The 288,358-nt window shown below is 42.0% G+C and overlaps 2 protein-coding genes, 1 non-coding gene and 1 pseudogene across 3 annotated transcripts; all 4 read left to right on the top strand.

Moving 5' to 3' along the window:
• The first annotated feature begins 60,885 nt into the window (after window positions 1-60,885).
• Window positions 60,886-74,898, top strand: LOC145417472 (proton channel OtopLc-like). Its single transcript, XM_080286179.1, has 7 exons — window positions 60,886-60,993; window positions 70,067-70,323; window positions 70,501-70,706; window positions 70,895-71,822; window positions 71,962-72,137; window positions 72,309-73,364; window positions 73,742-74,898. Exons 1-7 carry the CDS (start codon window positions 60,947-60,949, stop codon window positions 73,859-73,861), a joined length of 2,790 nt encoding a protein of 929 aa, XP_080142305.1. The 5' UTR covers window positions 60,886-60,946; the 3' UTR covers window positions 73,862-74,898.
• Window positions 74,899-101,020: 26,122 nt separating this feature from the next.
• Window positions 101,021-247,193, top strand: qm (geranylgeranyl pyrophosphate synthase quemao). The gene is made up of 7 exons (XM_080286007.1): window positions 101,021-101,098; window positions 106,286-106,440; window positions 128,505-128,649; window positions 192,380-192,500; window positions 198,208-198,347; window positions 236,279-236,381; window positions 246,958-247,193. The coding sequence occupies exons 1-7, from the start codon at window positions 101,021-101,023 to the stop codon at window positions 247,155-247,157; spliced, it is 942 nt and encodes a 313-aa protein (XP_080142133.1). The 3' UTR covers window positions 247,158-247,193.
• Window positions 120,539-120,657, top strand: LOC145417628 (5S ribosomal RNA; annotated as a pseudogene).
• LOC145417686 (5S ribosomal RNA) lies at window positions 147,007-147,125 on the top strand. Its single transcript, XR_013900549.1, has one exon. It is a non-coding gene; the product is annotated as a 5S ribosomal RNA (ribosomal RNA).
• Window positions 247,194-288,358: the final 41,165 nt, after the last annotated feature.

Below are 288,358 nucleotides of genomic sequence, written 5' to 3'. Positions count from 1 at the left end.
TGCCCCCTGCCAATCCTGCCTCACCACGCGGCACCTTGCAGTGCTCTTTGGAGTCAACCCTGCCCTCTCTTGCTCTCAAACCTGCCATTATTGCTACCCTTGCCCTTCTCCCACATGCTCCTTGCCCACAGCACTGTTCCTAGACCTGTCACTACTCTGCTGGAACATACTTCGCGTTACTAGCAGCCCTACCTCACCCCAGTCTAACTTATCCATGCCCTATCCTACCCTGTCTTACACTCACCTACTTATGATTTCTTATTTTACGTTTACCTCGCCGCCCCCTGTCAGAATTCTACCGTGTCCTACCCTACTGTACTATAGCATACCATACCACACCATACCATACTTTACCCGACTTGCCATACCATACCACATCATATCATTCCCAGCCCTATACTACGTTACCCAGTCCTACCAAGTCTTACTCCACGCTCTGGTCAGCCTCTAGCCTAACCTGCTTCGCCCTACCCCTACCCGAACCAGTTAGTTCCTAGGCACCTTTTGGCGAAGATCACGTGCTGGGTGCGTGAGAGTTATACAGACCACACGTGTACAACTGCCCCACACCTCACACCTTACCCAACTCTCACCGAATTCCTCGCCCAACCCCTCACCGAACCTCTCACCCCACCTCTCATCCAACCCCTCATCCTACCCCTTATCTCATTCCTCACCCCACTTCTCACCCCACCCCTTGCCCCACGCCTCACCTCACCCCCCAAGAGGAGCATTTGGTCTCTCACTGTGTGCTGTACTCTGCACTGTCCTTTGTATCCTCCTCACCTCAGTCCCCCACTCTCATCTCAGCTCCCTCCCCCTCACCACAATCTCTCCACTTTTTCCTTTCGCCTCCTACCTCCCCAAACTACCTCTCACCTCAGCCTCATCACCTCATTTTAAAGCCTTCCTTTCCTCTTCGCCTTTCTTTACTGCAGACTCCCTCTCCCTCATCGTCTGCCATCTCAGACTCTTCTTCTTTCCTTCATAGCAACGGCTCTCTCTCTCTCTCTCTCTCTCTCTCTCTCTCTCTCTCTCTCTCTCTCTCTCTCTCTCTCTCTCTCTCTCTCTCTCTCTCTCTCTCTCTCATCATTAACTCACATGATAACAACAATCGTCTCGTGCCATCCCCTTACACGTGCCAAACCACCTCCCCGGTTGAAGTCATGGGTACTGAACCGGTTTGAGGGAGTGGCCATTCAGCCGGTCCCCTGCAAAAATAATGTGGTTTCTCCTTCCTTACCTCGTGCTGTTTAGTTCATAGTCTCTCTCTCTCTCTCTCTCTCTCTCTCTCTCTCTCTCTCTCTCTCTCTCTCTCTCTCTCTCTCTCTCTCTCTCTCTCTCTCTCTCTCTCAGAAAATATACCAATCTATTTAGTTACCACCGTGTCAGTCATTACAGAACCCAATACTGCAGAAGTTATAGGTATTAGCCATCTATGATCATTACCACCACCAACGTTGAAATTTCCTCCAACACGACTGAAGACCTTGCAGTGTAACATCACTTGGGCCTCCCCCCCCCCCGCCTTTCTCTCTCTCTCTCTCTCTCTCTCTCTCTCTCTCTCTCTCTCTCTCTCTCTCTCTTAGTTGCGGGGGAGGAGGGGTAGATAAGAGTGGGATGATCTGCAGAAAACTAGCTGAGAGCACTGGGTCTAACAACACTGTTATCTTTGCAGTCTTCATTGTCCATTAACTTCTTTGTCCCTTATTTTTTTCCTTCTTCGGCCCAAGGCTCAAGGCCGACGCATGCAAGTATGTTGGAGCCTTTAGAAACGATACGAACGATACGATACGATAAGATACTGTTTTCCGTAAGTTGTCTTTCTTTTTTCCATTTACTCCTTCCTCTTCTAAACAATATTCTCCTTGTACTTCCCTATCCTATTTTGCTTCTTTATTCACTTTTCTTTTCCTACTTCGTCTTTTCCTTACGTTATTTTTTTCTTCATCTCCTCATCTTTTTTCCCATTTTCTTGATACTTCATTTTTTTTCTCGATCTCTTCCTGCCCATTCTTTCAGTTTTCCCTTTCGTTTACATTTTAGAGGGACTCCTCCATTTGATGGCACCAATGTAACTAGACGGCGTTGCTACCTACTTATAAAAACGTCCCTAAACTCACTGCCTATCCCCTAAGAGGAGGAAGGTGGAGCTCAGGAGAAAGGCAGTTTAGTTTGCTGTCTACTAGGTTCATGTCTCAGATGAGCTTGGGGGCACGACAGCAAGAACAATACGTTGAAGTCTATAGTTATAGCCCGACGCCCTAATCCCGCAAAGGGTGGCCGCAGACAAAACGCCTCCAAGTCACTCTGTCACCCACCATTTGACTCCCCTCCCCCCAACTCACCCCCCTCTCCCTCATATACCTCTCAACTCCATCCCTCCACCTCATCCTCGGTCTACCCCTCCCTCTCCCTCCCTCCACCTCACCTACATACACCCTCTTAGTCAGTCTTTCATTCTCCATTCTCTCCACATGTCCAAACCACCTCAGTGTATTTCTCCTAATCTTTTCAACCACATCCACATCTACCCCACAACGTTCCTTCACTTCTTCATTCGTCAACCTGTCCCTCCACGTCACTCCACATGCTCCTCTCAAGTAACTCATTTCCACGTTGAAGTACTTCTGGTTTATTTCTGCTACTGCCAGACGATTTGATTTAACATGACAGAATCCGTTCGAAGTGGGGAGGTTGGACATTGTCTTCGTTGGTCTTTTCATCACGAGAAATCTATCCTAGCGTGAATAAGGTAATCCTGTGGCTGCCATAGTAATATGAGAAATACGTCACCTGACGGAAAGGGTGCAATTACGTCATGATTACTACCCCCGTACTTCATGTCATGTTTTTCTCGCTTGCACGTGTATGCTCTCTTTGGCTCCTGCGGTCTCTCATCTCCTTCCACAATACCTACTCTTTCCCTTTCCTTCTTCTTGTCTTACACATATCCATTCTTCTCAATCGATTCCTCTCTTATCTCTCTTTTATCCAGTATTTCAAACTTATTTCTCTGTTCACGGGTATTTAGCGCAAGTTTCATTTCACTATCATTTCATTATAAATATATATATAAGTATATATATATATATATATATATATATATATATATATATATATATATATATATATATATATATATATATATATATATATATATATATATATATACATCAGTATCCACCTGTCTATCTCTCAATCTATCTGCCTATCTGTCTGTCTATTTATCTATCTATCTATCTATCTATCTATCTGTCTGTCTCATCGCTAACTCACGTGATAGAAACCATCGACTCGTGCCATCTGCCCTACACGTGTCAAGGCCGCTGCCTGGGTGAAGGCATGGGCATTGAACCGGTTTCCTGGAGTGGTCATGCAGCCAGTCACGTGCAAAATTCACCTGGTTTTTCCTTCCTTACCTCGTCGCTTATTAGTTCACAGGCTGTCACCTCTCTCTCTCTCTCTCTCTCTCTCTCTCTCTCTCTCTCTCTCTCTCTCTCTCTCTCTCTCTCTCTCTCTCTCTCTCTCTCTCTCTCTCTCTCTCTCTCAAAATATATTGGTGTACACGGACACCACCATGTCAGCCATTACAGAATCCTTTATCATAGAAGTTACAGATAAAAACCATCTGTGATCCTTACCTCCACCAGCGATGAAATTTCCTTCAGCAATTGGCTCCAGACCTCGTAATTTAACGTCTCCTGAACTCTCTCTCTCTCTCTCTCTCTCTCTCTCTCTCTTGGTTGCGGGGGAGGAGGGGTAGATGAGAGTGGGATGATCTGCAGAAACCTAGCTGAGAGCACTGGGTCCAGCAACACTGTCATCTCCACAGTCTTCATTGTCCATATTTTATTTGCCCCTTATAATTTTCCTTCGGCCCAAGGCTCAAGGTAGACGCCTGCAAGTATGTTGGAGTCTTTATCAACGATACGAACGAAACGGTACGAATAATACGATACGATACGATACTGTATTTCGTATGTCGGTTTTTTTTTTTTTTTCCCCATTTACTTCCTCCTCTTCAAAACCATATTCCTTCTCCACTTCACTATCCTACTTTTCTTTTTTATACTTTTCTTACTTCGTCTTTTTTTTTTTTCCGTCTTATTTCTTTCCTTCATCTCCTCATCTACGTTCCCCTTTTCTTAATACTTCATTTTTTCCTCGATCTCTTCCTCCCCCCTCTTTCAGCTTTCCCTTTCTTTTTCATTTTAGAGGGACGCCTCTGCGTGGTGGCACCGATATGAGCAGTCGGCGTTGTTACCTAATTATTCCAACGTCCCTTAACTCACTGCCTATCCCCTGAAAGGAGGAAGGTGGAGTGAAGGGGAGGGGCAGTTTAGTTCGCTGTCTACTGGGTTCATATCTCAGATAAGCTTGGTTGCACGACAGCAAGAACAATACGATGAAATACTTCTGGTTTTAATCCTTCTGCCAGACGATTTTATTTAACATTACAGAATCCGTTCGAAGGGGGATGGTTGGACATTGTCTTTCTTAATCCCTTCATTACGACAAGTCCATCCTAGCGCGAATATAAGACTCCTGTGGTTGCCTTAGTAATAGGAGAAATACGTCACAGGACAGAAAGGGTGCAATTACATCATGATTACTATCCACGTACTTCATGTCATGTTTTTCTCGCTTGCACGTGTATGCTCTCTTTGGCTCCTGCGGTCTCTCATCACCTTGCACAATACCTACTCTTTCCCTTTCCTTCTTCTTGTCTTACACATATCCATTCTTCTCAATCGATTCCTCTCTTATCTCTCTTTTATCCAGTATTTCTAACCTATTTCTCTATTCACGGGTATTTAGCTTCAGTTTCATTTCAATATCATTTCATTAAATATATATATATATATAAGTATAAATAAATATATATATATATATATAAGTATAAATATATATATATATATATATATATATATATATATATATATATATATATATATATATATATATATATACATCAGTCTATCCACCTGTCTATCTCTCAACCTATCTGCCTATCTGTCTGTCTATTTATCTATCTATCTATCTATCTATTTGTCTGTCTCATCGCTAACTCAAGTGATAGAAACCATCGACTCGTGTCATCTGCCCTACACGTGTCAAGGCTGCTGCCTGGGTGAAGGCATGGGCATTGAACCGGTTTCCTGGAGTGGTCATGCAGCCAGTCACGTACAAAATTCACCTGGTTTTTCCTTCCTTACCTCGTCGCTTATTAGTTCACAGGCTGTCACCTCTCTCTCTCTCTCTCTCTCTCTCTCTCTCTCTCTCTCTCTCTCTCTCTCTCTCTCTCTCTCTCTCTCTCTCTCTCTCTCTCTCTCTCTCTCAAAATATATTGGTGTACACGGACACCACCAAGTCAGCCATTACAGAATCCTTTATCATAGAAGTTACAGATAAAAACCATCTGTGATCCTTACCTCCACCGCGATGAAATTTCCTTCAGTAATTGGTTCCAAACCTCGTAATTTAACGTCTCCTGAACTCTCTCTCTCTCTCTCTCTCTCTCTCTCTCTCTCTTGGTTGCGGGGGAGGAAGGGTAGATGAGAGTGGGATGATCTACAGCAACCTAGCTGAGAGCACTGGGTCCAGCAACACTGTTATCTCCACAGTCTTCGTTGTCCATTTCTTTCTTTGTCCCTTATTTTTTTCCCTCTTCGGCCCAAGGCTCAAGGCCGACGCATGGAAGTATGTTGGAGTCTTTATATACCATACGAACGACACGATACGATGCAGCTTTTCGTATGTCGGTTTCTTTTTTTCTATTTACTCCTTCCTCTTCTTCGGTTGCTTCTGTTTTCTCTCTTTGACTCCTGCGGTCTCTCTCTCTACTTCCACAGTCCCTTGTCCTTTTCCTTTCCCTCCTTTTGTCTCACACATACCTTTTCTTTTCATCATGTCCTCTCTTATCTTTCTTCTGTCCGCTTTTTTTTTTTTTTTTTTTGTTACGTATTTCGACATTCACGGGTATTTAGCGTCAGTAGCTTTTCACTATACGTTTTCCATTATTTCCTTTTTTTTTATTCTCTGTCATTCTCCTTCTCCTTTCCTATACACAGTTCAAACCCATGCAACCTCTCTCTCTCTCTCTCTCTCTCTCTCTCTCTCTCTCTCTCTCTCTCTCCAACAAAATTATAATAGTACATTCAGTTACCATCGTGTCAGAAATTACAATATTCTGTTAAAGCAGAGACAGAAATAACCATGTATGATCATTACCCCCTTCAGCGTTGAAATCTCTCCAGCAAATGCCTGATGAACTTGCGGAGTAACATAACTTGAACCTCTCTCTCTCTCTCTCTCTCTCTCTCTCTCTCTCTCTCTCTCTCTCCCAAAAAAAAAAAGTATATCAGCTCATTCAGTTACCACCATGTCATGCATCATAATAACCAGTGTTGAAGCATATACAGAGAATAACACTTTATGATCACTACCAGCAGCAGCGTTGAAATCTCCACGACATCGCTATGGAACTTACAGCGTAACCATTATATAAGCTTCGCTCTCTCTCTCTCTCTCTCTCTCTCTCTCTCTCTCTCTCTGTTGCGAGGGGGGGGAGGGGACCGGGATGATCTGCAGGAAACCGGATAAAACAAGAACAATACAGTGAACCAAGCAATGTTATCTCCACAGACTTCTTTATCCATATATTTCTTTGTCCCTTATTTCATGCTTCGCACCCATTTTTATCTTACTCTGTTTTTCGTATGTCCATTTTCCTTTTTTCCACTTTCTCTTAATTCTTAGCCTTAATCCTCTCCCATTATCCTGTCACTTTTTTATCGCCTTATACTAATGCTAATTGCCTTTTTCCTTGCTTACTCCTTCCTTCTTTTTCCAGTCCTTTTTTTCCTTCTTTTGCTCATCTTCTTTCTCGTCTCCTAAATACATCTTCGGTTTTCCTTAGACTCTGCCAACCGATCCCTTTTGCAGCTTTTCCTTCCACTCGCATACCTTTTAACCTCTTCAGTACAATGATTTCCTTTTTATTTTTATCCCCGCTACTATACTCCATTCGCTTTACCTTGGACTAAAATTATCATCCCTTCATCTTGGGTGCTTAGTAGTAACAATAGATTAGCACTAGCATACAATGCTAATCACGAAGAAGTGTTACAAAAAGGATGTAGGGCCACAGATTGTCATTTTCTGCCATTGTGCTACGTGAAATAAGCTGCAAAAGGATACAAATTTGGGCCAGCTTAAAGTGTAGGACTGTATAATAAGTTCAGGAGAGACGGCTGGATCTAGAAAGAAGGCTTGAACTAGAGAGGCCACACCAAACTCGAAAACGTAGCCCTGTGATAGCCTGAGTAAAAAATAATAAATAAATAAAATAAACGAACTGAAGGCGCTACTTTACGCTAATACGCTTCCCCCGGTTCCCTCCCTTCTTTCTCTCCTTTGCACCTATATTTTCTGTCTTACTCCTTCAGCCTCTTTTCTCCTTCCACATTACCCATTCCCTTCCTCTTTCTCAGTCGTTCCTTCTCTTATCTCTCTTTTATCTTGCATCTTTAGCCTGCTTGTTCGTTCACTGGGTCTTTAGCGTTAGTTTCTTTTCATTATATCTTTTGCTAATCTGCCTTATTCATATTCTTTACGTCATTCTCCCTGTTCTCTCTCTCTCTCTCTCTCTCTCTCTCTCTCTCTCTCTCTCTCTCTCTCTCTCTCTCTCTCTCTCTCTCTCTCTCTCTCTCTCTCTCTCTCTCTCTCTCTCTCTCTCTCTCTCTCTCTCTCTCTCTCTCTCTCTCTCTCTCTCTCTCTCAATTTATCTATATCAGCCTATTTATCTATCTTTCAATATCTAATCTGTCTCTCTGTCTATGTTTCTCTGTCCATCAATCTCTCTATCAATATCTGTCCATCTATCTATCTATCTATCTATCTATCTATCTCTCATGCAAGTCGTGTATCTCTGTGTCTAGCTACCGGTGTTGGGTGGAGTCAGGGTGTCTGGTTACCACTTCCCCCACTAGAGGACCCAGTCGTCATCCTTCACCATCACCTCTAGCTTAATTAGATCTGTACTTTGAGCTGCCCTGAAGACATTATTTTTGTTTTATTATTATCATACTTTCTTTTGTACTTGGAAGGATTGGGAACTACTTTAACTTACTGTGATATATTTGTTTTAGAAGTTATATCATCCCTATAAATATTTTAGACGAGTTAATAGGAGAAATTTGTGTTTTTATATTACGACTTGTTTTCAGCTGCTTATGGGACTAAAGACTTACAACACTAACACATCTGAACGGCTGTGTTTAACTTAGACTCCTATGCAGTATTGATTATCAGAATTTCCCAGTTATTTGGTCCATAATTACATGCTCTCCTGTTTTACGTATTGCCTTTCAGAAATAATGAATACCGTCCTTGTGATGCAAATTGCCTATGCATGGTGTGTGTGTGTGTGTGTGTGTGTGTGTGTGTGTGTGTGTGTGTGTGTGTGTGTGTGTGTGTGTGTGTGTGTGTGTGTGTGTGTGTGTGTGTGTGTGTGTGTGTGTGTGTGTGTGTGTGTGTGTGTGTTCTTACCTACCTAATTGTTCTTACCTAATTGTATCTTTACAGGAATGAGTCAAGCTCGTACTGTCCCGTGTCTTAAACCATATTTATCGCACATATCCTTAAATTTGTGAATTGATTTGGCACACACTATTTCAATCGGTAGTGCATTCCACTGATCAATTGCTCTGTTTGGGAAACTGAATTTCCTCACGTCTTTATCACCTCTCTTCTTATGCAGTTTTTTGCAGTGTCCTCTTGCTGATGCTTCCCCATATGTTAAGTAATCATTTATGTCTATTTTCTCCTTCCCTGATATGCATTTATATAGCATTATCATGTCACCTCTTTTCCTTCTCTCCTGTAGTGTTGGTAGATTCAGTTTATTTAGTCTTTCTTCGTAGCTTAGATCCCTTAAGCTTGGTATCCATCTTGTAGCGGCCCTTTGAACTTTTTCAATCTTGTCTATGTGTTTTTTGAGATGAGGACTCCAAAATACTGATGCATACTCCAGGGTTGGTCTGATGAATGATGTTATTATCCTTCTTAGCATGTCTTCATTTATGTATGTGAATGCTATTCTCATATTTGCAAGCAGTGTATACATGTTCCGTACCTTCTCACTGATGTGGTCAGCCGGAAATAGTCTGTTATTGATAATCACACCTAGGTTTTTCTCTCTTGCTGATGTGTGTAGGGTTTTATTTCCTAACGTATAATCCCAATCAGGTCGTTTTCCACTTTTACCAGACTTGATTACATGACACTTGTCCACATTGAATTCCATTTGGTATGTATTACTCCATTCATTAAGTTTATTTAATTCTTCTTGTAGCTCTTTACAAGAGTCTGTGTTAGTAATTCTCCTTTGTATTTTTGCATCATCTGCAAACATATTCAGATAGCTTTCATTTCCAGTGTTACTGTCTATATCATTTATATACCCTAAAAATATGATTGGTGCCAGCACTGAGCCCTGTGGTACTCAACTAGTCACTTCTTTCCATGATGAGTAGTTTCCCCTTAGTACTGTTCTCATTTCTCTTTTTATGAGAAAATCTTGCATCCAACAAAACAGTTTGCCTCGAATTCCTCCTTGATGGTACAGTTTCCATAAAAGTCTTTGGTGTGGTACTGTGTCAAATGCTTTCTTGAAATCTAAATAGATACTGTCCACCCATCCTTCTCTTTCCTGTATTGTGTTTGTTACTCTGTCATAGTAGCTCAACAGATTAGTAACACAGGATTTTCCTTTTCTGAAACCAAACTGTCTTTCTGTTACCATACTGCGTTCTTCTAGATGATTTACACAAGCTTTTCTTATAAGCTTTTCTAATACCTTGCTTACAGCACTGGTCAGTGATACTGGTCGGTAGTTGAGTGGATTTTGTCTATTCCCTTTCTTGAATAAGGGGACAATATTTGCTTTCTTCCAAATATCAGGTAGTTTACCTTGACTCAAGGATTTCTTGAAAATTAAAAATAATGGTTTACTTAACTCCTTTGCACATTCTCGTAGCACCCAACATGAAATTCCATCAGGACCACTTGCTTTTCCTCTGTCTAATTTACTTAACTCCTCCTGTATTACTTTTTCTGATATTTGTATATCTGGTAGTATGTGTGGGCATGCATGTTCCACATAGTCCCTCTCAATATTTTTTTCTTCTGTAAAAACTGATCGGAAATTCTTATTTAGTGCTTCACAAATATCTTTCTCTTGTGTATAGGTGATTCCCTCGTCCGTAATGGATTGTATTTTATCTTTTATTTTGGTTTTGCTTCTGATGTAGCTGTAAAATAGCTTCGATTGATCACTACTTTTATTTATGATATCCTCCTCAAACTGTTTTTGGGCTTCCCTCCTTATTCTTGTATAATCGTTTCTTGCCTGTTTGTAATTATTATATGCCCTTTCACTATTGTGTCTTCTGTATCTATTCCACAACTAATCTCTTCTTTCTTTTGATTTTTTACATTCTGTATTGAACCATTTCTCTATTTTCTTTTCTGCTTCTTTGTGCAGTGGGATGTACTTCTGGACTCCTATTGTGTGTGTGTGTGTGTGTGTGTGTGTGTGTGTGTGTGTGTGTGTGTGTGTGTGTGTGTGTGTGTGTGTGTGTGTGTGTGTGTAGGTAACTGAGATGGTAAACCGTAATATTCTTGTACAACCATTCTCTTCCATTCCACCTTCATTCTCTCTCTCTCTCTCTCTCTCTCTCTCTCTCTCTCTCTCTCTCTCTCTCTCTCTCTCTCTCTCTCTCTCTCTCTCTCTCTCTCTCTCTCTGTAATATACCGTACATAAATATAATATTATAGATAGACTGACGGATAGATAGATATACAGATAGACAGATACAGATATAGAAATAGACAGATAGACAGATAGATATAGAGAAATATGGATAGATATAGATATAGGCGTAGATTGATAGATAGGTAGATAGATAGATAGAGAGACAGATAGATATAGAGAAATATGGATAGATATAGATATAGGCGTAGATTGATAGATAGGTAGATAGATAGATAGAGAGACAGATAGATCGCCTGGTTGAAAATTTACGTTGAAAGGAACAGACATCCATCTAAGATACACAATGTTTTCCTTTATATCGTCCGGTTCTCTTTGCATCAACATTTGTGTCGCAGTTCCCTTGCTAATGAAGCCACCCGTCCAGCCTGAAATCGAGGTTACTGGCTTTCTTCGCGCAGTAAACACCTTGCGGCTCCAAATGACTAGGTATATCAGAAGATGCATATTAGGAACTGGAGTACAACGACAATTAACGGTGGAACTGTATTGATGTATTTATGGTAAGATCTATTAAAATGCAAATGCTCGACAGGACGTGGTTTGTCTTTACGAGGCTTCTGAGAATAATATTATCTTTATGTTTGTTTTGCAATGACAGGAATGGAATATTTGATTACTGTAATAGCGGCAGAAGGATGACGCAGACACGGGAGGAGGAACTGCATCAGGATATTGCAGTGCCATTCAAGGTTAATTAACATCACAGTTACCGAGGCCTGGTGCTGTGCAAACCACAAAGCACCGACTGACACCACAGCATGAAGCCATTACCACCTCAGGCTCCGTTGCAAGTCAAATAAATTCAGGCTCTGCCATAATTGTCACCTCCGGCCGACCTTTGATCCACCTCTCGGTAATTCCCAAACATATACTCATGCATACCTTCAAGGAGACTGATTGAATAACCAACTGATAAACATAGTTTTGTGTGTGTGTGTGTGTGTGTGTGTGTGTGTGTGTGTGTGTGTGTGTGTGTGTGTGTGTGTGTGTGTGTGTGTGTGTGTGTGTGTGTGTGTGTGTGTGTGTGGCTTGGTACACCACGCTGGTAAAATTAGCGTTATGGTCTTTGTGTGGTCGTCACTCTGTAATGGGCAATGACTGAGTTGACTCGCGGTGCTTCACATACTTGTAATTACTGCCCCTCCCTGGAGGATGACAGACACATGACCTTCGCAGGAAGCAAGTAGATTCGAGCATGAGCGGCAAGGCAGGACGGGTAGAGGTAAAGCAAAAGATTTTACAGTTATAGAAGGACACAAATTATAAGAAAACTACGCTCCTCACTACACAGGTCTTTTATCTTTCACTCTTGCTTGCGCCAAATGATTATGCTCAATTTAAGGTGGACATCGTGTAGTGACGGTGCTAAAAAAAAAAAAACATCGCCAGCAATTCAGTCACCCCGGAAAATCATTCCACAAGCTGAAAGAAATCGTATAGCAGTGGTGAGAATGCAAAAGAAACCTTGTATAATCCTTCTAGTTATAACGATGACTAATGCAGGTGAGGCACTGGAAAGCAATGCACGAGAAAAAGAATGAGAAACAAGGGAGATGGAAGTTACAGAACCTCTCCCTCCCAACTCCGACAACTATACAGTATGCTTAAGCGACAGTTTGTGGAATTCACGGGGAACGCTATGAGACGAAAATAATTAGGTCCTCTTTAAAACTGCTCTTTCATCCAAACGGCCTCCTAAGTTATTGTTCATTTTTCCACATTGTTCGTTCAGTTCTACAGTTCCCACACATCTCAGACCCACTAGCCATAGACCTAAGATTGTTGATCTCATATTGATGATCTGCCTTAACCCATTGGTGCTCAGTGTCCTCAGTATAGGACGGAACTTGGCATTTTCAAATTTCAATAAAGAGGGGAATTCCGGGGTAGGGCCCTATGAGCTTCGCGACTATGAGCCGACAGGCGGAGCCAATGGGTTAATGACCCTAAATCTGTTTTAACTAGTGAATATAGGGCAAGTCTGCTTCCATCCCTGACCTACTCAGGCTGGGGACAGGAAAATAATGGCGGAATAGTGATGTGACGTCAAAAAAGAACTTTAAAAAATAATGACAAATGGATTTATTCTTAACCCCTTCAGAATGTGGGCCCCTATTTTGTTTTGTTATTGCTACAACCAGACGGTTTGGTTTAGCTTAAGAGAGACTTGACTGGAAGAGTTAGATACAGCCTTTTTGTATTCCTCCTTTACAAATCATCTGCAACACTCAGTAGCAAGAACCGAAAGAAAAAAAGTGTCCTTAGGCTGGAGGTATTAACAATGAGAAGGCGAAAATATATGCAAACCCACAGTTTGTGATGGTTATTTATCGAACTGTTGTGAACATGAGATGGATATCTATCTATCTATCAATCTATCTATATCTATCTAACTCTCTAACTATTTATCTATCTATATAGATAGATATTGATAGATAGATAGATAGATAGATATAGATATGAAATATACACACACACAGATATATATATATATATATATATATATATATATATATATATATATATATATATATATGAAATAAATCACTTGGTTACGCGTGTTTCATAGATAAGGTGACATCCACAAGGAAAAGACAAAAATATCCCGAGCGCTTTCTCCCCAAAAAATGTGATTACACGAAAGCGCTCGGGACATTTTCGTTTTTCCTTTCCCTTGTGGATATCACTATCTGTCTATCTATCTATCTATCTATCTATCTATCTGTCTGTCTGTATGTCTATATATCTATCTATCTATAAAGATAGATAGATAGATACTCCCTTATCCCCCCAGTCTCCATCTCAACCCTCTCTCTTTCCCCCTACCCTTTGTTGCCAACCAAGGAATAAAGATAGGGCAGGGGAGGGGAGGCGAGGGGGGATGTAGGGAGTGGGAGACGTGTGGAGGGGAGACACGTTCTAGCCGAGTCTTTCTTATCGCGAGGTATTTATGACTTGCAAATGTCTCCTTGAAATGTCTTGAGCAATTCAGATGCTAGAACAGTGCTCTGTCAGCCCTTGTCTAGGTTATATCGTGTCGTCTGTGGGTAATTAACATGTGTTCTCCTCATATATATTCTGGCTCCTTGGACGATATTTCTCTCAGCTAAGGAATTCCGGACCACTTGTGCCGAAGTTGTAGAAACAGCCCTCATTAACCTCCTAACCACAGTAACTTTTTTTTTGTCACCCATAGTAACTGCTTCTTTGTTAATTTTGTTTATTTGTTTGTCTGCTGAATTTTGGGAAGGATCTTTTACAGAGTTGTGTTAACATAACATGAATCAATATTAATATCAGTGGAACGATGGCAGTGACTGATAAAGTGTTTTAAGCTGTTTACATGAAAACAAACATTCAGTTTTGCAACCTATGTGGTGAAGATTGAAGTCTTGTCTATATAATCATTATATTTTTCAGTTGATATATAGAGAAATACCTGACTTAAGGCAAAAACCTAAGTCAATTTTCGGAACCTAACGGCGAGAGAAAAAAATGCATTTAGATTCATTATCCATTTCTTTCCCAGTCTGCAAAGAGGAAGAAAAAAATTGATGACAACACAAAGCAACATTCTTACCCTCCATTGGACAGCTTCTATTAACAACAATTTCTTTCAGTGAAGATTAATATGGAGACACATACAACAAAGCCGTCTGTTATGATTAAATTTTAGACAGCAAGAAAAGGAACAATTTGCGATAGATGCGTGAAAGGAGAAAAGTCACATACCACTCTCTAGTACTGTAGTATCTGTCAATCTGTCAATCTGTCTGCCTGTCTGTCTGTCTTATCTACACGCCTCACCCCGTTCAGTAATAAGCAATAAATAATATTCAGTATATATAGCGAGCTACCTATCTTTATACGATAGATAGATAATTAGATAGATACGTTTATCAGTGGTCCTATTGACTGTTTTTTTTTTTTGTTTTTTTTTCGGAGAGCTGCACTGATCGCGGAGAGTACGAGTGTGTTTCTCGTCTAAATCGTACGGGAACTTAAAGAAGAAAGAAAAATTAAGTGAACAGTACACCCATGTTATTTTTTTTTTCTGGGGGTGGGGGTGGGGGTTATAATGGTGATTTTACAAGGATTTTACGGCACCAAAACAAAAATCCAATATTTTCCGTGCGGCTTTGGAGCTCAGATAAAAAGTACAATAATACCTCTGAACACTATGCCATAATCTAATTTTTGTATGTGATTACGTGGTCGGAACTCCATCAGTATTCTCTAAATGTCACTGATGTGCTGGAATTTTGTACCCTGGAGAATATAAAGGAAAAGTAACCAAAATTCTATTAACGAATGTCTTCATGCAAGAAGAGGGTACCGTTTGCAGCGGACAGGCAAAAAACAAAAATTATATTTTCCACAAGCTATCGTACGTCAGCACACTGCAAGCTTCACGCCGTATTAAACAAGAAATACTTTCCTTGGTTGAGGAGTTACGTAGCAGCGTATTTTTCCAGTATTTCCTCCAAACCTTGAAATTGTTACGAAACGAAGACCCGAACTCTGACCTAGTGACTGAAAGCGTTGAGTAATGACTGAGGGAACTACGTAAAGATATAGTACCGCGATTCATGAACTGTACGTGGTTGGAAGGGTGCTGTGGGACGACCAAGTTAGCATATGGGTCTTGGACACGACAGACCAGATACAGCTTCCGCGCTAAAAACTAGTTCCTCCCTCACTCTCCTTCACCCACCCACCCCTTCCTGTTTCCCTCACACCCCTTTGCTCTTCCTCTAATATCAGTCTTGGACGGCGACGTGGACTTAGATACACCAAGATAATTTCAATTGTGTTTTTTGTAAACCTAAAGCAATAACAGTAATAAGTCGTTCTCTTGGAGGGCATGTACCTGAGATACCGAACTTCATTAAAAATAAGGACTCGTATTCAGGCCTTGGAGCGTACTGTTTATGTCACCAATCAATCGTTTAATGGCACAAGGGAGGTCAGCTGATGTTATGCGGGAATCAGTCAGTTCTGGATTGCCGCCATAAAAGTCAGTTAATAGTGGCCTGATAGTCGGGGGGGGGGGGGATATATATACTTTTCCTCTTGTAGTTCGTATCTGTTTTTGTGGGAAGAACTAGAGGTATGGAAAGTGTTGGCACTCCCTTTTCCTCGATCTTCCTGCAAAGCCAGTCTTAGTTACAACAGAAATTAGTCGTAAGTGTGTCTGTGAATCAACGTACAGGCTTTCTTCCTTGATGGTACTGGTGTAGCAGGAAGCAGTTCTATGGCATGATTCAGTACAACGTTCTGAGTCAATACATTTTTTTTACAGGAACAAGCTGAAAGTTTCGTAAGATATAGTTTCTTAGAAGAGGTTTGGTATGCGGGAAGAGGTGAGTCAATAGGCATCGCTGGAATGTTAGTCAGAGGATGCATTCATTTCTTTACTCCCTACCAGTTCTCATCCTCACTTCCTATATTTCTTGTCCTCTCTTCTTCTCAGCTGTCTTCCTCCTTACCTGTCTCTCTCCTCACCTGCCTTCTTCCGGTGCCTGTCTTCCTCCTTCACCCGTCCTCCTCCTCACTTGTCTTCCCCATCACTTGCCCTTCTCAACTGTCTCACATCACCTGTCCTGCCTCACCTGTCCTGTCTCACCTACCTTGCCTCATTTGTCCTGCCCCACCTGTCAACTGTCCTACCTCACCTATCCTGGCGCACTTGTCCTGCCTCACCTGTCCTTCGTCACCTGCCCTGCCTCACCTGTCCTACCCCACTTGTCTTGCCTCACCTGTCTTACCTCACCTGCCCTGCATCATCTGTCCTGCTCACCTATCCTGCTTCACTGGTCCTATCCTGCCTCACCAGTCCTGCCTCACCTGTCCTGCATCACTTGTCCTGCAGCACCAGTCTGCATCACCTGTACTACCTCACCTGTCCTACTTCACTTGTCCTGTCTCACCTGTCCTGCATCACTTGTCCTGCATCACCTGTCCTGCATCACTGGTCCTGCATCACCTGTCCTGCATCACCTGTCCTGCATCACCTGTATTACCTCACCTGTCCTACCTCACTTATCTTGCTCCACCTGTCCTGCATCACCTGTTCTGCGCCACCTGTCCTACCTCACCTGTCTTACATCACCTGCCCTGTCTCACCAGTCCTGCGTCGCCTGTCCTACATCATCTGTCCTGCGTCACCTCTCCTACCTCACACAAAGATCACTTGGACTCTATAAATACCACCAACCTCGCGGCCTTTTCTTTGTCATGTTCTTACCCCAAACGCCGTCCTTCTCTCAACACGATAGCGTCACCTTTGTATTATTTTTGCCACCGCTCGTCCAGTTTAACGCTTTGGTTGAGCCTGGTTGTCTAGTGGGTTTAGATTCCCCGATCGAATGACCCTTCTGAGTTACGAGGCCCCTGCCATACTATCACTGAATACCTGTGATGACCTAGCACGAATTTTCTCAGTCTCCGTTAATATGCTGCCTTGATGTTTTTTGTTTCTATAATCAGTCAATCAGTCCTTTTCAAAGCATGGCACAGTAACGAAACACACTATAATCAGTGGATCAGAAACAGCCAAGTGCTTCAGTTCGCCACACCTGTACAGTCTTTTGCCACACATTCTCCTTTACCATACCCCAACCCCACAGACATTCACTGATTGCGTAAGTTTGGATTGTTGGGATAATTGCTGATATAATGCCGCTAAGGGAAGAGCAACTAGTCATCTGGGTAGCCTAGCCGCGGGCCCTTTCGTTCTCAATATACAGGGACAATGCAGGACTGAATAATTTGTTGATACTTTACGTAAAGGATTTCTCTGCCATATATAATCACGAAAAATTAATATGGAATGCAATACTAACCGCTACCACGACAGTGAGAGCGTTAGGCACAAAATATCTAACCTTTTAACTGCCTAGGTGTTCCCTGTACTCAGTGAAATCGTTAGAAATTAGCCAAAATACAAAGCCCTACATCAAAAAACGCAGAAAAAGCCTGATGGAGATTATTTCCAACCTTAACTGTATCGGATTTTTCGCTGTTGAATAAAATCGTCTGAAGTTGGAAAGGGTGAAATCACACAGCATAATTAACGCCGTGAGAGGATGCATTGCGAAAGTTTGACAGCGAATTCCAACTAACCCTTCAGTGCAATGGCGTCTCCAGTATTTCCTTCACGCTACCGACAGACGATTCCATAAGACCTCTGGTGGTGAAACTGATAGATATAGTTCCCGTTTATCTATTCCTCACTGCCGCTCTTTTCTTTATACTGTATTCTTCCAATCACCAGAGTTTTATTTAATTCAGGATGCGTTAAGCCTCACTGGACAGCAGACAAGGGGAACCTCGTGTGATGGCACTTGTCGATAACCTCTGATGGGAATATACCGTATAAAATGTGTTGAAATACTGTGGGAAGCGCGCGCGCACACACACACACACACACACACACACACACACACACACACACACACACACACACACACACACACACACACACACACACACACACACACACACACACACAAACGCACACAATATCAATAACATACAAATTCAAGCATTGCAGCATACTACAAACATCATATTCAAGTAGTATAATTCATCACAGTCGGCACTGACACGCTTTACCGATACGAAGTACAGGAAGTTGCAGAAATGAGCAGAATATAATGACGAACAATGATGGTGATATTGGTCCTGCATTTATACGGTAATAAGGAACATTTGCAATAAGGCATAATAATTTCAATCACGATCCTGCCACGATAATCAAAACACCACCACGATCACTACCGCCACGACTAAAACCAGCATTGAAACTGCCAGTACGAGATGTCTATAATTACCTCAAGGAACAGGGCCCCATTTGAAAGCAATACTAGGAGCATCACCAGAATAGCTGCCCAAACTACCTGCCATTTACCTGCCCTATAACAGTCTCAAAAGGATCAATAAGCCTGCTGTTCTCCTGTATACTCCTTAGTACAGATCAGGCTACCACAACACCGCAGCTACCACAGTTGTATCTGCTACAGTTAGGGCTACAACCACATTAGCTATAACAACACAACGGTACTTTACAGCAACCTATATTATAACCACAGTCATAACCACCACAACCAAAATCTACCATTCTCAAGCGAGCCCAATAATAACACCACAACACCTAACACAACCATAACAAAGACCTACCATCCAGAAATGAACAAAAGAAAAAAAAAGCACCATAACACGTGTAACAATCATACCTACCATAACTACCACAACAAAGACCTCGAGCAATCCAAATACCATCATTAGAGTAGCATGCACCATTACCTTCAGCTCCCTTCCCCGCCCCAGGCACCATCACGCCGACCCCTCGCGACATTCGACTCACACCTATTAATTCCCGTTTTTTAGGCGCACCAACACCACTCCCGGGACTCCCCTTCTCAGCATTGCGCAACTCGCACGTCCCTTGTCTATCTTTGTTACTCTCAGACGACATTTTAGCTACTGACTTTAGAGACGGTTTGACGTCAGCTGATAATAAGGTCGTTTGGGGATGACATATACTTAATGCAACAATGCACCAGCCTCTTGTCTTTTGTTTCGATATTATCAGACGTCTTTTTAGTTGCATCTTCTCTAGACAGCTGGCCGTGCATTGGGTATAAGAGACTTTTTTTAATTAATTTTATGGTATTTTATGAAAACATTGCGCCTGCCTCACGTCACAGGTTTCTTCTTAGTATCAGAAGCCATTTTGACTGGAAGTTCAGGGTGTAGATGGGACTTAGTGTGTTATATTTTTTTCTCCACGCTACTTACATAAACAGTGTGTAAGCCTCATTTCTTCTGTGTAAGGTTGTTATCAATCGCATTTTTGGTTGCAAGTTCTCAATACGTCTGAACTTGAACTGTGAATGTGAGTGTTTTGAATGATATTTGTATTCTGAAAATAAACATTGCGCCAGCCACACTTCTTCTGTTTCTCATCATCATCAGACGCTGTGAGGGGGTAGTTTCGCCTCTGTGGTCGTTGTCTCTCCATGCAGATGGGCTTAAGTGGTGATTAATGTTTTGTACTATAATACTTGAGTTTTACATCTACATTGCACCCCCCACTTTTCTAGCTCGTTGATGTTACTAGATACTGAGATTTATACAAAGTCATCATCCTGTTTGAAGCTTCTGAATATATCTGGGCTTGGAGTGTGTATCAGTGTTTATGTGATCGTCCTGAAATTTCTTATCTGCCAGTGCACACCTCATTACTCACGGTTTGTTATCAGACTCTTTCATGTGGATAGTTTGGGCAGTTGGTTTGCAGTTTGTCGGTATGCCTAGACTTGGATAGCGATTTTAAGCGTGTACTTGATTTCTCAGCAGTTTAGAGTTCACATTACTCACTATTTTCAGGCCCTTATGACTCGCTTCCAGCTAAATAAAATCGTCTGGTGCTAGCTGCTATAGAATATTATAGTTTTCCTGACCGTGAGAGCTATTGGTAACAGTATTAACACTCTCAGAATCCCAGTGTCACTTTTAGCTAAATAAAATCATCTTGCACTGGCTGAAATAGAATACCAGAGTTGTCCCGATCAGAAGAAGGTGAACTGGAACTGAAGATATTCCAGTACATATCGGCATGTTGAACCAAGTCTGTGTGCCTGCGTCTTTGTGCGACACGTAATACAGCGAAAATACTCTTGAAGCTTGCACCAGATTCTTAGTTTTACTTAATGAACAGTTCCTAAATCATAAATAAAGGCAATCAAATCATAAACTGTTCCAGAAGCTAAGGGGTAACAAAACGTAAAGAGCATCTTTTTTTTCTTTTCTTTTTTCATACAGGCAGATATTACAACTGCAACGGTGTTGAAGGGATTTGATTCCCAGGAAATGGATGTGAAACTTGTTTCAGTATTTAGGGAAATTATTGGAGAGTTAATAGACTTATTATGCTCACTAAATCAAAAAAGAAAAAAAGTCTCTCAACCTGAATAAGACATCTGTGGGTACCAGGAATGTAATATAAATAGACGTACTGGAAATTTCTTGTAACCCCCTCGCCACCAAAGGTCTCATCAAGGCCGAATAAAATCGTTTGGGAGTTGCAAATAGACCTCATCGTACAGAATGGGACAAGAAAAAATCCTATGTCAGAAACGTAACTACATAACGCAGTAGCAAGAAGGTTACGCAAAAGACCTTACCGTGCAGTGGGGATTAAAGGAAGGTAAACCAATATATGTTTTTTTTCAGCAAGGAAGTACGTAGATGGTCCACCTTGACGTTAGCTCCAGGATGGGGTCAAAGGTTAAACCCCGAATAAACAACAACAACAACAACATCTGAAACACGTGTAGCTCTGGTGAAAAGTGAGACGCGTTTTTTCAGGGAAGTTAAGTTTGCTCTCTCACCTGTTATTTCAGCACGATGACGTATTTCGTATTTTGTTCTTATTACCTTCAGACGATGTTATTCACCTTAGAAGAGACTGTTCCTGTTGTAGGGGGTTAGAGACGGCCTTTAATATCCCTGCTACACTACTTGGGCACTCTTCCGAAGTACAGTATAATCTTTTGACAGTAGCAATAATTGATTTTTAATATGTCATTAGACTGGAGAGGTTATACGGCGCGCGTGTGTGTGTGTGTGTGTGTGTGTGTGTGTGTGTGTGTGTGTGTGTGTGTGTGTGTGTGTGTGTGTGTGTGTGTGTGTGTGTGTGTGTGTGTGTGTGTGTGTGTGTGTGTGTGTGTGTGTGTGTGTGTGTGTGTGTGTGTGTGTGTGTGTGTGTGTGTGTGTGTGTGTGTGTGTGTGTGTGTGTGTGTGTGTGTGTGTGTGTGTGTGTGTGTGTGTGTGTGTGTGTGTGTGTGTGTGTGTGTGTGTGTGTGTGTGTGTGTGTGTGTGTGTGTGTGTGTGTGTGTGTGTGTGTGTGTGTGTGTGTGTGTGTGTGTGTGTGTGTGTGTGTGTGTGTGTGTGTGTGTGTGTGTGTGTGTGTGTGTGTGTGTGTGTGTGTGTGTGTGTGTGTGTGTGTGTGTGTGTGTGTGTGTGTGTGTGTGTGTGTGTGTGTGTGTGTGTGTGTGTGTGTGTGTGTGTGTGTGTGTGTGTGTGTGTGTGTGTGTGTGTGTGTGTGTGTGTGTGTGTGTGTGTGTGTGTGTGTGTGTGTGTGTGTGTGTGTGTGTGTGTGTGTGTGTGTGTGTGTGTGTGTGTGTGTGTGTGTGTGTGTGTGTGTGTGTGTGTGTGTGTGTGTGTGTGTGTGTGTGTGTGTGTGTGTGTGTGTGTGTGTGTGTGTGTGTGTGTGTGTGTGTGTGTGTGTGTGTGTGTGTGTGTGTGTGTGTGTGTGTGTGTGTGTGTGTGTGTGTGTGTGTGTGTGTGTGTGTGTGTGTGTGTGTGTGTGTGTGTGTGTGTGTGTGTGTGTGTGTGTGTGTGTGTGTGTGTGTGTGTGTGTGTGTGTGTGTGTGTCCATGAGCCACACTGGCGGACGTCACGGAGGTTGAAATAAGCCTTCACCCTTACGCCACGCCAGAAATCTTAAAAATTTTGTTCCAGCTACCGTCAGACCAAAATATTTGATTTGGGGCTGACTTTACACTGGCTAAAGGTTAAAATGAAGTCTCCAGAAGCCCATAAAGACGTGAGGAATCTTAGCTGTTTTATCCTGCTATCTTCAGACTGTATCATTTAGTTTAGCAGGTGTTTGTTGACCTATGAGAGTTAATGGATTCATGTTTAATCATCACTTTTGTCTTTCCTCTTCCCACTTGACGTTTTTATAGATGAGTGTTTGAGCTTTCATCCACTTCGTTGCCATTTTATCGTTGTCAGCCACTCCAGTCAACAGTAGGAGCTTTTATTCTCGCCCTTTTTATTTCTGTTGCTTTTGTGTCCTTTCTGGCGCTCACCCACACCACTTACAATATTCATGGCTTTTTACCAGCTCTCTTGATGATGGTTTTCCTTCGCTTGATATCTGTATTATTTTCCACTACCCTATTGTTTATATTTTCCCCCAAGTTACATTAATGGTTTTCGCCCTGTACGTGTTATTTTCTTTATATTTATATTCTGTATGAATTCATAGTTTTATTCTTTACGCTTTTACACAGGTCTTCTGCAATCGATAATTTATATGCCCGGTGTTCGGCCACTTCACTCCATTTTTCCCATTCCATTTACAGTTGTGATCAAGGTGTTCATATCGGTTTCAAGGAGAGTCTGATAGCGTATTCATGGTTTTCGTGCATTTCACTTCATTTTTATCCCTCGTCCTTGCTGCTTGCGAGAAAAAGGAAAACAAGCGACGCCCCATAACTCAAAGCCGTGGCCGTATTTGGACAGGATCAACACCTATATCATAAAATCCCGGTGCAGGCCTCGTCCACCCGTGACTGGGAAGGCAAACACGAGCCGCGGCGAACCTCACGACCAAGGAGGGGTAACAGTTCCAGCCCCGGGTTGCCCAACGCTGTCTTATCTAGCTCACGATCTGGGCAGGGAATGCTTAGCGAGAATTTGCTTGTTCTGTCGGCGGGAAATCTTCGTCCCCAGGAATGCCACTGAATGTCTCTTGTTTCTCTTCCTTGTAACGAGTTGCTGGTCTGTTTTGGGTGTTAGGTGAAAGTTTTCGTGCGCAAGAACGCAGACAGTTGTAGTCCTTATTTTCCTTCCTTGTGGCTAGTTGTCGGTCTATTCATTTTGTCCGACTACTTCTCTGTCATTCTTTGTGTTTATGGAAATGAAGAAAACAGTGGGTGAAATCTGCAAGCGTTCTGTCCATGCATTTGCCTTAGTCTGTTTTGTCTGCGTATCTTTCCTTCTCCGTTTTCATCCATCTGTTAACTGATAAAACTGATTCTCTCTCTCTCTCTCTCTCTCTCTCTCTCTCTCTCTCTCTCTCTCTCTCTCTCTCTCTCTCTCTCTCTCTCGTGTTTTTTGCAGAGGTGTGTGATTGTGGGTAAGGGACATTCCCCGTGCCCCTCCACACCTGACTGGCGCTGTTATTCCATCCTTGTGACTCTATTTATTATAATCACCGAAGGCCAGGAGGGATGGAGAGGGGTGGGGTGGGGTGGGACAGGTGTGGACGTAGGGCAGCAGTGTAGAGGCAGCTGTGGGTGTTGAGCAGGTGTATAAAGGTACGTGTGGGTGTGGAACAGATGTATGAGGTTAGGTATGAATGTGAGACAGGCGTAAAATGCTAGGTGTGGGTGTGACGCAGCTGTATGAAGGCTGGTTTTGATGTGGAATAGGTGTGTGACTGCATGTGTGAATGAGAGGTAGGTGTATGCACGTAGGTGTGCGAGGACAGGTGTGGGTGTAAGGCAAGTAAGGGGGAGATGTGGGTGTGGGGTTGATGTTGGAGTAGAGCAGGTGTGGGTGTGGGACAAGTGTGACTCTGAGGCAGGTATGAGTGTGAGGCAGATTGTGAAGGTAGTTTTGGGTGTGAGACAGGTGTTAGTGTGGGACTTGTGTGGTTGAAAGGCAGATGTATGAAGACAGGTGAGGCGATGTGGAACAGAACACGTGTGAAAAGGACAGGTGTGGGTATGGGGCAAGTGTGGGTGTCGTCAGGCGAATCATATTTAAAAGCAGGTGTACACTAGATGTGGTGAGGCTGTATCAGGTGCATTACGTGAATTGTGCAAATAAAGTCCTGTGTTTAAGGACAAGTGTGAAAGATGTGTGATTTGAGTAGAGTCGTATGGATTAGGTATAAGGTAAGATCAGGTGTGCTGGGGAAGGAGGATATGGCAAGTGATGGGCGGGTGTGTGAGAGCGGGTATAAGAACACAAGATAACTGTTTAAGATCGGTTGGCCCGTACTTGGCAGTGCCTGGCTTAAGGGTATAATTAGACTACGAGAATAAGGGCCCTATGCTTACAGCTTTAATTGCGAAAGAAACGGCACATCTTAGATATGACGATTATTTCTGAAGCAGGTGACGAAGATACATCATGCCTGGCCTCAGGAATAAAGTAACTGCGAGCGAGTTGTGAGGCTGAAGGTAACAATGACTCAGGTATGTAAGGACAGGTGGGGCAGCTGGGCTGCTCTGGGTCACGTGTGGAAGAGGTAAGCGTGTTTTCGCCAGATTTTAAAGCCAGGTTGATCTTGACTTTCATTTGTGTCCAGATTTGAGTTTCAGAGGAATCTCGTTAAAACGGTAATCCAGGTGATTGTCCTGGCTGACTGCCGCATCAGGTACCAGCGCCACCTGCACAAAAGTTCACTATTCTTACAGCATTGTTTTTATTATTCAGTCCTACACGCGTACGGTTCATGTGTTTGCGACTTTTCATTACTAGTTTCTTGGGTTTTTATTCAAAATGGTAATTCAAATACTTTTTAATATTAACGTATCTTTATTTGTTTTTTTTTACTTTTCTTAAAAACATTTCGAATTCACTGTGGCTTACAGCTTGATCAACACCTATCGCTGATGAAGATTTCGTGCATGAAGGTCAAAAAGAGATAAAAATACACACAAAAACATTCCTGCTAAACGACTTGTTTCTTGCTACAGTGCACCACTATAGTAATCAGTCTGAGCCAGTAAGAATCAGGTGTATGACACAGATTCATTTAGTTGTGGAATCGTGTGTCCGGTGCTTGAAAGTAGGTGTGACCGGTGAGTGCTTCTACAGCTGAGTTCAGAATATTCTTTGTATATACAGATGGAATACTTAAGTAATAATAGTTTGACCACTATGAAGAGGGTGTTCCAGGCCGTTCAGCTACATTTACTACGCTTTACATACACACATAACTGCTTTTATATCCTACGCAACCAGCAACCCACTGTGCTACGGACTTGTAAATGCAACTGTATCAAGTGTGCACGTGAGCACAAGCACGAGGGCAGCGGTGCTGTAGGGGGCTGTGGACAGGTGGGGTGAGGACAGGTATGGTGGGGTGGGGACAGGTATGGTAGGGTGGGGACAAGTATGGTGAGGTGGGGACAGGTATGGTGGGGTGGGGGCAAGTAAGGTGGGGTATGGTGGGGTGGGGACAAGTATGGTGGGGTGGGGACAGGTATGGTGGGGTGGGGACAGGTATGGTGGAGGCAGATAAGGTCGGATGGGGACAAGTATGGGCGGAAGTAGACTGGTTTTACTATGCAAGGCCGTACAAGGTAGATTAGGAAAGGTGCTGGGTGTGTCAGAGTGTGTGTGTGTGTGTGTGTGTGTGTGTGTGTGTGTGTGTGTGTGTGTCTGTGTCTGTGTCTGTGTCTGTGTGTGTCTGTGTCTGTGTCTGTGTGTGTCTGTTTGTGTGTATGTGTGTGTGTGTGTGTGTGTGTGTGTGTGTGTGTGTGTGTGTGTGTGTGTGTGTGTGTGTGTGTGTGTGTGTGTGTGTGTGTGTGTGTGTGTGTGTGTGTGTGTGTGTGTGTGTGTGTGTAGATAAAGGTTTGTGTAGGTGTGGTTGTGAGTGGGTGTGCGCATGGCTTACTGTGAATAAGTGGGAGTGAGAATAGTTGTGTGGGTATTGATATAGCCTAGTGTGAATGTGGACCAGATGTGTGTGAAGATGGGTGAGGAGTGTGAGTAAGAGTGTGAACAAGCGTCTGGTTGTGCATACAGACCCCCGTGAGTAATAGAGTGGGTGCGTGGAAGTGTGTGAGTGAGGATGTGTGTGTGCGTGTGAATATAGCCTACCATGAGTGTGGGTTATGCGAATCGGTGTGGGCAAGAGTGTGGGCATGGCTGTAGGTGAGGATGTACGTTATTGGTGTGGGTGAGGTGCGGGTGTGGGTGCGGATACAGGTGTAGGTGTACGAGTGTAAGATACTGTGGGTGTGGGTATTGGTGTGGGTGTGAATATAAGTTGCTGTGGGGGGTGTAGGTGTGGATATGGGTGTGGATCTGGATAAAGGCAATAGTAGGTCTGGGTATGAGTGTAGGTATGGGTGTTGGCGTGTACCCATATATAGGCTTGTGAGGGTGTGGGTGTGGATGTGGGTGTGGATGGGTGTAAGAGTGTGGGTATGGCTGTAGGTGTGGATATATGCTACTGTGGGTGTGGGTGTGGGTGTGGGTGGGTGTAGGAGTGTGGTTATGGACGTAGGCTGCTGTGGGTGTGGGTGTGGGTGTGGGTGTGGGTGTATGAGCAGAGGGGTGGCGAGGTCAGATGACTCAGTAACCTTGCCTCCACCGCGTATCACACCCTGCCTACCACCTCCATGCTCTCTCTCTCTCTCTCTCTCTCTCTCTCTCTCTCTCTCTCTCTCTCTCTCTCTCTCTCTCTCTCTCTCTCAATCAGATACATCCGTCAGAGCAAGTCAGAGTTTCCTACAATAAATCACGCTATCATTGCCAACTACACTCTTTACTATAATCAAACGTTTTATATATTTTCAGTATATTATTTTTACCCCGCAATTTAGTTTCATTAACCTTGCACTCATCTCTCTCTCTCTCTCTCTCTCTCTCTCTCTCTCTCTCTCTCTCTCTCTCTCTCTCTCTCTCTCTCTCTCTCTCCTCACCTTCACCCCCTCGCCTCTAACCTGACCCTTTCCCCTCGCTTGCACAATATATCCCATTAAAACTAACATTTCAGAAACAGGCGAAACAAGACCTGAGCGAAATGTGAGAGAGAGAGAGAGGGGGGGGGAGGGCAAGGCTATAAAGCATATCCAAATTCAGTTGCTTAAGAGTTACGACCCAGGACTACCAGCCTTGAGGTCAACTTTCATGCACTTTTGCGATATCACAAATAAATAACATGGCTCATATACACAGACTGGCCTTTGGTTCCTGCTTCCTCGCATAAAAAAAAAAAAGACTTGGTATATACGACGTTCAACTACTGTACAGTGTGTAGTTTGTTTATTCACTACGATTTACTGAAGACAATTTCTAACTTACCCTGATGTATCTGAGAGAGAGAGAGAGAGAGAGAGAGAGAGAGAGACCGCCACTACACAGGCAGGAAGCAGATAGAAAGACAAATAAAATATTCTGACTGTCACGCACACAGACAGACGAACGGACAGAGATGGAGAGACAATGTGTGTGTGTGTGTGTGTGTGTGTGTGTGTGTGTGTGTGTGTGTGTGTGTGTGTGTGTGTGTGTGTGTGTGTGTGTGTGTGTGTGTGTGTGTGTGTGTGTGCTTGTCATTATTTGTATGCGTGTGTGTGTTTGCGTGCGTGCGTTTGCGGTGTCTACGAGTACAATTGTGTTATTATCATTCATTTATGCCAGTTACCAAACACAATACCTTTTTCATTTCTCTTCTCCGTCTTGTCTGTTTGGATTTTTCGTTTTTTATTTGGGGGGGGGTAGGTGGGTCGAGTTAGTTGTCTTCCCGTACTTTTTTCTTCATATTTATTCTGCTTTTTCTACTGTGCTGCATTAGCTCTCCCCAAGCGTCTCTCTCTCTCTCTCTCTCTCTCTCTCTCTCTCTCTCTCTCTCTCTCTCTCTCTCTCTCTCTCTCTCTCTCTCTCTCTCTCTCTCTCTCTCTCTCTCAATTTATATACCATCCTCATTCTTGCACTCCATTTCACTTTACACCTTCCCTTCCCTCTCTTCCTCGCCCCTCTGCCTCTCACCTTCCCTCGCTCCCCCTCTCTCACTTCTTTAGCCTGACCTTGATCCATCTGTTGACACTCTACGTATGAAAGATGAGTCGTATTGGATTTTTTTTTCTTTTTTTCTTTTATTTGTGGGTGGAGTGTCGCGTGTTTGGCGAAGAATACCACGGCTGTGTTTTTCTGTCCAGTTTTTTTTATTTTAGATTTGGGGTATCAAACGACAACAGAAAGAAAATTGCGAGTAATAATAATAATAATAATAATAATAATAATAATAATAATAATGACGATGGTGATTATGATAAAAACGCATATAAACTAACACATTTCTTCTGTACAGTTCTTACCTTCTCCGTAATTAGGCTTCTTTTTTTTTTCCTTCGTGACTCTTCCGCATTTCACAACATTGATTTTACTGTTAGAAATAATATACCTGTAGATATTTACGTTGTATAGTAAGGTGATATCCTGGAGTGCGAGGGGCGGCAGTAGTTGTGCAATGCTCTCTCTCTCTCTCTCTCTCTCTCTCTCTCTCTCTCTCTCTCTCTCTCTCACACACACACACACACACACACACACACACACACACACACACACACACACACACACACACACACACACACACACACACACTTTACTCTTTCGCTAACCTTGGCCGATCCGAAATGGTGATCTACTGGGTTTCATAATCAAACAGAACAAATCAGTATTGTAATTTGATACGTTCCAGTCCTTCGTGCCAGTTCTCAAGTAACATATAGAAATTTGATAGAACACCAGAACTTATTTCAGAATCCACGTATTACATAATATCACTGATTAGCGATAAAAAAAATAAAAAAAGAAGCAGAGAAAAGAAAGAAAAAGCCAAAACAAAAAAGAAAAATCGTTAATTCTATGTCGATTTCTGTTGGGAAGTCATGCTGAAAGTTGTAACACGTCTTGCTCAGCGATTTAATCTGCATAATCCACCCTGATATTCTCGTCAGTGCTGTTTAAATCTCTTTTATATCAATGTAGTTTGCTTCGGTGACATGCAAGAGGGTATTACTCCTCTCAAGTTCGCGGCAACTCTGGCAATCTTTTCCTGCTTGCCCTGAACGATTTAAATGAGCTGAGGGTGAGATGGCATCCTGAAAATGTTAATCCAAGTACTGCCAACCCTCACAAATTGGCTCATTACTTCAACAAGCGATTTTGTACGCTGTGATAAGTGTTCAATAAGATTTCTGTGCTATTGAAGACCATGCCAGTCGCAGGAGAAGATTATAGGTCATAGGTAAAGAGTAGATGAATACTATGGGTCACAAATGAATATCATTAGTTAGATATGAATATTGTGGGTACACATCGCTGCGTCCCCAGCCCCACACAGTATTCTGAGGGCAGGGTGGAGTCCAGAAGGAAGCAATCACCAGCTTTGCGTCAACTAGGCGGCCGCCCTGTTTGACTTATGCTCTGGCAGTTCTCCAACACTGCTGCGTGACCTAGGTTAGTTACTTCCTTTCCTCCTATACTTATAATATTATTCCTTTCAACCCGAAGATGTCTTTTTCAATTTCATTAAGTCAGTGTCCTACTATTTTACTTTGGATTTCCTCTCGTAGTGAAGCAAAATCGTCAGTGTGTACCCTTGATATAAGACGTTCTCGTAATTAAAGGCTTAATTTCTTTGCTACGAGAGGCCTTTTCTGGGGTGAATTAATGTCTTAGGATGGAAGCAGGAGTAAAATGTAAAAGGAGATTGTTTTTAATACCTCCGCAACAAGAATATTATTGTTCGGTGATAATTAGAGTGTAATGACAATTGCTTTTAGTACTTCAGTGAAGAGAGCAGTAATTTGCCACCTGTGCCGCTCTCCCAAATTCTTATAAAAGTGGTTGTGTATATTTTTGCGTGTGTAGCAGCCTGCCTGTTTACCATATTTTCATCTATATGCCTGTCGAGTCATTTTTTTTTTTTTGTTATAGTTATATGTATGAAATTATTCTGTCGATCTATCATCTGTCTGTCTTTATATCTGTCCAGCCCTCAGTTTATCTACCTTTTTTGGTACATTCACCCATGTGCCAATCTGTTGAAAGTTGTAGTCTTATGAATGTTGTACTTTTAAAGGTCATGCTGATTGTTTTGCTGGTCTGAGTACTCTACCGTTCTGGACATTCTACTCGCTTGCATCGCCACTCGTTCGTATGTAGAAGCTTTTTCTCTCAGGCAAGCTTTCTGACACTTCCTCCTTACCAGATTACATCAGTATATGACACACCACTGGTCACTCATGTTTTGTTTAATAAAGCTACTTGTCGATATTAAACATTTATCAAAAGCACACAAACATAAAGATGAAACATGTAAACAGATACCGTAAGATGTTACAAAGCCTCTATAGCTGACAAGATTATGGCTGTTAACTCTCTCATGGTCGGGATAGTTCTGTTAGTCTATTGCAGCTAACACCAGACAATTTAATTTAGTTGAAAGAACCGTAGTTTGTTAAGGTTGTCTCCATTAACTCTGTCACAAGCACTTCAGCTCTAGTATGATATTTGGACTAATGCCAAACGATTCTATTCAGCTAAGGTCGAGTCCTGGGAGCCTGAGCGTTTTTTGTTTGTTTTTTAATATGTCCGGCACTGGGCATAGGCTTCACAGCCTGTTCCCAAGGCCCAGTAGTCCTCCTACATACCATATACCTGTACATGTCACCACTTCGGCTCTAACACCCACCGTCCAAATTGAATACATGCTAGGGCGGTCTCATACAGGATTGGTGTATTGGTATTAGCGGGGATATTTTTACGACATGTTGGCGGTTCTTCTGGTAGATCAGTAAAGTTTGCTTTTATGAAATCCAAAACCTTAACCTGTTCCCTGCCCCACCGGGGATTTGAACTTGGGTCCGGTAGGACTACAGGCCAGCTCTTTATCGAATGTCTATACATATTTCTTTTTCTTACAAAAGATGAACAGAGGAAAGAAAAAAAATGAATATATAAAGATAATTCCATACACCAACTGACAGGTGTCCTATGCCGTACCCAGGACCCCACCCTGCCCATTGAGACCCCCACACCACCTCCACCTCCAGCCATCACTCACCTTCCCTCACACCATCCACACGCACCCACTTTCACGCCCCCCAGCTTTGGTTCTCTCGTCATCCACTCCTTGGTTCTCGCACCATCCACTTCTTGGTTCTCCCCTTCTCTACATACATATTTTCCCTCCCACTTCCTCCTCCACTGCTTTACTACATCCACCACCACTTATGTGTTCTTTTAACCTCCACTTTTTTATTCCTTCTTCCTTCATCTTTTTGTTCTTTCTTCCTTCACCTTTTTATTCTTACCTCCTCTGCTGTCTTTTCACCATACTACCTGTCTCACCTCATTTTCAGTAGCTCATCTGCCTCTGTCTTCCTCCTCCCCTTCACTATAATCTTCCACCCGTTCTCAGTCCTCCTGTCTTTCACACATTTCATTTATCTTCCTTCTCCATTTTCATTTACCTGATTCTCCATCCTTTCCTTCACCTACTCCTCCCACTGACTTTCATCCATCCTGAGCCATCCTTTCCCCTCCTGTCTCCAGTGTAGTTCTTGGTTCTCTCTTGTTCTTTCCTCCTCCTGCGTCCGTTCTTATTTCCTTTCGCCATTTTATTATAGCATGTTTGTTCTAAGCAGACGAAATTCCCTAACCCCTCTCATCTCAGTTGATGTGTTGGTGTAGTAATACTGAAGGGTTGATATGATTGATAACCAAGGAGATGCAGTTCCGCTTCATAACTAAGGCTCATCGACTTAAAATTACTTACAATTCAAGGTGTGGGAGTGGCCTAGTTTCATCAGGTGAAAATAAACCTACTACACTGTTGTGTTTGTTATACTTGCCAGCTCTCCTCCCGCCGTTCCTCATGGCCACAGCAGCTTTCACTCAGGTCCCCCTCCAGTCCCAGGCAACCAGTTTTTCTATGGATTTTCTCCAAGGTGAACCCGCACCAGCCATGAATTAAAGAGTTATGGCATAAACTTTTGCAGAAGACGGCTGAACCTTGACGCTGATTTTTATTAAGTATGTACATTAAATGCAGGAATGTGAGGGATAAAAGAAGATGGCAGGTGGCGAGAAATTTTGGCGTGTAAACAACCGCCCATCTAAGCATCATACTTTGCTTCACCACCCTTTCATATTTCCACTGCACAGGATATATATATATATATATATATATATATATATATATATATATATATATATATATATATATATATATAAATATATATATAGATATATATATATATATATATATATATATATATATATATATATATATATATATATATATATATATATATATCGAAGTACCTATCGATATATACGAGTACATGCATATATTCCTCAATAAGAACTAAGAATTTAGGATATAATTTGCAGTTATACTTAGTCTTTAAAATACTGATCTTCCCACTGTTTCAGTTTGGGAAGGGTAAGATCCGGGAATAGAAGGAATGCATAAGGTAAAAGGTATCAGTGCAATGCAAAGCGAAATGGACTACTCATTCATTTAGTCATCAAGCACTTCCTCGACATTCACGATTCCAACTGTACAGTCAATTTCATCTACAGTTATGTTTCTTGTCATCAAGTCGCTCTCGCAGCAACTATGACGTAGAGCCCGTCCTTCCTTTGCTAGGCATCCTTCGTTAATTACTTTGCCTCCTCAATGTAAAAATTTAAGGGGGGGAAAGAAGGGGGGGGGGGAAAGGGAAGGGAAGAGGTAAAAATTTAAAATGAATTTAGTTTTCGTCCCCTGGAAGGTACACTATTACTCATCTGTGTGTGTATGTGTGTATGTGTGTGTGTGTGTGTGTGTTGCTGGCTGTGCGTGAGACCTTGAACCAGAGTGACGTCGCCAGGTTAATGACGTCACCAGGGTAGGCTGCACTAGTTCCGTCTTGCCAGTACTGCCCTCATCTGCCCCGCCCCGCCCCACCCGCCCTCACCCACGCCCCCACCACCCACACCTCCCCATACCTTATCCGTACCCATGCCACGCAGCCCCTACACGTACTCATCCCCACCCATACAAGAACTATTGCACGCCCATACCCGTACCCACCCCCGCCCATGTTCATACACAACCAGGTCCTCGATATCCGTACCCACGCCCGCCTTCAGTACCGTGACTAAGGCGCCTTCCATTTGCCGCCTCACCCTCACCCTTCAGTACTCACCCTTCCCACGCCTCCCTCACCCTCACCCTCCTGTACTCACCCTTCCCACACCTCCCTCACCCTCAATCTCCAGTACTCACCCTTCCCACACCTCACTCACCCTCACCCTCCAGTGTTCACCCTTCCCACGTCACCCTCACTTTCACCCTCCACTACTCACCCTTCATACGCCTCCCTCACCATCTCCCAGCATCCACTTTATCAGCATCCACACCCCATCCACAGCCACTCGTCCACCTGTGCTCCGATCCACATGTAACCAAACACACATCCACGCTTGTCCATTTCCTCCCTGTCTGTGATGGAAGAAAAACAGGGAATCTTTAGGTTTGGAAGGCAGTGTGTGGACTGGATGTTTGCTTTAAAAATTAGATAGATAGATAGATAGATAGATAGACAGGTAGGTAGATAGATATTTGGCATTTGTGGACTGGAGAACGTGTAATTGATTTAGAGATGCTTCTTGGCAAATGTTATATGGAATGGGAGGGAACTTTATAAATTATGTGAAGAGTTTATTTTAATTGAATGACCAGAGTAAGTGACTGGGTGGGAAGGGATGAGGGTGATTGATGTGAGGTGCACGTACGTTTAGGTCACGTATGCGTGATGTCTCCATGGCTGTTGGGTCTGTTCAAGGATGGGCTGGTGAGGGAGGGGGATGTAAGGGTGTTGGGGAGAAGGATGTGTTTCCAGGATGTAGGGGATGGAGAAACTGATATGTTATCTTTATCCACTACTCTGGCTGAAGACTTACAGCGTGAAATCCAGCAGTTGTGTCTGGGTTTGGATAGTTTTGTGTGAATATGGAGCAGAGAGCGAAGACAAGGATGCAAGATGATGAGATGCAGTAGGGAGACAGAGCAGAATGTGTGAGTAATCCTAAGAGGGAAAAATCAGGAAAAAGCAGAATTTTCCAAATTTGGGGATAGACAGAGCAGCCGTGTGAACGTAGGCATTAACATCTTCACAATGATGACGTTTTTCTTTTTATTATATTCATGTTGTGTCCTGACAATGTTATTCAGTTCTGAAAAAGCCTCTCGCAGTGAAGGGTTAGTGGAGATTTTTTCAGGCCCCATCATTACGAGACTTCCATCTTGTGACAGTAACTGTACGCTGATGGACATCGCAGTGAGAGGGTTACATAAGCTACTGGATGGGAAGAGCAGAACTATGTGATGGATATTAAGGAGCTTGTGGAAGAAGGAATCAGTGGCTGTTCAAGCGAAGCCGGGAATGCGTCTGTGATGTTTATATGTGAGGTTTGAGCTCTGTATACTACAAAATGCAGAGGGAGTGAAAGGTTTTGCATGAAGTATATTACCAGACAACTTCATGAGCAATGAGATGGTGGAGTAAGAGAAAGGTGTTGAAGTACAAGCGACATGGAGGAAAGAAATGATCAAGGTACCGGTATGTCAAAGCGATATCGTCAGATGGAGGTAATCGTTGAAGAGAGATTGCTTGACAGATCGGAAGCAGAGGGAGTAAGAGGAAGGATAAGCCAAGAAGGTGAGAAGACGGCGGCATGGAGATTTTTAGCCATAGAGGCCTAAGCACCCGGCTAGATGAGAGGCGTGTAAAAACAGCCAACTGGATTGAACTGGCTTTTGGGGAGACAACTTATTATTAGCAATCGTAACAAACGAGTGATGAAGCGACCCGGGTATACCACTGGGTTAAGATATTTGAAAGTTTCTCTGGTTTAGGCCTAAATATAAAACAGCCAAGAAAACTGATATAAGATGATGATGATGATGATGATGATGATGATAGTCTTTTTTGTTAACCTGCGCTTCCCCGTCAAAGCGAGCAGCATCGAGCTTGTTCAATAATACATACATGCATACGTGCCAGGATGTGTCAGGTGTGCTATTTATATGCAGTATATCTTATTTATTTTTTTTTGTACTTATGACATTTAGAACTTGCGACACACCGCCCTCCAGCCTCACTGATCCCTCCACCTTCATGTGCTGGTCACGTATGCCTCCATCCACATCAGTCCTATCCACATTCACCCACTCGTACTCTCACCGTGCCGTACTCTCTCCCTGCCGTACCTAGACCACTAAATAATCACCCTTGACCCCTCTTTTCCCACACACTCGCACCCTCCCTCACACACACACACACACACACACACACACACACACACACACACACACACACACACACACACACACACACACACACACACACACACACACACACACACACACACACACACACACACACACACACACACACACACACACACACACACACACACACACACACACACACACACACACACACACACACACACACACACACACACACACACACACACACACACACACACACACACACACACACACACACACACACACACACACACACACACACACACACACACACACACACACACACACACACACACACACACACACACACACACACACACACACACACACACACACACACACACACACACACACACACACACACACACACACACACACACACACACACACACACACACACACACACACACACACACACACACACACACACACACACACACACACACACACACACACACACACACACACACACACACACACACACACACACACACACACACACACACACACACACACACACACACACACACACACACACACACACACACACACACATCTTTTTTCGCGCACACTCAAACTCATTTCCCTTCCTCGTCCCTTTCCCAGCATCTCACCCACTCACGCATGCCAGTGGTCTCCCTCTCACCCACCTTAATTCTCTCCCACTCACTCTTCCACCCACCTTCCTCCACCTGTGCTTCCTAACCCACCCTCAGCCTCCTATAACGTTGTCGCTACCATATCCACACTATCCACACCCTCTCTCTTACTCCTTTGTTGTTTCAAGTATTGTGTTAGTTTCCATGCATTTCCATTCCATCAAATTTGTCGTTGTCTTTCTCCACCGCACCCCACCCTCTCTCAGTCCTTCCCCACCCCTCCCACCCATCCTTACTTCCCCCTCTACTCCCACCCACCCACTCCCACTTCATCCCACCAACCCACTTCCACTCCCTCTCCATTCCACCCACCCACCCACCCTCAATCTTACTTCATCCTACCAATCCACTCCTATTTCGTCTCCGTCCCACCCTGTCCATGCACCCAGTCTCAATTCCATTCCATGTTACTCACCCACACTCACCCTCTCCATCGTATCCACCCTACTTCAATCCCTCTCCATCCCACACACCCTCGCTTCCTCTCCATCCCGCCTACCCACCCACCCTCTTTCCCTTTTCATCCTACCAACCCACTCCAGCTCCCTCTCTATCCCACCCTATCCACCCACTCTCACTTCTCCTCCATTCCAACCTACCCACCCATACTCATTCCCTCTGTCTCCATCCTACCTACTCACCCTCGCTCCTTTTTCATCCCACCAACCCGCTTCCTGTGCCTCCCCATCCAACCCTAGCCACCCACCCTCATTCCTTCTCCATCCCACCAACCCACTCTTAGTTCCTCTCCATCCTACCAACCCACTCTCAGTTTCTCTCTATTCTGCCAACCCACTCTCAGTCCCACTCCACCCCACCAACCCACTCTCAGCCTCACTCCCTTTCCACCCACTCCACCATCTCTTACACTCACTACCATACTCTCAATGGCTCTCCACCCTCTCCTCGCGCCTACCCTCCAACCTACGCCACTCTCCCCCACTTACCCACCCATTCACACTTCCCGCCCACTCATTCACCAACTTTTACACCTTCCTCCACTCCGCCCACCCACGCCCACACACCCACACACCCGCCTTCACGAGCCCCTCAGGCCAATTCTTCAGCCTGACATCAGCTTGCATAGGAAATGAAGTCATAAGGCCGTGTTAGAGTGTTCCAGGTGGTTAACTACGAGGGAGCGGCAGAGAAAGAGAGATAGATAGATGGATAGATAGACAGATAGAGATAGAGAGAGAGAGAGAGAGAGAGGAGGGGGGGGGTATCAGAGTGGACCGCTATCACTGTCACTTCAACACCTCCAAAGGACAATAAAACCAGAGTGCCTTTATGTAACACAGGACGTATCTTAGCTTCACCTCTAAATGTCAACTCTCTTTCTTTACCTTGCTCTCACTTTTTGCTCCACTTCTCCTTCCTTTCCTCTCTCCTCTTTCCTTTTCCATTCCTGTCATTCCTTCTTCCCTTTACATTTTCTACTTCTTCCTTGCCTTCATGCGTCATCCTTTTCTCTCTCCCGCTTTCCTTTCCTGGCCTTGTCTCCTCATTTTTCATTTCTGTTCCTTGCTTACCACGTTTTCTCTTCTTCTCCGTCATTCCCTCTCCTTTTTTTTCTGTTCCCTCCTTTCCTTTCCTTTCCTTCTTTTCCTTTTTTGCTGTTTCTCTCCTGTTCTTCAGCTTTCTCCCTCTTACCTTCACTCCGTTCTCTCCCTCTTTTTCTTTCCCTCTGTTTTCTTTTCTTTCCCTCCGACACGCGTTTGGTTAGAGCACCGTGAGATTTTATTCTGCGTTGTGCAAAAAAATAGATACCTATGAGACAGTATAAAAAGAGAACGTTTGTAAGTTGAAGGAAGGAGAGGGAAAGGGGGTAGGGAGGCAGACCGATTAAAAAAAAGAAAATGGAATGTGGAGGAAGGTGTCTTGAAACCTCAGACAAAAGTAAATCACGGCAGGGGACTAAAAGCAGTAAAACTCTTGATGACATAGGAAGAAGAGGGAAGAGGAAGATATAAATAAAAAAGTATCGTCCTCTACACTACGATAAATCCATCCTTAGCAGATTAAACTTGTCATTTGTTATAATCATTTTTACTCAGACTTGACCTAAAATTGCCATCTCTCCATCTTGAATGCCGAGATGAAACAGTAGATTAACATTAGAATACGGTGCTAGTCACGAAGAAGTGCTATGAAAAGAATGCAGTCACAGTAGTATTTTTTGCCACTGAGTCGCATGAAGTTAGCTGCAGAAGGACGAAATTCCAGGCCAAGTTAAAGTAAAAGGAGTATAGTAAGAATGAAGCACAAAGTAGCAAAACAAAAAAAAACAGTGACAAAAGGGTTAAGCATAATGAAGAGTCCTAATACCAGAGAAGGAATGAAATAAATATGGTAAAATAGAGCATGAGATACACTGTTTGGACACGGAAGCATGAGAGAGAGAGAGAGAGAGGAGTATAGTTACCCAGACACTGACACACAAAAGAGGGGGTGGTGGTGGTGGGACTGAAACTGGAGATGGTCTTATTTTGGGTTCTGGCGTGAGACCTCTCCCCCCCCCACCCCACCACACTCTTTTCCTCTGCCCTCCTTCCCTCTTCTCTGTCCATTGACCCGGAACTCTACTCTCCTCTCCCCCTCCACCACTCCACAAACGCTCTAATTCACATTCTAGCATTTACTCAACCATACTTAAAATCACACACACGCACGCACACTCATACACAGAGACATCCACAATCACATGTACACACAGACATACAAAAACACACACACGTCGTGCCCGCACACGCACGCATACACCACACACTGGCAAACAGGTCTCCATATATGTATGTGCTCGCGTGTGTGTGCGTTTGTTTGTTTGTGTGTGTGTGTGTGTGTGTGTGTGTGTGTGTGTGTGTGTGTGTGTGTGTGTGTGTGTGCGTATGTGTAAGTGCAAGAATAACTGCATGAAAATCTGCTATTAGCAGCTGTACAGTTACTTACTGCACGCACATGTTGCATTCCGTAGCATACATATTTAAACAAAATACACACACACACACACACACACACACACACACACACACACACACACACACACACACACACACAGCACGAGCCTAAGAATAGGTGTAAAAACGCACTAGCATCACGTGATCCCCGAAAAAGGAATTCGCAAAAAAGGGAGTGTAGGCGTGAGGAAGGGTGGCAGGGGAAGGGGAGGGAGGAGGTGGGGGAGAGAAGGGAGGAGAGGGGAGGGAGAAGGTGGGGGGATGAAGGAAGGGGAGGGGAAGAAGGGGACGAGATATTGGGAGGGAAGAGGGTGGGCCATCTCCCTCACGCAGCATTGTATCAGCTCACGTTGGTACTGGGAGCGAGACTGGACCTAGCATTCATTTTTATCAACAGCCTAAGAATAGCATGGTCTGTGTCGTGTCTGGGAGCGTCGCACCCCCCAGGCTCTCTCTCTCTCTCTCAAGCACACACACACACACACACACACACACACACACACACACACACACACACACACACACAGAGGAAGAGATTGTGGTTTGTCTCACTCGCCTTCATCACAGCGAATTATCAGCTACCCGTACGGCTGGATTGTCCACTGTGGAGAGATAAGCCAGTCACCTCACCACACTGGCTTAGGGAGCTTGATAAGGGAGATAATATTGAACGGGAGCGAATCTAAGTACTGACACTCATCTCTCTCTCTCTCTCTCTCTCTCTCTCTCTCTCTCTCTCTCTCTCTCTCTCTCTCTCTCTCTCTCTCTCTCTCTCTCATAAATAACAACAAAAGCAGGGGCCACAAATCTACGTCTGAACCCTTGCCCCCCAGCTGAGCGTGAAATATGCATCAGATACGGGGTCAGAAGGCGGTTGTGTGTTGTGTGTTGTGGCTGTGAGAAGCTGAAGGTTATGCACGGCGTGAGAAGGGAGTGGAGGGACGAGGGGAGGAGAGGGGAAGAGCCAGGAAGAGGGAGATAAGGGGAGGTGAAGATAGGAAGGGAGTGGAGGGACGAGGGGAGGAAAGGGGAAGAGCCAGGAAGAGGGAGATGAGGGGAGGTGAAGGTGGGAAGGGAGTGGAGGGACGGGGAGATGAGAGGGGAAGAGTCAGGGCGAAGGAGGTGAGGGGAGGTGAAGATGGGTGAAAATAAATGAGATAGGCATGTGGAGTGATGATAATAACGTCGAAAATGAGGTGAGATGAAGATGAAAGTGAAAAAAGTGGGATGTGATAATGAAAATGAAGTTAAGATGAGAATTAGCAAGATAGAGAGGTGGTGTGATGAAGATGGGAATATACTGTGATGATAGTGACAGTGGTGTTGAAAATGAGGTGAGGTGAAGGTGAAAGAGATGATAAACGAGACAGCGATGTGGTGCGATGAAGATGAAAAAATGGTGTGGTAAAGAGGTGAGGCGAAAAAGGTGATGTGGTGAAAATGAAGACATGAAAATGGAGTGTGACAGAGACGGGGCGTTGTAGGGAGAGGTGAGGTGTGGTGAGGGAAGATATGAAGTAGGATTGGAATAGAGATGAAGATGACGTGATAAAAAGTGATGAGAAGTGAGAGGCAATGCAATAACTCTCTTCACCATACATTGCTTCTAAATTATGAATAAAGAAATTATCCACTTGAATTAGGCTTAACGTCAAAGGCAGGCGGACAGATAGACAGTCAGACAGATAGATAGACAGATAGATAAACAGATAGATAACACAGACAGACACAGACAGACAGAGATATAGAGAGATAGATAGATAAGTGGATGGATGGATGGACGGGCGGACGGAGAGACAGACAGACAGACAGACAGACAGACAGACCGTGTATGTGTATCTGTCTGCCTGTCCGTCTGTTTGTGCATGTGTGTGCATGCGTGTGTGGGTGTCTGCCTGCCTGCCTGCCTGCCTGCGTATGTGTGTGTGTGTATGTGTGTGTGTGTGTGTGTGTGTGTGTGTGTGTGTGTGTGTGTGTGTGTGTGTGTGTGTGTGTGCGCGATCAGTGCTATAGGGTGTGTAAAAAGGTCATGGAGAGAGCTGAACACGAAGAAACACACTCACGAAACAGACAACACTGACAGGTGGGTAAGAGGGGGAAAACCTGGCACAAGGAGAGACATCAGGTGTGGGAAATGTTGGAAATACAGAGTGTGAGGTGTTGGCAGTAGCAAAAAAAACTGGTAGGAGAATACTTCGATCAAGCGACAAAAAAAAAAAAAGAAAAAGAAATATATCAGGGAAAGAAAAAGTTGAAGGAGAATGATGTGTAAGATATGGGGAAAAAAAGATGCAAAGAGGAACTGGGGTATTTAAGAAAAAAAAAAAAAGTGGCAATTGTAGGAAGTAACAGAATACTGGTGGCACAACATCTTGATATATATACAAAAAAAAGGAAAGTAAAAAGTTGAAGTTGAAATGCAATTGTACGAAAAATTTGATGCAAGGAAAGAAGAAACAGAGGTGAGGAAGAAATTCGAAAAACATAGTGGAAAATGTAAGTACCGGATCGCTCGTGATGGAATACCTGGAACATGCAAAAAGAATAGACAATAACTGAGGGGAGTAAAAAGCAGAGAAAAGAGTAATACTCTGTCTCACATCTCAGTAATAAAAACAAGGAAAATGGCTGGTGAATGAAAATGAAATATATATATATATATATATATATATATATATATATATATATATATATATATATATATATATATATATATATATATATACTGCTATAGGAAGTTGAAGGTATAACAAGAGGAAAAAAGAACAAAAGTATTTCGAAATGAAAATGGTGAGAAAAGAAACACGAACGTTAGATAAGAGGGAACGCGGAAATCGCAGGCGCTGAGAAAAATCATGAGAGAATCAGGGAAAAATCCGAAGAACATGGGGGCAAAATCAGTGTCCATCCCTCACACACCCATACACGCCATCAACCCTGACACCCCCAGTCTGCTGGTTAGACTGGTGGACTCAGATTATTTCCTCCTTGTCTCTGTCCAACCAGCAGCACAAATGGGATCAGGGATGCAAAATAACTGCTGCGGGTCTTATTGTTGGGGAAGACTGGGGTTTAACAAAGACCGATTGCCTTAATCTCTTTATTACAGTGACTTCTCATTTAGTTCACTTTGCTGCTCCCAGACTTTAAGAGTGATCTCTGTTAATTCAGGGGTAAATTAAGGCTGTAAGCATAACTTCTTAATTTCACAACGTCACCTTTAAAATAAAAAAGCCGTTGGAAGCAGCAAGAACTAGAACTACACAGTGTGAGTGAAGTGGTTAAAAACTCTTGTGCAGGTGACAGGCAAAAATCTAATCCTTCAGCTAGTTCTCTCACTCTTACCCATCCACCCACTCTGGTTCATCCACCCAGCTATTCCCCTTACCTATTAACATTGCAGATAACGTTTTCATATTCTCATGCGCCTTCACTTGTCTATCCTCAAAGTCACTCCCATCCATCCACCCACCCTTGCTGAATAATCCATCAACTCCCCTATCCATTCATTTCACACAATATCTCACCCAGTTATCACCCAAGCTCACTCTCGACCATCCACACTCACTTCTCGTCACGCAGCTATCCACCTACTCCCATATCCAGTCGCCCACCATCACTCGTCTATCCACTCACCTCTACCCATTACCCTTTCCAGTCCATCAAACTCCTCACCCTCCTTCACCCACCTACCTTCATCCCCTACTCTCAGCTCACGTTCATCTATCTACTCTTCCTCATCCACTCATCCTCACTCACCTATTTATCCACTTCCATCCACTAACCTTTACCATCCACCATAATCTTAGTTCACCCGTCTGTCTACCCATACTCGTCCATCCATCCAGCCTTACCTTCAGCCTGGCCCTTTTATCCCCTTCAATACGGTTACGTCTTTTTGTAGCTTAGTTTTTTTGTAATGAGAGACTGTTTTACTCAGTGTAGAGAAGACCCATTCATTGAGAAGTTAATAAAATCTACATATAACGTATCAAGAAGGAAAAGTCTATAATGGCGTGAATAAAAAAGTCTGAAGATGTGAAAAATTTACTAAGAACCATGTAATCGCATTCAAGGATTTTATGTCACCTGTACCTCTCCACCCACCTTCCCACGCCTACCCACCCAGCTCTTCATCCATCCACCCCATCCTTCCCACAGACTGACTTTCACCCACCTAACCACCACTCCCTCACCCCACCTCCCTCGTCCCCACTGTCACCCCTTCCCTTCCCCCTCTCCACTCTCATCCCTTCCCTTCCCCCTCCCCACTCGTACGCCTACCCTTCACCCCGACATACCAATGCATGTCATTATGGGCCATTCTCTCATGGGTGTCTGCGGCCTCCTAACACCTTTTCAGTCTGTTTCCGCATACGAGGGTACGCTAACCTCTTCAGTACGATGACGTCGCTATGGTATTATTCTTTCTATTATTCTTTCAGGCAATTATTATCTTCAGATGCGGAGAGATTTTCTGATCCGGAAGAGTTTGATATAACCTTCAATAATCCCTTGACTGTGTAGGAACCGACTTAATTTTAATACAGTTGTCAGGAGGCAACAAGAATATGCAATATTAAAAAAAAAAAAAAAAAAAAGTGTCTCTGTAGTGACTGGGTTCATTGCCTTTTTTATGTTACTATTCTGAATGCAGGAATAACATACTCGAGGCTGTCAAAGGAAAATGCAAAACAAATCGCTGAGAAGTAGGAGAAGAAGGAGGAGGAAAAGGTTGCGGTAAGCCTTCTAAACCTAGGATAATACGGCATCATGTTGCACACTCGCCTTACAAAGTAACTCCTTGCTGTGTTGTTACATTGTTCCAGAATATCACAATTTTTCCAGACAACTGGTACTGGAATCTAGGGGAAACGGGTGAATCAGCTTTATAGACAGCCATGTTAAGTTAATACGCATTTCTCCTGTGAAATGCTGTGTACTTACTGCGGAAAAAAAAAAGTAAAAAAAAACGCATGTAACGAGACCTTTTTATACAGTAGACTACCACTACAGGTCAATGGCGATTTATGGGCAAATGGACTTAAAACAGTTTTACGTACGATCTAAAAAGGAATGCGGTTTGGCCGTAGGTAAAGAATATACCGGCAAGAAGTCTGGGGTTACTGCGTAGTATGAGAAGGAAACTGGTTGCTTAGCGTATACGATAGTCGACCATTATTCGGAACTAGTTTGTTAGCGTGAAAGAACTGAGTCAGTCTCTACACTCACATTCCTAGCTCTCTGTCATTTTCAGTTTTCATGTCCGTTTAGATACCTGGTGGTCTAGCAGGGTAAGGTGCTCCAGTCGGATTTGACCCATGAGGGACCTAAATCTGAGGGATAGTTAGGATTTTTCGTTCATATAATGCCAGTAAAGAGACAGCTGAATGGCCATTCTTGCCTTAAAAATCTGGACTGAGTAGCCTTCCCCGGACCATACTCTTCTGATTTCCAAATAAAGGTGTGCGCCATTAAAACAAAAATGTTTATCCCTGCATTTTTATGTATGATATGTCTCTCTACACCTATCTATCTATGTATTTATCTGTCTATCTGTCCATCGATCTATTTATCTATCTTTCTTTCTGGCTGTCTACTTACCTATCCATCTATCTATCTGATGCTTATTTTAATCGATATTATGTCAATCTCTTTTGTTTCGGAACCAGTCCATTTCATACTTTACGTTCCGCCTGTCCATGAATATAACCAGCTTGGGTTTGTCCAGAAAAAAGCTGAGTAAGTTTCGATGCTGCAACAACTCTGAAGAGGATTCTGATCGTGATGTTTTGAAAATATTTTGGTACCAGTTTTAACGCAACACGCATATTGAAAAGAAAAGTGCATTGGCTTTACGGAATTTAGTTACAGATCAAGTTTATACGAGACTAAGAATATTTGAGCATGAACCAGAGTCAGAAATGTACAGTACAGTGTCTGAGAATGTTGAAAGAACCTTGTACATTGTAAGGGTCAGTGGTTTAATGTTCTCAGAAGGAATCCAGTTGTAATTGGAAAGGTCTGTGAACTAGCCAAGCGTGGCAAGAGTTCGTACATGTGTGCCATATCCTCGTTGCGGTGTGTGTGTGTGTGTGTGTGTGTGTGTGTGTGTGTGTGTGTAAAGAGCAGAGGGCACGCGAGATGTGAAGGCGTGGCATGTTAGGTTGGGGATGCTGGGGAGTAGGGGGGAGGGTGCTAACTGGCAGGGGGTAAAGCGGCACCTACACTGACGGGGGAGGGAGGAGACAAGGTAAGCCTGCAGGACAGGGGGTGGGGGGCAGGTGAGTAGACAGAAACAGTGAGGTTACTGGAGAAGGACGAGGAGAAAAGTAACACCCTTATTCTTAAAAAAAAAAAAAATAATAAAAAAAAAAAATAAAAATGAATATGTATACAGTCTTAATTTCTGACGATCATATAAATATCCAACAGGTGCGAACATACGTAGTTAGCCTGCATATCACGTTACATGGTGCATATTCAGCAGTGAGGCAGAGAAATCAGGCTCTAATCATGAACTGACGAACAACTTTCAGAAACTGAGGGTTTACAATTTCAAAACAATTATTTCATATACCACTGTTGTTGCTCCAGATTATTAGATTTCTATTAAGGAAGGGCTTCTCGTAGCGAAGAAGTTAGGAATATGGCTGAAGGTACTATTGTTGGAAAGAGAGGGAGGGGGAAGTATGGAGGTAAAACAGAAGGGAACATACTGCGGGGTGGGGGGAACATGAAGAGAGTGAAAACGGAAATGAGAGGTAAGACAGGAGGAGACAGGATGTAGGCCTAGAAGGGCAGATAATAGAGTGTGGAACGTGAACTAAGCTTAGGAGTGAGGGAGGGAGATACTTCAGTGTTCAAAATTCAAAGTTCAGAGTTTATTTGCCAAGGCTAACGCATAACTTTCTTAACTATATTAAATGAAAGAGGCCTGGTGTACTTTGTCTTGCCCTTGTGCAGACCTATGAAGGTGAACAACATAAAAACAATATTTTGTAATTTGGGGGAGTGATTGACTGAGATAAATAGATAAATACAATAATATAAACGGATAGACGTCAAACAGGACATTTTTGTACTATTTAGGGTTGAAATATAAGCTTACTGAGGTCAAGGAAGGATCTGCCATCACTGGGAGGTCCAGTTAAAGAAAATTTATCATTGTTATTGTCACTGTTCCCTGTCTCGAACATAAGCCAAACAACCTGTTCCTCGAGGGTTAGCCGTCTCCCATACACTAACAGATGGTGCCACACATTTCACATGTCACCACCTAGTCATTTATACCTGTTTTGATTTGGTGGAATAGTAGTGAAAATCGTTTCAACAAAATTCATTATCTCGCACTACTTCGTGCCACAGACGGGAGAGAACACAGTCACACAAACACTTGCACTGACTGGGATGGAACGAGGCAAGTATGTCAGTGGGTCTACGAAGATGAGCTTGACTGTTTGGAGGTGAAGGTTGGGGAGTTTAACGTTGTGTGTTCATTCAGTTTGATGGGGATTTCGGTGTTGTTGTAATGGTGGACAAAAGGTGTGGGTGCTTTGGGAAAAGAACCGTGGGAGGCTGATGTAGCAGGTGACGGAGGGGATGAGGGGGCGAGAATTCTGGCGGGTGCGGGTGGTGGGGGAGTCTGGGAGGTGGAAGGGAGAGAGGGACTGGTACTGCCTGAAACAGAGTGAGGTTGGTAGGGAGGCGAGGGGGAAGTGGCACTGTCTAGGGGTAGCAAGGGATGAAAGGAAGTAGTGGATGGGAATGGTAAAATCTTGGAGACGGAGATAGCAAGGGTGTAGTGATGGGTGAATTGGCACTGTCAGTAGAGGGGAGGGAGGGTGACACTGTCTAGAGATAGCAGGAGGAGAGGGATGGTGCGGCACAGTCTAGGGAGATATAGAAGAGAAGGTGGCAGTAGTGGATGATGGAGGACTGGCACTGTTCAGATGGGGTAATGAGGAAGGGGAGGTGAGGAAGAGGGATGGAGGTGCGAATGCCAGGATGAGGGAAAGAGTTGGCACTGTCTAGAATAAGTAATGGAGAAGGGGTGAAGGGAGGGGAGGGTGAGGGGGAGGAGGTTCACCCTGCCTCCATGCATGCTTTAAGAAACGAACACCTTGGTCACTTTTGCAACCTTCGCAGCTTTTTTCCCCAGCAAGTTGCCCAACACCACTGCTTAGTTTCCGCGTTCACACTGATTATAGACTCCACATATTATTTATTATTTTTTTTATTCAGTGCCTCAGATGGAAAACAGATGTCAGTTGAAGGGCTCATGATCGACAGAGGGAGACTGTTATTTTGTTATGCCTTACAATACCATGCTTGAACTAGGGTGTTTAAGTATTTTGTTCCCGTTAGTGAAAGACGATTTTACTCGACTGAGAGGCGCCGTACGCAACGAAAGAGTTAATTTAGCCGATACCTGGGCACTTTCTCCCCACCAGAATGTATATCGCACATTGGTATTCTCTTGCCATTATTGTATATCTATATCCATATCAAAACACATTAATTTCAACTAACAGAGTATTTAATTGTAATATATAATTCAAATTGACAGGAAGAGGTACTAGAAAGCCTCTCAAAATCACGAAAATACGGTACCTAGTATGCACCAGCCAAAAACCAAGACTAGACACAACTTTCTCATATAGTTTCTTCATTTAGTATACCGGGATTTTCTGAAGAACTACAGTATAGGTGAGGTTTTGCCTTTTCCAATTTTTTATGGTTTCTTGGTACAAATCTTTTCCACGAATCGCTTTTCTGTGGATGATTATTTACATATTACCTTTCCCGTGAGACATTTTTCATCAACGAAGTATTATTTCCTTTTCCATTTATGGCAGCGGGAAGATGTTAACACGGATGCAGGGTGAGGCAAGCGGCACCACAGCCACAAAAAATAAGGTGTCTGATAAGGCACAGAATGCAAATACAGTGACAGATCCAACTTACTCTCAATATTTCCGACAAGATAATCCTGTCTATAATAATCCTGACGCTCTATAATCCTGACTATATAACGCAGCTGTAGATAATCCTTACCCACTAATCCCGTCCATATACAGTACTCTTGCACTATATAATCCTGACTCTTTAACCATGACTTTAGTGCCACATAGTCCTCTTGGGCTAGGTGCTAGTCCTTATTACTTACTTACTTTAACCATGACTCTCGCTAATCCTGCCTGTTTAACCATAATTCAAGCTAATCCTGACTTGATAATCCTGACTGTATCATAATGACTCCATACAATCCTTACTTTATAATCCATACTAAATAACTGTAACTCTATACAATCCTGATTGCATAATCCTGACTGAATAATCCTAAATCTAGATAATTCCAACTAAATGATATTAAATAAATTTTCCTGGTCTGAATCTTTTAATCACATTCAGTCTGCTATGTCTCATTCTTTAGCTGTTGTCCAATACGTGAGGCTTTTCCAATAATAAGCATTCCCCAATATACATGTTCCGTGTTGCGATCATTAATATTCGGGATGTAACAGTCCGTTGCTCTGACCATTAACCTACTTGTCAGTTAACCCTTTGTTGTCCCGTCAGGAGCGTAGGGGTCCGGAGTTAAGCTATTCAGTCCAGACATTTAAGGCGACAGTGATAAATCGCTGACCGCTGATCGATATAAGCCATACATCACAACCAACCAACCGGATGTGGCTATGGATCACATCTGGATGTACCGCCTTGCCCCACCAGACAACCATGTGTCCAGTTGCTTGGATGACTACCGACTGGTGTAGTAAATGATTTCTGAGTTACAGGAAATAATTTAACATAAACTGAAACGATGATGGGCACGTCCATCCACCGTAGGTCTATAATATTCGCATTTACGAATTCCCCGCGCCGATCTTCAGCACTCCCAATTTCCGGTTTTCTTTGAACAGATCAATAATATTCCAGATTTACAAAGTTACCTGTTATAATCATTAAAATTCCAAATTTAAGGTGTCCCCATTTCCGATCATCAACCTTGCAGATTTTAAAAAGTCCCGCGGTGCAGATCGGCCATGAAGACTGTGAGTAGTATAGCGGCGAACTCTGACGCGGGATTTGTTGATTTGGTTGAGTTTAATTAAGCTGTTTATAAAATTACTTGTTTATACTTTTGTTTTCACTCATACAGCTACCAAACACCTCATAGCCGGAGTGAATAATAAAATGTATAATACGGCAGAATTAAGTTATTCATGCTTCTTTTAAAATGCTATGGATATCTGTTTAAAGTGAAAATTCGTCAACACTTTAAGATTCCTATGAAACTCTTTGAGCTGAATAAAATCGTCTGACGTTTGTTGGAATGGAATGTTATACTGCTATTACTCTGACCTGACCTACAATTGTCATCTGTCCATGCTGAATACAGAGTTGTAGCAAGAGATTTACTGCAGACTGTGGTGCTAGTCATGAAGAAGTGCCATGTAAAGAATGTAAAACTGTAGTATTTTTTCTGCCACTGAGCTATTGATATAAGCTGCAAGAGGACAAAAATATGGGCGACGTTAGAGTTAAAAGAGTAGTCATCCCGGCCATGAAAAGCTTACTGGCCAACACTCAGGCTCCTCTACCGTCAGCTGAGTGAAATCGTCTGGCTTTAGCTGAAACAGAGTACTAGAGTTGTCCCAACCATGAAGGGCTAAGATCCTTTATGACTATGGACCCCTGTACGCAACACCGCTAGTCTGATGGGAGACTGAGTTGATTGGCACACCTTCCGTATTGCTCAACGCCTCTTGTTAAATGGGCACCGTTCTTTGATCCCACCAGTTTGTAGCTTGTTAGATGGAGGTGACGTGCCGATTTGCTACAGAGTTCATCTTAATCATCATTCATCATCATCATCATCATCATCATAACTATTTTCCAGTAATATCATGGATGATTTAAGTAGAATCTAGACATACTGACAGCTAAGCACAGACGTAGAAATATGAGATAAAAACACAAAATGGTCAATTAATTTAACACACAATGCAGCAGAGAGAAGTACACACATATATATCCCGTTGCTTATCTCGGTGCCTGATGGTCTGATGATTAGGACTCACCAGTCGCAGTGACGCCTCTCTGTAGATTTAATCCCCAAGAGGTGACTGGGGGCTTTTCGACTGTTTAATCCCACCAAGGAAGGAAGCTGGTCAACTTTCCTTAAATACATGATTATACTGGACTACGGTACATACTGGACTACGATAGCTTAAGCGAGATGGTCAAATGGGAGTGGGTGTGACCGTTTTCATATAGGTTAAGGTATTATGGGTGATGCAAGTTTCATTAGGGAAAAAAGATGTCCAGAAAAACAAAAGAGCATCCAGGAACACAACACAAAGCGCAACACAAAGGCTCTATTAATACCTCAGGCCATATGTCATAGTTACAGTCCATTCCTAATGACCTATCAAGAAGTTCATTGTTTGAGAGATAAAGGTGTTGTGTTGTGAGTTTCAGTACGAAAGAAACAAGTGAAGAAAACCAAAGACCACTCAGCAACTCAACGTGGAGCTTAACACAAAGGCAATGTTAATAGTTTATACTTCTTAATGCGTGCGATACCCAACCCAGCCATTGTAACTGGTTTTTAATAACACAGGAAGTTAAGTCGATAATCAGGCTACAAATCAACGACTGAAAGCAAACGTTATATTACTAAACAACTCTTGGCCTTTAGTGATACTGCAGAACAAAGACAAGCTGATAATATTAGACTGCAAACAACGGAAATAGGATATTAAGCTATCATTTAACCTTTACCTGTCAGGAGTTCTCCTTGGCTGAATAAAACGTCTGGAAGTAGCCATCCTTTGGAAAAGGCTTGGCCTTTGAACTGCTAAGTGCAAGCTCAAAGACACGAACATTAGAATATCTGACAATGGCTAACAATGCTACAGTATTATAAGAAGATTTCTAATTCCATGCTCTTAGAGATAGCATAGGCCGTTGAACCGCCAAGGAGTGAAGTTTTGAAAGAGCCAAGCCGTTACTATCGTTTAATTTCGCTTTTGATGGCTATGAAAGGGAAGGGAAGTGACAATAATCTGTGGAAAGAAATAAAATGGAGGAGGGGCAGGGGAACATAAAGGATCAGACAACTGCCATGTACGTGTGCCAAGAGGAGAGCGAAGAGACTAAGACGAGGCAATGAACCAAACTATTTTCCCAGCCCCGACAAGATCCACACGTGCCGAGTTTTTGCAGCCTGTTACTCATGCCCGCCGACCCCCAGCTAAACATGTTTCCTGCCAGCCGCCTCACGCTTCGTCAAAGCCCTCGCGTTCCGTAGTCCATTCGGTACGGTTCGGTGATTTCCGAGATATTTCCGGCTCATTAGTGTTAGCCTGGGTTTTTCACAATCACCTTTTTCTTTATAACATTTGGTAACACTCATATGGACATCCTGGAGATTTTTCTCGGACTGGTCTTACAGGGTTTGTTGCACGTCTCGCCTTTTCCTTCGTTTCTGGTTTCTTAATCTAGTGCTGATGTTGCCTTCAGTGGTTTCAGGTTTCTTTTATAGTAGGGTACAGAATCGTAAACATTTCTCATTTCCATGTAAATCTCACTTACCTACATTCCCCAGCGTCATGAAACACAGTCCTTGAAACAATTGGCTTCTCTGTTTCATTTCGTGTGTGGACAAATTTTCTCTGTAGTTGAAGATTGTTTTACCTCCCTCCCCGTTCATCTTCCCAGCCCCCACCTTCACCCTTACCCCTTTCGACTCTCTCCGGCCCCTGCAGAAAAGATGACATTATTTTGTGTCGTTTCTCAGTTGTCTGCAGGAAGAAGGATGTGCTGGAAGGAGAAGCAAAGGTGGCTGATAACAGTGGTGGGTGAGTGTGACTAGTGTGGGGTTTGGTAGGCTGTGTGTGTGTGTGTGTGTGTGTGCTCGCGTGTGTGTGTTTAAAGGTGCACTGAAGTTGGTGCATTAGCGAGCACCAAAGAAAGAAGGGAAAGAGCACATGGGAAAACTGTTTAACGGATATTTAGAAGCTTTGTCGAGGTCAAACCAAGGAAAATAAACAAGTGACTGAGTGCTTGCCCCTCAAAAGAGCTGTGGCGAGAAGGGACGGTCTTATTCAACTTAAGAAAGATATCTCGTACTGAAAAGGCTGATGAAATCTGTAACTGACCCTTCCAGCTCGAAAAGTCTCCCCTAAATTTAATAGAATCGTCTGAAAGTGGCAAAAATATGATGAAAACACGTAATGGAAGCGAGAAAAATGAACTAAACAGGAAGCCTCTGACAAAACAGAAGTGAAATTTACGCATTCTTTAATATTCGCCTGGGGGGCGCGGTAGCACAGTGGTAGCGCGCCGGACTCGTAATCGGGGGATTGCGAGTTCGAGCCTCGCCCGGGCTGCCGTGCCGGGAGTGGTAGCTCGCTCCTGTAACCCTAGCGGGGCTATATAGTCCAATACAGGGCTTAGCTCGGGGGAACTCCATTTCTCCCATTTAATATTCGCCTGAGCAACAAGTTTCGTATCATTTTCTCTTCCATCAGTAAGCACCACAACGAACAGAGAGTGCCAAAAGAATTCGTTTTCTTTCTACGATAGTGATGTTGAATTTCCTTGAAGACAATTAGGTGAAAGGCGAGGTAAAAGTGAAAATCTATGGTGACTGTGCATTTGCTAAATATGGTTCTAGGAGTTGCAGTGTGCGGATGAATGTAATATAATTTTCTGGTTAGGTGTTCTTACTGTATGTGTCACCTGTGGTCTTATGAACTATACTTGTATAGATAGACAAGTAGTTTATTGTGTGGGTGATGATTTACGAGCTCTAATTATCAGGTTAGTGATTTCCTAAAGATGATCATTTCTCACCGCACTTTTTCACTTACTCCTAGACTTCTTCACTGCCAAAGATCCCCAAAAACTAAATGTAATCGTTTGGCGGTAACAAGAAATTATTTAAGACAACACTGTGCGCGGGAGCAAGTTCATGAAATGTCATAGTGGTGACGGCGAGAAGGTCGTAAGAGTTATTGGTGGTGCGTTGTAGGTGATGATTTGTAAGCTGTAATTGTGAGGTGGGATATGTTTTCAAGGAGGCTCATGTATCTCCTGTCACCCCCTTTATGTACAGTATATTGGGTGCTCGTTAATTGAGCTAATCTGTATTTTTGTTGGAGCTGTTTGGGTGTGTATTTAAACGCTCTCACCCTATTTCAGTACAATAATGTCTTATTCATTTTACTCTGACTTCCCCCAGTGAGAGTTATTTAGATTCAGTATGAAAGTTTCCATAAATCCCTCCATTACGATAGTGTCCTTTGTTTTATTCTTATTGTTTCCAGTCGCTTTTATGCAACTTAATGGGGACCTATCGTGGTGGAAGGCGTAAAGCAGAGCAGCGGTGAATCTGAAAATTGTTGGTGTTCTTCGTCTTTCAGCCTCGACTGTATACTTAGCTTGTAATGCTTGTTCTTGTGTGAGCGTTAATCTGTGAGTTAATTGCTGGTTGATATTAGGAAAACTATAATTATTTTTCCTGCCACGTGTACCCGCTTGGCCATGGCCCCTGGTGGCAAGTGCTGTGTCATGCCGATCACCAGTCGCCTCAGAACTCGGTCATATTTGATCCAGTTTTCGACGGTCATCAGCAGAAGTCCTGTTGCTTCTCCTTCTTCTCTTTCGGTGGACTTTGTTAATCAGCTTCATGAATCCGCAGCATCCACAATTAAGGACTTTATTTGGCCACAGTTTAGTGTCGTAAGCGTCATTTATTTCGAATTCGTAAGAGAGATTTTCAAATTTCATCGAGAGAAATGTAGGAGAGGCAACAGGACATTTCTTGCAGTTCGTAATGTATTTATCAGTGATAATATGTAATGAATGTTACACTAATAAGGACTGTAAAATCTCTTCTCAGTTGCGGTGGCAAGATAATACAGTATTTCCATAATGTCCCTACCCTTGCCCTCTTATCCCCTGTATTCCACCGTTTCACTCTCTCTCTCTCTCTCTCTCTCTCTCTCTCTCTCTCTCTCTCTCTCTCTCTCTCTCTCTTTTCTGTTTTTCTTCCCTTACATCATCCCTCCTCTCTCCGCTCCTTCCCCATCTTCCCCTGCCCTCCCCAATCCCCATCCCCTCTCTTCAACATCCCTTTCTCTATCTCCAACTTTCCCCACACCAAGCTCCCTCCCTCTCTTTCAAAATCCTCTCTCGTTTCTCCAACCCCCTTCTCTCTCTCGCACCCCCTCTCCCCTCTCCAAACTTCTCTCACTCTAACCCAGTCCTTCTCCTCCTCCTCCTCTCTCCAAGTTCTCCCCCCCTCTCCTTCTCCCTCCTCCCTCTCTCCAACCCTTCTCCCTCCCTTCCTACCCTTCCACACCTGTCTCTCTCCAACCCCCTCCTCCCTCGCCTACCCCTGTTCTCCCCTCTCTAACCCGTCCCCCTCCAGCAGCCACACCCGAACCTGCTTCAGTAAACACTGTCATTGTTCCTTGCCGGGGGCGGAACTGGATGTGAGGGCGGAGGAATCTGTCTCTCATTTTCTTTCCTCCTTCTCTGTCTTCCTCTGTCTCTGTCTGTCTGTCTGTCTGTCTCTCTCTCTCTCTCTCTCTCTCTCTCTCTCTCTCTCTGAGAGAGAAAGAAAAAGAAAGAGGATGTGCAGCAGCCTCCCTTTGCCACTGCACACGTAGCTGGTCGGTCAGTATTTCAGAAGCCTAATAACTACTTTTTTATATGTTATTTTTGACTGCCATTACGCAGGACCTTCCTCCATTATCAGTACCGGTACATAGAGATGTTGCTTCCCCCATTACCCCCCCCCTCGCAGCCTACCTCCCTCCCTCCACTCTCTCCTCCACCAAACTTTCCCTGTTTTTCGCCTCTCTTTTTTTTCCTCAAAGGCCTGTCGCATTTGTTGCAGGTTGATGATCTCCATAAATCATCACTCGCTGGATTCCTGTCAGTTGTTAGCTGTCAGAAATTCACCTCCAGTCTTCAACGTGACCATTTTTTTTTTATCATTCTTTTCAAAATTAATGCAGCACTAATATTTTTTTCCATATAAAATCGCTCTTTCGCAGTTAGTTAGAGCGTTGGAATTAGAATGTAGATATTCAAGATCTGACGAGGTAAGGACGACGTAAAATACTGTGTAAATGATATACTGTGGTGATGGAATACTCTGGGAACAGAAATTTAATGACAATAGACTTTTGTAATTGTGAGAGCTAAGATCATGGTAAAATAAAATGAAAATAGATTTCCTTTGAGTGGAAAAGCTAAGATTACTGTTGAAATATTATGATGGATTTATATGCGTGCAAGAGCTGAGATGACGATTAATGGTAGATTTTTATGAGTGGAAGAGCTGAGACTACAGTGAAATAAAAATGCTGATAGATTTTTGTGAGTGCAAGAACTAAGATTACGGTGAAATATGAATGAGATTAGGTGGTGCTGGTGGAAGTGCATGCAAAGGTAACGACTCGGAGGGGAAGTGGTTGGGTGAAAAGCGACAGACAAATGACTGAGGTTAGTTTTGATTGCCAGGTTTGATGGCGTGAGACAATAGATTCGTTGCTTCCTCCCGCTTGTGACCTCTCGCTTGGTGTCGGGAGGTCGTTCAGTTTCACTTTTATTTATATTATGAGCTAAGACGCCCCAACCGGATGTGGCACAGTTGTGTTTACATCCGAGGAGTGGTTAGGGATTCTTCCACGCATAATGCCATTCAAAGGGAGACAACTGTTCACTCTCGATTTTAGTGTTTGGAGTAAGTAGCTTAGATTCAGGACTATACGCTTCTGGTGGGGAAATAAAAGACTGCATAGTAGACAGACTAATAACATGCACACTGCATTTTGTTTAGCGTAATACAGGATTAGGATGATAACTTCAGCATTTCGTCTGTCGTACTGCCAAGTCGACTGTTGCAAACCGAGTATACACAAGAACCTTCATATCTTCCAACCGGTTTGCGTACTGAAGGCGTAATAGGTGCTCATTTCCCCAGTGCTGCAGCTCACGACGACTTGCCTTGTTCTGCTCCAGTGACCCAGTTGTGTGATGCTGCAGTGAGAGTGATTGTGGGCTCAGTGAAAAGCTGGTGTTTGTGCTGGTGGTGGTTATGATGGTGGCTATATTTGTGGTCTTGGTGGTAAGGGAATAGATGCTTGAGGTGGTGGCAGTTACGGTGGTGGTTTTGTGTGTGATACTGGTGGTTAGAAAAATAGTTGTATTATTTGTAAGTGATGATAGTGGTTATGCTAAACGTAGTGACTGAAATGAAGATGACTGTGGATCTCTCTCTCTCTCTCTCTCTCTCTCTCTGGTTCGGGAAATAAATATCTATCACGTATAAGAATCATTCATCACTATAATGAGGGTAATTTCTAAGAAGAGTGATTTGGAAATGCCCAGCGTTGTAGAAGGAAATTTTTTAGTTTTTTTTACAGCCTAATAATCCTTAATTTGAGATAGTGGCCCTTTTTTATGATTCGTACGGGCTTACTGAGAGAGAGAGAGAGAGAGAGAGAGAGAGAGAGAGAGAGGGAGGGAGAGAGGGAGGGAGGGAGATAAAACACTCCACTTCACCCTTTCATTGCCAGTTACCACTTAGTTATGCCGTTTTATTCAATTCAGTAGTGACCCATCTAACCTTAACCCCTTCAGTCTGACGACTTCCGTTTGAAGTTTTTGCTTGCTTCTACCAGACGATTACGGTCAGTTTGGGGAAACCCCCTGGTGATGAAAGGGTTAATGAAGGTTGTAGCTTTTTTTTATGCAAGGAACAAGGAACCAATGGCCAGAAGCCCGCAACATCGATCCTCAAAGAAAAAATAAAAATCAGATAACAACCTAATTCAACCCCGCCTGTGTGAAAGTCTGTACTATGTTGAATATAATCATATGAATGTGGCAAGAATAAAACAGTCAAGGCGTCCTACGGCTAAAGGACGGTGAGAAACTAGTCTCGGGGTTAAGAGACGCGAACGGAGGAGAGTGCGCAGTTATGATTACACTAAAAGGGGAAATCTTTGGACGTTTCCCTTTAACTGCTGACTGGCTATGGAAAGTGTGTGTGTGTGTGTGTGTGTGTGTGTGTGTGTGTGTGTGTGTGTGTGTGTGAAAGCAGTATAAAGCCGACAACAAGAGTATCATGCAGGAAATTGTCTGACGTTTGGGAAAGAATGCGAAATATGGAAGACAGGGCACATTGTTGGCAGGGGACTGTGGAAGAAATTTTGCTCGTGATAGTACATACACAGCTCATCAAGGCTACTAACTGACTGGTTTTTCTTATTAACCCCATCAGTAAGAGGACACATTTTTATATCTTATTCTGACTACCACTAAGAGATTGAAGTCAGCTCAAAAAAGACCTTTGTGAAAGTGGTGAAGATGGTGTGGACGGTCGGGAGACAGACAGACAGACAGACAGAGACAGAGACAGACAGACACACAGACACACAGACGCACACACACACACACACACACACACACACACACACACACACACACACACACACACACACACACATACACATACACACAGACAGATACACAGATACACAAACAGACAGACACACAAACAGACAGACACACAGACACACAAACAGACAGACGGAGACAGAGACAGTTAGAGCATTTCTGCAGTGCATGTGTGTGTGTGTGTGTGTGTGTGAGAGAGAGAGAGAGAGAGAGAGAGAGAGTCTGGTAAAAATAGCAGTGAGTGTATAGAGGGTGAGGATATCAAGCTGTGGATGTGATGGAGTTATCGTTTCACTACAAGAGGTCTTTCCTATGGCTGAATAAAATCAAGGCGTCTCTCCATAGCTGAATAGAATCAAGTCACGGTAGCAGGAATGAAGTGAACAAGACATCACGGTACTGAGGCAGCAATAATAGTGGTAGTGGTAGTGATGTTGTGCTGCAAATGGTGACTAAAATGTTGGTCATGGTAGTAGTTTTGTTGCTCTTCCTTGTATGCCTAAGAAAAATAGAAAAGACTGAACCCTGCACTAAGATGACTGTTATTTTATTTTGACCATCGAACAGACGATTTTATCAAGCGAGAGGGGAGCACGGTGGGTGTGATGACCGTCGATGGTGCAGACTGTAGGAAAGATGGTGTCAGCGGTGATGGTTTGGCGCAGGATACTGGTTTTACAGGCCAGCTACTTAATGCAGCTGGCTATGGTGGTTGGGTAGCTTTAGACTTTGTGGTTGATGCTGTTGTTCACGAGGAAGCAGTATGTGTGAAGCTGATGAGTGTAAAATTGGTGTATTTATGGGTGAAGGAAAAAGATGGATATTTGGACTAACTAACGGGAAAGTGAAGGATTTAATACCTTAAGTCAGGGCACGTCTTTCATATTTTGCTGTGACTAACGCCAGACGTTTATACAGAATTTGGGTGAGACCGCTCTGACTAAAAGGTTTATATGTTAATGGTAGGAAAATTTGCTTTATAATGGTGATGAGCATAGGTGACGGTAGTGAACAAGATTTTTTTTCTTATTAGTATTAGGGAAAGTGATGCTACTGCTGTTGGCCAAGATACTGGTGTGGTAGCGCTGTGGTCGTGGTGATTGTGATGTTATGATGTTACGAGTACTGGCAAGGATCCCACTACTTATGCCGGTTGTGACAGTGATGCTCATAGTGACAGTGGTGCTCCTAATATTGTGTTGATGTAGAAGTTATTATTAGTGTGGTAGCAATGATGGTTGATGGTGATAGTGATGGACGTCTGATGTTCATGTTAACATTACCATTGATGCCGTAGCTATTTTGTGTGGCACTGGTAATGGTTGTTGTTGTTGGTGTAAGTGATGATGAATATAATGGTGGTGGTGGTAGTGGTCTCGGCTGTTATACTGTTAGTGGCAATGATGATGGCTGTTATAATGTTTGCAATTGTGATACTGTTGGTGGTGACTGGTGGTGGTTGTTATAGTATCGATGGTCATTATAGTGTTTGTAGGTATTTAGTGCATGTATGGTTTTTTGCTACTGATGGTAACAGTGGTGGTGGCTGTGGCTGTATGGCAGAAGCAGCACCACGGCAGCGGCGGTGGCTGTGGACGGTGGGCGGAGCCTGCTGTGCCGGGAGTTCCCCTTCCATCCCGTCCGCCTGGAATGTGTTCTTGTTTGGGATTTCTTCAGATTTTCACCTGTGTCGCAATACTGCTATGGCCAGTGAAATGGCTGATGCTAATACTAAAGTGGTTCACTTGATGCAACGTGGGGAGGTTCCTAGGACGACCCTTGGAGGAAAAGGCTTGAGAGAGAGAGAGAGAGAGAGAGAGAGAGAGAGAGAGAGAGAGAGAGAGAGAGAGAGAGAGAGAACTGGGGTAAAGTAAATAAAAACACTCGATGCTCCAAGATTCTTAGCGTGTTTTTTGTTAACTAGAGTAGTTAGAGCAGATTTGTTCCTGTCGACTGCAAAAAGTCATTAAAGCAGGAACACATATGGCTTAGGACTTGAGGAGGGGAGGTTCTACGACTTTTACCTCCCTTCATTTTAAGTACTGAAAATAGAAAAACTTATTGTTTCTACAGGCCATCCGTATGTTCAAATTAATCGGCTGGAAGTATAACTAATATTATGTGGTTCAGCCTGTGAGTTGGCCTACAAACAAACTTCTTCCAACGACAGTGTGAGCCACGAGGAACATCTATAGAAATTTCCTCCTCGCTCTAAGCAACTCGTACTCAATGCTGGCACTCACGGCTGGATATATCACTTCCTGCTCAGGTTTCTCATAGCTGATTGTTGCAACATATCGGGCCTGGTAACCAACTCGGTGAAATACAAGACGGACGAATACACACTCAGAAATCGTAAGGCTTGCAAAAGTTATCTGTTTAGAGATAAAGAATGCAGCAGTACTTTTATGTCCAATACGCATGGTAAAAATAAGAATACCAGAAGTCCGCAGTCATCTTCCCCCGGATCCAGAAATTTTGTCATGTTTACATTGTGCAAGAATGAGAGGTGTCGGTGGCAGGGGTTCCAGGGAGGGAGCGGCTGGATAATCCGGGGAGTCCCCTCTTGGCAGGGTGTAGGCGTGGTCTGTGGGCGCTGTAACTACACCCAGCGCCCCGTCCGGTCCACCCCACAAGTCACCCATCCCCCGCCAAGGACGTAGGACCCGACGCCCGACGCAAGATCGCACGACCGTCACTTGGTCTGGAAGCCGCGGAGGGCGCGCAAGGCAGCTACGGGGAGTTCCAGCACCAAGCACTGGCTCGCACCCACTTGGAATATAGACACCATACACGAGGCGAAGAAGGATATATCGCTGGTGTATTCGCTGCTGCTAACAGGATATATTTGTGCTTTGTGACTGGAGAACTTGTGAACCATCTCCCCACATCACGGTAATTACCACCAGTGCTTTGTTAATTACACGTGAATAAAGAGTGTTGAAAAGGAAAATACCTAATACCTCAAAGGAAACTCTGGGATATAAAGTGTCGTCAAAGTTCGCCCGTCCTGCACGATGTTTGCGGACTTAAATTATCGGTGACTAGCGCTTGAAAAAAGACAAAAACCGCCACTATACGTACATTTAAGACAGTCAAGCGTTTCCAAGTTATTTATTACTGAAAATTGTAGATAATGGCAACTATTACCATCCCCCTTCGTCTAGTCCTCAGCAGTATTAGGTGAGTTGTAAGTATCCTGCCCTGCAGTTTTCCTGTCTAGCTTTCTTTAGCTAACAGTCTTTAGTTTCCATATACACAAAACTGGAAAAGACTCTACTTGGCTTCTCTATATTATTTACGCATAGATAAGTCAGCATGAATATTAATGATGGAATAGTATACATACATAGTTATTTGTATATAAAAAGTGAGCATAGAATAGGAAAACAAGTAAATTATAAGTGTAAATAAATTGGCTAACTTCTGATATAGCTGAACACTTGATAAAAAGCTGAACAGTAACGTGTGAAGGTCTTTGAGGTGGCGTGTTTTTGTGAGTGTGTGTAATCATGGTATTTTAACACAAGCTGTCTGGGCCGAAGAACGTTGTAGATATAATATTATGCATGGACAAATACTGACTTGACCTCAGCATCGGTGAAAAAAGTTGAATAGATTCGCGAACACCTTAAGAGTTTGCGTGTTTTTAGACCACATCATGTTTTCGTTATGTTTTGTCTGAGCGGTAGTACAGTATCTAATTGTAGTGTTTCCTATTGGTTGTTGGAGCCTAAGCAAAAGAAATGTTTAAATTTTTACAGACGTTAGTGTTGAAATGTTGTTGTGGATAATTTTAGTGTTTTTCTATATATATAATTATAGCGGGCGATGGCAGGCACTTAGCAGGTGGCTCGATAATAAGATGACCTTTAGCTGCTCTTAGTCTACCGAGCGACCTCCAGCGTGTGTGGGGGTGTTTCCTGATGACCTACACACACACACACACACACACACACACACATGGATATTCACGTACACACAAATTACCGCGTGGATTTTTACGCACACACAAAAATCTCTCATTACCTATGTACAGGTCTGCACACATGGATGTCCTGTGATATGGAGAGAGAGAGAGAGAGAGAGAGAGAGAGAGAGAGAGATTAGCTTATCTGGCAGTTGCTTTACATACTCGCACTCAGAGCTAAACAAGCGCTCACATTCTCTCTCTCTCTCTCTCTCTCTCTCTCTCTCTCTCTCTCTCTCTCTCTCTCTCTCTCTCATATATACTGTAGTTCTTCATGACTACAAACACACTCGGACACTTGCATAAATTACACACACACACACACACACACACACACGCACACACACACACATACACACACACACACGTTGTCACTCTGCCTTGGTACACACAGTCGCACGCACACATGGCCACTGTAAATATTGACACACACACACACACACACACACACACACACACACACACACACACACACTGGTCTAGTCTCCTTACATTAAGTCTAATTGCGCTGTCGGTTTTTGATCTTTTTTGTCGCTCATTAAATCTCTCTCTCTCTCTCTCTCTCTCTCTCTCTCTCTCTCTTGTTATGGTACCTATGTTGGTAAAATGCCTCATCTTGAAGTCATCAGTCTTGTTTCGGTTCACTTGCTATACAGTTTTCTAATGAAGTAAAGATTATTTAGGCGTGATCAACATATCTGTTTCTAATCTTGAACGACTCCTATGAATGGTTATGAACCTGGAATAATCCGTTGCAATGATTTTTAATTTCATCGTAGTGTACTCAGTCAGGATGCTGTAAACTATCTGAATTGTCTCGCCACACCAGTTAAATCAGGTCCACATGTCCCCATCCAGTCGTGTGTTACGGTGGCACACACGCGGCACAAGTTTTTTATTTTTGTTCTTATTTTTCGTGCTAGCCTACACCGAAAAAACTGGACCCGGGGAAGTTCCCGAATAGAGTTCGTCTGGTTCTGCTGTTGCCAAAGAGTGCTTCGCCTCGCCACACCTCTTCGCCACCACTGGACACGTGCTTCGAGCACTTGTTAACGCAGGTGTTGTTATAGCACAGAGAATGTATCAGGTTATCAAGAATTTAGTAACGTATACCCCTCACTTGAAGTACGAAGAAAGTTGAATTGGAGGCGTTTATTAGTCTTGTTTATTGGTGTTGCGAGCACAAGGTGGTCGGACGAGCAGGATCTACTTTTTGTCGGCCATAGCCTCGGTGGTCGCAGTGACACTTTACGCTAGGGCTTTCATCTCTGCCATATCACCTGATAGAACTCGCTCTTAAAAATACATCCCGGTTTAAACCAGCGAGATACGAAACAGTGTAACAAGAAGTGAGAAAGTCTTAGATCCGGTAATAATGACTCAGTGCTTGAAAACGTTGCAAGCGGTGAACGTGTACGTGGGCATCATCAGCTCTAGTTTCCCTCCGCCTCCCGCGCCAGTTCCCTAATACATCGTTCACTCTTCTCTTCGAGTGTTCAGATCCAATTGTGAGTCTGCACGATGCAATATGAAAATGATCTACATCCTTGCAGATTCCATTGTAAAGGTCAAAATTGGGGATGGAGAGGGGAATAAGGGGGTAAGGGGGGGGAGGGACTAGTCGGGCGTGGCAGTGGGAGGGAAAGGGCTGCGGGGCTGGGCTGGCAAGGGTAGGGGAGTGGAGTGAAACCTATTCGCCATCTTATTGGCTGGGAATAAGATAATGTTGAACGATACTAGGACGTCTCTGTTTTTTCTATAGCTTTTTTTTCAAAGTCTTCTTACCCAGTCATATTGGGACTCTAGTTATATAATATTTAGCCCCCATATGCCTTCGCCCAAGACTATTAAGGTTGTGGTCTCATACTGCGCTCGTTGCTTCGCTGTTTGTGCAGCTTAGTGGTTCCATACACACACTCCCCTTTTGCCTCTGTGGGAAATTTCAGCGAGCGACAAATAACCCAAATTTTTCTAGGCTAAGATTCATAAACAAACACGGCTAATTCCCTATCGTAACTAAGATGTATGTTTGCAGGTAGATTAAGACGTAGGAAGATTATGCACACCTCTTGTCCTTCGTGCAAAAACACATGTGACGGGGACTAATTTTAATCCCTTGAATCAGATGACGTTATAAGAAAGTGATGCCGGATTTAAGGAGTTAAACTCGTAAATTATTAAATCACGAGCCTGGTTTGACCTCCACTTCTCTTATTTGACCGCTCCTCTTCTTGGCCGGTTGATCCTAGTGTACAGATGGCTCGTTTAACCGCTTCAGTATGACGGACCATATTCTTGAGTGGCTTGGGAGACTTTGTTACACTTCATCCTCGGTTAAATATCTTGCTTATGACATATTAAACTTCTTGTATGTTATTAATGTATACTGTGTCTATAATGAACATACTCTTAAGTACATACTCGTATTAGAGAATCTGAAGGTGTATTTGAAATAAATGGCTAAGAGATACATGGTATGGAGATTCCTGTGTTTGTCGAACGACGTTTCTTTTACGACTGTCATCTTTTCCCTTCTCCTACCAAACTATTTCTTTTTTCGTTTTTCTTTTTTTTTTTACTAAGCTTGGGTGAGGCCTTTTATCGTGAAGGGGTTAGAAACATTACCTTTTAAACAGTAAGATTTTTTTTTCTTTTTTATTGGTGCCGGCACCATAAGCTTTTATTTCAGTTTGTAAGTGACCTTTCTTGGTGGCTGAAATTAAATCTCTATCGGCGTACGAACAACATCTCGCATTAATCCTTTCAGCCCGGTTAAGTATTTTATTACTTTATCCTTGTTGCTTCCAGACGTTTTCGCTTCACATAGGAAAGGTCTAGTGTACTGAAAAGATACATCTAACCCCTTCAGTTCAAAAAGCCTCCCCTAAACTGCATAAAATCGTCTCGAGGCAGCAGCAATAAACCAAAAAAGAAGTGACTGGGATGAAGTTGTGTTAGTATGAGCTGTATTCCTTATTGTCACACTTTATGACTGGTGTAGGTAAGTCTAGGATACCGGCACACTGATTACATGCAGTAATCCAGAGCAATAAATCCTTCCAACTCTCGATACCTGTAATCTGTGACCCCACGGAGAACTTAGATTCGTATTGAAGTGCCTCTGGAAACTTTGTAACGTCTTCCATTATGATTTATGCCACACGCTTCAGTACTTGATATAAATAACATGAAACAGACTATCAAGTGTAATATGCATAGTAATTCGCTAAGATAAAGGGGCTACGGGGCTATGGCACCTCCAGTACGAGCCACGAAGGCATTCATTACATCCAGTGATCACTCGCAATAAATCCGTCCAAACTTTTGACACCTGTAATCTGTGGTTGCTGCGGTGAACCTATACCTGCCGTCCATACCTGGTTAACCTTATCAGTACCAGGATTCTGTTAATCCTGAGTAAAGAGGTCAGGTGGCAGCAAAAGTTACATAAAAGACACCTTACTGAAGAGAGCACCGGAGTCCGTGTTAAACTTATTATATAGATCTGTTTAGGTTGATATGATGGTCTGAATAATATTGCCTAAAAAAATCGGCTGACGACAAGATCAAATCAAAAAACCGTGCTGAAAACACTGATGGTTACCATATCTCACCTCTTCAGTACGCGGGGTCTTTCCTGTGAGTAAAATTGCCTGACGGTAGCAAGCACAGGTCAAAGGATCATCATGCTGCTGAAGGGCTTAGCGCTCCTGCGGATGGCACAGCAGCAGGACATTCTAATCAAGGCAATAACTCCCAGTGAATTAATGTTCAGTACCCTATTACTCACTCGAAGCTAAATAAAATAAGTCCGGGGTTAGCTAGAATAGAATACTAGAGTTGTTCCGACCTTGAGTTTTTTTGTTTTTTTTTAAGTTGGCAGTTTCACCCATTTCCATTGTACTAATCGGCTGCCTCCTCTCTCACATCATTTTCAAGGACAACCTCATACCATAAAATCTTTTTTTTTTTTTTTTTTATAGTTGCCACGAAGGAAATCTGTTCTACTTGGTCACATATTTACAGCCCACTTTCCATTTTCTTCTGAATATCCACCAAGAAAAGAGTTTTGGTTTCATTTTTATTACCTTTATGCATTAACCTTTCGTGTGTCAGTATCCCTTCCGTAATAAATGGAATCTTTTGACGTTAACCAGCACATGTTACTAAATGATCAGTCTTACGTACTAGGAAGAGTTAAAAGAAAAAAAAAATCACATGTTAACCTTTCAGGTACGATGATGTATGGGTTTGCCTAACTCTCGCTACCGCCAGACGATTTTTGCTCTCCACCTGACAAAGTCAGAGGAGGGTGTTGTTATCACTGGGATCAGTAGGTGTCCGTCCATAGAGCTGGGCAAGAGGACATCTGGCCGGGCGTGGAGATTTATTTTCCGTGCCAGAACTCAAAATGTTCACTATGAAGTCATGAAATTCCACATAGTTATATCTGACAGTGAACTGGTGCTTTTTGATAGATAGAATGCAGTGTCTTAGGTAGTTTTTTTTTTTTTTTTTTTTTTTTGAAAATATTGAAAATGTAAAAAAATATAATACAGTATTACCAGAGATTTCAATGCGACCTGCACAAGAAATCTGAAGGGCCCAGGTTATGTGTCTTCAAGGCGTTCTCCTTACGCCCACCTTTAAAAGAAAAGATGGGGGGGGGGATGAAGGCCGTTAAGCGCTTGGTTAGGTGTGCAGGGAGGTGGGGGGGGTATGTGCTTGGTCAGGTGGAGGGTTGCAACAGCGTAGCGTTGCCTCTGTGTTTTTTTTTTTTTTTTTGACCTTTTACCCTTCTCATATTGAAAGGCCAGTGAATGCTACAGACCCTTCTGGCAAAAAAATAAAAAAAGACAATGAGATAAAAGCATCCGGAAATTGCAAGAAAAATGAGAAACACACCATCATACCAAACGAGCAGGATCCATTTTCCTTTTATTCTTCCGGATGCCACGAAGGGATGGCTTCTGACCTCATGCCATGCAATCCATAAGTTCCTCCATTTTTCTTTTTGTTCCCCCAACTGCCTATTGGACTTGGTTGTGCCGCCAGCAGGGACCTCTTGAACTTTTGTCAGTGGTGGTGGCAGGTGTGGCCGCCAATAAAGGGAAGTTTTTATGCAACATGGGCCAGCCTTGTTACCCTCCACGCCACCCGACCAGCACTGTGGTAACCGTAGTGCCTTGGGGACAAAGAACTAAATATCATGTGAGCTCTGACTGGATGCTGGAATGGTATTGCTAAATATGGATCACACACACACACACACACACACACACACACACACACACACACACACACACACACACACACACACACACACACACACACACACACACACAGATCCCGCCGTGAAAATTACAAGTACTCATCTAAAGTTTCACCAATCGAAGTCTTTAAGAAATTTGATACACTTTTTTTTCTCCCTGAACAAGCTTCCACACTGAGTACAGACAAATCCTAAGATAATTATCATGACTTGGCGTTTAATTTAGGCTAGTGATATTGAGTTAAGCGTCGTCAGCTACCTAAACCAATTAGGTGAGGTGAAACATTAGGAAGCAACTCGGTAACAGTTTGTGTGAAGGTCGAGAGTTGACGGATGGCTGTAAGAGGATACCTATGATCCAATACGGGGAAGTGAAAGCCGCCCTTCCTGCCCCATACACAACCCATCAAGGCTGGGTTTAGGCCTTAAAAATGTCTATAAGAGTCGCGTAACCATTTATTGTTTGTCGGATGGACTCGATCGTAAACATACTTGAGAGTTGTGATCTGCATTCTCAAACAGTAATTTGAAGTTCGTAGGTCAAGATCACAGTGTTTTATATCGGCTTTTCTTACATCTATTATATAAACTGACATCCTACAATAGATTAAAGCACTTTTATTCATGTATTCTGGTAACGGTGCGCCCATCATTGAAGAACAAGTAACCTAAGAGTGACGACACTGAAACCTGCACCTTCAGTACAGTGACAATTTTTATATTTTATTCTTGCTACCTTCAGACGATTTCATTTAGCTTTGAGCAGACCTCTTGTAGTGAAGGGATAAGTGTAGCCTATATATAACCTCTCCAGTTCGAAAAGTCTATCGGAAGCTGAATAAAATCGTTTGGTTGTGGTAAAAATAGAGCACAAGTTATGTCATTGAGTTGAAAGGGTTAAATTAGAGCAAATTATTGTATTGTTTAGGATTTTGTATATAACGTGTGGTGGCGGTTGAGCAAATGTCACACAACGCCCTGGGAACCGTCCCGCCTCCGCCACCCCCGAGTGAGGGACTGGCCAAGACTACTTTTTGGCGGCATGGCTAGACGGCCGTGACATTTTACGGCGGCACTCTGGGCTTATGCTCCTCGGGCTGACTAACAGACATCCGCCTCGTGTGCTCCGTAAAACACTGGTGCTGTATTTGCTGCACTTTAACCTGCGTTTGCCAAACATATATTAGTTTAGACGAGGCTATTTCTTAGTCTGAAATATGAAAGAGTATTTAATTTAAAACTTGGTATTATTTTTACTTTGTCAGACGCATATTTGCATAATACCTACCGTAATTGTTCATGATTTATCTCACCAATCTCTCGCAGTTTTGCTAGTGTGCAGCACTGCTGCTACAATGAATCTTATTTATGAATCTCATAAAACTAATAGGCCTTCGCTACAAACGTTTTTACGTGTGAACTTCAGATCTGATCATTCGTGCAAGTGACCCACCCGGCAGCTTCTGGACATCCTTGAGGGAACACCACGTCTGTAAATCATGCCGTGGAGACTACTGATCATTCTCAATCCAAGGCCTCTATCTTAGCCCCTTAATGCCCAGTGTGGATGTATAAATCACCGTGTGGGATCAAGGCACCATGATACCCGCCTCAGTACCATAATGCTCGGGCTTACTTGCCTCATTTTCAGTCGCTACCACCACGTCTGAAGGCCAGTTATACTAGCGTCTGTAATCTCAACGACTGGGTTTGACGCTTATGTATCAAATCTTAACGACACGGGCAGCTCCTTATGTGTTCATATGACGGGGCCGTAATCTCAGCTCGGATGGATTTATGACACTTCTTCCTGAACTATTTTTTCACCATGTTGCCCCTTCTTATTGTCTTCTACGTCATTTTTGTGTCTTTCATATCGACATGGACTGCATAAATAACAGTAAAGTGAATATGCAAATATAAATTGGTAATGAAGTGATATTAGCGATGCCTGCTTAACTGACGAGAATAAAGGCCTGGGAATTACCGAATTTCAAGAATTTACTTGTTGCCGAATTATAAGGAAACTTTGATAACATGGGCAAACACCATAACGTTGAGGTTACGCTGGAATGATTTATTAAAGCATGATTAAGGTTAATGTTAAGACATTATTATTTTCGGTACAGAATAATTACTACTAACTCTGATTTCCTGGGATTATGTGTACAATTATGTATAGATAGATAGATAGAAAGATAAATATGTATACTATGACGCATGTGCACTATGCATACTTTGCATACTTCGAATCTTTTGTATATATTACGCTTTATGCTTATCTACGCTATATAATTGTGTACTGTATAACTAACGCATTTGCAGATTGCGTGTTATTATTATTATTATTATTATTATTATTATTATTATTATTATTATTATTATTATTAACTAGTTTAATGCACTTTTTGGAAACCAAATTAAACTGTTCAGTACTTAAAGTAGTTGGGGACTTAATATACCTCATGGATCTCAAACCTCACATAAATTTCTCTCTCTCTCTCTCTCTCTCTCTCTCTCTCTCTCTCTCTCTCTCTCTCTCTCTCTCTCTCTCTCTCGCAGCCCACCTCTGCCATTTGCTAACACATAATGGTCACGAAGCAGCCCGTAATGGTGGTACTACTGTTAACTGACTTTTCTAGCTGGAGCGATAGAATGTAATTTTCATGGGAGTGACATCTGGTGTAATGATAATTGTGCTTCTACTCCTTCCTTCTTGGGTTCCCGTATCCACCCTTCTGTGTTTTTTTATCCTCTGACACCTTCTTGTCCGCTACGAGTTTTGACATTATATTGAATGGATAAATATGATTTTCTCCGGAAGAGTAGTTAGTTGTCAGGAAGCAGACACGATGACGATAAGATTTTTCATAGGGCAATTAGTACCTTTACTATATTGTCACAAACTGGCGATATTGGTAATCGATTTTTTTTTTTTTTTTCTTTTAGAGTATGAGAATATAAGTTTCACGATGTGGGCTTCATAGTAATGTCATTTTTTGTGTTGTCGGCAGTGAGAGTGAGGTCAGTGGAAGCAGTGCGCTGGTGTCGCCCGTCCAGAGCCGCCGCAGAGCACAGCACACACTGCCTCAGCACCCGCACCGTCGCAGGAAGGTGAGCGCGCCGCCGGAGTTGCAGCCGCACCTGGGCTCCCCCATCCCGCCCACACACGCCCACACCCACGCCATCCAGGGTAGCGGCGGCGCGAATCCCGACCACGGCGACAAATCCGCCAACCCAGAGTACATCGTCAACCTCGCCCCCCAGACACGTAAGTACGCTACCTGAACGCATCTATCATCACTAACACACGCTGTAAAATGTGCGTCTGCGTCCTGGTAACACAGTAGCCTATTACTAGTCTTGTACTGTATAGTGTACCTTCTAGATATCATTAGTTAATCAAGAGCACATGGCATTATGGTAATGTTACATATCTTGTTGACAGTGTCAACGGGGTTCTACAGTGGCTCAGACTCTGGCGTTCCATCAGAATATTCCTCGTGGGCCGCCCCGGTGTCAAGAGTGCACCGCCGCGACGTATCTCCTGAAATTCTGTCGCCCTCGGCATCCGTTGACGACCTCGCAGGCCAACGCCAGACAACCGAACGACAAAACGTTGCCACCTTCTACCAGTCAGACTCCGACTGTGAGGTGAGTCACATCACATCTACGTCATATTACAGTACATTTTGTCTTTGATCAAATGTCTGGCAGATACATGTTTTTAGGATGTTTGGATAAAGCTTGTATAAAGTACTGTACTGTGGTGGATTACTGGCGAGTGATAGGGAAGGTAACATAGCTTACAACCATTTTCTAACTGTTGTGTTTCTCCTCAGAGCCTAGACGAAGTGCAGTCACCTCAAGGACCCCGCAAGTTAGCCAACGCCGGCGGAATGAATAATCCAGCCTATTCCCACACAGAACCCATTCCTGTGGTTCTACCCGTGAGCTCTCCTCCTCCACTCGTCCGCGTACCCACAGAGCCAATCATGACCTCACCAACGCCCTCTGTGGTGGGATTCTCCAACCAGACCCGAAGACACAGCCACAGTATGGTGTTGCAGTTGAACCTGCAGGGTGCAGCATCACCCCCTAGCAGCGGGATGACAGCCGGACCCAGCAGTGGGCGATCAGTATCCATGGTATCATTGACGGGGCAGCCAGCGCCAACCAGCCTGTACCCCAACCTGCACAACGACACCCAGTCTATCTACAGTGACGTTGGCTTCAACCACCACGCCTCCTCCGCTGGGTTGGTGAAGGTGGTGGAGAGCCAGCAAACTCTAAACGGTGACGGGAGTGTAGCGCCTCAGCAAGACGCCCATGACCCTGACACCCCTCAACCTACTGAGGAGGGAGAAAAGAAGGAGTGGTTCCAGCACACACTGAGCAGCAACCTAAGCATCATATATGCCGTGTTCCTGATCACCCTTGGACTTGTCATCTACCTGGCCGACACCTTCAGTGGTCACGACTCCGCAATGGCTGAGGGATTCAATGTGTTCCTCATTGTTGTTCAACTATTATGGCTGTTCTCAGTCCATGTGGATGTGCGACGCTATGTCAGCCTCATATCTCGTGCGTTGGACGAGGCCAAGACTCGACAAGAGAACAAAGACGATCAAGTACATCTAGAACCAACTGGTGATGGGCAGTACCAGCTAAGGTTCAGTGTACCAGAGGCTCCTCGTACCATCCCTCAGCACTATGGCTTCACTTCTGGCAGGCACGGAGGCTCTCTCTACCTCAAGATTGGTGCCACTGGTATGTATCGGCGTCACTTCTGGTATTGCCAGTAGTTAATAGCATATTTATATTGAATATAAGAATTTCACATCCTTTCTTGTGACAGTTTCAATCCTGCCTCTGTGATATATTTAACTGACTGATGTTGTATTAACAGTGTTCTGCCTGGGGCACTTGATCCACACGGGACTCAGCCTGGGCCAGAAGATTCTATACCTGACCGAGGATGACCCCGTGTTCGACGATTGCACCTGTACCACCGACGTCGTCATGTCAGTTCTCATGCCAGTCTACGCGTTCTACCAGCTCTTCTTCACTTTCAAGTACTCCAACGTAAGTGTTATGATTATCACACACGGTAAATTGAAAAATGGTGCAATTTAAAAGAAAATTTGATCAGTTGAAATCAGTTTTATTTAATAAATACATCATCACGCAGTTACAAAGAACTTTACTTTGTTATTTACAAAATAGAACTAAGAGCACATTTTTCTCCCCACACAGCTGATCATTAATCGCCGCCATGCATTGTCAAAGTTCGGCATCATGCACTGCATCGGGGCCTCGCTGTGTTTCTGGGTGTACACCATCTTACAGGAGACACTGCAGGCCATCTTCACGAAGAAGAAAGATTATGGCTATAGTACAGAGGCTTACACCGCCACAACGATGTCGACCAGGTTGGCTGAAGACGACGATTCAGAAGAGATGGATGATGAAGACGTAGTACACTATGCTGGTAGGAAGCTGGCTGCTGCCTCTGCCTCAACTTGGTCCATCAACTATGGGTGTGAGAAGGACACTGACCTCTCCAGTATGATCAACACCACAACCCCATACCTCTATCCCTTCAGCATCGAGTTCAACATCCTCATGGTAGGCTTCTGGATCCTGCTGTGGGAAAACATTGGCCGTTTCGAGCGTCACACACACATCCCCTCCGTGGAAGTAACCTACGAAGAAGATAACAGCCGCTCCCTCACCTCTAACCTCATCATCTACGTTGATTGTCACGCATCCAACCGCGGCCTCTTTGCAGGCCTGCTGATGACAGTAGCCACAGTCATCTCAATCATTCTCTTCTTCATCTTCTCAGCCTCCGCAGATGATGCGACAAGACAGCTTGGCTCCTACGTCAATAGCATCAGTGAGATAATCCTTCTCTCCTGCATGTTGGTTACCGCCTTCATTGCATACAACTCTTTACGTATCCTGGACGTTATCAAGCACGGGATCAGCTCTGTAGATGACATCTTACTCTTCGTATGCCTCCCTTGCATCTTCCTCTACGCCTTTCTGAGCATGGTGCCCTCCATAAACAACGCAAACTACCTCTCCGTCGCTGTGTCCGTGCTGCAGGTGTCTCAAGTCATTCTCCAGACGGCCCTCATCTGTGACGGGCTGAGACGCTGCTCCAACTCACAGTCCCTGCAGCACAAGAAGCCCGGGCGTGAGGTTATCACGTACCTAGTCGTCACCAACGTGGCCATGTGGCTCCTCCAAACCTTCGAGATCAAGAGCTCAGAAGGCAACTCTCCCAATTATGATTTCTATGGCAAGGTGAGTTTTCTTCTCATACTTCCTTCTCACTATATCTGAGTTACAACTGACGAACTTCCATAAACTTAAATCAGATTTAATCTGATGAATGTTTCACTTTCCTAACTTTCACCAGTTCTTAACCCCTTCAGTCCGCTTACATATTTTCCATATTATTCATGCAATTTCCAAGCGATTATATTGAACTCAGAAGTAACCTTCTGACATAGAATGGTTAGATGTAGCTTTAATCAGCTCTTCCAGTGCTAGATTTAAACAAAATTGTTTGGTGATACTATCATTGAAAAGAAACATACGTCACCGGATTCAGGGTGTTAAAACAGTGTACAAACAAAAGTATTCAGTGTTATATTACTAAGCATACTGTTTCTCCTCAGGAACTGTGGACTCTACTTTCACACTTGACGTTGCCGCTGGCGCTCTTCTACCGCTTCCACTCGTCCGTGTGTCTGGCTGACATGTGGAAGGCGTCCTACGAGGCGGAAGAGCCACACTAGGACAGCCTCTTTTTTCCCTCTGTGAGAGGCTCCTTAATAGTCCTGTGATTACCTGCGTCGCTTTCCCTTCATTCTCCGAGCTCCCCCTCTCCAGCTTTCCTCCCTCCACCTTCAATCGTCAGCAACATACGTACGAGGACCTAAGAAGAGGGATGCTGTGAGCGTCGCTGTGTACGTCGTGGGACTGGTATGTGCGCTACAGTAGCGCCTTGTACATAGATCACCCACACTCCCATCGCCTTCATTCCCTCACGCTCTCACCACAACAAAAGCCACATGTCGGAAGAGACGGAGAAGTTGCCAGGATATTCAGACTGACGTATAAGTACTCATCAATTAACTATGAAACTATAATATACACTTATCTAGGCCCTCTGATTAGCAACAGTCTTTGCTTGCAACTCTTTAAATAAAAAAAAAAAATCTCTAGAGGAGATTGGATATTTTTGCTAGATTGACGGACTATTGTCCGCCATGACACAGATATACCAAAAAAAAAGCCAGACGACTGTACAGGTATCCGGTACACAGGCTAAAACATTGTAGAAGTTTCTTTGTGTGAATTTATGTAAAACACCTCAGAAATTTCCTTTGTCTAAGCACGAGTACTGTTCTGGTGAGTAGTGGGTGTGGCGTAGAGGAGGCACATACACTGGCACCCTCACCGCCTCTCGTGATCCAACTGTATATATCTGACACATTCTCCCTCGGTGCCAAGTCACCCTCATTGCTCATCTCCCTGTATTTATGATGCCATACAACTGTAGATATTGATTCCCCCACCATGACCCCCTTCCCCCAACGTGATAAACTGGTCAGGTCGACGCCAGACTTGGACCGCCTGTGCTCGACCTCAGTGCCGAGAGACGGGTCGAGTTGCGGAGTCGACTCACACAATCTTGTGATATGTAAATTTCTGGAGGCGTGTAAAAGAAACTTTTGATTCATATGTGGAGTACATGATGATTTCAGGTGACGAAGGCTGTCTGGCTGGCCTCAAGGTCGGGCATTACCTCTGATGCGCTGTGTACATGTTGTAGTTACGTATCATTAAGTTATAAGTCTCAAGTACAAGTGATTTACTGCAGAAATTATATTGTACTTATGTCATTAAATATTGATTTATAAACATGTTGTTTATCCATTTAAACCTGCTTTAGAATGTATGCACCAGACGTCCTTTATACAGTACTTTACTTTTGCTGCTACGAGACGATTTTATGCAACTTACGAAAAGCCTCTTGTATTGAAGGTGTTTGTCAAGGCTATACCCAGCCCTTCCAGTCCAAAAAGTTTGTCCTAAGTTGAATACAGTCGTCAGTAGATAGTAATATTAATGATAAAGACATCCCTGAACTTAGTATGTTTAGAGATGGCGTTCATTATCGCACTGATAAACGGTAATCTAATATACGACAAAAAACATTAGCAGAAATATAGTATTACTGGCTGCTGTTCAGTTAATGCCGCGCAACTCCCCAGGAATCTTTATACATCAAGAAATAATTATCTGTAGTTCTGTGCGATAATTACGTCATCTTTGGCTCTTTTTCTTGCATACACGATTTACAAGTTCTCGGAAATAAACAGATTTCATTAAACCCCTTCAGACTGAGAATCTAATTTTCGTTTTATTCTGGCTACAGGACAGATGATGTTATGGAGTTGAAGGAAGGTTCTTAACGTGAAGTTGATTAGTGAAGCCATATCTAATACCAGACTGAAAGTCTCCCCTAAGCTGAATATAACTGTCTAGTGGCATTAATAATAAACTAAAAAAAAAACACACACACGTTCCTGGAGGCAAATAGTCAAAAATTTATTGCAATGGAGAGTACAAAAGGAAAAACATATGCACATACGAGTATTTTTAGACTGTGGTTCCTGCATGGATACACTTTTAACCCTTTCACCACTATGCTGTTATTTTTTTTTTTTTACGTTTTCAACCCAACTACCTCATTTCTGTCCTATTCTTTCTTTTCCCTGGTAATTCTATGCTGTTTAAGAGACTTTCGTACTAGAAGGATACGAGATCCTTTTCCTGATTAGAATAAAAGTGTTTAAGTTACGTCATCGGGTTGAAATGGTTTATCATATCATCAGGACCTTTCGTAGTGAAGGGACTAGAATCATGTTTTAATCCACTCAGTACAGTCACACGTTTGCACATATTATTACTATAGCCAAAAGATTCTATACTCGTAGTGAAGATGAAAATATATCCAATAAATATAGATATGAAAAGTTACCCTAAGTTTAGTGTGTGAGGTGGACGGTGGTTAATGATACTGTTGGACAGTACTTCGAAAGGACACCAGGACTCGTATTTATTAACTCTCCTAAGGTAAAGTTGTACTTAAAAGTGTTTGAACATACGATAACCTTCCCTCATACAGCCACCAATACAGTTACCAAACACTTCATTATCAAATCAGAATGGATGTTAAATTGAGAGAGAGAGAGAGAGAGAGAGAGAGAGAGAGAGAGAGAGAGAGAGAGAGAGAGAGAGAGAGCTGTCATATCAGTTACTGCAGTGTTCGAAATGCTGCAGTGTCTTTGGCTGGGTCATCACCCTTGACTGCAGCAGCCTATACCCGTCGAGGAGGGGTAGGGGGAGAGGGAGCAGATATGTGGAGCATACCCTTACAGCTGGGTGTTTAAGTCCCCTGTGTGTGTGTGAGAGAGAGAGAGAGAGGGGGGGAGAGAGAGAGAGAAATCCAACCAAGCTGAAGGCATTTGCAGTGGATAATGCATATTAAAACGTATTCTACGATCCAGGACGTAGTATTCCCAGTCTCTTGGATATTTCTTTATATTACACATGTATGATAACAAAGTGTGTCACCTCCAGACTTTCGTGAATCACAACCTGTGGGAGAACACTACACTTCATAGTGAAGGTCACACTTTCACAGAAGTTCTGTCTGCGGAACAGCAAGCACAAAGTTCATGTATGAATATACCGTATGCCGAAATAACATTCTACCACACCACAGAAGGAAGCTAGTTGAAATTCATCATATGATATTTTTTGCCACAACATTATGAATTCAGCAACTTTATTCTTTTTGAAAATGTAATGGATATCGTAAATAAACTGCAACTGAACTGATTAGTCTCCTAAGCAATTCTTTCCAGAAAAGAAATAATAAAGACTTCAGTTTTCTTATATATATATATATATATATATATATATATATATATATATATATATATATATATATATATATATATATAAGACAAATAAGGATGGAGATGACACCCGCCAGCATTTTCTTTCAATATATTTCTCCGAATTTTCGGACACTTCACGTGGCCATCATCAGGGTACATATGTGGGATCCTACCAAAGAGCAATACTCGTTGTACTACAACATATATGGATCTAAAGTTAATCATTTTCTATATACTGTATATGTATATTATTAAAATGAAGAACATGAAAAAAAATATATATATATAAACTAACATAAACCAAACTTATCAAATCTATAGCCTTCGTATAGTATAAATAGAGACAAGAAAAGAAAACTACAGCAAAAATGCACATATAAAATCAATACACAAAAGCAATGCACAAAAAATATAAAGCTCACCAATCGGAAGTAAAGCCCCCAAGACACTAAGCTGAATAGAGCTCGTAAGGAACTGGTACAACTATGTCAAATGACAGGTCAGACATCGGCAACGTAACAAAGAGTAGTGAACACTGAAGCAGAAACAGAAACCTCATCAAACCACTAAGTATTGTTTACAATATTTAGTTCCGGAACAAGCTTTTTAATTAAGTTTTTCTCCCAATAATGCATCCCCGTGAGTCCCAAACCTACCAATAATTTGAAAATCATTCAGCGTGACTTTTTCGATATAAGTAAGGAGCTAATCAGGAGATTGTTTAAATTTGCCACTTCTGAATCTTGCTTTCTTTTTAACAGTAAATTATATAATCAGGTTGACGGTGTCACCATGGGATCTAGCTTAGGTCCAATTTTTGCTAATGCTTTTTTATGTAATAAGAAGGTTAAATGGTTAAGGGATTGTCCGATTGATTTTAGGCCTATTTATTATAGGAGATATGTGGATGACACGTTCCTAATTTTCAAATGTGAGGAGGATAACCGTAGATTTTTCCAGTATTTGAATAGTAGGCATAAAAACATAAGGTTTACGTGTGAAAAGGAAAATAATGGTTCACTGTCATTTTTGGACATTCTTATTACAAAGTCTGGTAGTGGGTTAGTTACTGGGGTCTATAGAAAACCTACATACACAGGTCTTGGATTAAGTTGGTTTAGTTTTTGCCCTCGGATCTACAAGATTAATTCAGTCAAAACCTTGCTAAATAGGGCCTATGATATCTGCTCCAGTTATATGACTTTCATGAGGAAATATGTAAATTAAGAAGCTATTTTGTAAGTAACAACTATAAGCAAGAATTGTTTGACTGTATTCTTAAGAAATTTCTTAGCAACAGGCTGTCACAGGACTATAGAAAGAAATGTGATGTACCTAAGTTAGTGAAATATGTTAAGATGCCATTTTATGGTAAAATTAGTTATGAGTATCGTAAGTTAGTTATGAACATTTTAAGAAATAGTTTCCCTGCCGTAAATTTTAGGATTATCTTTACCAACGATTTCAGAATAGGATCTTTTTTCAACTTCAAGGATCGTGTGCCGGACCCTCTGTGCTCGAATATTGTTTACAAGTTCACTTGTCCTAGTTGTCAGGCTAGGTATGTGGGGTGCTCTAGTAGGGCATTCCGAATACGAGTATTCGAGCACATTGGGAAAAGTTACAGGTCTGGAAAGTTTTTTCATAAGATGTCCTTCTCTGCTGTTAGGGATCATTCACTGAACAATGATCACCCTTTCACGCTGAATGATTTTCAAATTATTGGTAGGTTTGGGACTCACGGGGATGCATTATTGGGAGAAAAACTGTTAATTAAAAAGCTTGTTCCGGAACTAAATATTGTAAACAATACTTAGTGGTTTGATGAGGTTTCTGTTTCTGCTTCAGTGTTACTACTCTTTGTTACGTTGCCGATGTCTGACCTGTCATTTGACATAGTTGTACCAGTTCCTTACGAGCTCTATTCAGCTTAGTGTCTTGGGGGCTTTACTTCCGATTGGTGAGCTTTATATTTTTTGTGCATTGCTTTTGTGTATTGATTTTATATGTGCATTTTTGCTGTAGTTTTCTTTTCTTGTCTCTATTTATACTATACGAAGGCTATAGATTTGATAAGTTTGGTTAATGTTAGTTTATATATATATTTTTTTTTCATGTTCTTCATTTTAATAATATACATATACAGTATATAGAAAATGATTAACTTTAGATCCATATATGTTGTAGTACAACGAGTATTGCTCTTTGGTAGGATCCCACATATGTACCCTGATGATGGCCACGTGGAGTGTCCGAAAATTCGGAGAAATATATTGAAAGAAAATGCTGGCGGGTGTCATCTCCATCCTTATTTGTCTTTTATGGAAGTTACGGAGCCATGGGTCCATTGCTGATGTGCTGATTACTATATATATATATATATATATATATATATATATATATATATATATATATATATGGATGGTCTCATACATAAAATATATATTTTCATCTTCCTATGGGTTCTCCAGGGTAGAATTTTCATGAGTCTTGAGAATACTTGAGGTAGTCAACCCCCTCATCCCCCTCCCCCTCGCACTTTAAAAATTAAGTTAATGGTTACGGAGACTCGTTCATCCTAAAACCTGGTTGGGATTGTTTATAAATCCGGCCCACATCGACCCCATGCTAGGCAGGGAACAGCTTTGAAAATTTAATCTTACCTTCATTCCAATGACGTTTTTACAAATCAGTTATTGATAACTCCTTACGATACCATTCCTCTTATGTTAGACTTTTCGAACTAGAAAGGTTAGCTGCAGCCATGATCAGTTCCATAAACAAATGAGATCTTTCCAGAGTTTACTGAAATAATTTGGAGATGGGAATAGTAAACAATATGTCATGGAAGTGAATGGGATAAAACAGTCAACAGCTACTGTACAAGACTCACCAACGTCAAAAACACCCGCGCTAAAGCCATCACACCATCCTAAAGGAGACAACCCTAGCATATATTCAGGAAGGATAGCGGATATGCGTCCGATTGAGGACATGTGAAGGTGTGTGGAGCCATTTGTTGCGCGTAGGACTGCTGGGCCTATAGGGAACGGATTGTGTAATCGCTGTGCCTAGAGTTGAGCGCGCGCGCACGCGCACGCGCGCACGCACGCACACACACACACACACACACACACACACACACACACACACACACACACACACACACACACACACACACACACACCAAGTGGTAGTACACAAGGTGTACCCAGCAGGCTGACGGAATTGTTTTACCATCTTTTCCTGCATAAATAAAGGCAATTTAGGGGACACAGAGGACGGCAGCCGTATCCTAATCAGTTTAGCAGACCCTCTAGCACAACTTCCTTACCTGCTTGTTACTACATACAACATCTTTATAATTTATTTCATTTCACTTAGATCTGTTTCGATGCACTCATGCTCTTATACTCACGCTCACCTGAATATGATTGTGCACCGTTAGGTGGAATAAAATATAAAAAACAAGAGTTGCCCCGATCATGAGAGTTAATCTTGGCAGTATTAGCACTCCCAAGCCTCTATCCCTCACTTTCAGCTGCATAAAACCGTACAGTGATAGGTGGAATAAAAAAGTGGAGAAGACGCAGCCACGAGAGGGTTACATTGGCAAAAACATACACACGAGAACAGTAAGGTGTACTATGCAAAAATAAATCCTCAGAAAGAGCTGCTAAAGGCCTTCTACTGTAAGCCAATAAGACTACGACCTTAGGGAGGGATTCACAATCTTATTTAAGATGGATTTCCTGTCGTAACCTATCTTCATTGTTTGCAGAAGGAACGAAGAGACACGAGAAGTTTCAGCACTCTCCTTTCCTTGCCATTCCTGCAGAAAGCAATATTATCTCCGATAATATCCTCTGGTAAATAAAGTATGTTTTTGCAAGGGGAACAATAGACGTGGGAAGAATCCGCATCATTCTTTCTTTATCCTTCCCGTAAAAACAAAATCACAGTTACGAGAAGGACTGATCTTAAGAGTGTTAGTAATTCTTGCCCCAAGGTAGCATTCTCGTCAGCTTAGTAGGCATTCAAGCTCCTCTTCCTTAATGATATATTTTGCACATTATAACTTACTATTGTTTTGTTTGCCCTTATCAGTTTCCTTTACTGAAACACTCTGCACAAGATACCTGAATATATTAGCGTAACACACAAAAAAAAACATATATATAATAAATAAATAAAAATAATGTTAAGGAAACGATGCTAGAAAGCCCGATAAAAACACGACTCTGACAGAATGGACCATATTTTAGTCGCCTTAGGAAGGATTACTAGGACCTCTTACTTAGGGGTTTATTTTGTGTTCTCCACCTCACTGTCCTCTAGTAGGCAATTCAAATATTTAAAATCGGCATACATTGCATAAATAATATACGTATCAACATGCACCTGCTACAGAAATAAACAGGTAAGGGAGAGGTGCTGAGGACTCTACCTGTCCACCCTCTTATATAAAGGACCGTACTCCAGTCGGTTTAGGAGCCTTACTAAGACCTGTTCCTTGAGAGAAATGTTATACACTACACTTTATTACTCTCTTGTGTGCTGTTTACGTCTCTTTAACATCGACACAGACTGCATAAATAACGTTCAAGAGACTGCTTACCCCTTCAGACTGATTGATGTTCTTTTTTAATTTACTTTTGCTGCTACAAGACAATTTTGCTTAACGTAGGAAAGGTCTCTGTTACTGAAGAGGTTATTGAAGCTATATCTAACCTCAGCAACTCAAAGCGTCTATCCAAGGCTGAGCAAAACTGTCAGGGAATGGCGGGAATAAATGGAAAAGACATCCCTGGCTTCAATGGTTAACATGCCAATATGGGGAATCACTTTCGTAAGCAAGAAGTGCAATCACGAACAAAATTTCTCCGACATTTCTCTGCCGACTGTAGCAAAGGAAGATGTTACATGAACTACTTTTAAGTGATAACAGTAGGAAGCACACACACACACACACACACACACACACACACACACACACACAAGAGTATGAGAATGGATATGGTGTCTGACATTTTGGAAAGAATAAGAAACAGCGAAGGAAGAACAGAGTGCTGGCTGAGGGTCGTCGACAAACTTTTGCCCATGGCTGTACAAGGGAGCTTCCTTCCCCGTCAAAACTACGTCCTTGTGACGCGAGAAAGACAGAGGGAAATATTTCAAGATCCCAACCAAAACTTACAGGATAAAGAAGCCTCTATAGCAATTACTGTATTATCACAGACTGTGTTGAATTTCGTCTCATTTTCTCACTCTAATGGCGATTCGAATATGACGGTGAAGTGCTTGTTGGCTGTGTGAGTGAAGACAAAGGTACAAAATGTTCTTATGCAAAATTTAAGCTGAGGAAAGTTTATAAATATGGCACTAGAGACGGGGTCGTTCAGCCTAATAGGAGCCGGTTTCACAAACTTAAAACCATTTTCCTGCAGTCACTTCCCTGTCGACTATGATTTGCAAGGACAGGAAACACAAGGGAATTGCAGAATATTCCAATGATTTTTTTTTTTTTTCTGCAAAAATTAAATCTTGGTTAAACGAGCAAAAATATCATACTTCGCTTTACAGAAAAGACTAGGAAAGGAGAATGCTAAACATTTCCTTATCTCGTTCGTTCATCCTGCAAACTAAATTCGAGTTGCGACAGAGAATTGATCATAAGCTTGCTTGTGAATCCGGACCCAGTGTTGGTTCGGTGCTAGTTGATCCGTCTAGTACAAGATGACTCTGGTTTAAGTAAATGAATCCGATGATGCATTTATCATTGTATTTGCGCTTTCTTTAGATGATTTTTTCAATTTTAGAGATTATCCATAGCCTTCATTTACACTCTGCAGTACAAAAGGTCTCTCCTAAGCTGCATAAAAGCGCCTAAGACTAGCAAGAACAAATAAATACTGTGTCAGTGGACTGAAGGGTTTAACTGCTACACAAGTCATCTTCAAACTGACGCCACGGACTGCAGACTAATAAGGGACACTGACGCCCTCTTTTTTCAGGATCTTAGCTAGTTTCTATGATTCACTGGTCTCCTTTGCAGCTAATCAGCGTGTTTTGAAGTATAATTCACTTGGGTTTTCTTGTGTAGTATCTGGTAGCTGAATTAGTGAAAATGAAATTACAATCAAGCAATCTTCCGCACAACTGAGGCTCAAGGAAGTTTATGAATTCACCTGGAGGGGATGTAGGGGGGTGACAGTAAGCTATGTCTTAGCTGAAGTGATAAACATACTGGAAGCTCTCACACTCTCAGGCTCCTATGAATCACTCTCACCGCAATAAAATCCCCTGGACTGGTTTTCTCGGCGGTAAAGGAAGCTCCCTAACACCTCTTCCTCGCCGATTTATCTTTAATACGGCTGCGTGATATCGCTTTGTACGTTGTTGTTGGAGAGTATGATGATATTAGATTGATCTAAGGCTTTAAACAACGCAGAAGAGGGCGGCAAGGTGTAGTATGTATGATAAATCGCTTAGGATGAGGTATTTGGAAGCTTCCTTGAACGACGAGCATACGGGCTCTGATGTCAGGTGGAATAGAAAACTAGATCTACTTCGACCCTGGGAGGGGTAATGGTGTAAATATTAATCCTCTCATGCTCCTACACTTATTCCCAGCTGAATAAAATCGTATGGAGCTTGCAGGGACAGAATGCAAGAACTGTCCCACCATGAGAGGGGTAATGGTATGAGAATTGCTTTGTGCCTCCTATGACTCACTCAGACTAATAACGTCATCTAGCGGGGAATCAGTTATTACTGGGGATGTAGCCACCATAAGAAGGGTAATTAATGTGAAGAGGGTGAGTATTAGTGAACAACAAGATGGAGTACGTGACAAGGGTTACGGGTGTATTATAAGTGGCTATGGAGATTTCGTAACACCTCTTCCTTAACGATTTATTTCACATATTACATCTCAATTTCCTCTTGTATGTTGCTGACGGAAATTATGTCGATATTAATATTAGATTAATAGCATTCATGAGATAATTAAAATGTCATATGCAAAATAAATCGCTAAGGAAAATATGCATTGAAGCCTCCTTTTCCACTTAGAGTAATGACTTTTGTGTGGCACACTCAAGGAAGTGGTCAGACGGGAGGGCAGACTCTGGACTTCAGCACACCCTCTAAAGTTGCCGAGATCAGAAGCCAGATTACAAGAGGAAGATGAACGGCTACAATACGAAGATAGAAGGTTTAACTGAAAGGAAATTCGCTGGACAGAGTAACGAGGGTACTCCTAGAATGACTTTTTCTTTTTATCGTTCTTATTATCTCCAGACAACTTTATCCGACTTAGGAAAGCCTTTCAAACAACCTTCTTCAATCCTGTAAGTACGATAACCTTTTTTTATACGTCCAAACGATTGTATCCAGCTTGAGAAATATCTCTCGTACAGTGTAAGGTAGCTTTTGGATACGAAATGCAAACTTCGTATTTTTTGCCTGTTAACGACATGCACTTTTTCCGTTCAAATAATCCACTGTGACAGAAACTAAATATCATCTCGATCAACGTTAGCTCCAAGATCACTTTATCGTATTCTAGTTGATCCAAAACGGTTTTAGTTTTAGCTAAGACCCCCGCGCCGCAGGCGACACCATACCGCTCTTGGGTTCAGGGCGGTACGAACGTGCAGGGATGAGATTCACAAAGCAATAGTCGGTAGTTTTTCTCACGCAAGAAGGGTTATTTTTTTTTTTATACACAACAAACCGCAGACATGATAAGACTCAGCACTCTCTGTTTCTTGCCCTTTTTATAGAAGCAGTTCTTAGCTACGGTAAAGAACTGATCACAAGTTTGGCTGTGAATATGTGTCTGGGGTTTCAGTTTTTCTACGTAGCTATAAAAACAAAAGCAGTGTGGTTGGGTAGCGGTGTGTGGTGTGGAATAGGGAAGTGGTGGTGTGGTGGAGCTGTATTTTGCGATGTGGCTGTGTGGTGGGGCTGCAGGGTGTGGTTGGTGTGTGGTGTGTGATGGGGCTGCAGTGTGTGTGGTGTACATGGTGTGTTGGAGCTGCAGTGCGTGGTGTGGTGTAATGTGATGTGGTGGTGTGATGGAGCTGTACTGTATGTAGTGTGGTGTGGTGGTGTGGTGGAGCTACAGTGTGTAGTGTGGTGTGGTGGAGCTACAGTGTGTAGTGTGGTGTGGTGGAGCTGCAGTGTGTAGTGTGGTGTGGTGGAGCTGCAGTGTGTAGTGTGGTGTGGTGGAGCTGCAGTGTGTGGTGTCGTGTGGTGGTGTGGTGTAGCTGCAGTGTGTGGCGTGGTGTGGTGGTGTGATGGAGCTGTACTGTGTGTAGTGTGGTGTGGTGGTGTGATGAAGCTGCATTGTGTAGTGTGGTGTGGTGGAACTGCAGTGTGTAGTATGGTGTGGAGCTGCAGTGTGTGGTGTAATGTGGTGCATGGTGTGGTGATGATACAGTGTATAGTGTGGTGTTAATGTTGTGATGCGTGGTCGTCTGGTGGGGCTGCAGTTTGTAGTATAGTGAATTGAAATGTTCGATGCGTGAAAAATGTATAATACCTATCGACAACAATAGGGTCGTAAAGCAGACACTCAGTTTTTGCTAAGTCGCAATCTTCCCTCAGCCTACGGCAAACAACCTAGTTATTTACAATGAAAGTCTCTGCTTCAGTTTTACAGTTGGCTCGGATAGGCTGAGGTATAGAAACCTTGACAAGAGATTCACGGCCGACTCGGTTGCAGGCCGGGTGTGCTTCCTCTGCATCACCGCCGATGATTAAGAGCGAGAGAGCGAAGTGAGCGAGCGATGTTTACTCTCAGTTACGATTGGGAATGAACAGCCAGACCCGACCCGACCGTCACACTGAACAGAAACTGATAACTTTATTCCTATGTGAAGTAGAGTTAAAATTCTTTCTGCATGCGATTCATTTATTCAGTAAATTTTTTATCAACTAAAAACTCACCCACAAAGGCGTAGGAACCCCTTGGAATCTAGAGTTTTCCAAGGGAATGTTCGGCTCTAATCGGTGAACGCCTCAAATACGAAATCAATTTAAATGATTTTCGTTGTAACACTGTGCGTTTTTTTTTTTTTTTTTTTTGGGGGGGACATCAGCTCTAGCAATTAGATATCGGAGATTACGCCAATAATTTACCATTAACTTTTTTGCTGTGTATTGATTGTGTGTGTGTGTGTGTGTGTGTGTGTGTGTGTATGTGTGTGTGTGTGTGTGTGTGTGTGTATGTGTGTGTGTGTTTAATTCACCGGGTCGGTCAGGATCACGTGATGGTTGTGATCATCAGCATTTTACCCTCCCGGAGAGAGCTGAGAGCTCATATAGTCCGATCTAAGGTCAAAGCCTTGACCTTCACACATGCACACACCCATCCCCTTGCTCAAGGGGGACAGTAACTACCCGCTTCGTCAGTGAAACTTTTCGCATCCCGAGCAAGCCGCGAACCCCCGTCTTGGCAGATGCTAATCGAGAGCGTTACCACTGAGCCGGCGAGCGGTGTGTGTGTGTGTGTGTGTGTGTGTGTGTGTGTGTGTGTGTGTGTGTGTGTGTGTGTGTGTGTGTGTGTGTGTGTGTGTGTGTGTGTGTGTGTGTGTGTGTGTGTGTGTGTGTGTGCGTCTCTCTGTCTGTCTGTCTCTCTCTCTGTCTGTCCGTTTGGTTGAATGTGATAGAATGTCTTTCTTTCCATTATATTTTTAACTGTTCAGCTACCATCCTGAAGAAACAATATATCAGAGGGAAACTGTGATAGCATGGCGCTCGCTCCCTCGTCAGACACTTACAAAGCGCACTTTACTGGTATGTGAATATACCACTGCTAGACTGCTGTTCAAAAATATGGTGGTACGTGAATCAAGGGTTGGGATTAGGGATGTGTTATCGTCGGTTGAGACTGGCACCTCTCCCCTAGTAATGTGTAGAACACGTGCTGTTTGTGTCATTTATGTTGGTATTCAAGCACCGAAGACCACACGCAAGAAGGTAATAAGGTGTAGTATGCAAAATAATTTGTTACAGAAGAGGTGCTAGAAAGCCTCCAAAAACAACGAGAATGCAATCCTAGCTCTCCATCCCGCCACTACATAGCAGCCAAGAATTACATAAACGCCAGCAGCTTTACCAGTGCGTGAGAAAGTAAAACCATGACGCTTATCCGGTGTGACGTCAAAGGTCTGAGGTCGTGGGTGGTGTAGTGGTCACTCCAGTCCTGACGCGGCTCTTCCTCGAGATGAGGTGAAGAAAAAGAAGCATCAGTATTTTTGTCGCAAGTATTATTATTCCGTTACACAGTCTATCTGTTTTTGCCTTTTGTGGTTAATGTTGATGAATTTTTGAGTTCCATACGAATCCATGATGGCAGAAAACCGATTCAGCTGACCCTCGTTCATTTCTCGGTAAGAAGAGGCTGAGGTGATTATCTAACACAAACTTTGTTCAAGAGTCCGACCGATCCGAGGATCAAGCAGTAGTTTTTCTGATTGTGAGGTGGACACGCCACCCCACGCATTTCCGGCTAATCTCCTAGCCTGACAAAAAAAGATCAGCTGAATATTACCTTTAACCTTTTGACTCTAAAATACCTTCTTTGTACTTTATTTCCGCTAAAGCCAGACCAGTTTACCATGCTCAAGAGATACTTAGGGCATCACAAATTGCTATAGGCTATACTGTTACAAGTAAGTTACGGAGGAAAATAAAATACTTAGTATTTTACTCTAGCTTAAGACAGACGATTTTATTTGCTCATAATAATCGATGACGTACTTTTTTGGTACATTCTCTCCGCCACCAGAGAATTTTTTACTGAACTTAAGATTTTTAGCAGTGAAAGGGTAATCAAAGCTATACGTAACACCTCCAGTTCGAAAAGTATGTTCATAGATTAATAAAGCTGTCCAGAATTTACATGAATAGTTTTAAAATACATCGTCGCTCTAAGGAGTTGAGGCATTTTTTATCCACTGAGTACTTAACCAATTGGGCACGAACAAACTTATGATGGATTCTGTGAAGTAACTCTACTTTGTTTTCACTTGAATGTCAAGGGTGCCTCTTGTTCTCTCTGTAAAAGCAAATATTTGCCACGAGAGAAAAATTTTCCTTCTTGCATGAAGGAAAAGGGAAACGGTTGCATCATCTCACGTTTGTAACAGTCTCTGGAAAAAAAAAATAATAACTTACAGCAGTCAAGCAGTCGTAAATGTGTTGGAGAATCCCACCCTTAATCCCGTGACCATTCAATAGTCTTTTTGTGCACACTGTCAAGGCGGTGTTTTAAGGGCAAAAAATATACTCGTATCTATTGTTTGGTCGTACATTGTGGACTCCGCCGTCTTTCATTTTTATCAACCCTTCCCTACGAATCTACGATTGTCATAAATGACTTTGTGTCATAAAAGACTGTGTGGTTCCTTTGTGGTTGAGTTATATATATATATTTTGGACTTATGGACGAGCGGTCTTTTCTTTAATTGGAGTAGCTTCCCATTTGTCATGTAGTGACAGGAGAGGTAAAGAATAGTATGGGACTATTTTTATTTGTCTTGGAAATATTAACAAGTCTCTCACACAGAGCGTAAGTATAGAGTCCCGTCCCGCTATCTATCTCTCTGTCTGTCTCTCTCTCAAATTGCCAAGCCCTTCTCACTGTGACCTTTCTCCTCTGAGGCCTGTCTCCTTCTCGACCTCTCTGTTCTATAGCTAACCTCCGTCTGAGCTCTCTTTCCTAAATTCTGGTGTAGCAGGGGTGTGTCACGTGTGTTCCTCGTGGATGGAAAGTTCTAGCAGCCTGTGTGTATGTGTGTATGTGTGTGTATGGTCACTAGGCGCTGTCGTGTGCCTATCAAGCATTCCTTGCGTTAAGAGTGTGTAAGCATGTTTAGCATTGCTCGATTCTCGCAAACACAATACCTTCTCATCATCTGACTCCCTGCTTCTATCTGTCTCTCTATCTATCTATTTATCTATCTATCTCTTATGATTTGCAATTATAATATGTAGTCCCACACGATGACATAGTGCTCACTTTTTTCTTAACGCCCCGGAAGATTATTTTAAGATTATGAGAAACTTCTAACAAATAGAGGGAGTTATACAGCTTTCATGAACCCCTTCACTGCTACGAGGTTCCCTAAAGATAAAGATCAGAATACGTTACCGTGCTTCTTGCTTCTTCCATTAGCTGTTTATTTAGCATACTACACCTCAACATTCTCTTGAATGCTGCTTATATGGTTTTAGCATCGGAACAGTGTGCGAGATATGGAAGCTGCGGAACTAAAAATGGAAAGAAATGGGTGCAGTGTGTATGGAGATCCACATGACACAAGGTGAACCCATTACTTAACCTGACAATCGTTCGAACTGTTTGTCTGCTTCATAGGCAGTATGATTTTTTAAAAATAATCTGTGAGGTTGAGCTGCGAATTTTAAAGATTTTGATTGTACGCGAATGGATATGTGATCCATTGCACTGGGGACTCCGTTGACTCATACCATACGTTGTCCTGTCTCTGGATCCCTCCTACCCCATGTATTGATGATGATGATGATGATGATGATCAAGGCTGCAATAAGTTCTAGCTAAAATGTTCAAATAAAGACTGTCTCCCTAATTTCAATTTAACTAATTCCCGTTTCCTTTTCTTGGGGGTTAGGGGGTTGGGAACACTTACACGGACCCTCCAACTCATGTACGAGTACATTAAAACCTTTTCACATTACCACAAATCACTCAAGCTGTAGATACTTGTATTAGTTTTTATGGTGTTTTGTGTCCTTTTTATGTGTTTGTTACTACTGCCTGTAAGGCGATCGAGCTCGGGAGGGGAACCTCCTCAGGAAAACGTACAATTCAAGGAGAAGAAACCCTGGAGGGCAGCGCACATCGTACGCACGGGAGCTGGTGGTGTAAAGGTTAACACAGCTAGCCAATGACTGAGAAAAAAAAAAAAAAAAGTTCGAATCCAGTCAGACTGTTGGACAAAGAGTACTTCCCATGTTAGGGACCTGAATACAAACTCGACTGATGGGTATCCTATTCTAAGGGGAAAATTGTGATCTGATGAAAATATATTGTCTGCCCTAATGAAAAACATGAAGTCGGTACTCATTAATCTTAGGTTTTGTTGCGCACATAGCTACACCCACATTTACCTTAATTACGAGAACGTTTGCATTTCCTTGCTTCGTCCAGATGCTGTAATTCAGCTTCGGAGAGAATATGTTGAACTTAATGAATGAGATATCCTTCATTAGCTTATATACAGTAGGAGACGTTTTTCTATGTATACGAGTAGAGAGAGAAAAAAAAAAATTATATAAATGGAGCCTCTGTGGTACAGTGGTAGAGTGTGGGTTTCGTACACTGGTGAATAAGGGTTCGAGCCCCGCCAGGGTAATAAACTCTGGGAGTGTTCATCCGGCCACGTACTGCATTGGCGGACACAAGGGGTGCTGTGGTTGAACCATTGTCGCTTACTATAAAGTATGCTTGCACCCAGTCGGCTTGCGCGGGCCGATTACACTTGGTAAGTTGGTTCACAGACTACACACACATCCAAAGCCACTACAACACTACAGTTATACTTACAAGCACTTCTCACCCTACATACAATCTCTGCCAGACAGCCTAAGCCACTTGGTAGAGATACATTGGCTGTATCGTCCTGACTGCTGTCAGGATAGGCTGGTCCTTCAGTGGATACTCAAACGGCTGATGACATATATATATATATATATATATATATATATATATATATATATATATATATATATATATATATATATATATACTCAAGAAATGATCTTGAACCACATAGATGCCCACCTACAGTACTCTTGCACAGGTTTCAGTACTATCACATAAACTCTAAACAACATTCACTAGATGGAAATGCCGTAAACACCTTGTTGCTCTTTTCACAAGCTTTCTCCTCCACTGTATGTCTCATTGCACACATTTGATCCACGTATCCTCTTCAATCCTGAAACCACCCTGTGCGCAACTCACTAAACATTCTAATGCATTTCTTACCTTCTGTATGTTTAGTCTTCCATTTACCTTCCTACAGTAATGACAGTCTTATACCATGATAAGCATTTCGTTTGCTCCGTGCATCGTTGTTTCTGTACAAAGCACAATCACAGCCTTCTTCCACTTTATTGATATAATTGCACTCACCCAAGCTTTCTCATATTTTCAACTAACACGGGGGGCGTCCATCATCCACTCACTTAGTGTAGTGGTACTCTATTTCACTTTATTTCAGGGTAGCTCTACACTGAGTGGCAAGCCAAATGAATTCCTGTAAACCAGGAAATCATTTAACACTCTGGGTGGTAACCTCATAACCAACCAACAAGTGTTCCCTAAGTGTCAACAGGTGGGTTTGCGGAAGTTTAGTGCTCCTCCCAGGAAAACAACTAGCTAAAAATACAAACAAGAAGCCTCGGACTAGGACTGACAAACAGGTGACGACCAAGGACCGAACAAAGGACATGGTACGGACTGCAACATTGAATGTAAGGAGTGCGAATGATGAAGTGAAAGAGAGATATGTGAATTAACTGAGACTAAATGGAGAGGTGAGAGTGTGAAAGAGCGGGAGTATGTGTGGGGTATGTGAGCACGAGTAGGTGAGAATGAGAGGGCAGAAGAGGGAATATGCATTGTTGTGTGCAAGAGATGGAAGGAGAATGTAAGAGAGTATGGATCAGTTGGTTCTAGGACTGTGTAAAGACTAAAAGTAGTATTACAAACGTGGGCAAATGTGTATGTGTATGCACCAACGCAAGATCGTGCATGCAGAGTAAAAGAAGAGTTCTGGGCAAATGTGGAAGCGTGCATGGAAAAATCTGAAAGAAATGAGAGAGTGTTCTTGATTAGAGATATGAATGGAAAAGCAGAGAATGTGAAGGTGGATGGAGTAGTTGGTGAGTGGTGTGTACCGGCAGAAGTGGATGAGAATGGCAGTGTTCAAGCGCACATTTGTGCGGGAAGGGGATTGGTGATATCTGATAGCCAGTACCCTCTTTAAGCACAAAATGATCCACAGGTATACGCGACAAGTGATGAGAAGGGTGGATGGTGTACTAATTGAATAGAAGGCAATGATTGATTGTGTGTTTGTGGATGAAAGAATGAAAAGGTATGTAATGGATGCAAGAGCATGCAGAGGCTGGGGGAGTGGACTTTCTGACCACCACTTGGTGGTGGTGAAAGGCAAGGTTCAAGTGCAATGGAGGAATAGAAGGAGGGAAGGATAGGAGGAAGTAGTCCATACAAGGAGAGTAGAAAGGTTACCAAAGCAAGAAAAAAAAAAAAAGCAGAATATAAGAGAGAAGTGGAGGAGCAGTTGGGTAAATATGATTTGGAGCAGATGGGGGAGGTTGAAGGTGTGTGCAAGATATTCACAGAAGAAATCTGTGCAACATGTGAGGTGGTGTGTGGGGTGAAGAGATGACGAAAGGGGGTGCGAGAAACAGCATGGTGGAATGAAGAGGTGAGACAAGCCGTGTTTAAAAAAAAAAAAAAAGAAAAAAAAAGCATAGAGTGAGTGGATGGGAAGCAGAGGCATGGAGGAAGTTGAGAGACGGAAGAGAGAGTTATATGCGGAGAAGAAAAGAGAGGTGAAATGATTAGTAAAGAGAGAGAGAGAGAGTAAGAAGAAAGTGGATGAGGAATTTCGAAAGAAACTGACTGTAAAGTGGAGGGAATGTGAGGAAATATTCTGGAAAGAGGTAAGGAGTTAGACAGGGTGATAAAGAGTTATTAGGAGAGTGAATGACAAATATGGTACATTGCTAGTGAGAAGGGAGATAAAGTGAGCAGAAAGAAAGAACAATTTAAGGAACTGTTCACGTAGAGAATGAAAATAATATGAACATAAGTGGCTGGGGAATGGCTAGGAGAAGGAGGGTGGTGGGAAGAGAGGAAGAGACCAGTAGGATGGAAGTAGTGGAAGCAATGAAGAAAGTCAAAATGAAGAAAGCCCCAGGAACTGATGAAGCGTGTGGTGAAATAATGAAGTATGGGGGAATGATAGTAGTAGAATGGATATGGAAGATGTGCATATTGGCCATGGAAGAAGGTAGAGTCCCGGAGGATTGGAAGTCAGGTATAATTGTTCCCCTATACAATGGAAAAGGGGAAAAAGAAGTGTGTAGCAATATAAGAGGCATTTGTCTTCTGAGTGAAATAGGAAAGGTATCTGGTGAGATACTTACTGACAGAGTTAGGGAAATAACAGAGGAATTAGCTGGAGAAGTCAGGGAGGTTTTATGAAGAGAAGATGTTGTGTAGATCAGATATTCATCCTTAGGTCTTGAGTGGAATTGTTTCTAAAGAAGGGAAAAAAGTTTTATGCGGCCTTCATGGTTTTGAAGAAAACATACGACAGAGTGGATTAACAAGGAATGTGGAAAATATTAAGAATATATGGATTAAACAGGATGTTGTTGAATCCCATGAAGAGTAGACTAGGTAGGAGGGTGTTAAGGCTGCAGAGCGTGTGCAATTGTAAATAGTGAAATGAATGTATTTTGGTATCTGAATGTTGGATTGAAACAGGGATGTGGTCTCCATGAATATTCATTCTGTATATGGGTGGGGTAATTAAAGAGATACAAGATGGGGCAGTAGATGATGAAGCAGCGCTAATGAGAGAGGGCAGCGTTTGGAAACTTCCTGTACTGTTGTTTGCAGATAAGTGAAGACGAAGGGAAACTGCAAGGCTTGGTGAATGAGTTTCGGAGAATGTGTAAGAAACTTTGGGAGAGTGTGTAAGAAACAGAATCTAAAAGTGAATGTAAGGAAGGGTAAATTTATGGTTTTCGAGAGAAGCGAAATCACTGTAGCCTATGTACAGTGAGGTTGGATGATGAGGAGACGGAAAATGTGAGTGCATTTAAGTACTTGGGTAGTGTGATAAGTAAGGATGGTAGTTTAGAGGGTGAAGTGCTTGAAAGGGTACAAGGCAGGAAGGGTGCTGGTTCTTTGGAATCAGTGATAGGACATAGGCAAGTGAGCATGGAAGTAAAAAAGTCGCCGCATGATAGTACTGTGATACCAACTCTAACGTATGAAAGTGAAGCTTGAACCTTGTTGGAGGGACAAAAGTCAAGAGTGAGAGTAATGGAAATGAGTTATTTTAGAGAAGCATGTGGAGTTACATGGAGAAACAGCTAGACTGACAAATGAGGAAGTGAAGGAGCGTTGTGGTGTAGATATGGATGTGATAGAAAGCGTTAGGAGAAATACACTGAGGTTTGGGCATGCGGAGACTGGAGAACGAAAGACTAACGAGGGCAGTGTATATGAGTGAGGTGGAGGGGGGAAGAGGGAGGGGGAGGCCGAGGATGAGATAGAGTGAGGGAGTGGAGAGATATATGAGAGGGGAGTGTCAGCTGGGGAGAGGGAAGCGAAATGGTGGGGTACAGGTCGACATGGAGACGATTTTTTTGTGACCAACCCTTGCGGGATTACGGCATTTGGCTAGATAGAAAAAAAATAAAAAAATAATAAAAATGCAATATTATATACTTGTAATCATAAGAGTAAAATAGCAGACAAATGCAAGTGCAATGATATATTGTATATAATTTAGTAAATAACGTTGTTCTTTTAATGTAAGTAACCAACGGTCTTTAGAAAATAGAGGGTGTAAATTTATTCCATACAGTATTAATAGGTAGCCTGCTTGCTGCTGAACTAAGAATTCCATGCACGAATCCATCTCCCTAATTCACCTTTGAACTAATCAACTCCATGTGTCTATGTAACTTTCATCGAATAACTAGGCTATGTCCTAGGGTAGAACAAAATAAACTCCCAGCAAGTTTTATTTTCGAATCTAATAGTTACCCTTCACTATCGTTTTCTGAGACCTCTAATTTGTAAGAGAAAATGTCCCTGATCAGCTGATGTAGCAGACGCTGTCAATAATTTAAGCGCTACTAACGTTGTCGTTCAACACATGTGACATTTTTATTGTACTGACTGACTAATTTAAGACGAAGGAGTAAGTTGCTGTAAAAGGAGCTAGTTATCTAAGAGTATGCGAAGTATACTTATGAAAAACTTATCGAGGTGACACCTTAAAAAGAGAAAATCTGAGTCACGCCGGGTGTTGATCATCGGTGCCTCCCTCGGTGGCTGTCAGCGTGGGAGTGAGTCACCAGCGTTATACTGAATAATTTCACCATCAAGACCAAGACCAAGTTATATTGTGTGAGAAACATACAAGTTTACGTTTTTCATTAATTCTGTGCTCTTTTAAATGTTTCAATTCAATTTTTACTTAACTGATTAAACTTGTTGAGGTGACTGTCATACTGAATGTTTGAAAATATTAGCTGCCATAGTTTTACTGATTGTAGTATAAGTTTTATCTGTTTAAGAAACCATAAAGTAATTAGTAGTAGTAAAAAAAAGGTCAGTGTGGAGGAAAGACCCATGTTTGTTGTGGCTTTTACCATCAGCAGTAAATTTTTACAAGTGGACAATACACCCCACAGGTAGTGCAATATATTTTTCTGGTAGTTTTTGTTGTGATTCAAATGTTTTTGACCTTCATTTTTGTCAGAAATGCCTCATTACCCCTCTTTTCCAATCATGAACTTTGATTGGACAAGTAGGTGAAATCAAGCATTTTCCAAAAAAAACTAAGTAAAAAAACAACTCAAATCACATCAGAATCCACCAGAAAAATATACTGCACCACCGGGTAACATAATGGAACAGACGAAACCTAACCAAACAGACGTAACGTAATCTCACCAAACGCACCAAACCTAACAAAACGTAACCCAGCATACCTAACCTATCCTAGGAGAATACGTAACGTAACCTCACCCAACACTCTAAACCTAACCAGACCTACCCCAACATACCTAACCTATCCTAGGAGAATACGTAATGTAACCTCACCCAACACACTAAACCTAACCAAACCTACCCCAACCTACCTAACCTATCCTAGGGGAATACGTTACGTAACCTGACCAAACACAGTAAACCTAACCAAACCTACCCCAATATACCTAACCTATCCTAGGGGAATGCCTACCCTTGAGATACGATTGTCCAGGACGAGGGTCATCTGGCAATAATGTCGTGGTTCAAGAACCTTTGAATCCAGTGGTTTATGAACAATATAATTTTTCAAGCCAGAAGGTGTGTGTTGTCCAGAAAAGTTCCTTTGCAGTTAGAAACAAAAACTACACTGTACCCGTTTCTTGGTTTTTGCGTACTTTTTGTACCAACCACAGTACGACTGATGTCTGTCTTTTCAAAATTTACAAGGTTCCTGACAGTCTGGGCAATAAATTTCCGAAGGTAATACACCGTGTCCTCTTCAGATTTCGAGTGGAAACGCTTTATCACTCGTAAATAATCAATATCACACCAGGGACACACAGCACTTCTTTCTTCTTAGAGGCCATAGCAAGAAGGATTTGAATTTTCCACCCACACTGAATCAAAAAGTGCGATTTAAAATAATTGGCCAAATTCCATCACGTGATCTAAAGTAGGCATATGAGTGGGTGATACAAACCTACGAGACGCATGCACAGTTGAAGGCAAGAGAAACAAACGTACGAACGCACACATTTTTTACCCGGAGTGGCCGAGTGAAGATCCAAGGTAGGTTTATTAGGGAATTTTAAATTAAATTCATTATCTCTGAAAATATCAATTTCCAAATGGAGTAATGGGGTTCTTTGTGATCCTTAGGGACTATACTATACGTTAATGGTGCTAAAATTCCAAAACTGCATATTGTCCACTTGTAAAATAATACTGCATCAGCAACTGATTTGGTGATTGTGTGGCAAATTTGGAGTTTGACCACAAAGTGGTATAAACATGACCTGTGAGGCCATAGTTTTACATATGAGTTTTGGTATGATCAGTCCGAATTTTATATGCATGTCCATCGCAGATCACACTTTTTGAGAGACAACACACCCTTTTTTAACAGGAACAGATGACACAGTTCAATCAGAAATCATCAGAAAAGCCTCTGTTTTGACATTAACTAGCCCAACCCCACATAAACTAACCATAACCCAACCACAGTACAGTACCATATCTGTCTGGGTGTGGGTGCAGGAAATTGGTGATCTGTAACGTAGGAAGACGCAGTGTCCATTGTACTGTAATCAAACCAGATTATTCCAGGGAGTTAAAGTTGATTTGCAATGGAGATGGCTCCAAGAAAAAAGTGTCGCAAATATGAAAACAGCATGATGATAACAAGGCTAGTGTAGTTGGTGTATGGTTTGAATTACAATAATACTGATTCCCTGCTCTTACCCTACTCAGGAAGCCTTATGAGTATCTCAGAAAGATGTTTTTAGAACCAAAATTATCCTCATCTAATCTAACTTAATAAATGGTATGAAAAGGGGGAAGTGTTTTGGTCGGGGATGTACAACCCCATACTTGTTGCACATGGTGATGTAGTACAGTTGTTATGCTATAATGTCTAGATTAGGGATAGCACGTCTCGATGGATCAGTAATGCCTCCTGGGGAAGCTATAAGAGTAAAAAGATGCTAGCCTATCCATCCATCATCCAATCCTATGTTGCCCCATGAAGAGCGCTGGAACCCCAGGCTAGGCAAGTTGGTCCTGACATTTAAGATGAGAGTGACCAGCCTCACTCATCCCTGAGTGGCATTACATGAGCAGTAAACCCCAACCACCCCTTGAATATAAACCTACACAAACTCAATCCGATTGGAGTGCCTTAATTGCCCACTAAACCACCAGGCGCCTTAATTTGGTTATATGGCTACCATCCAGTGTAGTAAATGGCTTCCTGGTGTACAGGAGACCATTTGGCATGTCACTCAATGTAGTCACCCATAGGCAGAAGGAAGAGGAAAGAATGATGGAAAGACAGAAGAGGGAGTGCAGAGTCACCTGTAGGGAAGAGGAAAGAATGAAGGAAAGAAGGACAGAAGAGGAAGGAAGGAATAGAGGAAAGGGCAGACACCCAAAGCAGCACTATATACATCGAGTGAGTGGATGGTGAGCACCCCCACCGACCACCTAAAGGATACCAGATCAATAAAATTAGAAAATGAAAACAGAAGGACCTTTTATCCTTATTGACCATTGAAAAGTATACTGGTAATCTATATAGGGTACAGTATACACTCAAACCCCGATTTAAGGGACCTCCATTTAAGGGATTTCGGGTTTAAGGGACTCCATACTCTACCTGACAAATGGACAAGACTATTCAAAAAGACCGCTGCTTGAAACATTAATATGTTTCTTTGTACAGTACCTGTAAAATAATATTCATAATCATATAAAGTTGAGAGGTGGAAGAGAGAGTTATATGTAGAAAGAAGAGGTGAAAAGATTAGTAAGAGAGAGTAAGAAGAGAGTGGATGAGGAATTTGGAAGGAACTTGAGTGTAAAGTGGAGGGACTGTAAGAAAATGTTCTGGAAAGAGGTGAAGAGAGTAAGATAGGGTGGAAGTGAAGTTAGCAGGGGAGTGAAAGATAAAAATGGTAGATTACTAGTGGAGAAGGGAGAAAAAGTGAGCAGATGGAGAGAACACTTTAAGGAATTGTTGAACATAGAGGATGGAAGTAATGCAAGTATAAGTGGCTGGGGAATGGCTGGGAGGAGGAGGGAGGTGAGAAGACAGGAAGAAATCAGTAGGATAGAAGTTGTGGAAGCAGTGAAGAAAGTTAAATTGGGGAAAGCCCCAGGAATTGATGGAGTGTGTGGTGAAATGCAGAAGTATGGGGGAGAGATAGTAGTAGAATGGATGTGGAAAATGTGCAGATTGGCCTGAGAGGAAGGTAAGAGTCCTGGAGGATTGGAAATCAGGTATAATTATTCCCTTGTACAAAGGAAAAGGGGAAAAAGAAGTGTGTGGTAATCATAAGGGCATCTGTCTTCTTAGTATAATAGGAAAAGTGTATGGTAGGATACTTATTGACAGAGTTAGAGAAAGAACAGAGGAGTTAGTTTGAGAAGAACAGGGAGGCTTTAGGAAGGGAAGAGGTTGTGTAGATCAAATATTCATTCTTAGATCTTTAGTGGAAAAGTTTCTAGAGAAGGGAAAGAAGTTGTATGCAGCTTTCATGGATTTGAAGAAAGCATATGACAGGGTGGATAGACAAGGATTGTGGAAAGTATTAAGAATATATGGAGTAGATGAGAAGTTGTTGAATGCTGTGAAATGTATGTATGATGGTGCTAAGGCTGCAGTGCGTGTGGATGGTGAACTGAGTGAATTTTCTCTTTGAAGGTTGGGTTGAAACTGGGATGTGTCATGTCTCCATGGTTGTTCAGTCTGTACATGGATGGGGTAATAAAAGAGGTACAAGATAGGGTAGTGGATGTTGGAGTGGCCCTGGTAAGAAAGGGTAGTGTTTGGAAACTCCCTGTACTGTTGTTTGCAGATGATACTGTGTTGTTGAGTGAAGATGAAGGAGAGCTGCAAGGCTTGGTGGATGAGTTTGGGAGAGTGTGTAAGAAAGGGAATCTAAAGTTGAATGTAGGGAAGAGTAAAGTGATGGTCTTTGAGAGAGGTGAAGTCAGTGAATGTACAGCGAGGTTGGATGGTGAGGAATTGGAAAATGTGAGTATGTTTAAGTACATGGGTAGTGTGATGAGTAAGGATGGAGGTTTGGAGGGTGAAGTGCTTGAAAGGGTACAGCAGGGAAGAAAGGTTGCTGGTTCCTTGAAAGCAGTGATAAGAAGCAGGGAAGTGAGCATGGAAGTGAAAAAGTTACTACATGACAGTATTGTGATACCAACTCTAACTTATGAAAGTGAAGCTTGGACATTGCTGGAAGGATACAAGTCAAGAGTGAGAGCAGTGGAATTGAGTTATTTAAGAGGATCCTGTGGAGTCACATGGAGAGACAGGCTGACAAATGAGGATATAAAGGTGCGTTGTGGTGTTGATGTGGATGTGATAGGAAGCGTTAGGAGGAATACGCTGAGGTGGTTTGGCCATGTGGAGAGGATGGAGGGTGAAAGACTGATGAAGAGAGTGTATGTGAGTGAGGTGGAGGGGGAGGCCGAGGATGAGATGGAGGGATGGGGTGGAGAGGTATATGAGAGAGGGGGGTGTGAGTTGGGAGTGGGGCAGTGAAATGGCGGGGGACAGGGCGACGTGGAGGCGATTTGTTTGTGGCCACCCCGAATGGGATTGAGGCGTCTCGCAATAGATAAATAGATAGATATAAATAAATGAGATAAGTGAAACAATCATTGCGTTTCATAATAAGATTGTCTCTATATGTGGTTAAACAATGGACATTTTCAAGTAAGGGACAAGTTGATTTCACATGTAGTCCCTTAAATCGAGTTTTGAGTGTATTTTTAATTAGTTTAAGTTTCTTTGGGAAAACATGTGATTCTTGAGATGGAATGGCAGACGGATACCTGTCTATCTGTAACCAGATACCATAATCCTGTAAGTAGTGGCCGTTTGACTTTGAGTTAGCTTTTTACAGGGAGGGGCACTAACCTTCCGCCAACCCACTTATTGACACACAGAGAACACTTTTGGTTGGCTAAATGGTTACCACCCAGCTTTGTCCATGTTTTCCTGGCATAGTACAGGAAACCATTAGGCTTGTCATTCAACGTAAAGCCACCTGAAAAGGAAAGAAGAGTACCGGTAATAAAAAGTGACAGGGAAGATGGGAGAAATAGGAAGAGAGGAGGGCCGACAAAGTAAATTAATGATAAGGGTGAAGGAAGAAGTAGGCAACATTACATCAAGTGAGTGGATGATGGTCACCACCATCTACCACCTTGTTGCATATTTTTTATAGAAATGAACATCAAAATCTTTCCAATTGCATGAGAAAAAGCATTGCGAAAGTATATACCGGTATGACTTGAGAAGTTTTGTGATATTACAAAAATAAAAATGTAATGCTTATTCACTCCCTTCAGGTACCGTATCCCTTGCATACAAGCTCCTAAAGAGGATGGATGGTAATGGATCAAATGTGGGCTTTAATACGGCCGAGGTGTTCAGTGCTAGTGGGGACAAGAAGCAGGATCAGGTCAGTAGTATGAATAGAAAACATTTTTTGAGTCAGGTAGATGAAGTCGATTATTTCATTTTGTGTCATTTTTGAAGGCTCCAACATGCTTGCATGCGTCAGTCTTGGTCACCTAAGGGCAGCTCTCCATACTGCTCAATCTTTGGCAGCTTCCCTATTCAGTCCCTTATCCATGAGGTCACACTTAATGACCTTGTCCTAGGTCTTTTTTTTGGTTTACCTCTCGCAGCCCTACCCCTAACATTAACACTTCTTACTTTCTGCACTCAGTTATCATCCCCTATCTTCTCCACATGCCCAACCTCTCCTCATTACAACACCAGTACACTTCAGTCCCATCCTACCCCTCAACCCTTCCATCGTAAACTGAACCTCCCCAGACCTATCACTCAGGGAAACACTGCATATCCATCTAATCATAGTCATTTCTGTGCATCTGAGCCTGCGAATATCATCTTCCAATGCTGCCCAGGTCTCACTACCATACAGCATTACACACCTAACACATGCTGCATACAAAGATCCCTTAGCATGGAGGGAGAGCCCTCTCAGTGTCAGGAGAGGCAACAGCTCCCTGAACTTTTTCCAGCCATTCCTCACTCTAGCTACAGAGCCCACCTCCAGCACAAAACATGCCTCCAAAATAACAAAACTCTTCCACACACTCAAGAGACACCAGCAAGTTCAATCCTTTCACGCCTGACAATCTCCACCTGCTGTTCCTGACACACCGCATACATGAAATCAGCATTATCTCTCAGTCAACCTCTAATACCGTTAGAGGGCATTATTTTTGTACAAAATGTACCTGTGTGTGTCTGTGTCGAAAACTCAAATCTCAGAAAGTCCAGGTAGACGAAGTCAATGGTCATTATTTTGAACAAAGTGTGTCTGTGTCTGTCTGTGTCAAAAACTCAAATCTCAGAAGGTATTGATTGTAGAAGGAAAAGTTATTAATAAAAGTTGTTTAGAGTCACAACTTAAATTCACATGTCGCTCAGCCAGCATTGGGAGTCATCCAGGATGGATACATAAAGTTAAGTTTTCATCTAACAGTAGAGTATTATTACAGTCTACGAGGCTCACAGATGATGATTTTTTTTTTTTTTTTTTTTTTTTTTTTTTTTATTGGTCTAGGGTTGGATTTACATTAAAGGCTGCACTAGGCCAGCTATTACAGACTGTCCTTTTGCTCTGTATCTTCTTTGAAAGCCTTCTTGTAATATGTGAGGGTTTCCTGCCATTGTCTGGATTCATTTTCATTGAATGTGACATGATAATAGGGAGGTGATCAGATAAGAGGTCATGTATAACTTTTGAGGTGGTTTGAATGGCTAGTGAAGAGATACTCAAAGTTAGGGAAGGAGAGGATGTCGTCTCATTAAATCCGTGTGAAGGTCATGATGGGGTGTTGTGGTTGTTTGGGATGCTTTGGTGTTCATGTTGTTCTTGAATAAGGGGCTCTCGGCCTTCCTACCTGTGTGTTTAGCCACTGGGCTTCCTCTGTGCGAGGATAATCAGGTATTATTACGGTAGACCTTTGATATAACGAACTATTTGGGGGGAGGGGTGGGTCGCTATATCCAAAAGTTCGCTATATATGAGTGGTCGGTATTTCTGAGAGATTACCGAACTCAGTTCACTATCAAGGGTATAGTCGCCCTGGCGCCCGTATGCGCCTGTGGTGTGGCTCGCACCTGTTTACAATGGTGCCACGTTTCCTCAACTTGCGATGTGAAACGGAAGCTATTTATGTACAAGGCATCACAAATTCGATAAATTCAGATGAATAAAACTTACACTTGTGTATTTTGATGGATGAATCAACAGTAATCTTATTATGCATAAAATATTTATACAGTAACACAGAAACATGGCATACATATTGTACAGTGTTGCTAAAAGAAATTGTAGTCGCTTTTAATGTTTTTTAGCGTAGTTTTAGGGTGGGTAATAAAATTACAGTTGTGGATATAAGAGAATGAGCCTGAAAAAAGAAGAAATATGCCAATATCCAAAGTAAAAGAAATAATTCATATAATTCTTGTGAGTGGCAGCACTGACACACACAGTCTGGCTTAAGGTAAAGTACTTACCCCTCCGTAAACACAAGGATGGCTTGTACAGGTGTTACTAGGGAAAAATGCTCACATTTACTGGCTTTTACCGTAATTTTAAGGGCGAGGAATAATCACATTTATAATCATAAGCTAATATGTAGGACAAAATAGTAGGCATATGCCAATACCGAAGTAAAAAAAAAAAAAAAAACATTATTCACTCGCGAGCGGCAACACTTCCATACCCAGTCGGTGGCCTTGATCTCAGGGGTGGTGTGGAGAGAGAGATGGAGGAAGGGGAAAGAGAATGAATGAATGAAAATCAATCATGGTACTGCAATAACGGGTCATCTGTCGCCGTATACAAAAAATGATAAATATCACTAAATACAACAAAACCAAAATAACAAATGAAAGCACAATTATAAACAACTTATAAAAGAATCAAAAGTACTCAGGGTGGCTCACATCTCCCGCCAGGAGAGAGAGAGAGAGAGAGAGATAACGGTATAGAAAACGTGGCAACACTGTACACAGGTGCGAGCCACACCACATTCGCAAACGGGCGCGAGTCCGACTATAGTCGTTTAGTCCTACATGCTTAGACATAACCAAAACTAACTCTGTGAAGTTTTACATGGAGAATTCAATGGTTTATGAAGTTGTACATGTAAACACAATACCTGTAATAAGAGTACAGTATAATATAGTGCTGTTACAGTGCACTTACTGTGCCAGGAAGGGATGCTGTTGTCACCGTGGGCTGATTCCCGAACTTCCCCTTTGTTCGCAAAATCCGGGGGAAGTTCGGTCACGATTTGGCCGTTCGTTATACAGTATCTGAAATTTGCAATACCAGGGTTCGTTATATCGAGGGTTTATAAGGATGTTCTGTGGTGGGGTTAGGGATGCTGTTATATATTAGTGATGTTGTGGAGCAGAGTGAGGGATGGGGTGTATCCTGGGGCCAACGATGTAGATGTTGGTATGTAGATGTTCAGTATGTCGTGAGCCTCTTTGCATATTTTGATGTGAATTGATATTATTTCAGTAGTGGTTTCATTGGATACTTGTTGTCCTCTTCATTGTGCAGTGTTTGTGAATGGGATGTTTATCTGAAAAGGGATAATGAGTCTGGCCTCATCCCTGTTGTTTCCTGTCTTGTCTAACTGTAGTGTAGTGTGTGAAGTGTGAAGTGTTTTACCTGCTTGTGAGTTTAGGCTGTTGTATAAATTCATTGTCAGTGTTTGTTTGGAGGAAGCTGTGTAGTTCTGTGGTCTTTCTATTAAGTCTGCTATTGGTTACTTGTAAGATCATTAAAATGTGCTTCATTTGTATATATTTGTGTGTGTGTGTGTGTGTGGTTTTGGGTGTGGTCAATTGTTTTGTGTGTAATTGCATGGTGTGGTGCTTACATGATGGCAGGCCTAAACCGCTGAGATGTTTAGCACTGAGTGGTCACTTTAAGTGAACAGACAAGACACTGGCAACCATGTGGGAAGGTTCGTTTGCCTTGTCTGTCATTTGATTCATAGATGAATTAATGCACCTTCTCAACTGGCCGATTGGCATAATCCTCCCATCACCTCTTAAAATAACTGGTTGGAGTCACGACTGTAAACTCTCCTCATAAGGGTGTCTCAGAGGTCACTCACTGTGAGTGAAAAATAGGTTCTTGGCCTTGCAAAAACTTGATATTATTTTTATTTATTTATTTTTAGGGAAGAGTAAAGTGATGGTCTTTGAGAGAGGTGAAGTCAGTGAATGTATAGCGAGGTTGGATGGTGAGGAATTGGAAAATGTGAGTACGTTTAAGTATTTGGGTAGTGTGATGAGTAAGGATGGAGGTTTGGAGGGTGAAGTGCTTGAAAGGGTACAGCAGGGAAGAAAGGTTGCTGGTTCCTTGAAAGCAGTGATAAGAAACAGGGAAGTGAGCATGGAAGTAAAAAAGTTACTACATGACAGTATTGTGATACCAACTCTAACGTACGGAAGTGAAGCTTGGACGTTGTTGGAAGGACACAAGTCAAGAGTGAGAGCAGTGGAAATGAGTTATTTAAGAGGAGCTTGTGGAGTCACGTGGAGAGACAGGCTGACGAATGAGGATATAAAGGAGCGTTGTGGTGTTGATGTGGATGTGATAGGAAGCGTTGTGAGGAACACACTGAGGTGGTTTGGCCATGTGGAGAGGATGGAGGGTGAAAGACTGACGAAGAGAGTGTATGTGAGTGAGGTGGAGGGTGGAAGAGGGAGGGGGAGACCGAGGATGAGATGGAGGGATGGGGTGGAGAGGTATATGAGAGAGGGGGGTGTGAGTTGGGAGCAGGGTAGTGAGATGGCGGGGGACAGGGCGACTTGGAGGCGGTTTGTTTGTGGCCACCCCAAACGGGATTGAGGCGTCTGGCAATAGATAGATAGATAGATTTTTATTTTTTTGTTTTTTTGTTATTTATTTATTTTTTTTGGATTGCCAAACGTGGCATTGCAAGGAGGACAGTAGTTTCTTTGGACATTTATTTATTTCCAGAAATATATTACTGGAATATATGGGGAGGTGGTGGCTGACTTGGTAGAGAGGTGGTTTACTGTCCTAATTGACTTATGTTCAGTTCTTGGCTGGGGCAGGGTACAGTTTAAGAATTTGAATTTCATTATAACAGACTTTACTGATATACCATAAAACCAGCCAACATATAAAAACACCTCCACCAATACCAATACACCAGTCTTGTGCAAGACAACCCTAGTATGTGTTTGCTATGGACGGTGGGTGTCAGCACCAAAGTGGTGACGTGGAGGTGTGTTGTATGTAAGGGAACTGCTGGACCTTAGGGAACAGGCTATTATCCCATAGACCAGAGTTAGGCATATTAAAAAAAAAAAAAGTTTAACCTCTTAAATTGTTAGTGGTATGACTTCACGACAGTAATTTTTCCAGTACTGTACTGTACAGTATTTGTTCCTGTTATGTAAAAAAGGGTCACCTGTTATATAATTCTCCTTTATCCAGTCCCTTATTCCAGCTTATCATTAATACTATACTAGCCTTGATTCTTCCAAAATCTTAAACTGTACAGTAGTTTAACATTGTTTAACATCTCCCTTAAACATCACTTATTACTTACAGATCCTGTTGCAGCCATTCACCTATGTGCTTCAGGTGCCTGGCAAGATGATCCGAGGGAAGCTGGCTCAGGCATTCAATTTTTGGATGCGAATTCCAGACGACAAACTAGCTGCTATTTCCGAGATCATCTACATGCTACATAATGCTAGTCTTCTGTGAGCATTGCATTGAGTTACTTCTGTGCACTGTATTCTAGTATTTCAATTTAGATGTGACATAATCATTAGTTTCTTGTTACCCAGGAAGCCATATAATGCAATGAGTGGTAACTGTACAACCACCAAATGGATGCCTGGTGGTCTAATGATTTAAGGTACACTTAAGGGGATTGTCCGGTTGTTACTCTGAACATATCAGTAGATTTTGTCCGATTTCAGTGAGATTTGGCACACTTATAGAGGGCTGTTAGAGATAACGATTGGTACCTCACAATTGAAAATCAGTAGAATAGTTTTCGAATTAGTTACTAATTAGTGTAAACTGAATACCATTGTAAAAAATCGATGTAGTCCCAGAAAATGCCTTGTATCATATATTTTTGGTTTCACACAACTCACAGAAGGTGTGTCTTGAATTGAAACTGGTAAGGTTGTGATAAATCTAATTACGACACTAGGTGATGAGGAAATTAGGTAAAATTGGTTCCCTCCTAATCAGATTTTGAAGAGATGCTGTTCATGAATGGGGAGGAGTATAAAAATTCGACAATTTGAATTTACAGAACTTTTTATGTCCTTCCGATTGGCATGTAAAGGATCCTTGTATGACCAATAGTAATTGAGCTTATCGATCTCACAGGTCGCTAAATTACATTTTGAGAAATGCCCTCAAACTTTCCCTAGCTTTGCAGACATGCTGTGCGTGAATGGGGGGGAGTAGAATAGAATGCCTGGGATACCTTATAGACTTTTTATGTCTTTTCGATTGGTATATCAAGGAACCTTGTACGACCAATAGTTACTGAGCTTATCGAGAAGTTTGAGAACACGCTGTTGCCAGGAGGTGTGCTGAGAAGGGCCCAACTTTGTTGTCTGCCTTGTCGTCTCCAAGGTGTCTCAGAATGCCCCAACACTGTAGTCTGCCTCGCCTCCACGCTGTTTTTGGAAGGGCCCAACACCGTAGTGGGCGTCATCATCTCCAAGGAGTTTCAGAAGGCCCCAAGAAGGTAGTCTGCCTCGTCTCCATCCTGTACTGAGACGTCCCCAACACTGTAGTTGGCCTCGTTGTCTCCAAGTTAACTCAGAAAGCCCCACCACTGTAGTCTTTCTCGTTGTCTGTGCCCTTCTTGCTCCGACGCCTGACAGTTTTCTTGGGGGTGTGTGATCTTATGCTGTCATTATATAGGCCCCACCGACCCACCCCTTGTTGCCTCACTCCCAGACGACCTGCGAAAGTTTGAAATAAGGTAAAAATTGACTGATTTTTACTCGGTTTTCAGCAGTAATATTTCACAGGCACATGAGGGAATGTTGAAGGATTACTTATATGGACATAACTCAACTTCGCCCTAACCTGCCATTTTCAGCCATTTTCAACGAGCCGATCCCCTTAACCCCCTAACCGCGGGGCGTCACTTTCGTGACACTTGGGAGCAAGGGATCATACCGCGGGACGTCACTTTTGTGATTCTGTGTTATTTTGAATTCACCCGGGCTTTCAAGTGGTGGCTTGTATCATCTATCAGTACTACCAGTGTCCAGCTACAGTCATTTCTGCTGGTGTCATCAGTACTCCCATCCACTGTTGACAATTTAGCCATTTTTCCCCTGTCCTTGACTCCCCTCCTTACCTCCCCTCCATTACCCTCTCCTCCTGCCTGCCCAGCCGTGCTGCGCTACGCAAATCCTGGACGGATTTTTTCACTCATTTTATCCATTGAAATGTGCCCTATGCCCTGTTCTTATACAAAAGAATATATAAAAGGAAGAGAAAAGGTAATTGATACAGCCATACATCTGGAATGGGCTCATTATCACTGGCAACACCCCATGTGCACTCATTTGCTAATTTTCCCTGTTTATTTCCCCTTGAAATATGCCGTATGACCTATTCTCGTAGTAAGAATATATATAAGAAAGGAAGGGAGAAGCGTAAGTGATATTTACATTCACCTGGAACTGCCTAATTTATTATGTATTGTCTAGATTTCCTACCAATCATTTCATGGCATATAAATTAGCAGCTGTCACCACTCTGACATTATCAACCCTTCCCTGCCCCAAGGCCACATCATTCAGTTTACTGTCATCTTTCAAGGTGAAACCATGTCGGATTCACGCCAGTCCAATTCTGCCGCATCTTTGCCCACTGTAAAGGGCCCTGTGACCTCTACCCCTACTAAACCTCATGTGGGAAGGGGTAAAGGGCTAAGTGACTCTGCTGTGGAATGTGAACTGGCTAATTTATCAATGATAATGATGGACAGTGACTACGATCTTTCTGGTGACTCTAAAACAGTACAGGTGGAAATGTAAATAATGTGTAAATAGCAAGTGAAAGAAATGAATGTAAATATAATTGAACAGTGGAAAATAGTTTTATAACTTACTGCAAGTAGCAGGGCATAACATAATGTAAATAAAATAGAAAATGTAAATAGAAATGTAAATAATTAGTAATATTAGAATATGAGTATAAATACTTGGAGTAATGAAAGTGAAAGCTACACTCTAGCATGTATAAGTACTTGGAGTACTGAAAGTGAAAGTGAACGCTTCGCTCTCTACGCTACTTTACTGAACGAGAAAGTGAATGCCTGGAGTGAAAATAAACTACTAGTACTGAAAGAAACTTATGGATAAATACTGTACCATATATATAAATAAGTGTAATAAAATACTAGGAATATAAAGTGTGAGTGTGTTTATAAATAATAAATGACAGCATCACCTCAATATACCGTTGGGGAACGAATACAGTTGGAAAGCTCGTATATGCTCGTAATTTACATTGCTTTCACAGTGTTTTTTTTTTTTTAATATGGATTCCAAACTACTTGAAATTCATAAAATAGTGTTTGTAGTGATAATATCAGGCAGTGGTAACCATATTACGGGGCATCGGGAAGTGTAAAGTGGAGATTTCGTTACCCAACTTCAGAAGTCTCGACAAGTCCTACGGTAGTCGACAAAGGCTCAGCAAACATTCCAAAAGAAAGCTGAAGGTATGTGCCATATGCTTATATAATTGTAATATTCTAGGCCTAATAACTGATTTTTGGCAAATATTTTCAAAAAGTCAGTCAGCGCAATTATCCCCGTGGGACAGGCACGACGCATTCCCGACATCCCTGCGGTTAAGGGGTTAAATGGATCAGGCTTACTATGAATTGAATTACTGGGGGGCAAGTGACTGGGCATCAGCTTTTAAATGTCTCTATTTAATAGCCTATTCCTGGGTCCTAACACTCCTGATGGGGCAGTAAATGAATGGACAATGGATGGACAATCAGAGATTAGTATTTCAACATGAAGCGTATTACCATACGTGTAAAGTTAGTGTTGTAAAATGAAAGAGCTCTGCAGAAAGTTTTGAGTGAGTGTGACAGGGTATACACCACATCATCATCATCATCATTCTTTCTCATTTTTGCCACCCATAGGTGGAATGAGGTATGGTCCAGAAAGCAACAAAAACAAAGAGGAAATGATGATGGCATGGCTAATCAGAAGTCTACCTAATGAAACAGGCCACACACTCATTCACCCACCATTCAGGGTCACTGAATCCTGTCTCCACCTCATGGGCACACCTTCCTCACATAGCTTCATAGTGATCCACTAGACAGAACAAACCCACTGTCAGTCAGTGTTGAAAAAGGCATGCCAGACCCTTGTCATGCACATCTCCTTTTAAAATTCATCCATGCAGCTTGATCCTATGTCATTCCCAAGCTTTATCAACCCACATACCTTTCTTTTGCACACACTGATTTATCATATCTGTCCACCTTCCTCTTGGCCTATCACACCTCCTGGTACCTTTATACTCATTAATATATACCCTTTTCACCACCCTATTTGTACCCATTCTCTCCGTACCATCTACACACACTCTCTTTGACTCTGTTGTTCGTGTACTTCCTGACCCATATCTTTCATGAATCACAATGTTCCTTATCCTATCCACTCTCAACACCCCACACACACATTTCTCAGTAACCCCCATCTCCACTGCTCTAATTCTTGACTTCCTGTTTTCTTTCCACACTATAGTTTCACACCCTTTTGTTAATGTGGGTGCTGAAAATCACTGCAACCCTCTTGCAGCTGCTGTACTCAGGCCTGTGTTTCATATCAAGGCTTTCCTGTCACCAGCCATGTACCTTCCTTGTGCCGCTCTGCATTCCACTTCCTTTGCATATTTACCTTTCTTCTCCATCCCTCCACCCATGTACTCTCTTACCAGTTCAAGTATCTTTACAATTACCATGCCATCACACTTGGGAACAACCTTCATTCCAATCAGTCGTCACATTTCTCTTGTCATTATTTACTCTCAAGGCACAATGCTTGCAGACATCAACAAAACTCTGTACGAGTCTGCAGAGCTCTTATTCATGAGCAACATAGCCTTAGGTATATATTTCATATGGTATTTGAAATACCCCATACTTCATTCATTATTATCCTCATCCCTCTTTCCATAACTATCAATCAATCTGTCTATTGCCAGATGCCTTATTCCCTTACGGGGTGGCCACAAACAAATCGCCTCCACGTTGCCCTGTCCGCTGCCATTTCACAGTCCTGCTCCCAACTCACACACCCCTCTCTCATATACCGGTACCTCTCCACTCAATCCCTCCACCTCATCCTCGGCCTGCCCCTCCCTCTCCCCCCCTCCACCTCATTCACATACACTCTCCTCATCAGTCTCTCACCCTCCATCCTCACCACATGGCCAAACCACCTCAGTGTGTTCCTCCTAACGCTTCCTATCACATCCACATTCACACCACAACGCTCCTTTATATCCTCATTTGTTAGCCTGTCTCTCCATGTGAATCCACAGGCTCCTCTTAAATAACTCATTTCCACTGCTCTCACTCTTGACTTCTGTCCTTCCACAACGTCCAAGCTTCACTTCCATAAGTTAGAGTTGGTATCACAATACTATCATGTAGTAACTTTTTCACTTCCATGCTCACTTCCCTGTTCCTTATCACTGCTTTCAAGGAACCAGCAACCTTTCTTCCTTGTTGTACCCTTTCAAGCATTTCACCCTCCAGACTTCCATCCTTACTCATCACACCCCCCAAGTACTTAAACGTACCCACATTTTCCATTTCCCCACCACCCAACCTCACTGTACATTCACTGACTTCACCCCTCTCAAAGACCATCACTTTACTCTTCCCTGCATTCACCTTTAGATTCCGTTTCTTACACACTCTCCCAGACTTATCCACCAAGCCTTGCAGCTCCCTTTCGTCTTCACTTAACAACACAGTATCATCTGCAAACAACAGTACAGGGAGTTTCCAAACTACCCTCTCTCACTAGGACCACTCCAACATCCACTCCCCTACATTGTGTCTCTTTTATTACCATACCCCATCTATGTACAGATTGAACAACCATGGAGACATGACACATCCCAGTTTCAACCCAACCTTCAAAGAGAAAAATTCACTCAGTTCACCATCCACACGCACTGCAGCTTTAGCACCATCATACATACCATTCACAGCATTCAGCAACTTCCCATCTACTCCATATATTCTTAGTACTTTCCACAATCCTTGTCTATCCACCCTGTCATATGCTTTCTCCAAATCCATGAAGGCCTTATCCAACTTCTTTCCCTTCTCTAGAAACGTTTCCATTAAAGAGCTAAGAATGAATGTCTGATCTACACAACCTCTTCCCTTCCTAAAACCTCCCTGTTCTTCTCCAACTAATTCCTCTGTTATTTCCCTAACTCTGTCAGTAAGTATCCTGCCATACACTTTTCCTATTATACTAAGAAGACAAATACCCCTATGATTACCACACACTTCTTTTTCCCCTTTTTCTTTGTACAGTGGAGTCTCTTTTATCCGAAATTCTTTTAACCGTAATATGCCATTAAGCGAAAGTTTTACTAAAACGTTCTCATTTCTATTAACTGCAAAACCTGAAATCTATCTGAAAATTCAAACACTGCGGGCTTGTTTCGCACCGCTAGTGTTAGTTTACGGTTGCTCTGTTAGTCACTAGAGTGAGCGTTGGTTGCGCCAGCCCCCATCCGCCACCTCAGAAGATTTGGATGATGTGGGAGATGATGTGGAAATGATTGAATAAGGAAACAGAAAATATGAAAAAACAATTAGGTTTAAGACTTTATTTGTTCGAATTGTTTACAGTGAATTACATAATTATTTTGGTGAAGGTTTCTTTAAGGTTATTTGGGTGAAGATTTAAGTTGACAGTTTCTATTACAGTTACAAAAGTGCAGTTACATACGTAGTTATTCCAATGTATTAAGTGTTTTGGTGATGATTGAGTGCCTTTTGGGGTGCTGGTCTCTGCTCACTTTTTCTCCCTTCTCCACTAGTAATCTACCATTTTTATCTTTCACTCCCCTACTAACTTCACTGCCACTCTGTCTTACTCTCTTCACCTCTTTCCAGAATATTTTCTTACAGTCCCTCCACTTTACACTCAAATTCCTTCCAAATTTCTCATCCACTCTCTTCTTTCTCTTATTAATCTTTTCACCTTCTCTTCCTTTCTACATACAACTCTCTCTTCCGCCTCTCAACTTCTTCCACGCCCCTAATTCTCATCCATTCATTGTATGCTTTCTTCCTTTGTGCCACAGCCTGTCTCACCTCTTCATTCCACCATGCTGTTCCTTGCACCCCCTTCCATCTTCTCTTCACCCCACACACCACATCACATGCTGCATATATTTCTACTGTGAATATCTTGCACACACCTTCCATGTCCCCCATCTGCTCCAATTCATATTTACCCAATTGTTCCTCCACTTCTCTCGTATATTCTGCCTTTTTCTCATCCTCTTGTAACCTTTCCACTCTGCATAACTGCATACATTATATGCTGTATATCTATATACAGTCATCCCTCCACTGTTTGATGTAATAGAGTCAAAGGCATGTACGGGAAGTTGGTTTGTCCGGATAGTGGGCCCCTGCCTCCTGGACTGGTACTTATGGACCCTAACCCAGCCTAACTTTGAAAGGAACCTAAATAACTCCCTGCCGGACATGCGTAACACCTATTTAAGACCCTATTCACACCAATAATGGACATAAAGCATGAAATAAATGAAAAGGAGCCAGAGAATGAGGAATTAGAAGTGAGTATGGAAAATATTTAGCAGTGTACAGGGTACTTACAGCACGTCTGTGGCCGCCTCCTCTAAGGCTCTGGCAGTGGTGAAAATGCTCATGAAACACAAACAGTAATCCAGTATTGTGCTACACTTAATTCTTTGCACTGTGAGTTATAATTGTTAAACACTGCACATGCTGTTCTTAATAGCGCCACGCCAGTTTGTTGTAGGTAGTTTTGACCATCATCCACTCACTTGATGTAGTGCTGCCTACTTCTTCCTTAACCTTTATCATTCTTTTTCTGTGCCTGCCCTCCTCTCTTCCTCTTTCTCCCATCTTTCCTGTTACTTATTATTGCTTTTCTTTACAGGTGGCATTACATTGAGTGACAAGCCAAATGGTTTCCTGTAAGCCAAAAAACCATTTACAACGCTGGGTGGTAACCATATAACCAAACCATACGTGCTCCCTATGTGTCAACAAGTGGGTTGGTGGAGGGTTAGTGCCCCTCCCCTCCCTGTAAATCAAATAAAGTCAAATGGCCACCCCTTCTGTGATTATGGCGTCTGGCAATAGATAGATAGATAGACAGTTTCAACCGCCAGTTTCAACCACCATTTTGCATTCCACACTTAATCCTTTGCACTTTAAATTCTAATTTCTTAACACTTCACAACACTGTAAATTCCCATGTGGTCAAGTGGTGAGGTATTGCAGTTTATTTGCTGTTTATTCACAAAAACGAGCACGTGCGGCATCCATTGCGATGAATATCTGCTCACGACAGTGGTTAGGTGGTAACTTGTGAGGGGGGAGGAAGGAAAGGGTGAAGGGGCCTTGCATAAACACAGCTGTTTGGCGCTGCACGCCAATTTCAAATTGCCAGTGGGAAAAAATTCAGATTTTGGGGGGATTTTTTCTTTTTATGGCCATTTTTGGTTTCCGAAGGTCCAGGCCCACAATGTCCGGTAAGTGGGGCGTCTGGATAGTACAGGGATTACTTTTTTTTTTTTTTTTTTTTTTTTTTTTTCAAGGAAGAAGAAACCAAAGGCCAGGGGCCTGCAAATTGCTCCCTTGAAAAAAAAAAAAAAAGCAGAGAGCGAAATTCAAGATCCACTCTTTTCGAGATGCCTGGACACACTGCGTTTGAAAGACAGGAGATTGTAGGCAATAGGAAAAACAGATGAAGGAAGACAGTTCCAGAGTTGACCTGTTGCATACATGAAGGACTGGAAGTAGTGGGTAACTCTTGCATTAGAGAGTTGGACAGAAAAGGAATGAGAGTTTGTTGCTAGACAGGTGCTACGTGCCCACTGTAATGGTGGAGGGATGCAGGCAGACAGCTCAGAGGAGCAGTGACCATTGAAGTAGCGATAGGAATGAGATAAAGATGCAACAGTGTGGCGAAGAGACAGAGGTTGAAGGGAGCCAGTAAGGGGAGGAGAGTTAATGAGACAAAAAGCCTTTGACTCCACCCTGTTGAGAAGAGCTGTATGTGGGGAGCCTCCCAACACATGAGAGTTGTACTCCACACAGGGACGAATAAAACCCGTATAAAGTCAACAACTGTGCAGGGGTAAAGAAGGTATGGAATCATCTTAGCACAACCAGTGTCTTGGAAGCAGATTTTACAAGAGAGGTAATATGTTCGTTCTAAGATAATCCCGAGAGAACGAAACCTCAAGTATGTTTAACCCGTCGCATCAAGGTGACATATATACTTGACGACCCAGGGACATCTGGGTGGCATGTATATATGATCTAGTGTTTCACGGCATTGAGTATTCCGCGGGTTAGTTTCACCACATGGAGCCACTGTCAACCCTCCTGCACACATCTGAGTCACGCTTCAGTTACCTGTGTAATGGGTAGACCTCCGCAAAAAGTTTTCCACGTGGCCGGATCCTCAGCTGAGTACCCACAGCCACAGACTTCAACACCAATGAAGTTCAAAGGCCAGAAAAGAAAAGGCCTTAGTGATAATCCTAGGAAGAGAACTCGAGGTGATGTAATCGCCGGTTGTGAGTGGAGAAAGTGACTCTTCCGCTGAGGAAAGCGACTGCCATGATGATAATTATGCGTCACGTGAGGAGGGTGGATTACGTGAGTCCTCCACTGTGCGCCCATCGTTTTCCCCTGTATGTTCATCTGCTATTATCAATGATGGGAATGGTTCAGAAGGTATTGATGATCCTGGAGAGGGGGATATTGGCACAGATGAGGAGATGGAAGAGAAGAAAGGGAGGAGGTAGAGCAGGGAGGGAGGAGGAAGTGCAGTGGGGCAAGCCTCGCACCACCGCTGTCTATTTATATGAATAATGGAAACAGAAAGATTGTTTCATGATGAAATCAGTTTATTTTTTATTGAAAGTTTTCGTGTGTGTATGTTTGTAATGATGAAAAGAACAAATCACAGGAAAAAAATTCTGTTATAGTGGAAAATGTAGTGGAGTGGAGAAAGGGAGGAGGTGGAGGAGGGTGAGAGGAGGAAGCGCAGTGGGGCACGCCTCGCACCACCGCTGTGTCTGTTTATGTGAATAATGGAAGCAGAAAGTTTGTTTCACAATGAAATTAGTGCCTTATTTTTTAATGAAAGCTTTCGTGTGTGTATAGTTATTATGATGAAAAGTACAAATCATAGGAAAAAATTCTGTTATTGTGGGAAATATTTCTGATTATTGACAGTACATGAATAACTACTGTATTTTGTTCACAATATTTTTTTTTTAAGTTTTATGTAGTAGTAGTTATAGTAGTAGTGGTAGTAGTAGTGTTATAGTATTGGTAGTAGTAGTGTTATAGTATTGGTAGTTGTAGTAGTAGTAGTTGTAATAGTCGTAGTTGTAGTAGTGGTAGTTGTAGTAGTAGTAATAGTAGTATTTGTATTAGTTGTTGTAATACCCAGACATCTAATGGCACAGCAGTGCTAGAAGTGACGACAATGTAAGCCAAACATACATCTCCATGTGTGTGTGTGTGTGTGTGTGTGTGTGTGTGTGTGTGTGTGTGTGTGTGTAAGGTGGTTTTGGTGGAATGGTGGAGCAGTGATGAGGCAAGCAGGCACACAGGCCTGTACTTGAGGCAGCCTGCTTCAAGATCGTTGCTGTGGTTACTGGACTCACAGTAGAAATCACGCCATACTTTTGAAAAACCTACACAGAATTTTTTTTTTTTTTTTTATGTGCTCGACTCTGGGCATAGGCTTCACAGCCTGCTCCCAAGGTCCAGTATTCCTCCTACATATCATACACCTTTGCATGTCACCACTTCGGCGCTAACACCCACTGTCCATAGTGAATACATGCTAGGGCTGTCTCATACAAGACTGGTGTATTGGTATTAGCGGGGGTATTTTTACGACATGTCGGCAGGTCTTCTGGTAGAACAGTAAAGTCTGATATTTATGAAATTCGAATCCTTAAACTGTTCCCTGCCCCAGCGGGATTTGAGCCCGGGTCCGTTAGGACTGCAGCCCAACTCTCTATAATATATATATATATATATATATATATATATATATGTGTATGTATATAAATATGTATATATGAGGCCCCACGTGCAAAAGTATACCCTTATGCCATTTTTTAAAAGTGGCAGAAATCGTGTTTAAAGTTTTTACAACTTTGAAGAACAATACCGCAAAAACTATAATACCTATGATAATGGCATTTACATCATTTTAAAGCTGATTGTCTCTATCCAAAAACTTTTTAGTAAAGATACTATTGTTTTTACCCCCACCCCCCAAAAAAAAAAAAAACATATTACCATATAATGCTGCTACATTTATGCATAAACTAGTACCGTTTGCCAATAGGTAGTGAGTTCCTTTATGTTGTAAGATGAAGTTGAATGTCTGTAAAGTGGTTGGTTATGAATTTGTCTGGTTATTGTCATAAGAAGTAAGTTTTATAAATTAAAAAAAGAAATTATTAATACACAGCATTTTTTTTTTTTTTTCACCTGGTCCTCATTGTTCTGTGCTTTTATGTGAACATCTGTTAAATGCAGTAACAAACAAAATAGCACCAGTAATACTAGGAATAATGATGTTTTACATTAATAATCTTAATGAATGCAGTGGGTGCTGCAATAAAAAATACAACATAGTGGCGAAAAGCGCTTGATAAAGGGTGGCGATGTAAACTCAATGTTATTTCTATGGGGTTTTGCCCTTATGTCTTGGGTCATACATCACATCCACCAAGTCCACATGAAAGTACATACTCTGAGGGACTGTGGAATAGCATTATCTCAATTTTTGACAAGATGGTGCATGGGTATACCCTTGCGCACGGAGCCTCATGTATAAATATATATATATATATATATATATATGCAGTACATACACCTACACAATCATCTTGCCTAAAGTTCTCCCTCGCAAGGTGCATCTTACCTAATGCGTGATGGGGGTCTGACAGTAATTAATTATTTAGAAAGTGCATTTGCTACTTGCCATGTGTGACGGGCATGAAATTTTGAGGCAAATACAGTATTCTCTTGCAAATTGTGAGCATAATTTATAGCGCACGTTGGGTAAAGGTGGAGCTGATGAGTATGTGTGGTGGGGTGTGGCTGGTGTGTGAGTGAGTGGTGGCCACAGCAGCAGGATGATGACATAATGTCTGTAGTGTCTGACCTGGACTTCCTGGGGAGGCGGTGGCTCAATCGGTAGAGAGTTGGCCTGTAGTCCTAGCGGACCTGGGTTCAAATCCCACTGGGGCAGGGAACAGTTTAAGGATTTGAATTTCATAAATATCAGACTTTACTGATCTACCAGAAGACCCGCCGATGTCGTAAAAATACCCCCGCTAATACCAATACACCAGTCCTGTATGAGACAGCCCTAGCATGTATTCAATATGGACAGTGGGTGTTAGTGCCGAAGTGGTGACATGTAAAGGTGTACGGTATGTAGGAGGACTACTGGGCCTTGATAGCAGGCTGTGAAGCCTATGCCCAGAGTCAGTCACATTAAAAAAAAAAAAAAAAAAGCAACAGACAGCACCTAACCTAGTGCAAACTAAGGTATGCATTCCATAAAATTGGCCACACAATATTGTGCTTTAAGAGCATTCGTTAATCACTGGCTCAGTCGTCACCAGGGTTGCCATTTGGTATTTTTCACTACCGAATGTGGGGCAATTTGGTAATGAAAAATTCAGTCGGTAATGATTCAGAATGATTCATTACCAAAAGGATTATTCACATGTATGAGTGTACCAAGGATGGAGATGGTGGATTATCTTCTTTTTTTTTTTTTTTTTTTTTTTTTTTTTTTTTTAAAGCAAGATAGAAGGAACCAAAGGCTAAGAGGTCACAAATCATTCCTTCCAGGGGGGAGAAAAAAAAAAAAAAATCAAGTAGTGATGAGAGTAATAGTGAGGCACGGAATGAGGCCCGTGCAGAACAGCTGTGAGTGTTTGGATTCAGCTTCTGTGGTACGGCCTTGGGTACCACAACAATAATTCGCATTATTTACCCTCTGTACAATGCTGGTAAGGTCTTGAATTTTCATAATAAATATACTGTACAGTATTACACTTGCATGTTTCTATTGTAAGTTTTCCTTTTGCATTTTAGTTAGGGATAGGTATTGGTGAATCAAGATACGAAAATTCAAGATGTGTCACCGATAAAGCCATTTTAACATGGGATGCTTTGCGAATTTATAAAGTGTGGCAGGCTGTGTAGCCCATATTCAGGCATATTACACGAGAAGACTATATATATATATATATATATATATATATACAACACATGTAGATCAGATATTCATTCTTAGATCTTTAGTGGAAAAGTTTCTAGAGAAGGGAAAGAAGTTGTATGTGGCCTACATGGATTTGGAGAAAGCATATGACAGGGTGGATAGACAAGGATTGTGGAAAGTATTAAGAATATATGGAGTAGATGGGAAGCTGATGAATGCTGTGAAGAGTACATATGAGGGTGCTACGGCTGCAGTACATGTGGATAGTGAACTGAGTGAGTTTTTCTTTTTGAAGGTTGAGTTGAAACAGGGATGTGTCATGTCTCCATGGTTGTTCAATCTGTATATGGATGGGGATATTAAAGAGGTACAAGGTAGGGCACTGGATGTTGGAGTGGCCATAACGAGAAAGGGTAGTGTTTGGAAACTCCCTGTACTGTTGTTTGCAGATGATACTGTGTTGTTAAGTGAAGACGAAGGGGAGCTGCAAGGCTTGGTGGATGAGTTTGGGAGAGTGTGCAAGAAAGGGAATCTAAAGGTGAATGTAGGGAAGAGGAAAGTGATGGTCTTTGAGAGAGGTGAAGTCAGTGATATGTACAGTGAGGTTGGATGATGAAGAAATGGAAAATGTGAGTATGTTTAAGTACTTGGGTAGTGTGATAAATAAGGATGGAAGTTTCAAGGGTGAAGTGCTTGAAAGGGTACAAGAAGGAAGGAAAGCTGCTGGTTCCTTGAAGGCAGTGATAAGAAACAGGGAATTGAGCATGGAAGTGAAAAGGTTATTACATGACTGTATTGTGATACCATCTCTAATGTATGGAAGTGAAGCTTGGACGTTGTTGGAGGGACATAAGTCAAGAGTGAGAGCAGTGGAAATTAGTTATTTGAGAGGAGTCAGTGGAGTCACATGGAGAGATAGGTTGACAAATGAGGATACTAAAGGAGCATTGTGGTGTGGATGTGGATGTGATAGGAAGTGTCAGGAGAAACATATTGAGGTGGTTTGGCCATGTGGAAAGGATGGAGAGTGAGAGACTGATGAGGAGAATGTATGTGAGTGAGGTGGAAGGGGAGAGAGGGAGGAGAGGGCCAAGGATGAGATGGAAGGATGGAGTGGAGAGGTATATGAGAGAAGGGGATGTGAATTGGGAGCAGGGCAGTGAAATGGCAGGGGACAGGGTGACGTGGAGGTGATTTGTTTGTGGCCACCCTGTATAAGGGATTAAGGCATCTGACAGTAGATAGATATATATAAATATATAACGGCCATACCACGTTGAGTACATCGCTTCCTGTCCGATCAGCGACGTAAAGCAACATTGGGTCTGGTTAGTACTTGGATGGGTGACCGCCTGGGAACACCAGATGCTGTTGGCATCCCTGCGTGTCAAGTGGGGTTGGTGGAGGATTAGTGCCCCTCCCTGTAAAACAATTAACTCTAATCCCTTGGCCACCCCATTTGGGATACATGGCGTCTGGCAATGAATGAATGAATATATATATACAGTATGATATATATATATATATATATATATATATATATATATATTTATATATATATATATACAGTAAAACCCCTACAACTCAGCATAATACATGTGCAAGCCTTGGCGAGTTAGCCTATTTGCCGAGTTGTAGGGATGAACTTTAAGTTCCCCCCCAGCACACACACACACACACACACACAATAGGAAAAAAATGGAAAAAAAAAAAGGTTTTTACAATAAACAGTAAAAACTGCCTTACCATGATTCCATGGAGTTGTAGGGTGTATTCCAGGCATGGAGGAGGACTTTTGGTTGTTTTTGGAGGTGTTAGGGTGGCTCAAGATCACTTTTGGGCACACCTTTATTGCACTGTACGTACTTGACACTGTACACTAAGCACAGTTAACACTATAAAGGCCATTACTGTAATGTATGTATCACTTGTACTATACTGGGAAACTAAACACTGAACACTTAAACATTACTGTACAACGGAAGAGATAAGCGCAGCGTGTGAGGCGGTTTGTGAAGTGAGGAGGAGATGCAAGGGTGTGCAAGGGACAGCATGGTGGAATGATGAGGTGAAACGAGCTGTGGAACAAAAGAAGAAGGCATATGGTGAATGGTTGGCGAGTAGAGGTAGGGGAGAAGATGAGAGAGACAAGAGAGAGGTATATGTGAGCAGGAGAAGGGAGGTTAAGAGACTGGTGAAGGAGAGTAAGAAGAAAGTGGATGAAGAGTTTGGGAGGAATCTGAGTGTGAAATGGAGGGAGAGTAAGAAATTGTTTTGGAAGGAGGTAAAGAAAGTAAGGCAGTGTGAAAGGGGAAATAGTAGGGGAGTGAAAGATAGGAATAATAGATTGTTGGTGGAGAAGAGAGAGAAATTGAGGAGATGGAAGGAGCACTTTGAGGATTTGTTGAATGTAGAGAGTGAGAGCAGTGTGAGTATAAGTGGTTGGGGAATGGCTGGGAGAAGAAGAGATGAGAGGAGGGAGGAAGAGATCAGTAGGTCGGAAGTAGTGGAAGCGATGAAGAAGATTAAGCTGGGAAAGGCCCCAGGAATTGATGGAGTGTGTGGTGAAATGCTTAGGTATGGGGGTGAGATTGTTGTGGAGTGGATATGGAAGTTGTGTAGATTGGCTTGGGAAGAGGGAAGGGTTCCAGAGGACTGGAAATCAGGTATAATTGTTCCTCTGTTCCTCTGTACAAAGGAAAAGGGGAGAGAGAAGTATGTGGTAACCATAGGGGTATTTGCCTTCTTAGTGTGACTGGTAAAATATATGGTAGAATACTCATTGATAGGGTTAGGCATATGACAGAGGAGCTAGTTGGAGAAGAACAAGGGGGATTTAGGAAGGGAAAAGGGTGTGTAGATCAGATATTTGTTCTAAGATGTTTAGTGGAGAAGTATCTAGAGAAGGGAAGGAAAGTGTACGCTGCCTTCATGGACTTGGAGAAAGCTTATGACAGAATAGATAGGAAAGGTATGTCGAAGATATTAAGAATATATGGAGTGGAGGGGAAATTGTTGAGTGCTGTGAAGAGTATGTACGAGGGAGCTAGGGCTACGGTGCGAGTGGATGGTGAGCTGAGTGAGTTCTTTGATCTCAATGTGGGACTGAAACAGGGGTGTGTAATGTCTCCATGACTGTTTAATGTATATATGGATGGGGTCGTAAAGGAGGTACAAGGTAGGGCAGTGGATGTGGGGGTGGCCCTAATGAATGAGGGTGAGATTTGGAAGCTTCTGGTGTTGCTGTTTGCTGATGATACAGTATTGTTGAGTGAAGATGAATGGGAGTTGCAAGGTTTGATGAATGAATATGGGACAGTGTGTAGGAGGAGGAAGCTGAAAGTTAATGTAAACAAAAGTAAAGTTATGGTGTTTGAGAGGAATGAAGTCACAGAGTGTGCAGTGAGGTTGGATGGTGAAGATATGGAGAATGTGAGTGCATTCAAGTACTTGGGTAGTGTGATGAGTAAGGATGGAACTTTGGGGGATGAAGTACGTGAAAGGGTACAGCAGGGAAGGAAGGTTGTTGGCACACTGAAAGCAGTGATGAGAAATAGGGAGGTGAGTATGGAAGTTAAGAAGGCACTGCATGATGGTATTGTGATCCCTACCCTGACATATGGAAGCGAGGCGTGGACCTTGCAAGAGGGGAACAAGTCAAGAGTGAGAGCAGTGGAAATGAGTTACTTGAGAGGAGCATGTGGAGTGACATGGAGGGACAGGTTGACGAATGAAGAAGTGAAGGAACGTTGTGGGGTAGATGTGGATGTGGTTGAAAAGATTAGGAGAAATACACTGAGGTGGTTTGGACATGTGGAGAGGATGGAGAATGAAAGACTGACTAAGAGGGTGTATGTAGGTGAGGTGGAGGGAGGGAGAGGGAGGGGTAGACCGAGGATGAGGTGGAGGGATGGAGTTGAGAGGTATATGAGGGAGGGGGGTGAGTTGGGGGAGGGGAGTCAAATGGTGGGTGACAGAGTGACTTGGAGGCGTTTTGTCTGCGGCCACCCTTTGCAGGATTAGGGCGTCGGGCTATAGATAGATAGATAGATAGACAACTTGGCATCTTACCAAGTTAGGGGGAACTTTTGCCGATTCTCTTCTCTCACGTGTGCCTTTTTGGGAATTTTTGAATTTTGATTTTTTAAATGAATATTTTGGAGCCTTCCCAAGTTGTAGAGGTTTCCGACTTGAAGGATGCCGAATTGTAGAGATTTTACTGCATATATATATATATATAGTAATCCCTCATTTATCCAGACATAATAGAGCCAAAGGCATATCCGGGTAGTGGCAACATCCAGATAATGAACACTATTCCCCTACCATACCAGACCCTACTTATACCCACCTTCAACCAATACCTAACCTATTTGTACAGTACCTGTGCATATTTGGCAGTGTTTTCTGGTCATTCAGTCATATTTAAACATCAAAACACACATAGGAATATCCAAGGTAATGCTAAGCACCAAGAAAACCATGCAGAAAAGCCACTAAAAACCAAAAAACACCCTACCTAAACTCTACTGTATGTACAGTACCCCTCCTTATTTTGGCCGTGCTTTCTGGTTATTCTGCCATATTTTGACATCAGAACATACATAGGATTATCCAAAATAATTTTTAACACCAAGAAAACCATAAAAAAAAAACACACTGAAAAACAAAAACTACCAACCTATACAGTACACCACAGTATGTACAGTACCCCTCCTAATATTGGCACTGTTTTCAGGTCATCCTGCCATAATTAGACATTAGAACACACATAGGAATATCCACAGTATTGCTAAACACCAAGAAAGCCATTAAAAAAAAAAAAAAAATCCTACCTGTACAGCACTGTATGTACAGTACCCCCCCTAACATTGGCACTGTTTCCAGGTCAGTTTGCCATATTAGACATCAAAACACACATAGGAATATCCAAAGTAGTGCTAAACACTAAGAAAATCATGAAAAAAAAAAAACATTAAAACCAAAGAAAACCCGACCTATTCATGGCTGTATGTACAGTACCCCTCCTAATTTTGGCACTCCTTCCAGGTCAGTCTGCCATATTTAGAGATAAAAACACACATAGGATTATCCATATTACTGCTAAACACCAAGAAAGCTTGGATGAACACCAAAAATCCAGAAAAAAACTGACGACAGTTTGAAAATCTGTTGTCTGTGAAGAGTGATTGTTCCTGGGGCTCAAAAAAAATTTCCACGACCAAATATGCCACTGGAAACTGGTTATATTGGTATAAATGGTATACCTTCATCTTTGCAGATGTTCATACTATAAGATAAGCTAATAAAAGGGCATAAAACTCACAAGTAAGGGTACAGAAATATAATAAGAATAAAGTGTTCAGGAGTAAAACTTACCTTCATATAACTTCTCACCGTCCTAGTGCAAAATTTTTGCCAGCACTTTCCAAAAGTTAAGAATATGTCTAGATGCAGAATTTCATGAGCTTTCTCATGGTCACTTCAGAAATTCAGTACGACCAATAGTAGTCGAATAAATCGCAAAAAACCTTAATAACTCATGTGTCAGTGTTATCACCACGAAGGAAGGTAGGGACTAAGGGAGTGAAGGGGGTACCAGGAGGGTATGGATGGGGGACAGGAGGGGTGGAGAAGCATGGCTGTGGGCAGGATTCCCCCCCCTTCTGTCAACAGGTGGACGGTCACTTTTACCGTACATTTACTCGTGGCTTGTGGTCTGTGTTCAATGGAGATGGCGGTTGGGAATGATTTAGCCCCCCGTGGCCGCACAATATTGGTTATTTGGTGGAGAATGCATACAGACATTTTGACACCGCTTGCGGGTCACAGTCTCATTACTCGGGTGCTGGAGGTTCGTTGGGAGTGCTAGGACAAGAGCGCGACTTTGACCATTCAGTACAGGGGCAGACAGACATTTTAGCTCTGGTTGCGGGTTACAGACTACTTCCCGCTGATGGGTCGAGCCTGGCAGCCACCATACCGAATGTTTGAACATGTCAGCTGGCCAGCAGATATTCTCGGGGACTTATGTCAGGATAACAACAAGTAATTCAGATGCTGAGTGTCTGGATAAATGAGGGACTGCTGTATCATGGCTTTTGGGGAAATTTTTAATGAGAATTGAGGTGTGTAATGGCATGTAGATTGATGTAGACAGTTAGAGGAACTTGTATTTGAGAGCACGCTGGTCTACTTTCTGTGTAAATGAAACACTGAAAAAGTTCAGCAAAGGGGGATGGTCAGGAGCTAGTCCCAGAGGCTGATGAAACGGAAGCTCTAGCTCATCCATGTCATCAGCTATCCATCCACCTGGGGAGTACCACTTTGCTCGACTGGTGCTACAGTCTACTCCTGTATGATTGCTTATATGTAGGGGACAGCAGTACTTTATATTTTGGATATCATTTGGATCTTTTGTGGCAATATGAGCAAACCTCAGTGGTTCATCATCACCTCTTGTTCTTGTACTTTCTTTAATATTCTGGATCAGTAAGGTCTCTCTTGCCAGTTCATGTACACTCAACCCTCGGCTATCACTCTCAATTGGTCCCGCTGTGGCTGCGCTATAGCTGAAACCGTGATAGCCGAATTGAAGAACTTATGGTAATGATTCTAATTGGTGCCATGACCTCAATATTTATCCCTAAGATACCCTTTTTGTACCACATATTAATATATAATAGTCTAAAAATGAGCATGTTTTATGATGTGATCACAATTCTTATAAATACCCCTCACAGTTGATTCATTGATGTTATATTTCTTCCCCACTCTTCGCTTGGTCTCACCGTTCTATATAAGTTTCACTTTTCCAGTTTATCTGCATAACTTAGGTTCTTCCTCTTCTTTATTTCCCTGCCAGGTACCGCAGCAATACGTTGGGTGATGGTAGGGGAACAGGGAGGGGGTACGTTGGCCATGGTCATATCATAGAAAAGGTTATTGTTCTCACTATCACTGTTCACAATCTGAGGGCGTACACTTGAATGGTTTGGTGGGCAGGAGACTCGGTCGGGCGGCCAATCAGCGCTCAGCTGGCGCTGACATCACACGACCAACCATGGAGTGAAGCTTTTGTTGGCTGAGTGGAGCACTGGAGCCTGGCCTTTTTGAAATTTTCAAACATTTGCGGTGCGCGATAGCAGGCATTTAGTGCATGATAAAGGGATTTTGGTAGTTTTTTTATATAGGCTTGATAGCAAGATACGCTATAGCGGAACCCGTGATAGCTGAGGGCTGAGTGTAATTTATAACCCCATATATTGGTATTGCCTGCATCACTTTCCTCTCATTTAACCTCATTACTATTAAAATCCCTAGTTAGTTCCAATTTATTTTTACTTTGTACTAGTTTTTCCGTGTATGTCAGTATATCTCTTCACATTACTTTGTATTCTTTATCTGTCCACATTTTTGTTTGAGGTGGCATATAAGCTACTCCAATACAGTAAACCGTCAATGTAACGAAGTAATTAGGGGGAAGGGGTGGGTCGCTGTATCCGATAGTTCGCTATATGCCAGGGTCAGTATTATCCGAGGGATTACTGAACCTAGGTCGCTATATCCAGGGGGTCATTTGGTACTACGTGAGCATCCACAACCTAAACTTGCTCCGTAAAGTTTTACATGGAGAATTCAATGGTTTATGTAGTTATACATGTAAATACAATACTGTATGAAGTTGTACATATAAATACAGTACCTATAATAAAAAAAATAATAATAACAATTTGGTTTTACACCTGGTATCCTTGAAAGCCTAAGGTGTTGCCCCTGCGTAGAGGACTTTTGGACTGGAGCGTGTAGCATTTTATGTTCGGATGCCCTTCCTGATGTCTACCAGTGACCCTTGGGTGGATTCGATCCTCCGACCCTTCGGTCAGAGCGGAGCGCTCTAACCCACTGAGCCACGGCTGCTGCAGTACCTATAATAAGAATACAGTATAATGTAGTACTGTTACAGTGCACTTACTGTGCCAGGAAGGGATGCTGTTGAAATACACTTACCGTGCCAGGAAGGGTTGCTGTTGTCACCGTGGGCTGATTCGTGAGCTTCCCCTGCAGTTAGTGATCTTTGTTCACAAAATCTGGAGGAAGTTCGGTCACGATTTGGCTGTTTATTTTATTCGAAATTTACAATACTGGGGTTCGTTATATCGAAGGTTTACTGTGTCTTATCATATTACCTTTCTCACTGATGATTTCCATTGTTATAGCAACTACCTTTTTATTTCTGGTATTTATTTCTACATCTTGCCGTGAAAATGTTTTTTGTCATTATCAAAACTCCTCCCTCAGCTCTTCCTTCTCTACCTCTGCTCCATATATTATATCTACTCCAACTCATCACCTCTACTTTCATGCCCTATTTTTAACTTTGTTTCACTTAAACATATTACTTCAGGTTTTTCTTTGTTGATGTAATCATCTGGATCTAACGTTTTTTTAATAAGTTGATCTACTGTATTTTACGGTACACTGTTTGTTTATTACACTGTTCTCCTTGTTTATTACCATGTGTAACGTCTCGTACTCTATGATTTTTATTTACTTTCTCTCTGTCCCTCTTTATATACCATTCTCCATTTTAATACTCATTACTTTCCAAAAAAATTTATTCGCATCTTCATCTGTTCTCACTGTTTTTTTCCTTAATTTCTGATATTAAATTTCATATTTACTCTCTTTCCACCCAAGTCAAGTCCCTCCTCACCACTGTCCCCTTGTATGTTTCACTCTTCTTCAACCTCCATGTAGATTTCATCACATCCTGTGCCACCTTTACTAACTTGAACTAAAGTTTGACTGGCTTTACTTCACCCTTTTGATACTGTCCCAACCTCCACATTCCCTAAGTCTTGTCCTCCCATCCATTACTTTCTTTATCACAGTTCACTAGCTTTCTTTCCCCACCTCTCTTTTCTCACATTTTTGTTTCTGATTTCACCTTCTCATTATCATCCATTTTTGCCAATCTACTGTCTCTCTCACTGTGTTGTCCCTCCATCGTGTGTGTGTGTGTGTGTGTGTGTGTGTGTCTTTTTCCTGTTTCAGAATCTGACATACAGTATGTCATTTATAATGGTGAAATTTTGTATTCATGATGATGATGATGATAATGATCATTAAAATGAATGTTTCATAATATGGGTCTTTTGAAGAGGTAAATCTGAAATGCTAGAGGTCCAGAATAGGAGAAACTAACTGTTGTGCATTTCTAGGATTGACGACATTGAGGACAGCAGTGTGTTACGTCGTGGCATCCCGGTGGCTCACAGCATCTATGGTGTTGCATCAACCATCAACGCTGCAAATTATGTCTATTTTATGGGTCTAGAGAAAGTTCTGGCCCTTGACCACCCAGAGGTAGGTAGCAGTTTGTATTCCTGGATTCTGTAAACTGTAATACAGGTAACTCTGACTTAACTTTTCATGAAGCTCCAGTTGTTTGGCAGTTATGCTTCTGTAGGTATATGTTTATGTTTCTATAATTTACCAAACTGTTTACTTTCTTGAATTGCCTGGTACAGTATATATATATATATATATATATATATATATATATATATATATACAGGTAACTCGCACGGAACACGATCTCACGGAACGCGCTCGCAATTATACACGGTAAGGGCTGGGATACATATAAGACAACGTAAGATTAAAAAACCATCATGAAAACTACAAATTAACGCAGGAGAGGCCTTTGAAAGATCAAATCCTCGAACGTCACCGCTCGCAATTATACACGGTAAGGGCTGGGATACATATAAGACAACGTAAGATTAAAAAACCATCATGAAAACTACAATTTAACGCAGGAGAGGCCTTTGAAAGATCAAATCCTCGAACGTCACCGCAGCGCGCTGTTTGTTTTGATTATGTGACGATCTAGGCGGGAAATTATTCAGTGAGTGAGACATTCCCGAGTACAGTAGCACAGTATTTGTAAGTTAAATATTTAGAGTACTGTACTGTTCTGGTAAGTTTATGTGCAACTTAAAGTACTATTAAATAACGTTAAAGCAAGAAATAAAGTCTTATAACCAGTTTACCTGATAGGCGTCAGAATATTGCCTTTTTTATTTGTTCGTTTTTTCCACAGTACTGTACAGTATTTGTAAGTTAAATATTTACTGTTCTCGTATGTACTGTACTTGTAAGCACTTAAATAAAGTTAAATAATTAAATAAAGCCTTGTAACCAGTTAACCTGATTTATATGATTACCCATGATCGGCGTCGGAATATTGCCTTTTTAGTTTGTTCGTTAAAGACTTATAATAAGAGAAAAGTACATTTTTGTCTTGGTATCTTTACCTATTTGCTCAGGTTTGCTGTAATGGTTTGGATCATTTGATGCAATGCAACTTGTAGAAAACTGTGAAAACTTTCGGGAAGTGAACGAAAATCTGGGACATGAGACTGACCTTGACTTCACCCTCTCATGTGTCATCTGTCAGTTCACCACCTGATATCGTGATGAGTGGATGTACGATTTTTTCGCTCGTGGCCATGCCTAACCACACATAGTTACACCCATTATCTCGACCCAGACAGAAAATACAATCTTTTTCCTCCCGTGCAAAACACAAACAACCACCCTCTTTACGAGACAGCAATATATATTGCGAAAATAACAAGGTAAAATGATAGAGAAAGATGAACATGTTATGACGGAAGAAGTACGTTTTCCCCGTCTGTAAACGTATTTATTTCTGCTTTGTATCTATATTCGTAATAATTAGACTTATTGTTAGTTCTGAAACTGCATTACGATTCTATTTTTAGCCATACTCGTGGTGTGGGAGCTGGAAGTTGTGACACAACTTCCTTATTGCTAATTGGACTGACCCTCCACTTTATTCTCCCGTGGCAGAGTCTAGCCTTGGAGGACGTGCAGTTTTCTCATTTAGGACTGAAAATTCAACTCTTTCGCTCCCTTTTCCAAGCATGGGCACAACGATAACGTAAAAAATAACTCGAAACTACCATAAACATATATCAAAAAGGTGAAACTGTATTCATAACATTTTTTTTTCTCCAGCCATTCCTAACAGATTATGTACTGAAATCATTTGATATCACAGCACTGCATTTCTAAGTTAAATATGTACTGTTCTGGTATGTGCTTGTAAGTTAAAGCACTGGTACCAGTTAACCTGATTTATATTATTACCTATGATCGGCGTCGGAATGTTTCCTTGTGTTTAGGTACAGTATTTGTGTGTTGAAGTTTTGCTGTGGAGTACTGCATTTGTGAGTTATAACATTAAATAAACCTTCTAACCACTTAAAGTGCTTTCTAGTGATTACCAGTGACAGATAACAGCAAAACAACACATTTGGGGGGGTCTAGGGAGCAAAATATGGAGTAGTTTAAATATACGCGATTTTGCACCTAACACGGCACGGTAGGAACGAAACCCACGTGTTCCGTGCGAGTTACCTGTACACAGTAATCACTCCAATATCCGACGTAATAGAGCCATAGGTAGGTCCGGATATTGGTTCTGTCTGGATATTGGGCCCCAGCTTATGGACTTGTACTTATGGACCCTAACTCAGAGAAACACCTATACAACTCCCTCTGGACATGCATAGCACCTATTTAAGACCCAAATCACACCAATAAGGCACATAAATGACTGAAATAAATGCAAAAGAAACATAAAATGAGGGTTTAGAAGTGTGTTCATATATTAATAAACATTCTGGTGACTGGCTCCTGGACTGGTACTTATGGACCCTAACCTAGCCTAACTAAGAAAAACACCTTCCTGCTGCACATGCATAGCTCCTAACACCCTATTCACACCAATAAAGGACATTAAAGAGTGAAATGAGGTAAGTATAGTATGGAAAATAGTACAGTATGAAACATTCTGCCTACTTACAGCAAGTCCATGGCCACCTCGAATTACGGGTGGGAAAAATTCGTTTTTTTGGGGGGGGAGGGGGGTTCGGACCATTTTGGGAATATTGGATCCCCGGACGATTATGTCCGGGTAGTGGGGATGTTTGGATATTGGGCGTCCGGATATTAGAGTGATTACTGTGTGTGTATATATATGTATATATATATATATATATATATATATATATATATAGATAGATATATATATATATATATATATATATATATATATATATATATGTATATATATACACAGTACCCTCGCGTCCAACACGGTAATATTGTCATGCATGGGTCCCGTGTTGGACCAAAAACATGTTGGACAAACAATAGAGCTTATGGGGAAAAATGAATTATGTCAGCAACCCTAGGAAAAGTCACCCTAAATACCTACCATATACCTATACATATATTGGTACTATTGTAATTATAATAAATGGTACTGTGCTATGAATGATAACTAACCTTTTAGGATAGTGTTGGTGGGCTTGCTGGGAATGGAAGGTGGTATCCAAGGCTGTAGGAAGTCCTACTGGGATGGCTGCTGGCGTCACTAGTGGGTAATGGCTTCTGCTCCTCCTCAACCTCCCTCATAAATCCTTCAAAATCAGAATCAGAATCACTATCTTCGTCCACAGCCATGGAAGGTCCTGCTTCTGCCTGTCCTAGCACTCTGTAAGCCTTCACTGCTGCCAGGATCTTGTCTTGGTTTTTTATTATGGTCCTCATGTTGGCTTCATTCATGTCGTAGGCCTTGGCAGTGTCAACTTTCCTCTCCCCTTTCTTCTTCCTCTCGATGCTTTCTAGCTTGGTGGCCTGAGGGAGGTGCCGACGCTTCTTGGGGTTCTCAGAAGACTTCCTAGGCATCATGAGCAGGGTAAAATACAGTAACAAGGGCAGAAAATGGAGCAAGAAAAAAGCACCTTCCAATGCGAATTATGCGACTGAGTGGCGCTGTGGCGGGAGAAATTTAAACAAAACATCATGTGACAACAGAAGCGTTTTTAATTGGGCGGCATCATGATCATGTCACGATACCGGGCGGGGAAGGCTACTTGATCAGAAGTTTTCATTGGCTGTCATCATCATGGGAATGTCCAGTATGACCGTGTTGGACCGGGGGTGATCGTGCTAGAAGTGAACTCTGCGGATTTCGCCCACTTCTCGGTGCTCTGTGTGTGTTATGCTAACACTCGTGTTACAGTAATTAAATCGTATTAAATAATACTAATTATTTGCTCTCCATGCTGGACGTGAATCGTGTTGGACTAACGCGTGTTGGACATGAGGGTACTGTATATATAAATATATATACAGTGCTCGTCAGAAACATCGTGCACCCATGGCCGGGTGCGCAGTACTTATGGCCAAAAAAGAATCACCCATTTTTGGTGGTAAAAATTGAGCCACAAGTTTGCGGCGCTAGCATGACATCACGGTAGCCTGAGGCCTTCCGACGCGCTCTTTGGTTCCCGCCTCAGTTGCCCACAGGCTGCCTGAGAGAGAGGAACTCCGCCGCGTCTCCCTTTCTTTTTGCGCCCTTTTTTACCGAGTGTCCCGCAGTGTTTTGGCTTTCACCACTTTGTCATGGCACCTACCCATGAACTATCGAGTGAAATCATATCCCAGATCATTGCTCTAAAGGAGGCAGGCCACCAGACAAAGGAAATTAGTGAATTGGTTGGTGTGGCTCGATTGACAGTGCGTCGGTGGTGCTCGCGGTTTCGAGTGGAAAACAGTGGTGAAGTTCCCACAAAGAAACCGTGGTCTGGTAGGCCTAGGAAAACTTCCCCAAGGTCTGTTAATGTTTTAAAACATGCAGTGGAGTCTAATCCTCGTGTGAGTGCAAGGAAAATAAAGGAGAGCAACCCGGAAGTGTTTGGTGAGGTGTCTATGAGAACAGTGTCTCGTAGGGTCCATGAACTTGGTTACACAAGTCATAGGCCTGTGAAAAAGCCTCTTCTCTCTAGCAGCCAGCGACTTCATAGGCTTGCCTTTGCTAACAAATACCTTAATTGGGGTGAGGAGCAAAGGTTGTCAGTGTTGTGGTCTGATGAGGCAACATTTAGTGTCACCTGTAACAGAGGAGCACGTGTGTACCGACACAAAGGTAGTGACCCACTTGACCCACGGTATGTAGAAAGCACAGTTAAACATCCTGATTCACTCATGGTATGGGGTTGTTTCTCTGGGAAGGGTTTGGGGAAGCTTGTTGTACTTCCCAAGAACCTTAGAGTGAATCAGGATGTTTACCTGGAGCTTCTGTGTGATCATTTACCAGACTCCTTCAAGCTAACAGGTGCACAAGTGTTTCAGCAGGACGGTGCACCTGCTCACAAGGCCAAATCGGTCACCAATTGGCTTCGTGACTGCGAAGTATCATTCATGAAAGACTGGCCAGGAAATAGCCCAGACCTCAACCCGATTGAAAACCTCTGGTACCTCGTAAAGAAGAGTCTCCAAGGGAAGGATGTGAGCTCTCTGCCTAAGCTGGAAGCCGCCATTCGTGACTCCTGGGACAAAATACCCCTCCAGCTCCTCAGGAGCCTCGCCCTTTCACTTCCAAGACGTCTCAGGTCTGTGAAGAAACATAAAGGATACCCTACGAAGCACTAAAGGTAATTAAATGCGATATTTATATGTTTTTTCAATGTTGAAAGGTTTGTTTCGTAGGAGGGACGCAGGGCGCTTGATATTTCCGACGAGCACTGTATATATACATACAGTACAGAAATGAAATTTATAAAGCATACTCTGCCTCTTCACATCCTTTTGCCTGAAATATTTTGTGGCAGTATAGACCTTTACTCCAGCGTGTTCCTGTTGTTAAAAGCCCTGTATAAATTTGGAAAATCCTGGCCGACTTCCATTTTTGCCCACTGACATTCAAATTTATCTGCCCAGTGACTTGGAAATCATGCACTTCCAACGTCCTTTGCACCCTGCATCCTTCACCCCCATTGCCTGGCCATATTGATGCATCCCTGCTCAAATCATCTTTCATCACCTCCCTTTGAATATATTACTAAATGAATAATTACTCAACATTTGTTTGTAACAACATATAAGTACATTTAGTCATGTTGAGGCAGTATGAAAGAAAAAAGTTATATTAATAAGGCTGGAATAAGTCATCCTTTGATCAGTTGAAGCTCCTCACATGTTTCGGCAGAGATAGATGAGAACTGAGTCATTAAAGATAGGATATACAGAATGGACAAATCTGGTGTGTGCACTACTGTTTACTCGATCCTTTTTATTCCTCTCATTTTTCTGTGATATATATTCCATAAATAATATGTGTTATGTGATGCAGCTCTTCACTATATGTTTGTTTTTTTGAGGGCCAAATTAAGATTGAGTCATAAAAAGATACAAAGGATGTGGTGAAGCTGTATTTGAGTTTAAGCAGCAGAATTACCTTACCAATTCAGTTTTTCTTGGTTGGTTTGTATATTTTTAAAATAATTTTTGTGTTGGTAAATGATTATTTCCTGTTGATTTTGTTTTCCTCATGTTTTTATCCATGTTTGTTCCAGTTTCCCAACTCATGTTTCTTTCTCCAGTGCAGTGGTGGAGGTTCACTAAAACTGACACAAAGCTACCTGTTTTTTTTTTTTTTTTTTTTTTTTTTTTTTTAATGCAAGAAAGAAGTAACCAAAGGCCAGGAGCCCACAAGATTGTTCCCTCAAAGTAAAAACAAAAACAAGATGACAGAGAGCCAAATTCAAGATCCATTCATTCTTAGATGCCTGGACACACTACATTTGAAAGACAGGAGATCATAGGCAGTAGGATATACAGAGGGAAACAGTTCCAGAGTTGACCTGTTGCACACATGAAGGACTGGGAGTAACAGTTAACTCTTGCATTAGAGAGTTGGACAGAAAAGGGATGAGAGAGTTTGTTGCTAGACTTGTGCTGCGCGCCTTCTGTAGTGGTGAAGGGATGTGAGCAGTGTTCAGAGGAGCAGCGACCCCTGAAGCAGTGATAGAAGAGAGATAAAGGTGCAGCAGTGTGGCGAAGAAACAGAGGTTGAAAGGAGCCCATAAGAGGAGGAGAGCTAATGACACGAAAAGCCTTTGACTCCACCATGTTGAGATGAACTGTATGTGGGGAGCCTCCCCACACATGCAAATTGTACTCCACTCATCACTAACCGAGGTGTTATTGACTGTTATCCAAATTCTGTTTCAGGTGTTGTGGTGTGCTTCTGAAAGTATGTAATTATGACTGGACATTACCAGGAGGTGACTAAAGTCACACATGATAATCCTGTACAGTATGGCCACCTGATATGCCTCATATAACCCATGTGTTACTGAGTGTTGTCCAAACTCTGTTGTAGATGTTGTGCTTCTTCAGTGATGTAATTATGACTGGTCATGCATTGGGAGGGGACTGTACTCACACATGATACCCCTGTACAATATGACCATCTGACATAGACCCATATAACCCTGATGTTACTGACTGTTATCTGAATTCTGTTGCAGCTGTTGTGCTGCTGGAAATATGTAGTTGTGACTGGTTACGTACTAAAGAAGGGGGTGACTAGTCACAAATGAGTAATCCCGTGTGGCCACATGACATAACACCTTATAACCCATGTGTTACTGAGTGTTAGCTGAATTCTGTTGCCAGTGTTGTACTGCTGGAAGTGTGTAATGAGTGTATTATAACTGCATAGATATCTTGAGGAGGGTGACTAAAGTTATACAAGAGTAAACCTCCATGGCCAGCTGACATTACCTCACTGAGCCCAATTTTTAAACCGCCCCATCCCGGAGATGTGAATTCACGTCCTCACATGATGTGCACTCATATCCCGGAGACGTAAATTAACGCAGCAACATTGCATGGTCCCTAATTTGCACAATTTTCAATTTTCACGAGTGATTTCGCAAGTGATTTTTGGCACGTATACACTGGACACCTTCCTCTATTCCTCTACAAGATGCCAAGCAGGGACAATGCCTTACACCACATAACCTCTCGCCCCCACCCCCCCCTGCACGCCATTGTCTCGGCAATTCACCTGTTACCAGTGACCTGGCCAATAAAGACATTCAGGGCCAGAGTGATTCCCCAATCGATGACAATGTGGAGGACAAAGTTTACATAGCATTAGAGGAAGAAACAGTCAGAAATGATGATCAGGTAATGTGGGAAAAAAAGGTCATGAATGGTGATGAGTTAGTGAGTGAAACAATGCTTATAATGCCTATATTACTGTTTGAAAACCAATATACTCTTGTACTACATATAAATTCGTACCAAGTAAATAAATAAATACTGTTTATGAGTGGATAAAATAGTTACCCTCCCATAGAACTCGTTTTCTTTGGTGCCAGCCTATTAGAAAACCCAGTCAGGTAAGGAGGTACTAGTACCTGGATTGAGTATTTTAAACCTCAGGTGAGCGATTTCTCTATGAATTTTCGATGTTTCTCACCAAAAGCGAATGTTTGAGCCTTAAAAAAAAGGTCCAAAAATTTCGGGACTGGGGCGTACCACTGCCCAGAAAACGTCGGAATGGGGCGGGTTAATCATCTAATCCGAAAAATTGCTAACCAAACGAGCTTGACATAATCCTTCAAATAACATGGGTTGCCTGTGCTGTAATGGGTATAGGACTTTGAATTTCCTTTCACCCCGACTGCTTTCGTATTTCTGTGCTTTATGCATCTTTTATTTCTTCACTTTTTCCATCCATATATCTTAACAATAATTTGAGAATAAAATTATTCTTTTCTAGAGGTTATGTAAAGTTAGGCTTCTCTTCCTTACTGAGACTCAGCATCCCTTACTGCTTGGTTTTTGAGCTTATATATTTTCCTACCAGGTGCCTAAGACCTCAATCGGTAGAGAGTTGGCCTGCAGTCATGACGGACCTGGGTTCAAATCCCGCTGAGGCAGGGAACAGTTTAAGGATTTGAATTTCATAAAATCAGACTTTACTGATCTACCAGAAGGCCCGCCGACATGTAAAAATACCCCCGCTAAAACCAATACACCAGTCCTGTATGAGACAGCCCTAGCATTCAGTATGGACGGTGGGTGTTAGCGCTGAAGTGGTGACATGTAGAGGTGTGCGGTACGTAGGAGGACTACTGGGCCTTGAAAGCAGGCTGTGAAGCCTATGCCCAGAGTCGGTCACATAAAAAAAAAAAAAAAAAAAAAAAAAAAAAAGTACCATGCCACATATCAATAATTCGTGCTGCTGAACATACTTGCTTCCTATCACCTTAATATCCCTCACTAACCTCCTATCAGCCCTCCTGACCAGGAAATAATCTATCTGACTACTGGTATGTAATCAACCTACACTCCTTTCCTAAAATGCGTGTTGCACACAGTCATGTTCATTGCCTCCCGAATCTTGAGTATCCTTTCCCCTTCCTCATTTCTAGTACCATATGCATATCCCCCATGTACGCCTCCATATCTTTGAGCTCTTTCATCTACATGACCATTCAAGTCCCTTCCCAAAACCACAATCACATCATCCCCCATAACACCAACTGCATGTATTGTCATCCCAAAATCTGTCCTCCTCCACCTCATCCAAGCCTACCTGTGGAACATATACCAATATATTTGCAAACGTCATTCCACCGAACAAAGTTTTCACCACTAATATCCTATCTCTTACACTCATAATATTCACAACATATTCCACCTGTTTCTCTGCAACTAACACATCCACATCCCCATATCTGTCTGTTCCCCACTGCCAAAACAGCTTATAATAGCAATCCTTCCGAGCAATCATTCTGGCTGATCCACCCTTGTACCAGACTTTCTGCAAACATGCCACATCCACCCACCTCCTACTGAATGCCTCAGCCACTTCCCCCACTCTACCCCTTAAACTCCTTACATTCCACGAACCTACTCTCATCCCCTTGGTGATTTAATGTCCTCAGGCTTGCTTTGAAACTCATTCTTGTACTTGGTCATAGTCGGTACTAATAAAAGGGGAGAGACGTGCCACAGGCCCCATCCACTGCACAGTCCCAGGTCCAGGCAGTGGACCAGGAAATCCATCCATCCATCCATCATCCAATCCTACGTTACCCCATGGGGAGCATAGGAGCTTGGGACTAGGCAGGTTGGTCCTGACATTTTAAGATGAGAGTGACCAGTCTCATCCCTGAGTGGCACTACGTGAGCAGTAAATCCCAACCACTCCTTGGATATAATCTTCACCGGCTCAGTCTGATTGGAGCGCTGCAGTTACCCACAAAACCACCAGGCACCAAAATTTGGTTATATGGTTACCACCCAGCATAGTAAATGGTTTCCTGGTGTAAAGGAAATCATTTGGCTTGCCACTCAGTGTAGAGTCACCCACAGGCAGAAGAAAGAGGAAAGAATGAAGGAAAGAAAGACAAGAGGAAATGTAAAGTCACCCATGTGCAAAAGGACGAGGAAAGAATGAAGGAAAAAAAGACGGAGGAGGATGAAAGGAAAGAAGGATGGAGGAGAGGAAAGGGCAGACACCCGCGAGAAGCACTGCTTGAGTGAGCGGATGGTGATAAACTCGCTAATATGTTTGATTCTTTTATTGGGCCAAAGTAGTAAGTGGTATAGGTCAGCAGTCTTACTGGGTGACTGCCGCATTGCCGATATCCCCTCCACTGTTGTCATTCTTCTTCACTCCTTTCTCCCCGAGCCTCAGAGACCTGGGAGAACAGCCACAAAAAGTCGGTCAAGACCAAGATTGCGAGGCGTTCATGGTGGTGGGGACTAATAACAAAGATGGCCGCCAAAATGGCTTTCGATCTCATTGCGCATGGGATTTGGAGACAAAACTAATACAGTAGGTACCCAAAATATTCGAGTTCAGAGTACGCGATCCTTATCGTACGCGAGGACCTATTTTTTTCCGAATTTTAGTGTATTTTTTAATAGTACGTGAATTGACCTCATTGTAAGCGAGACGGGCAGCGAAGAGTGGCCCAAATCCGGGGTTACCCTGAGTACGCAACATTTCCACCCCAAGAAGCAAAAAACGGTTGCCTACGCTCCACCCACCTTGTGACGTCGATGATGTGCACTCATCACGTGATGCCCAAATGCGCCACTTGGAGGGTGGTGAGAGAGGCTCAGCAGAGGAAACACGCGCGCACAGAGGGTACACTCGCTGTTCCAGCAACATTCTCGTCTACTCTGAGGATATTGTTTTGCGAGCCTGGATGTCTGCCCCATCCTCGAAAAGGAAGAAGTGCATCACCCATGCCATGAAGAAGGAAATCATTCGGAAGAGAGTGGGAAGAGAAACACCGCTATTGGGAAGGAACTCGGCTTGACGGGGTCGACGGTGTGAACAATATGGGGGAACAGGGAGGCCATAAAGAAGACTGTTAAGACATATGAGGTGGCGGCACTGGATGGGAGGAGCAGGCTAACCAACTGGGCAATAATTCTCATGGAACGGTACCTGGCAACCTATAGCCTGAGGAAGGAGAAGGAAGGAGTTCCACAGAATGGACGCTACATCAGGGACCAGGCCAAGATTTTCTACAAAGGTGCATCTGTGAATCTTGGTGTCAAGAAACCCATCAAAGCCTCTGTGGGATGGTTATGCCAGTTCCTGAAGAGGAAGGAGCTACGTCACCTTTACCTCACTGGGGAGCATGCATCTGCAAATGAAATGGCAGCTAGGGACTATCCTGCCATCCTGAAGGGGATAATCGACTAGGGTGGCTACAGCTGGCACCAAATTTACATAGATGAAACGGCCCTATACTACAAGGCTGTGCCGAAGTCTACCTATATCAGTAAGCAGCAGCGCCAGGCCTGAGGGAGAAAAATGGACAAGAGCAGGATAACGGTCATGTTCGCCGTGAACTTATCAGGTTCTCACAAGATGCGGCTTACTGTGGTTCATACCGCAGCACACCCCAGATGTTACAAGAATCTCCGCTGCATGGATGATAGCGGAGTGTACTGGTACAGCAACTTCAGTGGCTGGATGACGAGCAGCATCATTTCCGAGTGGCTGTTGCGGCACTTCATCCCTGACACCAAGGCTAAATCCCAGGAACTTGGCATCCCCTTGAAGGTACTTCTCGTCCTCGACAATGCCCCAAGTCACCCAACCTGGCAAGGAGAGCGAGATTGTTTTTTTTGCCACCCAGGACAACCTCTCTCATCCAACCACTAGACCAGGAGTTAATTGCAACGGTAAAGCAGCTTTGCCACCAGTGCCTCTACGATCATCTCCGCAGCAATACCAACAACTATGAGGAACTGCAGGCAATTCTTGACTTGGACACAGCTGGAAGTGATGTCATGGACACCGAGGATGGTTTGGACTCGCAGGCCGCTTCACCCGCTTCACCCGCTCCATTCACAGCACCTGCATCACCAGTTTCAACTCCAAATAAGACTGTTAGGGCTTTTTGGCAGTCTTTCAACCTCAAAGATGCCATCACATTCTTGTTATCCTCTTGGGCAGATACAACCGCTGCAACAGTTAACCATGCATGGCGCCTATGGGTACCGCACCTATGTGAAATTGCACCGGGAAGCAGCTTTCAGTCCCTGGCCGCTGCCGAGGCAGCCACTCTCACAACTGCACAAGCTGTGCCTGGGTTTCAGGCCATCACGCTGGAGGAGATCAGGGGCTTACATTCGGCAGCAGTGGAGCAGGAACCCCAGGAAGTCGTGCAGCGAGTGGACAAGGCCGACACAGAGCAGGAGACCGCAGCAGAAAAGGCAGCAACACCAGTGATGGAGAGTGAAGATTTGTCCATGATGGAGATCAGCCAGGTACTGTATGGCCGTGATAAATTCAAGGAAGAATTCAAGGACATCGAATGCTCTCAGTCGCGAGTGGAGGAGGTGAAGTCTTCACTGGACAGAACCTTCCGCTACTACACAGACAAGCACAACCAGCAAGTAAACAGACGGAAGCAAACCCTCATCACCTGGTACCTTCGGCTTGAAGAATGTGAGGAATCACTCCCTTCAACATCAGAAGAGCCATATCCTGAGGAGGATCAAGAGGATGATGCGATGTCTGAGGTGTCAGAAATAGACTTTGAAGGGTTTATGAACAAAGTGAGTGCATTACGTAGTGAAAGTGTCGAAAGTGTTGGTGATGAGAGTGGTGAGGAAGGTAGTGTGTTGGGTGGTGTGGTGGATGATGCAGGAGAGGCACACTAGGTGCCTCATCCTGCCTTGGATCCCCTTCTTACCTCCATCAAGCTTGTTGTCCTCTTGGGTTAAGGTGAGCAGCCATAGTCTTCTTGGTATAGTTAAGCCATATCCTTGTTGATTTAGTAAAGCCATAATCTTCTTAGTTTACTTTATCTTAGGTAATATGTCTTAGATACAGTGGGCTCGCACAGTGCGCGAGAGATTGGGCGGTGCACGAGCTCGCGCACTGGGAATTCGCGTACTAGAAATACATAATCTTATGGGAATAATCACATATGGGCGGTACCCCCTCATACCTGGACATTTTTTGGCCCTTAGAGACATAATAAAGGTCATATGTTTCAGACATTGTACTAAAGCTATAGCTACAATAACAAAATATGGGTAGTCACCTTAACAACAGTAGACAACAGGCCTGATGACCTTAAAGAACAGGGGTTCCAAGGCATGGCAACACTTACAGCGCTGCACTCCCCATTGCACCTCCCACCGCACCAACACTTCCCTCCACAGACTCCTCTTGAGCACCTTCCCCAGGAGCATCAATGTCACTCACTTCGGCCATAAACTCCTTCAAAGTCCAATGCTGACACTTCTGACATTGCATCCTCTTCATCCTCAACAGGAACAGGAGCAGACGATGTCGATGGTTCCGCAATTTCACCAACTTGAGCCCGCTGTGTGTAGCTTGTTATAAGCATCTGTCTTCTCCTGTTTATTTCTTCCCTGTGCCTGTCTGTGTAGAAACGGAAGAGTTTGTCGATACCAACCAGAAGTTCCTCAGTTCTTAGGTTGCTCACTTCCTGTTCCTTCACCTCTTCCTTGAGCTTATCCACGGCAGCAAGGATCTTTCTAATGTTTGACATACACAGCTCAGTCCTGCCTTCCATCACGCATCAACATGACAACACGTGACGCGCTGTGTGAGGGGTGGTCGCGCACTAGTAGAAAATGGCATTTTTGAGCCACTCCTTCCCTCTGCCTCGCATTCTATGCGGTAAAATCGCACATTGAAGGGTTTTTGGTTATGATTTTTGGTCACTCGTGCACAAGGCGAATCGCACACTGCGATGACAAGCACTGTGCGAGCCTACCGTAGTTTCCCTGTACAGTACAATACTTAGGTCTGAAAGGAGTTTCAAGGGTTGCCCATGAAGGGGGGCACCACTGATATGTAATTTTTCCCATAAGTTTATTATTCTGAGTATGCGAATTCCTAGTACGTGCCGTCCTATGCTGCCTATATACTCGCGTACTGTGGGTACCTACTGTACTGTCAAAAAGTGAAAAGAATAACCTACTGTATGAATTTTGGAAGGGGGTGCAAGGACCAGCATGGTGGAATGAAGAGGTGAGACAGGCTGTGGCACAAAAGAAGAAAGCATACAATAAATGGATGAGAAATAGGGGCATGGAAAAAGTTGAAAGGTGGAAGAGAGAGTTATATGTAGAAAGGAAGAGGGAGGTGAAAAGATTAGTAAGAGAGAGTAAGAAGAGAGTGGATGAGGAATTTGGAAGGAATTTGATTGTAAAATGGAGGGACTGTAAGAAAATGTTCTGGAAAGAGGTGAAGAGAGTAAGACGGGGTAGCAGTGAAGTTAGTAAGGGTGTGAAAGATAAAAATGGTAGATTACTAGTGGAGAAGGGAGAAAAAGTGAACAGATGGAGAGAACACTTTAAGCAATTTGCTGAACATAGAGAATGGAGAATGGAAGTAATGCGAGTATAAGTGGCTGGGGAATGGCTGGGAAAAGGAGGGAGGTGAGAAGACAGGAAGAAATCAATAGGATAAAAGTTGTGGAAGCAGTGAAGAAAGTCAAATTGGGGAAAGCCTCAGGAATTGATGGAGTGTTTGGTGAAATGCTGAAGCATGGAGGAGAGATAGTAGTACAATGGATGTGGAAGATGTGCAGATTGGCCTGGGAGGAAGGTAGAGTCCCGGAGGATTGGAAATCAGGTTTAATTATTCCCTTGTCCAAAGGAAAAGGGGTAAAAGAAGTGTGTGGTAATCATAGCAGCATTTGTCTTCTTAGTGTAATAGGAAAAGTGTATGGTAGGATACTTATTGACAGAGTTAGGGAAATAACAGAGGAGTTAGTTGGAGAAGAACAGGGAGGCTTTAGGAAGGGAAGAGGTTGTGTAGATCAGATATTCATTCTTAGATCTTTAGTGGAAAAGTTTCTAGAGAAGGGAGGGAAGTTGTATGCAGCCTTCATGGATTTGGAGAAAGCATATGACAGGGTGGATATACAAGGATTATGGAAAGTATTAAGAATACAGTATATGGAGTAGTTGGGAAGCTGTTGAGTGCTGTGAAGAGTATGTATGATGGTGCTATGGCTGCAGTGCATGTGGTTGGTGAACTGAGTGAATTTTTCTCTTTGAAGGTTGGGTTGAAACAGGGATGTGTCATGTCTCTGTGATTGTTCCATCTGTATATGAATGGAGTAATAAAAGAGGTACAAGGTAGGGGAGTGGATGTTGGAGTGGCCCTAGTGAGAGAGGGTAGTGTTTGGAAATTCCCTGTACTGTTATTTGCAGATGATACTGTGTTGTTAAGTGAAGACGAAGGGGAGCTGCAAGGCTTGGTGGATGAGTTTGGGAGAGTGTGTAAGAAAGGGAATCTAAAGGTGAATGTAGGGAAGAGTAAAGTGATGGTCTTTGTGAGAGGTGAAGTCAGTGATGTGTACAGTGAGGTTGGATGGTGAGGAAATGGAAAATGTGAGTACTTTTAAGTACTTGGGAAGTGTGATGAGTAAGGATGGAAGTTTGGAGGGTGAAGTGCTTGAAAGGGTACAACAAGGAAGAAAGGTTGCTGGTTCCTTGAAAGCAGTGATAAGGAACAGGGAAGTAAGCATGGAAGTGAAAAAGTTACTACATGATAGTATTGTGATACCAACTCTAACTTATGGAAGTGAAGCTTGGACATTGTTGGAAGGACAGAAGTCAAGAGTGAGAGCAGTGGAAATGAGTTATTTAAGAGGATCCTGTGGAGTCACATGGAGAGAGAGGCTGACAAATGAGGATATAAAGGAGCGTTGTGGTGTGGATGTGGATGTGATAGGAAGCGTTAGAAGGAACACACTGAGGTGGTTTGGCCATGTGGAGAGGATGGAGGGTGAGAGACTGACAAGGAGAGTGTATGTGAGTGAGGTGGAGGAGGGGAGAGGGAGGGGGAGGCCGAGGATGAGATGGAGGGATGGGGTGGAGAGATATATGAGAGAGGGGGGTGTGAGTTGGGAGCAGTGCAGTGAAATGGCGGGGGACAGGGTGATGTGGAGGCGATTTGTTTGTGGCCACCCTGTAAGGGATTAAGGCATCTGGCAATAGATAGGTAGATAGATGAATTTTGAATAAAAAGAAAAAGTAAAAGTAAAATGCAAACTCAGCATAACTATACATCAAGAGGGGAGGCCGTTGCAAAAGCAAACTCCCTAATCAGAACCAGAACCAGGACCAGATCAGCTGTCAACATGAAGGCTTCTCTCGCCAAACTGGCAGACGTGGAAACCTTCTAACCTGTCACGAAACTGAAATCCGCCAAACTCATTTACGCCAACCTGGCAGCTGCGCTGTAATGCAAATAAAACTTGTTTTAATCTCACTTATTCTAATGCTGTCTACAACAAGGAGAAGGTTGACAAAAGGTACCAGAGCCAACCCACCCGTGAATCTCATCTATTTTATGTTTCCACCCGTAATCATGCTAAGTCTGTTCTTCACTTTGCTAAATATAATGTTCTGAACTCTCCAACTCAAATTTATCCTGCTCTTTCTGGCACCCCCTTTTTATATATATATATATATATATATATCTATCTATCTATCTATCCATTGCCAGACGCCTCAATCCCGTTTGGGGTGGCCACAAACAAATTGCCTCCAAGTCGCCCTGTCTCCCGCATTTCACTGCCCTGCTCCCAGCTCACACCCCCTCTCTCATATACCTCTCCACCCCATCCCTCCATCTCATCCTCGGCCTCCCCCTTCATCTTCCCCCCTTCACCTCACTCACATACACTCTCTTCGTCAGTCTTTCACCCTCCATCCTCTCCACATGGCCAAACCACCTCAGTGTGTTGCTCATAACGCTTCCTGTCACATCCACATCCACACTACAACGCTCCTTTATATCCTCATTCGTCAGCCTGTCTCTCCATGTGACTCCACAGGCTCCTCTTAAATAACTCATTTCCATTGCTCTCACTCTTGACTTGTGTCCTTCCAACAACGTCCAAGCTTCACTTCCATACGTTAGAGTTGGTATCACAATACTGTCATGTAGTAACTTTTTCACTTCCATGCTCACTTCCCTGTTTCTTATCACTGCTTTCAAAGAACCAGCAACCTTTCTTCCCTGCTGTACCCTTTCAAGCACTTCACCCTCCAAACCTCTATCCTTACTCATCACACTACCCAAGTACTTAAACGTACTCACATTTTCCAATTCCTCACCATCCAACCTCGCTGTACATTCACTGGCTTCACCTCTCTCAAAAACCATCACTTTACTGTTCCCTACATTCACCTTTAGATTCCCTTTCTTACACACTCTCCCAAACTCATCCACCAAGCCTTGCAGCTCCCCTTCGTCTTCACTCAACAACAGAGTATCATCTGGAAACAACAGTACAGGGAGTTTCCAAACACTATCCTTTCTCACCAGGGCCACTCCAACATCCACTACCCTACCTTGTACCTCTTTTATTACCCCATCCATGTACAGATTGAACAATCATGGAGACATGACACATCCCTGTTTCAATCCAACTTTCAAAGAGAAAAATTCACTCAGTTCACCCTCCACACGCACTGCAGCCTTCACACCATCGTGCATACTCTTCACAGCATTCAACAACTTCCCATCTACTCCATATATTCTTAATACTTTCCACAATCCTTGTCTATCCACCCTGTCATATGCTTTCTCCAAATCCATGAAAGCCTCATACAACTTCTTTCCCTTCTCTAGAAACTTTTCCACTGAAGATCTAAGAATAAATATCTGATCTACACAGCCTCTGCCCTTCCTAAAGCCTACTTGTTCTTCTCCAACTAATTGCTCTGTTCTTTCTCTAACTCTGTCAATAAGTATCCTACCATACACTTTTCCTATTATACTAAGAAGACAAATGCCCCTATGATTACCACACCCTGCTTTTTCCCCTTTTCCTTTGTACAAGGGAATAATTATACCTGACTTCCAATCCTCCGGGACTCTACCTTCCTCCCAGGCCAATCTGCACATCTTCCACATCCATTCTACTACTGTCTCTCCCCCATGCTTCAGCATTTCACCACACACTCCATCAACTCCTGAGGCTTTCCCCGATTTAACTTTCTTCATTGCTTCCACAACTTCTCTCCTACTGATTTCTTCCTGTCTTTTCACCTCCCTCCTTCTCCCAGCCAATCCCCTGCCACTTATACTCGCATTACTTCCATCCTCTATGTTCAACAATTCCTTAAAGTGTTCTCTCCATCTGCTCACTTTTTCTCCCTTCTCCACTAGTAATCTACCATTTTTATCTTTCACTCCCCTGCTAACTTCACTTCCACCCTGTCTTACTCGTTTCACCTCTTTCCAGAACATTTTCTTACAGTCCCTCCATATATATATATATATATATATATATATATAACGGCCATACCACGTTGAGTACACCGCTTCCCGTCCGATCAGCGAAGTTAAGCAACGTTGGGCCTGGTTAGTACTTGGATGGGTGACCACCTGGGAACACCAGATGCTGTTGGCATCCCTACATGTCAAGTGGGGTTGGTGGAGGATTAGTGCTCCTCCCTGTAAAACAATTAACTCTAAGCCCTTGGCCACCCCGTCTGGGATACATGGCGTCTGGCAATGAATGAATGAATATATATATATATATATATATATATATATATATATATATATATATATATACAGTATATATGTGTGTGTGTGTATTATATGATGGTAGTGAAGCATGTGTAAGGGTAAATGGTCATCTAATTGAATGGCTCACGATCGGTTTGGGCATGCGACAGGGTTACATGATGTCCCAATAGTTGTTCAGTGTATATATGGATGGGGTGATGAGAGAAGTAAAAAGTACGAGTAATGGAGAGGGAGATGGCGTTCGTAATGAATGATGATGGATGGAATATCTCAAATTTGTTATATGCTGATGATCCAGTACTACTTGCAAATACCAGACAAGAACTTGGTAGACTAGTGCAGAGTTTTGCTGATGTCTGTGGGTGTCAAGCCTTGAGAGTAAATGTAGGAAAGAGTAAAGTGATGGTTATTGAGAGAGAAGGTGATTCCCAGTGTGATGTTACAGTGAATGGAGAGAGACTGGAATTGGTGAGAGAGTTCAAATACCTGGGTACAGTGATAGAAAAGAGAGGAAAATGTGCACAAGAAGTGGAAAGTAGAGTGACACAAAGTAGGAAAGTAGCTGGTGCAATGAAGGCCTTGATACGAAACAGAGGCTTGAGTGTTGCAGCTGCATGAGGCTTACATGAAGGAGTGTTAGTGCTAACTTTAACATATGGATGTGAGACTATGGCGTGGCACAAAAGTGAACAGTCAGGAGTGAGAGCAGTGGAGATGGGACTGCTGAGGAATGTATGTGGAGTACACAGAGTGGATAGGATATGAAATAATGTGATTCATGAAAGATGTGGAGTGAGGAAGTCTGTGGTCACCAGAATTGAAGAGACTGTACTGAGATGGTATGGTCATGTGGAGAGAATGGATAACAATAGAGTGGTGAAAAAGGTATGTGTGAGCGAATTTGAAGGAGGGAGGAGGCGAGGTGGGCCAAGGAAAAGGTGGAGGGATATGGTGGATGAGTGTGTGAGAAAGAGAGGTTTGGAAGTTGGTGAGGCTAGGGGACTAATAAGAGATTGAGCTGGCTGGATGAATTTGTGAGGGAAAAGTGCATGATCAGGGATTTTTTAACATGACAGCGTCCGGATTGACTATATCGGATACGTTTATATGAAGCTGCAGAACGTGATGAATGTTTTTGGTGTATCAGATAGAGCCAGGATTCTGGGGGCTTGAATGGTGAGTGAATGGAATCATGGCCCATTGGAGTGGGCATATTTGGGCTGTCTGGACATTGCTGCTTCTCACCTTGCACTAGGGTGGGAAAAGAGGTCTGGATGATGATGATGATGATTATGATAATTATCACAAACACTGAATAAGATGGGCATTACTTCCCACACCTTTGTGGCAAACTGCACATGACCACTCTTCCTCATCTTTGACATTACCCTCACCAGTCCTAGGTACCATCACATTTGTTTTGTCCACATTTACTTTATTCTCAACCCTTGTGCCCCATTCCGTCTTTCCACTTCCTGAGTCTCTCCTCGTCCTCCCTTTCATGCTCTGCAGTCAACACCTAGTCATCAGAATACAACGTCTTCTATGGAAGTTAATTTCTGATGTCACATGAGAGATCTTCAAACACAATGACACACAGTAAGGGGCTCAAGACTGTCTCCTAACGCATTCCATCATTCGCTGAAAACTTGTCACTCAAATCTCCTTTCACTCTTACTTGGGTGCTCGTCCCTTGATCCCATGCTTTCTCATTACCAACATCATCATCTCCCTAGGTACTGAGTGCCGACCGACTTGGGACTTTCTTGGCACCCCAGTGCTGACCAATTTTTTTTTTTTTTTTTTTTTTTTTTTTTTTTTTTATGTTAGGAATGATGAGAAGACATGGAGAACAGAAATAACAGAACAGAAGCATAAGAGGTCGATTTTGAGGTCGATTCTCTCTTAGCAAGTAACTGAAATGTTCGGAGTAACCTCTGTATACTTCATCAGCCGCCAGCAACACCCAGCGAGTTGAGATAGGAGATCCTCGTTTTCTTCGTGGGCAAGTATCCCAAATGACCCAGAGACACTCTCGGAAGGTATGTAGATGATGTGAGAACTGTCCCCAAGCATAATTGTGTGGGGAGGTGCATTACAACATTTGAGTGAGTGAGTGGCATTTTTCTGATAATGTTCATATTATTGGATATTCTAGTTTTCACCTAAGTGTTTTCCCAAACATATATGTTTTACATTTGCATCTTTGTTTTTGCACAACGAATCATTCTAGCACATTGTGCTCATTATGTGTGTCTTTTCTCAAACACACAAGACACATTACACAAGTTATATTTATGAAGTCAGTAATCCCTCTAATATCCGAACGCCCAATATCCGAACATCCCCACTAACCGGACATAATCCTCCTGGGATCCAATATTCCCAAAATGGGCCAAAAACCGCAAAAAATTCGAAAAAAATCTGACTTTTTTCCCTCCCATAATTTGAAATTCCCGCCTGGCGCCAAACAGCTGTTACACCATGGTCCCTTCACCCCTTCCTTCCTCCCCCTCCCCCCTCCCCTGTCAGGTTGCCATTTGGTATTTTTCATTACCAAGTGTGGGCCAATTTGGTAATGAAAAATTCGTTTGGTAATGCATTAGAATAATGCATTACCAAATGGATTTTTCACATGTATGAGGATACACAGGATGGAGATGGTGGATTGTTTGCTCTCTCTGATTAATCTGCTACCCTACATAGTGTGAAAATAATCAACATGGTGTTAGTTATAAGGAGAGTGATTACATGTATTTCCACTTGTATATATAATTAGTGAAGAATATATGCTAGCTTTACGAATTTGGTAATGAAAAGTTATATTTGACAATGAAAGTTGAGGAGATTGGTAATGTGGCTGTTGCGATCTGGCAACCTTGTTACCCCACCAACATCAACAGTCACAGCTTAACTCCGATGGAGAGCAGATACTCATAAGAGTGCAAGCCACAGGTGCTTGTTTTTTGTGAATAAACAGTGAATAAACTGCAATATCTTGCCACTAGAACACACAGGAATTTACAGTGTTGTGCAGTGTTAAGAAATTAGAATTTAGAGTGCAGAGGATTAACTGTGGACTGCAAACTGGCGGTTCAAACCAGTCCAAGAGCAAGGGACTTGTAAGTACCCAGAATGTTTAATATTGTATAAACTCACCTCTAAAACCTCATTTTATGGTTCTTTTGCATTTATTTCAGTCTTTTATGTCCCTTTTTGGTGTGATTTGGGTCTTAAATAGGTGCAATGCATGTCCAGAGGGAGTTGTATAGGTGTTTTTCGGAGTTAGGGTCCATAAGTACAAGTCCATAAACTGGGGCCCAATATCCGGACAGGACCACTATCCGGACCTGCCTATGGCTCTATTGATCCGGATATTGGAGGGGTTACTGTACTTACACTGCACTTTTTACTATGAAATCACTTACACTAATTTATATACTATACATTACAGTTACATGTGAAATTCAGTACAGGTACCTCTCAATTTACACGAGTATTGTGTTTCAGAAGAAGTCATGTACAGTAATTTGAATGTTATGTAATTTAAACATAATTTTCTCACAAGAATACATGTTAAGTGAAGGAGTTAGGTTTTGTGAACTTTCTATAGTACTGTGTGATAAATAAAATAGTTATACAATAATTCCATACCTTTAATTACACCTGAATTACTACACACACTTTACAAATAGAGAGGAGAGGCACAGGCAGCTGGCATTACAATAACTCGTCCGAATCAGTCTCCTGGTTTGACTGACTGTGAGACCTCTGGTGGCTGCAAAATGAAATGCCCCATGGTGCGAGTTTTACCTTTTTTAAAAATCATGTTATTTTAAGAAAAACATATATTGTAAACAAAAAGGATTTTTACATTGTGTTATTTCAAACACATGTAATTTAAACTTGTGTAAATCGAGAGGTACCAGTAACTTACACTGATTTATATAATACATTTCAATAACACTCATAGGTGTCTTTTCGTAAATAACACAGGTTTCTAACACTTAGAAGTGAAGGAGGGTGTGATATTCCTCAGGCACAACCCCACATCACACTCCTTACATTGGTGGAAGGCAGCATAAGTGTTAGAGAGGAGAACGATTCTCAGTATTAGCTCCCTCGTAAAAAAATTCTTGAAGAAATCGGTTCTCTTTGAGGTGGGAGTCAGCTCCAGCACAGTATAACCTGCCGTATCACCACCTGTGAAGAGATGAATGATGGGAACGAAATTGCTCCCATCTTCCCACTCCCACGTGACTTCATCCCCTCCTTTGGTTTTGCCCTCATCACCAATGGGGTCACCTCTGTCGCTGTCGTCAGGATGGGAAGGAAATTCGGTTGCAGGTTGGGGAATAGTGCCTGCCTTCTCACTGTCCCCTCAACTCACACTTTTCATCCCTTCATCCCCCTGCCTTTCCCTTCCCTTTTACTTTACCTTTTGCTCCTTTTCCCACCGTTTGAGGTTGTGGAGAGGCAGCGTGGGGAGATTCAGGCACAGTGGAAGTGCTGGGTTGGGAAGAGGCAGCACAGCTTGGGGCTGGAAGTGGCAGGTATCATCGCTCACCACGTGAACAGAACAAAGCACTACTCACCTTGTACTTTTTACTAAATGGTTCTTCCCCACTCCTCAGGGTTTTTCCTGGGTGATCCTACCTACGAAGGCAGCCAGTGTTGACCCAAGGGGTTGGCCTTGTATTCCTCATCACTAGAGGAATCGTCCATGGAGCGAGAGCGGCATGATGAGGTGGGAAGTGGTGGTGGTGGTGCAGGGTGAGATATAGCCATGCAGACAGCCATATACCTCGCCTTTCTTGGGGATGGAATCTCGTCCTCGCTGCTTGATTCTGACTCAGGTTGGATGTAGTCTTGATCAGCAACATTGTCATCTATGGGAGAACCATCTTTCTCCATTATAGGGGATGTTAAGGAGCTCATCAGTCTCGTGTTTGGGAATACTGCTATGCGCCATGGTGCTCACTTGCTCACTCACTCATTCACAAAGTTGGACTGAATTGGGAGGGTCCCACACGGGAGGAGGGATGATGTGATGACTCATAGCCTGAGTATTAGGCCTAAACAGGTGCGGGAGTATCCCTAACAAATATCTTATGCCAAAATTGAGTTTTATAATTTTGGCAAATATCTTAAACTGATGACGTATATGTACGTTGCTGGCACACAGCAGGTTAAGAGGCTGTTATTTACCCAAATACAGGCAACTTATTGTACTTCATCTCTTAGCCTGTTGGAGATTCCACAGCAAACTGACCCAAAAAGACATAAAAGAACCATTGTTTAATGCATATTTTCATCAAAATTCTAGTATCAGATGTCCGACATAAAATTGCTGATGTAACTAACGTACTGCACTCCATTTAGAAAATACTGTACCTCATGTTCATATACCAATACTGCACCCATTAACCCTTTAACCGCGGGCTTGTTTTGCTTTTTCTTGTGGCTCCCACGGGCATATTCGCGCTCCGGCAGACTCTCTAAAAATAATTGCCAAAAATCAGTTATTAGTCCTAGAATATTAAAATCACATACGCTTATGGCACATACCTTCAGCTTTCTCCTGGGGTGTTTGTTGAGCCTTCGTTGAGTACCGTAGGACTTGTGGAGACCTCTGAAGTTGGGTAACAAAGTCTGCACTTTACACTTCCCGACAACCCGTAATATGATTACCACATCCTGATATTATCACTAGAAACGCTATTCTATGATTCTCAAATAGTCTGGAATCCATACTCCAAAAAAAAACACTGTGAAAGCAATGAAAATTACGAGGGCGTATGACCTTCCCACTTGCGATCGTTCGCCGCTGGTGTTCTGTCATTTATTATTCATAAAAACACTCACAGTTTATATTTCTGTTACTATATAACACATATATATCTACAGTCTTTATCCATAAGTTTCCTTTAGTAATAGTAGTTTATTGTCACTGTAGGCATTCAATTAAAAAAAATAAAATACGTAGCATTCACACTCTCATCCTGTATACTAGCATTGAGAGTGAATGTCACTTTCACATTCACTCTCATAACTCATAGTATTCATACATGCTAGAGTGAAACTTTCACTTTCGTTACTCCTAGTATATATACTCGTATTCTTATAACACTACTCATTTACATTTGTATTTACGTTCTCTATTTTATTTACATTTCTATTTTATTTACACTGTGTTATGCACTGTCACTTGAAGTAACTTATAAAACTGTTTTCCACTGTTCACTTATATTTACATTCATTGCTCTCACTTGCTGTTTACACATTATTTACAATTCCATTTGCATTGTTTTACTCAACAGAAAGATCGTAGTCACTCTTTATCAATTGTCAGCCCTTTACCTCTTTCCACACGAGGTTTAGTAGGGGGTAAAAGTCACAGGGCCCTTTGCATGGGGCTAAAAAGCGGCGGAAGTTAGCAGGAGCGAATCAGACGTATTTTCACTTTGAAAGACGACAGTGAACTGATAGTGGTGGCCTCCTGCCGCCTGGCAAGGGTGAGTGCAACTCTACCAACTTCAGCCTTGTGAGACTTTCTAATATATAGCAATGAAATGATTGGCAGGAAACCAAGACAATACATTTTAAATTAGGTAGTTCCAGGTGAATGTAAATATCACTTAGGCTTCTCCCGTCCCTCCTTATATGTATATTTATTACGAAAATAGATTATATGGCATATTTCAAGGGGAAATAAACAGCGAAAATTAGCAAACGAATGCACGTGAGGTGTTGTCAGGTGATAATTAGCCAATTCCAGGTGTATGGCACTATCACTTACCTTATTTCTTTTTTGTATATATTATTTGGTATAAGAATAGGGCATAGGGCTTATTTCAATGGATGAAATCAGTGGAAAATTTCAGGGAAGATTTACTTAGCACAGAATACAGTGTGGTGGCCTGCAATAATTAGGTAGTTCCAAGTGGATGTAAATATCATTTAGGCTTCTCCCTTCCTTTCTTATATATATTTTTATTACGAAAATAGATTTTACGGCATATTTCAAGGGGAAATATACAGCAAAAATTAGCGAACGAGTGCACATGAGGTGTTGTCAGGTGATAATTAGCCAATTCTAGGTGTATGGCACTCTCACTTACCTTATTTTTTCTTGTATATATTATTTGGTATAAGAATAGGGCATAGGACTTATTTCAATGGATGAAATTAGTGAAAAATTCCAGGGAAGATTTACTTAGCGTAGCACGGCCTGGCAGGCGAGAGGATAGGGTAATGGAGGGGAGGTAGGGAGGGGAGTCAAGAATGGGGAGAAATGGCTAAATTGTCATCAATGGATGGGAGTACAGATGAGATTAGGAGTGCTGACTAGTGTTGGACATTGGCAGTACTGATAGATGATACAAGCCACCACTTGAAAGCCCGGGGGAATTCAAAATAACACAGAATCACAAAAGTGACGCCCCGCGGTATGATCCCTTGCTCCCAAGCAGCCGCGGTTAAGGGGTTAACAAACCATACCATCACTCATTAGACATTATTATATACTTATTATTTCTCCATAGTTATTTACTTACGCCTTTCTTGCGGTGCTCAGCATTCATCACATTTCAACTTCCGATGTTTCAAGTAGGTGAGTAGTTAGGTTGCTGTTAGTTACCTCTTCATTCTGATGACGTTTCTTATTCCCTGTTTTTGCTGCCATCAGATGAATTTCTTCATTCCTGAACATATCAGTAAGGATTGTGTGAAGTGGATTTTCCAGCCAAACCATTCACCACATTCTGATGTCTAAATATTGTTAGCATATGGAAGGTGCTGAGTGAGGTGTCTTTTCCTTCTTACAGTTTTTTACATCAATTTTTGGCCACCCAGAACTACCAACCTTACTGCATCAACACAGGCAGACATCCCCATGTTAGTAATCTCCCGAAAGCCATTCGGAGGGACTGTGAAATCCAAAGGTCCTTTTGGTTTGGGCCCGAAAGGTTAGGGGCAACTGTGAAGACGGCCACAAGGATTAACACCCTCAAGTAGTTCCTCATCTTTGAATCCCTGAAAACCATCAGAAGCCACAGACACTGTAATATCATTGTCTGTTTAAACCAGCTAAGGTGTGCAATGACAATGTTTTTTAGCCGAAAAATGTGTGATAATGGCAGGAGTGCAAATTTGCGTCTTGCATTGATAACGAAAACTGTGATAGCCAAGGGATCACTGTACTAATTTACAATCATTTTTCTCATCCAGTCATCTGAGACAACACACTCATATACAGTCTAGTCTGATTATACAACTGTTTACTCTGTGATGATTTCTAGAGCGATAACCAAGATTATACCCTTTTTTGGAGTTACCATAAAAAAATTGGTCATGATTTTGCTACAACAATAATTGTGATGGCCACCTCCAAGACTCTTGTGCAGTTGCAGTGACACACGCAAACTGGCAGTCAGGTATCTGAGCCAGCATGGCTGTCCAGTGTGCACATTCACTGTGATAGTCTGCCTTTCATTCCATTTTGTGTTTGAAAGCCATTGAAACACCATTGCTATCACCACATAATAATGCAAGTGCTTAACAAATAGTGCATTAGGCAATATTAAGTGAAGTGATAACTTTTTGTGTGTGAAATGCTGAAACTTGTGACTTAAAAATTGTGTCAGTTGTACATACACAGCATCCCAGTCAACTGATTGAGCCAAGATGGCCACCCGTTGTTTACATTTGCTGTGATCATCTGCCTTTCATTCCATCTTGTGCATGAATGGCCACTGAAACACCATTGCTATTTCCAGATAAGAGTGCAAGTCCTTAACAAATAGTGCAGTATGCAATATTAAGTGAAGGGATAACTTTTTGTATGTACAGTACTGTACTGAAACTTGTACCTTGGAAATCGTGTCAAATGTATGTACACAGCCTCCCATTCAGCTGATGACAAAGCCTCCCAGTCAGCTGATTGAGCAAAGATGGCCATCCAGCACTTACCTATAAAGTGATTGTATGCCTTTAATCTATTTTGTGCATGAAAGGCCACTGAAACACCATTGCCATCACCAAGTAACAGCACAAGTGTACACCTAGGTCCCAATTAGTGCGTTTTCATATACTGCGATTGTCAAACAGTGCGAGCTGTCTCTTAATATCCACAATGTCTCATATTAACAATGCTGGTGAAGCCACCACAGCAGAAGATGTGATTACTGCAGCATCTATCAAGGATACATTACAGGAGGTGAGACAAGAGGAGGTTACACCGATGCCAGCAACACAGGAGAGCTGTCCATAATGCAGATCAGCCAAATCTTGGCTGCTGCAAACACCTTAACCCTTTGGCTGCAGCAGCCATGACGACAGCCTGCTGAATGTGTTCAGTGCAGAGAAATAGGAACAGAATGGTGTGTTTTCAACTCAAGTTCTATCCCACTTATGCTTAATCTTAAGAGCTAATATTTTTGTCAAGCAAACTTCAATCTTTCTACTATAATTTTCAACAAACTGCATGTCCATATGTACTCCAAGTTCGGAAAACTATTTGAGAGAATACAAGGTTTGTTTTGATCGTCTAACGCCGGAAATAGCCCGGTGAGGAAAAACCGAACTACAAGATTTTTTTCCATACAAACAAGGGTTTCTGCCACATTACTTCATCACAATAATTACAGTCTATCTATCTATCTATTTATAGCCCGACGCCTTAATCCCGCAAAGGGTGGCCACAGACAAAACACCTCCAAGTCACTCTGTCACCCACCATTTGACTACCCTTCCCCCAACTCACCCCCCCCCTCCCTCATGTACCTCTCAACTCCATCCCTCCACCTCATCCTCGGTCTACCCCTCCCTCTCCCTCCCTCCACCTCACCTACATACACGCTTTTAGACAGTCTTTCATTCTCCATTCTCTCCACATGTCCAAACCACCTCAGTGTATTTCTCCTAATCTTTTCAACCACATCCACATCTACCCCACATCGTTCCTTCACTTCTTCATTCGTCAACCTGTCCCTCCACATCACTCCACATGCTCCTCTCAAGTAACTCATTTCCACTGCTCTCACTCTTGACTTGTTCCCCTCTTGCAAGGTCCACGCCTTGCTTCCATACGTCAGGGTAGGGATCACAGTACCATCATGCAGTGACTTCTTAACTTCCATACTTCCAGTAATACAGTAATAATAAGAATAAAGAAATAAATAAACACTTCTAGCCAGTCTCGTATGGTTTTATTACATCATTCCAATGTTTGTGGTAGACTTTAGGAAACAGTAGCGATAAGAGGAAAATCATTACATACTTTATAAAACTTCATGAATGACTTATTACCACTTACTTTTATTAAACTTATTGATATACTGTCGTGAGTCATTTCATAGCATAGCTACACAGTTTCCAGCCTCGAAATTGTTTGCTTGTAATGCACTTAGCATATGACTTCTTTGATTATAGCAAAAGTATCACTAAATCACTTCTATTTTATCACAGCAATTCACTGTATAATATCAAATAACACTTTCATTCACAGTATAATATAAAATAAAACTTTTAGCCACTCTAGTATGATTTTAGTGCAATTTGGGTGCGTATTACTTCGTATTATTTACAAGAGAGTGAGAGATGGGGTGGCAGCAAACCGGTTTAGACCAGCTCATCGAGGGTATGTATGTACATATACTATTATTTAGTACTAGGGTAATTAGCAGTGTTTAAAAGTTTAACCCCTAAAGTTGGAGTCACACATCCACCAAATTAATTTTCCCCCTATAAGTTATGTTTCAATTAGTGCGATATCAAATAGCGCACGCTCGCACATCCACCATATAGGTGCATTAATTGGGACCAAGGTGTATATCAAAATAATGCAGTGTGGAATAGTACATGAAGTGATAACTTTTTGTTTGTGGAATACTGAAACTTGTGACTTGGAAATCATGTCTGGCAAGCATGCTACCCCTAATGGAGTGTATGGTGCTATTGAGGGGTACCGAGGGCAAACCTAAAAGGGTAAGGATTTTTTTAGATTTTTTGTTTTACAGTAAGGGCACCCTCCCTAACCCCATTGAACCCATGTTATATCAACCGCACTATTTGATAAATCGATATGTGATGGGCTATCACTTTATGCAGCCATGTCTTATTACGAGTTGGCACTGTATACGTTTTGTTTCTTTTTTAAAGGCTCTAACATGCTTCCATGTGTCAACCTTGGCCACCTAATGGTGGATGTCCATGCTGCTCAATCTCTGGCAGTTTTCCTGTTCAGTCCCTTATTCCTGAGGTCACACTCAATGACCTCGTCCCAGGTCTTTTTCAGTCTGCCTCTCACAACCCTACCCCTAATGTTAACTGTTTGCACTTTCTACATCCATTTATCATCCCCCATCCTCTCCATATGCCAAAACCATCTCAGTCTACTCTCCTTGTCATAACACTAATACACTCCAGTCCCTTCCTATCTCTCAGCTCCATCGTAAACCTAGCCCCCCCAGGCCTCACACTCAAGAACACACTGCACATCCACCTAATCATTGTCATTTCTGTACGTTTGAGCCTAAGAATATCTTCTTCCTTTACTGCCCAGGTCTCAATACCATACAGCATTACACTAACACGTGTGGCATACAGAGATCCCATAGCACGGAGGGAGAGCCCTCTCATTGTCGAGAGGCAACAGCTCTCAGGACTTCTTCCAGCCACTCCTCGCTCTAGCCACATAGCTGGCTCCAGTCCCATCTCCAGCACGTAATATGTCTTCCAAATAACAAATCCCTTTCACACACGCAAGAGACTCACCAGCAACATCAATCCTTTCACTCAGGACAGTTTTCACATGCTCTCCCCGACACACGGCACACATGAAATCTGCATCATCTTGCAGTCTGCTTCTAATACCACTACATCTCTTATGCACCCACTTATCACCGTCACTGCATGAGATGGAAATTACTTCCCACACCCTTGTGGCAAATCGCATATGGCCACTCTCCCTGTTCTTTGACAGGACTCCCACCAGCTGTAAATACCATTGCTTTTGTATTGTTGGCATTTACTCTTAAGCCCGTGTGCCTCATACCATCTCTACACTTCCTAAATCTTTCCTCTGCCTCCCTTTTATTCTCTTCAGTCAACATCAAATCATTGGCATACACAACATCTCTCATGGTAGTCCATTTCTGAAGTCACATGAGAGGGCATCAAGTACCACGATAAACAACAAGGGGCTCAGGACTCACCTTTGATGCACACCAACATTCACAGAAAACTTGTCACTCAAATCTCCATTCACCCTTACCTGGATGTGAGCACCCACATACATAGTCATAACCACCCTCACCAGCCACTCCCTGATCCCAAGCTTTCTCATTACCCTCTTCACCACCACCTTTGGGACTCTGTCAAAGGCCTTCTCCAAATCATCAAAAACAAAGTACAGATCCCTTTTCTTTCCTATATATTTTTCCTGTAGCTGTCAAACAATGAATATGACATCAGCAGTCTTTTTGCCTGACATAAACCCAAATTGCCTCTCATCAATATGCTCCTTTTCTTTAATCATATCTTCTAGAACTCTCTCCATTACCTTCATCACCTGGCCCAAGATCTTTATGTCTCCATAATTTCCTTTATCCAGGTCATCACCCTTCCCCTTGTACACATTTATAGTTATGCTTTTCAGCCAATCATCTGAGACAACACACTCATATATTTTCATATTTATCAAGCCAGAAATTAACCCCACTCCTGTATCTCCTGAGGCCTTCAGCATTCCAGCAGTCAACTCAGACACCTGCTGCCCTCCCCACCTGCATCCTGCCTATTGCCCTGCTCACAGTAGCAGCATCAATCAAAGGCCAAGGTCCAAACACTGGATATGCTGGCTCCAAACCTTCCCTCTCCCAGTCAGACTCCTCATTCAACAACCAGTTGCAATGCTCTCTCTAGGTACCTTTAATATCCCCACTGTTCACCATTACATTTCTTTCATTTTTCTTCACACATTGCTCACCTATGATATCCTTGTTTTCCCTCTTCATCTGTTTTACCACCTTAAACATCATATTCTTCGTTTCCACACTATATAAGTTTTCAAGTAAAAAGTCGCAGAGACTCAGATTTTGCCCTGCAAACCTCTTTTCTAGCCCTACACTTGGCAGCCAAGTATTCCCCTTTCTTACCACCCCTTTTTCATTCCCAGAAAAGCCTTCTTTTCTCCCTAGCTGCAGCTTCTACTCCCTTATCCTACCACCAAGTTACTTTATGTCTTGGGGGGGGCCCCTTGTCTATCCATACACTGAATCAGTAACTCTCAGGATATTGTTCTTGATAGCTCTGTACTGTTCATTAACACTTCTATCATCGGCTCCCTGTTCGGCCACCTCTCTACTCATCCGGCTATTGAAGGGCATCTCTTACTGCTTGGTTTTTCAACTTCCACATTATCCCCTAGGTGCATAGGTCCTCTTTTCATCATCCACTCCAGAATCACCATGTCATATATCAGTAACTTTTATTGCTGCACACAATCCTTGCTTGCTATTGCTTTAACATTCCTCACCAACCTCCCATCAGCCCTCCTGACCAGGAATAATCTATCTGGCCACTGTTTCCCTCAGACTCATATGTAATCAACCTACTTTCTCTTTTTCTAAACTGTTTGGTGCACACAATCATGTCCATCAGTATAATCAGATTTATCAGGTCAGTAACTAAACCCACACCAGTATCTCATGAGGCCTTCAACTTTTCAGCAGTCAACCCAGACACATCTGCTGCTTTCCTTAACTGTGTCCAGCCTATTTCCCAGCCCACAGTAGCAGCATCATATAAAGGCCAAGGGCCAATCACTGGATCTGCAGACTCCATACCTTTCCTTTTCAAGTCTACCTTCTTATTCAGCAGCCAGTTATAATGCTCTCTCCAGGCATCTTCAGCCCCATAAGGTCGGGCATTGTTTATAAAATGGACCGTCAGGAGCAGGCATTTTTCGCAAAAAATAGGTGATTTTTCAAAAATTGCTCCTATGAAAACTATTAAACCTCTCATAAAAATCTTAATACCTAGCAAAGTACAACTCTGTAGCTTTAAAATGAATGGTGTTCCAATTCCTACAATTATTTATTGTAGAGCAGTAGCTGAGAATATAGGAGTGTCTGAGGAGAAGCTTTTTTCCCCCACTCACAGATGCTGAAAATAGGCCATTTTCAAAAATAATTTTTGTAAAAACCTAAATCGGTCAAAATAACACTTATATATAAGAAAGCACTAACCTTTAGCTTTAAAATTAATGGTCGCTGAAGTTTCCCCAATGATTTGTTGGGGTGCAGTGGTTGAGGGCAATGCTAAACGTTCTGGAATGAAGACCAACGTCCCCATGACACATTCCAGAACAGGATACCGACCTTTAGGGGTTAATATCCTCACTGTCCACCACTACCTTCATCATTCTTCATGCACTGCTTACCAATGCTATCCTTGTTTTCCCTCTTCATCTGATTTGCCACCTTAAATACCATATTCTTCCTTTCAGCACTATAGTTATCAAATAAAAATCTCCGAGACTCAGATTTGGCCCAGCATATAGTACCTCCATTCTGGCCCTGCACATGGTAGCGAAGTATTTATTTTTGTTACCACCCCTCTTCTCAGATTTTTGTTTTTACCCATTAACTGCAGCCTCAACACCTTCATTCCACCAGCATATTACCTCATGTTTTGGAGGACCCCTTGTCCATCCATACACTGAATCAGCAACTCACGAGAGACTGGTTTTGAGAGCTCTGTTCTGCTCATTAACACTGTCAGATTTTGAATTAACTGCCTGGTTCATAAGTCCTGCAGTGTGACATTCAATAGTTCCATCTCCAAACTCCCCCTTCTGCCTCTCCTACTAGCTCCCAGGAAGGCAGCATGGATGATGTTTTCCTTATCTCCCCTGTACAAGACAACTTGTCTCCACAGGCAGGGAATAAGTCATCATCATTTTCATAATCACTGTGAAAGATGGAGTGAATAGAGAGTGAGGGGCAGGGATGGTAGCAAAAAGAATATGTTAAGGAAGAGGAATACACTGGGATGAGAGTAATTTAGCATTGTATGATTAATACTAGTATTATGGATAATTTCAGTGGTTGTTTATCTTTATTTCACATCATCGTCGAATTTCCAACTCAATACTGTGGAAATAAATGAGTATGAGTAGGAGCTATGTGAATAATGAGTAATGAGTAGTGGGTGAGAAGTGCCTGATGTCAGTCACACGTTGCTTGGCGTGGCAAACTCACGTTGTGATGTCATCTCAGCACATGGTGACGTCGGCTTCCCACACTGGTAGCTGTGGTGAATACTGAGTAGCGATGCTTAAGCTGGGTGAAGAAAGGTGAGTAAGTCGCGTTATAAATGTGGCTCTGGTGTTTTGCTGCGTGTCTTGACCTCTGCGTCAGCGATGGAGGTAGGCGGAAGAGAGTGGTAGGGGTATGTTAGCTTGTTGCTTTAATATTTCCTTTTCTTTACTTGCTTTGTTTTTTATTCTTCTTGCTGCTGCTTGAAGTTACGTGAAGATTATAGAGTTGTTTTGTAGACTTGTAGGCTATTTGCATTGTAGGCTGGATTTTGTAGGAATTCACTGTAGAACTGAAGTTAATCTTGTAGAGTGTCGCCTGCTTTTGTAGAAATTCACTGTTGATTCGAAGACGAGGTGCATTCTTTCGCTGCTACCAAATGTCATAAAAGACTTTGTAGTTACTTGTAGAGAAGTTATCTATTAGACCTGTGGATGAGCGGTTGTTATACTTGAGTTGTTTGTAAGTAGATAATCTTGGTTCCCATTTGTCATGCAATGACAGGAGAGGTAAAGAATAGTATGGGACTATTTTTATTTGTCTTGGAAATATTAACAAAGTCTCTCACACACAAGTGAAATTAAGTAGAGTCCCGCTAGCTACCTCCCTGTCTCGCTCTCTCTCTCTCTCTCTTCCAAGTTCCTAAGCCTTTCTCCCTACTCCCTGCCGATTCTATGGCCTCTCTCCTTCTGAGCTCTCTTTCCTAAATTCTGGTGAAACAGGGGTCGTGTCACGTGTGTTACACTGTGGTTGGAAAGTTCCAGAAACCTGTGTGTGTGTGTGTGTATGTCACTAGGCTTTGTTCTCTTGCTATTTCGCTGACAAACTACCTGCATCATCTCCTGACATTGCTACTTCCTAATCTGTCATCAGCTTTTCCTCAGTTTAACTTGCAAGATCATTTCCCTTTCCCAGGCTCGCATAGAGCTGTCTATTTGTCTATTAATCTATCTATCAATTATGATTTGTAAGTATAATATGGACTCATAACATCAGGTCCTTGCCTCTTTCTCTTTACTCCTTCATGAGAGAAAGAGAGAGAACAAGAGAGGGAGAGATGATGCTATCTACCCATTCATTGCCAGATACTGTACCTTAATCCCACAAGGGGTGGCCACAAACAAATCACCTCCATGTCTCCCTGTCCCCCTCCATTTCACTGCCCTCCCCTGGGTCACACCTCCCCTCTTTCATATACCTCTCCACTCCATCCCTCCATATCATCCTTGGCCTTCTCTTCCCTCTCCCCCGCTCCACCTCTCTCACATACACTCTCTTTGTTAGTCTCTTGCTCTCCATCCTCTTCACATGGCCAAACCACCTCAGTGTATTGCTCCTAACACTTTCTATCACATCCACTTCCACACCACAATGCTCCTTCACTTCCTCATTTGTCAGTCTGTCTCTCAGTGTAACTCCACATGCTCCTCTCAAGTAACTCATTTCCACTGCTCTCACTCTTGACTTGTGTCCTTCCAACATGATCCAAGCTTCATTTTCATATGTTTGAGCTGGTATCACAGTACTATCATGCAGCAACTTTTTTACCTCCGTGTTCACTTCCCTATTTCTTGTCACTGCTTTCAAAGAACCATTAACCTTTCTTGCTTGTTTTACCCTTTCAAGCACTTCACCCTCCAAATTTTCATCCTTACTCATCACACTACTCAAGTACTTAAATTCACTCACATTTTCCATTTCCTCATCATCCAACCCTGCTGTACATTCAGTGACTTCATTTCTCTCGCAGACCGTAACTTTACCCTTCCCTACATTCACAGTTAGATTCTGTTTCATACAAACTCTCTCAGACTCATTCACCAAGCCTTCCAGTTCCCCTTCATCTTCACTTAACAGTATAGTATCATCTGTAAACAACAATACAGGAAGTTTCCATATGTTGCCCTCTCTCATTAGGGCTTCTCCAACATCCACTGCTCTACCATATATCTCACTTATAACCCCATCCATATACAGACTGAACAGCCATGGAGACAAGACACATCCCTGTTTCAATCCAAAATTCAGATAGAAAAATTCAGTCAGTTCATTATCCATATGCACTGCAGCCTGAGCACCCTCATACATACTCTTCACAGCTTTCAGCAACTTCCCATTTACTCCAGATATTCCTGCTATTTTCCACATTCCATGTCTATGCACTTTGTCATATGCTTTCTCCAAATCCATGAAGGCCACATACAACTTCTTTCCTTTCTCTAGAAACTTTTCCAATAAAGACCTTAGGATGAATATCTGCTCTACATTCCAATAAAGACGTAAGGATGAATATCTGCTCTACACAACCTCTTGCCTTCCTAAAACCTCCCTGTTTTTCTCCAACTAATCCATGTATCCATCCATCATCCAATCCAACTTTGCCCCATGAGGAGTGTAGGAGCCTGGGGCTAGGCAAGTTGGTCCTGACATTTAAGATGAGAACGACCAGCTTCACTCATCCCTGAGTGGCATTATGTGAGCAGTAAACCCTAACCACCCCTTCGGATATAAACCTTCACTGGCTCAGTCCAATTGGAGCGCCGTAATTATCCACTAAACCACCAGATGCCATAATTTGGTGTTATGGTTACCAACCAGCATAGTAAATGGTTTCGTGGTGTACACGAAACCGCATGGCTTGTCACTCAGTGTAGAGTCACCCACAGGCACAAATCTGTGATTTCCCTAACTCTGTCAATAAGTTTCCTACCATATACTTTTCCCGTTACAATAAGAAGACAGATGCCCTTATGACTACCACACACTTCATTTTTCCCTTTACCTTTGTACAGGGGAATAATTATACCTAGCTTCCAATCCTCCAGGACTCTACCTTCCTCCCAGGCCAGTCTGCACATCTCCCATACCCATTCTACTACTGTCTGTTCCCCATGCATCCTCATTTCACCATGCACTCCATCAATTCCTGGGGCTTTCATCATTTTGATTTTCTTCATTGCTCCCACTACTTCCATCCTACTGATCATTCCTCCCTTCTCACCACCTCCTTCCCCCAGCCATTCACCAGTCACTTATACTTGCATTACTTTCATTCCCTGTGTTTAACAGATGATGCAACACTATCTATCTATCTATTGCCAGACGCCTCAGTCCCGTTTGGGGTGGCCACAAACAAATCTCCTCCACATCGCCCTGTCCCCCACCATTTCACTGCCCTGCTCCCAACTCACACCCCCCTCTCTCATATACCTCTCCACCTCATCCCTCCATCTCATCCTCGGTCTCCCCCTCCCTCTTCCCCCCTCCACCTCACTCACATACACTCTCTTCATCAGTCTCTCACCCTCCATCCTCTCCACATGGCCAAACCACCTCAGTGCGTTCCTCATAACGCTTCCTATCGCATCCACAGCCACACCACAATGCTCCTTTATATCCTCATTCGTCAGCCTGTCTCTCCATGTGACTCCACAGGCTCCTCTTAAATAACTCATTTCCACTGCTCTCACTCTTGACTTGTGTCCATCCAACAACATCCAAGCTTCACTTCCATACGTTAGAGTTGGTATCACAATACTGTCATGTAGTAACTTTTTCATTTCCATGCTCACTTCCCTGTTTCTTATCACTGCTTTCAAAGAACCAGCAACCTTTCTTCCCTGCTGTACCCTTTCAAGCACTTCACCCTCCAAACCTCCATCCTTACTCATCACACTACCCAAGTTCTTAAACGTACTCACATTTTCCAATTCTTCACCATCCAACCTCGCTGTACATTCACTGACTTCACCTCTCTCAAAGACCATAACTTTACTCTTCCCTACCTTCACCTTTAGATTCCGTTTGTTACACACACTCCCAAACTCATCCACCAAGCCTTGCAGCTCCCCTTCGTCTTCACTCAACAACACAGTATCATCTGCAACACTGCTTATTTTTTTTTAGCCACCCCAGCAGTGATGTCACAAGAAAATTGGATACATATGTGTTTGAATGGATGAGTAAATGTGGAGTGTGTCGTCCTTTCCTTGGGGGAAGCAGCCTAGGTATGTAGATAGATAGATTTTTTTTTAACAAATTGAAATATGTAGTAGGTGTGGCAACCATCATCCACTCAGTGTAGTGCTGCCTACTTCTTCCTTCACTTTTATTATTCTTTTTCTGTCTGCCCTCCTCCCTTCCTATTTATCTCATCTTTCCTGTCACCTTTTATTACTCTTCTTCCATTTTCAGGTGGCTTTACATCGAGTGACAAACCTAATGGTTTTCTGTAAACCAGGAAACAATTTAACACTGGGCGGTAACCATATAACCAACCTATACATGTTTCCCTACGATGCAACAAGTGGGTTGGCAGAGGGTGAGCGCCCTTCCCCGTAAAACAACTAACTCAAAGTCAGACGGCCGCCCTTTATGGGATTATGGCCTCTGGCTATAGATAGAGAGAAATATCTGCCACTTATTTGACACTTCTTCAAGTCCCTTTGCTATTGTATCCTTTATGTGGACGCTAGGTAACTCATTTGCTTTTGATTAAGTTTCCTATGAATTAAGTTATTAAGCTGGTGTGGCAATAATATGGCATATAATTGGCCAAAATTGATGTACACCCAATCAAAGATATACTGTACTGTCTTATTTGGTCATACTAAGAAGAGCCTATAATGAAAATAAAACTTCACCTGCATTTTGATGCTGGGCATAGTCTTGGTATCAGTTCCCTAACTAATAAAAATACTGTACCTAGCTCATATTATATGCATCCATTTTAACCCGCCCCATCCCAACGTTTTCTGGGCAGTGGTACGCCCCAGTCCCGACATTTTTGGGCCTTTTTTTTTTTTTTTGGCTCAAACATCCGCTTTTGGTGAGAAACATCGAAAATTCATAGAGAAATCGCTCACCTGAGGTTTACTCGATCCAGGTAGGAGTACCTCTTTACCTTACAGGGTTTTCTATCAGGCTGGCAGCAAAGAAAACAAGTTCTGTGGGAGGATAACTATTCTACACCACTCATAAACAGTATTTATTTATTTATTTAGTACGAATTTATATGTATTACGAGAGTATATTGATTTTCAAACGGTAATATAGGCATTATAAGCATTGTTTCACTCACTAACTCATCACCATTCCTGACCTTTTTTTGCCACATTACCTGATCATCATTTCTGACTGTTTCTTCCTCTGATGTTTGTCTTCCACATTGCCATCGATTGGGGAATCATTCTGGCCCTGAATTTCGTACCGTGGCATGACATGGCTTTACTGGCCAGGTCACTGATAACAGGTGAATTGCTGAGAAAAGGTCATGCAGGGGGGGGAGGAGGTCATGCTGGGTAAGGCATTGTCACTGCCTGGCATCTTGTTGAGGAAGGTGTCCCGTGTATACATGCCAAAAATCACTCGCGAAAATTGAAAATTGTGCAAATTAGGGACCTTGCAATGTTGCCGCGTTAATTTACGTCTCCTGGATATGAGTGCACATCATGTGAGGACGTGAATTCATGTCTCCGGGACGGGGTGGGTTAAGATGAGTATTCACACAGATCACGTATTCGCATGGGTATTAAGATTGTATTTTGCAGAGATTATGAGAGTATTTTGTACTGTACTGTTAAATGTTTGTCGAAAAATATTCGCTATTCTTCATTACAGTAATGAATTCACTTAATCTGCCAGAAAATATTTACTACTTTTCATTACAATATTACATCCACTGAATCTGTATAGTTTTTGGCATAAGCACATCAGTATTCAGCAGTGGCTACTGTGTAACTGAGGCAGGGAGCAGCCTGAACAGGACTGCAGAACAGAAGCAAGGGGAGCAGGAGTGTAGGCCACATGAAAAAGTGCAGGAATGCCAGCAGGAAGAAAGTGTCACATTCATCAATGCTTTCACACACTTCGTGATGCACCCCAAATGTTATGGAAGCTTCTCACATGTTCTCAAACAATGGCATCTGGTTTTTATGAATAATGGAACTTAGCATTTTGGAACCACACAAAGATGGAGGGCCTGCTGTAACTCATAAATGTTATCTATTTGAGAACACTGGTGGCAGATCTTTGATGATTTGATGCATGTTATGTAACCAATGAACAACTTGGTTGTCAGAGGCTCATTTGTGTTACTTTGCAGTCAAGCATATTAGAGTTGGTTTTACCCTAACGCTTTCCCATTCCACCCCCACTCCAACTCGCCACAGTCCTGTTCTTGTCTGGCTGTTGGAGGCCTTAATGCAGTTTCTCAAGAGCTTTCCAGATTCAGGATATCTTCCATAAATCCAGAAGCACTGACCTTTAGTGAGTGTAACTTCCATGAGATTAAGGTGTGCTAAGCTGACTCTGTGCCTTCTTTACCCCTGCACAGTTGTTGACTTTAGACATGGGTTTTATTCACCCCTGTATAGAGTACAGCTCACATATGTGGGAAGGTTCCCCACATACAGCTCTTCTCAATAAGGTGGACTCAAGGCTTTTCGTCCCATTAATTCACCTCCTCTTATTGGCTCCCTTCAACCTCAATCTCTTTGCCACACTGTTGATTCTTTATTTCTTCTGTCACTATTTCTATGGTCAGTGCTTCTCTGAGCTATCTACTTGCATCCCACCACCACTACAGCAGACATGTAGCATGCATCTAGCAGCAAACTCTCATCCCTTCTCTGTCCAACTATCTAATGCAAGACTTAACTGTTACTCCCAATCCTTCATGTATTTCATGTATGCAACAGGTCAACTCTGGAACTGTCTTCCTCTGTCTGTATTTCCTATTGCCTATGACCTCCAGTCTTTTAACTACAGTGTGTCCTGGCATCTTGAAAGAACAGATCTTGAATTAGGCTCACCCTTATCTTGTTTTTATTTTTTCTTGGAGGGAACAATTTGTGGGCTTCTAGCCTTTGGTTCCTGCCTCTGTGTGTGTTAAAAATAAATAGATAAATAAATGATGAAATTAATCACACCCAAGGGTATTCAAGTTGTGCATTTAAAGCTTTGATGCCCCAGGACATCCAAAGAATGGGAAAATGTTAATAATAGCCAGAGTAAATATGTCAACATTAATAGATTCATTAATTGGTAACTTCCTTCTGTACATTAGTTAGTGTAAAAACATACTATGGTGAGCACTTGGATTGATGCATCAGAAAGCCATCTTCACATGTTGCTTTTTTAGCTTGACTAGTTTTGGTGAGTTTTCCTTTGCAAGAAATCTTTCATATGCTCTAGGACTTGCATTTGAGTGTATGGAAACAGAACTCCCATGAATAACGTCATCCAAATGCCAGGCAGTGTTTATTATAATTTGCATGTCTGTACTTCATCAGCTAGATGTACAGGTAACTCGCACGGAACACGATCTCACAGAACGCGCTCGCAATTATACACGGTAAGGGCTGGGATACATATAAGACAACGTAAGATTAAAAAACCATTATGAAAACTACAAATTAACGCAGGAGAGGCCTTTGAAAGATCAAATCCTCGAACGTCACCGCAGCGCGCGGTTTGTTTTGATTACGTGACGATCTAGGCGGGAAATTATTCAGTGAGTGAGACATTCCCGAGTACAGTAGCACAGTATTTGTAAGTTAAATATTTATAGTTCTGTACTGTTCTGGTAAGTTTATGTGCAACTTAAAGTACTATTAAATAACGTTAAAGCAAGAAATAAAGTTTTATAACCAGTTTACCTGATAGGCGTCAGAATATTGCCTTTTTTATTTGTTCGTTTTTTCCACAGTACTGTTCAGTATTTGTAAGTTAAATATTTACTGTTCTCGTATGTACTGTACTTGTAAGCACTTAAATAAAGTTAAATAATTAAATAAAGCCTTGTAACCAGTTAACCCGAATTATATGATTACCCATGATCGGCGTCGGAATATTGCCTTTTTTGTTTGTTCGTTAAACTCTTACTGTACTGCTTTTCTACAGTACTGTATTTGTAAGTTAAATATTTACTGTTCTGGTATGTACTAGTAAGCAATTAAAGCATTAAATAAAGCCTTGTAACCAGTTAACCTGATTTATATGATTACCCATGATCGGCATCGGAATACATATTGCCATTTTTGTTTGTTCGTTAAAGACTTATAATAAGAGAAAAATACATTTTTGTCTTGGTATCTTTACCTATTTGCTCAGGTTTGCTGTAATGGTTTGGATCATTTGATGCAGTGCAACTTGTAGAAAACTGTGAAAACTTTCGGGCAGTGAACGAAAATCTGGGACATGAGACTGACCTTGACTTCACCCTCTCATGTATCTTTGTATCATCTGTCAGTTCGCCACCTGCCATCGTGATGAGTGGATGTACGATTTTTTCGCTCGTGGCCATGCCTAACCACACATAGTTACACCCATTATCTCAACCCAGACAGAAAATACAACCTTTTTCCTCCCTTGCAAAACACACTCAACCACCCTGTTTACGAGACAGCATTATATATTGCGAAAATAACAAGGTAAAATGATAAAGATGAACGTAAAATGATAGAGAAAGATGAACATGTTATGACGGAAGAAGTACGTTTTCCCCGTCTGTAAACGTATTTATTTCTGCTTTGTATCTGTATTCGTAATAATTAGACTTATTGTTAGTTCTGAAACTGCATTACGATTCTATTTTTAGCCATTCTCGTGGTGTGGGAGCTGGAAGTTGTGACACAACTTCCTTATTGCTAATTGGACTGACCCTTCACTTTATTCTCCCGTGGCAGAGTCTAGCCTTGGAGGACGTGCAGTTTTCTCATTTAGGACTGAAAATTCAACTCTTTCGCTTCCTTTTCCAAGCATGGGCACAACGATAACGTAAAAAATAACTCGAAGCTACCATAAACATATATCAAAAAGGTGAAAATGTATTCATAACATTTTTTTTTTTTCCAGCCATTCCTAACAGATTATGTACTGAAATCATTCGATATCACAGTACTGCATTTCTAAGTTAAATATGTACTGTTCTGGTAAGTACTTGTAAGTTAAAGCACTGGTACCAGTTAACCTGATTTATATGATTACCTATGATCGGTCGGAATGTTTCCTTGTGTTTACGTACAGTATTTGTGTGTTGAAGTTTTGCTGTGGAGTACTGTATTTATGAGTTATAACATTAAATAAACCTTCTAACCACTTAAAGTGCCTTCTAGTGATTACCAGTGACAGATAACAGCAAAACAACACATTTGGGGGGTCTAGGGAGCAAAATACGGAGTAGTTTAAATATACGCGATTTCGCACCTAACACGGCACGGTAGGAACGAAACCCACGTGTTCCGTGCGAGTTACCTGTACTGTATTTTTTATTTATTCTTTCTTTGGACATCTTATTAAATGCTTGAACATTGACATATTTACTAGCTGTAGTATGCAGTTGACCATTCAGATAACAAAGACAATTTTTCTTAGCAACTGACTCATTGTGTCCAGCCAGAATGTTGCCTTCATCAGCCAGATGATGATGTCACTGCACACACTGGTGGTATGCAGTAAGACTGGTAATTCATTAGGTTATAGAACAATGTTCAAATAATCAACAACACTCACAGACAGGTTATTGTAAACAGTGATCATAATCCTGAAGAAAATGTATATTAGCATTGTTTTTTCATCTCTTATTAACCAGTTAAGTGGGCAAATATTCATATTGGTTCGATACAGGAAACAGTGCTGAAATTTGTGGTATATCATTTGAGCAGTTCGGTTCAGCTGCAGCACTAGATTATTCTGGACCTTGCTAGAAAAGCTCCATCATGATCTTGATTATTTGATTACAAGTTCTTTCCTAAATAACAGTTGACATTTGTGGCATCAGTTTGAAGACACATATTAAAGACTTACTTACTTTGGTTAATAATTATGAATGTGTGATGCTTTTTTTTTTTTTTTTTTTTTTTTTTTTTTTTTTTTTAATGCCCCGCTTTTGGCCTAGACTGAACAGTCCATTCTCTGAGGTCCAGGAATCTTCTTACATGCAACAGATGATATCACATACCTTTTCACATCACCACTTAGGTTGATATCCACTGTTCATGCTGAACACATGCTAGTGCTGTCTCATGTAAGACTGGTATGATGGTATTAGAAGAGGTGTTTTTATTACAGTGGTCTTATGGAAGATCAGTTTAGACTTACAGTATAATGAAATTTAATTCCCCAAGCTATTCTGTGCCCCATTTATATTTGATATCATGTCCTTTTGGGCAACAGTCCACCTCTCTTCCACATGACCAACACCTTGCCTGAAATTGTCAGCAATAAATTGATTACATACTTTGTGATTATTTAAGATAGTGTTACTGAGAGTCACAATAACTCCGTGGCAATGTATTTGTTTTGCATCCTGCCTGTCCTGAGTTTAGAATTTGAAACCTAAATCATGTTGGATATCTTGAAGTGGATGTTGGTATATCTTTTCATATCATTGCACAGTGGCAGTCAGATGTTTTGTCCCACTCCCAACCACAACATGAATCTCGACCAAATGAAGTTAGAACAATGGAACTTAGAGAGGCATGGGTTGAAAGGCATTGGTGTGGCTTGAGAGGGAGCAAAAGGGTGGGAATCTGGTTGATTCATGGTCCTCATGTGGCAGGGGGGGACACAATCTGGCCACACTATGGGGTGATACTGTTAACCCCTTAACCGCGGGGCGTCGCTTTCGTGACGCTCGGGCGCAATGGATCATACCGCGGGGCGTCACTTTTGTGATTCTGTGTTATTTTGAATTATCCTGGGCTTTCAAGTGGTGGCTTGTATCATCTATCAGTACTGCCAATGTCCAACACTAGTCAGCACTCCAAATCTCATCTGTACTCCCGTCCATTGTTGACATTTTAGCGATTTTCCCCCCTTCCTGACTCCCCTCCCTACCTCCCCTCCATTACCCTGTCCTCTCACCTCCCCGGCCGCGCTGCGCTAAGCAAATCTCCCCCGGATTTTTCCACAGATTTCATCCATTGAAATAAGCCCTATGCCCTATACTTATACAAAATAATTTATATAAAAAAAAAATAAGGTAAGTGATAGTGGTATACACCAGGAATTGGCTAATTATCACCTGACAGCACCTCACATGCATTCATTCGCTACATTACCATGGTAATTTCCCCTTTGAATTATGCCTTGTAATCTATTTCTGTAATAAAAATATATATCAGAAAGGAAGGGAGAAGCCTAAGTGACATTTACATTCACCTGGAACTACCTATTTCTTTATGTATTGCCGAGATTTTCTACCAGTAATTTATTAGCATGTAAGTTAGCAGCTGTCATCCTCATTGTCACTGTCAACCCTTGCCTTCTCAGATAAGCCGCGGCATTTAGTTCCTGGTCCTCCGCTGTGGTCAAAACATGTCGCACTCGCGCCCCGCCATTTCTGCCCCTTTTGTGCCTATTGCAAAGGGCCCCGTGACCTCTACACCCAGAAAAACTCATGAGGGAAGCAGGAAAGAACTTAGTGACTCTGCAGTGGAACGTGAACTAGCGGAATTGTCAATGGTGATGATGGATAGTGATTTTGACCCTTCGGGGGATTCGTGTGATGAGCCGGGTGAGGAAATCGTGCCAGAAAGTACTAGTATGAGTGCTTCAGTGTCCAAAGTTATCCCTAGCTCCAAGGGAAAGGAGCCGTTAGTGCAGCAAGGGAAGGAATTTGGGAAGGGAGTGAAAAGGCGGCGTGTTAGCCCCAAAACAATGGCCCCGCGTGACCCAGCCCGCCATGAGTCCCAAGTTGATTCACCTCCCCATTCCCCAAGCCCCACTTCACTCATTTCTTCCTCTTCTTCTGTTGAATTATCTCCGGAATCTTCGTCGTCGGAGTCACCACCAGCATCAACAGTGAAGGCAAACCGTAGAGGAAGAGGTAAATCCTTGACCCGTAAAAGTAGAGTTGCTACTAGAGTAAGGGCTGCTAGTGCTGTACGGCAACTCAGGGTCAGTGCGAGTGACCTTGAACGTGGTAAATCTCCCTCACAGCCACCCACCACCCTCACCCACCCTACACCGCCATGACAGGGAATCCTGGACGCCTTCGCGTGGATGGAAGGGTCCGATTTTGTCCCAGAACATTTAGATTTTGATGAGAGTTCCTCAGGAGTACAGCCTGCCTTCACTCCTGATGATGATGCTGAGTGTGTGGACTTCCTTTTGGCCTTCCTAGATGATGAAGTCATGCAGCTCATATGTGATGAGACCAACAGGTATGAATCACAACGTGCTGCAAGTGGTACAGGTGCAGCCAAGATGCAACAGTGGTCCATGCTGAGAGTGCAGGAGCTGTATGTGTTCTTCGCCCTCATGCTTCTCATGCCACACTCAAAGAAGCATGAGTTGGAAGAATACTGGTCCATGGACCCCTTACTACCCTCACCCACCTTCAATAAGTACATGGCCAGAGATCGCTTCCGGAACATCATGGGAAACCTGCACTTTGCCAACAACGATGTACCTTCCCAAACCGACCCACTCTCCAGGAGATTCTGAGCAGAATGAAGGATAAGTTTATGTCATTCTTCCACCCCTTTCAGAAGGTTGTCATCGACGAATCCTTGGTTTTGTTCAGAGGATGTCTTCGGTTTGTGCAGTACATTCCAAGCAAACACCATCACTTTGGAATCAGTTTCTTTGTACTGTGCGACTGTAAGACGGGGTACATCCTTGACTTCGTCATTTATTCAGCCTGCACTGTCGATCTGGATAAAACACACCCCCTTGGCTTCTCAGGCTGTGTAATGAAAGTGCTCCTTGAAAAGTATTTTGGTGGGAATCACGTGCTGTATACAGACAACTATACAGCACCGAAACTTGCCAAATACCTTTCAGAGCACGGCATTGGCTCCTGCGGCACTGTCAAAAGTACTCGTGCCCACTTCCCTAAATTCACAGAGGCAGGAACCTCGCAGCGAGGAGACGTGCACCTACACAAGTCCGAGAAGATGCTGGCAATACAGTGGCATGACAAAAGGGTCATGCACATGCTCACCACTGTACATAAGGGGGAACTGACAGACAGTGGGAAGGTTGACCGTAGGACAGGCGAACCTGTGATGAAACCTGATGCTGTGTTAGACTACAATATCAACATGCGGCTGGTGGACAAGTCCGACATGATGATTGGTGAGATCAACTGCCTCAAGAAGAATACTAGGTGGTACAGGAAAGTTTTTCTGCATCTCATAGACATGACGATGCTGAACGCCTTCATCCTGTACAAGATGAAGGTCAAGCCACCCAAGTCCTTCTCCCTGAGGACTTGTGTTCAGCAGCTGCTGGAAAGATATGGTAGGGTGACAGCAGCAGCTCCAAGGCGCCATCCAGTAACACTTCCCGACAGACTTGAGCAGAAGGCGTACATGGATCGGCACAGACTGGTGCTAATGCCTGCCACAGGCAAGAGGAAGGCTGCGATCCGCAGGTGCCAGGTGTGTGCACATACCACCCAACACACACACAGAGGGATTCAATCTAGGCGGACGTGTGACACCGGCGCTCCGTACCAAATCATCACGGCCAGTGGCATTACCTAAATAGTATCTTTGTATGAGTCAAGCTCGGTACCAGGTTAGACTAAATGATTGTTCATTATTAAAAGGAAAAAAATAATAAGTTTAAACAAGACTCGTACAAACAGGAAATAGAACCAAGACGAAAGAATACGCTGAGTCATCCCAGAGGTTTGTTTAGACTACAACAACACGGAGTTTGTAAGTACATGCTTTGCACTTTAAGTATTGCAAAATGGATACATACTTCAGTAAAACAAATTTGGAAAAGAAAAGGGATAAAGGTAAAAAGCAAAATGATGATTTCTACCAAGAACTGGTTGAAGTAGAGACCCACAATAGACTGGTTGAACGTGTAAACAAACTAGAAATGGCTGTCAAAAATGAAATTGATGAAATAAAGAAGCAGATGCACTTGCAAAAGGAAGAAATAGAAAAACTAGGAAGGGAGGCCAATAAGAAAGACACAACCATCAGTGAACTAACAGTGGAATTGAGTACACTTAGGAAGAAAATGAGTGAAATGGCAAGTACAGTAGTCAATCACGAGAGTGTTATGGAAGAGTTCAAAAATGACACAGAGACAATTAGGCAAGTTAGTAGTCTTATTGACCAGAGCAGTGATATTAAGGAGAAGATAACACAAGTGAATGAAGCTGTGCAAAGCTACAAAAATGATGTAGAAACCACATATGCTGAAATGGTGAAAGTAAAGAAAGACTTAGAAACAAGGGTGGAGGAAAAAAGCATTAAAAAGGAGGTGAAAAGAATAATCCAAAACAATCCAAAGTTAGTCAGAGATTCAGTAGAGATAAACAAATCAATTGTAATCACTTATATAGAAGAGGAAGAAGTTAAAAACAAGATCACTAGAGACAAAAAGGAGATGGCAAATGTAATGAGCTTACTGAAAGAAGTATCAGAGGAAATCTGTAGTAAAGACACAGAAGAACACAAAAGGTTAGGGAAATACGAGAAAAGCAAGACAAGACCTCTAAAGGTGACTTTCCAGAGTGTAAACACTGTGGAAGAGATACTAAAAAATGCAAAGAATCTTAAGGAAAAAGAGGAGTACAAAAATGTATGGATAAAAAGATGCCTAACACAAGAGGAACTGGAATTACTGAAAGAGAAAAGGGAGGAAGCAAAAACAAAAAATGAGGGAAGATCAGAATAGGAGAAGAAGAAATTTTTTTACAAAGCAATAGGATTGCAGGTACGAAAGTGGTACACTAACAGGATGGAAGAAAAAGGAGGAAGGTAGTAGAACCATGTCATGACAAGTATATAAACAAGATGATAAAGTTGATGTACTCAAATGTGGATGGAATGGTATCTAAATTACTAGAGATGAATGATTATGTCAGAGAAAATGAACCACAAATAATATGCCTAACTGAAACAAAAGTAATACCTAGGATATCAAATGACATACTAAAATTAGAGGAATACAATATATGGAGAAGAGACAGATATTTAAAAAAAGGAGGAGGAATTATAATATTAACTAAGAAAAATCTAAAAGTCAAGGAAATAAAACTAGATATACCATCACAAGTTGAACTGATTGCAGTAGAGATCGACACATCTGAAGGTAAAGTAATTGTAGCCAATTTGTACATGCCACCCAGATCAAACACATGGGAAAGAGACGAATATGAGGACCTGGCAGAGAGTACAATTCAGAGTTTAAGATCATTGCTACATAAAATGGAAGAGAAATCGGAAAGAATTATACTAACTGGGGACTTCAATACAAATATAAATTGGAATACTCTAGATATAAATAGCCAAGAAAGCTGTTGGGACCAAAAGCTCCTGGATCTCGTACAAGAGTTTTTCTTAATGCAACATGTGAGGGGAAACCACCAGAAAAAGAGGACTTGATGTACCTTCAGTGCTAGATCTAATATTTACAAGGCAAGAAAATGATATTGACAGTTTAATATATCACCCTCCACTCGGCAAAAGCGATCATGCAGTACTAAATTATAACTTCAGGATAGCATATGACATAGTAAACAGCAATGATAGTTACAAAAAGAGCCTAAACCATAAAAAGGGAAATTATCAAGACCTAAAGAAGTATTTCTTAGAAGTTGATTGGGAAAATGAGCTTAGAGGACAAGATTTAAATGCTGTATATAAAAAATGTTGTGAATTTTATGAAATAGGAGTCCAGAAGTACATCCCACAACACAAAGAAGCAGATAAGAAAATACAGAAATGGTTCAATACAGAATGTAAAAAATCAAAAGAAAGAAGAGATTTGTTGTGGAATAGATACAGAAGACACAATAGTGAAAGGGCATATAATAATTACAAACAGGCAAGAAACGACTATACAAGAATAAGGAGGGAAGCCCAAAAACAGTTTGAGGAGGATATAATAAATAAAAGTACTGTAGTGATCAACCAAAGCTGTTTTACAGCTATATCAGAAACAAAACTAAAGTAAAAGATATAATACAATCCATTACGGACGAGGGAATCACTTATCTTCAAGAGAAAGATATTTGTGAAGCACTAAATAAGAATTTCCAATTAGTTTTTACAGAAGAAAAAAATTTTGAGAGGGACTATGTGGAACACGCATGTCCACACATACTACCAGATATGCAAATAGCAGAAAAAGTAATAGAGGAGGAGTTAAGTAGATTAGACAGAGGAAAAGCAAGTGGTCCTGATGAAATTTCATGTTGGGTATTACGAGAATGTGCAAAGGAGTTAAGTAAACCATTATTTTTAATTTTCAAGAAATCCTTGAGTCAAGGTAAACTACCTGATATTTGGAAAAGAGCAAATATTGTCCCCTTATTCAAGAAAGGAAATAGACAAAATCCACTCAACTACCGGCCAGTATCACTGACCAGTGTTGTAAGCAAGGTATTAGAAAAACTTATAAGAAAAGCTTGTGTAAATCATCTAGAAGAACACAGTATGATAACAGAAAGACAGTTTGGTTTCAGAAAAGGAAAATCATGTATTACTAATCTGTTGAGCTACTATGACAGAGTAACAAACACAATACAGGAAAGGGAAGGATGGGTGGACAGTATCTATTTAGATTTCAAGAAAGCTTTTGACACAGTACCACACCAAAGACTTTTATGGAAACTGTACCATCAAGGAGGAATTCAAGGCAAACTGTTTTGTTGGATGCAAGACTTTCTCATAAAAAGAGAAATGAGGACAGTACTAAGAGGAAACTACTCATCATGGAAAGAAGTGACTAGTGGAGTACCACAGGGTTCAGTGCTGGCACCAATCATGTTTTTAGTGTATATAAATGATATAAACAGTAACACTGGAAATGAGAGCTATCTGAATATGTTTGCAGATGATGCAAAAATACAAAGGAGAATTACTAACACAGACTCTTGTAAAATGCTGCAAGAAGCATTAAATAAACTTCATGAATGGAGTAGTACATGGCAAATGGAATTCAATGTGGACAAGTGTCATGTAATCAAGTTTGGTAAAAGTGGAAAAAGACCTGATTGGGATTATAAGTTAGGAAATAAAACCCTATACACATCAGAAAGAGAGAAAGACCTAGGTGTGATTATCAATAACAGACTATCTCCGGCTGACCACATCAGCGAGAAGGTACGGAACATGTATACACTGCTTGCAAATATGAGAATAGCATTCACATACATAAATGAAGACATGCTAAGAAGGATAATAACATCATTCATTAGACCAACCTTGGAATATGCATCAGTAGTCTGGAGTCCTCATCTCAAAAAGCACATAGACAAGATTGAAAAAGTTCAGAGGGCCGCTACAAGATGGATACCAAGCTTAAGGGACCTAAGCTACGAAGAAAGACTAAATAAACTGAATCTACCAACACTACAGGAGAGAAGGAAAAGAGGTGACATGATAATGCTATATAAATGCATATCAGGAAAGGAGAAAATAGACATAAATGATTACTTAACATATGGAGAAGCATCAGCAAGAGGACACTGCAAAAAATCGCATAAGAAGAGAGGTGATAAAGACGTAAGGAAATTCAGTTTCCCAAACAGAGCAATTGATCAATGGAATGCACTACCGAATGAAATAGTGTGTGCCAAAACAATTCATAAATTTAAGGATATGTACGATAAATATGGTTTAAGACACGAGACAGTACGAGCTTGACTCATTCCTGTAAAGATACAATTAGGTAAGAACAATTAGGTAAGGTAAGAACACCTGAGCACAATCGCACTTCTTGGCAGTGCGCTGAGTGCCAGGTTCCCCTATGTGTTACCTGCTTCTTTGATTACCACAGCCAGAAGCAGTTCTAAAAGTGCAAGTAGGAAAGGAAAGTAATGTGAAAATAATGTGTAAATAGCAAGTGAAACCAATGGATGTTCAGTACATATGATTGAACAATGTATTATAGTTTTATCTTACTGAAAGTGACAATGAATAACATAGTGTAAGTAAAATAGAAGGGTAAATATTGAAAATACAATAGAAAATGTAAATAGTAATGTAAGTAATTAGTAATATAAGAATATGAGTACAAATACTTGATGTTATAACAGTGAAAGTGAATCCGTGGCTCTCTACATATTTTACTGAATGAAAAATTGAATGACTTCAGTGACAATAAACTATTACTACTGAAGGAAACCTATGGATAAAAACTCCAGATATATATAAGTGTTATATAGTAATAGAAATATAAAGTGTGAGGGGTTTTATGAATAATAAATGACAGAGTACCAAGAGTGAACTAGCGCAAGTGGGAAGGTCATATGCGCTCGTAATTTTCATTGCTTTCACAGTGTTTTTTTTGGGGGGGTATGGATCCCAAACTACTTGATAATCATAGAGTAGTGTTTATAGTATTAATATCTGGCTGTGATAATCATATTACGGGTTGTCGGGAAGTGTAAAGTGGAGACTTCGTTACTCAACTTCAGAGGTCTCCACAAGTCCTACGGTAATCGACGAAGGCTCAACAAACATCCCAGGAGAAAGCTGAAGGTATGTGCCAAAAGCATATTTAATTTTAATATTCTAGGACTAATAACTGATTTTTGGCATATATTTTTTGAGAGTCTGTCGGAGCCCGAATAACCCCGCGGGACACGCAAAACATTGGTAAACATGCCCGCGGTGTAAGGGTTAATCTGTAGCCAGGTTGTGTTAGCAAGAATACTGCCACCGTATTCCCTGCGTGTCATAAAAGGCGACTAAGAGGGGCAGGGTGAGGGGACTAGGGACCCCCTCCTCTGTTTTTTAGTTCCTAAAAAGAGACAGGCCAGAGAGTTTGTGAGTGAAACGAAGATGAAACGGAAAGGTGGGTCCAAGTTTGGAAGTGTCAATGGAAGATTGTCAGGTGTTGATAGAGGAAGGGCAAGAGAAGGTGTGGCCTTGTTAGTGAGTCCGGAAATACAGCAGTGTATGATTGAATGGAAGGAGGTGTCATCGAGACTGATGTGGGTGAAAACGAAATTTGAACATGAGCTGTGGGTGTTTGTGAGTTCATATGGGCCTGGTAGTGGAAGGGATGAAGAGCAGAGGGAGTCTTTCTGGAATGATGTTGATGAGTGTCTGCAGAGTTTTGGAGCAAATAAGAATGTGGTAATGATGGGAGATCTGAATGCTAGAGTGGGAAATGTAGCAGTTGAAGGTGTAGTTGATATGCATGGTGTGTGTGGAAGAAATGGAAATGGGGAACGAATGATATGGATGTGCGTTGAGCAAGAGGTGGTGATTGGAAATACTGTACCTTGTTTGAGAAGAAAGATATTTATAAGTATACATGGGTGAGACAGGAGGGTGGAAGGGTTGTTGATAGAGCATTGATGGACTAGTGGTTGTGTCCAGGAATGTAATAGGAAGATTGTTTTATGTGAGAGTTCTGAGAGGGGAGGGTGGAGGGACCATTACTTGGTGGAGGGAAAGTTAAGAGTAGGTAAGAGATGGGTGAGAGCTAGGAGAGTTAGGTGTGGCAGGGAGGTTTTGAAAGTGAGTGAGTTGGATAAAAAAGAGAAAATGATAGAGTATCAGGAGAAATGATTGATTATGTGTATGTGAATGAAAGGATGCGAAGATGTGTAATGGATGCAAGAGCTTATAGAGTTTGGGGGAGTGGACTTTCTGACAACTACTTGGTGGTGGCCAGAATTAGGATCCAAGTAAGATGGAGAAATAGAAGGGAAAGACAAGAGGAAGGAGTAGTTGCAAGGAGAGTAGAAAGGTTACAAGAGGATGAGAAAAAGGCAGAGTATAAGAGAGAAGTGGAGGAACGTTTTCGTTTTCGTTTTTAAAGGCTCCAACTTGCTTGCATGTGTCGGCCTTGGTCACCTAATGGCAGCTCTCCACGCTGCACGATCCATTGCAGCCTCCCTGTTCAGTCCCTTAACCCTAAGGTCACACTTAATGACCTCATCCCATGTCTTTCTCGTTCTTCCCCTCATAACCCCACCCCCAGTATTAACACTTCTCACCTTCCTCACCCAATTATCATCCCCCATCCTCTCCACATGTCCAAACCACCTCAATCTACCTCTCCTCATCACAACACCAATGCACTCCAGTCCCATCCTACCTCTCAACTCTTCCATTGTAAACCCAGCCCCTCCAGGCCTTGGACGCAGGGACGCACTGCACATCCACCTAATCATTGTCATTTCTGTACGTCTGAGCCGGCGAATGTCTTCCTCCTTCACTGCCCAGGTCTCACTGCCATACAGCATTACACTCCTAACACATGCTGCATACAAAGACCCCTTAGCACGTAGGGAGAGCCCTCTCAATGTCAGGAGAGGCAAAATCTCCCTGAACTTCTTCCAACCACTTCTCACCCTAGCCACAGAGCCAGCTCCAGCCCCACCTCCAGCACACAACATGTCTCCCAAATAACAAAACTCTTCCACACACTCAAGAGATTCATCAGCAAGTTCAATCCTTTCACGTCTGACGATCTCCACCTGCTCACCCCGGCACGCCGTACACATAAAATCAGCATTATCTCACAGTCTACCTCTGATACCATTACATCTCTTATGCACCCATTTATCACACACACCGCCCAAGATGGAATTACTTCCCACGCCCTTGTGGCAAACTGCACATGGCCACTCTCCCTCGTCTTTGACAGTACCGCCACCAACCCTGGATATCATCACTTTTGTTTTATCTGCATTTACCCTTAAACCCTTTTGCCCCATACCATCTCTCCACTTCCTAAACAATTGGGCAAATATGAATTGGAGCAGATGGGGGACGTGGAAGGTGTATTTAGATATTCACAGAAGAAATATGTGCAGCATGTGATGTGGTGTGTGGGAGGAAGAGAAGACGGAGGGGGGTGCAAGGAACAGCGTGGTGGAATGAAGAGGTGAGACAGACTGTGGCACAAGAGAAGAAAGCATACAGTAAATGGATGAGAAATAGGGGCGTGGAAGAAGTTGAGAGGCGGAAGAGAGAATTATATGTAGAAAGAAAGAGAGAGGTGAAAAGACTAGTAAGAGAGAGTATGAAGAGAGTGGATGAGGAATTTGGAAGGAATTTGAGTGTAAAGGGGAGGGACTGTAAGAAAATGTTCTGGAAAGAGGTGAAGAGAGTAAGACAGGGTGGAAGTGAGGTTAGCAGGGGAGTGAAAGATAAAAATGGTAGATTACTAGTGGAGAAGGGAGAAAGAGTGAGCAGATGGAGAGAACACTTTAAGGAATTGTTGAACATACAGGATGGACGTAATGTGAGTATAAGTGGCTGCGGAATGGCTGGGAGAAGGAGAGAGGTGAGAAGACAGGAAGAAATCAGTAGGATAGAAGTTGTGGAAGCAATGAAGAAAGTTAAATTGGGGAAAGCCCCAGGAATTGATGGGAGTGTGTGGTGAAATGCTGAAGCATGGAGAAGAGATAGTAGTAGAGGAGGAAGGTAGAGTCCTGGAGGATTGGAAGTCGGGTATAATTATTCCCTTGTACAAAGGAAAAGGGGAAAAAGAAGTGTGTTGTAATCATAGGGGCATTTGTCTTCTTAGTATAATGGGAAAAGTGTATGGTAGGATACTTATTGACAGAGTTAGAGTAAGAACAGAGGAATTAGTTTGAGAAGAACAGGGAGGCTTTAGGAAGGGAAGAGGTTGTGTAGATCAGATATTCATTCTTAGATCTTTAGTGGAAAAGTTTCTAGAGAAGGGAAAGAAGCTGTATGCGGCTTTCATGGATTAGGAGAAAGCATATGACAGGGTGGATATACAAGGATTGTGGAAAGTATTAAGAATATATAGAGTAGATGGGAAGTTGTTGAATGCTGTGAAGAGTATGTATGATGGTGCTAAGGCTGCAGTGCATGTGGATGGTGAACTAAGTGAATTTTTCTCTTTGAAGGCTGGGTTGAAACAGGGATGTGTCATGTCTCCATGGTTGTTCAATCTGTACATGGATGGGGCAATAAAAGAGGTACAAGGTAGGGTAATGGATATTGGAGTGGCCCTGGTGAGAGAGGATAGTGTTTGGAAACTCCCTGTACTGTTGTTTGCAGATGATACTGTGTTGTTCAGTGAAGACGAAAGGGAGCTGCAAGGCTTGGTGGATGAGTTTGGGAGAGTGTGTAAGAAACGGAATCTAAAGGTGAATGTAGGGAAGAGTAAAGTGATGTTCTTTGAGAGGGGTGAAGTCAGTGAATGTACAGCGAGGTTGGATGGTGAGGAATTGGAAAATGTGAGTACGTTTAAGTACTTGGGTAGTGTGATGAGTAAGGATTGAGGTTTGGAGGGTGAAGTGCTTGAAAGGGTACAGCAGGGAAGAAAGGTTGCTGGTTCTTTGAAAGCAGTGATAAAAAACAGGGAAGTGAGCATGGAAGTGAAAAAGTTACTACAGTAAAAGTCCAATATTTCGTCATCCAAATCCCCGGCAAATCTGACATTTCGGCAGTTTTGAGAAATAGTCCCATTTACGAAAATCTCGGATCGTTCGGCAGATTCTCCAATTTTTTTCGTCAGTCTTGAAATTCTCCATGAGGCTCGCCAGCTAGCTACCCGCCTTTACCCGCCTTAGTGAGTGAGATAGTGAAAGTGATGGAACGAGTCTACCACTGCCATGAAGCTCAGAGGCTAGCTCTTTCTCCTATAGCATAAAGAGAGGACAAACATGTAGTGAGTCTAGCATGGGAAAGAGAATCTGTTTCGCCATTCTTACGCCATTCTTCCGAGTTGTTGCCGTGCTGCTGCCAACTTCTCTTGATTCTTCTGTGTGCTTTGTGAACTTCGTACCGAAATACCTCTGAAATTACTATTCGAGTGTGCTGTAAGCACCGTAACATCAGACAGGAGCTTTGTAACACCTGAGTGGACCAGCCGTGTGTTGTGAACAGTATAAACATCTTCTGTGTGCTTTGAAAATGGCCTCCACATGTGGAAAGTTAACTGGTGTTAGCAAGAAGCGTACACATAAGATGTTGACTATTGCTCGGAAAATTGAGCTGTTGAAAAAATTAGAGGCTGGCATGAGTAGGAAACAGATTATGGATGAGTTTAACGTAAGCTCCTCTGCTCCCTCCTGTCCATCACCAACAGCAGTCTCTGAACCTCAAGCTCTGCTGCCGCAGCAACAGGGAGAAGAGTCCTTAGAGCCTGTTGCAGGACCCTCTACTGCTGGGGACTTCTTCCAGCAGTAGCAGACTCCAATCAACCCCTTCTATTGTACATATGTAAATAAGGAACCTACTATAAGTTTAGGTAAGTGCATGTGAACTTGTAGGCCTACTGTACCATTACATTTATATACAGTATGTTCACTAATTTCTTTATTTTTCATATTCATGTATAGAACTGTATTCATTACAGTATTGTACAGTATCAAACAGTATACAGTACTCTCTCCAAACACATTTGTAATGATGTGAGTAATGATGATAGTGTTCACCGAAACATATAAGGTACTGAGTGGGTAGGGTTTTCGATAATTCGGCAATTTTGATTTTTCGGCACTTGCCTGGTCCCATAGATGCCGAAAATTCGGACTTCTACTGTACATGACAGTATTGTGATACCAACTCTAACGTATGGAAGTGAAGCTTGGACGTTGTTGGAAGGACACAAGTCAAGAGTGAGCGCAGTGGAAATGAGTTATTTAAGAGGAGCCTGTGGAGTCACATGGAGTGACAGGCTGATGAATGAGGATATAAAGGAGCGTTGAGGTGTGGATGTGGATGTGATAGGAAGCGTTATGAGGAACACACTGAGGTGGTTTGGCCATGTGGAGAGGATGGAGGGCGAAAGACTGACGAAGAGAGTGTATGTGAGTGAGGTGGAGGGGGGAAGAGGAAGGGGGAGGCTGAGGATGAGATGGAGGGATGGGGTGGAGAGGTATATGAGAGAGGGGGGTGTGAGTTGGGAGCAGTGCAGTGAAATGGCGGGGGACAGGGCGATTTGGAGGCGATTTGTTTGTGGCCACCCCAAATGGGATTGAGGCGTCTGGTAATAGATAAATAGATAGATCAGGAGAAATTGAAAGACGAGTGGAATGCAGTGAAAGATCAGGAAAATGGCAGTGTGGAGGAGGACTGGCAGTTGTTTAAGAGTGCTGTGGTGGCACATGCAGAAGAGGTGTGTGGTGTGAGACGAGTGGATGGTGGTGTAACAAAAGGAAGTGAATGGTGGTGTGAGGAAGTAAGTATGGGTTGGCTTAGAAGAGACGTGCATATGAAGTGTAGCTGCAGAGGAAGGATTAGGTGTCATATGAGAGGTATAAGGAAAAAAGGAATAGGGCGAGAAGAGCTGTGCATGATGCTAATGTGGCAGCAGATGAGAGGTGGGGTAGGTGGTTGACTGAGAATTTTCAGCAGAATAAGAAAATGTTTTGGAAGGAGGTGAAAAGGGTTTAAAAGGGAGAGTCTGGGAAGGAGGAGCAAGTAAAAGCAGAGGATGGAAGGATGTTAACTCCTAAAGACCGCAATTATTTCAGGCAGGGTACCTCCCACAACCGCAATTCGGGGGTGTTTTGGTGACTTTCACCAAGGGCAAATTGATTGTATTCTGGCTAAAGAGGAAGAATTTACACACCTGACAACACAATCCACACCCCTGTAGGCCAAATGGTTACTGCACATTCATGCATCAAAGGTAAAAAAAGTTTATAATAGTTACCCCTTGAAAACACTCTAAAACGTGAAAATTTTAATAACTCCACATTGAAACAGGTCATTTCAAAGTGTTTTGTCACACCAACCATGAAAACAGGTTTATGTAGGTGTGGGGAGATTACTAGGCTGTGGGGAGATAATGTAGGCTGTGGGGAGTAGGCCTATAGGTACAGTGGTTGGAAAAATAACCAACTTTTCACACGAAAAGAAAGTGCTTCAGTGTGTTCTGTAACATCTTGGCGGCCTGATATCTCTCAGGGGTCTGTGGGAGGGTACTGAGGGACATTAAGGAAGGGATGGGGTGGGGTTCAGGGGGGACACAAGGCTAGAAGGGTGGCAGGAGAGGCAAGAGTGGGTAGGAAGGGACACAGGTGGTGGTGGAAGGAGAGATGCAGGTGTGTGGAGGGGTGGGAGAGTGATGGGGGACAAGGAGGGAGTGAGAGAGTGGGGTAGAGTGTGGCATGGAGGCAGCCCAGAGGGGGAGTGTCCCCCCACCGCCCGGGTTGGTCCGATCCCCCCTCACGCCACTCAGGGGTGAGTTCTCATTGGCCTGAAGCCATGTACGTCATTATCGGGGTGGAGGAAGCGCTCCGCAGTTTTTTATAGGCCCCGCTCAGTTGATGTGACTAGGCATTTTGGCATAAAACTCAAATCGCATCAATTACGATTAGGACTTTAGGGGTTAATTGAGATGGATGCCGTAAGGTAGAGATGGACGAAGTATTTTGAAAGATTGTTAAATGTAGAGGAGGAAAGGGAGGCTGAGAGTGTGGCGGATGGAAGGGTGCAAGGAATAAATGTGTTGGGAGATTTGAATGATTCTTTGATCTCGAAGGAGGAAGTGCAGGAGGCAGTAAAGGAGATGAAAACAGGGAAAGCTGCGGGCATGGGTGGGTGTGCTGTGGAATGCCTGAAAGGTGGTGGAGCTACTATTGTTGACTGGTTAGAAGGATCGTTGAATGTGTGCATTGTGAAAGGTATAGTGCCAGTTCACTGGACAAGTGCTTGTGTGGTCCCATTGTATAGAGGTAAGGGTGATAAGTATGAATGTACTAGCTTTAGGGGTATAAGTCTGTTGAGTGTTGTAGGTTAGGTGTATGGTAGAGAGTAAAATTAAGAGAGAGAGGGTACAGAGGGGGTGACTGGTGATGAGCAGTGTGGCTTTAGGAGAGGGAGGGGATGTGTGGATCAGGTGTTTGCTGTGTGACAGGTGTGTGAAAAGTATTTAGCAAAAGATAAGGCTGTGTTTTGGGCATTCATGGATTTAGAGAAAGCGTATGATAGAATTGGTAGGGAGGCTTTGTGGACTGTTTAAAGATTGTATGGACTTGATGGTAGGTTACTAAAAAGAGTGCAAAGTTTTTATGTAAATAGTAGGGCGTGTGTAAGAGTGGGAAATACTTTGAGTGATTGGTTTCCTGTGAGAATGGGGCTGTGGCAGGGATGTGTGATGTCGCCTTGGTTGTTTAATATTTATATGGATGGTGTTGTAAGGGAGGTGGATGCAAGAGTGTTAGGTGGAGGTCTGAGTCTGGTGAATATTGATAGTAGAGAGTGGAATCTGAAGCAGGTGCTGTTTGCAGACGATACTGCACTGGTGGCTGATTCAGAGGAGAGATTGAGACAGTTGGTAGAGGAGTTTGGATGGGTGTGTGAAAGGAGGAAATTGAAAGTAAATGAGAATAAGAGTAAAGTGATGAAGTGTACGAGGTTGGTAGATGGCAGGAGGATGAATATAGTTTTGAATGGTGAGTCGCTTGAGGAGGTAGAGTGTTTTAAGTATTTCGGGTCACATGTTGCTGTGGATGGAAGAATAGATGCAGAAATGAAGTTTAGAATGAATGAAGTAGGAAAGGTGCTGGGAGGAATGAAAAAAGTGTGTAGATGTCGTTCATTTAGAATTGATGTAAAGAGAAGGGTGTATGAGGGTGTTGTGGTGCCGACTGCGTTATATGGGGCTGAAACATGGAATATGGGTGTAGCAGAGAGGAAAAGTTTGAAGGTAATGCAGATGAGGTGTCTGAGGAGTATGTGTGGAGTGATGCATATAGATCGAGTGAGAAATGATGAAGTGCGAAGGAGAACTGAAGTTGTGCAGGAGATGGCTGATTGAGTTGAGCAGAGGGTGTTTTGATGATTTGAGCATATGGAGAGAATGGATAATGAGTGATTGGTGAAAAAGATAACTAGGTATGTGAGAGGTGTAAGGCTGAGAGGAAGACGACGAATAGGATGGATGGACAGTGTGAAGAGAGCGTTGGATGCGAGAGGGATGTCTGTTGAGCAAGGAAGAGTGGCTGTGCATGATAGAAATGAATGGAGAGATTTTGTGAATGAATAAATGATGACGCAGCCCTGAGGGGATATTCTCCTGCATTTGTCTGATCAGCTGATCAGGTCAGGTGTGGGTAAGGGGATGGGTCTATTATGATGTGGCAGGGGTAAACCAGCTCAGCTGTCGGGCCCTGCTGCAGATATCACTGATTGTACTGCACAGTTGACCCTCGTGTGGTGTGGTGCGGTGAGGATCTGTCCCTTCTCCCCTTTGGGGCTAAGATGCGAATGAATGTGTTTGAATGGATGAGTAAATTGGGAGTGTGTCGTCCTGTCTCGGCTACCTCCCTTTCCTTGGGGGAAGCAGCCTAGGTATATAGATAGATAGATAGCATATTGTGGTTAGGAGTGGGACACAACATTTGACCACCATTGTACTTTATCATTTCATACTGATCTCATATACAGATTTGTGGTAAGTGGGGGTGACTGTCATCCACTCAGTTGATATACTTTTTCCTTCACCTTTATCATTTTTTCTGTATCTCCTCCTCTTTTGCTATTTTTCCCATTCTCTCAGTCACATTTTATTACTCTTCTTTTCACTTCAGGTGACTGTACGCTGAATGACAAGCCTTATGGTTTTCTGCAACCCTGGAAACCGCTTACGATGCTGGGTGGTAACCATATAATCAAATTATGGGATGATGTACAGCTGACTGTGGTGCCCATGTAAACTGAGTGGAGAGATGCAAATGCGGCGTCTATCCGGGAAGCATACCTCCACACTTTTCCCCATGACTCACATTGTTGTGACAGGGTGTTGTCTGCGATAAAAGAACAGTGACTCCCTGCACAGGATTGCCCTGTAGGAGCAATGGGGGACTTGTGAGCTGCCTACTGCTAGAGGCCACCACCATTAACAGCTTCTCTGTCCTGAGTACTTGTTAAATTACTGTGATTTTTCTCTGTTGATGTGAGAACATGTGTGGCAAAATATCATTATACACTATTGAAGTATTGAAAAAGCTTCATAGTAATATTATAACAGATGAGAACACATTGGTTTTGTTGTTTTATTTCCCCGGAAATGAGGCCTGAATTTTGAAAACCTGGCACTTATATAATTATTTTCATCATTTTTAATGAAGCTACTACAAAGCCAAGTTATTTCTTGCCTCCTGATACATTCGATATATACTTGACACTTGTTTTGTTCGTGTCAGTCTCTCTTTTGGCGGAAATTTAATGATGTATTAAACTAATCTACATTAGCCATCCAAGCTCAGAGACTGTCCCAATTCCCCTAAATGACAAAACTCGTCCACACACTCAAGAGACTTACAGCAAGATCAGTCCTTTCACGCTGGACAGTCTCCACATGCTCTCCCCGACACACCACACACATAAAGTCAGCATTATCTCTCAGCCTACCTCTAATACCACTACATCTCCCATGCACCCATCAAAAAAACTGCATAAGACGGGGCGGCTTCGCACACTCTTGTGGCAAACTGCACCTGGTCACACTCCAGCCCTGGATATCATCATTTTTGTTTTATCCTAGTTTTCTCTCAGACCCTTGTGCCCTACTCCATTTCTTCACTTCCTGATTCTTTCTTCTGCTTCTGTTTCATTCTCTGCAGTCAGCACCAAGTCATAAGCATATAGCATCTCCCATGGAAGTCTATTTCTGAAGTCATGTGAGAGAGCTTCAAGCAGCATGACAAACAATAAGGGGTTCAGGACTGATCCCAGATGTACGCTAACATTGACAGAAGACTCATCACTCAAATCTTCATTCACTCTCACCTGGGTGGGAGCACACACATACATAGTTATAACTACTCCAACCAGCCACTCTTCTATCCCAAGCTTTCTCATTGCTCACTTCACCACCTCCCTAGAGACTATGTCAGAGGCCATCTCGAAATCAACAAACACAAAGTACAGCTCCCTTTTCTTTCCTATATATTTTTCATGAAGCTGTCAGACAATGAATATGGCATCAGTGGTCCTTTTGCTGGGCATAAACCCAGACTGTATCTCATCACAGTTCACTCTTTCCCTTATCATAACTTTTAGGACTCTCCATTATCTTCATTATCTGATCCAAAAATTTATGCTTCTATCTCTGTAATTTCTACTTCCCCGGGCATCACCATTCCCCTTATACACATTTACAGTCACACTCTTCAGCCAGTCATTTGGGACAGTACACTCATATATAACTGAATTTATCAAATCGGTAACAAAACTCACTCCTGTATATCATGAGACCATCAACATTTCAAACCAAGCACACTCACCACCTTCCGTAACTGCATCCTGCCTATTGCCCTTCTTACAGTAGCAGTATCAATCAAAGGCCAAGGGCCACACATTGGATCTACTGACTCCAAACCTTCCCTCTTCCAGTCAGACTCCTCATTCAGCAACCAATTATAATGCTCTCTCCAGGCATCTTTAAGAACCTCACTGTCCACCACTACCTTTCCTCCAGCATTCTTTCACACTACTCACCTATGATATCCCTTTTTTCTCTCTTCATCTAATTTGCTGCCTTATACTGTATACTACATTCTTCCTCTCAGTATGTGAACAGTAAACTCCAACCATCCATTGCATGAACCATACATCCTTACTGGTGCCATCCGGTTGGGGAGCCTTTGCATACTGAATCATCAGGCATCATTTTGTTAAATGGGTACTAATCAATGTAGTAAATTATTTCCTGGTTTACAGGAAACCATTTGGCTTGTCACTCACTGTCTGGTCACCTGACATGTGAGTGGATGGTGGGTGCCCCACCAACCACAAATTACCTGTAAAGATTTATTTAGATCGGCATTTTATAGTAATTACCATTCTGCGTACCGGTATGACATAGCTTCTATAATACATGTTATAACAGTGTTGGGCACAGAAATTTGTTGGTACCGCTATTCAGTTTAATGTGTTTTTGGCAGGCTACCACAGTGTTTTGTCAGCAGTTGTTGGAACTCCATCGAGGACAGGGCATGGAGATATACTGGAGGGACTCCTTCACGTGTCCCTCAGAGGATGAGTACAAACAAATGACCATCAGAAGTAAGTGATAGTAACATGGTAAACCATTAAATTATATGAAGTGAATGAATATGCCGCCTGTAAAGCTGATATCATCATTAGGTTAGGATGATACGAATTGTGGAGAGAGAGGAGGAATAAAGCCTACCAATTGAAGTTAACTTCAGCTGTGTGTGTGTGTGTTCGTGTGTGTGTGTGTATACATGCATGCATGCATGACTATGTGTTTACCTAGTTGTGATATGCAGAATTTGTGTTAAGCTTGTGTTGCCCTTTCTCCATTCTTTTCATTTATCAAGTCTAATTTTGAGCACAGACACTCTTTGCTTGCCAGACCTATTCCAAGCTGTTATAAAAACTTGTACTTTCACTTGAAAAGATTTTTTTTTTTTTTTTATATCATTTCGACATTACTGTTCCTCAGCCTTACTCATATTTTTTTTTGTCCTTCCATCATCTTTCACAAAGAGATCTATCCATTTTAATTTTAGTTAGTCTGCAAACACTTTTAAAAATCATAATCAAAACCTCTCCCATACTTCTCTCACTTAAAATTGGTTTTTAGCTTCTCCATCCTCTCCTCATGAGACATCTATCAAGCTTGGTATCATAATGGCCATCCTCTGTACTTCTTCAATCTTATTAAAATGTTTCCTGAAATATGGTGACCATACCACTGCTTCATATATTAATTTCAGTCTTATGATGACACTTTTATCTCCATACCTTGGGCTGCCTCCTCTTCTTCCTGGAGCACAACCGTCATGTTTTCCATAAACCTCTTCCAGTACAGCCGCTTTGTTGCCGCAACAATACCTTGGTCCATGGGTTGCAAAATTGCAGTCAAATTAGGGGGCAAAAACATGACACTAATTTGACCTCCATCTCCAGCCAACTCTGCCTCTGAAGGTTGAGCAGGAGCGTTGTCCAGGAGCAGCAGAGCCTTCAGTTGGTCACGAGGAAGGCCAAGACTCACTGTTTGATAACAGATAATCCCCTTCACAGCATGACTGAAGATTCAGTCTTTGAAGATTCTGGCTGTAAGCCAAGCCTTCAGTGAGTGGAAATAAATTACTGGGAGATGATCCTTTAACCCCTGGAGTCAATGTGGCTATTTGGTGTGCCCCACTACAACAGGTTTCAGACACTGGGAGCCTGTCGCATTGGCACAGCACAAAACAGACTCACTGCTTGCTTACCTTACAACCAGGTAATGACCTCTTTCTTGTCAGCCAAGGTATTAGTTGGGACTGACCTGAAGAAAAAACTAGTTTCACCAGCATTATAAACCTGATTGAAACATAACCCTTCTTCGTCAATCAGGTTTTTAAGCTTGGTGCAAAACTCATCATTTCCCTCAGTGTCTATATCCAGCACGTCACCGTAGTTCATTTTGTTACACAGCCCATGTTGAAGATTGAACCGAGTCAACCAACCTTCAGAGGCCTTAAAATTCGCGATCCCCAGTTGCTCAGCGAACTTGGTGGCTGCAGCCTTCAGCTTGACAGGATGCACAGTCACGCCACTGCCATGCTGTTGCCAAAACCACTTCAGACAGGCCTGGTCAAGTTCACAAAAGTGTGGCTGGGCCATCATCTTGCATTCATTCTGTCGCACAATCTCGCTGTGTTGACCTTGGAAGAATGTCTTGATGGAGTGCTAGTACTCCGCAAATCCTGCAGTGTGGTCGGGGGTATGTCAAAATGCTCCATTGGTCTTGCGATGGTCCAGCCTTTGCTCCATCTTCTCAGTTATCACCATCTTCTTCTCCATGGAGAAAACAACACAACACCTCTTAGCAGCCGGTTGAGGTGCCATGGAGACAATGACCAGGAGAAAACACAATGCCAGTAGGACCTGCAGTGCCCAGGACACCACCACAAAAGCCACAAACTCAGCCATCATGCACAACCTAGTAGTGAGCTCTTTGAGATCACAGGTGAGACACTTGGGGAGAAACTGCGCTTGGGGGTTCGCACTTGCACTCGTAAACAGTACTGTACACACACACACAGTAGAGCAGTAGCACATGACCTTCACAATAAACAGCAGAATAGTATGTACAGTACCCTGAACATACAAGGATGGGACACCACAACGTAAGTACAGTAACAACACTAGGGTTTTGCGACCACATGGTCAGGAGATTGGAGCGCATAGGCGTTTCTTCACTGTACGACATCCACTGGCAAGAATGAGAGCATGGCGGTATTCTCAGGTCACAGGGTGAGACTCGTCCTCAACAGCTTCTGATTGGTTGGCTCATAGCAGGTGTTTTCTTGGCTCCCGAGTTTTGAGTTTTTTTCCTTGGTGCCGGTAGGCTAGCTCTTATGAGCTGGTTAATGCTCCTCAGTGCTGGATGTTGCCTTGGACCACCGGTTATGGCCCGTTTCAGAACCGGATGTTGCATAATTTTCCTAGATATTGCTTTAATAGAGCCAAGAGAGCTGTGCCGGATATTGTAATGATGGATAATTGAGAGTTTACTGTGTATTTTTTTTTTTTTTTTTTTTTTTTTTAATCATTACCCAAAAGAAAGCATAAAGCTGCTTGTTCAGATATTCATCCTAAGGTCTTAAGTAGAAAAGTGGGAAGGGAAAGAAGTTGTATGCAACCTCCATGGATTTGGAGAAAGCATATGACAGAGTGGATAGACATGGAATGCATTAACTATTAAGAATATGTGGAGTAAATGGATAGCTGTTGAATGCTGTGAGGAGTATGTACGAAGGCGCTAAGACAGTGCGTATGGATGGTGAACTGTGTGAATTTTTCTGTCTGAATGTTGGATTGAAACAGGGATGTGTCATGTCTCCATGATTGTTCAATCTGTATATGGATGGTGTTAAAAAAGAAATACAAGGTAGGGCAGTGGATGTTGGCAAAACCCTAATGAGAGAGGGCAGCATTCGGAAGCTTCCCGTTCTCTTGTTTGCAGATGATACTGTACCGTTAAGTAAGACAAAGAGGAACTGCAAGGTGATGAATGAGCATGGGAGAGTGTGTAAGAAATAGAATCTGAAGGTGAATGTAGGGAAGAGTAAAGTTGTGGTCTTCCAGAGAAATTTAGTGAGTGCACAGTGAGGTTGGATGATGAGAAAATGGAAACTGTGAGTGCTTTTAAGTACTGGGTAGTGTGATGAGTAAGGATGGAAATTTGGAGGATGAAATGCTTGAAAATGTTCAACAGGGAAGAAGCATTGCTGGTTCTTTGAAGGCAATGATAAGAAATAAGGAAGTGAGCATGAAAGTAAAAAAGTCACTGCATGATAGTACTGTGATACCAACTTTAACAAATGGAAGCAAAGCTTGGACCTTGTTGGAAGGACACAAGTCATGGGTGAGAGCAGTGGAAATCAGTTATTTGAGAGGACCATGTGGAGTTACATGGAGAGACAGCGAAGGAGTGTTGTGGTGTAGATGTGGATGTGATAGAAAGCATTAGAAGAAATGCATTGAGATGGCTTGGACATGTGTAGAGGATGGAGAACTAGAGACTAATGATGAGAGTGTATGTGAGGGAGGTTGAGTGGGGGAGAGGTAGTTGGAGACTGAGGATGAACTGGAGGGATGGAGTGGAAAGGTATATGAGAGAGAGAGGGATGTAAACAGGGGGTAAGGCAGCGAAATGGCGGGGGACAGGGCGACATGGAAGCAATTTGTTTGTGGATACCCCTTACAGGATTAAGGCATCTAGCTATATATAGATAGATTTTGCAAGTGAGGTAGACTCTTTGTCATGTGGTGATGAAATGCAAAGAGGAGGTGGAGAGAGTGGTTTGGGTAAGGGGGAGGGAATGGGGGGTAAGCGTGAAGCTGACTGTCTAGTTGTTTGGGAGGGAAGTGAACCTCGCGGGTGAAAACACGTTGCTTCCAAGGGTGTCCAGAACCTTCCTTTAGTATGTGAAAAGAGTGGTGCAGCAGTGGTATAGGCATGGGAGAATGGGAGGGTAAGAATGAGTGTGGAACAGGCTAACTGACCGGGTGGATGGAAGGTGAACTTCACAGGGGAAAACACATTGCATCCATTGGTGTCTAAAACCTCTCTTTGGGACAAGGAAAGAGTTGCACAGGTATGGGGCATTTATGGAGGGAGTGAGCGCATTGCAGGCTGGCTAACTGGACAGGCAGGAACAGACCTTCATGTATGTCTAAAACCTTTTTTTTTTTGGCCACTGTTAGTACTTACTGGACCTTAATAAAAATTAAGGCTACTGTAAATTATATTTTGTGGGATATTGTCTCAAAAAGTGGAGCTGGCAAAGTTGAAGCAGTGAGAAACAAAGATTGACTGGCATGTGATTTCACCATGTTTTATGCTTAATGATGTCTCTGCAAGTATTTATGATGGCCGTATAATGGTGTTTTAGATGGCTATGGACGTTAGGTATATTGGTTTTGGACTGCAGTAAGGTTAGGGTAATTCAAACAAGAGTAACCCTGACAGGCCACCTGATGTGTCCATATTGAACCCATACTATAACTTCTGGTTTGTGACGTTTTATGAAAGAATCTTGTTTTTGGTAGTACAAACCATTTGTATACTCGGGCCTGCCTCCATTTGCTTCAAGAATTAGGCAGCTAAAAACAGAATGAGTCCCCTTTGGGAAAGTGCAAAAATAGAGAATAACCAGAGCACAAGGAGAGATGGCAACACAGTGCAGTCTTTGTAAAATGTGTTGGTTCTTGGCACGTCCACAGAAAGAACAATGGGAAGTGTTGTACAGCACATGATGTGAATGAGTGGGCAAGATATTTACAACCATGGAAGAAGGTCATCTTTCCTCATGAAGCAATAAAAACTGGTGACAAGAATCAGTGCACCCTCCTCTCAGTACTATGAGTCTATTGATTTTTCTTATCACCCGTGTAATATGTCATGGGTTTGACACTTTCTCCTCTCCAAAGAGGAAGCATTTATTGAAAAAAATTAAAATTATTAGCTACCCGGTAACGACAGAAAAAAAGACAGTCCCATAGCACCAGATATTTTTGTTGATCAACCCCGGACTGTCTGGCTAAGCTAACCCATCGACCAGGGCCATCCTTGTGTGGCTGACAGCACCTTTCCACAGCTAGTAGCGAAGAATAGTGTGGAGGTTTGGTTCCTGAATGGACATTGCCTTTGTGTCTCCACCCATTAAGCAGGGACACCATAGCAGGCTGCACTTCATCCAGTAATTTGGTTACATGGCTACCATCCACCATTGTAAAAAGTTCCCTGGGTTATAGGAAACCATTAGGCTTGTCACTCAGTGTAGAGCCAAGTTAAGTGGAAGGAAGAGTAATATAAATTAATAGGAAGGAAAAGGAGAAGTAGGAAGAGAGGTCAGACACAAAGATAGAATGAGAAAGGGGAAGGAAGAAATAGCACTACATCAAATGAGTGGTTAGTGGTCACCACCTACCACCACCATAGTACCACGTGTGGGATGTAGTGGAATTAGGCAAGAATATCAAAGTCAAGCATATACAGTATAAGGGTTGGTGACTGGTGGTGACGTTACTTGATAATAGAAAATTCCATTTGCATTTTAGTGATTTAGAACAATGCAAAAAGTATTTGACTTTCATCCAAACTGGTGTTTTAGATTTCTGTATTACCTGTACAAACATTATATATTATTAACAGAAGTGTTATTGTTACTGTACTACTTTGCCTCAAGTGTTTGAAGGGAATTGCCATAAATATCTTGAACATAATTTCTTTTCCTTTGATGTTACTCAGAGACCGGAGGACTGTTTGGTCTGGCTATTCGCTTGATGCAGCTCTTCAGTGAGGTACAGGATGACTTCTCTGCAATCACAGGCATCCTTGGACTATACTTCCAGATTAGAGATGACTACGCTAACCTCTGTATGAAGGAGGTTAGGCATGCAACAAATTTGATTTTGTAATTTAATAATAATTCCTTAGCCCATGTATAGTACTTGATGGCCATACTAGTTAGTGTAATTTATTCTGGCTTGTGCATGATGACCTATTCAGTTAAAAGAGATACCACTCAGTTTTTAGTCTTTGATTTTTACAGTCTTTTCAGAATTCATTAAAATACAGGGTAATCCATTTTTGTAAATATTGTATGTGGCTAAGTTAAAAGATGCCACATTTGAGTTATCTTTATATCATACTTTAATTATATTTACAGTATATTGTATAGTTCTACTTAAGGTACCAGATGCTTTGGTTAAGGGAGTCTCAAACTTTATTTATTTTTTTAATGGTCTTTGCTCCATGTCCTTAAAAATTTGCCTAAATACACTCTGTTATTATACAAACAAATTGTCCCATCACATCCCTGTAGCTCTTCATTATAGTAATATAAATTAGTCACGTATGGTATGCTTGTGCATGAAACTCGAATAATGACTCATGTAAAACATTCTAAGTTATTGGTCATACAGAAAAACTTTTTCAGATCAACTAAAGTCACAAGCAGGAGGAATGGCATCTGTAAGGTGGAGGCTTATGAGAACTTTGGAATGGAATACAGTGGTTCCTCCAGTTACGCAGCTAAAGTGTCACTGAATTTTTCTGCATACACCTGTACCCCGATATCCGACAGGGTTGTGTACCAATAGGAGTGTTCGATCAGCAAGTATGTCAGATATTGAAGCAATTTTCCCCATAAGATACTGAAGAAAAGGCAGAGATGCATTCCAGATCCACACTCAAAGTCTCGTATACCTTACTGAGTCAGTAGAGACTGACACAGAAACACCATAGGTATTGTTACAGTATTATCCTCATAAGCAGTACTATTGCTAGAAAATGGCACATTAAACTTCACATGCAGAAGGGTAGGTTGGTGGGACGTGTGGTGTTGAGATGCTTCAGGGGGCAACTGATAGTGACAGTCTGACAGGCAGCTGGCAGTTGCCAAGTGGGGCTGGTGGGAGGGTGGGGTGATGGGGAGGGAGACAAGCAGAGGTGGGGGAGGGTAGGGGGACAGGGAAAGCGATAAAGCCAAACAGCCCTACAACTCCCCTCCTAGTCTCACTCTCTCACTCACTCACTTTCACTCACCGCTTTGACTCACTCGCCACTTTCACTCACTCACCACATTCACTCACAGACCATCCTCATTCACTGCTCACCCACTCACTCACTCACTTCCCACTCACTCACTCACACACACACACACACACACACACACACACACACACACACACACACACACACACACACACACACACACACACACACACACACACACACACACACACACACACACGAACAGCCGGAGAGAGAGGACGTCCCAGGCATCGCTCCTGACCTTGAGTAGTTTCAGGAATTTTGTCTGTCCTGTCTCCTAGGGTCTTTCTTTAAATTTAAAATAATGAAAGTTGGTAGACTACCAAAAATGTAAAGATTTGTTGGCAATAGTATACATGAATGTTTGTGGCTTATTGGTAACAGCTGTTTAGGTACTTGATCGGTACGTTAAAGATGGCCGAAAATGTAAACAATGAGGGAATGGAATTTCAAGGATTTGATGCTAATACTAATGTCATGGACCTAGTGAAAACATTAATTATGAGGATTAGTGAACTCGAAAAAAAAGTAGAGAATCTAGTGATAAAGGATGTGTCAGGAAATACGGAAACCACCATACAGAGTCTAATCCAGTCCAACGAAACAGCCAATGAAGAGATTAAGAATTTGAAGCGGGAAAATGTTGAACTGAGGAGGAAACTTGAAGAGAGTACTAATAAAACGGAGAAGGTGAGTAATGTACTAGAAGAACACAAGGCAAAGTGGGCACACGTAGAGGAAGAACAGAAAGAAGTGGTCAGCTTAAGAGAGATCATCCAGGAAGAAAGGGAAATGAACAAGAAAGAAATGGAAGAAAATGTAGTGAAAATACTGAAGAAAAAAGAGAAAATAGTGAGAGAAACTGTAGAAAGGAACAGATGTGTGATAGTATTTGGAAACAGGGAAGAGGAAGAAAAGGTTAGGTTCGCAAGACTCGAGAGAGACACGAACATGGTGAGAGGAATATTAGGCAAGATTGACCCCGAAGGAAACAAGTGGGTAAAAGAAATTGAGGAAGTAAGGAGGATAGGGCCTTATAAGAAAGGGGAAACAAGACCAATGAGAGTCAAGTTTACATCAGAAAGTGTAATAAATGAGATACTTAAAGTGACCTGGAAATTAAGCAAAGAGGCGGGGATGGAAAATATTATAATAAGAAAAGATCTGAATGAAGAAGAAAGAGAAGCTTTAAAATCATTAAAGGAAGAAGTAAAGGAAAAAAATGATAAGAGGACAGAGGAAGAACGTAATACTTTTTTTTGGAGAGTATTGGATATGAAAGTAAGGAAATGGTATTTAAGGAAATAGAAGTGAAGGAAATTAGGGGGGATGGTTGTGAAAGATCAGAAGTTGAGGAAGTGGTACGGACAGAGAGTAGGAGAGAAGAGGGTATTAATAATGTCAAAAATAATTTGAAGGTGATATATACTAATGTTGATGGTTTCATATCGACAAGGATCAAAATTAATGATTTCTTGAGAGAACATGAACCTGATGTCATGTGCTTTGTAGAGACCAAATTAAGAGAAGATATTGATGTTCATTTGGGAGATGGTAAATACAAACTGTGGAGAAAAGACAGAAAAGAAAAAAAGGGAGGAGGAGTGATGATAGCAGTGAAGAACAACATAAATGTAGATACTGTGGAAATGGGAGAAGGCAGGGCTGAAGTGATATATATGAAATTAGAAACTGGAGAGAATGTTAAGAGAGATATGGCGGTAGTGTATGTTCCCCCAAAGACGAGAGCATGGAAGGATGACGAATACCATGAGATGTTGTCAGATATGGCTAGCTACTTGCAAAAAATAATTGAGAAAAGCAATAATATAATTTTGGTGGGTGACTTTAATTGTAAAGAGGTGAACTGGGAGGAATGGTACTCGGGAGGCGGCGAGGATTCGTGGGGTACTATGTTATTAAATATAATAATGAATAATGTGATGACGCAGTGGGTCAAAGAAGAGACACGGTTTCGAGGTGAGGACACACCAGCAAGGTTAGATTTACTGTTCACCAAAGAACCTGATGTAATAGAATCATTGGAATATCTCTGTCCTTTGGGAAAAAGTGATCACGTGGTCATTGAGTTCCAGATGTTAATAGGAAACGTCGAGCCAAGAGACGAGCTTCATAGACAGGGAAGATACAACTTTGGCAAAGCAAATTTTACAGGATTGAGAAACTTTTTTGAAAATGCGGATTGGAGAAAATTCAGAGAAACAAGAGAGATACAGAGGAAGTGGGATATCTTTCTAGACCTCTATAATTTGGGAGTGGAAAAATTTGTACCAAGAGTAAGAGGGAAAGAAAACAGGAAAAAGGAGTGGTTTAATAGAAGGTGTATGATAGCCAAAAAAGAGAGAGATAAGGCGTGGAACAATTGGAGAAAGAGAGGTAACGACAGAACAAAGGAAGAATATAAAAGAACAAGAAACGAATACACAAGAATACGTAGGGAAGAAGAAAGGAATTTTGAAAAAGGTATAATTGACAAATGCAAGGATGAACCCAAACTGTTTTATAGATTTGTTAATGGCAAACTGAAACAAAAGGAAGGAATCACCAAGCTGAAAGTAGATGGAGAGGTCTTTAATGATGCGGCAATGCAAGCAGAAATAATGAACAAACGTTTCCAGTCAGTTTTCACTAAAGAAAAGGAGCTTGTGGAAGGGGAGGGAGTGATTAGAAATGTTCCGGTGATGAAAGATATAAAAGTGGAGGTGCAGGAAGTGTATAAATTACTGGAAACTCAAGATGTAAGGAAAGCCCCAGGACCTGATGGAATTTCTAATTGGGTACTGAAGGAATGCAGAGAACAACTGGCGGATAAAATTCACAGCTTAATTGTATGCTCACTGGAAGAGGGAAAGTGCCAAAAGAATGGAAGAGGGCAAATGTGGTACCAATTTACAAGGGAGGAAACAGGGAAGAACCCCTGAATTATAGACCAGTGTCTCTAACCAGCATGGTCGCAAAATTGTGTGAGAGAATCCTGAAAGACAGATGGATAAAATATCTGGAAGAGATGAATATTTTGGCTGAATGTCAGTTTGGATTCAGAAGTGGAAGGTCATGTGTTTCAAACTTGTTGAGCTTTTACTCAAGAGCGATTGATGTGGTACAGGAGAGAGATGGTTGGGTGGATTGTGTGTACTTAGACTTAGAGAAGGCCTTTGACAAGGTACCTCATAAGAGACTAATGTGGAAACTAGAATATATAGGAGGACTAAAGGGGAAACTTCTGGAATGGATGAGAGATTTTTTGAGAGACAGACAAATGAGGACAGTAATAAAGGAAAAGATGTCTGGATGGAGGGAAGTAACAAGTGGAGTCCCTCAAGGCTCAGTGTTGGCGCCAGTAATGTTCCTGATTTATGTAAATGATATGGTAGATGGAGTGAACAGTTATGCGAGTCTGTTTGCTGATGATGTAAAGATCTTGAGGAAGATAGAGGTTGAGGAGGATTGTAAAATACTGCAGGAGGATTTGGATAGGATACACAATTGGAGCCGGACGTGGGAAATGAAATTTAATGTAAAGAAATGTAAAATATTGGAAATGGGTAAAAGTACCAGGAGACCATCACTGAATTATTTTTTGGGGTAATGAATTAATCACAAAAAGGAGAGAAGAGAAAGATTTGGGAGTGCTGGTCCAAGATAGTTTGTCACCAGAAAAGCACATTAACAAGATAGTTGGAGAGACTTATAAGCTCTTGACTAACATAAGAGTAGCATTTCATTATATGGATGAGGAAATGATGAAAAAATTGATAGTGGCCATGATCCGCCCCAGGTTAGAATATGCAGCGGTAGTGTGGTCCCCACACAAAAAGAAAGATATAAACAAGATTGAGAGAATACAAAGAACAGCAACCAAGATGGTCCCCAGTCTGACAGACCTGTCATACAGAGAGAGGCTGGAAAAACTGGATTTGCCTTCGTTAGAGGAAAGGAGAAAGAGGGGAGACATGATTGCGGTGTTCAGGACCATGGTGGGAGTAGATAAAATTGACAAAGAAGATCTGTTTGTATGGGATAAGAGAGCAACAAGAGGACATGGAATGAAATTGAAAAAGTCAAGCTGCTTGAAGGATATCAAGAAATATAGCTTTCCTTACAGAAGTATAGACTTATGGAATAGCCTGGACAAAGAGATCGTCCAGTCTAAAAACATAAACGAGTTTAAAGTTAAATTCGACTTATTGAGAAACAGCGACGGAAACCCACGAGCATAGTACATTCCGTGTATATCACAATTAGGTATATTCTTAAATATTTGGAACGACTTAGACAAAGAGGTGGTGCATGAGAAAAACATTCATGTGTGTAAAGGTAGACTTGATAAATGTGGATATGGAGACAGGACAACACGAGCATTGCTCAATTCCTGTATACTACAAATAGGTAAATACAAATAGGTAAATACACACACACACACACACACACACACACACACACACACACACACACACACACAGTCAGGCAGGCAGCTGGCAGTTTGCCAAGTAGGGATGGGGGAGGGTGGGGGCATGGAGAGGGAGATAACCAGGGGTGGGGCAGGACAGGGGGACATGCCTGGCAGTGCTGAGTGTGGTGGGGGACGGAGAAGGGATGAGGGGGTGAGAAGAGAGGGGATGGAGGGAGGATGGGAGCACCGGGAGAGCTTTGTTTCAAACTTAGGGGGAGGCGGAGTGTCGGACTAACGAGGCAACAGACATTCAGATTGCTCAAATTCTAGGAATGTTCCCCAATTTCTTGTGTTCAAAGCATCAGTTATCAATGCAACGGGGTATGGGTGTATATCGAATTGTGCAAATGGTACCATAGCAGCCCATGTTATAAGGCTAATTGGTAAGTTGAAATCCAAAAATTTTCCCAGAATCCACCTTATAGCAATCTTGAAATTGTTTGACCCCTCCTGATCATATCTGATATTTATTGTAGTAAACTTACTACCATAAGGGGAGCATCACTGGGCATAAAAAGGGTTAATTAGAGTGTACAAAGTGATAAATGATCACACCATGACGGGATGGAGCGATGTGTGGGTATTGGGGTCTGGCATATTGGAGGCTGAGGAGCTAGAAGAGGGGGAATAAGCAGTGCTTCTGACCCCATGAGGGATGAGACTAAGCCTCAAACCCCTCAGAGTCGCTTCCCCCATCGTCGTCTCTTGTAGGTGGTGGCGAGTGCGGCGGTGCAGAGATGGAAGGCTAGAGAAACTGACATGGCAGAACAGGAGTGAGGGCTGGGGCAGGAGGAAGATAGGCCATGATGAGGGCTTGGCACGACTCATTAATCTTCTTCATCAGGAGCTCCTTTTGTTCCCAGACGATGTGGTCAGTGTCAGCTTGAAGTGCATGTAACTTCTCAGTGTCATGCATAACTAACATGTGTGAGTGCTTGAGGCAGTCAGCATTCTCCATCACTAGACTCAGTGCTGTTGTGTGAGCCCTGCAGCCTGCTCAACACTTGCTGTTTCTGGCTCCTGTGTGTCCTAGGGTGCCAGGCGCTCCTCCTCATCCACCTCTCTGATGAGGCCATCAAGTGTGATCTCGGGAGTAGTGTCAGACTCAAAATATTTTTACGTGTAACACTACTGAATCCCTCCCCTGGCACTTGCTGAGATGCCGCTGCTGCTTGATGTAGCGCATCAGTGATAGGTGTTGATGGCACAACTGGATAGACATGGGGCAGCAGTTTCCTACATACATGCATTACAGTCTACATGGTGTTTGAGCCTGTGTTGGTTTATATCTAAGGGGATGATGGTTTTGATGGTTTCTTTAAAGTTGAATGGCTTCCAAGACTGTTTCAGGATCATGGCATGCGAATTTGGTGCTGGGGTTGTTTTAGAGTCGGTATTCGTTCCTGCCCAGGCCTCCAATGCCAGTGCTGCCACCTCAGCTCCCCAATCCATAACAAACCAACCACATTGCCACATAGGTTTGTGCATAGTAGTGCCCTTTAAATGTGACAATGACCTCCTGGTCAAGGGACTGTACAAGACTAATGGTGTTGGGTGGCAGGAACACAACATGAATTGCAGAGTGACAACCAGCAAGATATGTTGGGTGACCCGGACAATTATCCATCAGCAGCACCACCACCTGGTCAAGGGACTGTACAAGACTAATGGTGTTGGGTGGCAGGAACACAACATGAATTGCAGAGTGACAACCAACAAGATATGTTGGGTGATCCAGACAATTATCTAGTAGCAGCAGCACCACTTTGAATGTCTGATTTTTCTCCTTGCAGTGCCTTTCAACTGCTGTAATAAAAATGTTCAATCACTCCAGCTCACAGGATGAAGTAGCCCAGCCCTTCAAGTTGTGCATCCGGTTCTTACACCAAATGTCAGTGTTGTCATACTGTAATACCCTGGGTCTTGGGAACTTATGGATAACCAGAGGCTTTACTTTACAGTTGCCTGTGGCATTGCATTCCAACAGTAAAGTAAGGTGCTCTTTGGCTGCCCTGTACCCACATGCTGAGATTCCTCCTTCAGGATGGTGGTAGATGGAAGGTACTTCCAAAAAGACCAGTCTCGTCCATATTAAAGATCTGGTCTAATTTGTAGCCCCAATCCTCTGCCACCTTCCTGAAGGAGTTAGGAAAATCCTCATTCATGTCCACGTTTTCAGTCCTTGCCTCGCCACCAACCCTCACACGGCTAAGTTCTTTACGTGCACAGAACTTAGCAAGTCACCCTTTGCTTGCCAAGAAGGATGGAGAATGATTCACTTTCATTATTTTAGCAACTTTAGCATGGATCTCCAATGCTTTACGTCTTATAGCACTGCTATCCACTGGAAGATTATGCTCACACTGGCCACAGAAGTATTAGTACAATACTTTCTCTGTTTTCAAAAGCACTTCATTCTTGGTGTAAGACCACTTTCATGAATCCGGTCCACCAGCTAGTAGCACAGCACATTCTGTTTTATCTTTACATTTACAGACGGTGCAATGTCCACCATCAGATCTTTTGCATCAAGCTGTCACAATATATCCATTTTCTTTATTAGTGACAGGGGAACTCGGTGAGGCCTGACACTGCCACCACTGGCACCTAGTGAAGCCATTGCACAACAATTTGTGCTCCACATGTCACACAGGCTGGCAGTCACATGGGATATTTGCACACGGGCACTAAACGTCAAGGTTGGTTGTTGTACAGAGGGGGAGAGAGGGAGAGGGAAGAGGACACAGAGTGCGCCTGCATGGCAGCCATATTGAGACGTCACCGCTCAGGATTTTCGACTGTCAGTGCCCGACAGACCATGTTTTAGGTGGAGTGGGGTGGGGGGAGTTTTCTGGAAATTTCTCATGCAAAGAGAATTCTTTCCTGCATAACGGGAATCAGGGTAGGGTTTATCTTTCCACACAAATGGTAAAAGTAGTTCTTTCCACACAAATGGTAAAAGTAGTAATATCCTAATTGGAATGTGCATAATTGGAGGGGTCACTGTACGGTTTAGGGCTATAGGAGTGAGATGTGACACTGCAGTATGAATTGTGATATTTCTTGATACATTATGGACTCAGACATCCGTCTGTATGCACACAGTATGCATGGATTCACAGCGATCTGTGGCTACCCCGGACACCCCAAGTCCTGGATATTTTGGGCTCAGGTCTTTGGACACCAAAAAAATATATATATATATATATATATATATATATATGTTCATCCCTACTTTAAATTTGCCGCGCAGTTACGAACAGCTGTTTTGGCGCATAGTTACTCTGACGACCATAAGAGTGCCCCTGCATTCCTCCCCAGTTCCCTCCTACCTACTATCGTGACTGCACGATCGTCACCATGGCTGGCCATGGCTCGTTTTTATGAATAAACTGAATAAACTGCAATACCTTGCCACTAGACCACTTGGGAATTTACAGTGTTGTGCAATGTTAAGAAATTAGAATTCAAAGTGCAAAGGATTAAATGCAGAGTGCAACACTGGCATGTTGCAACTGGTGTGGTGCAAGTAAGAACAGAATGTGCACTGTTAAATATTTATAATTCACAGTGCAAAGGATTAAGTGTAGCACAACACTGGATTACTGTACATGCTTCAAGTGCACCTTCACCACTCTGAGAGCCATAGAGGAAGCGGGTTAATCTTCGTGATGGCCACAGATGTGTCATAAGTACCTTGTACACTGCTAAATATTTTCCATACTCACTTCTCATTTCTCATTCTCTGGTTCCTTTTCATTTATTTCATGGTTTCTGTCCTTTATTTGTGTGAATAGGGTCTTAAATAGGTGCTGTGCAGTTCTGGTAAGTAGTTAGGTGGTTTTCAAAGTTAGGTTGGGTTAGGGTCCATGAGTACCTGTCTAGGGGACATTTTCCCAAGTCCCGGACAAACCCAAGCCCCGGACATGCCTTTGGCTCTATTATATCAGATCTTGGAAGGATTACTGAATTGTACAGACACGATCGCTGTATACACAGAAAACCAATGTCAAGTGCGTGGCTCCATGCTTATTTCCCGCATATTTATTGTTTTAAGCCTCTACTGTCTTATTGTCTTTTGTCTGCTTTACCACTGCAGTATGCAGTAGGATATACCCTTCAAAAACATGTCTGGCATATTTATTTCCCACTGATTTATTGCTTTAAGCCTTTTTTAATATCACTGTCTTATGTCTGCTTTACCTTAAAATAGTAGGCTATTTGCTAGGAAGCATACAGTATCTGTAGGCTACTGTAGTTGAGGTCATAAAGGGTCTTAGTAGGCAATTTGGGATTTGGTCAACACATTTGCTTTATTATAATGAGTTCAAGAAGCCAGTGAATACAAATTTTGTATAGATCGGTGGTTAGGGTAACACTTTAGCTGCAGATAGGGAGAGATGACTTTATATTTAGTGAATGTACAAAGTGTATGGAGAGGAAAGGCACTTCATGTCTCTGTTGGGCCATACAGCCTTTGCTCGGATAAAAGCTGTTTTTGGATTGCATTTTGGTTTGCTTAAAACACATGATTTATGCATTGACGCAGGGGCAAGTGTTTCATGGCCTGATAGTTTGTTCCAGTAAAGTGAACAGTTAGGTTCAAAACACCCCTTTAGAAGTTTCAGGCAGAATGGAATTAAAATGGGCCCATCTGTGACCCAGTTGCAATAATCCTGCCAAGGTTCATGGAAACTATTTGTCCAGTTTCAGCTACGCTGTGCATGTGCGTGAACACACACACACACACACACACACACACACACACACACACATGCATGCATGCATGGACACACAAGGATGATAGTACATTGTATTATATGATACCAGAGAAAGTGGGAATTTGAGAGAATACACTGATGTCTGGTGATGATGAAGATGAGCAAGAGGAGGAGGAACAAACAGGGGAGGGGAAGGGGTGGAAACATCATTAATGCCAGTTTTTGTAAACTGATGCCTTAAAAACAGTTATGGGGCAACATAGGATTGGATGATAAAAAGATATATGTTTAAAGGTTTATGGCAGTAAATTAGCATTTTGTTTTCTGAATATTAGAAGGCTAGGCTAATGGTATATGAAATTTAATATAATGGTATACAGGCAGGTTCAGAAGTTATAAACAGATACATTAACGAAAATCTGCTTGTTAGGTGAATGGTCGTATAACAAAGTTTAGTACAAAACCAATGGGAAAATGGAAGTTAGGTTAACTAAGCACTGTGGTGTGGTTGTGGATGTGATAGGCAGCATTAGGAGAAACACACTGAGGTGGTTTGGCCATGTGGAGAGGATGGAGAACGAGAGACTGAAGAAGAGAGTGTATGTGAGTGAGGTGATGGAGGGGAGTGGGAGGGAGAGGCCAAGGATGAGATGGGAGGATGGAGTGGAGAGGTATATGAGAGAGGGGGGGTGTGAGCTGGGAGCAGGGCAGTGAAATGGCAGGGGACAGGGCAACGTGGAGGCGATTTGTTTGTGGCCACCCCTTACGGGCTTAAGACATCTAGCAATAGATAGATAGATAGTTAACTGACCACCACCAACCAGTGTTGGGAAATTTTAAGGGAGAATAAAGGTTAGTTACACCTATCTATCTATCTGTCCATTGCCAGATGCCTTAATCCTGTAAGTGGTGGCCACAAACATATCGCCTCCATTTCGCTTTGTCCCCACCATTTCACTGCCCTGCTCCCAGCTCACACACCCCTCTCTCATATACCTCTCCACTCCATCCCTCCATCTCATCCTTGGCCTCCCTCTCCCTCTTCCCCCCTCCACCTTACTCACATACACTCTCCTTGTCAGTCTCTCACTCTCCTTCCTCTCTACATGGCCAAACCACCTTAATGCATTTCTCCTAACAAAGCCTATCACATCCACATCTACACCACAACACTCCTTCACTTCCTCATTTGTCAGTCTGTCTCTCCATGTGACTCCACATGCTTCTCTCAAATAACTCATTTCCACTGCCCTCACTCTTGACTCCTGCCCCTCCAACAAGGTCCAGGCATCACTTCCATACGTTAGAGGTGGTATCGCAATACTGTCACGTACTGTAGTAGCTTTTTCACTTCCATGCTCATTTCCCTTTTTCTTATCACTGCTTTCAAGGAACCAGCAACCTTTCTTCTCTGCTACACCCTTTCAAGCACTTCACACTTCATACTTCCATCCTTACTTATCACACTACCTAGGTACTTAAATGTACAGTAGAACCTCTCTCATTCGGACTATATGGGGGGAAGGGTTGTCCGAATTAGCAGATTGTCCGGACCATCAGGGTAATCTCCAGTTCATACCAAACTCTATCTACATAAGGTATGTTTGTTAATTATTAACATATGTGGCATATGTCAACCCTACGTAACTGCAAAAGATGAAAGGATACCAGTACTAAAATAAGAAAACTAATCATGTACGATAGTTTTGTATTGCATAATTTACAGGTAAGGCCATGACAAGAAACTAGCCTACATTTTAAATTGTGGTAAGAGTAGGCAAAAAAAAAAATTGATTAATTAACTGTAATATTTGGAATAAAAATAAAACTTATGTAGGCAAAAAATACATTATCATCTTTGGCATATTGATAACACCCATATGGGCAAGAAGCTAATGTTTGATGTACAAGTAAAGCACATTTAAGTACAAAAAATAACCTACAGTAATCACTAAACACTGCAGAATATTCTGACCCATTTTTGTGTAAGCAAACTCCTCCTTTTAACATCTATATTCATTGCAGAAGCTACACTTGCATTAAGGGGCATGGTAAGGAGGATTAACTTTTGAAATACAGCGTAAAAATATAAATGGTTGGTGAACTAGTTGATGGAACGAATGCTAGCGTGTGTTTAAACAGGCGCCCATGTTGCGACCTAGCGTGATCCGAGACTAAACGAATGACGATCGCTTTCCGTGTCGATACTGAAAATGACTTTAGAATTACTTTCAACATATTTTTGGAGCTTATTATTTTTAAATTTTGTCCGGATTAACAGAAATCCGGATTAAAGGGGTCCGGATTAAAGAGGTTCTACCAGTAGAACCTCTCTCATTCGGACTATATGGGGGGAAGGGTTGTCAGAATTAGCAGATTGTCCGGACCATCAGGGTAATCTCCAGTTCATACCAAAAACTATCTACATATGGTATGTTTATTAATTATTAACATATGTGGCATTTTTAGAGTTTTTCTTTTATTTTCACCACAGTCACTGTTTGTAACATCAAATTTTAAAGCAAACTGTCTAATTTTATCCTTGTTTTTCTTAATGGCCGACACAGTTTCTTTGGCGATACCAAACTCATTCACGAGTTTTCCTGGAGGAACACCAACCTCTAGTTTATCCAGTATTTTCACTTTATCTGCAATACTTAGTGTTACATGCTTCCTTTTAACACCTTTGTTCATTGCAGAAGCTACACTTTCATTAAGGGGCATGGTAAGAAGGCTTAACTTTTGAAATACAGCGTAAAAATATAAATGGTTGGTGAACTAGTTGATTGAACGAATGCTAGCGTGTGTTTAAACAGGTGCCCATGTTGCGACCTAGCGTGATCGAAGACTAAACAAATGACGATCGCTTTCCACACTGATACTGAAAATGAGTTTAGAATTACTTTCAGCATATTTTTGGAGCTTATTATTTTTAAATTTTGTCCGAATTAACAGAAATCCAGATCAGAGGGGTCCGGACCAAAGAGGTTCTACTGTATTTACGTAATATATCTAATTGTGATATACACGGAATGTACTATGCTCGTGGGTTTCCATCGCTGTTTCTCAGTAAGTCAAATTTGGCTTTAAACTCGTTTAAGTTTTTAGACTGGACAATCTCTTTATCCAGGCTATTCTATAAGTCTATACTTCTGTAAGGAAAGCTATATTTCTTGATATCCTTCAAGCAGCTTGACTTTTTCAATTTCATTCCATGTCCTCTTGTTGCTCTCTTATCCTATACAAACAGATCTTCTTTGTCAATTTTATCTACTCCCACCATGGTCCTGAACACTGCAATCATGTCTCCCCTCTTTCTCCTTTCCTCTAAGGAAGGCAAATCTAGTTTTTCTAGCCTCTCCCTGTATGACAGGTCTGTCAGACTGGGGACCATCTTGGTTGCTGTTCTTTGTATTCTGTCAATCTTGTTTATATCTTTCTTTTTGTGTGGGGACCACACTATCGCTGCATATTCTAACCTGGGGCAGATCATTGCCACTATCAATTTTTTCATCATCTCCTCATCCATATAATGAAATGCTACTCTTATGTAAGTCAAGAGTTTATAAGTCTCTCCAACTATCTTGTTAATGTGCTTTTCTGGTGACAAACTATCTTGGCCCAGCACTCCCAAATCTTTCTCTTCTCTCCTTTTTGTGATTAATTCATTACCCAATAAATAATTCAGTGATGGCCTCCTGGTACTTTTACCCATTTCCAATATTTTACATTTCTTTACATTAAATTTCATTTCCCACGTCCGGCTCCAATTGTGTATCCTATCCAAATCCTCCTGCAGTATTTTACAATCCTCCTCAACCTCTACCTTCCTCAAGATCTTTACATCATCAGCAAACAGACCTGCATAACTGTTCACTCCATCTACCATATCATTTACGTAAATCAGGAACATTACTGGCGCCAACACCAAGCCTTGAGGGACTCCACTTGTTACTTCCCTCCATCCAGACATCCTATCCTTTATTACTGTCCTCATTTGTCTATCTCTCAAAAAGTCTCTCATCCATTCCAGAAGTTTCCCCTTCAGTCCTCCTCTATATTCTAGTTTCCACATTAGTCTTTTATGAGGTACCTTTTCAAAGGCCTTCTCTAAGTCTAAGTACACACAATCCACCCAACCATCTCTCTCCTGTACCACGTCAATCGCTCTTGAGTAAAAGCTCAACAAGTTAGAAACACATGACCTTCCACTTCTGAATCCAAACTGACATTCAGCCAAAATATTCATCTCTTCGAGATATTTTATCCATCTGTCTTTCAGATTCTCTCACAATTTTGCGACCATGCTGGTTAGAGACACTGGTCTATAATTCAGGGGTTCTTCCCTGTTTCCTCCCTTGTAAATTGGTACCACATTTGCCCTCTTCCATTCTTGTGGCACTTTCCCCTCTTCCAGTGAGCATACGATTAAACTGTGAATTTTATCCGCCAGTTGTTCTCTGCATTCCTTCAGTACCCAGTTAGAAATTCCATCAGGTCCTGGGGCTTTCCTTACATCTTGAGTTTCCAGTAATTTATACACTTCCTGTACATCCACTTTTATATCTTTTATCACTGGAACATTTCTAATCACTCCCTCTCCTTCCACAAGCTCCTTTTCTTTAGTGAAAACTGACTGGAAACGTTTGTTCATTATTTCTGCTTGCATTGCCGCATCCTTAAAGACCTCTCCTACTTTCAGTTTGGTGATTCCTTCCTTTTGTTTCAGTTTGCCATTAACAAATCTATAAAACAGTTTGGGTTCATCCTTGCATTTGTCTATTATACCTTTTTCAAAATTCCTTTCTTCTTCTCTACGTATTCTTGTGTATTCATTTCTTGTTCTTTTATATTCTTCCTTTGTTCTGTTGTTACCTCTCTTTCTCCAGTTGTTCCACGCCTTATCTCTCTCTTTTTTTGCTATCATACACCTTCTATTAAACCACTCCTTTTTCCTGTTTTCTTTCCCTCTTACTCTTGGTACAAATTTTTCCACTCCCAAATTATAGAGGTCTAGAAAGATATCCCACTTCTTCTGTATCTCTCTTGTTTCTCTGAATTTTCTCCAATCCACATTTTCAAAAAAGTTTCTCAATCCTGTAAAATTTGCTTTCCCAAAGTTGTATCTTCCCTGTCTATGAAGCTCGTCTCTTGGCTCGACGTTCCCTATTAACATCTGGAACTCAGTGACCACATGATCACTTTTTCCTAAAGGACAGAGATATTTCAATGATTCTATTACATCGGGTTCTTTGGTGAACAGTAAATCTAACCTTGCTGGTGTGTCCTCACCTCGAAACTGTGTCTCTTCTTTGACCCATTGCGTCATCACATTATTCATAATTATATTTAATAACATTATGCCCCATGAATCCTCGCCGCCTCCCGAGTACCATTCCTCCCAGTTCACCTCTTTACAGCTAAAGTCACCCACTAAAATTATGTTATTGCTTTTCTCAATTATTTTTTGCAAATAGCTAGCCATATCTGACAACATCTCATGGTATTCGTCATCCTTCCATGCTCTCGTCTTTGGGGGAACATACACTACTGCCATATCTCTCTTAACATTCTCTCCAGTTTCTAATTTCATATATATCACTTCAGCCCTGCCTTCTCCCATTTCCACAGTATCTACATTTATGTTGTTCTTCACTGCTATCATCACTCCTCCTCCCTTTTTTTCTTTCCTGTGTGTGTGTGTGTGTGTGTGTGTGTGTGTGTGTGTGTGTGTGTGTGTGTGTGTGTGTGTGTGCAAATGTTGTGTATGTGGGTAAAAAGCTAGGTGAAGAGAGGGGATGGGGATGGATAGGAAGGCAGGAAGGATGATGTTTTGAGTTCAGGGTGGGTGGGTCTGCATGCTAGAGAGAGAGAGAGAGGTGAGGAGTGACCACTTGTCCCCTGGGAATGACCAGCCCCCCTCTCTCTCTCTCTCTCTCTCTCTCTCTCTCTCTCTCAAGGTTCTGTAGTAGTGAATAATAATGGCAGTGCAAAGTATAACTTAACTGTGATATAAGTATTATAAAATAAATAAAACATTGGAATATATTTATTGAGAACAACTACAAGAAGTCCCCTCGAGACGTCAGCATGTGGAACTGTCATTAATTCCCTGTGGGCCAATTAACGTTCACCTTCATACATGTCTACATCCTTCTGCCACAATATTTCTCCTGATCTTTACTTTCCAATACAAAGCATACCATTAGTCATGATAATGATTGCACACACACACTCACACACACACACATACACACGAGAGAGAGAGAGTAGATGGGAGAGGGAGAAGGGAGACAAGAAAGGACAGAAGCAGAGGTTTAGAGAGAGAGAGAGAGATGCTAGATGGGGGAGGGAGGAGGGAGAGAAGAAAGGAGGGAAGCAGGGGTTTAGAGAGAGAGAGAGAGAGAGAGGGTAAGTCCATTGATGAAATGCGAATATGGATATCCAGCTCTTATTGAAGCAAGGGGAAAACTGCAGACAACTCTGTCTTGTCATCTTCCAGGAGTCAGTCAGGAGGTGCTGTGACCCGAGATGCCAACTTACAAATTCTTGATGACAGGCGAATCAAGCTTAAAAAAAAAAAAAAAGTAAAATAAAAGGAATAATATGCTATTAAATCTAAATATACAACGAATAACTGGTCCAATATTTTTCGTTCATTTTTAGCGCTTTGTAAAAAAAAAAAAAAAAAAAAAAAAAAAAAAAAAAAAGTTGCATCCAAAAACAGGAACCACAGTTCATATTGACCTGTGAGCATAGCGGGTCACTTATACCCATTCATTCATTGTGTGTGTGTGTGTGTGTGTGTGTGTGTGTGTGTGTGTGTGTGTGTGTGTGTGTGTGTGTGTGTGCCTCTTGCTCTCAGGCCTTGTCCCTGGCCAGCCTGTATTCCCACAGGTTGTTAAATCAGATGCCTTCGGCCTTTGACAGTGACTTTGGAGAAAAATAAACGATATTCTACATTCGTTTTTCCTGAGACAGACTATAGTGGTATGAGAGAAAACAGAAACCTAATTTTTGCTAAAGAAATGTACAAAAAAAACAAAATCAGTGTAAAATATGTTTCTATTGGTGATACTAGGTGTAGGAGTGAGCATTAAAAAAAAAAAAAAAAAAAAAAAAAAAAAAAAAAATCGGCAAAAATCTAACTTTCACCAAAGAACCTTACCAGAATAAATTAAATCAATGTAGAATATGCTTCTATTGATGCAATGCTGGAGTCAGTATGAGAGAGAAAAAAAAAAAATGGTGAGAAAAGACAGATACAGGTCGATCATGACAGGGAAAATACCACATCATATTCGAGACAAAAGATGAGGAGGGAAGAAGGTGGAGGTGGGGTGGGGGATCTCTGTTGGGGGTGAGGTGGGATGAGAAACACCCCCAATGTGGGGGAGGTGGTGTGGGGGGTATTATGGCCGAAGGAAACACACACAAAGCATTCATCGTTTTCGTTTTCGTTTTTAAAGGCTCCAACATGCTTGCATGTGTCGGCCTTGGTCACCTAATGGCGGCTCTCCACGCTGCACGATCCATTGCAGCCTCCCTGTTCAGTCCCTTAACCCTAAGGTCACACTTAATGACCTCGTCCTATGTCTTTCTCGGTCTACCCCTCATAACCCCACCCCCAATATTAACACTTCTCACCTTCCTCACCCAACTATCATCCCCCATCCTCTCCACATGCCCAAACCACCTCAATCTACCTCTCCTCATCACAACACCAATACACTCCAGTCCCATCCTACCTCTCAACTCTTCCATTGTAAACCCAGCCCCTCCAGGCCTTGGACGCAGGGACGCACTGCACATCCACCTAATCATTGTCATTTCTGTACGTCTGAGCCGGCGAATGTCTTCCTCCTTCACTGCCCAGGTCTCACTGCCATACAGCATTACACTCCTAACACACGCTGCATACAAAGACCCCTTAGCACGTAGGGAGAGCCCCCTCAATGTCAGGAGAGGCAAGAGCTCCCTGAACTTCTTCCAACCACTTCTCACCCTAGCCACAGAGCTAGCTCCAGCCCCACCTCCAGCACACAACATGTCTCCTAAATAACAAAACTCTTCCACACACTCAAGAGATTCACCAGCAAGTTCAATCCTTTCACGTCTGACGATCTCCACCTGCTCACCCCGGCACGCCGTACACATAAAATCAGCATTATCTCGCAGTCTACCTCTGATACCACTACATCTCTTATGCACCCATTTATCACACACACCGCACAAGATGGAATTACTTCCCACGCCCTTGTGGCAAACTGCACATGGCCACTCTCCCTCGTCTTTGACAGTACCGCCACCAACCCTAGATATCATCACTTTTGTTTTATCTGCATTTACCCTTAAACCCTTTTGCCCCATACCATCTCTCCACTTCCTAAACCTTTCCTCCGCCTCCCTTTCATTCTCTGCAATCAACACCAAATCATCAGCATACAACAACTCCCACGGGAGTCCGTTTCTAAAGTCACGTGAAAGGGCTTCAAGTACCATGATAAACAACATGGGACTCAAGACTGACCCCTGATGCACACCAACATTCACGGAAAACTCATCACTCAAATCTCCATTCACTCTCACCTGGGTGTGAGCACCCACATACATGGCCATAACCACCCTAACCAGCCACTCCTCCAAGCCAAGCTTTCTCATTGCCCACTTCACCATCTCTCTAGGGACTCTGTCAAAGGCCTTTTCCAAATCAACAAAAACAAAATAAAGATCCCTTCTCCTACCAATATATTTTTCCTGAAGCTGTCGAACAATGAATATGGCATCAGTGGTCCCCCTACCTGGCATAAACCCAAACTGCATCTCATCAATATTCACTCTTTCTCTAATCATACCTTCTAAAACTCTCTCCATTACCTTCATTATCTGATCTAAAAGCTTTATACCTCTATAATTCCCTCTTTCCAGGGCATCACCCTTCCCTTTATACACATTTACAATTACACTCTTCAGCCAATCATCTGGGACAACACACTCATAAATAATCCTATTTATCAGGTCAGTGACTAAACTCACCCCTATATCGCCTGAGGCCTTCAACATTTCGGCAGTCAACCCAGACACACCTGCTGCCTTCCCCACCCTCATCAAGGAAATTGCCATGTAATTTGATGTAAAGGGAGTGGAGCAGGTGGGGGGCTTGGGGGAGGTGAGCGGGCATGAGATGCCCCCCTATATGATGTAGATGTGGTATTGGTGAGCTGTTTGGGTGGGAGGGGACAGAGCCGGCTGTATCCAATCAGCCAGAGGTAGGTGGAGAAATGTTTGCAGGAGGTCCCCCCAGAGACCAGGTGAGGGGGTGGGATCTTCCTTCCCACCACCTCATCTCCGAGTTCCGATTGGGTAGAAACCATTTATGTCGTAAAAGGGGCTGGCTTAGTGCTCGGCAGCTTTTGACAGACCTTCTACGATTGTCAGTCATAGGACACAACATGGCAAACTTTCAAACTGATTATCATCATCTATAATACTTTAGGGGTTAAGGTAAACAGTATTTCACTTTAATTTTTAAAAATTCAATAAAACCTTGTTTTAAAATAACTCAATAGATCTGATATTAGACTTAACAAACACCACAAAAACACTAGACTTCCTTTGGCTATAATGAACATCATCATCATCATCTAATCCTGTGTTGCCCCATGAGGAATGTAGGAGCCGAGGGCTGAGCAAGTTGGTCCTTTCATTTAAGATGAGAGTGACCAGTCTCACTCTTCCCTGAGTGGCATTATGTGATCAGTAAACCCCAACCACCCCTTGGATATAAACCTACACTGGCTCAGTCTTGCTGGAGCACTTTAATTGCCTGCTAAACCACCAGGCACCATAATTTTGTTACATGGTTACCACCTAGTGTAGTAAATGGTTTCCTGGTGTACAGGAAACCATTTGGCTTGTCACTCATTGTAGTCTATCCCATAGACAGAAGGAAGAGGAAAGAAAGAAGAGGAAGGAAGGAAAGAAGGAAGAGAGGAAAGGGCAGTTACCTGAGAGCAGCACTACATTGAGTAAGTGGATGGTGAGTGTCCCCACCTACCTACAATGCTTGTTAAATGGGGCTCGGTGTGGCACAGTACATGTGTTTCACAAAAAAGTGCAATGACAGGGATGTGAAATAAAGTGCAAAAGGGCAAAATTGTGGGCCAAGTTAGTGTAAAATGGGTATAGTTTTTATTTTTAGTACTAGAATATGCTGTTGTACTCATTTCTTTTCAAACATGTGCTTGAAGTCCTACCTCAGGGAGGATAGTGGATATAATGGATTTTCAGCTTTATTGGATCAGGCTTCCTCCTTGTTAATCTGGTAAAATGAGGTTCTGCTGCACTGTTCACATAATTCATGAAGACTAATACCTTCAGTAAATGACTGCAAACATTCCAGAGGGAATGCAGCATGGTCTTTATGTAGCCGTAGTCACTAACATATGGTACATTGAGAGCAATCCAGGACCCACCAGCAAATACATATGTCCAACATGCTCAAAACCTATCACTTCGAGCAGACAGACAAAGGGTTCAGTTCAGTGCAATACGTTCAAGAACTGGACCCATTACCTCTGCACAACACTTGCATCCAGAAAACATTGCACAAACACCTGGACCTGCTCCTTGTGCTCCTTCCCCCCACCCACTAACTCCCTCACCAACCCTACTCCTACTTCCTTCACACCTCCTCCTACTTCCTTCACACCTCCTCAGCCTAACCCACTGATCCTTCCCACACCATCCAATCCCCCAGCCCTTCCCATTCCACCCCATCCTAATCCACCTCAACCCTTACCTTCATCACAACCTTCTTCTACCCCTTCCCCTCCACCCACACCACCACCTCCCCTCTGTGTTGCAGCACCCAATATACATCGCACACACAACATAAACATCCTTCAGTTAAACATAGATGGCATAAACACCAAAAAACAGGAACTCACACAATTCATCAAACAACAAAACATACACATTGCCATCTTACAAGAAACAAAACTACACAGAATACAAAAAACACCTACATTTCTTCATAACTTCACCACGATTCCACAAGATCGGGCCGAAGGTGGTGGTGGTGGACTCATCACCCTGGTACACAAATCCATCAACTTTTCAGATACCAGTGCACACACAAAGTCACATCTCCCCCCCCCCCCACATGGCACCACAACAGAAATACAATCAATTAAAATACGCACTGGTAACAAATCACATATAACAGTCGTCAACACATACTTTCCCCCCCAGTCATCCCCCACAGTACCACGCAATTACTCTCCACAAATACACCACATCACTAACATACCCATCATCATCCTGGGAGGTGATTTCAACGCCAAAGCGTCGGCCTGGTGTGTCAACAACCTGACACAGACAGAGGGCTGGTACTACAATCCCAAACAGATCATCTTTTCATACCGAATAATCTCCATCAACATACCCACATCCTATACTAAGCCCTCTTCCTCCCATCATCCCCAGACATCACCTTTTGCTCCCCAAACCTCGCCCCCACAACATCCTGGAGAGTGGTCAGAACCCTTGGATCTGATCACTTCCCAGTCATCATCACTATTGAAACCATAATCACCCCAGCTGGCCACAGACACACATATACTAATTATAAGAGAGCCAACTGGGAGGCCTTCACAACTGAAACAGAACAACATTTTGAAACATTAAACAGTACATCCATCACAGGCCTCAACACCATTATGCAGACTTTCAGTACAATTATACAGAACACAGACAAAAGACACATCCCCAGAGGTAACAGAAAGAGACACAACCCCAACTTCACACCAGAAATTCAAGGCCTCATCAGTGAACGGGACACACTACGACATTTCCCAACACCCCATACACAAGACACTGTACAACAGATACAAGAACTCAACACTCAAATAAACAATAAGATATCAGAACAGTCTACGAGAGTAGACTGTAGCACCAGTCAAGCAGGGCAGTACTCCCTAGGTGAGTGTAAAGCTGATGACAAGGAGAGCTGGAGCTCCAGTTTCATCAGCCCTCAGGACTAGTTCCTGACCACCCCGTTTTGCTAACTTTTTCAGTGTTTCAGTAACGTAGAGAGTAGGCTAGCATGGTCTCTAATACAGGTTTCTCTAACTGTCAGCATCAAACTACATGCACAGTACACACTACATTTCCTTTTCAAAATTGAAATATTAAAATGGCGGATATTAATGATGCCTTGGAGTCCCTGGGGGGGAGGGGGGGGACCATAATGTCCCCACCATCTGCCCCTCTCCCAGTGACGACTCTAAGAGCTGCCTGGAACCACTGTCTGACTCACTTCTTCATTTCTGCAACATTCGTGGCCTTTTCTCCAACTTTCTCTCTGTTAAACATCACCTCTTCTCCTCTAAACCTCACCATCTCTTCCTTACTGAGACTCAGCTGTCTGAGGTAACTGACAGCAAACCCTTTTCTGTATCCTCCTACTTTCTCTATACTCATTTCAAAGCCAAAGGTGGCTGTTGTGTATATGTACGCAACAACATATCTTGCTCATGTGTTCCTGAACTTGAGTCTTCTGAATTCTCAACTCTCTGCCTTCGGCTCTCCTGTCATTCTCTGACTAAATACCTGTATATATGCGCTGTTTACTTATCCCCAAATTCTACTATCAAAAATTCTTTGACTATCTTACTTCTATGATGGAACACTTTCTATCCATTTCTCCTTTCTCTGAAATCTCCACTCTAGGAGATTTCAGTGTTCACCACCACCTTAGGCTCTCCTCTCCTTTCACTGATGGTGAACAATCCTACATCTTTTCTATCCTTAACCCCTAAAGTGCTAACAGGATCAATCAATCCTTTTTCAGGATTACACAAGATACCGAATGTGATTGATTAAGGGACTCAGGGAAAAACTGGGGAAAACATGCTTCACCCCGATTGTGACGTATATCCCTTTCAGCCAATCAGAACTAATTGCTGAATAGGCAGGAAGGAGGGAGGGGAGGAGTGGGGTGGGAGCACATAGAAAACAATCATTCTACCTGGAACGGTAACTTTTCTCTTCTTTGACAGGCTATAGCTCTTGAATCAGTTGGTCTAAAATGCTCTGGTTACGGCATAAGTTGTGTAAATTCAAGCTCTAAACCTTGGGCATAACACTTTTTACTTCTGTAAGAGTAAAAAAATCAGCTCCATGTACAGATTTTCATGCTGGTTTGGTTGATTGAATTGCCTGTCCTAGGGGTTAATGACCTTGAGAAGCTTGTACAGCACTCTATCCCTACCCCTGACTGCCTTGGAGAGCTCTAACATACTTAGCCTCTTCCTTACAACTAATCATTCTGCTTACACTGTTAATCTTTCCTCTCCGTTGGGCTCCTCTGATCACAACCTTATTACCTTAACCTGTCCTATCGCTCCGGTACGACCCGCGGACCCTCCAAAGAAACGTCGACTGTGGCATTTTGGAGTTGCGAATTGGGAGGCCCTCAGGCAATACTTCTTTGATTTTTCCTGGAATGATTATTGCTTCTGTGGCTGGCAGCCATCTGAGTGTGCCTTGCACATTACGGAGGTTATTCTATTGGGCATGGAAGCGTACATTCCTTTCTCATATCTTTTGACTAATGCAAGAGAGCCTTGGTTTAATCACGCTTGTTCTAATGCTGTCCGCAACAAGGAGAGGGCCTATAAAAGGTATCAGAGCCAACCCACCCCTGAATCACATCTTTTTTATGCCTCTGTCTGGAATCGTGCTAAGTCTGTTCTTTGCTCTGCAAAAAATAATTTCATCCATACTAAATGCTCTCAATTCTCCAACTTGAATTCTTCCTGCTCCTTCTGGCACCTTGCCAAAAACCTTTCTGACAACCTTACCTCATCATCCTTCCCTCCCCTTTTCTATTCTGATGGCTCTGTAGCTATTTCTTCTACTGATAAAGCAGATCTCTTCACTCAGACTTTCTCCTCCAGTTCCACCTTAGACGATTCCGGTGCTGTTCCTCCATCGCTTCCTCCCTCTTCCTCATGGATGACATTAAAATTTCTTCAGCTGATGTATTTTCTACCATCACTGGCCTCAATACTAACAAGGCATATGGGCTTGATGGGGTCCCTCCTGTTGTCCTCAACAACTATGCTTCTGTGCTTACACCCTGCCTTGGTAAACTCTTTCGCCTTTGTCTTTCAAGTTATACCTTTCCTTCTTGCTGGAAGTTTGCTCTCATTCAGCCAGTCCCAAAGAAGGGTGACCATTCCCAACCCTCTAACTATCATCCAATTGCTTTAACATCCTGTGTCTCACAAGTTTTCGAGTCTATTCTTAACAGAAAAATTTTAAAGCATCTTTCCTATCACGGCCTTCTTTCTGATCGTCAGTATGGGTTCCATCAGGGACACTTCACTGCTGACCTTCTCGCCTACTTTTCTGACTCCTGGTCATCCTCCTTTCGGGACTTTGGCGAAAGCTTTGCCATCGCACATGACATCTCAAAGGCTTTTGATGGAGTCTGGCATAAATCTTTAATTTCCAAACTGCCCTCTTACAGTTTCTGTCCTTCTATCTGTGCCTTCATCTACAGCTTCCTTTCTGGTTGTTCTGTAGCCGCTATTGTAGGCGGCCATAGTTCTTCTCCTAGATCTATCAACAGTGGTGTTCCTCAGGGCTCTGTTCCATCACCAACTCTCTCTCTTTTATTCATCAATGAACTTCTAAGCTGTAAATCTAACCCTATCCACTCGTACGCTGATGATTCCACCCTTCACCTTTCCATTCAGTTCCCGCAACGTCCATCCCAGCAGTTACTTCAACGAACAAGGGATGAGGCTCTGGCACACCTGATGTCTGACTTGGTTTGTATCTCTGACTGGGGTAAAAGTAATCTTGTTTTTAATGCATCAAAGACTCAGTTTTTGCACCTATCAACCTGACAGAATCTTCCACAGGAGTACCCACAAATGTTTAATAATATCCAACTCAAGCCTGCATCGTCCTTGAACATGCTTGGCGTTTCATTCACTCGGGATTTATCTTGGAAAGATCATATTACATCTCTTGTAAAATCAGCTTCCAAGAGGTTAGGTGTGCTAAGCTGACTCCGTACCTTCTTTACCCCTGCACAGTTGTTGACTTTATACATGGGCTTATTCGCCCCTGTGTAGAGTACAACTCTCGTGTGGGGAGGCTCCCCACATACAGCTCTTCTCAACAGGGTGGAGTCAAAGGCTTTTCGTCTCATCAGCTCTCCTCTTACTGGCTCCCTTCAACCTCTGTCTATTCACCACACTGTTGCCTCTTTATCTCTTTTCTATAGCTACTTCCATGGTCACTGCTCCTCTGAACTGTTTGCTTGCATCCCTCCACCTCTGCGACAAGCGCATAGAACCCATCTAGCAACAAACTCTCATCCCATTTCTGTCCAACTCTCTAATGCTAGAGTTAACCGTTACTCCCAGTCCTTCGTTTGTGCAACAGGTCAACTCTGGAACTGTCTCCCTCCGTCTGTATTTCCTACTTCCTATGATCTCCAGTCTTTCAAACGCAGTATGTCCAGGCATCTCAAAATGAACAGATCTTGAATTTGGCTCACTTTTGTAGTTTTTTTTTTTTTTTTTTTTTTTTTTTTTTTGAAGGAATTGTTTGTGGGCTCTTAGCCTTTGGTTCCTTCTTACTTGCATTAAAAAAAAAAAAAAAAAAAAAAAAAAAAATACACTGAACTGGAGTAATTATCTCCAAACACTTGACCACAAAAAAACACCAGCAAACTCTACAAAATGCTAAACAGCATCACACTCTCCAGCAGCAACACTACACAATTACACACTGCCATCATAACAACAGACACCATACCTTCAAAGAAACAGCAAGCAAACACTTTCGTCAATCACTTTTCACATGTCAGCCATCTAACCCCCATCGTGATGACCAACATATCATCCGACATAAGAGACAGTTTCCCACAGACCCAGACTTCTCACCTTTCGCTTACAACCAGATGAAGCACATCATTAACAACCTTAAGCACTCATCTGCCTGTGGACCAGACAACATAAGCAACATTCACCTTAAACACCTTGGACCTCAAGGCATACAAGCACTCACCAACAAATCAAACTACAGCTACTCACACAACATAATACCCAACATCTGGAATCATGGCATTATCATCACTATCCCCAAACCCAACAAAGACCCCACATTACCTTCCTCACACCTCCCCATCACACTCTTCTGCTCCCCGTCTAAAGTCACTGAACGACTGGTACTACAACTAGTTACACCTCACACACCCCTAGCCCCATCACAACATGGCTTCAGGCCACTACACTCCACAAACACTCTTCTTACAGACCTTACACAGAGAGTTTTTGATGGCATGAAGTCAGCTAGGTCACCACACAAAACACTCCTAGTCACACCGGACATTAGCAAAGCTTTTGATGTCATCCCCTACCACAACCTCACAAACAAAATATTTAACACAAACATGCACAGTAACACAAAAAGATGGCTGGCAAATTACAGTACCCTCGCGTCCAACACGGTAATATTGTCATGCATGGGTCCCGTGTTGGACCAAAAACGTGTTGGACTAACAACAGAGCTTATGGGGAAAAATGAATTATGTCAGCAACCCTAGGAAAAGTCACCCTAAATACCTACCATATACCTATACATATATTGGTACTACTGTTATTATAATAAATGATACTGTACTATGAATGATAACTAACCTTTTAGGATAATGTTGGTGGGCTTGCTGGGAATGGAAGGTGATATCCGAGACTAGGTAATCCTACTGGGTCCCTGGAGGATGGCTGCTGGCGTCACTAGCGGGTAATGGTTGCTGCTCCTCCTCAACCTCCCTCATAAATCTTTTGAAATTCCTCTCCCCTTTCTTCTGCCTCTCGATGAATTCTAGCTTGGTGGCCTGAGAGAGGTGCCGCCGCTTCTTGGGGTTCTCAGAAGGCTTCCTAGGCATCGTGAGCAGGGTAAAATGCAGTAGCAAGGGCAGAAATGCAGCGAGAAAAAAGCAGCGTCCAATGCGAATTATGCAACTGAGTGGCGCTGTGGCGGGAGAAATTTAAACAAAACATCACGTGAGAGCAGAAGCGTTTTTCATTGGGCGACATCACGATCTCGTCACGATAGCGGGTGGGGGAGGCTACTTGATCGGAAGTTTTGATTGGCTGTCAGCGTCACGGGAACGTTCAGTATGACCGTGTTGGACCAGGGGTGATCGTGCTAGAGGCGAACTCTGCGGATTTCGCCCACTTCTCGGAGCTCCGTCAGTGTTATGCTTACGCACCCGTTTTACAGTACTTAAATCATATTAAATCGTACTAATTTTTTGCTATCCGTGCTGGACATGAATCGTGCTGGACAAACGCCTGTTGGACGCGAGGGTACTGTACTTAGCAGGCAGATGTGCACATGTAACATTTGCCGGTCAGTCTTCGAACATCAGAAACTTCACAAATGGCATCCCCCAAGGATCTGTTTTGTCCCCTACACTCTTTAACCTGTACATGCACGACATACCCACATCCCACACACCACAGGTACACATAGCTTCCTATGCAGATGACATAACACTTACATGTAGACACCAAAATGCAAACACAGCAGCACACTTCCTCCAACCTTACCTCAACACACTACATGAATTATTCACCACGAACAGGCTCAAAATAGCCCCAGCCAAATTTACCGTGACCCTTCTCACAAACTGGACAGCAGAACACAGTCACATTCCACACCTCACCGTAAACAATACTCCCCTACCACTCACACACCCAACATCGTTGTTGTAACATACATTACATCAATATCATTTAAACAACACATCGCAAACATTCAAAATAAAATAACACCAAAACTCAGTGCCTTGAGGTCACTTGCCCATACAACATTTGGACACAACAAAGAAATCTCCACCACTGTATACAAACAATATATATGTTCAGTGAAGAATTATGCAAGCCCTGCTTGGGCTCCTAGCCTCACTAAAACACACTACAACACTCTACAGACCATATAGAACAAGGCTCTAAAAACAGTCACAGGCTGCACACCTACTACACCCACAGACCACCTACATCAAGAAACCAAAGTCCTCAAAGTCAAGGATCACCTAGACATGAGAGGCACCCAGATTCTCACTGCAGCCTGCCAAACCCACAACATCCACTACACTACGTGGCAGCACATCCATACACACCAAAGAACATCAAAACAACACCCTGCACACTATATCATCATACACAAATACTGTCATCTCTTCCCCCTCGCCCACCTCAGACCAGCTTCCAGAAGCATATCCATGCTCAAATCACTCGCTGCTCCATTCAGTCACTTAAAGACAACACACAGTTGCATGCACGGCCTCCTGATATCCACCCTTCTGAATCCTATCTCCTTCGTGAGGACAAGTCCACCTGGCCAGGCTGAAATGTGGGCATCATCCAGCCCTCGTAAGTTACTAGAAGAGGCTGGATGACTCCATCGCTGATGCTGATCCAAAATGTAACACAGCACCCCATACTATTAAGCACAGTATGGAAGACTGCATTGCACACAATCACTTACGTCAACAATACAACATAAACTCCTTGAGAGTTCTTTGGGAAAGCCCAGTCTTGGCCATGGCCTTCCTTAGGGACTTGGGGCTGGTCAGCCAGACTGCCTAGGGAACAACTACTGCTACATATGGTACTTCTGTGCGAATCCCCTTGGTAATTAATGAACATACAAGAATACCGCATCTCCCTAGATTCCTCATTGGCTTATCTTTGCCCTTCTGAATGTTCTCCCTCACTTACCCTTTACTGCAGATTGGTTATATTCTACCTCAAGGTTACTGCCTGGCACAAAGTTTTTATACTTTATAGGTGGGTGGCCCTTGACCAAAAACATATCCCCATTGAATGTATGTCATAATCACTTCACCATATGATAATTCACTATGCAGTGGGTTGTCACTTGACATAACCCCATCGTATAACAAGGCCTGACTGTATTTAATCCTGAAACAGCGACTGCATTACCCAGGCTTTCATATTTGATCATCACACGATAGGCAACATCTGCTGCACTCATTCCACTAATGCACTCGGGACCTCTGAGTGGTATACTAGCAAGGGCATGAGTTTGATGTCACCCTCAGCACTACCACAAAGAAGCTGATTAAAGTGATCCATGCTGGTCCTTAACCCAGACACAGACTTTTCTTCCCTGGAGATGTAGGTATGGGATAACATTTTTGATTTTCCTAAAGAGCCTGGTCTCATCCAGTTTAATATCTTCCTTAGGGAAATAGCCAACGTCATTGATAATTTTTGCAGACTCCTCAGGGAAGTCTGCTGCTGCCTCAGTGTCTGCATTAGCTGCCTCACCTTGAAGTTTTATGTTTTGGAGGTTTGCATATTCCTTGAACCATGCAAACCATCCCTTACTTGCCATGAAGCTTTCATTAACTGAGATAACATGGACCTGCTGTCCTGCACCACACAGGCTGTCACCTTCACCGTGTGGACTCTCATCCTTACTACATGGACTTTCATCCTCACCATCCTGGCTCAAACCGTCACCAGCAGCAACTCGAGCATCCTATTCTTCTTCACAGTTGTTCCGCAGAGAACAAGCCTTTTTTTTTTTTGCACAAGAGCTTTGGACAGTGCAATAATAGCCTTGTTCAGGCTCATCACCCAGATGCATAGCAGCTTCTCCAATAATAACCTTGTTCAGGTTCTTCACCCAGATGCATAGCAGCTTCTCCATTTTTTTGTATCACTTCATGGGAGCAAGTAGTTTGGACACACGTAGTGGATGCAGATCCTGGTGCCATTTCTCACACTAGCACTTGATTTCTTAATAGTGCATACAGTTGATGAGATATTGAAGGCAGTATGCAGCTCCAGTGCACTCCCCACACTGATGCCAATTCACCACTGTATCTCCAATTTCTTGACTAGAGGAATAGGCACACACAGCTACTCTTGGTGGGCACTGCAAGAAGAAGCTCAGGGTGTGCATAGGAGGCAGTGTGTAGGCAGAGCAAGCTCATTACACACAAGTGAAGTTCACTATGCACTCTAGTTAACACGTGTAAGGAAGGTAACTCTGAGTGTGACAGTAACAGGAGAGAGGGAGCGAGTGAGCAAGGGGAGAGTTGAATGGAGAGTGGTTAGTGTAAGGGGTGCACTTCCACAAACCCATCTCTCGCACATCTATGTTACTGCCCAGCTGACTGCAGTGTGTTGTGGTGCACCCTTTGAATTTTCCTCTCATCTCCTAACATTTTTGTTATAACTGCAGAACTGTGAAGCTCAGATTACTGAAATTGGACTTACATTGCCCATGCCTGGATTATTGGTTTAACACATAACCCAATCTTGGGCCCCTGTACCTCAGACTGGGTAATGTGGGATTAACCCTTTTGTTCACGATAAGTTTCACTAAGTTTTCTGTTCCACGACACATCGGCTTTCTCCCCTCCCACCCCCCCTGCCCGCCACGCGCTCCGAAAAAGTGTATTCTCGGCCTATTTTCGCCACCCAAACATATTTATTTTGCAACAGAACCTGCTCATTCCTATTCATCAGTGTTTGTTCTACACAAGAAGGGAAAAAAAAAAAAAAAAAAAAAACTATACGGATAGGGCGGTGTGAAGAAACATTTGGGAACATTCATCTCACTTCCCAACATCATAGCTTAAATGTTTACTAAACCATCTCTACATGTTATACCATCATTTGAAAGAGAATTTTACTAGCTTTCATATGGTCCAATTGGCACTTTGATACGAGGTATGGTTTTCGAGTGATAAGTGAAAAAGTAAAACCTTTTTCCAACATACAACAGAGTTTTTATTCGAGGAGCTCTTGGGAAAAACTTTTCTTTTGAGTGTTATGTTTTTATTTCATCATCATATGCAGAATTTCATGGGCTCTCACAGGATATAATCAGAGTTCTCCTACACCTCATAGTTTACAAGAAAAATGCAAAAAAATACGATTTACCCACCTGCGCTCTGAACCGCTGTCAGCCGCGATCACTTAGGTAATTTTCCCATAACGCACAAACATTTTTATTGTTGCTAGGTATGGTTGTTTTTGGTTTTATTCCAATTACTATTGTAAAATTACATTTGGTTTTCTTTATAGTCCTCTCAGAAACCACACATGAACACTACACCTGTTGCTAGCAACTGAAACTGAAGCTGTACTTATTTCCCTGCCATTTGTGTTCATGTAAATGACAATATATATATGTGTGTAAATATACTGATATAAAGATAGGTAAATAGATAAACAGAAAAAATACATCACTTCCTTGCTCTAGTGGCGATGCTGTTCCTGCGGGACCAGATGGGTTTGGAGGTGAGGAGTTTTGTACTGTGTGTGGGTGTGTGTTCTTACCTAATTGTTCTTACCTAATTGTATTTTTACAGGAATGAGTCAAGCTCGTACTGTCCCATGTATTAAACCATTTTTATCATACATATCCTTGAATTTATGCACAGTTTTGGCACACACTACATCATTCGGTAGTACATTCTGCTGATCAATTGCCCTATGTGGGAAACTGAATTTCCTTACGTCTTTATCACCTCTCTTTTTATGCAGTTTTCTGCAATGTCCTCTTCCTGATGCTTCCCCATATGATATATTTTCATTAATGTCTATTTTCTCTTTCCCTGAGATGCATATAATTACTGTAGCATAATCATGTCTCCCCTCCTCCTTCTTTTCTGAAGTGTTGGTAGATTCAGTCTTTCCAGTCTTTCTCCATAGCTTAGATCCCTTAAGCTTGGTACCCATCTTGTGGCTGCCCTTTGTACTTTTTCAGTCTTATCTATGTGTTTTTTGAGATGAGGATTCCAGGGGCAGGCGGTGGCTCAATCGGTAGAGAGGTGGCCTGCAGTCCTACCAGACCCAGCTTCAAATCCCTGCTGGGGCAGGGAACAGGGAACAGTTTAAGGATTTGAATTTCATTAAATCAGGCTTCATCTACCAGAAGACCTGCCAACATGTCGTAAAAATACCCCTGCTAATACCAATACGCCACTCCTGTGTGAGACAGCCCTAGCATGTATTCAAAATGGACAGTGGGTGTTAACGCCAAATCGGTGACATGTAGGGGTGTATGGTATGTACGAGTACTACTGGGCCTTGATGGCAGGCTTTGAAGCCTATGCCCAGACTTGGACATATTAAAAAAAAAAAAAAAAAAAAAAAAAATGATGCATACTCCAGGGTTGGTCTGATGAATGATGTTATTATCTTCCTCAACATCTCTTCACTTATACTGTATCTGTGAATGCTATTTTCATAGTAGCAAGCAATGTATACATGTTACATACCTTTTCACTGATGTGTTCATCTGGAGATAGTCTGTTACTGATAATTACTCCTAGGTCCTTCTCCCTTTTTGATATGTGTAGAGTTGATCTTCCCAACTTATAATCCCAATCTGGTCTTTTCTCACTTTTACCAAATTTAATTACATGACACTTATCCACATTAAATTCCATTTGCCATTTATTGCTCCATTCATGAAGTTTGTTCAGTTCCTCTTGCAGCTCTTTGCAAGAATCTGTGTTAGTAATTTTCCTTTGAATTTTTGCATCATCCGCAAACATATTTAGATAGCTTCCATTTCCAATGTTACTGTCTATGTCATTTATATATACTGAAAACATAATTGATGCCAGCACTGAGCCCTGTGGCACACTGCTGGTTACTTCCCTCCGTGGTGAGTAATTTCCTCTTAATATTGTTCTCATTTCCCTTTTTCTGAGAAGATCCTGCATCCAACAGTAAAGATTGCCTTGGATACCTCCTTGATGGTACAGTTTCCATAAAAGTCTTTGGTGCGGAACTCAGTCAAATGCTTTCTTAAAATCTAAATAGATACTGTCCACCCATCCGTCTCTTTTCTGTAATGTTTCTGTAACTCTATCATAGTAGCTTAACCCCTTAACCGCGGGGCGTCACTTTCGTGATGCTCGGGAGCAAAGGATCATACCGCAGGGCGTCACATTTGTGATTCTGTGTTACTTTGAATTCGCTTGGGCTTTCAAGTGGTGGCTTGTATCATCTATCAGTACTACCAGTGTCCAGCTATACTCAGTTCTGCTAATGTCACCTGTACTCCCATCCACTGTTGACAATTTAGCCATTTTTCTCCTGTCCTTGACTCCCCCCCTCCTTACCTCCCCTCCATTACCCTCTCCTCCCACCTGACCAGCTGCGCTGCACTACGCAAATGCTGGACGGATTTTTCCACTCATTTTATCCTTTGAAATGTGCCCTTTGCCCTATTCTTATACAAAATAATATATAAAAGAAAGAGAAAAGGTAATTGATACTGCCATACATCTGGAATGGGCTAATTATCATCTGGCAACACCTCACATGCACTCATTCGCTAATTTTCCCTGTTTATTTCCCCTTGGAATATGCCGTATGACCTGTTCTCATAATAAAATTATATAAAAGAAAGGAAGGGAGAAGCCTAAGTGATATTTACATTCACCTGGAACTACCTAATTTATTATGTATTGTCTAGACTTCCTGCCAATCATTTCGTAGTGTAACTGTCACCACGCTGACATTGGCAACCCTTCACTGCCCCTAGGCAACAGCATTCAGTTTACAGTCGTCTTTCAAGGTGAAACCACATCGGATTCGCGCTTGTTCCAATTCCACCGCTTTTTAGCCCCATGCAAAGGGCCCTGTGACCTCTACCCCTACTAAACCTCGTGTGGGAAGGGGTAAAGGGCTAAGTGACTCTGCTGTGGAACGTGAACTGGCTAATTTGTGAATGATAATGATGGACAGTGACTTCGATCTTTCTGGTGACTCTAAAACAGTGCAAGTGGAAATGTAAATAATGTGTAAACAGCAAGTGAAAGCAATGAATGTAAATATAACTGAACAGTGGAAAATTGTTTTATAAGTTACTGCAAGTGACAGTGCATAACATAGTTTAAATAAAATAGAGAATGTAAATAGAAATGTAAATAAGTAGTAATATAAGAATTCGAGTATGCATACTAGGAGTAATGAAAGTGAAAGTTTCACTCTAGCATGTATGAATACTGGGAGTTATGAAAGTGAAGTGACAGACTGGTTCTCTGCGCTAGTATACAGGACAAGAAAGTGAATGCCTGGAGTGAAAATAAATTACTAGTACTGGAAGAAACTTACAGATAAATATTGTATATATAAATAAGTGTAATAAAGTACTAGGAATATAAAGTGTGAGTGTGTTTATAAATAATAAATGACAGCTCCGCCTCAGAATACCATCGGGGAACCAGCACGGGAGGAAAGCTCGTATGTGCTCGTAATTTACATTGCTTTCACAGTTTTTTTTTTTGGAATATGGATTCCAAACTACTTGAAATTCATAGAATAGTGTTTGTAGTTATAATATCAGGCAGTGGTAACCATATTACGGGGTATCGGGAAGTGTAAAGTGGAGACTTCGTTACCCAACTTCAGTAGTATCCATAAGTCCTACGGTAGATGACAAAGGCTCAGCAAACATCCCAGGGGAAAGCTGAAGGTATGTGCCATATGCATATATAATTTTAATATTCTAGGACTAATAACTGATTTTTGGCAAATATTTTTAAAAAGTCAGTCGGAGCGCAAATATTCTCGAGGGACGCGCAAGGAGCGCATAAACAACCCTGCGGTGTAGGGTTCAACAGATTAGTAACACATGATTTTCCCTTCCTATAACCGAACTGCGTCTCTGTTATCATACCGTGTTCTTCTGGATGTTTTACCCAAACTTCCCTTACCAGCTTTTCTAGTATCATACAACACTGGTCAGTGATACTGGTCTGTAGTTGAGTGGATCCTGTCTATTCCCTTTCTTGAATAAGGGAACAATGTTTGCTTTCTTCCAAATGTCAGGTAGTTTACCTTGACCTAAGGATTCCTTAAATATTAAATACAGTGGTCTGCTTAGCTCTTATGCACATTCATGTAGCACCCAACCTGAAATTCCATCAGGACCATTTGCTTTTCCTTTGTCCAGTTTATGTAACTCTTCCTGTACTTCTTTTTCTGATATTTGTATATCTGGTTATGTGTGGGCATGCATATTCCATATCATCTCTCTCAAAATTTCTTTCTTTTGTAAAAACTGATTGAAAGTTTTTATTTAGTGCTTCACATATATCTTTCTCTTGTGTATAGATGATCCCCTTATCCGTAATGGACTGTATTTTATCTTTAACTTTGGTTTAATTCGATTGTAGCTGTAAAAAAAACTTAGGTTGATCACTACTTTTATTTACAATGTCCTTTTCAAACTGTCTCTGAGCCTCCCTCCTCATCTTTGTATAATCATTTCTTGCCTGTTTATAGTTGTTATATGCCCTCTCAGTATTGTGTCTTCTATATCTATTCCACAGCAAGTCTCTTTTTTTCTTTTGCTTTTTTACACTCTGTATTAAACCATTTCTTTATTTTCATTTCTGTTGCTTTGTGCTGTGGGATGTAATTTTGGACTCCTGTTTCATAGAGATCACAGAATTTTCTATACATAATATTTAAATCATGTCCTCTAAATTCCTTTTTTTTTTTTTTTCACATTAGACATGACCATATCTATCAGTTTATGAGAAACACATTATATTTCACCACTACAGTACATGAACATGCTCTGTAGGTCACATAGGAGTTCATTACCTGTGTGCTAACTGAGGTCTAACAAACGATATTTTTATTATGAGCACGTGGTGCATTGTTTCCTTTTCTTTTCACATTAGACATAACCAAAGCTATCAGTTTATGAGAAACACATTTCAACCACTGCAGTACCTGAACGGGCTCTGTAGATCATGTAGGAGTTCGCTCCCTGTGCGCTAACTCAGGTCTGGCAAACGATATTTTTATTACAAGCACGGGATGCAGTTTCCTTTTCTTTTCACATTACACTATATTCACATGATTCACTGTCACTATTTGTATTGTTGAATACTATACTCACATTTGGCGCAGGGTAGAGGCAGTGTAGTTGTGGGGCCAGAGTTAGAAACAGTAGCACAATTTTCGTTGGGACAGTGGTTGATAACGGCCAGGAACGCCTCACAAACACCTAATTTCCCATTGCAAACACCAAATCTAATCACAGTAGTGCCAAAAAACTATACATAAGCACTATTGGGATAGTGAAATATGTCCCGCAGCCGAGACGGAGGTAATAGAGAAGTTAAAGGGACAAGGGACCGCGCACTGCTTTCCCCATTGACAGCTAGTGTGGTGCTGGAAAACCTTTCTGTGCTGTCACAGTTATCGGGACCCATTGTTGCCAACTCGTTACTTTTGACGCCTCCTATAAATGACGCAGATCTACCGAAAACTGGGGGGGGGCAAATTTTTTTATGGTTTTATGACACTAAAGGTGTCACTGCATATTTGCAAGGAAAGACCCTAATGACGCCTAACACATCACTGTGTATGAAGGGGTTAACATGTTTGTAGAAAATGCAGGTGAGATTGAATCCATTCATTAATGCTAAAGGTAAGCATGCATCTGCTAAGATAGCTGTGTGTGGGTGACAACTTTCAGTGGCTAACCCATGAGTAGAGTATAATGGCCTGTGAAAGTTCCCCTCCCCCTCCCCCACTGTTGACTAAAAGAACGCTTCCTACATGCCAAACCCGTGCCCAGCAGTTGAATTCAAAATACACTCCATTGGTCATTTCATATGGCACTTCATAAAGTGTTGCTCAGGGTTAACTCATGCTTTTGGCACTAGAGCAAATAAATGTTATTATGACAGTTCAGGTGTAATTTTTAAACTGATCTCATGATTCAACTGATCCTTTTTCACAACCCATTCAAAGGGTCACAATGCACAGCTTGAGAACACCACATTTAGCTATTAGGAACTGAAGTGTAGTCAGTTTTCCTACTGTGAAAAATGTTCTAGGTGCATAATTATATAATATCCTGTATTTTACTAGAAATAGGTACCACACATTACTTACCACTGTGCATGTATGAAGTATGTAAGGAGAAGCACATGGGTTAGACTCCCATCAACAGTCATTGTCTTGCTGGCTTCAGCAAAGCACATTTGTGGAGAAAAAAATATATATATTGTTGGGTTTAGGAATACAGCCAGGATTCATGGGGCTTGAATGATGTATAGAAGATTGTATGGCCTGTTCCACTGAGTATGCTGTTGATGGTTCTCCCACCTTTGTACTTTCTGTATCTTTCTTTCTGGGTCTTACATCATCCCATCTTTAGGTGAAAAGTGTCAGGATGCTGATTGCTGATGATGATAATTAATATTAATGAAATAGAAAGATAGGTACTATATACAGTATATTTGGTACAATCCACTGTGGCCAGGGAGTCACTTTTTGTTTTTTCTTGGAGGGAACAATTTGCAGGCTCATGACCTTTGGTTCATTCTTCCTTGCATAAGAAAATATAAAGTGGATAAGATTCCTGGCACAACCATATTAAAATCCCTAGGTTTCATTTGACATAAAGGGAAGTTTTGATAATGGACTTATCATATGTTTCCTTTTTATCTTTACAACAGTACAGTGATAGCAAGAGCTACTGTGAAGATCTGACAGAGGGCAAGTTCAGTTTTCCAGTTATCCATGCCATCAAAACGCACCCTGATGACCAGCAAGTTATCAGTATCCTTTTATATTCCCATTCTTACACAGTGTAAGGTATACAGTACTGTATAAATTTGTTTGTGTATGTCGAATCATATTTTATTGTTTATGAAGGCTTGTCACCAGCTCTGGATATTATCACTTTTGTTTTATGTGCATTTACTCTCAAATCCATGTGCTTCATTCAGCATTTCCATTTCATAAATGTTCTCCCCATCTTCTTTTCATTCTCTGCAGCCAGTACCAAGTCATCAGCATACAACATACCCTATGGGAGTCCATTTCTGAAGTCACATGAGAGAGCTTCAAACACCATAACAAACAGTAAGGGGCCCAAGACTGACACATGATGCTTGCCATCATTCACAGAAAACTCATCACTCAAATGTCCTTTCACTCTCACATAGTTGTGAGCACCCATATACATAGTCATAACCACTTTACCCAGCCTCTCCTTGATCTCAGGCCTTCTCATTACCTACTTCACCACCTCCCAAGGGATTCTGTCAGAGCCCTTCTCGAAATCACCAAAAGCAAAGTACAGCTCCATGATGTTTTCTGTATGTTTTTCATGAAGCACTCAGACAATGAATATGGCATCAGTGATCCCATTGCTTGACATAAATCCAAATTGTCTCCTTATCATACTTTGTGGGACTCTCTCCATTACCATCATTATCTGGTCCAAAAGCTTTATCCCTCTATTATTTCCTCTCTCCAGGACATCATTCTTCCCTTTATGCACATTTTACAATCACACACTAAGCCAGTCATATGGGACAGCACATTCATTTTATTCATTCATCATCCAATCCTGCATTGCCCCATGAGGAGAGTAGGAGCCTGGGCCTAGGCAAGTTGGTCCTGACATTTACAATGAGACTGACCAGCCTCACTCATCCCTGAGTGGCATTACATGAGCAATAAACCCCAGCCACCCCTTGGATATAAACCTTCACCAGCTTAATCTGATTGGAGTGTCATAATTACCCACTAAACCACCAGGTGCCAAAATTTGGTTGTATGGTTACCCCCCAGCATAGTAAATGGTTTCCGGGTGTACAGGAAGCCATTTGACTTTAGAGTCACCCACAGGCTGAAGGAAGAGTAGAAAATGAAGGAAAGAAAGACAGAAGAGGGAGTGTAAAGTCACCCGTAGGCAGAAGGATGAGGAAAGAATGAAGGAAAGAAAGACAGAAGAGGATGGAAGGAAAGAAGGATGGAGGAGAGGAAAGGGCGAACATCCAAGAACAGCACTACATCGAGTGAGTGGATGGTGATTGCCCCCACCTACCAGTCAAATTTATCAAACCAGTAACTAAACCCACTCCTATATCTCCTAAGGTCTTCAGCATTTCAGCAGCCAACCCAGACTCACCTGCCATTTCCCCAGCTGCATCCTACCTATTGCCCTGCTCTCAGTAGCAGCATCAGTCAAAGGCCAAGGGCCAAACACTGGATCCACTGACTCAAACTTTCTCTGTTCCAATCAAACTCCTCATTCAGCAGTCAGTTACAATGCTTTCTCCAGGTGTCTTTAATATCCTCACTGTCCACCACTACCTTTCCATCATCATTCTTCACACACTGCTCACCTTGTGATATCCTTGTTTTCCCTCTTCATCTGATTTGCCACCAAAATACCCTATTCTTCCTTTCAGCTCTGTTTAGTTTATCCAGTAAAAGTTTCTGAGATTCAGATTTTGTCCTGTAAGCCTCCTTTCTAACTTTACACGTGGTAGCCAAGTATTCCTCTCTGTTAGCACACCTCTATTCCTGGTAATGTCTTCTTTTCTCCTTAACTGCAGCATCTATGCCCTCATCTTACCATGACATTACCTTATATCTTTGAGGACCCCTTGTGTGTGTGTATTTACCTAGTTGTGATATACAGGAAATGAGCTACGCTTGTGGGGTCCCGTCTCTTTCTCATTGTCAAATTTTGTTTTAAACTCATTTAAGTTTTTAGGGTGGACGATCTCTCTGTCCAGGCTGTTCCACAGGTCTGTGTATCTATATGGAAAGCTATATTTCTTAATATCCTTCAAACAACTTGGCTTTTTCAGTTTCATTCCATATCCTCTTGTTACTCTCCCATCTCATACAAACAGATCATTTTTATCAATTTTATGTAGTCCCATCATGGCCCTGAACACTGTAATCATGTTGCCCCTCTCTCTCCTTTCTTCTAATGAAGGCAGGTCCAGCTTTTCCAGCCTCTTTCCGTAAGACAGATCTACCAGGCTGGGGACCATCTTGGTTGCTGTTCATTGTATTCTCTCGATCTTATTTATATGTTTCTTCTTGTGTGGGGACCACACTACTGCCGCATATTCCAACCTGAGGCGGATCATGGCTATATCAATTTTTTCATCATTTCCTCATCCATGTAATGGAATGCCACTCGTATGTTAGTCAAGAGATTGTATGTCTCTCTAACTATTTTATTAATGTGTTTTTCCAGTGACAAACTATCCTGGACCAGCACTTCCAAATCTTTCTCTTCTCTCACTTTTTTTATTGGTTCATTACCCATCATGTAATTCAGTGATGGCCTCTTGGCACTCCTACCCATTTCCAATATTTTACATTTTTTTTGCTTTAAATTTCATTTCCCACATCTGCCTCCAATTTTGGATCCTATTCAGGTCTTCTTGCAGTATTTTACAGTCTTCCTCGACTTCTACTTTCCTCAAGATCTTTGCATCATCAGCAGACAGACTTGCATAACTGTTCATTCCATCTACCATATCATTTACATAAATCAGAAACATTACTGGCGCTAACACTGAGCCCTGTGGGACTCCACTTGTTACTTCCCTCCATCCAGACATCTTGTCCTTTATTACTGTTCTCATTTGTCTGTTCTCAAGAAGTCTCATCCACTCCAGGACGTTTCCCTTCAGACCTCGTATGTGTTCCAATTCCCACATTAGTCGCTTGTGGGATACCTTATCAAAGGCTTTCTCAAAATCTAGAAACACACAATCCACCCTGCTGTCCCTTTCCTGTAGCATGTCAGTTGCTCTAGAGTAAAAGCTCAACAAGTTGGAAACACATGACCTTCCACTTCCGAATCCAAACTGGCTCTCAGCCAATATGTTCATCTTCTCCAGATATTTTATCCATCTGTCTTTCAGAATGTTCTCGCACTGTTTTGCAACTACGCTGGTCAGGGACACTGGTCTATAATTCAGGGGTTCTTCTTTGCTTACTACCTTATAATTGGTACCACATTGGCCCTCTTCCATTCCTGAGGCACTTTCCCTTCTTCCAGAGAACACACAATCTTATCTGCCAGTTGTTCTCTGCATTCTTTCAATACCCATGTAGAGATTCCATCCAGTCCTGGGGCTTTCCTTACATCTTGAGTTTCCAGTAATTTATACACTTCCTGCACATCCACTTTTATGTCTTTTATCACTACATTTCTAGTCACACGCTCCCACTCCACAAAATCCCTTTCTTTAGTGAAAACTGATTGAAAACATTTGTTCATTATTTCAGCTTGCATTGCTGCATCTTTGTAGACCTCTCCTTCTACTTTCAGTTGGGTGATTCCTTCCTTTTGTTTCAATTTGACGTTAACAGATCTATAAACTAATTTGGGTTCTTCCTTACATTTGTCAATTATACCTTTTTCAAAGTTCCTTTCTTCTTCTCTGCATATTCTCATATATTCATTTCTGGTTCTTTTATATTCTTCCTTTGATTTATTATTACCTCTCATTCTCCATTTGTTCCATGCCATGTCCCTCTCATTTTTTGTTATCATGCACCTTCTGTCAAACCAATCCTTCTTCCTGTTTTCTTTCCCACTTACTCTTGGAACATGTTTCTCCACACCCGAATTATAGAGGTCTAGAAAGATATCCCATTTCCTCTGCATCTCTCATGTTTCTCTGTATTTTGTCCAGTCCGCATTTTTGAAAAATTTCCTCAATCCTGTAAAGTTTGCTTTCCCATAATTGTATCTTCCCTGCCCATAAAGCTGATCTCATGGCGCCACGTTCCCCTTTAACATCTGGAACTCACTGACCACATGATCTCTTTTTCCTATAGGACATTGGTATTTTAAATTTTCAGCTACATCAGGTTCTTTAGTTAGTAGTAAATCTAATCTTGCTGGCGTGTCATCTCCTGTGAATCTAGTCTCTTCTTTGACCCATAGGGTCATAACATTATTCATTGCAATATTTAACAAAATAGTGCCCCAGGAATCCTCATTGCATCCCGAATCCCATTCCTCCCAGTTCACCTCTTTACTGTTAAAATCCCCAATCATGATTATGTTACTGCTTTTCTCAATCACTTTCTTGAGATAGCCACCCATGTCTGCTAACATCTCCTGTTATTCATCATCCTTCCATGCCCATGTCTTAGGGGGAACATATACCACTGCAATGTCTCTCTTGCCCTGCTCTCCAGTTTCTAGTTTCATATTATCGCTTCAGCCTTACCCTCTCCCAGTTCCACATTTTCCTCACTGATGTTATTCTTCACTGCTATCATCACTCCTCCCATTTTTTCTTTTCTGTCTCTTCTCCACAGTTTGTATTTGCCATCTTCCATATGGATATCAGTATCCTCTCTTAACTTGGTCTGTGTAGAGCACATAATATCCGGTTCATGTTCCCCTATAGTAATCGTTGATTTCTAACCTTGCTGATATTAAACCATCAACATTAGTATATGCCACTTTCCAACTTTATTCGCTGTTCTTTATTCCCTCTTCTCTCCCTCTCTCCGTCGGTACCACCTCCTCAATTTCTGATCCATTACTCTCCAATAGAACACTGTCTTCTCTTCCTCCGTTCTCTGTTCGTTTTTTTGCCTTTGCATCCTTTAATAGCTCCTTTATCCTAGCTCTCTCTTCCTCATGTGCATCTCTTCATATCCAAACATTCTTGAGCTCTTCCTTTTCTGTTAATTTCCAAGTTCTGCTGATAATTTCATTTACCACTGCCTGAGGCTTAAACCTTACTTTAAGTGGCCTTGCCCCACCTTGCTTGTACTTTGCTACCCTAAACACTTCTTCAATCTCCTCTTGAGCATCATTGTTACCCTCCATAACTACTGATACTATCTCTTTTGCCGTATTCAGTTCTTCTCTTTCCCTTTTTGACCTTACTGTCATCCGTTTTTCAATTAGTCCTGAAATTATCACGCATTTTTTCTTGTCCGCTACATCCCTGACTAAAGATTCTCTACTTCTTAGTACCCTAACCACTTCCTTTTCCACCTTTTTCCTGCTTTGTTGTTCTGTGATCTCTTTCAAATTTATATTTCCTTCCTCCTGGATTTTCTTCCACCCCTTGTGCTCCTCCTTGTTTTCCTTAATATGTTCATCATGCATCCTTGACTTTGATTCATGCTCTTCTAGTTTACTTTTCATCCTGTCCCTTTCCTCTTCCAACCTCTTGTTTTCCCTCTTGAGTTTTTTTATTTCATTTGAGGCAGATTCATTACTCGGTTTTAATTCCATAACTTGCCTTTCTTGTTCAGCACTGCGTGTACAAATGTTATCCAACTTGTTCTGAAGTATCTTAGTCTCTTTATCCTGTTCTAAGGTCCAATCCTGTAACTCTCTAATTATTGACCATACCTTCTTAAGTTCCTGGACATTCCTCTTTGCCATTTTCTCCACTCTTACAACTCTTGTTTGATTCAGTTTAATACTTCCTTTACCCTTATCCTCATCGGTAAAACCCTCAAACTCGCTGCTATCGGGTGTAAACAAAGAGCTGTCTCTTTCCTCCCTGATGCAACCTACGAAAACTTTACACTTTCACTGTATTTTGTACTCTTTTTGGACCAAAATCTGCGCTTTTTTCAGCACTATCATACAGGACCACCATTCACGTATTCATTTACATAATCACAATAGGCTGGGTTCCATTTTGCTACTGGTTCGGCGATTAATTCCCCACGATCCACTAAGAGCTCCATCTCCGTCGGCGACCTGTGTGTATTTACCTATTTGTATTTACCTATTTGTAGTATACAGGAATTGAGCAATGCTCGTGTTGTCCTGTCTCCATATCCACATTTATCAAGTCTACCTTTACACACATGAATGTTTTTCTCATGCACCACCTCTTTGTCTAAGTCGTTCCAAATATTTAAGAATATACCTAATTGTGATATACACGGAATGTACTATGCTCGTGGGTTTCCGTCGCTGTTTCTCAATAAGTCGAATTTAACTTTAAACTCGTTTATGTTTTTAGACTGGACGATCTCTTTGTCCAGGCTATTCCATAAGTCTATACTTCTGTAAGGAAAGCTATATTTCTTGATATCCTTCAAGCAGCTTGACTTTTTCAATTTCATTCCATGTCCTCTTGTTGCTCTCTTTATCCCATATAAACAGATCTTCTTTGTCAATTTTATCTACTCCCACCATGGTCCTGAACACCGCAATCATGTCTCCCCTCTTTCTCCTTTCCTCTAACGAAGGCAAATCCAGTTTTTCCAGCCTCTCTCTGTATGACAGGTCTGTCAGACTGGGGACCATCTTGGTTGCTGTTCTTTGTATTCTCTCAATCTTGTTTATATCTTTCTTTTTGTGTGGGGACCACACTACCGCTGCATATTCTAACCTGGGGCGGATCATGGCCACTATCAATTTTTTCATCATTTCCTCATCCATATAATGAAATGCTACTCTTATGTTAGTCAAGAGCTTATAAGTCTCTCCAACTATCTTGTTAATGTGCTTTTCTGGTGACAAACTATCTTGGACCAGCACTCCCAAATCTTTCTCTTCTCTCCTTTTTGTGATTAATTCATTACCCAAAAAATAATTCAGTGATGGTCTCCTGGTACTTTTACCCATTTCCAATATTTTACATTTCTTTACATTAAATTTCATTTCCCACGTCCGGCTCCAATTGTGTATCCTATCCAAATCCTCCTGCAGTATTTTACAATCCTCCTCAACCTCTATCTTCCTCAAGATCTTTACATCATCAGCAAACAGACTCGCATAACTGTTCACTCCATCTACCATATCATTTACATAAATCAGGAACATTACTGGCGCCAACACTGAGCCTTGAGGGACTCCACTTGTTACTTCCCTCCATCCAGACATCTTTTCCTTTATTACTGTCCTCATTTGTCTGTCTCTCAAAAAGTCTCTCATCCATTCCAGAAGTTTTCCCTTTAGTCCTCCTATATATTCTAGTTTCCACATTAGTCTTTTATGAGGTACCTTGTCAAAGGCCTTCTCTAAGTCTAAGTACACACAATCCACCCAACCATCTCTCTCCTGTACCACATCAATCGCTCTTGAGTAAAAGCTCAACAAGTTAGAAACACATGACCTTCCACTTCTGAATCCAAACTGACATTCAGCCAAAATATTCATCTCTTCCAGATATTTTATCCATCTGTCTTTCAGGATTCTCTCACACAATTTTGCGACCATGCTGGTTAGAGACACTGGTCTATAATTCAGGGGTTCTTCCCTGTTTCCTCCCTTGTAAATTGGTACCACATTTGCCCTCTTCCATTCTTTTGGCACTTTCCCCTCTTCCAGTGAGCATACAATTAAACTGTGAATTTTATCCGCCAGTTGTTCTCTGCATTCCTTCAGTACCCAATTAGAAATTCCATCAGGTCCTGGGGCTTTCCTTACATCTTGAGTTTCCAGTAATTTATACACTTCCTGCACCTCCACTTTTATATCTTTCATCACCGGAACATTTCTAATCCCTCCCTCCCCTTCCACAAGCTCCTTTTCTTTAGTGAAAACTGACTGGAAACGTTTGTTCATTATTTCTGCTTGCATTGCCGCATCATTAAAGACCTCTCCATCTACTTTCAGCTTGGTGATTCCTTCCTTTTGTTTCAGTTTGCCATTAACAAATCTATAAAACAGTTTGGGTTCATCCTTGCATTTGTCAATTATACCTTTTTCAAAATTCCTTTCTTCTTCCCTACGTATTCTTGTGTATTCGTTTCTTGTTCTGTTATATTCTTCCTTTGTTCTGTCGTTACCTCTCTTTCTCCAATTGTTCCACGCCTTATCTCTCTCTTTTTTGGCTATCATACACCTTCTATTAAACCACTCCTTTTTCCTGTTTTCTTTCCCTCTTACTCTTGGTACAAATTTTTCCACTCCCAAATTATAGAGGTCTAGAAAGATATCCCACTTCCTCTGTATCTCTCTTGTTTCTCTGAATTTTCTCCAATCCGCATTTTCAAAAAAGTTTCTCAATCCTGTAAAATTTGCTTTGCCAAAGTTGTATCTTCCCTGTCTATGAAGCTCGTCTCTTGGCTCGACGTTTCCTATTAACATCTGGAACTCAATGACCACGTGATCACTTTTTCCCAAAGGACAGAGATATTCCAATGATTCTATTACATCAGGTTCTTTGGTGAACAGTAAATCTAACCTTGCTGGTGTGTCCTCACCTCGAAACCGTGTCTCTTCTTTGACCCACTGCGTCATCACATTATTCATTATTATATTTAATAACATAGTACCCCACGAATCCTCACCGCCTCCCGAGTACCATTCCTCCCAGTTCACCTCTTTACAATTAAAGTCACCCACCAAAATTATATTATTGCTTTTCTCAATTATTTTTTGCAAGTAGCTAGCCATATCTGACAACATCTCATGGTATTCGTCATCCTTCCATGCTCTCGTCTTTGGGGGAACATACACTACCGCCATATCTCTCTTAACATTCTCTCCAGTTTCTAATTTCATATATATCACTTCAGCCCTGCCTTCTCCCATTTCCACAGTATCTACATTTATGTTGTTCTTCACTGCTATCATCACTCCTCCTCCCTTTTTTTCTTTTCTGTCTTTTCTCCACAGTTTGTATTTACCATCTCCCAAATGAACATCAATATCTTCTCTTAATTTGGTCTCTACAAAGCACATGACATCAGGTTCATGTTCTCTCAAGAAATCATTAATTTCGATCCTTGTCGATATGAAACCATCAACATTAGTATATATCACCTTCAAATTATTTTTGACATTATTAATACCCTCTTCTCTCCTACTCTCTGTCCGTACCACTTCCTCAACTTCTGATCTTTCACAACCATCCCCCCTAATTTCCTTCACTTCTATTTCCTTAAATACCATTTCCTTACTTTCATATCCAATACTCTCCAAAAAAGTATTACGTTCTTCCTCTGTCCTCTTATCATTTTTTTCCTTTACTTCTTCCTTTAATGATTTTAAAGCTTCTCTTTCTTCTTCATTCAGATCTTTTCTTATTATAATATTTTCCATCCCCGCCTCTTTGCTTAATTTCCAGGTCACTTTAAGTATCTCATTTATTACACTTTCTGATGTAAACTTGACTCTCATTGGTCTTGTTTCCCCTTTCTTATAAGGCCCTATCCTCCTTACTTCCTCAATTTCTTTTACCCACTTGTTTCCTTCGGGGTCAATCTTGCCTAATATTCCTCTCACCATGTTCGTGTCTCTCTCGAGTCTTGCGAACCTAACCTTTTCTTCCTCTTCCCTGTTTCCAAATACTACCACACATCTGCTCCTTTCTACAGTTTCTCTCACTATTTTCTCTTTTTTCTTCAGTATTTTCACTACATTTTCTTCCATTTCTTTCTTGTTCATTTCCCTTTCTTCCTGGATGATCTCTCTTAAGCTGACCACTTCTTTCTGTTCTTCCTCTACGTGTGCCCACTTTGCCTTGTGTTCTTCTAGTACATTACTCACCTTCTCCGTTTTATTGGTACTCTCTTCAAGTTTCCTCCTCAGTTCAACATTTTCCCGCTTCAAATTCTTTATCTCTTCATTGGCTGTTTCGTTGGACTGGATTAGACTCTGTATGGTGGTTTCCGTATTTCCTGACACATCCTTTATCACTAGATTCTCTACTTTTTTTTCGAGTTCACTAATCCTCATAATTAATGTTTTCACTAGGTCCATGACATTAGTATTAGCATCAAATCCTTGAAATTCCATTCCCTCATTGTTTACATTTTCGGCCATCTTTAACGTACCGATCAAGTACCTAAACAGCTGTTACCAATAAGCCACAAACATTCATGTATACTATTGCCAACAAATCTTTACATTTTTGGTAGTCTACCAACTTTCATTATTTTAAATTTAAAGAAAGACCCTAGGAGACAGGACAGACAAAATTCCTGAAACTACTCAAGGTCAGGAGCGATGCCTGGGACGTCCTCTCTCTCCGGCTGTTCGTGTGTGTGTGTGTGTGTGTGTGTGTGTGCGTGCGTGCATATGTGCGTGCATATGTGCGTGCATGTGTGCGTGCTCAAAGCAGTGCGCCCAGTGCATGAGGCCTGGGATGGCCCTTGTTAACGTTTTTGTTTTACTGTCATTGTCATAATGCATTAATTTCTTGCAGCAGCTTGGTGATACAGAGTTTCAGTTATATAAAATTCATGGGATTTCCAAAAATTCAGTTACTGTAACTGATTTTTATGTTTAAAAGAATATAATAATACTGTATACACAATAAACGAGGAATCACCGAAGAGCAAGAGAGCAGAGAGAGAGAGAGAGAGCTACATTTTGATATAGTTCTATACCAGTTTACAGTAATCATCATTTTTCCTTGACTTTAGCTTTAAGACATCATCCGCCAGAGGCCCAAGGACCTTGAGGTGAAGCGATATTGTGTAAGTCTGCTTGAGAAGTTGGGGTCCTTGGCATACACTAGGGATACCTTAAGGGCCTTGGAGGCAGATGCTCGGGAGGAGGTGGCTCGTCTTGGAGGCAACCCACTTCTGGAGCGAGTCTTAGACGAACTTAGGAACTGGGAGAACCTCTGAACTGAGGCATGTATGATAACTGGGTTGAGGAAGATGAGGTGGGGGAAGAAGCTGCATTGTTGGACTAGGAATCAAAAGAATGAATTTTGGATCTGCAGAACTCAGATGTACCCTGCTTATAAATGTTAACACTACCTCTAAATTAGACAGATATAGGGAATGGATGAGAGTGTAGGGAATGAAGATGTTTATTTCATTGTGACTAGAACTTTTCATTGAAATTGGGATGAATGACAGTGAACCAAGATGTACTGCAACTGCCCTGGAAAAGTTAAAAAACAGTATGCTGTATTGTTCAGCTTAAAGGTGAGTTGAGTGTGAATTTTTGAACTGCTGGAGTGCAGTATATTTACTGTGCTGAATAAGGCAGGTTATTATGGTCCCATGTGAATCAGAATGGTAGACTGACAAGGGACAGGAAAATCATATTTGCTTGATTTTGTTGAAATTTTTACTGTTGGATAGATATACCAATGCAGATGCAGTATTTTAATGCAGATGCAGTGAAAGTAAAACATTTATACAAAAATTAAAGTTCAAGTGCAGTGCTTAAGTAATTTAACATTATGATACACAGATCATGCCATTACCTCATGAAGTACCAGTATTGTGTTTGTTTAGTTTCTGTAGAGGGAGCAAAACTCTTATAAGAATCTAAGGAATCATACAGAAATCAAACTTCCCCCCCCCCCTTCCCTTCCTCAACTTCCCCAAATCATTTTAATTTATTTCATTGCATAATGGTTGTGCATACTTAAACTATTATGGTTCATAGACAGAACAGGAAAATAGAAAAAATATATAAATAAAAGGTAGGGAAATTATTTATTATTATTTTTATTGTTAATTATTATTATTATGAATAATGTATTGAGCATACAATAGGTGTTGTCATAATAGGAACAAAAGTACAAGAGAAATAACATCTTTTTGATGTACCTGTGTTACCATATTTTGTGTACGTACTGAACCATTTTCAGTATACAAAGTTACTTGTATTGGTTGGTTGTCCCGTAGAGTTCTTTAAAACCAGGATAAAGTAAATCTGGGGTCATCATATAGGGGGTTTACTGTAAAGTATTTCAAAGCCTAACTTAGTTTCCAGCAAACAAATTTCAATTGCAGTTATTGCTTACTGGCTGAAAACCATTTGCTGCAGAAAGAAAGTGGCTGCTAATTTTTGCATATGCATCGATACTTCTATCCTAATGAGACTGTCAGGTGAAAAACTTGCTATCAAAGTGATGAATTAATGGCAGTTAAGCTGGAATTTGAGTCAGGTATATATATACTGGAGCCTTGATTCATGAAGATATCAGACCTCTGGCAAGGTAAAATTTCTGGTATATCTTTTTTTCCAAACTTTCTGCCCTTCCATCACATTGTATTTATTAAGTGCTTACCTTTAACAAAAGCTCCGGTAATGCTGTCAACTCTCAAATTGCTTGGTAAATTTCCTGGTTAAGTTGTTGTTTAGTAACTCTGGTCAGTCCAGCTGAGCAGACCCATCAACTGCATGCAAGCATCGCCTCTGTATGGTCATCCTGTACAGCGAACCAGTGTTCCCTTTGTGGTGGACAATGCCTTGCCAGAGCAAGGCACCGGGAGGAGTGTGGAGGCTAGGTTCCTAGATGGATGCTGCATTTGTGTCTATCCATCCACCCAGTTAAGTAACCCTGGTCAGTCCAGCTGACCATTGTGAGCAAACCCATCAACTGCATGCAAGCAGTTGCCCCTGCATGGTCATCTAGTGCAGTGAACCAGTGTTTCCCTGTGGTGGACAACACCTCTCCACAGCAGGGCATGGGGAAGTGTGTGTAGGTTAGGTTCCTAGATAGACACTGCATTTACACCCATCCATCCACCTAGTTATAGGGATTCCACAGTAGGCTCTACATCACCCATTTATTTGATTATATGGGTACCACCTAGCATTGTATATGGTTTCCTGGATTACAGGAAACCGTTAGGCTTATCACTCATTGTAGAGCTACTTGAAATGGAATGAAGAAAAAAGACAGGAAGGGTGAGAGAAATAGGAAGAGAGGAGGGCAGACACAGAAGATTAATAGAAATAAAGGAAGAAGTAGGCAGCACAACATCAAGTTAAGTGGATGTTGGTTGCCACCATCTACCAGTAGGTAAAGAAAACATCGATTGGAAAACAGAATTACTCAATATTATTGCAACCTTGGTTTTCTTTTCCACTATCTGCTTTTGTAATTTAAACTGGCATCATTCTGGCATATTTTGCTGAGTAACAGGGTTTGACTGAAAGCAGATTTGCTTCACCAGCGAGTATTGGTAATCTCATGCTCTAGGTTCAAACAGACAGCCACTAGTGACTATTCAGTGATCATGTCATAGCACTGTCCATTCAAAGTATGAGAAAGAACCCATAGAAATGTAATATATGATGTGTTATAAAAGATAGTGATTTCTAAACCCACAAGCTGTGGCATGAATGTTAGATGGGATGTCTGTGGTGTCGGAGATTTGAGAAAAAGTAACATTTTTCAGTTTAAGAATTTTTATAGAAATCATTAACAAAAATCCATTATGAGGTAAGTCAGTCTTTGTACTTGCAAATGAAACTTACTGGAAGAATCTTGGCACCTCCTTTCATACATAGTAGAGTTTAACACCTTATTTTTGGCTTTTTCTGGGCTTTGGAACATGTTTTACCTCATTAGCACCCAGGTGGGGTGGGAAATTGCCACCATTGATCACCACATGAGAAAAAAATTGCATTAACCTGTGTCTGGCCACTTGTTAAACATAAACACAAGCTTAAAAAAAATTGTGTGAGGGAGGGGGGGAATCATTAAACAACCTAAAAAAAAAAGTTTGAAAACTGTGGGGAGATTCTGAAAGCTATGGTGCAGGATACCAGAAATGCCTTCTGAAAGTCATAGTGCATCCTAGGGGGTTAATCTCCATCATATTTATTACAGCTGGCTTCAGTAATATTATTGTTTTGTTAAAGTTTCATATTCTGTAATTGATTTGACTGTATAGAATATCTCACAAACTATTTAACTCTTTAGGAATTCAAGATCTTGAATAGGTGAATGGATATCCAATTATTGGATATCTAGCAGGTGGTAATGGGGATTCCAGAATTTCTTTACCCGCTGATTACCTAGCTGTACAGCTGGGTCAAAAGTATATGAGAAATCTGGAAAACATAGATTGTATACATGTATTCCTTTCAGTAATTGTTTTTGGTTGCTTTGGGTTATGTGTTAGCTGTAGGCATTTTCTCTACCGTCCAAGACAGGACAAAGGGAGTTTGGTTTACCTCGGTTGGTGTTACCAAATGCCAACATACCATTGCCAGATGGGCAAAATCTTCAACCCTCAGAAAAATTATTGTATTTTTCAGTCTTGATAGCTCAGTCTCTGAGTTACTGTTCACAGGATGAGTGATTTAGGAAGAAGAGCATAAGGGTTTAATATGAATTAAAAAACAAATAGTTCATTCATTCATTCATCATCTAATCAAACAGACAAATAAATTGGGAAAATGGGGTTCCTAAATCTAGATTTTTTTTTTTTTTTTTTTTTTTTTTTTTTTTTAATCCGACTCTGGGCATAGGCTTCACAGCCTGCTATCAAGGCCCAGCAGTCCTCCTACATACCATACACCTCTACATGTCACCACTTCAGCACTAACACCCACCTTCCATATTGAATACATGCTAGGGCTCTCATACAGGACTAGTGTATTGGTATTAGCTGGGGTATTTTTACGAAATGTCGGCGGGTATTCTGGTAGGTCAGTAAAGCCTGATTTAATGAAATTCAAATCCTTAAACTGTTCCCTCCCCCAGCGGGGTTTTGAACCTGGGTCCGTTAGGCTGAAAACAGGCGGCAGGCTCAGATAGATGGGAAGACAGATAGGTAAACAATAATATAGACAGCCTGGCATAAACACAGAAAAAAGAAAATTGGATTTACCTATGTCTGTAAGAACTGGACACCAAGTTTTAAAGCAAGAAAGGGGAGGGTTCTGTATAAGTAATATAGAGGGGAGGGGGGGGGAAGGATTTTCTGTATAAGTAAATAATTGAGTTTTATAATAAGAGATAGAGAGAATGGGCATGCAGATGGGTCGAGATGTAGGCAGACAGACAATGACAGACATGTGCCTAGATAAGAGCAGAAAAACTAATGCAGTGTATGGTGCATTAAAAATAAAAACAGGGAAAATGGGATAGTGCCGCAGCAGATAAAAACTACTGAGTTTGGGTGGAAAGAGAAAGCGAGAGATGAGAAAGACTCCACAATAGTGGTTTTGCTTTTCACCACACTAGCTTCCCATCATCAGTAACCTCCATTCTCCTTTACGATTGGCCCCAGACTGACCATTCACCCACTTTGTTGATGTGCATTGTTTCAGTGGGGGCAATATTTGAAAGAAACCACTGATAGACTTCCACTTTTTGTCTGTGTGACATGTTTTTCTGCCTTAATTATTCATTTAACTCTTATTTACTACATCCTATGATTAATTACATTATACTTGAAATAAAAAAATGTATTGTTTAAGCAAAAAAAAAAATAACTCTTTAGTTCTGTAGAAGTCCCTAACATAGTGAATCAGAAAACACACCCAAATAATGGTAAAAGTCATGAGAAAGTTCATTTATTTCAATTTATTTTTCTATCTATCTATCTATCTGTAGCCCGACGCCCTAATCCCGCAAAGGGTGGTCGCAGACAAAATGCCTCCAAGTCACTCTGTCACCCACCATTTGACTACCCTCCCCCCAACTCACCCCCCCCTCCCTCATATACCTCTCAACTCCATCCCTCCACCTCATCCTCGGTCCACCCCTCCCTCTCCCTCCCTCCACCCCACCTACACACACCCTCCCAGTCAGTCTCTCACTCTCCATCCTCTCCACATGTCCAAACCACCTCAGTGTATTTCTCCTAATCTTCTCAACCACATCCACATCTACCCCACAACGTTCCTTCACTTCTTCATTCGTCAACCTGTCCCTCCACGTCAATCCACATGCTCCTCTCAAGTAACTCATTTCCACTGCTCTCACTCTTGACTTGTTCCCCTCTTGCAAGGTCCATGCCTCGCTTCCATACATCAGGGTAGGGATCACAATGCCATCATGCAGTGACTTCTTAACTTCCATACTCACCTCCCTATTTCTCATCACTGCTTTCAGCGTACCAAAAACCTTCCTTCCCTGCTGTACCCTTTCACGTACTTCATCCCCCAAAGTTCCATCCTTACTCATCACACTACCCAAGTACTTGAATGCACTCACATTCTCCATATCCTCACCATCCAACCTCACTGCACACTCTGTGACTTCATTCCTCTCAAACACCATAACTTTACTTTTGTTTACATTAACTTTCAGCTTCCTCCTCCTACACACTGTCCCAATTTCATTCACCAAACCTTGCAACTCCCATTCATCTTCATTCAACAATACTGTATCATCAGCAAACAGCAACACCGGAAGCTTCCAAATCTCACCCTCATTCATTAGGGCCAGCCCCACATCCACTGCCCTACCTTGCACCTCCTTTACAACCCCATCCATATATATATTAAACAGCCATGGAGACATCACACACCCCTGTTTCAGTCCCACATTGAGATCAAAGAACTCACTCAGCTCACCATCCACTCGCACTGTAGCCCTAGCTCCCTCGTACATACTCTTCACAGCACTCAACAATTTCCCCTCCACTCCATATATTCTTAATACCTTCCACATTTATTTTTCACTGTGTGCATTTTTAAAGGAATTTCTAATGCTTTACAATGATGGACCATAAAATGCCAGTCTTACTTATACTGTACTTTTAATGCACAGTACAGGGTGTCCTCAAAAAAAGTTATACAACTTTGAAGTATTGCAGTATTTTACTAAAACTCTCAAACTGGATGATATTAACACACAACATAGTTTGTATTATGAAGTTTTAACCTGCATCTTCACAGACATTCAATACAATAATCCTACAATTATCCGACGTAATAGAGCCGAAGGCATGTCCAGGTAATAGCTCCATCCGGATAATGGACTTCTCCCCTGACCCCCATTCATTCATAACCTAACTTTTAAAGGTAAAGTGTAAAAGGCCACTACAGTACATCATACAACACTTGTTCCTGTTGTTTAACACTACTCTATCTGGTCAAGCAGACTTATGAACCACAGCCAAGCAATTACCATGGTCAAGCAGACCCATCAATCACACACATGCAGTTACCATGGTCAAGCACACCCATCAGCCACAGACAAGCAATTACCATGCTCAAGCCCACCTATCAGCCACAGACAAGCAATTACCATGGTCAAGCACACCTATCAGCCATAAACAAGCAGTCACCATTGCAGGGCCATACCCTGCAGTGACATGAAAACATGAAAGAAAATGACTGCACGAGAAAAATGCAGTGGTCACAAAAAACACAGTGGTAGAATGGAATAAAATCATGGTAAAATAGAATAAAATTATGGTACAGTGCAGTAAGCTAGAGTAAAATCAAAGTCAGCACTCACAATTTGACTATCCCATGTCAGTCATACTCAGGACCTCCTGCTTCTCCGGAGTTATTACTACTGTCTTCCTTTTGCCTAATGGAAGGGCCATCATCACACACCCTAGGGCAGGTGTTCTTAAAGTAGTGCCTCGAAACCCCCAGGGGGTATCAAAATGGCTTCTTGGGGGTATCCAGAAAGGTGTCCTGAAAAAAAAAAAAAAAAATCTTGTATGGTAACTACAAGTAACTAATCTGTGTGTGAGTATTTTATTGAAAATATAAATAAAGGAATCTTTAGAATTCATCTGTTTGTTCATTGCCATTCTCTGTCTTTTTTTTTTTTTTTTTTTTTTTTTTTTTTACAGGAAGCTGAAAGCGAAAGGAGTAACAGTATTAGAGAGGGGGTATTGGGTTGACTCACAATTGAATCTGGGAGTATCGGGGCTGAAAAATTTTAAGAACCACTGCCCTAGGGAGAGGCATGCAAGGAATAGCAAGGCCTGAAGCAGGTAGGAAACAACAACAAAAGCCACTATGTGCGTGACCATAACAATTGTCTGAGATGTTTATCACACTGTCGCCTCGCGGGAATTGAGGTTGCCTGAGATGGTCTCTAGCGGTCACTTGGTGAACTACCCAGCCAGACAGGGTTGTGCAACTGGGCTATTCCTGCTCAGCTGGGTGCGAAAGTGTTTGTGCAACCACAAATTTTGCCCAGATGCAAGCATTTTGTCTAGGTATTAAGGAAAAAAATGTATGAATAATGGTTTCGAAAAGCCAGATCACATGGACTGGGTAATGGATTGTCCTGGTAATGGCCGTCTGGATAATCAAGAGATTACTGTATGTGCCCCATGTGTGGCATGAACCAATTCTCATGGGTACTCAGTTTCCATACATACATTCTCCAACATTTCAGCAGTTACAGTGGCCACGGCTGTTGTAATTCACTCTTAACTAAACAGTGTCTCACACTTTTGTAACACAGACACTGTTTTTTACACAACCCCACAGGAAAAAATCTGCAGGTGTAAGGTCCGGCAATCTTGGTGGCCATGCAGGAGGTCCATCTCTATCAGTCCAGCAGTCTGTTACCCACTCACTGAGAAACTCGCAGACATGAAGCAACCAGTGTGGAGGTGCTCCTCCTTACTGGAAAATTAAGTTCAGTTGGCATTCTTCTAGTTGCAGAGCCACAAACAGTTAAAGCTCGTCCAAATACTGTACACATTTCCAGTAACAGTTTTTTCAGTGCAAAAGAATGGCATAAGACCACACACACATTCACTTTTGGACTGTCTCTTTCAATCTCACGATAAACTTGGCTTTTCCGATATCCATATTCAGCAATTTTGTTTATTTACTTGCCTACATGTGTGAAACGTTGTTTTATCAGTAAACACAAAGTGGTGCAAGTATTCATGGCTGTTTTCCAAAGTGTCCATCATGTTCAGTGTGAAGTCATTTTCTCCTTGTAATTGTCAACTTTTATTTGTTGCAGCATTTGGAGTTTATACAGATGCAACTGCAACCATTTATGCAGAACTTTGTGTACATGTGCTCGTGAATTTTGCAACTTGCACAGCGAACTAACTTTGTTGGACCTTTTCCAAAGGCAGCACTCATTCATGCAGTGTCCACCTCTGATATTCAAGGTCACTCATGACTTTTCTTTTTTAATACAGAACCTGTTTCCTTGAACATTTTCAACCGTGCATTCAGTTCTCTTCGTGTAGGAGGTGGTTTTTGAAATGTAGTCCAGAATTTTCTTTGCACCTATACTGGTGAGTAATTGGATTCAGCCATCCACATCACACATCTAGCTTTTTCCTGAGGAGTACCATATACATCATTTAGTCTGAAACAAAAAATAATGATTATAGTAAAGCTTTATTATATACTGTATGTGACTACTTGTGGAAGTTTCATCACCCTAGCTTCTAAAGATAAAAACATATGAATAGGTAATGTCGTATCATTCTTTTGTGGATGCCCTGTACTTCATTAGTTTATTGTATTAAATGAAAATATACTCCTTTGAGCTTTCCATTTCTGTTATTAGTTGTTGCTGGTTGCCTGGTTTTAACCCCCTGACTGGGCAACTCTTTGATGAGGAATTTAACCCCTAACAGGTGGGCGACGTTATGTAACGTCCGTGTGTGAGTAGGCAGGCGACGTTACATAACATCCGGCCATTTTTGGTCCTAATTTATTGGTGAAATTCGGTGATTAGGCATCCTTGTCGCCTAGTGTCCTGTCCTCTACCCTCCAAAGCCTTGAAGCAAGTAAAATAGAATATCCATATATAATTTGTAGTGTTATAATTGTTCAAGTATAATAGAATAACCGTACATAAGTTTTATTGTTATAAGTGTTCAAGTAAAATAGAAATCACAAACATAAGATTTTGAAGACAATGAATGATGTAAAGAATGCCTAGATGATAAATACAGTGTTCAGTGGTGAAGAAAAAGAAAGTGAGTGAAGAGTTAGCCTCGCATGAGGCGTGCCTGGTGATATGCTGCCTCCCCATGCTCCTCCCTCACTCCTTCCCCCCTCCTCCCACAGCCAGCAGAGACTTATTACCACGTGTGTAACATCTCTTGCCTTCATTTTTCATCCATTTTCATCAATTTATACATGTTTAGGCTTATTCCTTGATACTTTATTTTTCTGAAAATATGCCACCCCACACAGTCGTATTATTGATAAGTTGCCTGCCCATAAGGGGTTAATAGTCCAACTGACTCTGCCCACTGACGCATGCCCAGAAGTGGAAAAGAGGAAAAGGAGTTTGGGTGTCCAGAGCAGTACTGAAAACATCTTGTCTGAAGTAACAATGGCAGTGTTTTTCCTTCTGGCAGCCTAGAAAAAATATGGCACAGCTTTAAAAAAAGGGGGGGGGGGTTAGGGATTCATAGGACTTTCCCTCTGGATCCACCAATGATGTGGTTCATGAGAATCATCTGTGGTAATCAAAATAAGTTCTATGTGCTTTTTTTTTATGAAATACAGCTTGTGAATCACATGCAAATAATTGTAGCCAGTTTAAATTGTGAAGCTGCTCTTGCTTTCATATTTTTATATTTTATTATATTGTAAACCACTCTGAATATATCATCTGTAAACCATATCAAATAGAAATCTTATAATAGATGGCTATCATCTGTGTGCTGATGGATTACCAACAGTTGCATGAGTAAATTTTGCAAAAACTTTGAGAGCAACTTTGCATGTGTTAGCATCATCTTTTTAGAATTTGGTATGCATTGTAAATCTGTTTATCTATTGTTGTACAACTAAACTTAATTTCAGTTATCCTTCCTTCCCTCCTGCCACCCCCCTACCCTTTATTTTTTTGCTTGTGAACTCTTGTCTATAGCATAAATTTTTTATGGATGATGTAACTGAACTGTGCAAGTGTTGACTAAGGAGAGGAAGGGAAAGATACCTAGTAGGAAGCTGTTCCTGCAGAGAGAATAGAAAAGCTTCAGGAGGATGAAAACCAAGGTGAAGTACAAAAGAGAAATGGAGGAGTGACATGGTAGATATGATTTGGAGCAGATGGAAGGCATTTGTAAGCTATTAAAGGAAATCTGTACAGCATGTGAGTTAGCATGTTGGATGAAGATGAGATGTAAGGGGATGCAAGGAGCAGCATGGTGGAATGGAGAGGTGAAGTTAGCTGTAGCAAAAGAGAAGAAAGTATGTACTGTAGTGACTGGATGAAAAGTAGAGGAATGGAGGATGTGGAGAGATGGAAAATAGAGTTACGTGTCGAGAAGAGATTAAAAGACTAGCAAGAGAGAATAAGACAAGTGCATGAGGAGTGTGGAAGAACTCTGAGTGTAAAGTGGAAGGATTATAAGACACTGTTTCGGATGGAGGTCAAGAAGGTAAGGCAGAGTGATAAGGGAGGCAGTAGAAGAGTAAAAGATAAAATTGACCAAATGTTTTTGGAACAGTGAGAAAAATGAGCAGATGGAGAAACCAGTTGTTGTTGAAACATTGGACAAAAGTGCAAGTATAAGTGGTTGGGGCATGGCTGGGAGAAGAGAGGAAAGTAGGGGGGAAGAGATCAGTAGGATGGGAGTAAGAGAAGCATTGTAGAAAAAAAAAATGAGGAAAGCCCCAGGATTTGATGAAGTGTGTGTTGAAATGTTGAAATATGGGGAAGAGTTAATGATAAAATGGGTATGGAAGATGTGCTTATTGACCTGGGAGGAAGGTAGTGTTTCATAGGATTGGAAGGCAAGTATAAATGTCCTCTTGTCCAAAGGAAATCGGAAAAGAGAGGTGTATAGAAATTATTGGAGTTTTTGTCTGCTTAGTGTAATAAGAAAAATATGTAGTAGGATACTTACTGAAAGCATTAGGGAAATAACTGAGGAATTAGTTGAAGAAAAACAAAAGGGGGGTTTAGGAAGGGAAGAGGCAGCACAGATTAGATATTCATCTCAAGATGTTCAGTGGAAAAATATCTAGGGAAGTGCTAGAAATGTAGTGCATGTGGAAAGTAAACTAAGTGGGTTCTTTGATCTGGAGATTGTTTTGAAATTTGGGTGTCATGTGTCCATGGTTGCTCAGTTTGTATATGGATGGACTTCTATAAAAGATACAAGGTAGGACAAGAGATATTGGAATGACTCATATGAGATAGGGTAGGCTTTAAAACCTTCCTGTACCATTGTTTGCTATCAATGCTGTATTATTAAGTGAAGTTGAATGTGAGTTGCAGGGCATGGTGAATGAGTTTGGGAGTGTTTATACAGTAACAGAATCTTAAAGTGAATGTCGGTAAAGAGTGAAGTTATGAGCTTTGAAAGAACCGAGGTTGCAGAATACTCAGTGAGGTGGATGGTGAAGAATGGAATATGTGAGAGAATTCAAGTACTGAGGTAGTGTCATGGTTAAGGATAGAAATTTAGAGGATGAAGTGCTCATATGGGTACAGCAGGGTACGAAGGTTATGAAGGTTGCTGGTTCAATAAAAACAGTGATAAGGAAATAGGAAGTGAGCATCAGATTGAAAAAGTCACTGCATGACAGCACAGTATTGTAATCCTCATTCAAACATACAGACATGATATTTGAACAGTATTGGAAGGACACAAGTCAAGAGTGAAAGCAATGGAAGTTATTTATATGAGAGAGGCTGAAGTGTTAATGAAGAGATGGACAGACTAATGAGGAGGTAAAGGATCATTTTCATAATGATGTGGGTGTGACCGAAAGTACTAAGAGAAATACTACAAGATGGTTTGGTCATGTGTAGAGGATGGAGATAGAGCAACTGACAAGAAGAGTGTTCGTGAGTGAGGTGCAAGGGGAAAGGGGGAGGAGGAGACCAAGGATGAGATGGAGAGATGAATGGAGAGATATTGTATATGGGAAATAGGGGTATGAGTTAAAAATGGCAGAGGACAAGGCAATTTGGATGCAGCTTGCGTGCACCCTAAACAGGATTAAGGAGTTTGGCAGTAGTTAGGTAGATAGAAGTAACTAGGACAAAAGATGCCATTTCTTTGTGTTTTAGCTTATTTTCTTTATAAACTCTTGCTGTCTATGCTTCCATTTCTGTTTTTGTACATCAGCATAGGATGATTAGTGGTCAGTATTTTATGTGAAATCATTGTAATATTTTGTCAGTCTGCTATGTTGCTGTGCTGTGCTACTCTATGCTGAGACAGTATCCTTATTGTCTGAAGCAGATTTAATGTACAGTACAGTATTATTAATTTGACCTTATTTATAGTGTGAATATGAAACTTGTTTAAATTTTTTATGATTTGCAGAAAATGAAAAACATGTTATGAGCGAGTTTCTCATCTGTTGAATGATGATGTGTGTTACCAGAGGATTTGCCAGAGCTTTTACTTTACTGACTGCTACTGGAGACTTTGTGAATATGATGGAAACAGTCTGGTAGATGTCTCCGTAAATACTGCAATACAAGGTCTGGTATCTTCTTCATCAGTCCAGGAGGCTAATGTTAGAAGGTGAAGACAGGAAGCACCACTTTGAAATGATCAGCTGTTCTTCCATTTACATTATTATTTATTCATTACAGTGAATTCCTATATGTTGTGTGTATCAGAGTATTGTTATGTAGTGTGCAGTATTTGTACGATTTTTTTTTTTTTTTTTTTTTTTTTTTTTTTTTTTTACTGTACTGTAGTTGTTATTATATGTACAAGTAGATGTTTTATAATTCAGTAATGCAAATGGTTCATTGGTTAGAAAGGGTGTCTTATGGTTGTGCATCCCTGACAATAATTGTCTCTAGCTGCATTTTTTATATACCTTTCTGTTTTTTCCACTACTTTTTATATGAGTATACACTAGGTGGATTTTAGAAAGAAAAAAAAATCCTCCATTTGCAGGCTTGAAGAGTTTAGTGCCCGAGGAGCTTAGTTTTCATAACTGAACCTAGATTATTCTCCCTTACTTTCTGATCAGTCCAACTGAAAAGAAAACCACACCGATGTGAAAAACATTGGACATGCACTCTGAGCCTGTTGACCTGACCCTCCTCTCTTTTTTGCATTTGTGGTGAATAGTGACATGGTCTGTGCACAGGGCCTGAGTAATTTTATTTATCACTCTGAATACCCAAGTTGCCTTCGAAAAAGGGAAAGCAGACTTGGTGGAGGGATGGTAGTAGAAAGGTGGGAAAACTGTGCAGCACTAAGCCTTTCAAACCAGCAAATAAAGAGTTTTGTTCTAAATCCTGCCAATTCACTGGCCTCTATGTGTCATAATATTTATTATAATTTAGGGAAGTAAAGGGAAAGGAAAGCCCTTGGCAGAGAAGTCAGAGCTCAAGAGAGTACTGTGGAAGACGATAGATTAAGAAGTGAGGTAGCACAGAATACCGCAAGAGAGGTGAGTGGATGTTGCTGTTATACATAAGGACTTATTAACCATAGGCTACGAGTAGAACTTTAATTATTGGCTAAGGCCTAGAGGCTCTGGTCAATAAAATTTTCTGCTTAAGAATGAGGGAGAAGTAGAGGTGTCCATTTGTAAGTGCTTTAGGTGTTCAAGCAGGTCCATTTACCCTGTAACTTGGCATCTGACTGTACTCAGCAGAGAAAGTCTGAGGCCCATCAGCTTGGATTGGACGTAAGGGATGAGAAACAGAGTTAGATTGGAGATCTGGAAAGCAGTAGTGCTTGGGGTGAAAGGATTCAACATTCATTCATCTTCAAAAAACCAGGAGGGACTAGTATGGTCGTATCAGTCTTGTATTGAAGTTAGCCATTGCCCATAATGCTGAGACTTTTGCTTCCATGACTGATACTGTAAGGAATAGGGTTTTGTAATGAAGTTGTTGAGTATTTGACAGAACTGATGAGGCTGAGAATCTATGTAAGCAGTCACCAAAGAGGAAGAAGTTTGGGGCTGTATTTAATATTAAAGAACTTCTTCAGTGGGGAAGAAACCTTTACCAGATAGTAATGTTAAACCCATGCTCCAGACAGTCCTTCAGGCCAGCATAATGTGTCAAGACAGCTTGCTTGAAGTTGCTTGGAGAAAATTAACTCTGAGAGGTGGTCCCACAAGGATGGCTACTGTCAGGGTTGGAGAACTCTTGACAGACATTAATAAAACAACCTCCTGTAACACCCCCACTGGGTTCTAGTGGGAGAGTGCAGTTCCAGAAGAATGATGCCCATCATTAGGTCTGTATAGGTGGAGAACCAGGTGATGTGAAAATTTCAGGCATGTCACGCAAGTGATGTCTCTAGCATTCCAACTAAGGTGTGTGGAAGTATCTTGGTACAGGCCCACTTGACCAACCATGTTTGTTGGAATCTATTGAGCCACACATATTCCTTGCTTGAAAGGTATACTGCCTGACTCATGGCAAGGTGACATCTCCACTGATATTTAGTGAAATGCTTCCGATCTGGACATCTGTGGCTGCAGGTGCAGAATACTACTGACTGGGAATCCATTTTGTGAACTGTACCAGAGACTTGTCTTAAGAGAAGGAACACATTTGAGGAAGAATAACAGCCACTCGGAGTTTTTTGGCAAATATTTGCTTCTGTCTGAGAAATGGGACTTTCCTCTGATCTTGGTGTCCCTCCCATATTTGCAAACTCCAGTACATGTCTGAGGTATCTGTGAGGATTGCCAGGACTGCCTGTAAATGAGTCTGAGTTATCAGGGTCTTCCTAAACTCCTGATAGCCAGACCCCAGCCTGATGGATTAGAAGAGAGATACAAGTTGAAGAACATCCCAGTCTTTGAATGAGAGAACTATGCTGTGTGAAAGTCATTGCCCTGTGTTTTAAATAATGGGGGAAGGCCAGTCACTACAAAGTTTAGAGACTCCACAAAAGATTCTCAGAGGCAATGTGTGGTGGTCTTTGAACTGGACATGCAAAGCAGGGGAAGGAGACAATGATTTTTGTTGTCTAGGGACAGAGATTGAGACTTTGTTGCTCCATTTCATGCCCAAGAAAATGATTTGTTGCATGGTCTCCCAATGTAACACTGCATCGCTGAAGGCAAAGCCTGTGTGTTGGACTGAGGAAATGATCTGATGGACTGCTTGTTAGCAAATGGCTTTGGATGTGATGAGCCAATTTTCCAAGTGAGCTGTCAAGTCTTTCTCCAGTGCTTGACTTTACTAGTAGGCCTATATTTTTTATTGTCCTTGAAGCTTCTGCATCCTTAGCAGAGGTAAACAGGACAACTTGAAACCGTGAAGTGAGGTGTTCTGCCCAAAAGGCCAAGAATTTGTGACACCAAGATGTCCCTGAGATGTGTCAAGTGTCCTGTAGGCCAGTTGAAGCCAGCTAGCAATCATTTTTCTAGATGGAGTCAGGCAGACTTTAAAGTCACCATCCAGGAAGGACAGAAGGACAAGCCCTGACAGACCCATCCAATAGCTCAAGTCTGTTATCAGGCACCTGTTTTTTTATTTCCCTCTTGAGGATTAGGTGCAACTGGAGAAAAAAAAAAAAAAAAAGTGGTTTGAGCCCAGGATACTACATGTATTCTCAGATTTAGGTCTTCCTGGAAGAAAACTCATATATACTCTTTCTTAAGAATTAATAAATAAGGCAACAAATTTGGGGCCAAGAAAAGCAGTGAAATGTTGATTGTGGGTAATCGGAATGTCCCCAATGAAGAGAGAGCCAAAAGGAAGAGTGAGTTTGAGATGTGAGAAATGAGGTGGAGTAGCAGTATGACCAGTCTTGGTCCCATGTGACTGAATTTTGACTCCAAGTATGTAGGTTATTGATACCTTTCTGTTCAGTGGTTGGACCAGTGACTTCTTTATTGAGAAACATATGAGTACAGTGAAGGGTGCTGATGCTGAGGGTAGAAGCCTTTACCTTGACATTTAAGGGTGGCCATGAATGTGGCTGGACTTTTCATTGAGATCCAAAATGACCAACTGAGGCAGGCAGAGCACTGCTTGGTTTAAAGTTATTTTTATTCCCCCGCCCTCACTCCCCACCACCACCACCACCACCAAAACCTTGTGAACACTTGGGTACAGTATTACCTTATGGTGTACTCCTTTCACTAGCCATGAAGGCTCTTCCAGGAGACAGAAAACAATTTGTTTTCTGTACTTTACTCTCATCTTAAATGTCAGGACCAACTTGCCTAGCCCTGGGTTCCTACACTCCTCTATGGGGCAACATAGGATTGGATGATGGATGGAATGGATGTTTTAGAGGACAATTCAAGGGGGCCACAAACAACTTCCCTCCAAAACAAGCTGTGGGGCCATATGTGCAGTAGCTTGAAATATCTGAGAGAGACCTGTGACTAGCAGATTTGTTTCTAATTTTGAAACTAGCAAAGAAGCTGGGAGTAGAGAGAATTCAGGATCTATCAAAAATTTTAAAAGATTTGTTGGGAGGGAAGACTGATTTGGAGCTGCATCCAGCCCAGTTAGGAGGTACTGATATGCCTTAAGGCTGGAGTGTGAGGGTTAGGAAGCTTTAGGGTCAACTATGATAACATCCATAGAAACTTCAACCCTTCACATCACATTTTAAAGCCTACAGTATGTCAATTGATGATTTAATCTTAAGGCTCAGATTGCTGTTGTGTGGCAGCAAGATTACTTTCCTGAGTTTAAACACCAAGAATCTGAAAGGATTATTAACAAAAGAAGAGACTGCTTTGTTGATGGAATGTCTCTATGCAGTTTATTTCCATCTACTCATTGTGGGTCTCCCATATGTGGCTGGACAGTATCGGTAGGCAGTGATACCTAGAAGTTCACAGCTTTCCATTTCAGTAAGCTGTAGTTACATGTTTCTTTGACTTGAATGCCTAAAGGTCTTCAAGAGTTGGAACTGTGCACCATTCTGATGGGGCATCTCCTCAACCTGTTTCAGCTAGATTGGGTTCTGGTGAGAGATGGTACATGGAAGATTTCTTGAGCTTAACTTGCAACACAAGAAAATTATTTCTGATAGACTTACAGGTATGGGGATTGTTTATCATAATAGTTAATATATTTTGTGAATAAAGGCCCACAGTCCTGGGCATCTATTTCATTGTCTGAAAGGATGACAATATCATCTGTTGACAAACAGGATGTGAAGTAAAGGATGATGGTGTTGCACTGTCAGAAGGAGTCAGAGTTGGGTTGCCATCAGCTGGTGAGGTGTCAGTGTTAAAACATGGTAGAATACAATCCTGCCACTGGAGAAAAGGAGGAGTGGAAAGGAGGGAAAGAAACAGGAGGAGTAGAGGGTGGAGCTGACAAGGGCTTAGAGGAGTAGAAGAGCATTCACTTATGCCTACCCCAGTTGCCATGATAATGGCAGCCTCCAATCTCCCACAGTTACTAAGAGCAATACCACAAAGCTATTACTGATGGATGAAAGCTTTTAATTAGATTAGGATAAAACTGAAATCCTGAGTGTCCCAAAGGTTGCTAACAGGAGAATGGACTGTTGAAAGAAGCAGGAAGAGAAACAAAAGGATCATAAGCAGAGGCAGACTGTCCCAGATGCTGTGCAGGCAAGTATGGTAGGAGAGATGATGAATTCCTGGAATTCACCAAAAGAAACATATGGATCATAAGCAGAGGTGGACTGTCCTAGATGGTTTGCAGACGAGCATGATGGGAGAACTGGTGAATTCCCGATGCTCATTAACATTAGTGATTTGGGGTAGGTGTAGGTAGTCATGACATTCATTAGGGCCCATGTGCTGTGACAAAGAATGTGGGATACGGAGTGATTGCTCACAAGCCGTAAGTGATGTTCCATAGTCTGTGTTCTGGCACCTTACACTGCTTCAAGCATTGCAGTGGTGCTGATTGAGGATCCTGAGGTACTCATATCATATTGTAGTTACACAGGAGAATTCCTTGGAACTGCTAAATTGGTGCTCGTGGGCCTTGAATTATGCCCTATAACATGCTTTCTGGCTTTTTACCTAGACAGCTGGAAGTGTTGCAGTGTTGTCAGTTGTGGATCCTTAGGTATTCGGTCTGTTAGTATGGGGGGAAACCACTAAAACTAGAGAGCCATCTTAGACTGTCACTTAAGCAGAGGTTACCATCTGCTGGATGCCATCTTAGAAGTCATGGCCAGAGTGACTGATAGTTCTGTAGTTACGTCCAAGTGGGGTAACAGTGGAGAAGACCTAGTAATGGTTGACCTTAGGATGAGATGTAACTCATCCTTGTAGTGCAACGTCCCTTCAGAATGTCACCTCAGGGAGCCTGAACAAGATGCCAGAAGTGGTATTCATGGGTTAGAAGGGCCTAATGGATATGACGTGAGACTAACATTCCGCAGAATGGCAGCCCAAGTAAGACAAGATGTCACAAATGTAGTTGAACAAGATGGGCCCAGGCAGGACAGACCCGGCAACCTCTGACTTGGCTCATTGACATGCCAGGAATATGTAAAAACAAAGTGAGTGTCCAGGGAGGAAAGGAGAGGCAGGCAGGTGCCCCAAAATGGCTGTCCATCCTCTCACAGTCATGAGCACAAGTGAATAAAGCACAATGCAGTAAAGCCTTCATGAATTGAAATGAATGGGGCTCTGGCCTTTGATTTATCAAAATTCTGACTATCAAGGCACTGTTCCCTCACTAGCTTCAAACCATATTCAGACATTAAGTTAGTTGGGCCATTTATTTGTACAGTTAGCTATCATACTGATTTTGATAAAGTAACTCTTACCAGCACTGCAGGCAAGGAATGGCATTTTTGTTGACTTCGTAGTAGGTAATAAAGGCATGGTAGGCAGTGGAGGTGACTGACCATGTGGTGCCACTGGCAAAATGTGCTTTTTTTCCCCCAATTCCTTGGCAGTTGTATTCTTTTAAGTTAAAATACTTTTGATCTTATTTTAAAAATCCCGAGAGCATAACCATTATGACATCAAAAATTGTGACTTATTTAGTGCCAACTTACCAAGGCTTTACTGAAAAAATAACAGCAAAGTGTAGATCATGAAAAATTTGTAAAAAACAGTTTCTTGTGAGAGATATCCACGAAACAATCAACAAACAGAGTGAATAGGGAAAAGTTCATGAGTCTACAGTGCTCTGAAAGCTGCTTTGATAAAAAGAGAAAGGAAAATGAGAGCCTAACTAACCCAAGAGAAGAAAACAAAAGGCAGAAAGACAGGAAATGCCTCAAAAGAAGCAAGCCAATTTTCATCAAATGGTCAAAGTTTGAAGCCAAAGAAGTAAAGAGATGAGAAAAAAATGGGAAGTAAAAAAGTGTAAATAAAAAATAAATAAACCAGAAAAATAGAAAGGGAAAAAAGTATTTGCTCCCCCCAAATCTCCCAAAGTACAGTGCTGGTCACACTCCAGTGACCAAAGAGCATATATTTAAAAAGTTGTGTTGAAGATTAAAGGCTGATAGGGTCTTGGGGAGCAACTGGAGTAAAAGCACAAAGAAAAGAGGCAACAGTAGTATAGCTGGTGCATACAGCACCATGAGGTGGCAGTCAGCAAAGAATGACAATCAAATCACTCATTCTTTGTGCATTGTCATTACCTATCACAGACACAGAAGAGTGAGAGGGTGAGGCCAAAAGGTTTATGAGTGCTTGGTCAGTGTTCTTGTACACTGATATGATTTTCTTTCTTTCTAGAGTAGTTAGGTAGTGAGGGAGCCAAATGGCCCGGTAAAGAATAATTAGCTCCTTAGACAATAATATCTGAGAGGCCAGTAAATATCATGCTGTGTCTTGGTTGTATAATTTGTCATTCTCTTTCTAAATACTGAGTACTTATCCTCTTAACCCCCCTCGTGCACTGTAAGTTTTCTATAAGTTTGTAGGACGTGATCAGAGGAAATGACACAATGGCAGCCTGGACTTGCACAAAAGAAAAAATTCCTATGGATTTTATTTGCCCTGGAAATTGGTTATATTGGTATAAATTGTATACCATCATCATCACTGATGTTTATGCTATAAGATAAACTAATAAAAATATACATACCTAATGAGTAAAAGTACCAAAATGCAGTGAATATAAACTTGTTCGAGTGAAAATAACTTCCCAACATCCTAAGGCAAAATTTTGAACACACCATGCAAGAGCTAAGCAAATGTCTAGATGCAGAATTTCACCAGCTTCCTCATGGTGTAATTGGAATTTCGATATGACCAATCTAGTTTCCAAGTAAATCGCCTAAAATCGCATGGGTGCACCCCTCCCCCCCAAGAGTCAATTGAAAGCCAACTACTGTATTTGAGAGTGTTGGCATTGAAATAGACACTCTCCCCCATGATGCGCCAAAGATTGGCACATTTCTTGCTAAAATTTAATTTCTGGTGAATATTTTTGTCCAAAATTCCCTAATTGGCATCTCTTCAAACCAATGCTGATAATAACACAAAATGCCTCATCGATTACTCTTCAGCCTGACACTGTTTTGGCGCGTTTGGATCATCGTGCACGAAGGGGTTAAGGGTCTTATTTCATAAATGCATAGAGCAGCGTGAGACAGCATTTTTAATGAGCTTCCTGAGCTTATTTCTCTCTGAAATAGCAACAGGTATCCCTCACTCAGTGACCTTTTTTTTTTTTTTTTTTTTTTTTTACAATGATGCTCAATTTTTTGTTTTAATGATAGTTTGGAGGCAGCTTCCCCCGGCCCTCCATAAAAATTAAAAGTTAGTGATATCTGCAGAAAATAATAATGCTGCAGCAAGTATGTGTGAGTGTAGTTTGACCTAGTAACTCTTTACAGTTGCATTACCTGAAGTGTATTATCAGGGTATCTTTCTACAGTCTGTATTATGACTGATAATCATATACAGTAATCCCTCAGTTATCCAGCGTAATAGAGCCAAAGGTATGTCTGGGGAATGGCTTCGTCCGGATAATGGTCTTCTCCCCTGGCCCCTCTTTGTACATAACTTTGAAAGCCATTGTAAGAGGCCACTGCAGTACATCGTACAACACTTGTTCCTGTTTCTTGATGCTACTCTATCAGGTCAAGCAGACCTATAAACTACAGCCAAGCAATTACCATGGTCAAGCAGACCCATCAGCCACAAATAAGCAATCACCATTGCAAGGCCATACCCTGCAGTGACATGAAAACATGAAAGAAAATGGCTGCACAAAAACAATGCAGTGGGCACACAAAACATAATGGTAAAATGGAATAAAATCATGGTAAAATGAATGAAATCATGGTACAGTACAGTGAGCTGGAATAAAATCAGTCAACACTCTCAATTTGACCATCCCATATCAGTAATACTCAGGGCCTCCTGCTTTTTCAGAGTCATCATAACTGTCTTCCTTTTTTCTGGTGAAGGAGCCATCATCACACACCCTAGGAAGAGGCATAAAAGGAATAGCAGGGCCTGAAGCAAGTAGGAAACAACCATAAAAGCCACCATGTGCTCTGCCATAACTGCTGTCTGAGAAGAGCTGTTTGCCACAGTCACCGTGTGGGAACTGAGAACGACTGAGGGGATCTCTAGTGGTTGCTGGGTGAACTACCCAGCAAGACAGAGTGGCACAACCAGGCTATTCCGGCCCAGCCGGGCACGAAAATGTTCGTTCGGCCGTAATTTCTGCCCGGATGCAAGCATTTTGTCTGGATATTATGAAAAAATGTATGAATAATGGTTTCGAACAGCCAGATCATAGCGTTCGAGTAATGGATTGTCTGGGTAATGGCCCTCTGGATAATCAGGAGATTACTGTAGAGTGGTTTATAGTGACAAAATGTATCATATTAGGTGGTTGCGAACTTTGTACACGTTGGCTGTAGACATGAATTAGGTAAAAGTAGCCCTCAGAGGCCCAGCCATTCTTAATGCTGAATCACTAAATGTTATAGATTAGGGTTACCTAACTTGATTGTTAAATGGAGACTTGTACTGAAGAGAGTTAATTCACTTTATCGTAGTCATTGTAGAGTAGCTTCAGTTTTTCCTTTAATTATCACATTCATGATCTGATTTTAAACTGCAAATTAAGGTACTTAACTACATTGACACCCCACCCTTAAATACACTGTTAATGTAGTTAGCGTATGACAACTGTTCTCCACAGTTTTGAGACGTGTGTACCTGGTACTTTAAGAAAATTGTATTTGGGGCTTTTTTAAGTTAACTGCAGCATATTTTTGCAAACTCTCGCAATTTTTTTTTCTTCCCACTCCCTTTCCCTTAAGTCATGCATATGACATTACTGTAGTTCTCACATTCAGTTACAGTGAGTAAATACAGTAGTTTTAGTGTTAACCATTTCCTCATACTTCTGTATCATTTCAAAGTCACATTGTAATTTAATGTTTTATTGTAACTTATTAGCACCTCATGGTCTTGTCAGGCTGCTCAGCACTCACCCAAACAAGAGCCAATTCTGCTTTGCTTTGCCTGAAACCAATGATTTATGTGTTGACAAAGGAGAAGGTGCTTTGCAGCGTTGCTTCTGTGGAAACTTATGAAACATCACAAAAATGCATCGCCACATTTTCTGTATAATGTAACACCGATGGGGACAATTATTGGGGGCCAAAACACCCCTTTAGAAAATTTCAGTTAACACGAAATTAAAATGGGCTCATCTGTGACCCAGTCCCTACCATCATGATAAGATTCATAGAATTTGTATTCCAATTTAGTCTGGTCTGCACACACACACACACACACACACACACACACACACACACACACACACACACACACACACACACACACACACACAAGGAAAGGGACTCAGAAGGCAGCGAAGATTTGTGGGGCACTGTATTATTAAATATAACAATGAACAAAGTGATGACACAATGGGTCAAAGAAGAGACACGGTTCCGAGGTGAGGACACACCAGCAAGACTAGATTTACTGTTTACCAAAGTATCCAGTGTAATAGAATCCTTGAAATATCTGTGTCCTGTTGGAAAAAGTGATCATGTGGTCATTGAGTTCCAGGGAACGTGGAGCCAAGAGACATGCTTTATAGGCAGGGAAGATACAACTTTGGGAAAGCAAACTTTACAGGATTGAGATAATTGTTTGATAATGCAGATTGGAGAAAATTCAGAGAAACAAGAGAGATACAGAGGAAGTGGGATATTTTTCTAGGCCTCTATAATTTGGGAGTGGAAAAATTTGTGCCAAGAGTAAGGGGCACTGTTCCACACCATGTCTCCCTCTTTAAAAAGAGAGAGACATGGCATGGAACAGTTGGAGAAAGAGAGGTAACAACAAAACAAAGGAAGAATATAAAAGAACTAGAAATGAAAACACAAGAATACGTAGAGAAGAAGAAAGGAATTTTGAAAAAGGGATAATAGATAAATGTCAGGATGAACCCAAACTGTTTTATAGATTTGTCAATGGCAAATTGAAACAAAAGGAAGGAATCACCAAACTGAAAGTACAAAGAGAGGTCTATAAAGATGCTGCAGTGCAAGCAGAAATAATGAACAAATGTTTCCAATCAGTTTTCAGTAATGAAAAGGAGTTTGTGGAAGGAGAGGGAGTGACTAGAAATGTAGTGATAAAAGATATAAAAGTGGAAGTACAGGAAGTATATAAATTACTGGAAACCCAAGATGTTAGGAAAGCCCCAGGACCAGATGGAATCTCTAACTGGGTATTGAGGGAATGCCGAGAACAACATTTGGATAAGATTTACAGTTTAATTGTGTGTTCTCTGGAAGAGGGCAAAGTGCCTTAAGAATGGAAAAGGGCAAATGTGGTACCAATTTATAGGGGAGGAAACAGGGAAAAACCCCTGAATTATAGACCAGTGTCCCTAACCAGCATGGTCGCAAAATTGTGCGAGAGAATTCTGAAAGATAGATAAGTAAAATATCTGGAAGAGATTAATATTTTGGCTGATAGTCAGTTTGGATTCAGACGTGGAAGGTTATGTGTTTCCAACTTGTTGAGTTTTTACTCAAGAGCGATTGACGTGCTTCAGGAAAGAGATGGTTGGGTGGATTGTGTGTATTTAGATTTGTTGAAGGCCTTCGACAAGGTACCCCTTAAGAGGCTAATGTGGAAAACTAGAGCATATAGGAGGACTGAAGGGGAACCTCCTGGAATGGATGAGAGACTTTTTGAGACAGACAGATGAGGACAGTAATATAGGATTGGATGTCTGGATGGAGGGAAGTAACAAATGGAATCCCAGAGGGCTCTGCGTTGGTGCCAGTAATGTTCCTGATTTACATAAATGATATGGTAGATGGAGTGAACAGTTATGCAAGTCTATTTGCTGATGATGCAAAGATCTTGAGGAAGGTAGAGGTTGAGGAGGATTGTAAAATGCTGCAGGAAGTTCTGGATAGAATACACGAATGGAGCCGGATGTGGGAAATGAAATTCAGTGCAAAAAAATGTGAAATACTGTATTGGAAATGGGTAAAAGTACCAAGAGGCCATCACTGAATTATTTTATGGGTAATGAACCAATCACAAAAGCGAGAAAAGAGAAAGATTTGGGAGTGCTGGTCCAGGACAGTTTGTCACCTGAAAAACACATTAACAAGGCAGTTAGAGAGACATATAAACTCCTAATATAAGAGTAGCTTTTCATTATATGGATGAGGAGATGATGAAAAAATTGATAGTGGCCATGATTTGCCCCAGGTTAGAATATGCAGCAGTAGTGTGGTCCCCACACAAAAAGAAAGATATAAACAAGATTGTGAGAATACAAAGAACAGCAACCAAAATGGTCTCCAGTCTGGCAGATGTCGTACAGAGAGAGGCTGGAAAAGCGACATGATTGCAGTGTTCAGGACCATGGTGAGAGTAGATAAAATTGACAAAGAAGATCTTTTTTTATGGGATAAGAGAGTAACAAGAGGACACGGAATGAAACTAAAGAAACCAAGCTGCCTGAAGGATATCAAGAAATATAGTTTTCCTCATAGATGTATAGACCTGTGGAATAGCATGGACAAAGAGATCGTCCAGTCTAAAAACGTAAATGAGTTTAACCCCTTAACCGTGGGGTTGTTGGGAGTGTGCCATGCGTGTCCCGCAGGGATATTTGAGCTCCTACTGACTTTTTACAAATATTTGCCAAAAATCAGTTATTAGTCCTAGAATATTATAATTATATAAATATATGGCACATACCTTCAGCTTTCTCCTGGGATGTTTGTTGAGCCTTTGTCGTCTACCGTAGGACTTGTGGAGACTTCTGAGGTTGGGTAACGAAGTCTCCACTTTACACTTCCTGATACCCCGTAATATAGTTACCACTGCCTGATATTATAACTACAAACACTATTCTATGAATTTCAAGTAGGTTGGAATCCATATTCCAAAAAAAAAAAAAACACTGTGAAAGCAATGTAAATTACGAGCGCATACGAGCTTTCTTCCCGTGCTGGTTCCCTGATGGTATTCTGAGGCGGAGCTGTCAATTATTATTTATAAACACACTCACACTTTATATTCCTAGTACTTTATTACATTATTTATATATACAATATTTATCTATAAGTTTCTTTCAGTACTAGTAGTTTATTTTCACTCCAGGCATTCACTTTCTCGTTCTATAAACTAGCGTAGAGAGCGAAACTGTCACTTTCACTGTCATTACTCCCAGTAGTTATACATGCTAGAGCGAAAATTTCACTTTCACTTTCATTACTCCTAGTATTTATACTCATATTCTTATATTACTACTTATTTACATTTTATTTACATTCTCAATTTTATTTACATTATTTACATTTCTATTTTATTTACACCGTGTTATGCACTGTCACTTGCAGTAACTTATAAAACTATTTTCCACTGTTCAGTTATATTTACATTCATTGCTTTCACTTGCTGTTTACACATTATTTACACATTATTTACATTTCCACTTGCGCTGTTTTAGAGTCACTAGAAAGATCGTAATCACTGTCCTTCATTATCATTGATAAATTAGCCAGTTCACATTCCACAGCAGTCACTTAGCCCTTTACCCCTTCCCACACGAGGTTTAGTAGGGGTAGAGGTCACAGGGCCCTTTGCATGGGGCTAAAAAGCGGCGGAATTGGACAGACTCGATTCCGACGTGGTTTCACCTTGAAAGACGACAGTAAACTGAATGCTGTGGCCTAGGGACAGTGAAGGGTTGCCAGTGTCAGCGTGGTAACGGTTACATTATGAAATGATTGGCAGGAAATCTAGACAATACATAATAAATTAGGTAGCTCCAGGTGAATGTAAATATCACTTAGGTTTCTCACTTCCTTTCTTATATATATTTTTATTATAAGAACAGGTCATACGGCACATTTCAAGGGGAAATAAACAGGGAAAATTAGCGAACGAGTGCATGTGAGGTGTTGCCAGGTGATAATTATCCCATTCCAGATGTATAGCAGTATCAGTTACCTTTTCTCTTTCTTTTATATATTATTTGGTATAAGAATAGGGCAAAGGGCACATTTCAATGGATAAAATGAGTGGAAAAATCCGTCCAGGATTTGTGTAGCACAGCGCAGCTGGTCAGGTGGGAGGAGAGGGTAATGGAGGGGAGGTAAGGAGGGGAGTCAAGGACAGGAGAAAAGTGGCTAAATTGTCAACAGTGGATGGTAGTACAGGTGACATTAGCAGAACTCAGTATAGCTGGACACTGGTAGTACTGATAGATGATACAAGCCACCACTTGAAAGCCCGGGCAAATTCAAAATAAAACAGAATCACAAAAGTGACGCCCAGCAGTATGATCCCTTGCTCCCGAGCGTCACGAAAGTGACGCCCCGCAATTAAGGAGTTAAAGCTAAAGTTGACTTATTGAGAAACAGAGACAGGACCCCACGACCGTAGCTCATTTCCTGTATATCACAATCAGGTAAATACACACACACACACACACACAAATGGTGTAATAATTGGCAGTTACATTTTGGATTGACACTGAGAATGCGTTTGTTATTGTGTATCCATTTTTTTTTTTTTTTCCCCAAAAAAACATATTTGTCAACCAAGTAGATTTTTATAATTCATACATTCTGTCATTGTCAATAATTTTATTTCATTCATATACAGTATTACATTCTGTAATTTTATCTTCCAAAATATGAAGGTGTTGGTTAATATGTAAGGACAAGCTGATTCAAAATTTTTAAAACACCACTGTCATTCAACTGAATAAAGGGTCATTCAAAGTGATGTTAAATGCTCATTTTTCAGGGGGTACAGTAATACTTTTATTATTACCACATTTTCTTGTAATTTTACATATTTTAAAGAAAAATGGTGAAACAGTTGTGGATCACATCACCAGTCTTCACAGTTCAAGTCACAGCCAACATTTATTACTACCACTTTTTCTCATGACTCTCCCATATACTGTATACATACGAGGATGACAAATTGATGCTTATGGTCTTACAAACCTATATGCAAAACAGAATAAATGTTAGAGAACTGTGTACATGAAGAATTTTACAATGAACTGTGTATAACTGACAAATTAATGCCAGAGTGTCAAGTGTGATGGCACATTTTGAGAACATTCACAGTAAAAGGGGAGGGGGTAGTGGTCACTGTAGGTTATACTGTATAGGTGAACCGTATCCAAGTGTTGCTTTCATGTAGGTACAAGTTAGGGGCGAGTAATGGAAGCTTTTGGATGATATAGTTTTAGCTTGATATGGCAAATGAATCACATACATACTGAAGGATACATAGAAGTAAAAACATATGCTAATTCGCTAAATGAGCATCAGAATTATAATACATAGTAGATTATCCCAGGTTTAGATTTCTGTAGTTTTGACCCATCAAGATTGCCCTTATAAGCTCTAAAAGTTAAGAGTAAGTTTTATAGAACTAATTCCATTTCAGATTTTGAATTAATTATGCCATAATAGCCTGCAGTAATTCTAACTTAAAATTACAGCATTAAAACCTTGGGGAAACTCCAAAGCTTGTATGATGTGAAATTCATCTGCTTGAGCTCTGTGGATAAATACTCGTAGTATACCGTATCAGTGTTATAGTGCTATCCATTTAACTTGAAGGAATCACAGCCCCTCTAAATGTGGCTGGCATGGATTCTCATACCATCTCCCTCCTATTATGTGCTTCCATGTATAATACAGGTGTATGGATCTTACATATCATAATGTTAGAGTTCGATGATTGATCTCTTACCGGCATGCAGCAGTTCTGCAAAAATATTGTTGGTAGTTGCTTAATACTGAAGACTTCCCGTATGACTTTTAGTCACTAGCTCTTAGTATCGTCATTCCATTAGTATAGTGTGTTGTACTGTACAGTAAACAGTCAGGACTGAATGCTTCTAGTTTAACACAGTTTAAATCTGGTGAATTGAATTTTTACAATGGAAAAGGTAAGCTTCAGATATAAATACAAAGCCGCTGTTGTGTGTTTATCAGTGATATATATGTACAGTATTTACTTTGTATGTTGAAACATGACACTGTCACATTTATACAAACATGAAGCCTTTCTATTTGCTTTCTACTGCAGAATACTCCTCTAGAAAAACAAGCTTCTGTTTTAAAGCATTTGATGCGCTGTTGTTCATGAATCATGGTGTTCATCACTATATGGAATTGGGAGAGCAAGAGCATGGCTGCTTGACCTCTGGCTGTGACTCTGAAAGGGAAGCCCTCATTGTATCTTCCTCTTTCTTTCTTGCCTGAGCTGTAAGACTTCTTGAAACATAAGTACTGTACCAGATGAGTGTGATTGTCACATCCATATGCCAGTACAAGGAGGAAGAGATCTCTTGCTCCTTTCCTGATCGCCTGTAGTCACCTATTATGGCTCTCAGGCAGTACATGAACAGTGTGGTTGTGTGGTCATATTTTAGCACTGCTCAGGTAAAATAATAATACAGGTTCAGATCTCAGTGTGTCAAGGGGATATATTGGAATTTATCTTTGTTGCTAATGATTATGGTGCAGGTACTGTATTCCTCCATAAGCCCCTGATGTGCCATGCAGATGCCCATACTATTGCCAGTTCTCAATATTTTATGAGCTTCTCCAATCTAAACAGAGGTAGTGGACAATTAGTACTTAACTGGTGGCATCGATGTTGTTAATGTTCAGAGCCCTGGTCTGTCTGGCTGAGCAGACCCATCAGCTGCAGGCAAACAACCTTCCCTGCAGTGCCATCCCATGTAGTGAACTACTGCTCCCTCTGCATCAGTCAACGCTTCCACAATGAGACATGAGGAAGAGTGTGAAGGTTTGGTTTGTGGATGGACACTGCATTTGCGTCTCCATGCAGTTAACAGGAACACAGTAGTAGTGCCCACATCACCTCATTGTTTGTTTATATGGTTACCACCCAGCATTGTAAATGGTCTCCTGGGTTAACAGGAAACCATTAGTCTTGTCACTTAATGTAAAGTCACCTGAAGTGGAAAAAAGAGTACTAAAAAGTCACAGGATGGATGGGAGGAAATAGGAAGAGAAGAGGGCAGACACAGAAAAAAATGATAAAGGTGAAGGAAAGAGTAACCCACACTACATCAAGTGAGTGGATGTTGGTTGCCCCCACCTACCTCCAAATCATGGCATGGTGAAAGAATTAAGTGGTTAGAAATACTAAGGATTGGGGCACAGTGAAGACAGACTCTGAAGCACCAGGTGGCCCCATAAACACTGGAGCATACTGCTGTTGTCTAATAGTCATGAAATGTTACAAAAAAATATTAATAAACAAATAAATAATGAAAATAATAACCTAAGCTTTATAAAAACCTCATCCCCAAATTACCAAGATGACTTTTTTACTACATTCTTACTACCTTCAATTTAGAGTCCATCTAGTTTTAAAAAACTTAATGAATTGCACAACCTCTAAATATGCATACTCAATCTAATTCCAGTATTTTAGTAGAATTCAGGTGTTCAGAATGTAATGAACAGTAAAGTTTTTATCATTTGAAGCAGTATCGTGTCCTTTAGAAAAGATATTTAATTCATTACTGTCCATGATGGATGGTGTACACAATAAATTTTGACTACCTGTTACATTTCTGTCCAGTATTTGTATGTGAGTGAGTAAAAGAAAGTCTCTCATGTTAACTGTAAATCATGGTACTGTACATGTACTTGTTGTGATATTGATGTGAATCAGTTGATCACCCGAACTTTAGTGATTATAAACAGAGTACAGTACCGTCACAGACAAAATTTCTGTAGAGCTGCGTTCTGTTGTAAATACCATACAGAGCACTTTACATTATGATTTTGATATGAATACCACATTTTGTAATATATACACTACTAAATACAGTAAATAGTCCTCTCATTCGACACCTTCGTGACCAAGCAGGTGCCGAAAGAGCAGAAACTGCCGGAAGACTGGGAAAACCTACCAAAAAAGGTTCTAGCAATCATGGTCGGTCACCCCAGTGTAATCACAGTGTCTAGCAAGTATTATTGGTCAACCCTAAGCACTAAATATTTAATAAGCAACTTATATTATAATGTATTTAATGATGCAGTACCTTAACCAAGGTGTATTCACATATGTACACTGTAAAATTGTACAACAATGTTTCCAAACTTTCAAAAAGTCACATTCACAAAGCCAGACACTCATGAGCCATGATGGCCGACAGCATGTGCAGTGTTGGTACGCAGAAATCTTCAAAAACATTAAGCTCAACTTTAAAACGTGCTAAGCTACAGGTGAACTGTTCAAATTTCTGCACTAAATTGGACATCAAAATGCACAAGGTATAGAAGAAAATCTAATATTTATTGGCACTAAATTATCAAACGTTCTAGATCTAGCACTAACAGCACCAAATTGGCAACTAAGGGTGCCAGTGGGGAGTCAGAGGCCCCACAGGTGCTGATCAGCTCAGCATATGTGCAGGAAGAGCAGAGAACTTTCGTAATGGGACTATTTATGAAAACTGCCGAAAGACTGGACATACCACAAGACCAGATGCCAAACGAGAGGACTTTTACTGTATTGGTCCAGGCTCTAGAGAAATGTAATTTTTATAACTCTGTGCGTGATTACTTTCCCAGTTTGTGAGAAATCCCTTAAGTACAACATGGCAAGTTGAAATTTGTGACAGTGTCTAGGATCAACATTCAATAGTAAATGTTGTCTCATTCAATTTTGAAATAATTTAATTTAATTTGTGATTTTATACTGAATTGTGTAAAAGAATGCTTGTAGACTTGTAATGTTAGTTTAGGTCACATAATATGTATGTTGCCTAGTCCAAATACAGTGTGAATGCTTAGGTGGGATGACTAAAGCAGGAATATACCATAATATACAGTAAAATTCTATTTTTATGAAAGAGTCTAGGGATTTTATTCCTTGTAGAATGTATTTTTGAAAAATGAGCTATGACCACAAGTTAACCAGAAAATTATAAATGAAACCTCACAGATTGGACTCATGCTATGAGTTGACGTCAGAACCATTAATATACTAGTATGCTCTGTATCATATTTTGAGGGAAAAGCTGAAGGAAATTCATGATAGAAGTGGTCACAAAGAATGATGAAAATGTGACACAACACCATGAGCAGCCAAAGAATATACAGTATTTCAATTCATGATTGTTCTGTATAGAATCATCGCAGTTTTGAGGATACAGTAGGGCACCAGGTTTCACGGCATCCAGTTTGGTGAAACACACTTTCACAGCAACCATCAAATATTCCTGTGATTACACATTCACGACTAAAAAACACACTTTTACGCACTCGGGCACCATATGTGTTGGATTCTCGCCACGGCAACACCAGCGTCAACAGTTAGTTTCAGCCTGTTTCCCGCATGTCTCAGTTTGTCCGCAAATTGAGTGTTACATTCTCACATCCTTGATTAGTAACTGACGGAAATATGTCATCTTGTTCTTCAAGTGAAGCTGCAGGTGTACCGAGTGCTAGTGGAAATGGTGTAAGAAGGCATGAACCTGGAACAGCAAGTGATAAAAGGAAGGCCAAGCATGACTACCGCATGGGGGTGAAAAAATGCAAGTATGATGACATCAAAAAAAAGAATCATGACAAAAGTGGAGGAAGGTGCTCGTAACTCAGAAATATGCAAAATGTACAATGTGCCGGAGTTGACTACACGTAGTATGAGAAAACAGCTGAGTGAACTTAAAGCCAATGTAGCCATAGCAAAGAAGTATTTTGAACCAGGCACCAGAGGTAGATGAGTGAAAACAGTGACCGAGTACAACTCAGTTGTGTTAGTGGTTGAACATTATTTGTTACAGTGGTTGAATATGAGGACCTAGGAAGGTGGTAGTGTGTCAGGGCCTGAAATTCAAGACCAGGTCCTTCCATTTTATGATGCAGTTGCAAAGAAACTTAACATTGCATCACCCCTAGAGTTCACTGCTTCATGACGTTGGCTACAGAGGTTCAGAGGCAGGCTAATAGCAACATTTCAGGTACTTTAAGATGTATTTAAAGTAGGAAGTGCACTAGGGGGATGAGTTTTCTTATGGGCCTTGTCCCTAGTAGCTTATTTCCCATAAGATCAATGTCCCAACTTTGGCGACACTTTTCATGGTCCCTATTAGGCGCAAAACCTGGTGCCCTGTAGTAAATGAGTCCATGAAGAATAAGTTAAATATCTACTAAACTTTTTTTTTTTTTTTTTTTTTTTTTTTTAATGTAAATGACTCATAAAAGTGGAATTTCACTGTATGAAATTTAGTTTCTTGCACAAATGTCAAAGACACACAGCTTAGTCCAATGTCATTTAAGTTATTAGGGAGTCCCTGGTATAGCTGGGTGCCATTTACGGTGGTCCAAAGATTCAGTATTCATATCCAGTTTTCAGGCTCATTTTTGTGAGGTTACGTTTATCCTGTACAGTAAAACCAAATTTGTGCTTTCATTGTTTATTTATTTATTTATTTTTTTATTTTTTTATTTTTTTTTTTTTTGCCATAAAGCTGTTTACATGCAGCCAATTTTCACATAGCATGACACTGTTCATTACTAGGCAGTCAGGATATGCAGTGAAGAATCAGAGCTGAAACACCACACTAGCATTTATCTCAATATAGCACCTCTTTAAAATTCTAATGAATTTCAATACATGTACATACAGTATGCATACACCTAGTCACATCATATACATTTCGATAGCTGCAGCCTTGAATATGTCTTTTTAATATTTGAGTAGGAAATATTTTGTGGTAGAACATAACCTCACTTGTGATTTTCACTTACCATGGTAGTTTTTAGTAATATATTTATAGGGCTAGGTGAGGAATTACTGTACTGTACTTGTATCTTTCAAACTGTGCACCAGGCAATGTAACACCACATTGCTGGTCACCTTCTGTTGTTTACTGGCACCCAGAATGTGCAGTGATATGACTAACTCTTAAGTGGTACAACTACATGTCTCTCAAAGGAATTTGCCAAATAGAATACAGTACAGTATATGACCATACAGATATTTTTGTTTTATTATTATTATTGTACTTATTCTTGTATACATCTCTCATTTAATATATAAGTAATTTGTGTGGTTTACTTAATGGCAGTCATCAAATATTTCTAGGAATGCATTCATTTTGAAACTTGGAGACTCCCAGTTCTGCTACTAAGCTCATATATTAATGTCAACTGTTTTCATGTGTAAGCAATCAGTCTGCCAATAAAGAGCTAGCACAAGAAAATAATGCTTTGTATAACCTATTTGTTGAATTCCTTAAAAACTCCTTGGTACACAAGTGCTAGGTATCCATTAGTGATTACTTTTCGGTTGCAAGATGAAGAATACTGTACCATCAATGTAATCATTATCAACGTGGGAGCACACTAGGGATGTATCGGATATCTGCATCCACATCCGCGGAACATCCGCGTCCATTTTGACATCCACATCCGCATCCACATCCGTGCTTATGTAAAAACATACATCCGCATCCACATTTTAATAAACATCCGCATCCGCATTTGAATGAGACAAAAACGGATGTGGTGGGTCACTGCATTATCGTGACTTTAACTGAAATGTATGCCTTCATTATAATCAAAGACATCAGTGTTTTTCCGTGATGCAACTTGCTTGCTGTGTTTACTGTTTACTCTGGTAGGCAGTCATAAGGGCGAAAATTTTGTAGTTATCCTATAGTGCTTTGGTCTGCACAAGACCAAAGTGCTGTGACTAACTCCACCAAGTCGATAAAGAGTCGTATGGGTAATACGCATACCTTGGTACTTTGTAATGTCTAACAGGGTTAATAGGAGTAAAAATGCATTTATTTTGGTGTGTATGGCTGTGTGCGTGTGTGTGTTATGGAGACTATGGCTAGGGAAGTGTCACAGTAAGTTAAAGAAAGGTTCTGAAAGTACCAGTGTCTGAAAACACTGTATTTTTTACAGTAGCTGATGCAGGGTGATAACCCTATAACCAAACCATACATGATCCCTACATATCAACAAGTGGGTTGGTGGAGGGTTAGTGCACTTCCCCGTAAAACAAATAACTCAAAGTCGAATGGCCACCCCTTATGGGATTATGGAGTCTGGCAATAGATAGATAGATAGAGTTCATTATGAATATTTAAAAAGTAGGAAAAAATCATTTCCCAAGGCCGGGATAAGGGATATGCAGCTGTGTCCAAGGGCCGAGCTTTAGTTAAATGATTATGCAACAATATATCCTGAAAACATCGGCATCCGCATCCGCATCTGTGAGGATGTCATAGTTTCACATCCGCATTCACAGTTTTTAGAAACAGACATCTTCATCCGCATCCACGAGATACAGAAACATGATATCTGCATTCATATCCGCATCTGCGGATGTTTAAATTCTGACATCCAATCCATCTTTAGAGCACACCATCATCGGCATGACTTAATACATCCTTTAGTTGCTGCAACATCACCTGGATTGTACATACAGCTAAATACTGTACTGTAGTATCATCATTTCACTATGCATCACTACTTAATATGCAGCATCACCACTTAAAGGACAAAGTCTTAAGTTTATATACACCTGGATTATGTTGATATACCAGCCATCTTAGTGTAGGAGAATTGCCAGTTGTCAGTTATGCACGTGCTTTAATAATTGTGTAGTAGTGTACATCTTTAGTAGGGTAATATAGCAAATTAGCAAAATATGTTGATAAGCTTAGTCCTGTTCCATGGAGGGTGATGATAATGCCTTATGATTTTTGCCAGGTCTCTGTGGTCACTGTAAAACCTAGGAGTGCATTTGAAACCATTTTGACTTATGCCTCAGAAGAGCCTCCACTGAGTTCATTCACTTCTGGTGGAAGTAAGAATGATATACTGTACAGTAAATCACAATACTGTACTATTGTTATTGGATATGGCATTTTAATACACATTTAAATGCATGCAAAAGCAACATTTGATCACTTTGAACTACTGTATATTGCCCAATTCTTTTTATTATTTACATAAATGATCTTGTGAACAACCTGGAGCCTGTTCGCGGACGACGCCAAGATATACAGGACCATCAAGACCCTGGAGGACGTTGAGGCACTGCAAAGAGATATGGACTGGGGGTCAGAATGGAGCAGGAAGTGGCACTAATATTTAATGTGGACAAGTGTAAAACTATGCACTTTGGCCGTGGGAACCCCAAAACCAACTACAGGCTTGGCACGAGAGAGCTGGAAAAGTCACAGGTGGAGAAGGACTTGGGTGTTTTTATTTCAGCAGACCTGAAGTCCACCACACATGTGGCAAAGGTGGCACCCAAGGCCAACATCAGGTTAGGGATAATTAAAAGGAACTTCTCGTACATTGACCAGGAGATCCTGCTGCCCCTGTATACTGCTCTGATGAGGCCGATATTGGATTATGCATCCCAGTGCTGGTCATCGTACCTAATAAAAAACATAAAGTTGTTGGAGCAAGTTCAGCACAGAGCAACCAAGCTTGATCCAGAGTAAGCAGATCTACCTTACGAAGCGTGGTGTAAAGCCCTGGGCCTGCAGACATTTGAAGACAGAAGGAAAAGGGGGGACATAATTGAGGTGTACAGAAATGTCCACGGCCATGAAGACATCTCCTGCACCAGGTTCTTCAAATTTAGTGGCACCGGTCTGAGGGGGCGCAGCTTCAAACTGACTGTGTCGGACCACTGGAGAACCACACTCAAGGGAAATTGGCTTTCAATATGCACCCTACAAGAATGGAACCAGTTACCAGAAATATATCAGCACCATATATAGCCGTGTTCAAATCTAGGTACGACAAACATAAAAGGTTATGAGCAATGGAAGGCCGGCACAGTATATTAGAGGTGGGGACCTGACAAGGAACTTTCTTATTTCCCCGCTAGCCAATACTAGGTAAGCACTGGATGCAGTTCAGCAGTAAGTTTGGATCATGCAAACATGGCACATTATACTGCTACTTGGTATCCTGCCTGTTGAAAAGGACATAGTCTAATGAACATGATTTGCTTGGGTTAGAAGTAATGGCAGAGATGCTGCTTGTGATATGAAAAACAAAAATAATCATGGTTCATTGGCTAATGTAAGAGTGTGAGGTATACTGCATGTATGGTGATTATCAGATATATGAAAACAGAAAAAAAGGAACAGACTCTTGTCAGAAATAGTACTTGTGTTGAAGCTACCTTTCATATCATGTTTGCATTTACAGAAACATCAGGTCCAGGGGGTCCGATACTTTTCTAAAAGACTGTACATCCATATTTCATTCTGCAAGGAGGATAGTTTTTCATTTTTTTTGTTTCATTTATAAAGGCTTCATCATGCTTAAATGCATTGGTCTTAGTCACCTAATGATGGCTCTCCATGCTGCTTGATCTGTAGCTGCCTCTCCTTTCAGGACCCTGAGGTCACACTTTATGACCTTGTCTCAGGTCTTTTATGGTCTGCCTTTTGCAACCCTACCCTCAGCATTCACACATCAAACCCTCTGCACCCATTTGTCTTCCTCAATGTTCTCTATGTGCCTTAGCCATCTCAGCCTGTCCTTTCCAATCAAGTCCTGTCCTTCCTCTCAGCACTTCATTTACAGTCTTCACCTCCCAGGCCTGTCATTCAAGGACACACCACACATCCATTTCATCATTATTGTCTCTGTACTTTCGAGCCTATAAGCATCCTCCTCCTATAATGTCCACATCTCACTACCATCCAGCATTACACTCCTAAAATATGCTGCATACAAGGGCCTCTTACCATAGAGGGAGAGCCTTCTCAGTGTCAGAAGGTGGAACAACTCACTGAACCATTCCTTACCCTCACCACTAAACTAGCTGCAGCCCTACATCAAGCACATATGTCCCCTAAATAACAAAACTCCTCCACACTTTCAAAACTTTTTCACGGTCAATCCTTTCCCACCTCTCAGTCTCAGTATGCTCTCCCCTACACACCACACATGAATTCAGCATTATTTTGCAGCCTAACTCTGATACCATTACATCTCTTATGCATCCACTTACCACTAACACTGCACAAAATGGAATTGCTTCCCACACCCTCCTGGCAAACTTCACATGGCCACACTTCCTTTGCTTTGAGAATACCACCACCAGTCCTGGATATCATCACTTTGTTTTATCCATGTTTACTCTCAAACCCTTGAACATCATTCCATCTCTCCACCTCCTAAACCTTTCTTCCATCACCCTCCCATTCTCTGCGATCAACACAAAGTATTCAGCACACAACACTTACCGTGGGAGTCCAGTTTTGAAGTCATGTGAGAGAGCTTCAAGCACCATGGAAAACTTCATCACTCAGACCTCCTTTCACTTTCACCAGAGTGTGAGCACCCTCTCACACTGCCATAACCACTCTAACTAGCCACTTCTTAATCCCAGGGTTTCTCATTGCCCACTTCACCACCTCCCTAGGAACTGTCAAAAGCCCCATCCAAATCAACAAAAACAAAGTACAGCGGAATCTCCTAAATCTCAGTCTTATAAGACTGAGTACATGTTGCAATTTGAGAATTTCGTAATTTAGAAATAACTAATCTTATGGGAAAAATTACCTATGAGTCTGTCATTTTGGAAAAGTTGCCTCCCCCCAAACTTACATCAAACTGGTCACCAGTGAATGCTAACAACCTGGAAAAGAAATTAAGAAAGCATTTAATGGAACTGAACAATATTTACTGTAAGATTCTTACACGACTGTGACTGATAATGTGGCTTGAATGGAAGGGGAAGGGGGGAGGGGTTCCGAGGCTTGAGCTGGACTGCAGCCTCACAGCCTTGATGCTGGCTGACTGCAGTTTGTCCAAAAAAAAAAAAAAAAAAAAATACATCTCAACACCCACTGTGATACATGAATGGTTGATGAATGCTTTCATTATTGTAGATTTTGATAATTCTTTCCACTTCCTTCTGCCTACTGGTGACTTTACACTCCCTCTTCTGTGTTTCTTTCCTTCATTCTTTGTTCTTCCTTCTGCCTATGGGTGACGTTACATTTGAGTGACAAACCAAATGGTTTCTTGTATACCAGGAAACCATTTACTACAGTGGGTGGTAACCATATAACTAAATTATGGTGGTTTAGTGGGTAATTAGGTGCTCCAGTCAGATTGAGCCTGTGCAGGTTTATATTCATGGGATGGTTAGGGTTTATTGCTCATGTAATGCCACTCAGGGATGAGTGAGGCTGGTCACTCTCATCTTAAATGCCACGACCAACTTGCCTAGCCCCAGGCTGCTACTCTTCTCACGGGGTAATGTAGGATTGGATGACGAATGGATGGTGTTATGCCACATACTCAGAGATCAAATTCTTGCTCTTTGAGTATGCGGGTCTGGTATTGGGTTCTTTCTAAGACCAGGTACAGAGTTTGCCGACAAGGGAACAAGGCTTGAAACACAGGCCAACCAGTTTTAACGTATATTACTCACAAAGAATACAGTGACTTGACACAATACAATATGATAGATTGTACACACTACATGAAATATAAGGATCTGAGTCTGGGACAAGTGGGCTGGTAAGATAATTGCAGGTGGCACCCAGGTGTGGGAGGTGTCTCATCAGGCGTTTGATCTCTGAAGGGGCACGGGACCACTATTTCACTCCTGATCATCGGATGAGGGCTGCTGGGTGGTGTGGAGGGAGGCCTTTCATTGGAGGGGCCTTCGTCAGTGCATCGGCCCTCAGGGTTGGGGCCGAACAGGTCGAGTAAGCACGCTTCCTTGCGCCTGCCGTTGGTGGAGAACGGTTCGCCAGCTTGTCTAGGGAGGTCTCGGCCAGGAGCTCTGGGGGCGTCCCTCTGTGTCTGGTGTCTGTGGTCTCGCCTTTGTCAGGAGTCCGACAGGGGCTGCCTGTGGTTTCTCTCCCTTGAGGAGTCCACCAGTGGCTGGTGAATTAGGGGCACTGGCAGTATTGAGTGTACCCCAAGACTCACCATAGGGCCACTCCAGACCCCTTACCATAGTGACTCTACAGGGGAGCCTGGTCTGCCTCTGGAGGAGTGAGGCGAGCAAGGGCCATGACCCGCTTGTCCTCTGGAGGAGTGAGGTGAGCAAGGGTTGTGGCCCTCTATAGGTGCCGAAGGTTCAGCAGATGAGGCCTGCACGGGGCGGGGCCTCCCTGGCGGGCACAGTGGACAGCGCCGTGGTTCTGTTAGGCCCTGGGACTGTAGGCGAGAGGAGCATGGTGGGCTTCCTCTCCCTGGCAAGCACGATAGGCATCACCGTGGTCCTGCGTAGGGCAGGGACTGCAGGTGAGGGAAGCACGGTGGGTGTTCCCTCCCCAGTGAGCATGGTGGGCATCGTCATGGTCCTACAGAAGGCAGTAGGCGAAAGTAGCACGGTGGGCGTCCTTTCCCCGACGAGCACGGTGGGTGTTGTCACAGTCCTGCTTGGGGAGTCTGCTGGCACACAGATCACCGATTCTGTTGAGTGCTGGTCCAAGTGGAGGGTAATGCAGCAGGGCGACATACCTTTAGTGGCTTCCACTGAGGGGAAGAGGGGCACATGGGTGGAGACATATGTCCGTCTTGTCCCGACTGCTCATGCTCTTCTCGCGCCTTTATGTGGTCTCTCCTAGGTACATCTCGTATTTCACCACCGTCGCGGCTGAAGAAGTCACGTCCTTGTGACCGGAAGTGGTACATGTTAGAGGTAGTGGTCTGGTAGGCTGGCATGAGGTGTTGGAGGAGTGAGATCCAGTGTTGAGTGGGTATATTTGGCTCCTGGTGAGGCTGCACTATCTTGAGGGTGGAGCCATGTGTGCTCTTCTGCATGAGACACAGAAGTTGTGGTGTCCCTCGGAGGCATTGTTTGTTTCCCTGGGTAGGGGTCCAGGGCATATGCTTGATTTTCATTTCTGGAGGTGCGGTGTGTGGTGACTGGCTGGTGACACTGGGCTGAATGCTGGAGATGGGTGAGGCGACCTGGGTTTTATGAGGTCGCGCAGGTGGAAAAGTACTGGACTGATACACCTTAATTGTCCTGGTTGGTCTGGGCACTGGAATTTTACTTCCCGCCTGATGTATTTTGAGGTTTATGGAGGAGGTGTTTGGTGTGGGGGATCTGGAGGTGGATGCTCTGGATAGTGTTGGAACTGGTGGGGTTCGGGGTGAGGGTGTTGGTAAATATCTTGCTGGTGGGTAAGAGAGTTGCCCAGATCTGGTAGTGGTGGTGGTGAGGACAGGTGTAGGCAGCATGGAGGTCAGATCACAAGGTGAGATGGCCGGGTGTGGGTGGGGGGTTCCTGGTCTGGGTGGCGGTGTCTTTGTATTTGGTGGTGGCGGTGCAGCGTTGGTTGTTGATCTGGGAGGTGAGGTCACCAAGGGTCTGTGGGGAGGATATGGAGTTGGTGGGGGATATGGTGGGGGACGTGTGTGTGGAATGAGGAGTTACTGAAGGTGAGAAGTGTGTAAGTGTGATGCAGTAAGAGTATGAATTATCATGTTGACGGGGGAGGTGAGTGGTGGTGCAGCTTGCTGGGTGGGGGAGTGGGTGCAGCATGGTCGAGAGGTGGTGGGTTAGATGGGTGGTGAGGGGTGCAAGAGATGCACATGGCGTTTCCAGTATGTGCGTGGAGTGTTGAGATATTGGATGGTGACCTGGTAGGGGTTGGGAACGTTGATGATTGTGTAGGGGCCTGAGAATCGGGGTATTAGTTTATCAGGGATAGGTAGTTGGGCCACCATATCTGAGTTACTAGGCTTGTAGGGATTGATGTCAGGCTGAAGGTCTTGTTGGTTTTGTAGAAGATGCAGTCGGCGCCTGTGGTGGTGAAGGGGGT

The sequence above is a fragment of the Coenobita brevimanus genome, chromosome 110 (assembly GCF_032717465.1).
Source record: "Coenobita brevimanus isolate Jiangsu-jjx chromosome 110, ASM3271746v2, whole genome shotgun sequence".
In the NCBI taxonomy this organism is placed as follows: Eukaryota; Metazoa; Arthropoda; class Malacostraca; order Decapoda; family Coenobitidae; genus Coenobita; species Coenobita brevimanus.
Note: the sequence above shows the minus strand (reverse complement) of the source record. Positions and strands in the feature narration are given on the sequence as shown.

Coding starts and splice junctions, on each gene's coding strand:
- LOC145417472 (XM_080286179.1), top strand. CDS start 60,947: ATGGCAACTATTACCATCCCCCTTCGTCTAGTCCTCAGCAGTATTAG. Junction 70,707..70,894: donor AGTCAGACTCCGACTGTGAG/GTGAGTCACATC, acceptor GTTTCTCCTCAG/AGCCTAGACGAAGTGCAGTC. Junction 72,138..72,308: donor TCACTTTCAAGTACTCCAAC/GTAAGTGTTATG, acceptor CTCCCCACACAG/CTGATCATTAATCGCCGCCA.
- qm (XM_080286007.1), top strand. CDS start 101,021: ATGGATGGTAATGGATCAAATGTGGGCTTTAATACGGCCGAGGTGTTC. Junction 192,501..198,207: donor CAAACAAATGACCATCAGAA/GTAAGTGATAGT, acceptor GATGTTACTCAG/AGACCGGAGGACTGTTTGGT. Junction 236,382..246,957: donor TGATGACCAGCAAGTTATCA/GTATCCTTTTAT, acceptor TTTAGCTTTAAG/ACATCATCCGCCAGAGGCCC.